Genomic DNA, 275265 nt, shown 5'->3' with positions numbered 1-275265 from the left:
GGAGACAATTTTCAGCTCATGGCGTTAGTGTGCTAAGTCTCTGACTGCAAAAGGACACTCAGATTGCCTGTTCCTTGTGTAAACAAGACTTGCACAGCCTTGTGACCAGGGCTGTGCTGAGCATTGCCCAGTAACAGTTAATCTCTATTCCAAATCAAAAGGACATACAAAAACTCAAATATTTGCTCTTCCTCAAGTTTTAAGAGTAGTAACATATACCAAAGTTTGTTATGAAAGCCCAACACGTTGTCTTGAAATCTATCCCCTTCAGTAAGGCAGGATGTTGAGACACAGTGTTGGGAAATGTTCACACATTACCCAGATGTGTCTGGACAGGCAGCATGCAGATATATAGTTAAATCTGGAAGTTTGGCACAGTCAGGATGGTACCTAAAATTATCTTTCATCCGGCAGACTGTGCTTCTTCCTAGAGAAAAGGCCACATCAGAGATGGTGTCATAGCTCATCTCACTACAACCTGTTAATGAAACTCACTCTGAGGTCATGGCTAACAGAAGGCTCTGCCCTTGAGGGTAAGACAAATCTTCTCTTTTGCTGGAAAGGTTATGTGCACTGAAGTCTGCTGAGGAAATACCACAATACAGATTTATGCCAAAGGTGGCAATGGAAGAGCTTCAGCCAGTCATCTCCTGATGCTGTCAGTGTCACACAGAGAGGGGGATTGCAAGTTGCATACACAAGGAAAGAGGATGGATAAATGTACTCGGGCCTCACAAGAACCAGCTAGCCTAAGATAATAAGCTAGAAAAATGCCATCTTCAGGCAACCACCGTGAACGGGCAAAGCAAAACGGTATCCACAACGCTCACAGCAGATGTAACTGCTGTAAAAAAGCTAACCAGACCCCAAATTAAATGAAGTAACGCTCTTGCCATGAATAACTCTGTGGAAAAAGTTTCTTTTTGTGTCACTATACAATTCAGCATTTTATATGCTAGATTGTAAACTGGAACTTCATGTTACTTCATGCAGTTACTTCATGATAACCCAGTGACAGTCACCATAGAAGAGTAGGTGTGAAACACAACCCTTAGTGTGTCCTGTAGTAGCTTGCACATATGCTCAGAGCCTACCAACCAGATCAGATCATGTAGTCGACAGGAAACGTAGGGGAAGTCTCAAAAAAACCCCAAACAAAAAAAAGGAAAATGCATGTTAGTGGAACATACTTCCAAATTAAAGTGCCAGATCCTGTCATATGTGTGAAGGTCTTTGGCTTCAAAGCAAATGTAGCTCTTTCCTTGGAAAAACAACTACAATAAATAAATAAACAGTATAAAAGGCTTAAACTGAACTTCCTAACCCCCTTAATTTCCTCATGTACTGGCTACAAACTCCAAGAAGATTCTATCTTACTCTGCTATTTTGATCATTGGTCCTTTGAAGCAAAAATAGAAACAATAGTGTATTGAAAGACATCCCTTTCTTATTGGCTGATTTGTCTAAGAGGCACTTTCATGTTACCAAAGGGTGATAAGAAGTAAGAAAACTATTTTTTAAATCTGACCTTTGAAGCACAAAGTTTCAGTCCTCGATCAAAACTTTGGTCTTTAAGATTTGTTCTAGTATACCATCTTCTTGCTATGATTTTGTCTTAAGCTCACTGTGGCTAAGGATGTGCTGTAAAAATAGGATAATTTTTCTTTTCTCTTACAAATATTGTGAAGTACCTAATGTTGTTGCTGTGGGCATGAAGTGGAATGAAAAGGTGATCCTGCAGTGTACTGTGCTAGGTACACAGTTATTAGGGACACCAGAGGAACTGTATTTAATAATATCACGGTGCTGTACTCCCCCCACCCAATGCATTGTGTACATCAGATCACACAGAGGTATCACTCTACAGCATCTTTGATCTATCAACAATATCAGTTTATATTAAGATGGTATAATTTTATGGGCAGACAGGCAGACTAAAGAAAATGAACACATATAAACTAGCAAATGCACTTAGACTAAATGGGTCCTTGCTTTATTGTAAAAAGAAATTGTAATACTTTTTTTAAAAAGTAGAATTAGTTAATTATTGCTCATCTAAGTTCATCCTACAGCATAATAGAATATTTACAACACAGGGCTGGGAAGGGAGATACAAATTACATTTTGCCCAGGTACAGGAATTAAATTCCATTTGTCATCTGGCCAGAACTGACTTGGATAGAAATGTTTAACTGGCTTTTATATTCTGCACAGAAATTCTCATTTACTTTTGTCATGTTATTTCCTTAATTGTCATCATCTTATAGAGAAACAACGGATGCTATAAGCAAAAGGGAGCATACAGGTGTGAATGCAAAAGATGATTAAGTGATTTTATTTTATGGAAATAATGGGGCCTCTTAAACATGCCTTACCTACTTTTCCTTCCAGTTTGGTAACTCACAAGGATGCCCCCCCCCCCTTTTTCCAAATATGAGCTTTGCATATGATCTAACTATACAGTTGAACAGTAGCTTTTGCACAGCTCAGTAAGTCATAAATACAATCTTCTATAGTAAGCCAAAGACTGTTTGCCAGCACCACTCTCACTGGAAGTGCCTGAAGAACCAGGCAGCCCTGGAGATACAGAAAGGTAAATACTGGAAGCAGTTCAATTAAAAATCAAGACTATAGAGAAGTGCTCACTCACTCTCTTGCTCACTCTCTTGACACCCTCAACATCCTGCAACCAATCTAAAGAAAGAAGGAATGAAAGACTCCAGTCAGTGAGTAACTCGACTGAGAAGTCTCAACAGGGATTACTAGCAATTGCCTTGCTGCCTCACTGCCCAGTTGCAAGAATGATCATGGAAAATAAAAAGCCATGCAAATGGAGCCAGGAGATTGAGTGTATGCTTTCTGGTTTTGCTGATGGGCAGCACAGCTCCTTTTCAGTTGGGGGGTGGGGGGTGGGGGTTAGATGTGTTCTGTGTGCAAATGATCCTAGAAACAGTGTTATGAAGAGTTTCCTGAAAATGAGCCTGTGTTCACTATCCATACTAGCAGACATGCTTAAATTTTAAAGAGCTGCTCTGCAGAAATCGCTTTGTATCTTGGTAAGCTCTATACTGTTGCACTATGAGACTGGAAAAGGAAAATGAGATTGATCTGAAAATATTAATTACTTGTCAGAATTTACAAAATAAACTTGAGAGAAGGCACTTGCATCTTTATACTACCCAGTGTAGTTCCAGTATTATAGCAGGTTATCCTTCTAGATCAGGGACTAGTCACAGCCTTTTATGTCCTTTTTCAGGTAAAGGCCGGTGCCCCTAGTTGGCCTCCTAGGACTTGGCTAAACTTTAAGAAAAAATCTGAATACGTTAAAATTATTAACCAGAAGTGAACTATTTTACTCTCTGTATTAAATCCTGTACAGACACTATTATGTAAAATTAATAAAGGTTATCATATACTTTGCTTTCACATCCAGAGACCATTCAGCTAAACTGAATTAAACCTCTTGAATTTCAAATGGTGCTGTCCCTTAGAGATTTGAAGCAGTTTTAAAATAATCATAAATTGTTACAATTTTCCTGAGAGTCTTTGTGTAGTTAAAACCTTGTATGAGTGGTACCCAAACTTCTCAGCTATATGTGTCATTTCTCTCATGCTAGCAGCAGACCTTTAGTTCCCGAAATGCACACCTAAACTTTGCAGTGAAAGACAGCAGAGAAATTACTAACGCTCTGTGCTTCTCACACAGGCACAGAATTTGTGAGTTAAATGTGCTCAGTGACAATACACAATAACTTTTCTCCATTCTGCAGGGGAAAATGAAAAGCCTTCCAGCAGTCCCTGGGGGATAATTCCCATCTGACCCTCAGTTTGGAAATCTTGTGTTTTGCCTCTTTACCCCATTCTTTTTTTTAGCATCTGCTGTTCCAAACTATCCTTATATGTTGCAACATAGAGCAAGTAACGGAGAGCCAATGTATTTTAACAGATAGTTTGGAGAGCCACTTGACTATATTTCTGAATTAAAATATCTGTCCCTTGCTTTGAAAAACTCAGTTTGTAGTCTGCAAGAGTCAGAATGTTGGACAGGTAGGAATTTGGATTACCAGAGCATATACAACTACATTGATTAAGCTACATCCATTTCTCTGAGTGCAATGACACTTGAGGTCCTTCTGAAATTCTGCCATCATCTAACACATCATCATGTTAGCTCACATGGGTATTTTTTTGCTAGTAACAGCCCTACCTTGATGTTGATGTTTTGCTATGAACAGCCAACCTTCATGATTTGATCAGAGAAGAAAAGGAAGCATAGAAAAGCTTTCTGTGTCAGTGTGCAGTACTTTCTAAAAATAACTGGACTACAATAAGTGTGTTTCTGTCACCTTCAGATATGTGCAGCTTAGGTAGCAGAGACTACAGGAACGGTATTTAATAATGTATCTGCAAGATGAATTAGATATTGGTATAAGCCTGAAAAGTCAGGAATACAGTTGTATATAAGAGGCTATATAGAGGGAAGGCCTGGAAAATACACGAAGAGTGCTCAGTCCTGAATAGATAACCAAATGCACAGACCAGGATGAAAAGAAGATCAAAATATTTCAAGCTTTTCAGAGAACATTAATGTGCCGTAGACAGCTAAGCCAGCATGAATGCATCCCCTTTGGAGCTGTATTTCATCTCACCACTGTTGTCTGAAGTCAAACACAATAGCCCTGACATATGAGCTCACTGTGTCTCCAGTAAACAACAAAGGACTTCGAACACTTTTTGTCTCCAGTGATCAATATCAAGTCAAAAAGAAAAAAAAACAAACACTGTATATAATTTGGTTATCATCAATATTGTATTCCTATCAAAAACAGCCTCAGAAATTACTTCTGCTTCTTAAAAAGCATAACATAAGCAGGAAATATTTATTGATTTACTCTGTGGTTTTTTTTCTATAAATATGTAGCAAGAGAGGAAAAATATTTTTAAAGTGAGCTTTTGTAGTGAACAGCAGATACCTACAAGGAAAATAAACTTACTGTGCAGCTGACGGTACAGGAATAACCAGATAATTATTATAATCTGATAGTTGAATGTGAAGGAGTAATACTGTCACTACACTTCTCAGAATGTTTGTAGAAGGGGCACAGCCTGACCAGGTTATACACATACTGGTACAACATGTTATGCTAAACATACGGTTAATTCCTCCTGCTAGAATGCAATCACTTTCGATTTTTTTCCTAAGGACACCAGGCTTACAAAATCTTCTATTTTCCCTTCTTTTTTCTCCTTTTTCCCCCCTTCTTTTTTTTTTTTTTTTTTTTTTTTTCCCCCCGGCTCTTCACAGCTCTCTGTCCGTAATATATTTTGAACACATTTGTCAAATTTCATTGCAACTGGCTGAAGGAGGTAAGACTTAAATATGTTTGCTGCTATATACTTCATGCAGTCTCTTGTACAGCAGAGGCCCACATCTCCATCCCACTGAGCAAAGTCTTCAAGATACCCAGAACAGGAACCTGAACATTTGATTTGTTGTCTGGATAATCAGCGCGTGTAGTTCAAAATCAGCTAGAGTGTGCACACCCTCACGCCCTTGCCTTCTGGTGAAAACAAGCAGTAGGACTACCGTGCAGGAGGAAAGCTAAGGAGTTGGGAGGGGGCAAGGAACATGAGACAGGAGCTAAGGCTATTTTGACAGCCATGCATAGGGCACAAATGACACAACTCCGTAAGAAACTGGGTTTCTTGATTCAGCAGCCCCCAAGACCATGAATTTCTGCTCTGCTGCTTTCCCCACTGTGAAGGCATCTAAACATCACCTGCCTAGCTTGTCCTGCCTCTAACACTCATGTTTATGAAAAGTGAAGCAAACGAGAAAGTATTAGCTCCTTTCCCTTGCACAAACGCTCCATGCTGTGAGAGCTGTTACAGTGGATGGCAGAGCTGAAGGCTGTTTTGGCAACAGAAAACACTCGGATCTGAATGGCTGTGCTGAACCTCCCCTACTTGGATATAATTTTCACCACAGGATTTTTCTGCGATTATAATTTTAAAGTATTGTCCTGTTACTGTACAGGCTGAATAATTTCAGAAGTAACAATTGCCATGGAGCATTTCAGGTTGCTGTTAGGTTACTGAATGAGTGGTTGCATCCCCAAATGTTCATTGCGGCTTTCCAGACCCCTCCCTGCTGTGTTGACATAGTAAATTGGTGTGGGAAACTGAAGAGATAAAGCGATCTGGTTAAGAAATAATCCATCATAAGAAAAGGTTTATTTTTCAGCCAGATCAGTCTCCCTTAATGCTAGGGTACAGCAGGAGACAGCACTGTGATAAGGAGTCAGGGATGGCAGTCTGTTGTTTGAACAGTGCCACTGCCCCAAAATCACTTGTGACTTTTCCTCCTCAGTCTTTCGGGTCTAACAGAAACTGTGTTAAAGAGACAAGAGTTTAAGGATAGAAGTCAAGTGTTCCCTAAAAAGCAGGCAAGGGAGCAAAGTGGGAGCAGAGAAGACTATACAGAAAGGCTCCTCACAAAATTGCAATTATCTAAACATTTATTCCCAAAGAAAAGGCCTTCTGGGACATTTCTTTTATTACTGACAAACTGTTCTGCTGGCTGAAACCCCATCTGAAATATAATACTGGGTGCAATGTGACATGTGTTTCTGCTGATGTCACTCAATAGTCACTCTCCCACACACATACTGACACAGAAGTGAAAAAAAAAAAAAATTGTTGTTTTTCACAAATTCTGCAACTCTAATCCTGGGAATAACATGCTGATGGACCTCTCAGGAATGTATAATCTCTTTCCCACCTCCAGTACTCTCATTTTCTCTTTTGCCTCTGTTCGCTTCCAGGATCTACTGCATTTCCAGTGCTTCAGTATTTGCAGTCATGAGAACATTTAAGTGGAAGGTAGAGTATGAGTCACTGTCATTAAGAAATGGTAGAAAAAGAGGCAGAGGAGGTCAGCAAGGAAGGATTTTGAAAAGCAAATCACCTGAGGAACTGCTTTCTTCTACTGTCTTTCCTTGTTATTTTCAGATATACATCTAGATAAACCTGTGGACTTTCCAGTGTGCCTCACCTTTTTCTAGAAGAGCAAGTCACTATAGGAACGCAAATGTGATGCTTGATTTTGTTGTTATTATGAGCATTACTGTTCCTCTGGCTTCATCTACATCATCTCCTCAATAAGAAGCTGAGGGGTAGCTGTTGTGAGGTGTAAGAAGGATCACAGGCATGCCTGAGTTCCTTTGTTATTAGAGGGAATAATATCAATACATTAAAATTAAAAACCAAAAACATGCATCATGCTAGAAGCTTCTGATCACAGGACTGGGCCGTAGCAAAATTCTATCTGTGCTTAACAGAACATAGTGTTTTACTGAAACAGTGTAAGGGATTTTTTTTTTATTTTCCTTGTCTTTTTTCCAGATTTTTCCTAAGGAGAGCTCAGTGCCTCACTTTTTTTTTTTTTTTTTTTTTTTTTTTTTTTTCCCCTGGAGCTGCAGGCACAGAACTAAGGAGTTCTTACAATGAAAGACTTTCTCTTGAGGCATATTTCAGATAACTGTAGCTAATCAACTATGGTCACGTGTAGAAAAACTGGGATATGGAACCAAGAGAAAAGGGGGAGGGGAAATGAACAGGTGAGAGGCACTTTTGGGACAGTTTTGGATCCTGAACAGCCCTATACGAATTTTGGTGTAGCTGATGAGCCTCCCCACTTCAGTGAATACAGATTAGTTCAGTGAAAGCTTAGCACTTCTACGTATCATGGTTGACATGCCCATAAACCAATCTGCTGGTAACTCTGGAGCGCCGATTTTCCACTTGAGCATGCGGCGAGTGATGTTTCTCTCCACGAAGTAAGGCACCGTGATTTGGACGGCTGGCAAAGGGCTCGGCGTGGGGCGCCGAGCTCGAGTCCAGAAAATAAACCAGCTCCCAGCCAGGGAGCGGTGGGAGCCGTGCCGAAGGCACACGGCGGGGCAGTGCCGCAAAGGCGTGGCCACCGGGGCCGCCGAATACACCCGACACATGCCTGCAGCGCGGTTGAAATCCTGGCTGGGGAGGGGCTGCGGGCAGCTTCGTGCAGCCGTAGCGGAGCATTCGCGGACCACAAAGCAGGACCGAGGGACTCCGGCTGCGCTGCCGTCTCTGCCTTGGGAGTCCTTCTGGGGCTCGGGCAGGTCGCCTTTTGCTTCTTAACCTGCTCTTCCAGACCTTCCCCCTCTCCGGTTTTCGGTTTCTCACTCTTGTCAGCGACCTTCCCCTCCTTCCGAGCATCTATGTGCTGGCGTGGTCACATGTTTAGGCTTTGGTGCCTTTAATCCCACCCTCGCCGCTCGAGAGGGAGGAGAAAAATTTGCGGGAGAGAAGTGAGCAACAAGCAAAGTGGCAAGATCAGTCAGAAGAGCGGAGCTGCATGGACCCCCCGCCGGCGGCAGCGAGGCGAAGGGGAGCGGGGTGCGGGGCCCGCGGGGAGCCCGGCTCTCCCGCCGGCTGCGGGACGTTCCTGATGCCGAGCAGCAAAGGGTAAACCTCCCCGCGTGGCTCGGGCTGTCGCCGGGGGCTGGCTGTCGCTTCTGCCGCGGGGAGAGGGGGCCGTCCTCACCCGGCGTGGCTTCGGGGGCTGCCCGGGCAGGCCCTCCGCCGGCGGAGGGGGTGTCGGTCCGTCCTGCCGGCTGCACCGAGCTCTGGGGGAGGCTGGCGAGAAGTTCCTGACTGGTGGGCAGTGGGGAAGGGCACCAGCTTGCTGGGCACCGGCTGGGCTTTGCTGCGGTAGCTGAGGCACCCGAGCGAGGGGGGAGGTGAAAGCATCCAGGGAACGGGTGTTTTGTGCTCGTCCTGAGGATGTGCCTGTACATGGTGACGAGCAGAAGAGACGGTGACCAGAGGCCGGCTGGGCCTAGAGAAACGGCCCTTCCGTTAAGGAAGGTGAATGAAACTCACCACTTGACAGTAAGGCAACGAGAAGGAACCCCATCCAGCTTCCACGCCCTGCTTGGAGCCACCCAAGAGCCCTCGGCCGAGGTGAAGGCGTGGGCAGAATTTTTCTGGTGAAAAGTCCGGGCGAGGGGATTGAGGACTGGTTACACTGAAATACCATCTGTGTCTGCTGTTCTGCAAGGAGAGCAGAGAGTGGAGGGGAGATCACCTTTTCTTATCTAATACCCTCTCCTCTTTGACCATCATCACGAAGGTAACTGCTGTTAATCCCAGTGCTTTAAGGGTCACCTTGTCCTACCTGGCAGCCCTCCCAAAGGGACAGAGGCACACCTAAGGGCTGAACTCACTGACACTGAAAATCGTAGGCTGTGGAGAGAATTTCCAGCTGTGCTGGTGGTGCAACAAAACATGAACTCAGATTCACAGCTTGGCTCGTTCCTCATACAGTTGCTGAGAAAAATAATTTTATGTACAACTGATGCGCTGCCATAAAGGCACACTGGCTTCAGCAAGCATTTGCAGGCACAAAAGCCAGGAGAAATACTCTCCTGCACATGTGAAATCTGCTGCTTTCTTGTCTCCACCAAGGGCGATACTAACTGTATAACAGACTGTATTTCAGCTACTGTAGTTATTCCATTTTCTTCCATTGGGGCTCAGACAGATCACCAGTATCCCCCAGAACCAGAGCATCCCATTTACCTTGCCTTTCCATGCAGGATAAATAGTCTGTTTCATACACTGAGGGGCAAGGGGAGGAAGATTGTGTATTCTTCAGAATAGAGGGAAAAAGTCAGTACTACTCTTTAACATTAGTAGAGAGTGTCTCTTAAAAGAGGAATGCTGTTTATCAGTATGATTAAACATTTTTTCTTTCAAACAGGTTAGAATCAATATTCTGGTTGTTACCTGAATCAGTTTTGCACTTTTATTGTTACATAGACCTACCCCAACTGAAAGCCCTATCATCAAACGCCTTTGTTCACAAAAATAATATCCTATTTCCTTATTACTGCATTTTATTCCTTATAGTCATAAATGAACAACGGCAAAGCTGCAACATCTTCTGCACTGGCATCCATTACCACATTTCCTTTTCTTTCCCTGTTTCCCCCTGCCCCCCTGTTCATAACCCCCAGCCCTATTGTTGCAAATTATTAAGAGAAGTCATGATTGTAGGGTTAAATAAGGTTTTATTAATGATTAAATTATGATCACATGATAATCAATGACTGAAGGATAGCTAAATGATAAATGATTAAGCAATGATTGAATGATAATTAAACAGTGATATAACAATGATTTAACAGTAATTGATAAGCTGTAATGAAATTGTAACTGAATGATCTGATGATTTGAGCAATGATTTAAATGATGGTTAGACTGTGGTCAAACATTCTGTACTTCTAATATTTAAGGTATAGCTGGATATATAGATGTTGCTAGCATACAATATACTTTTAGGCCTAACGTAAAGTGTGCTTTCCTCATAGATATCAGATGCTGGGTAAGAGTTCTCTCAACATAAAGAAGTAACCTTGAGAGGTGTCCCTGCTCAAGGGGAGATGACTGCCATGCAGCCTGTGGCATACAGGAGAGCTCAGTGGGGTCGAGGCTACAGATACCCATAGCACAAAAGTGATTGACTCATATCCCCTTTGGGTGTATGTGCAGGAGTGCAGCTGTAGCAGTTGTAGTTTTGTCTAGTCCGGGCTCAGGCTGGTACTGTTAACTTTCTGATACAACGTGGTCTAGGCTCATTAGCTCCTGAGAAGATATGGCCTAGCACAGTTCTCACCACAGCAGGGCTGGTTTGTCAGTGATGCTTGAACCAAAGTGTTACTCACTTGGTCAGAGTGGGTGTCCCTGTCACACCTACCAAATCACACAAATCGGGGAGCTAATTTAATCTGCACATTGCTCTTTTTCCTAGCAAGCCCCAAGGACACAATTGCATATAGAAATTGAGTAGGAGAGACACTGCAGAAGGAGATTTTCCACAACAGTTGCCCTAGGATACCTCATTCCCGCTGCTTTGGAATAGCTCCTTCTGGACAGACTTCTCCAAGACCAAGAATTGTTCTTTCTCATCTGTTCAGCTTGCTTTAATTTGCAAAGAGTTGCTATTACTTCAGCATACCACATTTAGTAGATTTTTTTCAATAGCTATTCTAGATAGTTTACCTGTGTGGATTATCAGTACGTTTAAACTACAAAATGCTAGTTGTTCATGACAACGAAACCAGGATGATATGTTACATATGTGGGAAAAAGATTCTCTTCTAACTTTTATATTCTTAAGATGAAGATCCACTAAGGCGGAAACTGCCTCTTGCTATATTTGTGCAAAGTATCTTTCATGCAGGAGCCCTGGTTTTATTTTAGCAAAAAACTGTGACACAAGGAGTTAAAATACAAATTATCTATTGCATCTCTGATGAGTCAGTGCACATTTAGCTCTTGAGATTCCAAGAGCAGACAGCAAAAGGTAATAGCTGGTGCCATTATTAGCAGCAGCTTTGTCTGATGTAATTTTTATTTTTTTTTAACAGGGATGTAAATTTTATGCTAAAGCACAAGTAGGCTCAAACCAAAAGCCACATTTAAGATTTTGGAGGGCTCCTGGCAGATTTCTGTGAAAATATGCAGCAGTTTTTATACAGATCATTATCAATTTCTCTAACAACATAACATTTTTTCTTACATCTGGCACAAAAGAAAATGGAGACATTATTAATTTTAAAGCCATGTAAACCTTTGGTGCTAGAAGACAGCTCCTTACAAAACTCCTTAAGTCTGTGTTAAGCTATTATCTTGCAGAACTCTCTTTCAAGGCTGCCTTCCACTCCCGCTTGACCTGAATGCTGACTTTGCTGCTTGATAGCAACAGGGAAGAATATTGCTTTCCTGTGACACTGCATAGCAGGGAGGCAGCCAGGTGAAAGTCAGCAGGTGTTGATAATGGACTCGCTTCATATTTATGTGGCAAAGGAAAATTAATATACATGAGAAGCAAGACAGAAGTTAGGGAAATGTCTGTAATTAATACATATTCATCTCATAGCCTGTTTCACTGGTGGCATAGTTTTACCTTCTTAGCTGAAGGGAGGTGGAGAAATTATCTTCCAGCTGCCACAACAACATACCTTGCCTCTTAGTTCAGTAGTTTTCAAACTGTGCACCCTGAATTTCTGAACAACCTGTAAAAGTTAACTACAGTTAACAAGAAGAGGAGGTCAGCCTATCTGTAAATTTAAATTCAAGATGCAATTCTGAAGTTCCTGGAGTTTCCTAACTGGACGGGGTTACTCCCTGTGTATCTGTGCATTTTCACTTCTCTAATAGTGCTTAAATTCCATTTCCTTGGACAGAAAAAGTTTGTATGTTCATTGAGAGGCTCTGAAAAATGGCAGATCAAATAGATGGTTGTGCCATTGATTTCTACCTATTATACCACGTAAGTCCTTCAAAGGGCCAAGTCCAAAGTCCTTCTCCACCTCCCTATCCACTTCTCCTATGCTTCAAGCTATCATTAACCTGTTAGACTGTAGTAGTGTTATACCTTTAGTACATAAACCATAAGAAACAAAAAGCAAAGTTCTAAGAGAATTGAGACATCAAGTGCATCGCCAGCAGCCCTGGTCTTTGCCATAGCATGAAGCACTTTAGGTGAAAATTAAATGCAACGGCCTGAGTTACTTGACATTCGTTGTCTAGAAACAACATAATGACAACTGCTTTAAGCAGTGCGTGGAGTAGAAGAGGTGATATATTGGTACCTGACAGTAAAAGTAAAATGCAATTAAAGAACAATTGCTAAGCTCTTACCACTAAGGTTCTGCTGAATGTTTTTAGAAGCACATCTCTTGTCAGGATGGTTTGTGTTTTCTAGGGAGCTCAACTCCCAGTTTGGCATCTAAGTGTAATGGTCAGGTCTGTGAATACTTGGCTTCTCCTGGACACTGCTGTTTTCAAGGCAAGCCTGCACACACTGCAGAAATAGTATCTGGCACCTGACCTACTAAAAGCTGTCAGAAAACAAGAGGAATTGCAGATGAGAAAAGCTGGCCATCTGGTCTAGTAATAGGGATAATCTCATAGTAGGGACCTCAGGTTTCGGAAGCTGAGGGTATCTGTACACAACAGTCAGCTGTCAGCATGCAGATATGAAACAGAAGGAGATCTGTATGCCTCCTCATGACTTTATGAAGTTTGCATCAGTTGCCTCAGATTGAAGGAGGGCTATTTGCTGGTGCACTAACAAGATCATAGCCAAGATGAAGCTCTTGTCTCTGCCAGGCAGGGTTAATTGGTAGAAGAGCTTGGTCCTGAGATTGCAGCTTGTCTGCACAATGTTAGGTTGGGGTGTAGAAGTGTTTTTTGCACAAAGGTTTCAATTTGGGATGCCACTATAGGATCAACACATATGTCAAAACTACAACTTGTGTGAACACCATTACTACTATCAATTACGACTGAGGTGGGGATTGTAACAGCTGGCCTTTCCATGACGTTTTCTGAGAGCCTACCTTTGTTTCCCACAGACATGGCTTCCGACCACGTGACTTCATCCAGCTGTTTTTATTTTAGAAAAGGAATGGCTTTTCCCACTGACACTGAAAAGAAGTGTAGCTAGGCAAAAGAGAATCATTTACTATTGTAGTCACAAAGGATACCTTGTCTCACAAAGCAGGCAGTAGAAAACAGATTCCCTACATTAGCTATCCAGGAGCTTCCTAAACTCTCACAGCTTTGAAGCACATAGAAAGCTTTGTTCCAGGAATGCCTGCCTGCAGGAATACCGCTGTGGAGAGGAGTTTGGAGCAGACAGAAAATCAGTTTTGTATTTTAAAGCAGTAGAACAGCAGACAGTATTCTGCTCTCCAAAGGAAACATTACTAATTTTTCTATTCTTCCTCACTGTGTGCAGAAGTGACTTTTTCCTGAACTCTGTAATTCAGCCAAGTAATTAGGGGACTAATGAAGATGGGAATGTAGATTTGGAACCAGGTGAACCAGATGTTTCTGGAAGGAATCTTCATCATGAGAACCTAACTAAAGAAACAAGCTGAATATAGAGCTTTTTATTGACACAGCTTCTAAATGTGTTTAAGCAAGGGCTCAGTTCTATGAAGAAGATACATAAAAGTGGCTGGCTTCCACAGCAAGTATTTACATGGTTGCAAAGTAGTTACTATTCAGGATTCATACATTTTTTTTAAAAGCACTATAAAATCCAACTCTGATGCTTGCTTTTCAAACATTTTTTTCTGTCAAAAATGCCACTTGAATACTTAAAGAAGAACAAAGACTCTTCCCCCCCCCCCAAAAAAAAAAAAAAAAAGGAAGAAAGTGACCATACCAAAGGCTTCTAAAAATCAGAATAGCTTCTGTAAAGTCAGAACCACCCTAATGACTAGAAAACAACCAGACTAGAAAGCCTGGATTCAAGTCCTGCAGATCAGACTTCACCTCTGTAGATGCAAGAAATTTCTATCGAGATTTGGAACTCTTGGGTTCCAAGTGTTGCAGCCAAAGACTGGGAAGGAGGTCAGTGTCTCCCCTCTTTTCGAGATCCTTCAGCCTGTTTTTGGCATGAGTTAAGAGTATTTCACCCACTTGAATATGCTCGTGACCATTCTTACCCTGTGTGGTTATTCCATTTACCTAGTGAAAACAGCCTTTTCCTCTACAGATAAACTGATAAAGAGCGTGGCAGTCAATGTGAGTGCTAACAGCCTAAGCAGCAGAGTAGGATTTGGAGAGGAGCAGAAGTTCCTGTTTGATGGTTTTCCTTGATGTGTTCTGAGTTGCAAAACGAGAATAAGAGCTCACAGATCTTAAATTGTGTTACAGATGAGGTGAAGCCAGAGTAAGTCAGCAATGCTTGTGCATACAGGACCGTGACCTGCATGGCTGGCTGCCAGTCCCGTGTGCTTTTTCAGTTACCTACTTCCTTGTGTGAAGCGAGGAGATTCCTCCCGAGAGGGTGGTGTTTACGTGCCGTGTGCCAGGACCCGGTGTGACACCAGTAGGTGGAGTCCCAGCACAACTTTTCCAGCAGGCTGGGCCGGTGGAGGCTGATCGGCTGCAGACTGGAATCCACCCGCAGGGTCCTGGGAGGTACCTTCTCGTGGTGCAGGTGAGCCTGACCCTTGAACAACACAGGCTGCAGAAGAGCAAGACCTCAGGCAAGCTTCCCTTTGATTCATCTCGTGAGGCCGCAGCTCCCAGAGCTCAGCTGTTCTGCTGCTGCAGGGAAGACATGACACCCATTTCTCCCTTTCCAGGAGAAGATAGTATGAAGGAGGATGCCTTTTGCTTCGGTGGGGACTATTAATGCCTCAGTGTATATCCCGAGAGCTACGGAACTCAATGCAGGTTTATAGTTTTTGTAGCTCAGATCTCCATCATAACAAAGGCAGATGGAAAGTAAGTTTCTTTACTCTCTCAGAACTAAAGTACCTTTTAGCTTTTCTTCATCTCCTTTTCCCACTGCTGTCTTTCAAGTTTGGAGGCTGGCTCAGCGACAGTGCCAACAATGCTGCTCGCATCAAGAGGAAGGCTCAGACGTATGCCAGCATGAGTTGTAGAATACGATTCTGCATTTGTATGTTCCCTTAACGTTTGTGACTGCGTAGCAGAAAATAAGAAGAGGAAAGCCCTGGATTTTGGATAGATAAATGCATTTAAACACCAGGTCTTTGTATCTGATGGATTTCAGGTCTTCATGTCCTGAATCATCATGGCTTGGATCTAGCCACTGGCTGAAATGCAGCCATCACCTTAAGGCCTTTACAAGATCCATTGATGTAATAGAATACAGTGTCTGAAACAGGACTATGTAATCAGAAAGAAAAAAAATAATATATATATATATATATATGGGAAGACACTGCAGATTTTCATGCATCATTGTGTAAATTTGTTATCTCTATAATCACACTAAATCTTTGAAATCCTGTGTTTTTGTGAATCTAAGATAGCACAACACTGATGCCACAGTCTATCCAAGGATGGTTTGAGATCTTGCAGCATGAAGTGCCTGGTCTCTAACAAATATTTGGAATAAGTCTTCTATATTTTCCATTAATCTTAGTAAAAGGGATTTTACATAAGATTGTCAGATTCCCATGTGGCAATAGAAAGCAGTTCTCTTAATGGTAAATTCAGCAAATCTGTAATTACAGTAATGAAAGAAGTTTTGAAGTAGACACTGAATTAGACCCTGTTCAGTGTCCTCTGAGTTATTTCTTCTACATGGTCCATTCTTCTGAGACAGAAGAAAAGCCACAGCCCTGATTTCTTTCCATGCAACCAGTTAGGCTGCTTCAGACAATAATGCAGAGGAGGAAAAAGGATAACATTTTGGTCTGGGAGCACCAGTGCACAGTCAGTCAGTTGGTGTGGGCATGAACTCCATAACTCCATAACGCTCCATGTGGCGTTAACTCCATAACGAGAGGGATGAAATGTAAAAGTGAGAGTCAAACAGCAGATTAAAAAGGAAATCACTGGCACAAGAGAATTTATCTTAACAGCCAGTTGCCCTGATTTTGTGTAAGCTTCTGACAGCCAGGCTGTTAGGTGTTAGTGACAGCCCAGAGAAGCAGAACAGAAGCCAAACATGGCAAAATATAATTTTTGTGAAGGTGGATATTTGCTTAAAGTGTGTATTTAAAAAAAAAAAAAAAAAGACATTTCAGTTTTAAATTAAAGGCATTTAATTTTAAATTATAAACTTGCCAATAACAAATATGAATCAATGGCTCAATTGCAACTTGTTAATGTTGCTGTGATTGTGTATTTCACAGGGTCTAGGGAGGAGGATACAGCTGAGAGACACACACACACATTATACTTAGTGTACACATGCTCTTAGTGAAGTAAATTGGTGTCTTTGTTATCTTGCTTCACACTCTGAGGAGTAAAGTAAAAAAGCATGCGTTTGGAAATGTATGAGGAACAGAAGGGAAACGTGTCATTCTACAGAGGTAAAAGTTTGTCTCTCAAATTATGTGCTAGGCTAAGATACAAGAGATCTGGCTTTGGTTCTTGGCTGTGACCCAGGTCTTACAGTTAGAGTAGCTTTAACAGAATCCTTTATATAGTCACTTTGTAGCTCAAATGTAATCCATTGTATAGCATTAACAGCAAGACTTGATAAAACATTAGGCCACAAGCAGTGACCTTATGCAGAACTTAGATGTAGTTCACGACTGGTGCATCCTGTAAAAAATGCATCCATCAGCAGTAGCTGCATCCTGTGAAAAATAAGGTTGTGACATCTGTCGGCAGAGGCTGCATCCTTGAGATAAGGAATGGCCCATGTGAAGGCAGAAAAAGGACCCACTGAGGAACAAGAAGACCCCAGACCCAAATATTATTATTGCACTGAACCATCGCGTGAGGGAAGGGGAACTTTGATTGTAAGAGTTTAATTGCCCAGGAATTTCTTTGTTCAGGACCCCTCTCCAGAGGCATCCAACTTGAGCTATACCAGTCAGTAAGTTCACCTGATGTATCTCCTGTCAGAGTCTCTGCTTCGGGAAGCCTAGGCTCGAGCCTGAAGGAGGAGGAAGTGCCCAAGGATAGATCGTGTGTGCATGTGAGGAGTTAAGAAGGGGCACCCATCAGCTCACTGGCATCACCCACTGTGAAGGGGCTTCGGTCTTAGCTGTGAAAGTCTCAGGTAGTGTGTGTGCAACTCCTTGAATAGTGTGTGAATGCTCAGGCAGTGGCTTTTCCCTTAACACCAGTGGTATCCAAGCTCTCTGCCTTCAAAAGAAAGGGATTTTCACACATCGTGCATCCGTGCTCCCCATTTGTTAGCATTTGAAGCATAGTAAGAAACACAACAAAGTCCTGTCTAGTTAAATCAGATCAGAGCCTCCTAGATGCTGAAAAGGCCTTGGGGCACTTTGCTGGAAACTAATTTTGGCCCATCTTTCCTCAACATCCCACACCAATTCTGTTATGCCCCCACCACAAGGGACTCCTCAGGGGCCTTTTATTTTGGCTTACTCAGTGACTAGCCCTCAGCTTTCTGTTTATTCAATCACTGTCTTCCCACTCTGACAGTTCCCATTTCATTAACTGTCTTTTCTCTTCCTCTCTAGGCTTGGACAAATAGTGCAGGTTTGGCAGCCGCTGCCCCAGTGATACCTTGTAATTCAGGTAGGATGCATCAGAAGTGAAGGAACGAGGGCATGAACAGAGCAGGGGTGCTTTCCTTCTTCAGCAGCCATGTTACACCAAACCTGGCCTCTCTTTGGGAGGTGGTGCCGTTGGTCCAGTCCTTTTATCCATCTGCTCACACTGACTGTGGTGACGTTTGGTGTGCTTGCACCTTTGATTTGCCACCGGCTTCTCCACTCTTACTTCTATTTGCGGCGCTGGCACCTGAACCCCATGAGCCAGGAGTTTCTGGAGCAGAACCAGAAGGAGGGCCAGGCTGCCCTGCATTACTTTGAGAAGCTGCAGATACCAAATGCCTCCGAGGCCTCTGGCAGTGATGCCTTCCAGCCCTTGCTGCTGGTCACCATTATCACTGTGCAGAGGCGGAATGATTTCCACTATGTCTTGCAAGTGGCCTCCCGCTTCCACCGCCTCCTCCAGAAATGTGGTGCACGTTGCCAAAGCCACCGCATACTCATTTGTAATGTGGAGTCAGACCCCAGTAGTCATCAGGATGTCAGGTTGCTGAGCAGCTTCTTTCCTATGGTCAGTCGTGACAAAACTGGAGAGAACCCTGACCCCAGCATGAACCAATTTGAGAAGGAGAAGCAGGACTATGTCTTCTGCCTTGAACAGTCGCTGTTGGTGTACAACCCAGAATACATCCTCATAGTGGAAGACGATGCTGTACCAGAGGAGGAGATATTCACTGTCTTACAGCACCTCTTGTTGGCCCGGTTCTCCAAACCATACCTCAGAGACGCACTCTACTTCAAGCTTTACCACCCTGAGAGGCTTCAGCGCTACTTCAACCCTGAACCCATGAGAATCCTTGAGTGGCTAGGTCTGGGCATGTTTCTGGGGCCTGTGTTGAACTGCGTGTACTCCTGGGCAACTGGTCGCCCCAGCCTCAGTTGGCCCATGGTCTTGTTCTTTGCTGTGTACAGTATGGCTTTGTCAGAGCTGGTGGGACGGCATTACATGCTGGAGCTGCGCCGGCTGGCCCCCACACTCTATAATATTGTGCCAGTCACCGAGTGCTGCACGCCTGCCATGCTCTTCTCTGCTCCATCTGCCCGCCGTGCCTTAGGTTACCTGAAGGGGCTGCACTGCCGCCAGGGTTTTGCTAAGGATATTGCCCTCTACTCCCTGCTGCGTACTAAGGGGGAGAACGCCTATGTGGTGGAACCCAACCTGGTTCGGCATGTGGGAATGTATTCCAGCCTTCGGCTAAATGACAACCCAAAACTGCTGTGAGCTGTTCATGCCTTTCCAGACACAAAGCACAGATAAGTTGGGTAGAACTCAGATGATGTGCTACACTCACTGGGCATCCTGTGCCTCCAAGGTGGACAAAGAATAAGTCTCCTTAAAAAAAAAAAAAGTTTCTTAAAAATAAACTTATGTATGGGCAGCCACTATTTAATATATATACTTGGGAACTGATCACCATGAACCATGTGGAAGGGGAGTGGGGATTCCAGCTGAGGGTGTGGATTGTCTACTCTCCTTAGTCATTCTTAGGGAAAAGCTCTCACACCAGTATAAACAGCTATACTGCCTGCTCTCCTTTACATTCTCACCTTAGGGCAACAGAAAGTTGGGTAAAGTGAATGTTTCAGATTTAAGCTTGTGAGGAGGAAAAGCCCTTATTTTCCCACCCTTACTAAGGTCTGATCTCTGACCTCTGTTTCAAAGCTGTGGTTTAGGGCAGACCTTTCAAAAGCAGCAGTGGTTTATGTGAACTTTCCCACAAATTTCACCTAGATTGTTCAAATTTTATAAAGCCTCTTATTTGTTAGTCTCTCCCCCTGCAGATCCTATCTGCACCTCCACCCTTCCCCACTCTTTTTCTTGGAACAGAGGCTCTTAAAAAGAAAGCCTCTGTTGCTTCATTAATGGTCAACTCTTAAGGTGGGAATAGGAAAAGAGCGACAGCCACTGATGTTACACAGCCAGGTCACAAATGGATGTTTTCACTGATACATTACAGACATTATAAACAACATAGGATAACTACTGTTGGTTGGTATCATCACTAGTTGTAGTGAATTCAGGTCATTAAAAGGCCTTATCAGTTGCTGATTGGACTTAGACATTCAACATGAATTTACCTTGACTTCCTATCAGCACAGAGGCAAAGGAAAGATTAGATCAGGTGCTGCTGTTGTGCAGGATCCTTGTTTCATTTTGGAGCTGTAATTCACAGCTCAGCCTAAGTGGTTCATTCTCTGGTCCTGGCAGCAAGCTAAATACCCATAGGAAAGAAAGCTAGGTGTTCATAAAAACAAGCAATAGCACAACACATCAAGGGCCCACTCTGATACTGATCTGTTAACTTAGTGTGCTCTGGTTGTTAGGCGTTTGGGGTAAGTACTCTGTACCACAGCTGTGGACACAGTTAGATATAAAACGATGCAGATGACAGAACTCATACAGAATTATAACTGACATCAAAAAGTTAAGGTCTAATGGAAAGCCCATAGTGACTTTAGTGGGCCTTAAATCAAATTCACTTACATCTGGAGTTTGGTTGAACTATTTTTGAAACGATATTCCTAGCTTTGGAATGAACCAAGTACAATATTTTTGTTGTGTTTTGTTAGTGAGGTTGTTTGGTTTTTTGGTTTTGGTGCAGGAAGAGCTTTGAATTTTCTTTCCCCCACTCTCTCCCAGGTGATTTATGCCTTAAGCTCTTTAACAAGTCTGGTTGTACATGTGAGAGACGTAAACCACCTGAGAGATGACACCAAGAAAGTTGCAAACCTACAGCTGTCAGCACGTGAAGGGTGTCTATTACACAACACCAAAGCATAATGCAAGTTAGTGGGGAAATGGCTTCACAGCACAGAGCAGCACTTTGCTCTCTTTGTAATCAGCTGGTGTACTTCTCTAAGTAGTAGTCCTTTGGAAATCAGATGTGAGTAAAAACTGCTTGTGGATCCCATGTCATTCCAAAGGAAAGGCACCTCTCCTGTCAGAGGATGCAGGAGAAATTGCACAGGCAGAACCACAATTTATTCTCAGCTGCTGAAAATCCCAAAGATAGCAGAGTGGTCACCCAGTGGCAGGTGGGCAAACATATTCTCAGGCTTTAATGTAGTATGGTTAAGGTAGCAGGATTTGAACATGACTGTATATTTACTCCACTAAGTGCCTGCGTGTGTGAGGAAATGCAACCTGTTTATGCATTTTCAGCTGTGAATGTTTCAGTGCAGTGTGCATTCTCTTCCCTCTTTTTCTATCCTTGTACTACACAAATCCAGAACAGTGCCCTGTTCTTTTCATGAGGATCCATTCATACTCCTTCTTGCAAAGAAAATCTCACAGCAAAGTACAATATATGGGACAGAGAAAGGAAAAAGGAAGAAGAAAAAGAAAGTTCAGAAAGAAACCAACTAACTATATGCAGTTAATAAATGTTTTGATGTGGGAAATGATTTACCCATTTGTCTTGAAGTTATTTTCCTTGTTTGCCCAGTAGTACTTTGTCATCCCACAAGTCCAGGGGAGGTCAGTAATTTCGCTGAACTTCACAGCTGAAAATTAAGAACATAAATTCGAGGCATTCCTTCTAAACTGTAAGACAATTTACAGAGCATAAGAGATGAGACAAGTTGACTGAGACACCAAACAATATGCAGAGAGCCTACAGCTTGAACCTGCTAGTGCAAGAGTGTCAGATAAGCCCGTTGAGAACAAACTCCTTTGTGCAAGGAGTATGTTAATAAATTAGACAGGTCCTTCTGAAATAATTTCCTTAAGTGCCCAATTCACCTTCACAACAGAGGTGCTGCTTTTACTGAGCCTGCTGGGGGATATTTCTGAGTTACTGAGGTACTTGCTCAGTGCCCACCATGCCAATGTGACATCTCAGGCAAGAGTTGCTTCTGCTGTTGCCTCTGAACTTTCATAAGTAGACCGATTTTTGTTTTCCGTGCCACGTGCTTTATTAGAAATAACAAGTCAGAGAAGTGTACTTCATCTTGGAACAGAAAATGGGAGGATACTGTGAAGTCTTAATTCCTGTTGGATTTTGTTCCACAGTTCAGGCTAAAAATGTAGTTTCAAACACACAAGCCTTTTCCCTCTCTTTTCTACCAGGGAAGCAGAGCAGAGTTGCTGTATCTCAAACTACATAAATTCAAGGCCTAGCATTAACTCCCTGAAGTGTGGCCTTCAGAGTTTGGCTTTATTTACATTAAAACAAATTTAGTGACTATTTCTGAAACAAACAGCATGGATTTTCTTGCGTGTTGGTTCATTCACAATAGTTCAGAGATTATTTTTCAAAGCAGCAACTACTGGTTGCACGAAAGGATTCTTTCTTGATGGGCCAGACACCAGGACTCAAGGCATTATTGTCCAAGACAATTCAGGGGACGTTACTCAATTAAACAAAAAATACCTTTGTTTCCAAGGTGTCCAACCTAAGTATGATTCTGGCTGAAGACAAAGCATAAATTGATAGGTTTCTATTAGACTAGAAGCCCAAGAGGATTTTTTATCCACTGTAGATATCAATGTCTTTGTGAGATTGCACTGCTTTTGAAGAGAGAAGGAAAAAGCTTTACTTTCAGCTGTGAGGAGCTGTGAATCACCAGACTGGACATTTCAGTAGCAATTTGGATGGATTCAGGGTGAATTACTTTTTTTCTGAAGATACTTACAAGCAAACTTTCTACCAAATAAACAATATTTCTATTAAAACTCTACTGTCTCTTCTTTATGTATGCCACTGTTCGTTTTCCTGATGGGAAGATCCACCTCCTTCCTTACTATATTTGACTAAGAAAGGTACTTCTATTTTCATGCATCTGCATGGATGTAATAATTCAGATCCTACAACAACTGACGTTGAAAAAGACCTCTGAAGGTCCCAAGTCCAGTTCTCCACTCAGAACAGATCTTACTAGACCAGTCTGCTCAGGTCCTTCTCCAATCAAGTACTGAAGCATTTTAATAATAGGGACTTGAGATAAAATCAAGCTCTCTGTGCTGGAATTTAACTGTAGTATACTTTTGTATAGAAAGGCTATACTTCACCAAAAAAAAAAAAAAAAAAAATTATGTGGGAGACAGTTGTAATTGCAAAGGCACTGGCAGTTTCTCTCCCAAAGTTTAAGAGTTTCTTTTTGTGTATTTGCACACCAGCTTTATAGACATCATATCCAAATTCAGCAGATGGCAGGGGCCAACATATGGTTCTGAATAATCTTCAGTAAAACACACATCTGCCAAAAATGCATATAGAATTAGGTATGCCATGGTCTGTGCTTCTTCACTGCATGTGTCTCTCTTGCTAGAGTAAATTCATTTCCACAATCTGTCCTGACAGCTCATGCTATGAGAGAATCCACCCCATCAGGCTGTTTATTCATGCACCTATAGGCTAAGAGTCAGCAATACCAATGTCCACTCCCAGGTCTTTGTTCTGCACAGCAAGCTATGAATGCCACATTTCCAGCTGTGTAACCACTGGTGGTTTTTAAATGCTGATGAAGAAAAAACAGTGTTATATTTCCTTGCCCTGTTAGTAAGCCTCTGGCCAGCTATGTATTCAGTGCCTACTTTCTCTCTGAATGTCTGTCATAGTGTCCAATGTTTCTCCAGCAGTGCAGAAACCACCTCTACAATGGTCTTTTCAGCAAACTGGTCCACTTTCAGACATCTGTTGTAGTTTATATTTTGCAATTGCATGCCAGTGTTAACATGCAGCACCTAAGTGTGCTTTCTGGGGGGACTATATGCTGCTTAGATAAACAGGTAATAAACAGTTAAGTGTCTCCTGTTACAGATGCCAGTTGTTTGCCTACTTGCTTTTTAAAAACAAAATGTCAACAGAAGGGCACAGAGACCGGTGTCATTACTGCATTTATCTTCATGCCCTGTTACAGCTATTTTGCACAGTCCAGAAAAGTTGCCACTAGCATCCTGATTTAAAGTTGTGTCCTTGTTTACTATCCCCACTACTGAAATTATTACAAAGATTTGAGTTTTGACAACAGTAATGTTATGTGCTTGCATGTTTTTCAATTTCAAGTCATGGTGTTTGTTGCAGCCCACCTTTAAGACACAAAGAACAAAGAGCAAGCAAACCCTCACTCTGCAATCCCCTCAGTGGTCTCTGTGGGCCTGAGTCTGTTCTCCCCAACACCCTCCATACCCTCCCTGATTTACGTGTCTGCAGACACCGCTGTGGAGCCAGAAATACAGGTGATTTATTTCAGTGGGGTTAAAGGCTAGGATCTCTGCATGGGGGTGAGGGCTGTAGGTGAATGGGAAAAACAAACCACTTGATAAATAATACCTCTGATTAGATAGGGATGAACAAGCTGGACTTTGTGACAGTTAAGCAAGACTGCAAAGTACAGAAAACAGGAAACATCCAGCACAGTGCGGAGAGGTGAGGAGGAGGCAGACTTCACTCAGCTGAAGTCTGCTCTGATTAGACTTTAACCCCATCACGCAGGCAGCACTCTCTTGGGGCACGCACACCGAGACAGGTGTTTTTCATGTGGATGCATATTAGACGCTCTTCCAACTTCCAGTGTTTTTTCCATTATATTTCAAACCCTTTTACAGGCCTGACCACACACAAAAGTGTTAAGATTAATAGTACTTAATTTACTGAAATGCAGAGGGAAGCTTTAACTTTTTCATTTTTCTTTTGGTGACCATGTAATCTCTGAAATTGCTTCATCCATTTCTTTCTTTTTCATCTTTCTTTCTCAGATGTACTACAGTTTGTCTCCACAGTTACTTATTATTTTAATTTAAAATGCTATTTAATGAGTAATTAAAGGCAAAAACTATTGAAATGATACTGCTAGAAACACACAGAAAAAACACAATCATCAACTTAAAGAAACACAAGGAATTCAAAAATTTTTACCTATTGCTTTTAAACAAGGCTTTCCACTCATTTTAACATGCTTCATGCAGCAAGTCTTCACTCAAAACTTCATTGCAGAACTGAGAGATCCTTTGACAGCAAGGTTGGCTGTAACAAGGACAGCAACTACATTAACTACTATGAAAATCCAGTATTTGTATTGTCAAACTCAAGATGGCAAACCACAAATTAAGACCTAAATAATAACCAAAGCCACCTGTAAAGATAGTTTTTAGTGATCTCTAACATTTTTAAATGTATACTTCTGTCAACTTTTGTATCGTAATTTCAGATGGAAAAGTCAACATCTACAATCTTCAAGTCATTCAAATACAAAATTCACTTACTCCATGCCCCATTTGTGAGAGGAAATGCTAGATTCTTGTGTTTTACACTCTTTTACAGATGATCACCGTTTTCTGTTCCCATGCTATAAAAGGCAAAACAATGAACATTTAAGCTCTCTTACTAGTTATGCATCATCTGCTGTGATGTTTCAAACACAGGTATGAGTGAGCTATAAAGATTTTTATATTACAAGATTATTTATATCAGCTTTCTCATTAACATATAAAAAAGCCATAATCCATGCAGAAAAACTTCAATCACTATACCTAATTAGATATGTATTTAAGCAATCAATACTCATTCATCCAAAACTATCAAAAAATAGTTAGTAATCCCTGCTCTATTAAAAGGCTTTTCACTAGAAAAGTGGATCAGCAAACACTGCAATAGCCTGTAATATTACTGTAAGCATACCAATAACTGAGAGTACTTGTTCTTTAGCTCAACTGCCCTCCCTTCCCATTCTCCCTGTCCTTATCCTCAGCCTGGGATCTTTGCACTACTTCCCTCTTTCCATGCCAGGGGCAGTGAGGGATGAGGAACCCTAGGGAGGCAGAGAAGATCTGGTGCTTCCTTGGGAACTGAACTCCCACAGAAAACCCCGCTTGTGTGGCTAGCCCTACAAACTGCAGAAGACAAACCCTAGATACCACTAAGAAGGGTGGCAACACAACAGTGGATTCTACAAAAGGGCATGTGTTTCACACCATTACTGAGCCACTTTGTCACAAAGTTGTAATCTGTACCCCTTAACATTCATCTGTATGATCTCTGCCTCTCTTTGCCTCCTGTTTTCCTGAAACCTCCAAATCTGATTCCTGACCAGCATCATTATTCATCTGAACTCACCTTCCACCAGGGCTTTGGTGTTCCTCCCACTCGATGTCCACTGAAGGTGTCCCCATCTTCCAGTATTGCAGTGCCTGTACCAAAATCATGCTGTCCATGGCCACGAATTCAATCTCTTGTCAAAAGTAATGTTTAGGTCTGGCTACCTCTAACAAGGGTGCTCATACCAGCAGACAGCCTCTTGATAGCTACAGCCCTATGACTGCATCACATTACTCTGAAAAAGGCTTAAACAAAAAAAGAAACCATTCCAAAATTAGTTGGGTCACTGGAAAGCTCAGTTGGCAATACTATGTAACTCAATGAGACAGGTTTACGACTTGGATAATACACCAGCTTTGACATAGAATAATTAGTGCAGTCAGTGATTTGATTTTTTTTTAATGGGATGGGTTAGTTGCTTTGTTAAATGCCAGTACACTGCATTCCCCTCCCCCAAACTCACTCCTCTCATTTAAGGATGCACAAAACCATTATAACCTAATTTTTAGACGTGTAAGTATCCTGAAACGATGATTATATAGCTGTGATGATGAAAGTATGTACTCTTTTCCAGTGTTGTTTTAATATGTGCTACTAATTTCTGCACAGCATGGTCAGAGTCATGCGTCTGAATGTTAATACTACTGAACCTTCCAGTGACATTATCTAACATGATTGTTCATTCCATATTCTTGCCTGAAAAGGCTTCCATTCCTAAATTAAGTGAAAAAGTTCACCATCATGTCCATTCACTTCTTTTTCTCCTCAGTCTTCTGAATCTCTGCTAGGATCTGTAATCCTAGTGCTTGAAGTGCCAGGTATTGGCTCAGAAGGACTAGAAAGGCACATACTAGCCATTACCCACATGGAAATATCTATATATACTTCTGAAAGAGTTAAGAACACAAGGTGGGCTGCAGGGGATTATCTGAAGTGGTTTCTAAATGTCAGACATATTTATTCCAAGAAGACTCCCCCCCCATTTTCTCTAATAGCCTGTCAGACCATCTCACAGATGACACTCGAAAAAGAACACTTCCAAGTACTTTCCTACCTGTGACAGCTTCTAACCATATCAGGAATGATGGGACTCAAACTCTGATTTTCTTTGTGGCCCTGAAGAAGACAACAGTATTGCACCTTCTTTGTCTCAAGAGGTTCTTAGATAATGTACTTCATTAAAAGTGGTTTTAATCCATACTAGATGCCTCGTTTGTGGTGGAGAGACTTTAATACACTATGGGGTTCATCTTTCTGCTAGGATAGGAAAAATGAAATATAAAGCAAACACTAAAGCAGGGAAGGCTTTATGTCCACGTTATGTGCCACAGCATTCTTCAGCAAAAAAGTTAAGAAACAGGACATTAAAGGAAATAAAACAACACAAGCACAAGGCGTTTAACTGTACTGTATCCTCAGCTTTTGCAGAGGTTTCTCTGCTGAGTGTCACGGAGTGCTACTGCTGTCAGCATGTAAACGGTTAAGATTTACTACAGGCACTGATCTTGGCATGCAGCTCTAGAAGAGGTAGGCTCAAGGAGGAAGTGTCGATCAGTGAGAGGAGAAATCACATGTCTCACCGTATCCATGTAAAGGCTAAAGGTGTCACTACACGCGCCAAACAAATGGAGAAACTACGTCATTCTTCAGGCAAACACTGGGTCTTTGTGGTAAAGACATGCTAATGTCCAAGGTCGCAGAGCGTGTTGTTGCTGAGGACATGATGTTTGCTTAACAGTCCCTCTGCTGTACTTACCTCCAGGAGTACTGACCTGCAGTATGGGCTGGGGAGGGGGGTGGGGAAGGGGGAAATGAAGTCTATCTACTTGGATTTAGTGAAAAACTGTAGTGATTTCATATAAACTGGAATGTACCGTTTATAAAACATTAGCATTTTTCACAGAAAAAAAATGTTAAGCGATCAACTAATTGTAATATGGGTAGGTGTTTCAATGGGATTTTGGTGGAAAATTTGATTTGCACTTGTGCACCTCAATCTGGACATATTTCTTCTGATAACTATCATTTGCACACATACACTGCACTAAAGGAAAACAGAACTTGCAGCTTCATTAACCCTGATACTGTAAGCATCACATTTTGCCTTTCCATATACTAACTGGAAAATATGTTTCTGTGCCAAATTTTCGACTGAGGAAAATAAATAGGAAGTCACTGAAATTATAGTAACTCATGTCAATTAAGGATCTGTTGCATTGGTTCTGCATTTTTTTCTACTCTTCCTTCCTGTATCATGTATTTTCCTAAGTACAAGCTTCCAAAAGATCTAACCCTAAAGGGAAAGTATGCACAGGATCGCTGTAAACAATTTCCATGGCTCTTCTTGTATATCTTTTCAGTCTGTTTTAGAAAGAGGAGGTATAATTTAAATAACTGGAAAATGCCTCAGTTTCACCACATCCTGAATGGTCTTATATATAGAGGGGAGGGGAAAGGGGAGGAAGGAACACCAGGGGTGAGACTAGGTCCCATTGGTTGGTCAGACAGCCAATGATCAATCTCAAGGAATGACATCTCCCCAACCAGCCTGGGGAGGAGGGAGAATGAAGGAGTGGAAGAAAAAAAAAAAAAAATTGTCAAGAATTTTATAAAAGTTAGTGATTAGAAGAACCCGGTCTCTTTGGCTGCAACCACCTCACCAAAAGCTTGTAGCAGCAGAGGCACTATCCACAAACAAGTAAGTATAATAATTTCATTTCTAAACTGTAGAGGTGGTATGTATATCAGCAGCTGTGACAAAATGTGCTTATCTAAAGTGGGCTTGGGGAGTTGTTTTGGTTTTGTTTTTATTTTTTTGTTCCAGGAACAGCTTGCAAGAAATAAGCACTCAGCCATTCTGCAGTGATCTTCCAATGTGACCCATTTGCTGCTAACACTGGCTTTCTAACTTAGCTTAGTCACTCAGAACTCCTGGAGTAAGTGAATCCTTAGTCTAAGGGGACTAGAGCAATAACATACCTGCATTGCTTTCTACTGCTTTGATTTGTATGTGTTTGTTTATGCTTGTGGAGTACATAAATTTGTATTTTGCAAGGAGAAGAGAGAATGACTGGAGAATGCAGCTGGTCCTGAAAAACACTAATGCTGACAGAAGTGTAATTATGTGTGTTTGTTGTGCAGCTTCTCAAGCATTAGTGCAGTAGTGCGGATAAGATTCTTCAGCAGGGGCATGTAAGATAGTCTACAATGCAGGAAACTAAAAACTGCTCTTACATTAGGCTGTATCCTTTCAAGTTGTGGACAGCTTCAGAAAACTGCTCAACAAACTCAAATCCTCACCAAGTCTGTGATCCTCCACCACCTTCTCAACTATCCCATGCGCCTGGCACCCAAAACTATTTAGCTCACCTGAAACCCTCACCACTGCTTTACCCAGCCTCCCCTGCTGGCATTATAAGACATGAATTCTTGTGCAAGTCTGACAGCGTTTTTTTACCTTCTCTGAGAAGAGGCCAGCCCTGAGAGAGAAGCAACTTCACCCTAATGACCACACTTACTTCCAAGAAACCAGCTTCTTGCTACCTCAGCCATCTCTAGCTATATATACTGAGTGCTCCAGGAGTGCTCTGCACTGGCAGAGGCCAGGTCCCTGTGTATGTAACCTCCTTTCATACTTGCTAGAGAGATAAAATGGGGGTACATTTGTTCAGGGTTTTAGTATAGCTGTGAAGCTAATGTGGGAATCAGGACAGGGAACTGCAAGTATCATATAGTCCCATCCACTTGAGATAGGACGTTGAAGCAAGGTCCCTAGACAGAGCATGAAGACAGAAAAAACTCTTGTTCCCACCCTCATAAGACAGCAAAAACCAACCAGGCAATTTACCATCATATATGCCCCAAAGGATCTATCAAGATGGTGAAACTACTACGTCAATCAAAAACATCTGCTGCAGACTTCTGTCTGAATATATATTTTTGTCTCATGCCCTTGACACTTTTTAGAATCCAGAAATGAAACATTTTCCTATACCTTCACTCCCACTGCAAAGGTGAAGGGAAAAACACCCTGTTCTTCCCTCAGACCTCCTTCATACATATAGAAGACACAGCTGCCACTTCAACTCCCTAGAGCAAGTATTCACACAGAGTCACAGGGTAATTGTAGTCCAACCTCCCGCTCAAAGCAGGATTAGACACAAGGTCAGACCAGGCCTCCAAGGATGGAGACACCACAGACTGTAAACCTGCTCCTCTGCTTGGCTGTCCCAATAGCGAAAAAAATTTTCTTCATATTCAGTCCAAATCTCTCTAGTTTCAGCTTATGCCTGTTGTCTCTTCCTCTCCTGCCACATGCCGCTGTGAAGAGCCTGGCTCTGCCTCTTTGATCATCACTCCTGTGGGTATTGGGGGTTGCTGAGAGGTGCCCCAAAAACCACTTCTGCTTGAGGCTGAACTAGACCCAGCTTTGCAGCCTTACCCTCGCAAAGAGCTTCAGCCCTTGACCTTCACAGTGGCATCTGCTGAACTCACTCCAGTTTGTCCATGTCTTTCCTGTACTGTGGGGGCCCAACACTGGATGCAGTACCCCAATGTGATCTAAACAGTGCTGAGCAGAGGGGGATAGTCCCTGTCCTCCCCTTGCTCTCTGGGCCAGACCTCTGCTCACACAGGATGCTGCTAGCTCTCGTGGCTGGCCTCTGTTCAGCTCGCTGCCTGTACAGGGTCCTGGGCTTTCCCCAAAGAGCTCTTCCCCCATCCCACTAGACCTGGTGGGATCACTGCCAGGGCTTTGCCCCCCAGGCAGTGTCTGGGCATTTGTCCTGGCTGAACTTCATGGTGCTTCTGTTGGCCTCTTCCCGCCCTCTGTCCAGGCTCCTCTGGATGGCTGCCCAGCAATCAAGCGTATCAACTAGTCCTGCCAGCTTGGTGTCATCTGCAGGCTAGATAAGAATGTGCTCTGTCAGCAGGATGGGGCCAGGCTTGCCCAGCCTTCAGACCTATCAGTTTGCCCAGTGTCCAAGTAACCAGACTTATACTTAGAAATAGCTTTTTAAGGGAGCTCCATAGAGAAGTGAGGGCAATAAGTAGATTTATCCACTATAAAGAGAATATAAGGTGTATAACTCATTATGTGTCTGTCTCTGCTAAAGACAAGGGTAAACACGGAGTAAATCCAGTCAGATGCAACACTGTGCCTGCATGTGATGGGCTAAATTTTTGAATATTTTTCATTCTCCTCATCAACTGTATTTATCTATTTATATATGCAACCTTTGCTTCTTCAAACCCTGCTTTTTGGAAGCAGAATCTCTTGTGTGCACAGTGCAACAACATGCATATGTGGTTTGTATTGCTAACTGTCAGAGATGATGTTGAAGGGCTGTGTTTACTAGCAATTGAACAGGAAAAGCTACATGCATGGGATACAAACCATATTTTGAGAGTTTGATCCTGCACTTTTGGAACCAATTTTATAAACAAAGGTAATGAAGAGACCCAAGAGAAAATTTTACAGATTCTAATCCAATCTTTTCATGTCTGCAAACCAGGAATCAGGTGAGATTTTCTGTAAGATTAGAAGATGCCAGTTACTTGAGGTGGTTGGAAAGAAAAGACGCCAATGAAGTATTAATGTTTCTAAGATGATCTGAAGTGGAATGTAACTGTTCCTTCTGCTGTTCGTCTTGGCTCTGCCCTTTGGTTATCACTATTAACAGGATGCAGTGCTTGTGCTGATATACATGAAGATATTTCCCGTGCAGACCACAATTATGGTAGCTGAGAAAAACCTGAGACTTCAACAGTACAATATTTACTTTGACAACTGTGCTGTCCCCTTTCCTCCCACCCCCACCTCCTGCTGGTCACAGGCCGGGGGCTGAACAAAGAACTCTGCTTGCTTAAGGAACTGCTGAAGCCTGACAAACACTTAAGGTAGCCATACAGCTGGAGGTTTTATGCATTCTGTGCAGTTTTATTCTTTTGGGTTTTTTCTTCCACTTTTTACACTTTTAAAAAATGTTATGTAAGCATTACCACAAAGAGAGTACACTGTATTCATACAATGTCAAATCAATGTGAAATCACTTGAGCTTGTAACACTATAATACTAGCCCACAGCTTAAACCGGGTAAATAAAAATAAAATTTCTTGAAAAACTTTAGTGGTGGGACAACTCATAGATACTGTTGCTGAGAACACAGTTCTTTCGAGCTTTTTCCTGCCTGGAAAAGTTGTCAAATTAAACAAATAAAGCAGAATAATATGGCAAAAAAGCTTCGCTCTTGGGAGAATGAAATGCTCTGCCTGGCTCTGGCTGCCTGGGCACAACCGTTTTACCTCAGGACCTGTAAGGTGACATATCCAGCTCTTTAAGGGGGGTACATTAATATTTCTGTGGATGTGCTGGGAGCTTACTCTTTATAGGGCAGATGTATGAAGTGTTACTGAAGTGCACTCCCCTTTAAATGCTCAGAGCAGTACCTTACAGCAGAGACACCCTTTCTGAATTCAGCAAGGAAGATCCTCAGAGATTATGCTCGTCATGAAAGAATCACAGAAAAATAAAGCCCTAAATCAAGGGTACTTGAATGTCCTGGATCTTAGATCTATCACCAGCTTTATAACTGCTCTTTTGCATTCATGTCTTCACCATTTCAGATAGGAACACTGTGCATTTTACTCGTCCTTGTAGCTCAGCAGAGTAGCTGAGAACCACTCACCATGGCCTTACAGATCATTTGGGGGAGCCTTCTGGCAAATCTCCACCTACTCCTTCACACTCAATGAGGTACTTGCATGGAAACTGAAACTAATCTCTTGTCTTCTAATTCATCACTGTGGAACTACACTGAATTGTTTCAGTCTCTCAGAGTATTCACTTGGAGCAGCATTATCCACTGAAAATTTGTATTTCTGTACTTTGGCAATTTGTTTTGCAGGCTGGTTTTGAGTGATAACTGTCTCTTTGTTATCTTTATGGTAACACTGGAAACAAGTAAGATACAACAGACATTAGTCTCATTGCTTATTGCATTGCTGTAGAGAAAATATACCCATAAGAACATAACTAGAGTGATTGATAATCTTGTAATTCAGCTAGCTGGATTAAAGATTATCTGGGTACGTCTACTCGTGCTGTAGCATACCTCTGAACTGCAACTCTGAAATCCTTTTACTGATTTAGCAGTTCATTGGCTTTGACCTTGGACAAGATTATATTCCTGCCAGATCACAATTTTCCAGTCTTTTCCACGGAGACTGTGAACTACTGGAGTGGTTGCTCATCATTTTGCATAGCAATTTATTTAACAGTGCTATGGTTTTGACTGAAGTTCTTACAACACATACTATTATTACAGTAATCATAGTAACAAGCCAGTTTCCTACTTCTAAGAAACGTAACAGACACAGAAAGCAGGTGAGGGATGAGGAGGTTTACAGGTGAACTGAATTAGTTACACAGCATAAACAACAGCTCTTCAAGTTCTTTTAGGTAGGCTGCACAGGATGAGAGCTGTGAGTGATGGAGTTTTGGTCACCACAGTAGAAGGATGCTTCCCAGAGCTCTAGCCACAGTCTGGCATACAGAGCAGAGTTCAGTAAAGCCTGCTTCTGCACAGCAAGGCATTTCAGTGCTTGGAAAAGGAGGGAACCCTCCCTCATCTGATGCGGTCTTCATTACACGCTCCTTCAAATTCCCTCTATACCTCGAATGACTCACCATTGAAAAGTTGCACAGGATGAATTCTACTCTCAAACAACTCACAGAAGGGTAAAGCAGACATCTGGACACTGCATCTGACTGGTCTGTACTAGTAGACAACGGCATTTGAATCTTGCACAATAACATCACCCATACCAAAGTATCAACTATAAATCAGAGATGCGGATTTACAGCTTTCACAGTACAGTGATGGCATGTTGCTAGAAAAAATTTGGCACCTTTTGGCATGGTGCACAGAGCCCTTGTTACTCTGTCATGAGTAGCAGCTAGATCCCTGACCATTTCTCCCCGTTAGGCCCTTCAGCAGGGAGGATAAGACAAGTATTTTGTGGTAAAGTATCTGCATGCTGGGAAAAAGAATGGAAGAGCTGGCTGCATACATGCTTATATGGAAAGAAAGATCTGCTGGCAATCTCTGGCATATGGTAAAATGGGAAATGGCATGTTCTCACTCCTCTCTAAGGCTGAGTTTGTCAATCAAAAATGCAGACATTGGTCAGGGGCCTGCACCTCTGGAGGAAAATTGATACTGGAGATCTTTTGTGTTTCTTTAATGATTCATCTCATGGATTTGCCACCCACTGTTTTAGCTATAGTATATGATAAACAGAGGGAAGAGAGTCTTCCTTTGTCTCAGGCTCATGGGCTTACACACATAGGGAAGTAACTTGCGAAGTAACTTGGACTGTTCAGATGATCTGAGAAACTGTAATATAATGCCATATAATCAAAACTTGAATAAGATCAAGTGTTTTGTCATAACAAGGCAGAACCTGGATTTCAGGTGCTAGATATCTGCAGCTGGTAAGCCTCTGCCACAGCTGAGAAGATAGAAATGGGTGGTGAATCACCCTAACCCCCCAGGTCTTACATCGAGTACTCCAGTTGTGAGAACAGCCATGGGGAGGAGAGAATTAGGAAGCAAGGCAGGAGGGTGGGAATGGAAAGTCAGCTAGACAAAGTAGCAAATAACTGCTAAGGCAGGCCAGGGAATGGCAGAAGGGCATTGTTAGGAAATGTGTATAGCACTGGCATTCTTCTGATTGGGACCAAAAAGTCTGCAGAGTCCACAGTTAACATACTGGTTAGTTTGGTGCATGTTTTTATGACAGACTGACCTTCTGGGCAAATCTGTGTCTTTCCCATGCAAATGCCGAGTCTTTCCCACTTTGGTGCTGGAAAGATGCATTAGGATATGTTTCCTGCATTTCTTTATTTTGGTTTTGCCAGGTGCACCAAGCCAAGAAGAACTCGAATGGATTTCTGGGCATGTGCTTGTGGTAACAGGGACCAGACAAGCACCAAGAGCCCTCCAATAGAAATACCTGAGTGATGTCTCTGATTCACAGTTTGTGTATACAGTCTTCCCCAGCTTGTAATAGTAATTCTCTTCCACAGAGAAGTCAACATGACCCACCAATTCCCAGCGCTGTCTCCCGAGCAGAAGAAAGCTCTTTCAGACATTGCTCAGCGGATTGTGGCTTCAGGAAAGGGGATCTTAGCTGCAGATGAATCAGTAGGTGAGTTTTAGATATCAATCAGTTAGCGGTACCCAAGACTTTTAAGTTTGCTTCATCTTTGAAATCAGTGGAATAAATTAAAAATACTTAAAAAAACGTTGACTGAGCAAGAACACCTCTGCCAGGCTGGACTTCGTCTACAGCAACAAAAGCTGACAAACTGTGAACTGAGAAGAGAAGGTCTGAGCTGAAGCCCCAGTTCATTACTACATACTGGGACCAGGAAGCCAGCCAAGCCTAACACCTCTCTGTCTCACCCGTGTCCACCTCATTAGGTACCATGGGGAACAGGCTGCAGAGGATCAATGTGGAGAACACAGAGGAGAATCGCCGGGCTTTCCGAGAGATCCTCTTCTCTTCAGATGCTTCCATCAACCAGAGCATTGGGGGAGTGATCCTCTTCCATGAGACTCTCTATCAGAAAGACAGCAGTGGAAAGCCATTTCCAGCTCTCATCAAAGAAAAAGGCATTGTGGTGGGAATAAAGGTGAGTATTTGTACATCTCTGGCTGGCAGTTTAATCCAAACCCCATCTCCAGTGAAAATTATATATGGGGTAGCACTGTCTCCTGCCAGACACTTCTTTTTGTCTTTTGTGCTTGGTTTTAAAACCACTGGAGGATCTTTGAGACCATTCTCTGCATTGCTTTTGTACAACTAACTAACCTACATTTGATGCAGGAACTTTTCATCCACCAAATCCCATCTGCTCACCATTGACTGCAATTAAATCCATCCATGCAGTAGCCTAAATTCAGTCCTTTCCACATCTGACAGAGCTCTTGAGCCACTCCCTGCAGCCATCTACACACTGCCCCTTTCTCTTACCCAATTCACTCCTTTTCTTCCCCTTTGCTCCAACATTTCCCTTCTTTGCACCTTTACTGTGTTCAGCCCCATACTTTACTCAGAGTCAGCCTGCAAAGACAGGCTAACCATGGGTAACAAAATAAGGATGCGACTGATCGCCATCTCTTTGTAACCCTTCCTGTTTTCCTGGTCTCCACAGCTGGATAAAGGCACAGCACCCCTAGCAGGAACAAATGGAGAAACCACCATCCAAGGTAAGGAGAGCTCTAAGGAGCCCAAGCTATGCCTGGTGCAGCAAAAGCCATGGGGTGACTCACCCAAGTTGCAGCCTTGGCTGGTGTCATGGTACTTTTAAGAGCTACATTGTGAAGAACTGCTCTCAGTGCTCTTCTTTCATCTGCAGGGCTGGATGGACTGGCTGAGCGCTGTGCCCAGTACAAGAAGGATGGTGCTGACTTTGGCAAGTGGCGCGCAGTGCTGAAGATCACCAGCACAACACCCTCTCAACTTGCCATCCAAGAGAATGCCAACACATTGGCACGCTATGCCAGCATTTGTCAGCAGGTATCTATCCTCCAGCAACCTTTCCTGAGATGTTGTTGCCCCTTCTCACTGTCCCTTGGGATAACATGCTAGGTATCTTGAAGGGCAGATCTCTGAGACGGTTGTGGGAAAGATGAGGAAGAGGGCAGTGCAGCAAGAAGGAATACCACCAAAGTCAGCATAGACAACAAGGACAGTTTTTTTTCCACATCCCCAAAGAACTTTCTGTTTTTCCTTTCTTAGCATGGCTTGGTGCCTATTGTGGAGCCAGAGATCTTGCCTGATGGAGACCATGATCTCCAGCGCTGTCAGTATGTCACAGAAAAGGTAAGAGATTCCTGCCCCCCTCCTCCCCTTCACAAATCAGTAGCTAATCTTACAAAAAGTGCATTCACATATCTCAAAGAGTTTTGACCAAAAAGGTACTTCATAACTGTATCACTAAAATGAGTGCTTTGGGAATGATTAAAGAGTGGCTCGTGGTCAAGTAATGAGTTAACAGCAAATGAGAATCCATGCTTTTAGATTTCCACTCAAACTGACAATATAAGCATTCTTGATCTCAAAAAGATGCATTGGGAGCAAAAACACTCACCCCTCTTTTAGTAGTTCAGTTTGCAGAGACAAATCCCATAAATATTGAGAGTGGTATCCTGGTCATCTCAAAAGTAGTGATGTCTCTGGGGCTGCAATAAATTTCAAGAGAAGGCAAAGTTCAATTTGATCTTCTCACACTCCTAAGGAATAAGCCGTCTTTCCACAGCAGGTTGAGGTGAAGATTTGAGCAGAGGTCTATATTCAACCCTCATGTTTTCAGGTTCTGGCTGCTGTCTACAAGGCCTTGAATGATCATCATGTGTACCTGGAAGGAACACTGCTGAAACCCAACATGGTGACGGCTGGGCATTCCTGCCCCAAGAAGTACACCCCTCAGGATGTAGCCGTAGCAACTGTCACTACTCTTCTCCGCACCGTTCCTGCTGCTGTTCCCGGTGATTCCCAACTCATTCCTATGTATTTATTCACACTGTCACTATGATGGCTTTGGTCCTACATCTGACAGGCTTGCTCCTCTGGCACGTAGAGGTCAGGGACTGCGGAGGCTGGAGCACTCTGTTTCTAAGCCTCCAAACCTCTTTCTTGCAGGAATCTGCTTCCTGTCTGGAGGTCAGAGTGAAGAGGAGGCTTCTGTCAACCTGAATGCCATGAATCAGTCCCCTCTGCCTAAGCCTTGGAAACTGACCTTTTCATATGGGAGAGCCCTGCAAGCCTCAGCCCTAGCAGCATGGGTGGGCAAAAGCGAGAACAAGAAGGCTGCACAGGAGGCTTTCCGCAAGCGGGCACAGGTACAAGGCTTTCTCCCAGTGCAGAGAATTTCTGCTCACCACAAAGGAAGGTGACAACACACCTCCTCTTGTCCCCACCCACCCTGGTGCTTCAGGCTGACCAGGGATGTTATCCTCTTAGTTTTGCCTCGTTTGGGTACTCCTGCTGTCTTTCCACATGTATCTTTCTTACTCCAAGCTAACTGGTTTCCCCTCCTTTTTCTTTCTTTTTCAGATCAACAGTTTGGCTTGCAGGGGACAGTATGTCATGTCTGGAAAGACTGACACAGCTGCTATGCAGTCACTTTTCACTGCCAGCTACACCTACTGAAAGCACAGGAACCTTCCTTGTCCTGTCTCATTACACAAGGTGGAAGATGTTCGGAAATGAAAGAAAACCATAGAAATCTAATTTCCCTTACCCTAAACAAAACTGGAGATAAAATGGATTAGCTTCCTCTCCATCCTTCACTCCCACAATTTACTGAGGGGATATTCTTGTTTCATCTGCCCGTTTCAAAGAAGGGGATTTCTTTCCATATGACAGACAACAGCTGCCAATGAATCATGAACCTGTTCTCCCTCTGGTTTAAACCTAGCACCCAGATTAGTAGGCAGATTAAGTAGTTCCCTATCAATTCAAATAAATACCCTTGCCCATTACCACATTTTGCAGCCAAAATCTGAATTACAAAACCTGACTCTGTCTTCAATCATGGGAATAAAACAGTAATTGAAAACTAATCTTTATCTCACAAATTTTTTTCTGTATAAACTTCACAGTCTCTTTCACACATCTGTGGTTTTCAGTAGCCTATCCAAAGATTAAGTCACAAAGCATTACTGCTGGTGAGCTCGGGAAACCCTGAGGAGATCAAAGGGAAACAATCCAATAGTGATACAGCTGGAGAGGTTAATCCTACTGATGGAAGTCTGACAGACACTGAGGAAAACTTCAGAGATGTATATGGCAAGCAGTGCACAGGACTCAAGCCACATATAAATAACACACCTTCAGAAACTTGTCCTCTCTCTGGAGAATGGTTGGTGTAATGAGGCTGCTATACACTGAGTTAGGGTTGCACGGGTTGAGTTAGTGCTGGGCAAAGACTATTGTTCCAAAGTGCTTTTACAGTGGCATTTTCCACAATAACTAACATAAAACATGCAAGGAGGCATCCTGGCCTACCCTGCTGTCATAGCTTGAATAATTAGGTTGATGTTGAAGGCCCACAGTTTGACCTTTGGTATGTTGCTATGTACCTGTTAGAGATGTAAGCTTAGTTAGCTGAAGCACAGTGAGACAGCTGTTATGGAAAAAAAAAAAAAAAAAGAAAAAAGGCATAAATGGCAGAAATAGCAAACCTAAGTAAACAAGAATATATAAGAGTATTAGCCTGGCAACATACTACACCAACCAACTAGCAACACCTTGGATCAGCCCGCCAACCAGCAAAGACCACACGACCCAGATGGCCCACCTCTACCTTAGGGGCCACCCAAGACCAAGCCTGTAGAGCTGTAGCCATCCTGCTCTGCAGGCTGCTCCTCCAGCCAATGGCACACCCTGCTCCTGCCAGCAAGGAGAGGGAAAACAGGCAAAATCACTGATCTGTAACATCCTTCTGTGCTTTGCATTACTAACTAGTCTTCCACAGAAGTAATAAACCAAATTCCTTCACAGGGATCCAATCACTGCATAATTAATACAGGCTTTTAGTCTGTACTGAACATGAATGAAGAGCAGGAGACTTGCTAACACTAGAGGCCCATACCAGTATCAGGAACACCACCTCTTTTCTGGGTCAGTTGTGGTCCTGTAAGTCTCTGAGCACCTGAGTTCAAATAAACCCCTGCTCCTGATGAGAAGCATCCCACCGATCTTTTGATCTATGTATATTGCTTAAGAGTGGAAAAAACATTTCTCCAAACTGTCAAAAGAAACCTCTCTACTTCATTAAATTAAAACTGTAGCTTTACTAAATAATTCCTGCTCCTTTCCTGGACAGCTATCACACATGCCGTGCCTGATGCAGCTGGCAGCTGTGCCCAGACTCCTCATGTCTCCCTTTGACAGAGACATTTGTGACCACAGCAAACGGACGTCTGCTGAACGTACTGCCATGAATCAAAGCAAGGCTGTATACAGACAAAGTGTTATTTGTTTGTAAAAATGTACAATCCTTCTAAAAAATAGGAAGAGTGATGTTTTCATATGATTGCATATCTGGATCAGAAATGTGGCCTACAGAACAAACTTCCTCTGAAAACGGGCTGGCTTACAGAACCAGCAACGGGATGAAAACCTCCAGAGACAGCTGCCAAGAGTCTGTGACTGGCAAAACCACACAGCGACTCTCAAGTCGCAGAAGGTGACGACGTATGTCTCCACCTTACGCTCTTTTAATCCCACAGCCCCGCTCCCAAACCTCCTTCCCACGCCTGCTGGCACGGCCCCTGCCGAACCCGCCCCGCGGGGGCCTGCTGAGGCGGCGGCCGCCCGCCCCACACTGAGGGGTCCGCGGCGGCCATTAACGGGCGGGCGCCCCCGGTGCCGCGCGGCAGGCCCGCGGCTCCCGTGAGGCAGCGCGGGGCGGGCCGGAAGGACGTCACCGCGCGCGGGCTGCCGGGAAGCGCCTGGGCGGCCCCCGGCATGGCGGTCGTTGCGGCGCGGCGGGCGGCGGGCGGGCGGCTGGGCCTGGTCGCTGCGGCGCGCAGGGCCTTTTGGGGCGGCCTGAGGTAACGCGGGGTGCTTTGGGGGGTGGGGGGAGCGGCTCCCGGGGGCGGGCGCCGGCGGCTCTGTGTCTCTCTCCCCGCTGCCTCCCCGGGCTGGGCCTGCGACCGGGGTCATTCAGACCCGCCGCCGTGAGGGCTCGGTGTTCGTGCCCCGGCGTGAGGCGAGCGCCCGCATCGCGTCCCTGCCGAGGAGGGTGCCCCGGCAGCGGGCGGGTGTGACCGTGCGGAGTTAGGTTTTTTTAATGCTGTTGCCTGTTGTGGTAAATGGTAAACGATCTTTCTCGGTATGGAAAAAAAAGGTGTTTCAGGGCAGTATTACAGTGGCAATGAACAGCCATCGTTTCTATATAACTTCTTAAGGGAACCATGCTTGTTGATTGTGGCATACCAGCAAGTCAGTTTGAGGTAGTCTTCAATTTTCTAGTTAAAACTAGTCTGGTGGGGTGTTTTTGGGGTTTTTTTTGTTTGTTTTTTTTTTTTTTTTAATGTGGGCACTATTTTTTTCCATAGTAGTGGTTATTTTTTGTTAGTCTTTTTCACAGCAAATTCGAAACTCGAGCTGTAACTGGGAAAAACAAGTCATAAATCTGGTTAAAATTCTGTTTTCACTCAGACCAATGAAATAATCTGGGCAGGTGATTGCTGTATAGAGAGCCTATGTAGTGAGCAGCATTTGGGGCAAACCCAAACATTTAGCATGTGTGCTTTTGTTTGTGCATGCATAACAAACCTGCTCTGTCCACAGGATGCATAAACTGTCTGCAGGCTAGGTTGAGTCTGATATTAAAAGGCTATGTATAGAAACGTGCTCTGACTCAGTCTTAAGTAGCCCAGAGACTGAAAATACTTCTGTCTGGTGTCAACAGGAAGAAGGGAAAAGAAGTGGAAGCAGAGAAAATAATTCATGAAGAGAAAAGTGAACCCAGCCTGATCTGTCCCCCACCACGCAGCAGAAGCTATCTTCCTCCAGCAGATATACAGAGCTGCCTTGAGTCTCACATCAGGGAGATTTTTGGATCTTCACTGCCCGATAATTGGCAGCAGACACCCCTCAAAGAAAATAGGTTAAAGTATCGCCTCCTTGCTCAGCTGGCAGCAGAACTTGGTCATGCTATCCCCAATTCACAGCTCCACCTGATGTGCAGTGCTGGGGATGTCTTGAATTTCTACAGCACTCCTGTGAAGGATGTGTCCAAGTTTGATGAACTGTGTGCTGCAGAGCTACCCCCAAACATGAAGATTACCTGGGAGCAGTGAGTCACACCACAAAGCATCCCTTTGCTTTGCTTGTGTTCCTGAGGCAGGACTGCAGAGCAGAAGCAGAGCCCTTTCATTGTGGTAGCAACCGAATATAGGAATATCACTAATAAAAGTTCTCTTAGTTGTTCTTGGGTTTCATTGTTTCTGTTTTTTATATAGAATCACAGAAAAAAAAAGTCCTCCTTGTGAAACAGTGACACCATGTAGTCAGTGGTGGCACTCATGTATGCTTTCTGGCCTTTACTGTGCTGCCCAACAGTTACAGGGTCCAGTGGGTATAAATGAGGGGACCAACTCCACAGTTTCTTCCCTGCATCTCTTCTTGTCTTTCCTTCTGGACTCTAATGGGCTTTAGTGAGTGAAGTTTGGCTATGTCAAGCGCCATGTTCAAGTTGACCACCAAGGCTAGCAAGCCAGCAAACTCTTAGGGAAGGAGGGGGGTGGTAAGCCAACATTTTTTTTTTTTCCTTTCCCTTTTTCCCTTGGGATTGAAAAGAAGACCCTGTTGGCAATAGCACTTTTGAAAGCCATCATAGGTGCCATCCTAAAATAAAAATGCATGTTATACTCAAAATTGCTGCATGAAGATGGTGCCAAGAGGAATTCTGAAATCTCTTAACTGTAATGGTGAACTCTCCAACAGCCCTATAAAAACAGCTGCCATCAAGGTAGCTTGTAGAATTCTTCCATTTCTCTCAAGAGGACTCAATTTTTATATTTATACATTCTGTTGCTCCTAATAGCTATTAGCTAGTTTTTCTTACAGGTTAGCTATTAGGATTTTTGTAGCTATGGTAAAACATGGCTGTATGTTAGTTTTTCTGGCCATGTAATGCTGTAGGTTTGCTTTTAATCAGAGGAGGCAAGCAGTGAAGTCAGGAGGGCAAGAAAATAAATGCAACAGTCCGAGAAATGTGTGGTACTTCGTGAATGTTTTCTACAAAACAGTTTGTTTACAACACGTTGTGTATGTGTGATATTTCTGGGAATGATCCAGAAGTACCCTGGTTATACCACTTGTTCTCCTGAATCCTAGCTCCCCTGGCTTCTTTTAACGTACATATATCTGAAGTATACTTAGGAACTGCTGCGTTTCTGTGTTACAGTGCTCAGTTTCTTTATTCAGGAAACTTCTCAAGTGCTGCTTCCAGCACTTGAAGCTTTGAAGAAATTTAAGAAACCTGTTCTTTTCTCCTTTTGACTCCTAGGGAATTAAGAGAATAGCTTAAGTGTACTACTACATGTTCCATTGTGAGGTGAACATGAGGGAACTGGGGACATTTTCACTGTGGAAGGCTGGCTGTTCACAAATCCCCTTGCCTGCTTTAGATGCTGTTTGGGAGCAATGAATTGGAAGTATTTTTTAATGAAATTATGTCTTCTTTCCATCAAAGGAGACATACTTACACCCATTTGTTTCCTCTTAGTACTCATTATCTAAAAAAACACTTTCAGTGGTAGTTGCACTTTCTGCTTATCCCCCCCATTCTGTGGCTCTCCCAGTATGTAATTTTGTAGCTCATGTAATTCAATCAGAAGAGTGAAAAAAAGGACTGAAAAATAGAAGATAGACTAGAAAGGAGCATGACAGCTGCCTTGTCCTGTGTTTGGCTGTGTCTGAGTTGAGTCGAACTGCCATTTCCCTAATCTCAGACACTTAGTCCCTCTGAGGTGCAAACCTCACGCTTCTGTCAGCACACCTGTGCAAGAAGCTGCAGGGACTAAAGTATAAGGCAAGATCAGACATAGGCGTTTGAGATGCAAAACTTTTAGCTGCTTGTAAGAAGCTGAAAAAGCAGACGTCTGAGATGAGATCAAAGTCTTGGAGAGAACACCTGTGCCATGGAAGGGCTACGACTTCTAGGTGCTAAACCAGGGCTTTTTGATCCTTGGGCATTTGAAAGTACCTCATTTCTTTTGAATTCAATTATAAATAAATTAAAAGCCCCACCTGAGACGGGGAGTCTAAACAATCTTAGACTGATGGTGCAAGGTCTGCGCAAAAACGAGGGGAAGCGTATGGGACTGTTCGAACAAGACATACCAGGTGCTGATAATGTTGCTAGGCGACTATCTCCTAGCCCAAAGAGAAGTTTCTTATGGTCCTTGAAGTTGTATGTTCCAGCAACAAATCATCCTAGATTCTAGCACAAACTGGCCTGGCGGTTTGGCCAGGGCCCAGGGAAACAACTGAGGCTGAGCAGAACGACGAGGTGAAAAGTTCATCAGCGAGAAAGAAGAGGTACTTCATCTTTACGACCCCTCCCCAGGAAGTTGTGACCCCAGCCTGGAGCTTGAAGAGCTCATCGTGCAGGCGCAAGAGGAGGAGACCTGATTACCATGAGGAGCGAGGGGAGGCGGGGGTAGACTGTGTATATGTACAGGTGTTCTATGAACATGCACTATTCTGTAACATATAAGCTGGATGGGAGCTGCAAACGATGCGCATGCTTGTGGTGGAGCGATCCCCCATGCGCCCAGCGCTGAATAAACATACCCACTTTATAACTCCAAAAGTTATAGAGTGATTTCTCCGCAAAACATCTTGGCACCCCAGATGGGACCATCTCTGCTCGGCTGCCGGGACACTGCTGGAGGGTGGACGTCCTAGGTGCACCCCGAGCTCTTCTCGGAGGAACTCCGCTCCCAGCTGTCCACTGCGGGAGCAGACAAGGACCATCTGATTCGCGGACAGAGGTATGTTTAAGGGTAACGGGCTGCTGGTAAGATGCGCAGAGACGTCTGGCGCACGGCTCAGTCCCGAGGAGGGGGTATACCCATTTGGTTTTGGCTTTGGGAATCCGCGGGAAAGTAAGATCTTTTGGGGCAAACTACCGATGACTGGTATATAAGAGGCAGTTTGCATTTTGGGCAGGGTACTGGTAATTCCCGTCACCTGCAGGATCTTGCTTCAAGGCATTGTATAGTGCACTAATTGTGGATATACTGGCTTTGAACTGACTGCTAATTGTTTTATGGTTTATGATATATGTTACAAACGGATTTGGTGATTGTTTAAACTCGGTATATTTTGTGGTATGAGTGAAAAGTGTGATGGGCCCTTTAAGTGTCTGTGTGCCTGTGTGCTGAGTGAGAGCAGCCGCTGCTGTGTGCCTGCGTGCCTGCAGGGGCAGGGTGGGAGTGAGACGCCGCCGCTGCTGTGTGAGTGAGAGGCAGCCTCTGCAAAACAAATGAGAAGTTTATGTTTGTTATACTGTCCTTGTATATCTTGTGAAAACATTGTATGAATCAGAGATGGGAAAGTGAATCCCTTCTCTGTCGGTTTGGGTTAGATTTGGTCGGATTATTTGTGTAGAAGGAATGAATGGTCGGCACGGGGAAATGATTTATACCTGCTAGAAGGATTGTACACAGCTCCTTCTGGGCGACTGGTAGTACCAGACTGGGTTCGTTGGAGAATTCCCCTGCTTTCTCTGTGCTCCTATGCTCCTACCTTTAGTAATTTTCATCAAGCTTGGGTATTAGCGGAGTGCATAGATTGTCGATGTAAGTGGTATTATGTGTCTGATAAGAGGAGGTCGAGGTGTACAGAGAGGAAGAAGCGGTGTCGTTAGACCTCTCGGTCGAAAGACGGGAGTCGATAATTATTGTGTGGAAGAAGTCATAAGATACCGGAACTTTGGGAAGTGAAGGAGGAAGAGTGGGAGAAGGTTAAAAGACAGTATAAAAACTACTATAAGTAGAGAGAAAGAATTTTATGAAGAAGGAATAATAATGGGAAATAAGCAGGGAAAAATTGTAAAGAAAAGCCCATTGGATTGCATACTCACGCACTGGAAAGACATAGCGGGGAGAGAAAGCACGGAAAGCAAGAAAATCCTGATTAAATATTGTAATCAGTGGTGGCCACTTTACAAACTAGAAGAAGAAGCTAAATGGCCACTAAATGGGACCTTAGACTATAACACGCTTTTGCAATTAATGTTATTTTTACAGAGGGAAGGGAAGTAGGATGAGGTGTCTTATAACGCAGACATGTTCTTTACCCTACAAAATCACCCGGGGTGGCAGAGGGACTGTGGACTAGTTCCACCGTAAGATCCTTTACTGTTTGCCCTGGAAAAGATTATAAGGGAGCTACTAGCCAAAGTGAAAAGGCTTATTTTTGCAAACCTTTGAAATATAAACTGGGAAAGCAGTTAGGCATACACAAATTTCTGTATATGCCTTACTCCACAAAAGCGCTCCTAGGATGACACTTACTAGAACAATTAGGAGCAACCATTACCTTTAACAATGGAGAGATTACTCTGGAGGTAAATAACCAAGAACTTATACAAATCATGAGCTTGTCCCTAACTAGTATCCCCACAGGAGGAAAAATCAGTGAGGAAATTATCAATCAAGTGTATCCCAGAGTGTGGGCCACTGACATGCCTGGAAGGGCAAAGAATGCCTCCCCCGTAGAGGTGAAACTTAAGGAAGGACAACAACCGGTAAGGATTAACCGATACCCTTTAAAAGGAAGATCGAGAAAGGATCCAGCCAGTTATAGAAAAATTTTTACAAATAGGATTAATAAATAGATCTCCACCCAGTGGTGGTAAATTCATGTACTTTGTAAACACAATTAACTCCTGAGCTAATGTGGTTTACTGTTTTAGACCTCAAGGATGCTTTCTTTTGCCTCTCTCTCCTCGAAGCCAGTCAGAAAATATTTGCATTTGAATGGGAAAATCCTAGGAGTGGGCGGAAGACCCAGTTAACCTGGACGGTGCTGCCACAAGGATTTAAGAACAGCCCCACTATATTCGGTAACCAGCTAGCAAAAGACCTTGAAACCCCAACTCCACCTGAAGAGGGAAAGCTGCTGCAGTATGTAGATGACATCCTAATCCACCAAGACAAAAGAGGCCTGTGTGACCTAGACAGTAAGCCTTTTAAATTTTTGGGGACTTCAGGGCTACCGAGTATCCAAGAAAGAGGCCCAGGTGATGCAACGTGAAGTGATTTATCTGGGCTGTGAAATCAGTGCTGGAAAAAGAACTTTAGGATGAGCTCGGAAGGAGGCGATCTGCCTGACTTCGAGGCCACAGACAGTGAAAGAACTGCGAACGTTCCTGGGAATGACTGGGTGGTGCAGACTATGGATTTATAATTATGGATTGCTTGTTAAACCTTTATATGCACTAACCGCCACTCAACAGAAAAATCTCCAATGGAATAAGGAAACTATACAAGCCTTTAACCTGTTGTGCAGGTTTAACCCCTGCCGGGATCGGAGAGCACGTTGCCATTGCCCCTCCCCCACCCACGGCCGGTCGGGCTGGAAGTTAGGCACAGACCCGGGCTAAAGTAACAAGGAATTTAATACAACAGAGTGATAGAACAATCTGAACAACAACAGTAACAATGATAGTAACAATAAACAGCAATAACAGTGAACAAGACAAAAGATATACAGAGAAATACCGCTAAATGGTCAAGGAGCAAGCCCGCCGCGTGTATGGCAACCCCCAAAACCAGAAGCGAAAGTAAAAAGGCTCCACCCCTGGACTTGACGCCAGCATGGTATGAATAATCCGGCTGGAGATCCCTTCCCCCTCTCTCTCTGCTGGGGAAACTTAACCCTATCCTAGCTGAACCAGGACATAATCCACCCCTCTATACCATCTGCATCATGTCCAGCTGCCATTTAGCAGTTAGCAATAACAAAGTAATAATTTACAAAGGCACAGCATAATTTATGGCACGTTCTCACCCAGAATCAAGTCCCCCTGTGGTACACATCGGACCTCTCCATTGTCCTTCATCACCCACCAGGTACACCCAGGTCCTTGGGCAAAAGCAATACCGTGGATGGGTTTGCGTTTACCTCTGCCTGGCGCAAGACTAAACCAGACCATTTTCCCCAATATATTCCTCATGGGCACCACAGGGACTTTATCCCCATTTACAGCACGTGGAGGTTTCGACTGAGCCGGGCCAGCTCAACTGGCAGATCCTCTTCTGTTGACTAGCCAGGTGGCCTTTGCTAGATGCGTGTCCCAGTCTCTGAAGGTCCCACCTCCCAGTGCTTTCAGTGTGGATTTTAACAGTCCATTGTAGCGCTCGATCTTCCCAGAGGCTGGTGCGTGGTAGGGGATATGGTAGACCCACTCGATGCCATGTTCTTCTGCCCAGGCATTTATGAGGTTGTTTCAGAAGTGGGTCCCGTTGTCTGACTCAGTTCTCTCTGGGGTGCCGTGTCGCCACAGGACTTGGGTTTCAAGGCCCAGGGTGGTGTTCCGGGCGGTGGCGTGGGGCGCTGGGTAAGCTTCCAGCCACCCAGTGGTTACTTCCACCATCGTGAGCACGTGGCGCTTCCTGTGGCGGGTCTGTGGCAGTGTGATGTCGTCGATCTGCCAGGCCTCTCCATATCTATATTTCAGCCATCGCTCTCCATTCCGCTGGGGCTTCACCCGCTTGGCATGTTTGATTGCAGCACACGTCTCACATCCGTGGATGATCTCTGCAATGGTGTCAATAGTAAGGTCCACCCCTCGATCTCGAGCCCACCTGTATGTTGCATCCCTACCTTGGTGGCCCGAGGTCTCGTGGGCCCACCGGGCTATGAACAGTTCACCTTTGCGCTGCCAGTCCAAGTCCACCTGAGCCACTCTGATCTTAGCAGCTTGGTCTGCCTGCTGGTTGTGTCCATGTTCATCAGTGGCCCGACTCTTGGGTACATGGGCATCCACATGGCGCACCTTCACAACGAGGTTTTCCACACGGGCTGCAGTGTCCTGCCATACTTCAGCAGCCCAGAGGGTTTTACCCTTACGTTGCCAGTTGTTCTGCTTCCATTGCTGCAGCCATTTCCACAGGGTATTCGCCACTGCCCACGAGTCGGTGTAGAGGTGGAGCCTCGGCCACTTTTCCCGCTCAGCAATATCTGAAGCCAGCTGAACGGCTTTCACCTCTGCGAACTGGCTGGATTCACCCTGTCCCTCAGCAGCTTCAGTGACCCGTCGTGTGGGACTCCACACAGCAGCCTTCCACCGTCGATGTTTTCCCACAATACGACAAGACCCATCAGCGAACAGGCCATATCGCTTCTCCTCATCCGGCAGCTCGTTATATGGTGGGGCCTCCTTAGCACGTGTCACCTCCTGTTCTGGTGACATCCCGGAATCTTTGCTCTCTGGCCAGTTTGTAATCACCTCTAGTATCCCTGGGCGGCTGGGGTTCCCTATTTGAGCCCGTTGTGTTATCAATGCAGCCCATTTAATCCACGTGGCATCGGTTGCATGATGCGTGGAGGAGGCCTTTCCTTTGAACATCCACCCCAGCACCGGCAGTCGGGGTGCCAGGAGGAGCTGTGTTTCAGTGCCAACCACTTCTGAGGCAGCCTGAACTCCTTCGTACGCTGCCAGTATCTCCTTCTCAGTTGGTGTGTAATTAGCTTCAGAGCCTTTGTATCCCTGGCTCCAAAAGCCCAGAGGTCGGCCTCGGGTTTCCCCAGGTGCTCTCTGCCAGAGGCTCCAGGTAGGGCCATTCTCCCCGGCTGCGGTGTAGAGCATGTTCTTAACCTCCTGCCCTTCCCGGACTGGCCTGAGGGCTACTGCTTGGGCAATCTCCCGTTTAATCTGTTCAAAGGATTGTTGTTGCTCAGGGCCCCATTCAAAATCGTTCTTCTTACGGGTTACGTGGTAGAGAGGGCTCACAATCAGGCTGTAGTTGGGGATGTGCATCCTCCAGAACCCCACAGCGCCCAGGAAAGACTGAGTCTCCTTTTTAGAGGTTGGTGGGGCCATGGCTGTGATCTTGTTTATCCCCTCCATTGGGATGTGGCAACGCCCATCTTGCCATTTTATTCCTAGGAATTGAATTTCCCTTGCAGGCCCCTTGACTTTCTTTCCCTTAATGGCAAAGCCGGCCTTCAGGAGGATTTCAATGATTTTCTTCCCTTTCTCAAAGACCTCTTTGGCTGTGTTCCCCCATACAATGATGTCATCAATATACTGCAGGTGTTCTGGAGCCCCACCTTTCTCCAGTGCAGTATGGACCAGTCCATGGGAAATGGTGGAGCTGTGGTTCCACCCCTGGGGCAATCGATTCCAGGTGTACTGGATGCCTCTCCAAGTGAACGCAAACTGTGGCCTGCACTCTGGCGCTATCGGAATGGAGAAGAACGCGTTAGCAATGTCAGTCGTGGCGTACCACTTGGCTGCCTTTGACTCCAGTTCATACTGGAGCTTCAGCATGTCCGGCACTGCAGCACTCATCGCTGGCGTAACTTCATTCAGGCCACGGTAGTCCACAGTCAGCCTCCATTCGCCATTAGGCTTTCTCACTGGCCATACAGGGCTGTTGAAGGGTGAGTGAGTTTTGCTGATCACCTTCTGGCTTTCTCGTTGACGGATCAGCCGATGGATGGGGACCAGGGAATCTCGGTTGGTGCGGTACTGCCGCCGGTGCACCGTCCTGGCAGCAATCGGCACTCGCTGCTCCTCAACCTTAAGCCGCCCCACCACTGAGGGATCCTCTGAGAGGCCGGGTAAGGTGGACAACTGTTCAACCTCCTCCAGGGCAGCTACACCAAAAGCCCACCGGTACCCTTTTGGGTTTCTGAAGTACCCTCTCCTGAGATAGTCTATGCCCAGGATGCACGGGGCATCTGGGCCAGTCACAATGGGGTGCTTATGCCAGTCCTTCCCAGTCAGGCTCACTTCAGCTTCCAGCAGGGTCAGCTGTTGGGATCCCCCTGTTACTCCGGAGATGCAGAATGCATTCAACCCCACTGTAGCTCGATGGCATCAGGGTGCCCTGTGCGCCAGTGTCCACCAAAGCCTTATACTCTTGTGGGTCTGACGTGCCAGGCCATCGGATCCACACTGTCCAGTAAATCCAATGATCCCTTTCCTCCACCTGGCTGGAGGCAGGGCCCCTCTAATCCTGCTCATCATCGCTCACTTCTTCAAGAATGATTTACTCGTCCCCTCAAGAGGGTCAGACATAACGTTCACCATTCTGTTCCGCCTGGGGGATTTCTGACTGGACACTGGAGCTGCGCTCTTCTTGGAGGACTCCCCTTTGGTGATGGTCTTCCCTTTCAGCTGCTCTACTCGTGCAGCCAGGGCGGCAGTGGGCTGTCCATCCCACCTCCTCATGTTTTCTCCATGGTCACGGAGGAGAAAACACAGGGTGCCTCGTGGTGTGTGCCTTCTGCTGCCTTTCTCTTGGGTGGGGAAACGTTTACTTCTAATGGCTGAGACATCAGCCCGTGCAGGTGGAGTGTAGGACATGTCCTCTTCCATTTTCTGGACCCTCTGAGACAGTTCCTCCACAGCTGAGACCCAGGAGTGCTGAGATGAAGGGAGATTTCCCTCATATTGCCGGAGCTTGCCAACCACTCCATCCACTGTTAGAGTCTGGGTGTCTGTCCACCAGGACACTATTGCCAATGCTTTCGAGTGTGCTTCTGGTGCGCTCTTCAGGAACTTTTGCCACATCAGGTGTGTGCAAGGGGCCTGATCTGGGTCCGTGGGTGACTGCTCATCATTCAGATCACCATAGATCATCTCAAACACAGCCAGTTCCCTGAGGTTCTGGATGCCTTTCTCAATGCTGGTCCATTTGCCTAGCTGACATAGGATATCATCCTTGTAGGGGTGCCTCTCCCTTACACTGAGCAGGAGTCGCTTCCAAAGGCTGAGGGTTTGAGTCTGTTTCCCTATTTCCCCATCAATGCCAGCGTCCTTGGCCAAAGATCCCAGCTGTTTGGCCTCTCTCCCCTCCATCTCAAAAGCACTGGCTCCATTGTCCCAGCATCAGAGCAGCCAGGTGCCAATCTGCTCGCCTCCCAGGCGGCCGAAATCTCTCCGCATATCTCGCAGCTCAGTTGGGGACAGAGATCGGACAGTCACGTCTGCTCCTTCCTCCTGTTCCCCTGATGGGCCTGGCTCTTCCCCATCCCCCACTTTGTGAACTGACTTTCTGGTATATTTTGTTTTCTGTATCGGGGCGACTGACACTGGCACTGCCTGGCTCTCTGGCTCAGTTTGTGTGCTGGTGGAGGCAACTGAGACTGGCTCTGCCTGTGCCCCCAGTTCAGATATTGTTTGTGTGGCCTTTTCTTCCCCTTGAGGGCAGCGGGTGGTATTAAAGAGGACACGGTAGGCATGGGCAAGTCCCCAACACATTGCAGCGATTTGTGTCTCCTGAGTTTTGCCAGTTTGGTAACACACCCTTTCTAAGCACTCCGTCAGCTTCTCAGGGCTCTGCATTTGCTCAGGAGTGAAGTTCCAAAGCATTGGAGGTGCCCACCGACTCAGGCCTTTGCCCATCTTTTCCCACACCCCTTGCCACTCACTATTATCTGACCTCGGGGCAGGTTTCCGGGCACTGCTATTGTTAGAGAAGTGCTGCATGGCCAAAACCGAAATCAGGCAGGCATTCAGAAGGCATTGTGCCACAATCACACTGGCCTGCAGGCTCCAAGGAGAGCTGAACCGCCCCAAAGACGAAAGGATCTCTTCCCCTGGCTCACTCACAACGGGGGTGATACCCCTAACAAAAGCCCAAATGGCAAACAGGTACCGGCCCGCCCCCCCGCACAGCGATAGAAAGGCATTATAAGCATTCAATAGCCCGTATAACAACATAAGACCCTTTGCACATTTTCCACCGATAACAAACACCACCACTGGGATCATACACTGGATATAAGGATTAATCCAGCCCCACCGCGCAAGCAAATGGGCCAGCATTGCAAACGTTTTCTTATCAGATAAATACAAACAGAAAGATTACACCCAACAGATTGCTCTAACACACTCTGGTCAGGGTCTGCCCCATGTTGGGCGCCAATTTTTAATGTGCAGGTTTAACCCCTGCCGGGATCTGAGAGCACGTTGCCGTTGCCCCTCCCCCACCCGCGGCCGGTCGGGCTGGAAGTTAGGCACAGACCCGGGCTAAAGTAACAAGGAATTTAATACAACAGAGTGATAGAACAATCTGAACAACAACAGTAGCAATGATAGTAACAATAAACAGCAATAACAGTGAGCAAGACAAAAGATATACAGAGAAATACCGCTAAATGGTCAAGGAGCAAGCCCGCCGCGTGTATGGCAACCCCCAAAACCAGAAGCGAAAGTAAAAAGGCTCCACCCCTGGACTTGACGCCAGCATGGTATGAATAACCCGGCTGAAGATCCCTTCCCCCTCTCTCTCTGCTGGGGAAAAACTTGACTCTATCCTAGCTGAACCAGGACACCTGTTAAAAAAGGCTCTGATGTCAGCTCCGGCTTTGGGACTCCTAGATGTAAGTAAGCCATTCTTTCTCTTTTCACATGAGAAACAGTGAATTGCATTAGGAATACTGGTACAAAACTTAGGCCCATATCATCGGGCAGTCACCTATTTCTCCAAGCAACTAGATGCCTACGAGCAGTTGCAGCAGTGATCTTAAACATACAAGAAGCACAAAAATTCACTTTAGGCCAGAAAATGACTGTATTTGTATCTCACACAGTGTCTGCAGTATTGGAAATTAAAGGGGGACATTGGCTTTCGCCCCAAAGGTTCTTAAAATATCAGGCAGAATTAGTAGAACAAGATGATGTGGAGATTGTAGTAACTAACATTATTAACCCAGCTTCTTTCCTGAGTGGAAACACAGGAGAACCAGTGCAACATGACTGCCTGGAGACCATCGAGGCAACATAATCAAGCTGCACAGATCTGAAGGATGCACCTCTGGAAGATGCTGAGAACTGGTTTACAGATGGGAGCAGCTATGTTTTGAGTGGCAAGAGGTATGCTGGGTATGCTGTTAGTACCACCCAAGAAATACTGGAATCAGGACCACTGCCTGCGAATACCTCTGCACAAAAGGCAGAGATAATCGCACTGACTCGTGCTTTAGGACTAGCCCAAGGCAAGACAGTGAATATTTACACAGACTCGAAGTATGCCTTTGGGGTAGTCCATGCTCATGGAGCAATCTGGAAGGAAAGAGGACTGTTGAACTCACAAGGGAAACACATCAAACATGGGAAGGAAATTCTGGAACTGCTAGAAGCTGTCCAACTTCCAAGAAAAGTGGCAATCATGCATGTTAAGGCCCACCAAAAGGTGAACTCGGATTTGGAAAAAGGAAATGAACTGGCAGACAGAGAGGCAAAACAAGCAGCCAAAAGAGAGGTAAAAATAGAAGAAGCTTTAGTTCCTGATGGGCAAATCATCCCAGAAGGTAAGCCTAATTATACTAAAGAGGATCAAAAGTTAATTACAGACCTGGAAGGATCATATAATGAAGAAGGTTGGGCCATCACTCCCCAAGGGAAGGTAGTAATTCCCTCTTGTTTAGCTAGACACCTGGGACGAGAGGAACACAGGAAAGGGCACTGGGGAGCGGAGGCCCTATACCGATATTTAGTCAAGAGTATTAGAGCTAGAAATCTGTTTACCATAATAAGACAGGTGACTCAACAGTGTAACCTTTACCTCCAGACTAATCCTAAGAATACCCCCATTCTAAAAGTAGGCCAGACTGGAAAAAGAAATGGACTGGGACAACAATGGCAAATTGATTTTTCAGAACTTCCAAGAAAAGGGGGGTATCGATATTTACTGGTATTAACGGATACATTTTCAGGTTGGCCAGAAGCATTCCCCACTAGATCTGCCAAAGCCCAGGAAGTGACAAAATATTAGTACAAGAAATAATTCCATGCTTTGGGGTCCCAGCGACTATATCCTCAGATAGAGGACGACACTTTATCTCAAAAGTAGTTCAGCAAATCAGCTGTCGGTATAGACTGGCAACTTCACACTCCTTATCGTCCCCAATCTAGTGGCCAAGTAAAAAAGATGAACCATTTGATTAAGCAGCAAATAGTGAAGCTCGGGCAGAAGTCAAACCTGACCTGGCTCCAGGCTCTCCCTCTGGCACTTTTGCGAATATGAGCAAAACCGAGGGCCAGGGAAGGGTTGAGCCCTTTTGAAATGTTATATGGCAGACCTTACGTGGTACAGAAGGGTACAGATGCAAATTGGGGAGAAAACTATGACTTCATACATGATAGCATTAAGTAAACAACTCAATAAAATTAGGAAACATGTATTTGGAACTCGGGGTAGAGGGTTAGATGGGCCTGTACATAACAGTCAGCCTAGAGACATGTGTATGTTAAGTCTCTTACAGAAAAGACGTTGGAACCACAATGGAAAGGACCATTTCAAGTGCTACTCACAATGTTTACGGCCGTCAAGATTAAAGAATACTCAGCCTGGATTCATCACACCCGAGTAAAGAAGGCCCACAAATCCCCATAGAAGGTTACACAAACTCAGCTGGGAAGACTACGCTTCTCACGATAAGTCTAATAATCTCCTTTCCCCAGATACCCGGTCAAAGGTTCGTTGAATGGCCATGGTCCCAGGCGTACATTAAGTATACTAGAAGCATAGGTATAACAAATACTAACGCAGCCTTGACTTTAACTACTGTAGTGATGCAAGGAACAGAGGTGTATACAAAAACTGAATGAAAAGACATCAATGGAGTACCGCAATTATAGGGAACGGTAGGACAAGAGATTAGAGTAGGGTGTGGAGTAATGAATGAAATCACCCATTGGTCAGTAAGTCAGATTACAGTGTCTAAGATCAAGATATTAAATCCCAAATATATCGTGTCAAGTATTGGTCATATATGTGATCTAAAAGATCTAGAATGCTGGTATAATTTTACTTTGACTCAACCTGCTGTTTCTGTGAGATGTCTCTGGGCCAAGGATAAACTAGGGCTATCCTTTAAATTTAACATGGTGACTACTCTAGTGACAACCACACCAATCACTGTAAATCTTACAGCCAACATATACGAGGTCGGCCCGTACGTGATCAGACACATAGACCAACAGCAAGTGCTGATCAATCCAAAATGGTCTCTAAAAAAGGTAAAATTACAGATACAAGTTAACATTTCTAATATAGACCCACGTTGTTCCCCCTTCTTACGAACCTCAGACGAAGGATGAACAACTTGGCTAAGGAAAAAGGGAAATACCTACCAGAAAAGACCACAGAGGGACCTAACCGGAGTGTTAGGAACCGAATTGGGAGTGTTAAATTCAATAGATTCAGAAGTAATCATGAACAAATCAGCAGCTACTACAAGGGATATATCAAAATTACGACAGCCATTAAGGTCTTCACTATCAGCATTAGGGGTACATCAATGGGCAATGTCAAAAGTAATGCCAGATTGGGAGAAAAAATACCAAAGTACCACACACTTATTGCTGAAACCCTAGGAGCGTTACAAGGTAATATAGCCATAGCTCTAAGTTGCATACAAGCCCAGTTATAGATGCAAACAGTAGCAGAATCTGTAATAAAGAAAGGAGAGGAGGGTACACTTCCCACTGAAATTCAAAAAATAGTTTAGGATAGTGCCACAGAGACAAAGTTACAATCATGGTGGAACATGGTCAACTTCACCTATAGGCCTGACACATATACAGTAACAACTTTTGTGTTAACAATATATGATGCAAAATTAATCACCATACACCCCATTGTAAGTCTCGGAGTCAATTACAACGGGACTCTGCTGTACCCCTTTGAACATAAGACCTGGGCTATGAATACTGATAACAAATGGCAAGGAGTAGATCTCGAACCCTGTATCATGAAAGAACAACAGGGATTTATATGTGACAGTAATACCTTAATAACCCAGGATACCTGCTTAGATACTGACCAAAAGATTTGCCACTTTGAAGCACGCCCCAACGTAGATTTGAGGACCATTATTGTCTATACCGGAAAGGGATGTGCATATTTAAAGACACTGTGTGACACAATAATCATAGATGGGCAAGAGAAGAAATTGATACAGCATCTAAATTATTGTATTTGTAATTTCACCATCATCCTGGGGTGTGATTTCACTTTTTCTGCCCCGGTGGTTACACATTCCCTCTTGAAAAGCAGCCTCATGGTAAAGGTACTTCCTGTCCCCACAGGGTTAAATGTCAGTCATATAGAAAGCCTGTTAAAACACCCAGACTTACACTGGATACTGGAAGAAGTTAAGGAAAAAGAGCAAGAAACTTTACTCACAACCTTTCATGATGGGGAAAAGATAAAAAAAGTCTTAAAGATGGTTGAGCAGGAAGGGAAACATAATTGGTGGGATACGCTCTTCAGATGGTCGCCAACAACTACTGGAATCTTAAACACAGCCCTTCACCCAGTGGTTGCTTTATTAATATCTGTAGCAATTTTGTTGATCCTTACTGTAGCTATCTATGTATGGATCTGGAGACTTACAAAACACTTACAAGCTATGTATGATGCTTTATATCACAATCCGAGCTTTAAGCAATAAACTAACTAATTTGTAGGATAGTACTAACATAGGGCAAGGAAAATAGATTAAGAAGTAGATAAATAAGTAGTAAAAGAATTTACTAAGTCAGAAGAAAAGGGGGGAATGAGACGGGGAGTCTAAACAATCTTAGACTGATGGTGCAAGGTCTGCACAAAAACAAGGGGAGGCGTATGGGACTGTTCGAAAAAGACATACCAGGTGCTGATAACGTTGCTAGGCGACTATCTCCTAGCCCAAAGAGAAGTTTCTTATGGTCCTTGAAGTTGTATGTTCCAGCAACAAATCATCCTAGATTCTAGCACAAACTGGCCTGGCGGTTTGGCCAGGGCCCAGAGAACAACTGAGGCTGCGCAGAATGACGAGGTGAAAAGTTCATCAGCGAGAAAGAAGAGGTACTTCATCTTTACGACCCCTCCCCAGGAAGTTGCGGCCCCAGCCTGGAGCTTGAAGAGCTCATCGTGCAGGCGCAAGAGGAGGAGACCTGATTACCATGAGGAGCAAGGGGAGGCGGGGGTAGACTGTGTATATGTACAGGTGTTCTATGAACATGCACTATTCTGTAACATATAGGCCGGACGGGAGCTGCAAACGGCGCGCATGCTTGTGGTGGAGCGATCGCCCATGCGCCTGGCGCTGAATAGACATACCCACTTTATAACTCCACAGTTATAGAGTGATTTCTCCGCAAAACACCACCCATGCATTTTGTGGGAGGGCTGATCTTCATCTGTTTTAGGCAGAACCAGTAGAGAAGATCAAAAGTGTAAAGAAGCTTAGGACAGCATTTCTTAACAGAGAGACTAAGTGCTGGACTGGGTGGACTGGTGTCTCCATGAATGAGAGAAAGCTGCCGCGAACTACAAAGAGGCTTCTGCATGTGTACAGCCAGCTGAGGAGGCTGCCCTTCACCACCACATCTGCCAGCCTCTGGGGGCGTCAGACAAGTTTGGGGGAGGGTGAACATTTTATTTCTAATGCTAACTTCTGGTTTCCATGAGATGCAGCCGTTTTCCCTCCATTCCGCTAGCTGATTAAGACAGGGGTAGGTGGTTTTCCGGATTCCAAGAGTTGCCTTCCAGAGCCTTTGCACAGCCTAGAGGCAAAATCTGCACAGTGGGACGATCAAGAACAGCAGCTCTGCAGGGGCATCCACTTCCCTGTCAGATGGGAGTTAGCTGGGGTGCAGAGAGAGTCCACAGCCATGCAGCTGTGAAGGATGGATAATAATCCAAGGGCTACATAAAGACTGGTTTTTCACTGCGTCACAGATACCAGAAGGTGGACAGATGTTGCTCCTGAGGGGAAAGGTACCTGGGAAAAGCAAATGTGTTCTTAGGTTTAGACATCCTGTGCAGGGGGTTATCTGTCAACCAGAAAAGGCTGAGGGTCGTATAAATCCAAAATGGTAGCAAACACATAGAGCTAGCCAAGGGGAGAGGCAGTGAGTGTGTGTGACAGGTCTCGCTTCATCTAACCAGTCATCCAGAACTTTTCCCTGTAGAATTCGGGTCACAGTTGTAGTGAGGGACCCAGAACACTATCGATGATTCCTCATGCTCACAAAAAGCCTGCTTAGCCCAAGTCTGATCCTTAGATTCCTAAGCCTGAAGCAGACATCAGTGGAGTCAGAAGAAAATACCAACCTGGAGGAAACAGTGCAAGACCAGGCACAAACAGGCATCTCACATTTTCTTTGTGTTACAGGGAAATGACAGAGACCAGGCGACATGTTTTGGTTTTTTGTTAATTTTTTTTTGCATCTGTTCTGGAAAAAATATACAAAAAAAGCCAAGAAGAACCAACATGGAAATGTGAGGTAAACATTCCAGTAAAAGTACAGACAGAGGCTCCATTATTTAAAGGAGACACACAGCAATTATCACCATGCTAGAAGAATGAGATGCAAGAAAAATCCTAGAAACAGTGAAAAGTCATGTAATGAAGCCTTTGCCCCAGTTCTAGCCATTGGAAATGGGTTCTTTTCTGGTTTTCCCCCACCCCCAACCCACACTTCATTGTGTTTTTTTCCTTAAAGTTGTTAAACTGTAAAATAGCAGTTTTGATATAAATTCTATATTGCAGAATTTACAAAAATACAGACTGCTACTACAGATCGTGGCAGGGGTTTTTTGTGGGTTTTTTTGTTTTGTTTTTCACTTGCCAAAGCCCCTCAGTGAAAACTACACTGCTGGGGCAAAACTGGCTTCTTGTTGATGCCAGTCTGAATGCCAAGTAATGCCACTCCACTGGAGAAGTGGTGTCACTTTTCCTTTGCACCAGTGTTACTAGTTACCCCACAAATCTATGATGAAGTTATGAAACACTTAAAGCACAAAGCACAGCCTCAGCTCCACAGTGGTGGCTGTATATCCCCATAGTCAATTCCTGAAGCCAGGTTTCACTGGGAGCTTTAGCTGGGCCTAGAGGAGGAATGGAGATCTAGGGAGATGATATAGTCAGCTCACATGCTATCAGCTACTACTATAAGTTTTCATGTCCAGTCTGTCTATATTGCAGACTGAGGACGTTGTTTTAGTTATTCTTCAATAACTAGCACAATCACCCACACCAGAACAATCAGGCTTTGATTCAGTAAGATGCTTAAGGACATACTTCAAGTCTGCCAACTAGTCTGGAAGCTGGATGGCTAACTGAAGTCCATAATGCTAAGGAATGCTTAAATAGCTCACTGAATCAAGGATGGATGTTTATTACTTGTTGATAGTATCATCCAGGTTAGATTTCTGATCACCAGTATTTTAATCTGAATTAAATATATGCAAATACTTCAGATCTATGCTGAGCGTACTCAGATCAGAATCTGACCCACTGGTAGAAGCACTTCTTATGGTAAGAAAAGGTAAAAGTGAATTTTTTTTTCCCAATATATATAAATTCAAAAATGAAAAAAAATTGTGTACAAATATCACATAACAACATCAACAATTCCATAGATGTAGTTCCTCAGTGCACACTTCAAACAAGAAAAGGTTTTTTTTGTTCTTTTTCTGTTTTGCTTTTAAATTCTGGCATAATAATATTAAAGCTGACAAAAATTCAGGGCAAGCTACATCACTTCCTCATACAAAAAAAGTACAAAACATTAGCCTCTAACTAGACATGACATAATACTGGTCATCACAGTTAGACATGTGGTAACTGTGTCTTGGGAGTATTGTACTGGAGGGTAATAAAAAATAGCTTCAGTTGCCAGTCTTCCATCTCAGGTTACTTCAGTCATAGAGGCAGAGTGATTCTGCAAAGAGGAAAAGGCAAACGTGAACATTTGTATATATTTTGGCATTTACGTATCCTAGCATGTAAAATGAATGAGAAAAATCTTCACGAGTAAAATCTGTTCCTCAGCTAATGTAGGGCTTTAAAATGAAGAGATCTCTGCAAATGTAACTGCCATCTATCCTGAGCTCATGGTGAAAAACGCTGAACTCAAGCCCTACTTCTGGGCTATGAGCACTCACAGGCTTGGAAAACAAGATGGGGCTTTTTCCATAGAGACTTTCAAACTGCACTGGATCCTCCCCATGGGGACATGTAAGTACAGGCTCAAGTACTCCATACAGTCACATAACCAATACAGTGGATCTGTCCTGAGCCATGAATAGCCTAAAGGCCATGGTTTGGCTTCATGTGATGTGTGCATGTAGGTCCTACCCAGCTTGATACTAAGGAATGTGTAGAGCTTAAAACCATACAGAGGTGGGGTCATTATGCCAAAACACATGCAGCCACAGATCTATAGCAATACAGAAGTCCTCGTTAGGTGGAAAAAGTGCTGATTTAACCGTAGAAGCCAATGTCCAGGACTTCAAGTGGCAATACTGAGTCATCCTTGGATCATGCTGCATCTGCAGGGTTTGTGTGGGTGCAAGGCGAAACAATAGTGGGAATGGATGCAGAAATCTGCACAGAGGACAATGCACCTCTATACAAAGAAACAGTAATGAGCAGCCACTCCCAAGAGCTTGTTTGTAACAGCTTCAGAGTGGGATCACTTTTGTCCCTATCTACTCCTGCGAGGTAGATTTAGGGTCATTTAGAGACTGATACTCTAAATCAGAGAAAATTACCTTGTTGAGTATAGTGGACATCAACTGTTAAGGCCTAGTCTCTACCTGCATGTCACAATCCAGAAGCTATACATAGCTGACGAGACAAAATTTTTCTCACAGTCTATGAATATTTTCATCTGTTCATCCTTGTTGTCATACATGATGCTATGTGGTTATGTAAGTAGCACTTAGTATCGACTGCAGCTCCACCAAGAGAACAGTTAATGCACACAGGTCTCCAGATTTAGCTGAACATCTTCCAGCAAATCTTTACCTAATCAAAATTGACTTTTCAATTAAACAAACTATTTCCAGGCATTAGAAATAGTGTCTTTGCAATTTTTTAAATTCCTATTTTCAGTTTATTTGTCAAAAGGTTTAACAAGTCACTATTGATCTTGCCATACACCAGGTACACGGGAATGACAGGACATCTAATGAAGTACAATTTAAAGAACAAATAAATTACACCTGCCATTTCAGATCACTGATAAACAACAGTTCCTCCTTGTTCCCAGAAATTCTTGGCAGGTGGCGTTTGCTTGTCTGTTTAGAAAGGACTCAGTATGATTCAGTTACGCTAACACAAGCCATTTGAAGTTAGTAGTTTAACAGAAACCCCCATGAATAATGATGCTCCTGCTAGCCTACTTTTTTGCAAACTTGGAAGAATGCTATTAACTTCTCTTCTGATGAATTAGAGATAGAAAACTATGATTTCTTCTTCTTATAGAAGATACTGAACAGTAATAAGGATAAAAAACTAATCTCTATAATATTTTTCTGAACAGCATAGTTTATTCTCTGGATTATGAATGTTAGAGTAAATCCTTAAGACATCCAAAAGCATTCCAAAGTGTAATTAGATAGAATTATCTTTAGTTTTCTCTCAGTCTTCTACTCTTCTAAGCGAAAGTTTGTTATCACAAATAATATGCAAAGGCATATGAAATCCTACTGCTTTATCTTTGAATGTGCACAGGGGCAGAAGATCTACAGTATTTGGTAGTTTAAGGGATAAATGCCTTAAAACAAACTCTCCCCTGAGGCAAATTTACTTTGTTCAATGCGCTTAATGTCAGGAATAAAACCAGCTTCCCATGTAGTTATATATTCAACTAGTTTTTCCTCTGTCATAACAGAAAATGTGTTTGATGATGATCTGGGTGAGAGGCTTTACAAGTACCTGTGCACTCAATGTCTCCAGAGGACTTTCCACTCTTGGAAAAGCCATTAGTGGCATTCCTCGTGGGTCTTCAGGCTTCGGTTTAGAAGCAGCTCCGTGAGTGCCTTTAAAGTTATGGACAACACATATCCCCTGTGTAATACAGGAAAAAAAAAAAAAAAAGTGAGGCTAGCATGTTCTGTCATCAGGGGTCTCACAACTGCCAGTTTTTGCAAAGAACATGGGGTTTCGTTCAAGGCATCATGTCTCGCATCATGTCTCTCAGCCCTGGGCTACAGTGTGTTTACTGACATAGTTGGGTGTGGTGGAATACCTTGGTAAATGGATTCATCTGGCCTGTAATCCCATGTGTTGAACCATTCTCAGCCTTTTTACATTTTATACAGCCCAGACTCCCATGTCTGCTTTATCATTACAGAACTACCTGATGATGGATTTTATTGGTCAAATATTCCCGTCAGACTCTGACCATCATTTCCAAACAGTGAAAACAACTCACTGGATGGATGAATCTACCTCACATCTGGATGACATCAAGCTCTACTAGCACCATTCCTGAATACCTCCAGCACAACTGCGGTGGTGTTTATCCCACAAGCCCTTCCCTTGTCCATGACCAGACTTACTGCACACACATAGGTGATGCTAGTAAGAGCAAACATGCATAGCATTTGGGGACCTGGGAACACAGTGGAAAAAAAGACATACAGAAGCCAACACATCTGCTCTCAAGAGTGATTTCTGCAGCCAGCTCCTTGCAAGGAGCAGACTGCAGCCTGTGTGAATCTCATGCTGGCAGCAGGAATCTCACAGCACCCCTCCCCTCCAAGCTCCTGGGAGACCCATTCCACCACTCTGCAATTGGGCTTGTGACATTTGCAGGGTGGCAGAAGGTCTGCAGGGCCAAAATGTGGATGGAAGCAGGCTGTTGCTGCTAGAAACAGCTACTGGGAGCACACAGATTGTCCTGACCAGACATACGGGGTGACTGCCTCTTATATTGCATGGGCTAGATTTAAACTGCCACTCCCAGTGGGAATCAGACAAATTACTTAGATTAAAGACAACGAGATTCAGGTCAGAGGGTTGGTTTTTTTGTTTTTTTGTTTTATCATCTAGGTTGGAAAGGACCCTGGAGATCATCTAGTCCAACCGTTCGCCTAGCACAGTTCCCACCTACAGCATATCCTTAAGCTCTAGATCGACCCTACTCTTGAACACCTCCAGGGATGGGGACTCCACCACCTCCCTGGGCAGCCCATTCCAACATGCACACATCTTTTTATTTAAAGGGAACACGGGAATAAATTATATGTGAAGGTTTGTTAGGTTTTTTTAAAGCACAGAATAAAAATCAGTGACAGAACAATCTAGACTTCAGGAATCTTTGAAACTTAATCCCTCCTGATTACAGGGATAAAGTGTCTGTTGCTATGCAGTGGATGATTTTGAAGCATAATTTGATTAAATAGAACCAGCACATATCTTGGTAACAGTGTAGGTAAATTCTCAGCCAGAGATCTTTCACTAAACAAGCACTTAAACCACACAGCCAACAGTGGAGCAAGTAGCATTTGAGGTCCAGAGAGATGCTGCTCCCAGATTCGGTGGGAAGGCCTTTGAGCTATGTTAGCACATTTGGTTATCCTTTGAGATGGTGAACAATTTCAGCTCAACTCCAAATGCTGCAAAGGGAGGCAGTTTTGTCTCCCAGGGAGCTTGTCCTGACCTTCCTTTCTATCACACTTCTTTTATGGTTTGAAACAAAATAGGGAACCAAGACCACTGCTTAGAGCCCCAGACAACACCCTGTATCCTACATTTTTGCCAGATACCAGGCCAGACAGTGGGGTTTTGCAACACAGGGTTGTCAGAGAAGCAGCCTCAAGTATGCCCCCCTTTTGACATTAGTTGAAATCTACAGCATTTTTAAAGCATTTTCCAGGACAGGTCAAGTAAGAACATGTACAGAAATTAAAATAATCTTGAAATATATACAATGCACAGATTTCATCATGTTAGCCTTACTAATTAGTATCAACCTGATTTTCTATTAGGATTTTCTCTGATGATGGGGCTAGAATTAGTTTCTAGCAGCTGGATTTATCAGCTGCAATAGGCCACAAGAGAACAATATTTAAAAAAAAAACCAAACAAAAACCTGAGGTATTTTTGAAAGGAATGCAGAAGGACTGATGGGCTTACCAGAAACAGAGCTACAGCACTCCCCAAGATGAAGCCTGCGATCACGTCTGTACAGTGGTTTCGATACTCAGAAACTCGATTTAGCCCAGTGAGGAATGCAGCACACAGGGTACCCAGACACAGCACAGGTTTGGCTAGCCTGCTGCTCTTGGTTTTAATTGTGCTTGTGATGTACATCTGAAACAAAGGGCAAGCCAAAAATGAAAAGAGACTCTGTCAGAAACTCAGCTTTTTCTACCCAGACAAAATCTAAATGAGCAAAGATATGAAAAAAAAAAAAAAAAGATTCATTAAAAAAGCATTGGGAAATGGAGGAAGAGGCTTAAGGTAATTCAGAGGACACTTTTAAAAGAACAAAACAGATACTGTTAAGTGATGTTTCAGGATATCAAATATCCCATCAACTGCATTTGCATACTGGACTTTTTCTGAGCTGGTATGTACAGGCTCAGTTTTACTGACTTCGTAACTGGTGCAAATACTTGCTCATATGCTAGCGAACGTGCACTCTGAGTGTACATGACTAAATGTTTGCAAAGGGAGTCAAGAATTTATGTTTATAACCCTGCAGAAACTGTAACGTGCACATGATGGAATGCTTAGCATCCACATGAACTAGCTGCTCCAATTTCTTACGTGGTGTTAAGAAACAGGAGACATTACGAGAAACCATTCCAGACATTTTCTCTGCACAATGAAATGAAACACAGAATATGAGAGATATTTCTTTCAAAACAAAATTATTTCTGAAAATGTAATTCCAGAGCACAAGTTTCACTGTGCCCTAAGTAATTTTTAATGAAGTCCATATGTTTTTGGCAGTTTGTATTTTATTTTAAATTCATTTTTTATGTGAAACCATGTGGGCCACAATTAGCAGCCACTCATTAACTGCAGAGCCACAAAATTACAAAGATCAAGCAAACCATGCCTCATGGCAAAACAATTCAGTAAAATCCTTTTCAGCAAGGAAGTATGGATGCCTGCAGGATTTCCAAAACTTTGATAAGGAAAGCAAATATGTCAGACGCGTTTGCCAGAAATGTCTCCAGATGACACACTGCCTCCTATACATGAAACAGAATCAGGAAGATACATTTGAAAAATTAATTTGATTCTCATTACCAATCAGGTGGCAAATGAACCTCATTCACATAGTGTAGATCTGATCCAGTGAAAGTACAAACACCTGTTCTGCTGGAGAATGGAAACATTACAAGCCATAGAAGTGTTTCTTCCAGTGTTTAATATCAAAAGATGCTATTTTATTTGTAAAGAAAAAATATGTTATCTTGTAAAAACAGTAAAACCACCAAAGCTGAAAATATTTCCATTCTTGACCCTTCTTTAGTTGTCAGAACTGGTAATGTGGTTGTTACTTTTCTGAACCAAAGACTATAGAAGATCCTTAGTGTGTTAATCACACTTGCAGTAACACCACAACTGGGATCTCTGATTGTGCTGTCTGCCAATCACAAACCTCATCTTTCTCTAGGATGATTTCACTTCTGGGGAAGGGCACTGCTGAGCGCTTTGCCACGGACAGCATTGAATTCAGAGCGGGACTCTGCAGGACTGTGGAGACCCACAATGGCTTGGCTGGGGTGAAGCTACCTCAGGATTTTCCTGTGCATGTGCTGAAGGAAGTCTGTGGAGGCCTTGCCTGGTGCTTCCAATTGCAACTACCAGCACAGCTTGCTTCACATTTGATCTATTTGGCAACCATGGGCAATTATTTTACTGTGTTTTAATGCCTGTCCCTTTCTTCATGAGCCAGGTATACTATGGTCTAGCACATAGTTTTGTGATTGAGAAACACAATTTATAGCCACTCTCAGTGTCATTCTGTTCACTGCCTTTCATTTATTCATTTATTCTGTTGCATTGTGCATATTTTTTTAATCTAACTTGCTCACTGTCCGTCTTTCTTTTCCTTTCTCCCTGACTGTGCCATCAAACATCCCCTCCACCCCCCAGCTGGCTTCTCCTCGATGGCTGGTGTTAAAAACATTAGCCCTAAACCCATTACAATATGTAACTCTAGAAGAAGGGAAGGATGCAGCAACCACCTCTTGGAAGGGAAAGGGACAGGCCAGAGAAACTGACAAGGGGAAGGCAAATCTGACTGCCTCCAGAACTGTAGCTAGGCAAAGTTATACTTTCACCTGCCAGGAAACTGCAGTACTAGACTTCTAACAGCTGAATGTGCCAGAGCTCTGCCTGGGGAAGTGAAGTCTTCTGCCCTCAAATGATGTGCTGCTGAGCATATCATTCAAAGGTGAACTCGATTTATGAACTGGAACGTTATGGTGTGTAATGGCAGTGGGAATGGGATTAAGCTACTCGACAGGTTCCTGGTTGCGTTGCTTTTCAAATTTAACACCCAACTGCAGCACATGCCTTGAAATGACAGCTACCAACTGAGCACTAGGCGGCAATCTTGCCCCAGTCTTTGCTGGCAGGTTGAGCTGCACCTGACTCACCAAAACAGGTTAAGGTTCTTTGGAAACAATAGGAAAAAAATGTCATTGCCACTGTGTGAATAATTACCACTCACCCTTTCACTCTATGCATTTCTTTTAGCAGAAGCCAATTCATGTGAGAAATGGGGAGCTGGACTGCTTTTCTGTTCCCCACCAAAGCACTGCTGCAGTTTACAGCATCCAAAGGAAAAGCACCACCTTTAAGAATGCAGTCCATCTGCAAACCCTAGTCACAGAGAACAATACACACATGCTTGTTTTCTTACAGGTATGAGGTGAAGCTGGATCTTTGGCTTAGCAGCATGGGAGAGTTCTCCTTATTACAGACTGTAAGTATCTAATGTATTTGAAGTTTCATGCATCTTGGCAGGAAAACGTGAACTTGTAGTAAAGAGAACATTTCAGCAACAAGGGTAATTAACCACATGAACGAATTTCCAGGGAAAATCTGTTCAACCCTCATGAGGAGGGTTTAAAACAAGACAAACTCTTTTTCTAGAAGGTATGTTCTAGTTCATCCATAAATCACACACTGAGCTAAGAAATTAACTGGGAGAGCTTCATCATTCTGGTCAAACTTCCTCATCCCTGCAGTCTGATCTTTATTGTCCTGGTCCCTAAAGCCAAGATATTTTTTTAAGATTCTCATAACGTGTTACCCTTTCACTTAGAGTGTGTTTTCAAAGCTTTGTGTAAGAGCCCAAAATCTGAGTGAAAGTCACTTCCTACACACAGCAGGTGTTTTTGAAAATTTCCCACAATGCTATATAAAGGGTACATATATTTACAAAACTCGAAATGTCAAAACAGTTATTTGATGGGTCGGAGAGGGATGAAAGAAGTGAATATAAAAAGATGTGAAGAAAATAGGACAAATCATATTAAAAATAAACTACATATGCTTTAACTATATAAATTATCTATTCAGCTTCTTTACTGTAATCTTATCAGTACACTCAAGCAGTGTATTTAGCAATGTGCAATGTGTGATAGTAGCATTCATCCTGTGTGTAATTACTCTCCCATCTTTTTCAGACAGACAAAAGCATAGACAGCCAAGGAGGCTTTTCTGTTTGCAAGTTTAAAATAGATATACATACATATATATACAAATATATGCATATATTTAGAATGTATGTTTTATGTATGATGAGAAAGGCAGAATGGAAGAAGTCTGTCTTGATCTTTCGGCAGAAAATGTGGAGATTTGTGATAGTTTATTTTCCTTGGAAAGTTCACCATTTCATACCAATACTGGAAAATTCTCTGTCCTACAAGCTTTAGAGACAATCTTTTCCTTTACCATAAATTTATATAGTAAGAGAGATGCAGAGCCTTTGACAATGTTGTGTATTGTAGAACACAACGCAGTCTCCTAAATGATCAGTGCAGGTGCTTTAAGTGCCAAGGACTTGATTTTAATTGATGCATCTGGTAGGTGTTACTGCAGAAATGGAAGAAATTATTGGTGGGATCACAGCGACCTGAGTTGCAGAAAGGATCTGCTGTAGTGTTCTCTGCTATTCAGAATTTCCCAAATGTTGACACTTTCATGTCCAAGTATATTGTGTCACTCTAATTGAGTCAAGAAGCAACACAGCCAGGTGTAAACAACAGATGTCAGGTCATGATCTGGTCTGATGAAGCAGAGTCTTCTAACCAGAAAGAGGTGACAGAAAACATTACTTGCGAATGCTGCTAGGCAAGAGCTTAACTGAAGAATCCTAAAATCACTACTAGTCAGTGTAAGTGATCCGTCATATCTTTCAACTGTGGAGACCCTGTTATGACTGCAAAACAGTTCTCCTTGCTTTCACTCCAGAGGCAAACAGGAGGATCAGCAAGGATATCTACCTTGTCTCTAAAATAAGAGGTCCTCCAGTTGTGCTGGTGAAATACTTTAATTTTCCGTGTTCAGACTGAACACTATGATCTGTTAGATGTCCTTGTCATTGACTCTCCCATGACCTTTCTCAGAAGAGGATGAAGTAACAGTTGTTTAAAGATGATATGTCTGGGATAACCATATGCAACATATGATTTTATCATCTGTTTTTTGATTTTTGCCAGGAACGTTAATGAATTAAGGGGTATTTCTAGCCTATCATTTTCCCTTGGGAAAGGTACTTAGAAGCATGTGTTTCTAACTGTACAGCACCATGTGCTATGTACAGTGACTGCCATCTCTTCCTGCAATACTTCTGGGAGATTAATAAAACTTAATTAGATGCCATTCTAACTTTTGTGCAAGCATGGGAGCCAGGTCTGCCGGCTGTTTTCTCCTTCCCCTGCTTCAGGCATTCAAGATTCATTTCTCCCTACAGATATCATAAAAGTGATGCTTTGGGTTCTCCTCAACTTCTTTGGCAGGTGACAAGAAAAAGTCTATTTCATTAAGTATAAAACCCAGATTATAAAAAAAAACCCAAACAAACCACAAAATAAAAACAAAACACAAAGCCAAACCAATCACAGTGTAAGTACTGTCACTAGCAGACTAATGAACGAATCAGTGCAGAGACATCTGCAGAGGATACTCAAGGTTCACTGATGGGAGGAGGCTCCCAGATCTCAACAGACATTTATACAATGAAAGACAGTGTCGCTAATGATTCCATTCTCCTGCCTCATGTTCAGCCAGTTTCATTTTTCTTGTTCCACGTCTCAAATCTTCAGATTTATGCAAAATAAAGCTGTTACTAACCAAATACTCTGTGTTTTATCTTCAGCAGCCCACCTTATCATGCATATTAGAATCAGCAAGACACTTCTCAAAACATTGTGCACAGCCCAATGATTAAGCAAAGCTAGATCTGAACACTGCATTTCTTAGGTAATGTTCATGTTATTCCCAGCTGACAGGCAGAGAAAAGACAAGTGGCAACACCTTTAGTGCTAAAGGGTGTCTTCAAGCAGACAACTGGGCTAAATTTGGACTAAAATGCCTTAAGGGCAGAATTCTATGGCCTTGTGGCTCAGAAGTAATTCCATGTCCTGGTTCCATGTGGTATCTTCCTATGTGGGGAGAAGTGCAAGCCCATCGCAGGTACTCTTGAAAGACTAGGGCTCAGAAACACTGAACTACTGAGGACTTAAGCTGAGGAAGGAAAAGCATTATTCCCCTTCAATTGTAGAAATCAGTCCGTTTGTAGAAGACTTGCCTTCCTAAGATGTAACTAACTTAGGGCAGAACCAGGATCAAGCCTGATCCTGGAGCTTCCACCTAGGAGTTTATCATGATGAAAACAGCTGCTACAACGATGTGGAGTTTATTGGGAACTGCATTTCACACATGGCTGCTTACTGTCCAGAAGTAACGCACACAAAATCTTATGGGCTTTCCAAACACTTCCCAACAAATCCTGATCAAAGGAGTTACCAATTTATATTTCCATCATTACTCACGCAACGTTCAGTGCGAACAGATGGATATTGAAACAGCAGTGGGTGGCCTCTTCATTTTGTAGTAATAATGTGGTGTTTTATTAATCTGCTACCAAGATCACGATACAATATTCAGTAAATACCTTGTCATTAATAAGTTAAGGCTTTTCTCAAATCCTGATGACCTACAGACAGACTCTGCCACTCATTTGAGTCAAGCTATGGGTGTAGAAAGACCTAGTTAAGTCATTCTGAGATCAGAACCAGTTAAGTCCTTAGATCTTAAGGGCAAAGCCACCATGTTTTTCTACTTCGTGAATAAACTTCTTGGATTGATTTTCAAACATTATAGAAACATTAGCCAGAGAACACAAAGCAGCAGATGATCTGTTTCACTAGACTTTTAAAGGCAATTTCCTTCCTGACAGATAGCAGTGTCATTTTGTCAAGATGTCAACTGGGGTCCACTTCTCTGTGATAACAGCAAAATTCTGGCACTGACTTCTATTACAACCTTCTTTGCACAGGGAATTCAGGTCCTAAACGTGGGGAGCAAAATCCAGATTAGTTCAGCCTCCCATTGGAATGGCATAATTTACATTTTAAATGTTCAACAACCCATGACATGTGAACAAAAGAAGTAGCAGTGATCCAGGTGCCATTTAAGCATCAACTTCATTTTAATGCTCATGAGATAAGGGGCAAGGAGAAGACGAGGCTGATACATACTCAAAGGCTACTGAGAAAACCTGCAGCAAAGACGAGATTAGGACTACATCATAAAGTGCCTTAAAAGCAATAAGCATTTGATTTGCTTATACTAGGATTGGTAAAACAGAAAGAGAGGAGGGGATTTTTTCCTACAGACAAAGAAGAAAGCCCTCCCCCAAACCATCCCCTTTTTCTTCAAAAACCCATTGTGAGAAAAATGTCCCCATCTAGATGCACATACAGAAACTTCTCATACAAGTTAGCACTCACCGTGGCATATAAAGCTGAGTAGATGCTCAAAGCAGCATGTTTGGATGGAAAGGATCTCCTTGCCTTTTCAATCACCTCCACATCCCCAGTGCAGATGTTGCCATTGTTTATGAACTGGTGGTGGGTGCGACAGTCGTTTCCTGTGTAGTTGGGTTTACATACAGTCAGGAAGTAGGGAGCCAAGTTCCCAGTCACAACCTGGCCAGCGTTTACAAATATGTCAGTGGCAAAAAGTCCAAATGCAAACACTCCTGTGATGAAAGGTTAAAAATAATGATTATTCAAACAGGTTTAAAAAAAGTCTTGGTACCTGGAAGGAAGAGACATAATAACAGGCAAGGGACTAAACCCTGCAGTCATTGCTTGGAAAAAGTCCCTACTGACTCCAGCAGAGTCCTGCATCAAAGATGTAACACAGAAGACCGCATGCTTAACTCTGACAGGTGCTTAACTCAGTAACTCCAGAAGGACTTAGAAACAGGCTGAAAACCATAAGCAAGTGCCAATGTGCTTTTGTGATTCAAGCTCTGAACAGAACTGTGAGCTACAGACTTCACTGAAAACTGCACCTATACCATGCCTGTAAAGTTTCCACTACTGCAAAGGCTCACAGCTTGCATGTCACTTAAACGAGTTGTTAAAAATGTTTATGTATTTTTTACCACATCTAGGCCAGAAAATGGTAATATAACAGCTCTGAATCTGAAAGAGCAGTGTAGTGCTGAGACACAATACTGCACTTAACAACTGTCTCGTGTCAAGTACCTTTTGGATTTTGACTATTTACCACCTGATGTTGAAAATTAAGATCCTGAGCTAGCGATATAGCAATATAGCATAAGGGCTTCAGCTGACAGAGTTAGGTCCTTCTAAACATTCTGGGCCTATTTGCACACTTGTACACACAGTAACATAAAATAAAACCCATAACTAAAAATGGATTCATTGTATGTGCATCAACAGTGGCTTGCCAGTGCTACTCGCTCACAGAGATGGCGTGCTGTGACTGATACAGCTGTGCTGTCACACAAACTCCTCACTGGGGTACTGATGGGAAGAGTCCTCTCCTTGGGTGGCAGCCTGGAGCAGCTGCAAGAGCGCAAAGCAGTTTGTCCTTACCACACTTCCCCAAGGTTAGGAAGGAGTGTTACCACAGGGGAGATGATTTCGGGGGCTGGGTTTATTACTGTTCTTTACATGAGTTTATTATCGTTCATTATTAATGAACTGATGTGTGATCATAGATTTATAAAGCCAGTGGTTGTCAAAGAAGGAGGTTGCTTTCCTGTGGTTCTAGACTGCAGGACTGGCCCCTCTCTCTTTACTGGTATGACAGTCTTCTTCCCATTTATCCTGCTAAGTGTGTTTAAAAGGGAAATTGAGAGAGCACTGTCACCACTCTTTTATTTCCTTTATCACTCTGCTAATATTTTAAATCCATGGTTTTCCCCTGGCAATAGGTCTTTGGCCAAATTCTTAAATTTTGCACAGCTTGCATTAAACAGCATCTTTTTGATGCACTGTGCAAATCACAGAGAATGCAGTGAGGATTATTACTTAGAGGAAACCTAAGAGCCAGGCAGTCTGGACTTCAGTCTTGATCACTTAAGTACATGCCAAGAACTGAGGTGTTTCAGAAAAAGCTCCACATCTGATCATTTCTTTTGGCCCTGATGGGTGAGCAAGAGTCTTAAGTGAGTACGTGCAAAAAGTACTATTTGAACTCCTTGTAATTGCCTTATAAGTCATTAGTCATTTCTCAAAAGAATGAGAAAAAGTCCTTTAATGTGTCAGGAAAAATGAACACTACTTCCTGACCCTGCAAGGCACATCATGGAGAGCTCTTGATAGTTGCTATTCCCAAATTTTAGAAAGGTAAATGGGGTTTTTCTCCCTCCCTGACTCTGTAGCTAGAGTTGCTGGGAAGAGATGGGGTTTTAAGAATAGTAGCCTAAATGGGCTTTCCACAAAACAAGCAGAAAGTTATAGTTACTTCACTGACCAGTCGCTTAGATTTTGTAAGGAAAGAGAATCAAACTCCAGACACTCTTTTGATGATGTAAAGGATAAGCACTCTTGTTATACTATCTCCATGGGATCTTTTGGACTCAGTTGTTAAACTTGAGCCTTTTCCCCCCTCTTGCTTTCTCTTCATGTATACAGAATGAAGCACTTTTTTGCACTTTGATAGTGGAGCAAAGAATTAAGCAAAACCTAAAACCTGAAACTCTCCTGGGATGTTTTCCTTAATTTTTCTTATCTTGCCAACCATGCTCTGTGCTTTATTCTCTCCTTGTTTTCCTCAAGCTCTCAGTGGCTGTCTCTTTCTAAGATTCTCCCCTTCTGAGTTTAGTGGGGATCTTGAGTGTTGGGCTTTGTCTTAAATCCCTCCCTGGGCCTTTGTCCACAGGAAGCAGAGCCAAAATTTCTTCTTGCTCCTGGCCCAGGAATTAATTCTGCACATTGGTAGACATTTGTTTTTGTGGCAAAGGGCTGCCTCTCAACTTGCTCCAGTGTATGTCAAATTCTTTATTGCAGACTAGATTGGTGAAACCTGCTATGTTCCCTATATTTAGAAAATCAATTCTTTTATCAGTGAAAAAAATCTGGCTTAGCTTGGAAACATCAGACTTTGATATATGTTGCAATTTGTTCCATCTTCCTCTTATCTTTTATAGCTGCTTCTACAGACATTTATTCTGAAGATTTTCAGGTCAAACAAGTGGTGCAAGATTGCTTTGGAGCAGTTTTTCTGTCTAAAATATTGGTGCTGCACTGCTATTCTTTAGTCACATGATCTCTCCTCCCTTGTCTCCCAACCCCTTCCAGCAGTTTTATTACAAATTTCTGATGCCAAAATTTGCCCCTTATGTGCTGAACCTTTGAGTAACCATAATGGTTGCTTCTTGGGCCTCTGCCCCTTTTCCCTGTCTCTCGAGTACACACAGACTTTTTATTCACCATATTATCCACATATTCTTATTCCTTATTCACCACATTCAGCATGTATTTTTATTCACTATGTCTTGTGGTAATTTCCCGTCCGGTACTTTGTTAACATCTTACCACCTTGCATTTGCTTTCATGTTCTACTTTATTATTTGTATTGAAAATAGAGGTTATAAATTATTTTAGCATTAGTTAGTGAATGGTTTCAGTCATCAAGGATTTAGTCTGTTTATATACAGCTGCTATCATATTCCCAGGATCCCTGGATTCAGATCTCCCGACACAGTTTGGCAGGGTGGCTAGAGTGTGTATTGTGTTGCATTTCATTATATTAGGTTTCTAATCAAAGTGATTAATTTGTATACCTGCAAAGCCCTGATAACATGCAAGTAGCCTCTCTCCAGTTCAGATGTTCATAAATGCAATATGGTCCATTAATTCATTACCAGTGGCTTCTACTTTGGACGTGCATAATTTCTAGTTAACAAATGGCACAGATCAGCTTCTGCTGACAGCTTAATTTAAAGCACAGTGACACCTCACAGTGGGCAGCTAAATAATGAAATTAGGGCTTTATTTCAGCAAATTAAGGCTTTAGTTCAGCAAATAAAGGTTTACAAGATTTATATACATACTGAGTTTATTGCAATCGGATAGATACACCCTAGAGCTCTGATGTTGATTCCCTAGGCAGCTGCAGGACATTGTCTGCCTGACCTTATCCTTACGTCTGCCTTGGATGTGAAGTTCACCGTGAAACTATGCATGTTCTGTTATTAACTGGCTGCCTTTAAGCAGGGCTAAAGCTGTATTTGGGTGTGTTGCCTCTAATCTAAACTGCTGCAGCCGCTTAAACTACTGTAGGACTCCTTTGTTATAGCTGAAGAACCTCCACAATGAGAAACAGGTCACTGTGTGGGGACAAATCAAACCTTACTGTTCTCTTTTATGCCAGGCTCTCAGCTGGCTGTTGTCTAGATGAAAACTGATAGTTGTGAAGCAGCAAGGACAAAACAAATCCCGTGTCTGTGGGGAGGAGTCTTGAGGTTTCATAGTGCTTTTGCACCGGGAACTGAATTTCTTCTTGCATGCTCAGACCACATGTCTTCCTTCTTATGTCTTGAGGGAACACTATCTAGGCAGGACACTCACAGGTGAAGCAGGCAGACACAAGAGGCAGTAGATGCCTAGAGCAGTGAACCTCATGGGGTCTTCACTAGGAGATCAAAGCCAACCCTGGGATCAGATTAGGATTGCTGGGAAGAAGCTTGCTGTTGAGCCCGTTCCTGATATCATGGCAACAGACAATAAATTTCTCTGCAACTTCCATCTCTCTAATTCTAAAATGGATTAATAATACAGATCTCCTTTAACAGCACCCTTCAAGATATAATGATGAAGGGTGGTTTAGCAGAGTCCAAGTCACAGAACTATACATTTATGGCTTTATTTGATACACGGGACCATTAGAGCAAAACCTTCAGAGATGGGCCAAGGATCAGCATTTCCATAGAGCCGTGAGTCCTTCCAGGGGCTCCCTCCACTGAAACTCTAATCTGCTTTTAAAAACATAGCAGGTGGAAAAGGGATTGGGAGAGTGTGAGTGTGCATGTATAATATGACCTTTTTCCAAACAGATTGAGTATGACAAAATCACATAATTAACTGGGTACTGGGAGAGAGAGGAGTCCCTAAATAAATGCACTTGGTAGAAGACATGATGATATGTTACCAAAAAGCACAGCTTCAAGGCATTGTTTCTTTTGTCACTTAAGGGTTTCATGGTTTTTCTCTAATAAGGCCTTCTACCACCTCATTCCTTTCCCACTTCCACCCACAGGTTTCTCACTTCTCTCTTCCCTATGTCTTTTCAGCTGCTCTTCTACAACTCCCAAAGGGTTTTTTGTTGTTTGGGGGGTTTTTTCTGTTGTGGTTTTTTTTTTTTTTTTGTCGTTTTATTCCAAATCACTGGCACGTTAAATGTCTGTAATAGAGTTTCTATGGAGTCAACAAGCAGACACCGATATTAGATTCATGGTGGAAGAAGAGAGAGCTTGAGCATGAGTTGCAGGGAGAAGACAGGGTTCTACTGAGGTTACAGTGAGCGAGGAGAGCTGGATTCTTCTTCAGGGCAGACATCTGTGTTACCAAAAGCAATAGACAGAGCTAGCAACACTGATGAACAGCCAAACAAGGAGCTCAGCAGGAGAAAGACTGTTAGAATAGCATGTGAATAAGAGCCCAGAAATTATGGGTTTGTGCTGGAAGGACTTTTTGGCAGCAATTTAGGGGGAGGGTTAAGTAGAGAAATTAAAACTGAAGCATTCAAAACTGAAGCTGCTGAAGATTTAGATTCTTCTGCCAAGGCAAGTGTTAGTTCAGGTGAGATGGAGCTGGAAGGATTTAAGGTTCATATTTTCTGTCCTCAGTATTTTTGAAGAGGACTTTCCTTGGTTTGCACATCTAGTTGTCTAAGGTCTTTCTCACTGGAGGTAAAGAGATGTTCAAATCTGATCCTCAGTTCCTTGCAAGTATAGCGTACTCTCTATCTCTGGCTTAAATTAGTCTCTCCCAGTTACATTCTGTTTACTGCTTTGCCTTCTAGCCTCTTCTTTCTCGCTGCTCCTGACACACAAAACAAAGCTGAGAGCCAGGACAGTAACAAAAGCCAGGAAGCCTTTCCAGAAACAGCTTCTGCTCCTTCTTTAAGGCTTCTTTGTGCAGCCAGACTATGTGACACGTGGACGTGAGGAAGGAGTGGCTTTATGTAAGTTAAATTAACTTCTGTCCATCCTTTCTGCTAGTAACCAACTGTAGAGGCTGTGGGTCTTCTTCTCATGTGACTTGCACTGTTTACATCTTTTCTCAGCATATGCTAAATTCTGGACTCAAGTGCACTCCCAGGCTTTTTAGGCTAGATTAAGCCAGATAAAGCTCTTTCTTAGCAGGATGACATCAGCTCCCATTATACCTCAGCATCAAAGTCTGGAAGAGGTACATGTTCTTCCATTCTCTCTGTGGCATCATGGACTTCAGCTGTATGACCCTGAAGAGCAAGGGCTAGTTGCCCTTTCCGCGAAGCCTTTCACCAGCAATTTGTCTGCCTCTAAATCACTGCATTCTCATGTTCTGGTCAGTTAGCTTAGCTGTGGTACGTCACTGAATACATCCATTGAACAGATGGATTCCTGAGGTACAAAAACTATCAGGGGACTCTCCAGCACTACCCAGGCTCACTGGTGTTACAGCCTTTAAATCAATTACAGCCAACCCTATCTCAAAGTCTCCAGAGACTATATGATGTGTAATCAGTTTGCAACCATTAAATTCTTGCTAGCTGAATTCATTGCTGCACATAGCTATGATTTTCATAAGGCATAGTTTGGCAGAACTGCAAAGAGAGGAATTACAATGATCAATATGCATCACAGTCAGAGCATGATAAAGTTTTCAACCATGGCTTGTTCTGCAGCCCTCAGCAGTTGAGTCTGGGCCAGCACTTCCAGTGCCACCAAATAATGAGAAAATATAAGTTGAAACAGCAGCAAACTTCTTTACAACAAGCAAGACTTCTTGCTGGGATATCTTGGAAGACAACCTAATTAATCAACTTATGGCCCTCAAGTTTAGCAAGAGGAGACACATGCAAGGAAATCCGTGTATAAGCAACCTGGTCATCTCTCCAGAGTCAAGCATCCAGGTAGCCTCTTTCTGAAGTAAGCTGCTGTATGGAACTAACTTCCCTGATCATCCAGCATGGGTTACAGCTGCTCAGTCCATGTCATGCTTTCAAAATGCAGCTGGAATGTCAATGAAAAACGTGCAGTTATATTCAGTTCCTTTCATAAATTATTTCAGCCATTTTCCAACAAACTCCATTTCTCTCATTTTACTGTTGAAGAAGGAGGTTTCAGAAGAAAACAAGCAAACAATCAGTGTCGTTTAAGATGAGACAAACACTTTAAGCCATTTCTAATAATGCTAACTTCATTTTTCTCAGGAAATGAAATGTAGCTGCAAAGCCAAGGTTGATTTCTCTATCAGGGCTCATATCTGACTGCTCTCCGAGAGTCCACTCTACCATTGCCACCCCCTTCTCTCCCACCAGAGGAGAAACAATAGCATGAATGTTTAAGAATAAAGCTCACTGTAAGAAAACACACAGAGCAAGTGCTTAGCCTTCGTGGTCTAAGCCCTTTTAGCGGGGAACCCGCAGGCAAGAGTGTTTGATTAGGACTTTGCAACATGCTGAATGTGCTGAAACAGTCAAACAGCCCTGAGTGGCCCCGTGGACTCCAATATGCTGCTTCTCTCTTAATGGCAGTTTACTATCCATCAATATATCCTAGAGGCTATGTGAAGTTTAAGGGTATTTCGCTTTTAACTGCATTCCCATGTCTTTTGTTTGCATAAGCAGCACACAGCCCAGGCCTGAGGAATGAACTACAGGCGGTTTGTCTCCACCCACAGTGTGGCAGAAGGTAAACAAGCATTTCATTTCTTAACTTCCATGCATAAAGCAGGAGGCACAGAGAGAGCAGAGGAAGAAAGAAAACCAGGGCTCTTCCTTCTTTCCAGCACGTAATTGCTGCTGCTGAAAACCTTAACACAGGGTAAGACTTTCAACTCCATACTCTGAGCAAGTATCCCTGCCTGGAGTTAGGGCTCTGCACCATGGATTCAATACAACCCTTGCCACAGTCACAGCATACCTTTTTCTTCCAGATAAAGCTTAGAAATTCAGCAGTGACAGGGAAGAAGCAACCCAAATATTTTCAGCTTTCTTCCACATTGTTTCTTTTAACTCGGACTGTGAATTCAGACCCAGCTCTCTGTAAGATGTAGTGTGTAACTTTACCTCTAAGAGTATACAGGGAGGGAGGTGTTCTGTGGCAAATCTCTTCTTGGGAAGTCGCTCATGCCAGCAGCAAGACAAGCTATCCCATTCCATGCATGAACTTGGGACTTCTCATGAACGAGTAAGAAGGAGGGAAGCTAGAGCCCCTTGCGCATACAGTTCAGAGCTGCCACCTTCTTACTGTGCTGCTGTAAGGAAGGAGTAAGTGAGCAACCAGCCCTCCTTATCTCTAAACAAGGGTGCAGTTTGGGCAACCTTAAATGGCTGTGAATTGGAAAGCCTTCAGAGGACAACCAGATTCTGTGTCAGTGCCACAGCGGAAACACAAGCTGCAATGTTCCTCTTTCTGTTCCAAAAGAACCATGGGAGAGTCCCCTCAGTAAAGTCTTGTGGGCATTTTTTCCATTAATCAGCTGTGAAAAAGACATAGTGGTTTGCAAGCACCATATAAAGCAACCTCCAAATGGTTTTATGACAGAACTTCTTCATTCATTTCTCAGCGATTAACTAAAGCTCTAACAAAAAACAAATACAATGAAAATAAGAATGTTATTTTGAAGAGGGCTCTGGGCGTTTTTACACTGTGCTTAGCTGAACATCATGTGGCAGACCTATGGATGTTAACATTAGAACTGAAAAGAAAAATGCTAAAGAGATGGGCTGGTGAGCACCAATTTGTAGGTAAAATGGTAAGATCACATAGACTAGCAATGATAGAATTATTCATATAAGGATTTGATTGGCATAACCTTTCTTCAAGGGTCCAGAAGCATTAAGCTCAGCAGAATACGATATAAACCACCTCTAGACAACATGATATAGCACATTTTGAACATAACCTTGCAAATCCTGAGGGGGACTATCCCTCTAAGGTGGAAGATGCCTGCAAAGATTTCACAGCTTAATTTATTTTGTGGTGTAGATTATTAGGATGTTTTGCTCACTTTTGGTGTGAACAGGGACTAAATTTGCAGTGCTTACCTATAAAACGTATTATTCTTCGAAGCAGTGGGTTCAGGTAACAGCACTCTCCAGTCAAAATAGTTTTCTCCTGAATAATTAGGGTTTCTCGGGTTGACTTTATGAAATACATGGATATCTCACCAATAAAAATCTGCCAGGAAAGAGAAAGAAACAGAAGGTTAAAAATGACATGAGCAAACATTAAAACATGGGTGACTGGTTCCAGCCCACAGAAACTACTACACAATGTCTTCGGGACATTGCACTTCCACAGTGAGGATACACTTACTCACTTGCGATGAACTGCCATAGACCCAGCTCTCAGCCAAGACAAGGATCTGTCATTCTTGCACTCAGTGGCAAGACACAGCAAATATTAGGCCTTCTTACCCTAACTCCTGGGATACAGGGGGCAAAGAGAGCTTTAATGAAAACTGTGGCTCACAGAAGCTCCCATTTTTACTGCAGTTGGCATGGAATTAGTCATGTCCTGCTATCAGCTTTTAAAATTTACTGGCAGCATAGACTTCATGGATGGAAGACTTCTAGACATCTGGGGAAGTGGAAAGTAACTGAAGGCTTCTACCACCACATTTTACCATCAAGCCTCAGCAATATTGGATGCTTCCTGCAGCCTCCACACCTTCTCAAACTTATATTTGCCTGAGTCTGCCAGATAGGTTACAGAGCTCCTGCCAACTTTGAAAAGAAATTTAGACGAAGGATATTCCTGCAATGGAAATCCATCTGAAGTCACAGAACTTTTGGAAAGGTCAGCGAAAATTCTGGACAAATACATCATATTTGTACTAATGAAGTAAAAACTGTCAGGGTATGGGTTCAGCATGGCCAGTCACTCATACTGTGACATTGCTAGCATGGTCTCTGACATAGCCTGGCCTGGTGACAAGTCTCTCAGAAAGTGCCCAGAACAAGTCCCATGATGAAAACTGCAGGCAGCCACTGCTATTTATGCAGGAGTTTAGCCATTTGGCCACAGATCGCACATGCCAGCTAGTCTGAGGGACAAAGGATGACTTCTGGCCTGTTTTATTTACTAAATGTCCTGTTTTATTCATTAAAACATCAAAAATGAAGTCTCCAGGGATCCATCGATCTTGTAGCTGTGTTTACGTAGTATGTATTTTTGTGTGATCAGAACATTCATGATTTCTATAAAAATGATAACTGCTTCCCACAGGAGTACGATCAGTATTTCCTAAGCACTCAGAATTAATTTAAGTCTGTGCCACAGAGGTCTGTCTGCCCTAGCTAAAGCTGGACAGAATTTAATCACGGGCTTTAGAGCTAGCAACAGTCCACTCACAGCAGGCACTTCTGAAAATCCCACCTATCACGTTTTGTCAGCAGGCTTTAGAAGGGGAAACTGGGAGCTTTTTAGAAAGACAGAGTTTACAATGAAAGTCTGTAGGAAAAAAAGCCAGCCTGAAGTGGAAGAAATGAGCTTTTAAAAAGGGAGCTCTCAAAGGAATTAAAAGACACACAAGAGGAATCCATAGTGCTAGGGAATGGTCAGAGAAATGCATAACATAATTGTGTGTGCACACACACATGCACCCACAGTTAGTATAAACATCAAGGAACTAGTCTTAGTTCACTTTGACTGCTGGAATGGTATTTTGCTTCAAGGGCAACAATTTATCCTTATTAAGCCAAATGAGCATCCTTATTGATTACTGACATTCAAGCCAAGTATGCTCAACCTCTTTATAATTCTAACCGCTCACGGCAAGAGATGTGGAGTTGTAAAATGTATGTCGATAATGGCATTTGGGGGTGGGAGCCAATGCATGGGAGCTGCACCGAAATATTGCCTTCATCCCGTTTCACTCCATCTGCTCTTAACAGAATTGGCAAGCAGTTCAATAAGCTCAGCTCACTAACTATGGGGCTGGGAATTAAGAAAAAGACCATCTGCACTAAAGCAGTTTAAAAGTTTCAAACCATTTATTATTTGAATTATGATAATGCTCAGAAGTTTGAATTAATGCTTTGGCTCTGTCTGCCTGGAGCTATACATACACATTGAGAGACAATTCACATCCTGAGGAAATTCTACTCTGTGAAGACATGGGTTAGTGGACTTTAAAACCACCAAACTTTTCAAATAAGAGAGACTTAGGTGCAAAACATATTAATAGTCCTCCTTTAACAACACACCCACCCATTTTTAAAATTCCTTTACATCAGGAGTTAACGGAATGTTTTCCCACTTCAATTCCTGTATTTATTTTATTTAGTTGTCTGTCATACTACCATGTGGATAAATTAGTTCACTCAGATTTTGGAGTAAATTTTGCCAGGCTGTAAATCTGTTCAATTCCATTCCATTGATTTAAGCAGAGTTATCTCAGATTTCCTATAGCATACCAAAATGTGATTTTTAAAGTACCTTTGGTTTAATACAGTTTAGGTGTATAGTAACGATGCTGCGTTTATGAGGTGATACAAGATGATTCAGCGTAACCAGACTACTCTTGTGGTGCCACCTCTGGCAAGGAATTTACTTTTTTGTTTTGAATTTGAGGATTTTGTTTCCTTGTACATTTAATGTGAGCTCTAGAAAATGAGCCTTGCTGTTCTCTAAAAATTCAGTGTGGTTCTGGGCGCCTAGCTCTGATAGCTAATCTAGCCGTGCAAAATAGAATGTGGTCTGAATAGCTTGTCAAAGAACTTTTTTTTTTTTTTTCCCAGGCATTTCTGAAGTCAAGTAACTCCACTGATTCTCATGATTTAAAACCTGACGATTCTGCATGAGCAGGGTCTGCATCCAGCCAAGTTGTCCAGCTGGCCTCCCAAAATCCATCACTGACACTGTTAATTACCTTAGCTTCTGCCAGAACAGAATCAGCACCCCAGGAATTGGTACAATTCAGTTCTAAATCTGAAATCTAAATATAGATACACAGATATGGGTAGAAAAAGAAAACAGCAAGCAAACTACTTACTGTATTTCCATTTGAGAAAACAATGCAAGGGTAATGAACTGCTGTATCATACTGGCTCAATTAGATAGTAGAAATGGAAAGACAATTGCACTGGAGCTTGGGGACTGAAAGCAGGTGATCTGCAGTCTGAGGTGATGTAGGCAATAAGGAAGCAAAGGTAGTGCCACTGGATGTGATTTTGTTCTTGGTTTCCTGAATGCAATAGCAGCTCAATTACACCGAGGTTATGTTGCTTGGACACCTTTGCTTACATTCCTTTTCATATTAGTATTAGGTAAAAATACTATGACTATGTCCCTAAGCGCCAGTATGAAATTAGAAATACCCACCTAGCAGTCATTTTTGCCCTGCTGATTTCAGCCTCTCCATTGAGAAAACGTTTTTGCCCTGCCTTCCCATTACTGGCAGTGTCACCAAACACTTGCCCCTCAACATTCAGCTCTCAAAAACCTCTGCTGCACACACTTTACTTATTTGCTGACCCCTCCTGAGCAAAGAGACGGATAAAATCCCATGTTCCTCTTTAACAGCCTTTTTGTCCATGATAGATTTGGAAATGATAATCCTTCGACTTGTGAACTGACATTTTCAGACAGTGAAATATCCCATCTTCCTCTTTCAAGTTCTCAGCACAACATAAGCAGCCAGTACTTTCTGAACTCCTGTACAGATTACCAGCAGTCTGTTAATTTAATTATCAATTTAACCAATAAAACAATGTAACTATTGCTTTTAAAGGGACAAGGAATGTTTGGTTTGGTTTTTTTTTTTCCTATACATCTTCTGATGAACTCACAGTCTTCTTGCCAATGATTCTTTACACAACTGCATTCTAAAAATAGGCTGGGGTAAACATCAAGAAAAGCTGTTTTTGTAAGGATAAACTAAGATAAATTATCCAGGAATGAATCTGGGTTTCAACCAAGAGGAGGCTGCAGAAGAGTGGCATCCTGGAGCAGCAGTGGGGGGCAGCCTTGAAGAGTTGTATTTCATTTAGAAAAGTAATGAATGACTGTGCTGACAGCCAAGGATGGGTTCAGCTTTTAAGAATTTTGTTCCTTTTACTAGCTGCTCTCATTCAGGACATTAGCCTTGTACATCAATTCAAACCTTCTAGCAAAGTTGAGGACTGCACCCCTGCTCCACTCCCCTGCCACACTTTGGCTTACCTCTCCTCCAGCAGTCAAAATCTTCCTCCTTACTCATGTTTCTCCAAACTCCTGTGCATGTGGAGTGACAGAACCTGGTTCCTCCTGTGCATAAACTGGCTCGCCACCAGTCACACGGCCCCAGTCACTCCTCCTTCTTTCCCCCCAACCCCCTTTGAAAAGTCACTACAGATTCACTGCAACTTAGCCAAACTGCTTGCACCTCTTCTCTAGTGGGATCTGGCCTGACTGCCTCCATGCAGTCCCACATCGCTGCTGGTGGAAGCCGCATCTCAACAGCCCTCTGTCCTCTGATTCACTCATTCACTCACTCACTTAGGGGCGACAAATGGGAAAACACTATTTTTCTATTTTGTTTCACATTTTCAGCAAACACTGGGGTTGTGTGAAAGCTGCCACAGTTTTACTTTCAGGTTGCAATTCCACACGTAAAGAAGGAGGAGCGTCATCCAGGGTGCACAGAAGAGATGCAGGAAGCACAGTTGTGCCCACAGCCTGGGACTGCCTGAAGTCTCCCTGTGAAACAACGTCCTTCTGCTGCTTCCCATGGAAACGTGCAACTGATGGCACTTCCAATCACAGCAAGGTGATTGGAGATCCCATAATGGGAAGAATTATGTGAAGTACAGACAGGATCTGTCTGTCTTTTCTATGCATTGTTTACATTACTCTGATTTCTTTTAAATCTTTCAATTTGATTAACAGCATCCTCGTGACACAGTCAATCCTTGTTAACACCATTTTCTACATAGAAACCACATCCAGAGGCATGCTGTTACACATAAAAATCTATGGCAGCAAACAAAACTGAACTTGGGTCTTGGGACATCACCACTCTCAGTTCTGGGAAGGTTTCAGCAAGCTGCATGTCATTTCCTGAATCCTATATAAGGATGTATGGCTATATTTTTAATGTCACAAAGAATCAATAAGCCTGCACCATTCAAACAGTAGCCAAGGGGAGGAGCAGATACACGAAAGACACTGGCTGTGAGACAAGATATGTGCAGAGCGCTCAAAACCAGAGAATATAAGCAGGTGAGGGTTATGGGGCTCTCAACCCCATCAGCCAGTTTCAAAATGACTCCACACAACTCTCCATGGGAAAAGCAGGCCTGTTCACCAAAACGTACTTTTGCAAAGTGCTCCAGCAGGTGTTTCATCTGCACTGGGCCAAAAGCAATTCTTCCCTTTTGCATCACGATGTAACTGAGGACTGCATTAGCACACCTGCCTGTTGGCAGAGACACTCTTCAGGGTCTACATGGACACTCATGGCTCCATTCATCTATCATTTGTTAAACAGCAGAAAATTTTCCCTAACACTACAGAATGCAGAGGCACAGAATCACACAGTAATTTAGCTGGGAAGGGGCCCCACAGGCCTCAAGTCCAAGCCCAACTTAAAGGAAGGCCAGCACAAACCACAGCCTTGAGCAGTTGTGTTATGAATGGCTTCAAGAACAGAGATCCCACAGCCTCTAGAGGGGCACTGTTTCAGTGTCTGACTACTGGGACTGTAAAAAGATTTTTCTTAATACTTAATCGTTTCTTTTCTTGCAGCTTGTGTCCATTGCAGGGTTGCCTCTTGTGGTTTGAACAGTCTGTCTTCACCTTGTCTACAGTCCCTCCGAAGAACATGGCTCATATTGACTTTCACTTAGTGTTGTTAGTTCCTTAATTCCTTAGCTCTCCCCCGCAGTTTGCCTTAGGCCCTGAGGGTTATTGATCTGACATCCTACCTGCTACCTACAGAGTCAAATATTGACACTGCACAGCTGAGACTCCATAGTCAAACCTGGGCGGCAAACACTAAGCAAGATTCATATTGAGAAAAGACACCTTAGGAGGCAAGTGGTCACTGAGATCTGCCTTGGTACCCTCTCCAGGGCACAGTATTTCTGCTGTGACCTGCCGCCAGGACCCTGACCCGAGCCTGCCTGGGAGGTCAGAGGCTTTCCTTAAAAGCATCAGTACCATGGTCATGAGAACTAGGGATATGCTGAGAGTTTTCTCAGACGTTCTCTTACCTTTGCCATCACCATCTAGACAGGTCTTCTCTAGCCCACAGAAATCAATGCAGTATTTTGCATAACTATAAGAGGAAATGAAGTAATGCCTTTGAGCTGAACACTGCAGACCCAGCTCACCCATAATCTTCTGAGGACAAAACCTTAATCTGCATTCAGTTACTTATCATCTCATTCTGGTTTTGTGGGGGATTTTGGGTGGGGTGTTTTTGGTTGTTGTTCAATGCAAACAACAGCAAAGATCAGTTAAAAGTCCTTTTTCAGAAAAAGAAAATTGGCTTCTTTTACTTGAAGTCAAAAGTTCTGAAATCCACAATTCAGATGTTAGCCTGCCCAAAACCCAGAACTGCCTTATCATTGTGCTCAAAAAAACCCCAATTTACTGTGGTAAAACTGTCTAAAATAATTATAATTAAGTTCTAATCAAGAGAAGAAATTTCCCACAGCTCTTCATTGTTCCTTAGAAACTGGCATGTGTCCAGGACCATTACAAAGTCCTGGAGACACTGGCAGTAGAAGCATCGTAAAGCATTACACCAAACAAACAAGGCATATTTATTATTTTCCAGAATGGTGTGCAAATCCAGAATATAAACATTTACACATCGTAATGGGCACACCTTTGCCTCACTCCTATGTATCCCAGCTTGTGAATCACCACTTCACAAGTTGGGCCTTTGGCAAGTCTCAAAAAGAGGGAGACAAGCCACCACTCACAGAAGACACCTGACAAACAGTGAGGCCCTTTCTCCAGACTTGCCCTGTGAGCAACCCCAGCTCTGTTTCCCAACAATAAAAGGAAGGTGTAACTAAATGTCCCTGAGCGGAGATCCCTCTCTCTGGGACCAAGCTGAAATGGAGGCCAGCCCTGAAAGCCAGGATCACGTGAGCGCCATGTGTGAAACATCTCCTTGGAAAATGGATGCCTTCTTCCGTAACAAGGAGTAAGGGACACTCCAGGCATTGACACTGGTTTCTCCTCCCCACTGCTGTCCAGCTTGCTGTGCTTGCACAGGGGTGAAGCATGGTGGGTAGGACACTGTAGCCCAAGAGCCTGTGGGCTACGGGAGAGCTTAGGGATTTCTGCCTGAAAAAGCTGGGAAGAAGCTACTGTTAACAGAGCTCTGAGCTGCAGTAGCTGCTCTTGGTTTTCCTGGCATCTGCTGCTGAGCTGCCACAGGGGAATCAGCCAACGCAGGCAGCAATTCCCTGGTTTCCCTTCTGGAAATAAATCACTGTAATAACATGGTTGTACAAAGCCAAAACCAAGGAAGCAAGGTGGCAGACAGAATAGGAAAACCATCTAAAAGAATGATGTTTCTGAAGTGTAGGATGTAAGTGCAAATTTTAAGGAGAAGTTTGAACAGTTTCCTCCCATTTCGAGTAGATTTGATCAACCCTGTAATTCATCTTCAAATTAATAATGAGACCAGTTTGGTTTGACTGATTCCAACATTATCTGAGAACAAACACTCCTTTGCACAAATTAATAGCGCTGGCTAGTTAACAGTTACATGTAGGCTGCCACTTCTTCCCTGGAAATGGAAGAAAAGAAACTGAAGATTGCGTGAAAACGGTAGTGGCACTTGCTATTCCACTTTAAGGAAACAAAGAATGGTGGCCCTGAAGCTTTCTGCTGCTGTTCAGTAGTATTCATTTCAGTGAGCTGGCTCTGCTCCTAAGCCTCTATGCTTCTCTCAGGTGGGCAGACAAATCACAATGGATGAAGCAGCGCAGGCAGCAGCTCTGAACTCTGTAAGGATTGTTTAGTACCAGCTGGGGAATTGGCAGATTTGCAGCAAGCTCATAATGGGGAAAGCTAGTCTTGAGAGACATTCATGATGTGGTGGAGTCATCCCAGAATATTTTTAAGGGAAAGGCTTGAAAATTTTGTTTATGCAAAGCAACTCGTTCCACTTCAAACACTGTTCTCATACTGACAAAAATTTAAAGAATTATTATTTCTCACCCCTCCACACCCCAATATTTCTGACTTGACAGTGCACTGAAATACGACGCTTTCTCCTAGGCTCTGCATAATATGATGCTGTGGGACAGGTCACTTTTAAGTTCACCAGACGTGACTCTGGAACTCAAGCTCCAGTGCTTAAACTTACAAGCTGCTCTTAATTTTTACATTCCTTATCACAAGAAATATAGCTGAGTAAAATACCCATATTATATTTACCCCCAGAAAAAGGTTTGCATTCTAAGACTTCCAACTCTGAAAAAAAATTGCAACAATTCTCTGGCTAATTTCACCCTTCCTGAACTATTTGTAACCACCAAAATGAGGGGCTGTCGATCTAAAGCTCTGTAATGCAGAGGTCAGCTATCCAAACGTGCAGGCATGTTGCTGCAGGCCACCTGGAGCCCAAGACAAAAGCAGGTTTTGGAAAGTTGGAAACTTCTGATCCTTTGAAATGCAGCAAAGGCAAAGACCAAGTTCTGTGCTATTCTCACAAGGCCACAGAGACGAATATTCTACTCACACCCCTTTCCTGGCCCCCAGAAACGGGTTGATAGCTACAGTACCCAAGTGCTTGTCATGACTGTCAAGAATGGTAGGTTCCTGTCTGCAAAAATTAAAATGATTTAACCATAGCTTCTACTTTACCGTGAGACAGGCTGAAAGTATTCCTATACCCATCTCAGCATGACGACAGGAATGCAGGAAATTTAGCAGCTGTTCAATAACCAACCACCAACAATGTCTGTACAACTGAAATCAGCCTGCAAGAAGGGGAAAGTCTCTGAGAAAAAAAAAAAAAAAAGGCATTAGAAACAACTGGCATGAGATGAAGCTGAAATAATACATGTCTTATGAAGGTCTTTGAGGCACCAGAACCTACAGACAACTACAAGTACAATCCAAAACAGACAGGATTCCAGGAACATCCTTTTCTACCAGTGCTGACAGCGAAATTTACTACTTGAGTCTGAAGATGTATGTTTCAGTGGATCAATCACTAAAGGTGAAATAAAACGGCCAGTTGTTTCTTTAAAGAAAAACAAATTTTTCTTTATGTAGGTTATTACTAAATTCACCATATCCTATTACTTTTCTGCAAAGATGCTAATACTACTACACTCAGATAATTAAGAATGAGTAAGGTAGATGAAAGCCTTTGACCTATCCTCAGTGGAACATTTGGGAGAAAAATGCTTTTCACAGAATGGAGTCAGGCATACATGATTTTCATTTATTTAACAGTGTTGTCATGAGATTCAGGCATCTCCCCTTGCAAGAAACTCTAATTAACAGAAACTAACAGGTTATCATAGGAGCATTAAAAGACTTTTGTAATTCTGATGTATGATGATTAACTACCCAGTGTAGCAGAAATAAATGGTTAAACAGAGTCAGCGGCATCATGTTTCAGAAACAAATAAAACTGCAGAAAACAGGCTGGTCTCATTTATTTTGCCACTAAAAGTGGAGGGAAATGCACGTACAGTGGTACCAACCCGCAAGAGCACTTCTGGGGAGTGTTGTCAGAAAGAAATAAAATACATGCATTTGTTTTCCCCATGGCCACTGTCATAGCCAAATGGCTGGGTCACAAAGACAATCCATTAAATTCACAAACATGCTCCCTTCTGACTTGCAAGCATTCTAACGCCTCACAGCTATGCTGAAATCAGGGCACTGAGTCCTCTCCAGACCTGTGCACACAGGACTTCACTTAAACACTGCTCGTGTCTCAGATGAGGGAGCTTGTGCTGACTCTTAGACTATTTTTCATAGCTCCAGAAACTCTATTAACTAATACTATGCGTGCTCCCTTGTTACTGCTGGGTTCCAGCCCTTCTAATAATAATCACTCCTCTTATGCCATGAGGTGGCAGGACAGTGGCAATATGTAGGCAACACAAAGAGATCACATTCACTACTCTAAATCCTCTTAGTCAAACCAACCACTTTGCTGTCAGAAAGTGAAGCAACAAGTGTCTTGCAGAGAAGAAACAAGTAATTGTCAGGAGGGACTAGCATTACCTTTAACATGAGTAATTTCTTCACAGCAGAACTGCAGGCTGTCAGTGATTATTCATGAGATCAAGCTGTAAAGAGTGAAGCTACAACTTAACTAACACTGAATGCATGCAAAGCTCACTCCCCCAAAGCACAGCTGTGTGGGTTCTTACGTTTGTGGTTTGGTTTTGTTTGGGGTTTTTTTTTGAGAGAGAGTACAATCATCACAGTATAAATAGAAACGGCTGCACTTTCACTGAAATCCTTGGGAGATTCTACTGGATCTCTTCCCAGGCGGTAACAGTCTGAATGATGGGCAGAACCCATTTTGGTATGAGATGACAGCTGAGGATACTCACACTCTGTGTGGTCTGACCAGCAGTGCAACGCAAGGACTGAGCTTAGGGAGACTCTGAGCTCACTTTCTGTCTCATTTACTAGATTTCTATTAATGATTGTTGCCAAAAATCAGTCTGCAGTCAGCTACTAACTGAAGCAAAAGTCTGAAATTAGCCCGCAAGGAGAGGAAAGTCTCTCAGAAAAAGATGGGAATGAGAAATAAACTTAAATTTCTCATAGAAATACACTGTGCTGGGCACCAGTCAGGGGCACATAAAAAGATCCCTCTGACATATGCTCTGGTTGAAGATTAGCTCAATACTAAGTCATAATACATTAAACAAAATATTAATAATACAATACAATAATACAAATAATGCATTAAATAATGTATTAATAAACACTACATTAAAATGTAAAGAAAATTTTTCCCAGGAAAGTTTGATCTATTGTCTCCTTGAGGTTGTACGTAGAGATCACAATGAAGCATGGTGCAAAGAGCCCTGTGCTGTCCCTGACCTCGTCTTTTCCCGTAGCAGTACACCCAGTGTAATGGCACAGCATAACCTGAAAAGCAGAGCGTACTAGCTTATATCCAGCACTGGTTCCAATCATCTAGGGTGACTACTGTACCTCTGGACCCAGGCTAGCATTTCTGCGCAGCTTGCCTTGTATGAGATAGTCACACCATCTCCACATAGCACTAAGCTGAAGGTCTCTTCCGCACCCAGAAACTTTATTTGACATTCACTACAGTCGTTCATTCCTTGCTTTAAGATGGGCTGTGGAAACTACAAAACCAGCATTGTTCATCTCCTGAAGAAGACTCCTGTTCAGCTTTTCATAAATAGCTAGGAAAAATTTCTTGGGTCACTGAAAAGAAAGAAAATACTGATCCAGTGGAGCAAAACATGAAAGGTTTGCAGCAAACTTTGCCAAAGCAAGGATTTAAACAGAAGATCCAAATAAAATGCAAGATTTTTATTACCACTTGCCCACCCAATCCCATATCACTGAACCATAGGACAAACCTCCCACTGACTCCATTGTCATGGCATCAAGGCATGGTAGTGACACTCAATCTCCCTTTACAAACACCACCTGTGAAAGTTACTTTGCTAAACAATGGCACTATTTTTAAGTGAGCAGGAGCTGGAGAAACGTAATTTTTTTTTTTCATTTCCAAATCATCTATCACTGCAGCAGAAAGCAAAATGAAACTATTAACGTTCAACTGAGTTTGAATACACTGTTACTGCAGAGGATTTTTCATAAACTCATGATGTAATCCAATTCAAAACCCCTACTTGTTTGTATCTTGTACCAAAAACTATAGTATCTTCTGCAGATCCCTTTTGTATTTCTTACCACATTCTGTGTTAAGAACACACCATTTCATACACTAAAATTACTCCAGACCAAAATTTAAAATGGAATATGGTGGAGAATTCAGCTTTCACAAGTAAATACATCATGTACAGCTTTAATCAACTTTTGAAAGGGATTCAAAACACAGTTAATATAAGAAAGAAATACTAAAGAAATAAAGAGAAATAAATAAAACGAAGTACATAAAGACACAGTCTGATAGGAATTTATCAAAGTAATTACAAAAAGCTGGCTATTTGTGAAATTTGCAACTTTCTGCACAGAAAATGGAAAAGGGCCAAAGTTTTGCTCATCATTGACTGCAATGATCTGTTTAGAATTGTATGTACTCAGCTAACTGAATATTTTTATCTGCTTGTAATAGCTGCATTGTGCCTTACTGGTTGGATAGTAAAGAAAACCAGGTAAAAAAGTTGAGTGGAAAAAAAAGTGAGTAACTGCCAAAAATAGAGATTATAAATAAAAAGGAAATAGCATTCATATTTTTCTTTGTATTCAGCGTCTTTCTGTTCATCTTATCCTTTCAAAGCCCTTCAACAGTCCTTTCAATACGGCAGCAAATACTCCTGTATACACTGCATGTCCCAACCAGGTTTTACTTCAGCTTTATCCTGTTCTCTTATTTCCAGTATACATCACCTTTGCATTAGTGCCTGTCTAGAGCCCAGACAATTCACAACTAATCACTGAAGTGAGCAAGTTATTGTAAAAGGCTTAACAAGCTCTAGCCCTCAATCTTGCATTGTGATTATCTCAGAAAAATTACTTCTGGAGATAACTCATGAAGATCATATTAGGCTAAGGCTGAACAGAGACTGGCTAAGTGTAAATCAATGACAGCTGAAAAGAGAGGAGAGGGGACAAAGATATTACAGGACTATTGATATTATTTATGGAGAATTAAAATAATTTCTTATACTTACAATAGCTGTCGGAGTTGAAGCCAACACACAGTAGAGCACAAGAGGTGAGATGAAGCTCTCATCCTCAGTTCCAGGGTATGGTTTCATCAAATTGCCATCCTGACAGAAGAAACCTTGGATGTGCACCTGAAAAGTATCGGTGCATTCGAAGTAGTAGGCGAGCAGAACAGTCCCAGCCATGATGACAAGCTGAAAATACAGCATGGTCACACAGAGCCATTAGTTGCGTTTTTAACAGATGCAGCTATGCCTTTGAGCTACTCTGGTCCTGCAGACCATCCTCCCTTTATCGTCACCCCCACAGCCCTTGCAGTAATGGTGTGTGTCTGTGTGTGTGTGTTTCTGCGCGTCTGCTTTACAACATCTGTTACATAAACCTTTTGGCAAACAACACTAATGAATGTCTCAGATAGGAGTGTGTCCGAACGCGGCTTGTAGAGGGACAGGAGCTTTGACAGCTACTTTATCAAAGGGCATGTGAGTGTCAATGGCAGCAACAATCAATGAAAGCTAGCAGGATGAGGGGCAGCACTGCAGGAGCCAACAGTAGTGACAAGCTAAAACCTGTGCATAGTGGCAGGGAGCTGGAAAGGATTATTACAAAGGATAAAGGAAGCTAAAGACAAAATGCTTCCCTGCTGCAGCTGTAAACCCATGCTGGGGAATGTGCACCCTGTGCTAATCCGGAAGAGCCTTCTGTGTCCCAGATGAAGATTCATCCAGAGGGAAATCTGCCTCCTGCCACTCAGCTTTCCTTGGAGCTGCTACTTACAAGTAAAGCTTTAGAAGTCTACTCAGAAATCCTGACTCTCCAAACAACCGGCTAGGGCTACTGTACACTGCCTGGCTTCCCCATTCCATCACAACTGCTTTTGAAAAGGACTCTGGCTTGTATATGGATCTACATCTTTACATATAGGAACTGCAAGAAGCCATTCTTATCTCTTTTTTGGTAGTTTATTGATAGCTAAATGGGTTGGCTGGAAAACCTCATCTATCAACTTTTTCTGTATATATCCACAGTTACTGTACATGAGCTACTGTTAGTGTCTCTGTCGAGTTGCTTCAACAACACATCTCGAAACAGTATCACAAAGGTTGTCATTAATCTCACTTCAAGAAATTAAGCAACTCTACTGATTCATCAGTCTTTTTCCGTCTCTGCCAGACCACAAAGGAAATCTCATGTCACAATCCTCATCATTTACAAAAATAGCAATATTGATTTAGAAATTATGACAATTACAGGATCTGATTCAGAATCCTCTTTATAGAGACTAGAGCCTCCTGTCACTATTACAAAAGTTGTCATGTATACAAGTTATCTTGCCACACTATAGAAAATAATAATAAAGTGAAATAAAGAACTCCAAAGTGGCTTGGTTTTAGTATTTTGCCTCCAAGAGTTCTGCATCAAAACTGTGTTGCTATGAGATTATTGTAACAACAGAGCGTCAGAAAATAATTTTGACAACTCTGTCTCAAAAATAAACTTACAAGTTATCCATACAGTTGTCTGGCCTAACCTTGCATGTATGCTCTGACACACAAGACAGCCATTAAAGTCATCTGAGTGCGTGCTGGACTAAAATTAGAAAAAAACGTGAAATGTGAGAAATCACTTATCAAAGTAGATCACAGAATCACAGTGGTTGAGGTTGGAAGGGACCTTGGGAGGTCACCTGGTCCACACTCCCTGCTCAAGCAGGGACACCTTAAGCCTGTTGCCCAAGACCATGTCCAGATGGTTTTTGAGTATCTCTAAGGATGGAGATTCCACAGCCTTCCTGAGCAACCCGTAAGACACACTTAAGCATGGCAAAGTGAAGCCAAAATTGAGAGATTTTGCACCTTCCCCCATTTTTTACCTTCAAAATTAACAATATAATTTTGTAGCCAGATTCTAAACCCCACAGATTAATTCCACCCCTGGAAAATACAGTCTGGTTTGTTTAATGTTTTTAGCTCAACCAATTAGCTCTATGGATTCAAATATCAGCTTCTGCTATTTCCAGAATTATGGTATGAAATGAAATTTAAATAGATAAAACACACAGTCCCTTTTTAGAGGCTTAAGCAATTAGGAGTCTACATAATTATTTCCCCAAAAAATGCATATTCTCTCTTTCTCCCACCCTGATTTACAGTGTGAATGTAATACATCAACATAAAATGTCAATCAAGCATTTGTTTTCTTGCTTTGTTGGCTTTCTTCTGATGATTCTGTGACTTTAAGATCCAGAACTTTTAAATCTACATCCACAATGAACTGCTTATAAGCTAACCATGTATGGTCAGTACAGGGCAGTTGCTCTCTGCTGCTCCTTCCCACTCATGCTTTTCCTGTGTCCTTCAGTGTCCATTAGAGACAGCTGGAACTTGGCTGGAAACTCAAAAGATTTAGTCTGTGTATTTTTTCCTATGCAATATCTACCTCTAAAGGTATGTGAACAAGTGTATTCTCTCACATAATTTTATCTGGATCATATAATAATAGCTTTAGATAGAACTGCTAGAGTATTCAATTTCTTAAATATGTAACTGAAAATGTACTTTTTTCAGCTTTTATTTATTCTCACATTTTCAAGATCCCATAACTGCCCAAAAGGATTTTTTATTTTTTTTTTACAAACATAAAGCAAGATGCTGCTATTTGTGTATTTCCCAGAGACATTTACAGCATCCTGGATGAGTCAGGGGGATTCCCTATAAACTGTCCTATAATTAAGGACTTAGAAGACACAAATTTAACTCCTTGAGCCGCTCTAGATTTCCTAACTTTGGGCAACTCAGATTTAAAAATTAACATTAGAGGAAGGCAATGACACTATCACTGCTCTACCTAACATGCCCAGATAAACACATTAGAGATTACAGCATGCCTGCACATAGAGGTATTTTAAACTTAGTTCCAGCACCTCATTGCTGCCAGAAGCAATCTGACCCACCAATCCTATCCCAAACACACTCCCAGACATACTTGAGGTTGCCAGTCCCAGCCAGCATACATAGGGGAGAGAACAGGAGATGGTAAAATAGACACAGCTAGTTTTTCTGTCACTGGGAAAGGGAGAAAGCAGATTTACAACCCTTGGGTGTCATATAGAAAAAAAGGCTTTTCAGAAAATGTGGTCTTTTGATATGGGAGGAAAATTTCACTTACCCAAAGTGCTCTCTAGTCAGTGGTTACACAACTAATTTGACATTCCCAGTGCCAAATACTTCCTCAGTGCTGCATGAAAACCTCTCCTACATATAAACCACAGCTCTAGCCTGATTTATGTCAATACTGACCTAACAGCACCACAGATACCTCAATAATAAATCCAATCCTGGTCACACTTCAGTTTCTCTGTTTTGTTCTTTTGAGGAAGAAAAAACATATTAACTGCAAAAAGAGATATGAATTGTGAACAGTCAGATCCTGTAGGTGATGCCCACCATCTCAGGGAAACCAGCTTAACAGACCCTACCACAGTACCATAATGACAGGGATAATGTGAGGTACAAAAAGGACAGTTCAGCTGTTACCATGAATGTAACCAAAATGTTTGCTGCACATACAGTCAGTGAAGACCTGACCACATCTGTGTGGCATGTTCCTGTGCTTCATGTTGAGTATTCACTGCTCTTAAGCAGCTTCTCAGCAAAAGGCAAACAGAAATATGGGGAACTTACTTTCTTTTTCCCTTTACTTTTTCCATTCCTCTTTCCCTTCCACTTGGTGACTGTTTCACATATGTATTTAGTGTGGCATTAATGAGATTTTTGGTTGTTTGTGCAGAACAAATTCTTAACTGCAACTGCTCAATAGTGGTAATTAGTGACCAAGGAATGATCCAGCACAGAGGGCAAGAAGGCCTGGCTGCAAGAATGGGTCAAACTGACTGGAAGCAGATATGGCTGAGACAGAACTGCCTGCATGGGAGTGAAGTTTTCCTAGGTGATGAGGTAAGAAATGTCTTGCAGCCAACCTGGAATGGGAGTGCTCAGTGGCCCAAGTTCAGGGACCACCTCTGCACGGTGGAGGTGGGCCAGGGGGTGGACCCATGGCCAGGCTGAGGTGACCCATGGAACCACTCTCGGGATCAGTGCTGGTACAAGTATACATAAGGGATTGGCTCCTGATGCATCTTTGCAGACTCCTTGTAGAACTGCTTATGGCGGTAGGACTCTGACCAATGCACTGTGCGTTAATTTTTTCTTTATCTTTTAAGCACAAACATATGTTTCATTTCCCTTGATGGGTACCCTAAATGTTCCCCAACATTTTTTTTTTTATTTATTGGTTGCAGACTCCTTAATCAACTTCAGTCTCCTAACCTTTTTCAATTTCCAACACTAGGACCTAAAATGACAAATGCACAAAACCCTGACTTTTGTAGCCACAGTCAGTTTGAAGCAGATAATATCTTTGCTTTTCCTCCCTATTTTCAGGTTTACAGTCATTGAAGGAAGAAGTGAAGAAAAGCATGTAGGCTGTCTTAAGATAAGCATACAAAACATCCAGTTACATAATTCAGAAAACACAATGCAGTTTAACACTGAGATTTTGTGGGGATTTATTTATTAATCCTTATCAACTAATTTATTTTAGTTTACTTGGGAAAAATTTAAAATGCTCAATAATTCACTTTAGAAAAGCATCCAATGAATAGAAGTGTCTGAAGTGCTTAATAGCCTTCATTACCACAGTATTTAACCATGTCATAATCCTCAATATTTATCATCACTACTTCACGGTAAGATAAGAAAATGCTCTTATCACCATTTTACAGAGAGGGGGCAAAACCAGAGGAGATAAAATGACTGCTCTTAGGTCACAGTAGAACCAGTGGCACAGCCAATATTTACCTTTCTTCTGGGCCAGATTGTTCTGGATTAGTGAATAATCTGCACATGAAAAAACTCAATGATATATGCTTAGGTCCTGATTCTGCAGAAGCTCATTCATGATAGTGTTAAGGAAACACATCATTCATTGGATTCAGTCCCATTTAAAAACTCCTGCTTGATTTTAGATCAAGCTTGACAAGCTGGACTCAAACAACTGGTATTTTTTCCTGAAAACCAGCTATTTACACGGATTAATTCTGTAGTATTTAACACCTGTCCTTCACCACACCATTAAATTCTGCACTACTCTACAAGCCCACACTAATTCTGTCCTTGCAGACCTTCCTATCACTGCATACCCTTGCTCCTCTTTAAATTGTGGGAGTTCTCTGCAAACAAAAAATCACTTTCTTAAATGTCCAAGAAATACAAAGTAAGTCTTGAAATCTTCTTTGGGCAATTGGTAATTTTTTGTTGCAGGTGCCAATCAGGTATTAGCAAAAGTTTCTGTCCTGAGTATAAAGAAAGAGAATCTTCAGAATAAGCAGTACAATTCAGTCACACTAATTCCAGGGCTACTGGGATACATCCAGAAAACCTCCCCTTCACCTTAATACTCTGACAGTGTAACTCAGAGACCACTGCACATTTAACACAAAATTATTAAAACACCAGATGGTGGAAAGGAAGTCCCAGGCTGCATACACTCTTCATTCACTGCAAAGCACTTCCCAGTTCCCTTAACAATCAGAAGATCTTTCTTCCTTTTTTTTTTTTTTTTTTTTTTTGGTTACTGTTATCCACAGAAAAGAGGCCCCTGTTTTGCAAACAAGAAAGCAAGAGGCCAACTCCACTTGGGAAGGGGACATAAAGCTGTAAAAGACTAGATTAACTTAAAAGACAGTACAGTGGGAGGCAGCGCTTTTCAATCAGCCTATACTGAAGACTGCTCAGAGTTCCTCAGAGGAGCAAGAAATGAGGGAGAAAAGGAAGAGGCTGTAAAAATTTCTCGTGTACTCTCTAACCATACAGTCTCTGTGTCCTGTGAGATAGGCACATGGTCACTGCAAAAAATCTCCTTTTGCTGTGTGTTGTGCCATTCATATAAATCATAATGCAAATGCATATGAATGAACTTGAAAACCCCCAAGTACTGCTGGTATTTACACATAAATAGGTAAATTCTTTTAGCTTATCAACCTTCCCACACAGTACTGATAATATATCTTACAATGCCTTTAATGTGCATGACTGATAATTGGAAAATGGTTCTTGCACACAAATGACAACATAAGAGGCTACATTTTTTATTCCTTCTGAAAGAAATCAAACCAGTATTTTGCATGAAGTTTTCCTTAGCGTACAGTCAATGAGATACCTATTGATATCCTTGCTCAGTTTGCTTCCAGCACGCTTCAGTAGCTTTCAGTTCACGAACTGAAACTCACAATTTCATGAGCAGATCATCACAAATCTGCGAGTGTTTTCAACTCTTGACACACATTCACAGTTCCACCTGTTCTAATCAGATTTCCACCACCTCCCCCCTCTGAATAAACTCTAGCAACCAATTGTCATGCAAAGCCTGATAAATTTTGGTCTGTTTTTTTGAGCTAGGTGATGAGAATACGACTCTTTGAATAGACACACTGAACCATCCAACAGTCATAGCCTACGTCTGTCATGAAAACAGACAGGTTAGCTATATATAGGGCTCTGGAGTTACAGCTGGACGGAATTGTTAAGAGTGTGCCTTTGCTTACTACCGGATGATATCAGAAATATTTAACTGTGCATCCCAGACTATTTTGCCCATGGATGGGTCCAGGTCTTTCTCTGTGAAGAAAGCCAGGCTTTTTTTCCTTGGAGATGGGAACTCTAGTCTTGTGATTGCATCAGAGTGATATTAGAAGCAAGCAAATCAGAAGAAATCACATGGATTGTTAAATTTCATGACCTGCTTTTACCTTTCTACAAGCAGATCAAGCCTCTGTCCAAAAATTACTGAGACTGTTTCCTGAAGTATCCTGATAAGGATGAGGCCTCATAAACTCAGGATGGTTCAGGGGTCAAGAATTTTTTTGTAAGTGTTGTCTGTATTTATTTGTGGCCAGCTGATATCCACTTACTAAATCATCCTTCACCTGATGGAGATTTCTTACCACTAGTGTTTGTACCTGACATAACTAGAGAAAGAAAACATCCTATTAGTTATATTTTATTTTCTGAAATAATCAAACTTCCTTCAAGTACTGGCAGAAGAATTACAGACTCCTGGAAAATATATGGTTTTTATTATTACATGATAATTTTATTTAAAACAACTATTTTGATAAGCTTTTTCACAGTTTCTCTCTGGAAATTTTTTCAGGACTTCTGAAATTGCCTAGGCTGAAACACAAGCTTCTTAAGGGTCTACATTTTCACCCTGTAGAGTGGTCAAGTGGTAAGAAAATGTTAACCCCTCAGACAAACCTATCCTTACAAATAACAAAGATGATGGAGACAACAATTGATTAGAAGTCCATCTGATCCAGATGTGCTGGCAGCTAAAAGGCCTGTTTTCACACTGAGGTGTGAGGGTAATAGGCACATATCTCCCATCAGCATTAATGGCAGTCAGCACTGTGAATTCTTCAGGGACCAAAAGGAGCTCGGTCTCTACAGCAGTTTGTTAAGCATGTGTTCTGTACCATTTTATCACAAATGACGTGCCTTAAAAGGTTTCACCTTTACGCTTCTGTAGCATATCCAGGTCTGTAGAAAGAGGAAGAGCATATCAGACAGAAAAGGCTCCTACAAACTCTGACTGCAGTGAATCAGTGTTTTTAATTGATGATAAAGATCTGGCCAACTGCATCATCTTTTAGGTTGCCAAGGGACTGGATGCAGCAAATAATCAACTTTTTATGAAAATACTACCAAAAGAAGACAAAGCAGCTAGATGGATGTGTAATGAACAAATACTTCACTTGGAGACAGAAAAACAACCTGTATTGGAGTTCCACTTAATCGGAAATGAATTCCAAGTGAATGTTTTAATTATGCCTAATAACCATATATTTGACAGTGTCAGAATAAATATGAAAGTCAATGATCTTTCTAAGCTGCCACTCCTTCACCTAATATAAATGATTTTGCAATCTGATTCTGAAATCAGTTTTCTTAGGCAACTGTGGCACAGAAAAGTCATGGTCTGTTCTGAGAGCAGCCAATTACCAGACATGGCTTTGTTACAGGAGTTTTTCAGTACATTCAGCATGGTGGCACAAGCTGGAAAGCAGCTCCGAGGCAGAGGGGTTATTAGCACACACAGGCATTTGAAGCTGGAGCTGTGTAGAAATCAGAGCAGTCGCTGCAGAGCTTCTTAAAAGTCAATTTCAAGAACAATTTGTATTATTTTACCATTTTAGCAATTAAGTTGGCACTAGGTATAGTTTAAAAGGCTGAAGAAGACTCAGACAGAAGAGGACTTTACATCTTCCTAAGGCACTTGTTTCAGGAAAGTAAGTTTTGTGGGAGTGGCATGGCCTCTAAAGATACTGATACCTGGTTAAAAACTGTTTCAGCTTCTTTTTATTATGGTCCTTGAAGAATTTCTGTGTGGTACACCACATAAAAATGTTACCTAAGAGCTCATCCACATTAAGGATGCCAGATTTCTCCAGTTTTAACTGTGTAGTTAAAGCAGTACAGTTCTTCTAATGGCAACAGAGACATAGAGGCATAAAAATGGTGTAAGCAGTACAACTTTTTCAGATGCAGGAAATCAAATAACTGTATGAGGCATCTTGATTATCAGGTGAACTCAATCCACTTTACACACTGCTCCAACTCTCTCAGTTTAAAGCAATGCTTTTCAACCTTTCTGTTTGTAGACCTTTACATTTTACCAGTGATTTTTATATAATAAATTTTAAGCCCACTTTCTCTGACAAGTAACTGTGATCCAATGATTGATCCCAGGCTGAAACTGTGATCTTGAAGGGAAGAGGGATGCCTACCCACACGCCATGCTGTGTATTATAACAGTGTAATAGTTTTTATGTAGACAAGGTCTAAATACAAAAATGAACCAAGCCCAAAGCACCAGAGACAAGTATCTTTGCATTTGCTCAGTTACCCAAGTATAATCTGAGATACCAGGTCCAGTTTGTTCTAAGCAGTGTTTGCTAGAAGACCAATACAGACCTGGCAGTTTTCTGAACTCCAGTTGCAGGGGTCCATTACAAGCTATAATCCTCTGGTACTACCATTAATTAAAAAGACATTTTTCTCCTGGCATCTGTCTTTTAAAAGTCAATAATTCTCCATATCAACAAAATAATCTAAGCTTCATATGACCTCCACTGTTATTTTGGGTTTCCACTAGAGATGGATTTGCTTGTAATGGCTTTTTTTTTTTTTTTTCTTGTCTCCTTGATTGATTCTTTTGAGACCTGTAAGAAGATGGAAGGAAGACCACCTTCATATTCATGGTACTCCTGGGGAGGTGCTTGGCAAGGGCAACTTCTACAGGTATTATTACAACAGTAGATGGAAACATGCCATTCCAGGAGGAGTGAGAAGAGCTTGGAAAACATCCCCCACCATTCCAAGGAAACAGTAATGACATGCCATGAACAAACACGGTAACTCCTTGGTTACCTTCCCTCTCAGACTGCTGACAAAGATGTTAAAGCATGTTCTAACCTTTAGGATGATTCTTCAGACATTAGCACTGAAAACTGTGTAAGCTTGAGAGGAGACATGGTTGCCAGATCAATGCATCACATGGTACTGTCCTGTCAAAAAATCCTCAGACAGTTGACAAATATTCCTAGATCCAGTGAAATCTGACACTGACATTATCAACTGAGAAAGGTAACTGATGTCAACAGCAGTTTACCCTCTTTTCTCTATCCTACATACCTAGTTGTTCAGTACATTCTTTTGTGATGGGGAAAATTCAAGAGATGTACTTATCTTGTTTCAAATCCTGGTCTATTGGCTGTCTGCTACAGCCAAAATGGGTGTGCGAGCATTTGCCATCTCATGCTGTGGTTGTCCAAGAACCACATACCTGCTTCTGATGAAACAGTGGATGAACAATTCTGTCCTATTGGTTTTTTTCCTTTTCTGACTTGTAATCTGTGACCATTGCCTTTATGAGAAAAGGGCCAATTCATTCAAAGACTATTAAAAATGCTTTTACAAACAGCGAAGGAAAATTTGTTATAGGTCTACCATGCTGTTTCCTGAGGATGCTGGTGATGATGATGCTAACTTTCCTGTTGTATTGGGTCTGGTTGAACTGGAATCGGTTTTCCCCTATAGCAGCCCTCACAGTGCTGTGGTTTATGCTGGGAGCTGCAGGGTGTTGATAGCACCCTGGTGTTGTGGCTGCTGCTGAGCGGTGCTTACACAGCACCAAGGTTCTTTCTGATATTTTCCCCAGTGGGACGGGGTGGGCAAGATCTTGGGAGGGGACACAGCCAGGACAGCTGACCCAAACCGACCAAAGGGATATTCCATACCATATGACGTCTGCTCAGTATAAAGCTGGGAGAAAGGAGGAAGGGGGTGGGGTCACCCTTGGTCCTCCGAGGCAACTACTACGCGTATTGGAGCCCTGCTCCTGAGAAGGCCCGACATCGCCTCTTCATGGGAAGTAGAGAATAAATCTGTTTGCTTTTGCTTCCGCGCGCGGACTTTTGCTTTGCTTTGCTTATATTAAAACTGCTTTTGTTTCACCCACAAGGGTTAGTTTATCTTCTTTCCCCTCTTTACCCTGTTGAGAAAACAAAGGGAAGGGGGGGGGAAGTGATAGAGCGACTTGGTGGATACCTGGCATTTAGCCAGAGTCAAACCATCACAGTCTATTCTGGCGCCCAACGTGGGGCAAAACAACGGCAGTTTTATATTAAATGTGCTGTAGCTACAGTAGTTATTAAGCAACAAGCTCTTGTGCTGGTCACGGGCTTGTTTATTGCGCTGCTTATCTTTATTTTGTTAAGCTCGGGAACATGCTGCAAGGAATCGGGAACATCATGAGTGGTTTTATTTTGCAGGCTCCCGAGGTACTTAGTCATCCTTATGTTAGTTCATTGATACTCTTTATTAATGCTGTTCGCCTGTTGTGGGTTGTGTGGAGCTCGGTATGCTCTTGGTGTAAGAGAACGCAAATTTTGAGTGAATCGGTGCCAAAATGTGCTCTGAGGCGGCCTGTTCCTGGGTGGCAGGGAGAGTGGAAGGAGTTGGGCAGATTCCTAGGACGGTTATCACCTCCTGTAGCCTGGGATCTCACCCCTGAACAGGCAAGCAACCCCACAAAATTGACACATCACCTGATAGAGGGGTGTCTTGCCTATCCCAATGAGAATCAGCAACTTCTAGCACTTTACTGGGGCCTGGCCTGTGCTTATCGAGCTGCAGTTCAGCACTCTCAAAGGGCTGTGGTTGACATGGGAACTCAAACAATAACAACAACAGAGATTGCCCCAGTAGTAAAAAAGAAACAATGGACAAGGAGAACAACAGGCCCATACCCTCGATTAATAAGGGAGGAGAAAGAGGAGGAAGAAGCTGGTCCTTCAGCAAAGGTATCAGAAGAGGGAATAACAGAACTGAAACAGGAGGCAGAAACTACCCGGTCCCTGACGTCATCAGAACTGCGAGATCTGCGGAAAGACTACTGCCGCCAGCCGGGTGAGCAGATCGCTGCCTGGCTGCTGCGATGCTGGGATAATGGGGCAGATGCTCAACAGCTAGAAGGTAAGGAAGCCCAACAGCTGGGTTCCCTTGCTAGAAATCGAGGAATTGAAAGGGGAATTGGAAAAGAGACAGCAATTTGCAGTCTGTGGAGACGGCTCCTTTCAAGTGTTAAAGCAAGGTATCCTTTTAAGGAAGATCTTATGGACCACACCCCAGGGAAGTGGGCTACTGCAGATGAAGGTGTCCAGTACCTGAGAGAATTAGCAATGATGGAAGTCATCTATGGTGATCCAGATAATGATGAAGCCCCTAAAAATCCAGAGGATGTCCCATGCACACGGGCCATGTGGAGGAAGGTGATTAAAGGTGCGCCATCCTCGTATTCCGCCGGCTTGGCCGCAATGTACTACCCAGAAATGGATGCAGGAGAAGGACTAAGATGTACGCCAACTGTGGAGGCAGTCTCTTTCTGGCTTCAGAACTTTGAAGAGAGTCTTGGTACCTCCTCATCTTTACGGGCGAGTGCCCTGGATGTTAGGAGCTCCCCAAGAAATCATTTCTCTTCTGTCCCAGTCAGGGGGAAAGGAAAGCCAAGGCGCATGACACGTGGCGAACTCTGGTTCTTCCTGCGCGACCAGGGGGAGGACATGAGGAAGTGGGATGGTCAACCCACCTTTAAGTTGGAAGCACGTGTACATGAATTGCGAGGAAAGACCCCTGCCAACAAGAAGACATCTAAGAAGGTTGCTAATGTAGCTGGTGTAAAACCACAAGGAAGTAACCAGCGATCTCCCAGATACAGAAAGACTGAGATCACCTCCCTTGATCCTGAAGAAGGAACCTCCGGCCTGGCACGGCAAGAGTCAGACAGTGAGTACTCCGACCAAGAACAGGAATAGAGGGCCCCTGCCTCCAGCCAGGAGGAGGAAAGGGATTATCGGGTGTATTGGACAGTGTGGATTCGATGGCCTGGCACATCAAATCCACAGAAGTACCAGGCTTTAATTGACACCGGGGCACAATGTACACTAATGCCGTCAAGTTATAGAGGGGCAGAACCTATCTGGATCTCAGGAGTGACAGGGGGCTGTCAAGAACTATCAGTATTGGAGGCCGAGGTTAGCTTGACTGGGGACAAGTGGGAAAAACATCCCATTGTAACTGGCCCAGAAGCCCCTTGCATCTTGGGCATTGACTATCTCAAGAGGGGATACTTCAAAGACCCAAAAGGATACCGATGGGCTTTTGGTGTGGCCAGTGTGAATACAGAAAAGGTAAAACAGTTGTCTAATCTGCCTGGCCTCTCAGAAGATCCTTTTGTTGTGGGACTGTTGCAAGTTGAAGAACAACAGGTGCCAATTGCTATGAGGACCGTGCACCGACGGCAGTATCGTACAAACCGAGACTCTCTGGCTCCCATCCAAGAATTGATTCGTCAACTGGAGAACCAAGGTGTCATCAGTAAGACACATTCGCCTTTTAATAGCCCAATATGGCCAGTGCGAAAGTCTGACAGAGGGTGGAGGTTAACAGTAGACTATCGTGGCCTGAATGAAGTGACGCCACCACTGAGTGCTGCTGTACCAGATATGTTAGAGCTCCAGTATGAACTGGAGTCAAAGGCAGCCAAGTGGTACGCCACAATTGACATTGCCAATGCATTCTTTTCAATTCCTTTGGCAGAAGAGTGCAGGCCACAGTTTGCTTTCACGTGGAGGGGTGTCCAGTATACCTGGAATCGACTGACCCAGGGGTGGAAGCACAGCCCCACTATTTGTCATGGACTAATTCAAACTGCACTGGAAAAGGGTGATGCCCCTGAACATTTACAATACATTGATGACATCATTGTGTGGGGCAATGAGGCAGAAGAAGTGTTCAAGAAAGGACAAAGAGTAATTGAGATTCTTCTGAGAGCTGGGTTTGCCATAAAGAAAAGCAAGGTCAAGGGACCAGCACGAGAAATTCAGTTCTTGGGAATAAAATGGCAAGATGGACGCCGTCATGTGCCATTGGATGTTGTCAACAAGATAGCAACTATGTCTCCACCGACCAACAAGAAGGAAACACAAGCCTTCCTAGGACTTGTGGGATTTTGGAGGATGCATATTCCAGGTTACAGTCAGCTTGTGAGCCCTCTCTATCGAGTGACCCGAAAGAAGAACAATTTTCAGTGGGGTCCTGAGCAGCAACAAGCCTTTGAGCACATCAAACAAGAGATAGCTCGAGCGGTAGCTCTTGGGCCTGTTCGGACAGGACCAGCTGTGCAAAATATACTTTACACATCAACTGGGGAGCACGGACTCACATGGAGCCTCTGGCAGAAGATACCAGGTGAAACTCGAGGTCGACCATTAGGATTTTGGAGCCGGGGATATCGAGGATCAGAAGCCCACTACACTCCGACTGAAAAGGAGATACTGGCAGCATATGAGGGGATTCGAGCTGCTTCAGAAGTTGTTGGTACAGAAGCACAGATCCTCTTGGCACCACGGCTGCCTGTATTACATTGGATGTTCAAAGGAAACATCCCTTCCACACACCATGCAACCAGTGCTACCTGGAGTAAATGGGTCGCGTTAATCACGCAACGGGCTCGACTGGGGAAACCCAACCATCCAGGGATCCTGGAAGAGATCATGGACTGGCCAGAAGGTAGAGATTTTGGAGTGCGGCCTGAGGAGGTGGTTCGTGCCCAAGAGGCACCGCCATATAACGAGTTACCAGAAGATGAGAGGCGTTATGCTCTCTTTACTGATGGATCCTGTCGTGTGGTAGGAAGCCATCGGAAGTGGAAAGCTGCTGTGTGGAGTCCCACAAGACAAGTCGTTGAGGCCACTGAAGGAGAAGGAGAGTCAAGTCAGTTCGCAGAAGTAAAAGCGATCCAACTTGCCCTAAAGATTGCTGAACGGGAAAAGTGGCCAGTATTATAACTCTACACGGACTCCTGGATGGTGGCTAACGCCCTGTGGGGGTGGCTACAGGAGTGGAAGAAGACCAATTGGCAGTGCAGAGGTAAACCCATCTGGGCTGCTGCATTGTGGCAGGACATCGCTGCCCGAGTGGAAAACGTGGCTCTAAAGGTGCGTCATGTAGATGCTCATGTGCCCAAAAGGCGTGCCACTGAAGAACACCAAAACAATGAGCAAGCAGACAAAGCTGCCAAAATTGAAGTAGCTCGGCTGGACCTGGACTGGGAGCGTAAGGGTGAGCTGTTTGTAGCTCGATGGGCCCATGAAACATCAGGGCATCTTGGCAGAGATGCAACGTACAGATGGGCTCGTGATCGAGGGGTGGACCTGACCATGGAGGCCATCTCACAGGTCACTCATGAATGTGAAACATGTGCTGCAATCAAGCGAGCCACACGAGCAAAGTCTCCCTGGAACAGAGGGCGATGGCTGAGTTTTCAATACGGTGAGGCCTGGCAGATTGACTATATTGGACCACTGCCACGAACACGCCAAGGCAAGCGCTACATACTCACCATGGTAGAAGCAACTACGGGTTGGCTAGAAACGTACCCTGTAAATCATGCCACTGCCCGAAATACCATCTTGGGTCTTGAAAGGCAAATTTTATGGCGACATGGTACTCCTGAAAGAATCGAGTCAGACAACGGGACCCATTTTCGAAATAATCTTATAAACTCCTGGGCAAAGAAACACGGCATTGAGTGGGTGTATCACATCCCTTATTACCCACAAGCGTCTGGAAAGATTGAAAGATATAATGGACTGTTGAAGACTATGTTGAGAGCATTGGACAATGGGGGATGGAAGCATTGGGATATAAATTTAGCAGAAGCCACTTGGCTAATTAATACCAGAGGATCTGTTAACCGTCCTGGGCCTGCCCAAACAAACCCCCTTCATACTGTGGGAGGAGATAAGGTCCCTGTAGTACACACAGGGAGGTGGCTGGGGAAGGCAGTGTGGATTGCTCCTCCCTTGGGAAAAGGCAAGCCCACTCGTGGGATTGTCTTTGCTCAGGGACCTGGATGTACTTGGTGGGTAATGCGGGAGGATGGGACTACTCAGTGTGTGCCTCAAGAACATTTAACCTTGGGGGGAAAGTAATCTGTGGGATGAGTTGTATGTTGCAGGAAGTGATGGAGGAAGTAGGAATGATGAAGAGTGAACCAGACACGTGCAATGATGACCCAAACCTAGCCGGTGCTGGAGTCCAACGGTCAAGCATACTTCTGTCCTGAGCATCTATCTTGACAGATGGAAGCCAAGACACTGAACATCTGAAGAAGTGAAGAAAGCTTATGGAATAGATAAATTAATATTATGTGGGACCTGGGCATAACGTAAACGGTATGGAATAAGGGGTGGAGACTGTATTGGGTCTGGCTGAACTGGAATCGGTTTTCCCCTATAGCAGCCCTCACGGTGCTGTGGTTTATGCTGGGAGCTGCAGGGTGTTGGTAGCACCCTGGTGTTGTGGCTGCTGCTGAGCGGTGCTTACACAGCACCAAGGTTCTTTCTGATATTTTCCCCAGTGGGACGGGGTGGGCAAGATCTTGGGAGGGGACACAGCCAGGACAGCTGACCCAAACCGACCAAAGGGATATTCCATACCATATGACGTCTGCTCAGTATAAAGCTGGGAGAAAGGAGGAAGGGGGTGGGGTCACCCTTGGTCCTCCGAGGCAACTACTACGCGTATTGGAGCCCTGCTTCCTGAGAAGGCCCGACATCGCCTCTTCATGGGAAGTAGAGAATAAATCTGTTTGCTTTTGCTTCCGCACGCGGACTTTTGCTTTGCTTTGCTTATATTAAGACTGCTTTTGTTTCACCCACAAGGGTTAGTTTATCTTCTTTCCCCTCTTTACCCTGTTGAGAAAACAAAGGGAAGGGGGGGGGAAGTGATAGAGCGACTTGGTGGATACCTGGCATTTAGCCAGAGTCAAACCATCACACCTGTTTAAGAGCCACCAAGGGAAAGCACATATATTGTAGGCCTGATTGACTTCTGCCTTCTCTTGTATGTCAATCTAAGTGTAAAGTGGGTAATTCCCAACCAGTCCTGCCTTCCTCTTAATTCCTGGTATTAGTGACTTGAGTACAAGAAACTGTGCACATCTACATAATACCAGGTCTGCACTTCCAGCTATACTGTAGCTGTTTAAACCACAGGCTAATGCATCAGATCGTGTACTAAATGCACAGAAGTTAGGGTATTAGATAGCATTCCTAGTTCTGTTTTCACGGTAAAACTGTGACACCATTGAAAAATAACCCACAGACTCCTCTCACTGATTAAAAACCAGTGCTTTCATGCTACAAAATTTGGTGGCCTTTCCCCACATGCTCTGCTCTATTAACCTTCCGGTACTATGGTACATACAGAATGTACCATATGCATGTGTGTATACCACTGCATGCCCACATAGCTATGAGCTGCAACAGCCCTCCTCCCTTCACAATCACTCTGGATTCCTGCTGAAAGGGAAAAATGTACAATTCTGTGCATTAATAAGGCAGTATCTGTGCAAGCTATTGATGACTGGGAGCAGTGCTGGCTTGGGCAGATATCTGTTTCCCTGCAGAATGCCCAATCGTTGCCTGGGACCCTGCACACAGGGAGGACAGAAGGACACCAGGAATGCCTCTGTCCCACCCCTGCCCAGCTTCTACCCAGGGGTTTGTGGGCCCAGTACTCTGTCTTGTAACAGCCTTTCTCTGCTTTCATTGCACACCTGACTGGCTGGGCTGCCTCCGGACAGCCTCTCTTCACGAGTTCTGCCTGTGAAAGGCTAAACACTTTGATGCTTGAAGGGGACAACATGGGTCTCCTCACTTTCAAAGGGAATGACACACAGGGCTGGATGTCCCTACAAGCTTTAGGTGGTCAGCCAATGCTATGGACACTTGCACAAGATTTTATGTACCTAGGGAGGCAGGGACATGAATGGACAAAGAGGAAATATTCAGCAGCACAGGTGCTGGAAGCTGGAAAGAACACAGTAGTGTCTTTTTAATCACTAAAAGCAGAGGAAAAGCATTTCCCCATTGGCTTGAAGAGTGAGGAAATGAATCCCCAGCTCTCTTATGGAATCAGGTAATACCCGTGTTACTATATGCAAGACAGTCTCTATAAAAATCAATACTAATGATATCTTTTCTTTAGCTAGAAAATAGATGATAAATGCTGTGAAAAGGCCTATCATTTAGCTCCCGCTAGTATAACCCTGAATTGCAATACATCTGTTCAACCTCTTGCAATTTCTCTATTTTGGCAAGCTATATTTCATTAAAATAATCTGCTTTCTTTATGAAATTTTAAAGATTCCTTCTCTCCTTTATTTAGTTCCTACAGAGTCACGCTACATCATTTTAACCGTTTTATTAAATGAACAGTAGAAAGGGTTCATATGTGACAATTACAAAGACTTTTTTTTACTGCTTTTGTGACAGCACAGGCCTTGTTATGGAGCAGACTTAAAGGGAATGTGGTTTATTTAAGAAAAACCCAGTTATGAGGAGATATATGCTGGATTTTTTTTTTTTTTTTCATTTAAGGAAAGTGTTGCTGCACAGTACGATTAAATACTGAGCTTGATCCAGAGTAGATCTTTGAAGGCTTAACAGCAGGGGGCATTAATGCAACATTAAATTCCAAATGCCAAACAACCATGCAGAGTCTGTAGTGTTTTATGGTTTTAATATGTTTGGTTTCTCCCCTGTATTTTTTACAAGACCATCTCATTTTTTAAAGTACAGCTGGAATTCCAGGCCATTTGCTGATAGCAGCCATTCATTTAATAACCTATTGTGGGCTTCATCCTGATTTTAAAAAGAAGACTTTGTCCCTGTGTTATGTAGTTTAAGAGAGAGGCTGATTTTATGACCAGTAAATTTGCAGCCAGCAATTTCAAAGGGGATTACCTCCAGGAGGAAGAATAGGTGGGTTGAACACTCATGGAGAGTATCTGGTCACAAGCATCAGTTGCTCCCTGACACAAGATAGTGCACGTTTGAGGAAATGGCTGACAACACCCAACTCTCCTATGCTTGCACTCTGACAGTAACTACTGACCTGGAGAAGAGAGGTATTTCCAGGAGGCAATTTTTAAATAGCATCATTTTTCCCTCAAAGTGCCCATTTCACTGTCCACTGACTGAGGGAAAAGTAACCATGCTGATAATTTAAATTATCAGTTACAAAGAATGAATCTAGGTGTTCATGTCAGTAGAATTTTATCTTGTGTTAGCGTTCCTATACTAACAAACAACAGAAGGAATACACTTTTTTTCCTAAACCTTACTGAAGGCAATTCACAAAGCTTCTCTATCAGAAGGTCAATCTATCAGTGAGCTGGTGACTGAAGGGGTCAAAGTTAAAGAGGAAGAGATAACCAGTGCATTGTCTCTATTCCTTGGTCTTTTATTCAGGGTTGATCCTTGCTCCTGGCACACTGTGATCTTCTTCTCACTTTGTGCACTGTTAGTATAGAAGTTGCTGAATCTGGTCTGATCTTCATGCATTAAAATCTATGTCATTTACAATAATCCACAGTATGTCCATATATGTAGCATAACGGACCATTAATTTAAGATTTTGACAGGAATTACATTCCTTGAACTAGCAGTATAATTTTTTTCTCTGCAATAAAAAGCTGGAGATATAGCTAATATTTTTAAACTAGAGATTGTCACACCATCACCGGACTTCAGGAGTTAATTTTTAAGAAAAATGAAGAATAGTTTTAAATATACAGTAACACTGCGACTTCAAGCAACATTCTGATGATACCCACATTAAGGATAGGGATCATTAAGCTGCTTGTCTGCTACAGCAGCAAACAACTCTCTAAAATGACTTGCATCTTGCTTTCAGGTCCAGACCTTCCAGCTTTGACTCCAATATCTGGGACATTATGGTATGTCCTACACTTTTTCTGTCTCTTATATACACATCCTGTAATTCACTTAACATATTTTCACCTCAGGCACATGCAGCCTGTTGCCTTTGTTATGGCAAAAAACAGTTATGCAATAACCAGAACAAAATGTGTTCCTCAAACCGCTGTAGATAATAAAGCCCTTCTAAACTTCCCATGACATTGGCAGCTATCTTCTGTGTGTGAAAATTAAGTATTCTCTCTTAGCAAAACCTGATGCTTGTACTATAGTCTTCCTTTAAGACCCCAGAAATATGGAGTAATGTTGAGTCTGATAGCCTTCCTGATAAATGTCAGGATGACATTTATACAAGCAAGGGGAGAAGAGAATTAAACTTCCATCTGTCAAGAGGGAGAATATATCAGATTTTTAATTTTTTATTTTTGTTTTGTACATGAAGAAGGCTATCACTATTACCAAGTGTTATTAAAACCTCCAAGCCCCACGTATAGTGTGTATCTTCCCTCAAGCAGGTCCCATGAGGCTTTACAGCAGGTGGCATTAATGCTCTACCCAGTTCCAAATGGCACACAGCCAGGAAACTGCTGCTTCTGGCACTTAACACCTTAAAATGATCAACAAACTATGGCAGAAAGTAATTTTCTTAGGAGAAAAATGCTGTGCTAAAATGGCATCTGTTCTGAATGATTTTTTTTAGCAACAGAAGCAGAGCATAGATATATTTTGATTACTCTGATATTAAATTAGAAGCAGCCAAGGACATGTTTTCTTTTCTCTTCTTTTGACTTGCCCATCAAGGCATCTGCAGAATCAGCATTTTCAAATGAAGAGAACATCCCTGAACTTCTTAGTGTTCAGGCATGTGCAAGCACCATTAATACCTACAGAGCACCTCCAATAACAAGAACAGGCACTTTTTTTCAAAGCAGCCCTATCCAAGTTTCCCCAAGTTTAAAGACTTGCTGGGGCAAACAAAAGAGAGAGAGAGGGAGGGAGGGAGGGAGGGAGGGAGGGGAAAGGAAAGGGAGAGATATTGAGGTGGCAGATCCATATGGCTAACTGGGGCTGAGTGAAAATAAGTTACACTCCAGGACTGGTTATCCTGCATATCTAGGGCTGCCCAAACAAACAGTAAAAAATCCTGGGATCATCTTCAATACTTGCTCAGGGAACTCCTTCCAACTCCATTAAATCCAGCTTCTAACATGTTAGTAAAAACTTCTGTGTTCCAAGGACCATATAACCAGCCACTTCTAGAAACAGGTGCTTTGGAAGAACTTGATTGGACTTAGAACATTTGTCGCTGATTCTTCTAAGTGCAAGCTGAGTTCTTTTCATCTCATGAAACTGCACACAGGGTTAGAAAACAGTAAACAGTTGGTTGGGATATCCTCAAAGGACTGTTCACCAAACTGTGCTTCATAGGATTCAGGGTTTGCTCCTCTAAAAAATGAGATTCTGTTCTAAAATACAATAGATCAACATCTAACACTGAGCCAACCAAGGCTTTTCCCTCTAATCTATGTCCTATCCCAGCCTCCTCATGGAGAGCATGTTTTATGAAACTTCAGTAGGTCCAGTATCTCAGCACACACGACAGCAAACTGCTGCCTGGAGAGTAAGTTCGGGCACTGTATATGCATCTGGAGAGCGGCTCTTCCCCCAGATATCTGCCTCATAATAGATTTCAGTCTGTCTCTCCTGCGCTTAGGGCAGATTTTACAATGAGTGTAATGCAAAGAGCATTCTGCAGTGCAATGAAGCCTAACAACACTCTCATGAGTACAGGGATCAGCTACAGCAGCACAGCACTCAGGTAATGCACAAGAACCCAAATGAAGTATACACTGAGGGGGTAGACAGGGCAGGACAAGACAGGACAGACAGTTGTCCTCTTATGATATCTTCACAGTGTGTGAGAGGCTGTGTCACATCCCGCTCCGACGAGGGGGACAAGTGACTCAGATTCGCAAATCCCCAATTGGAGCGGACAACAAGGCTCCAAGTTCAAGTATTTATTAACTACCTACAATGTACTAATTGAACACATGATAATTGGCCAAGTACAGAGCAAGTTGTGGTGAGCAATATAATATGCTTTGCATTTCTTAATAGAAAAAGGAAAAGAGGGAGATAGAGGGAATGGGGGGATACAGATCACCGGTCTGGGTTCCTGCGCTGATCCTGCCGGCGAGGGTTCCAGGAGGCGGCCGTCTTCTTCGCTGGCATTCGTCTTCTTCCCTTCACTGCTTTCTCCAGATGGTCGGGGGGGGGGGGGGGGGGGGGGGGCAGAGAGAGAGAGAGCCCTTTCTTCCCCCCTTTGATTTATACCCATTTTCCTTGGGTCCGTCCCCTAGGTCGACCCACATAGCTACGTATCCCATGTACAGGGAGGGGTAAGGTGTTTCATGGGATGATGTCATTAGCATGATCATGACAGCCCTCGTTAGCATATTGAGGGGTGTCAACTTTAATATGCATTTTGTGGATAATGAAGCAAAGTTCATTCACCGGACACATGGCCCTTGAAATTTGCCCAGGTGCCCCAGGGCAGAGCCGTCCTGTCTCCACAGGGCTCTCTCCCCCAGCTACATCGGGCAGCGTTATCAGCTTCGGCCTCCACAGCATGCACCCTGTGACTCAGAGTTTTGTCTTGCGAGTGTTTGAGGCATTTCTTCAATCAGCCTCAACTTTTGCTTTCCCAGGTTGTTTGTCTTAGTTTCTCACAGGCCTGGTTTCTCGTCTCTCACAGGCTGTTATGAAAGAGGTGCTTTAGTCATGAACAAGACATTGTACTCAAGAAAAGTCTGTCTGGATAAAGTTCTGCAGCCTGCTTTTTGCTGAAGAGCACTCTGGATCTACTGCATGGTCTGTTCCAGCCTCAGAAATACCTGAATTCATGAAACTTGCTGGTATACTTAAATATTGCAATATAGAAAATTAATAAGTCTTGCAAAACTCAGAGCACCTCCTAGAAGTTTAATGAGAATTTGGTGTTAAAGTTGTCTTTAACTGGAAACAAGATGTGTTCTTCTGTGAAAGGGCGGTTTTGAGTTTAATTCTTTTTGACAGCAGTTCTTAACTTGGACTACACTGACATGAATAAAGCAGTGCACTAGCAATACTGCAAAACCCTGTCATAATTCATCATATGACTAATTTCAGTAACCAAAACTCAAAAAAAGCAGCTTATTTAGTTTTGACATGCCACAGTCATTCCATGCAAAATATAGACTTGATGGGCAAACACACACATTTTATTTACATAAAACTGTGTGCTCCAGAAGTGTCCTATACAAGGACTGCCCTGGAAAGTTGAAATGCTGCTCTTAGCTAAAACAATTTCCAACGTGCCATACAACCCTGAGAATGGTTCACTGACTGATGGTATTTCGCTGTACAAATGGCTCATAAAAGCTGTTAAATCCATCATGCACCCTAAAGGCATTTTAATCTAACAACTACTTTCACTTTTATAGATGATGTCAGGAAAATCTATTTCTCAAATGACAGGAAGCAACAGATCCTGACAAGACACAGGATTCTGGCACAACAAACTAACACAGCTTTTCAGTATGATTTTTGTGATTGCTCTGTGGTATCTTCATGTGGTATCTTTATACAAAGCTGTTCACTGGAAGATGCAGAGGTGTATTTTGATTTCTAATGTGTCCTTGTAGGTAGAAAAGCCAGCATCCTTCTGAAGACTGAAGTGACTGACAGTGAGAGAATAAGGTGAAAAGGAGAACTTGGATAAAGCAAAATACAAAAGAAACAAAGATCTGAAGAAAGTTGGCGGCCGGTCACAAGTGGTGTCCCCTGGGGCTGGGTGTTGGGGCCACTCCTGTTTAACATCTTTATTGATTATCTAGGCGAGGGGATCGAGTGCACCCCCAGTCAGTTTGCAGGTGACACCCAGTTGGGTGGGAGTGTTGATCTGCTCGAGGGTAGGGAGGTTCTGCAGAGAGACCTGGACAGGCTGGAGCCATGGGCTGAGCCCAGCTGGGGGAGTTTCACTGAGGGCAAATGCCGGGGGCTGCCCTTGGGCCACAACAACCCCCAGCAGCGCTACAGGCTTGGGGAGGAGTGGCTGGAGAGCTGCCAGTCAGAGAGGGACCTGGGGGGGTTGATTGACAGCCGGCTGGACAGGAGCCAGCAGTGTGCCCAGGGGGCCAAGAAGGCCAATGGCATCCTGGCTTGTGTCAGCAATAGCGTGGCCAGCAGGGACAGGGAAGGGGTCTGACCCCTGGACTCGGCACTGGTGAGGCCGCACCTCGATTCCTGGGTTCAGTTTTGGGCCCCTCACTCCGAAAAGGACATTGAATGACTCGAGCGTGTCCAGAGAAGGGCAACGGAGCTGGGGCAGGGTCTGGAGCACAGGTCTGCTGGGGAGTGGCTGAGGGAACTGGGGGGTTTAGTCTGGAGAAGAGGAGGCTGAGGGGAGACCTCATCGCCCTCTACAGCTGCCTGAAAGGAGGTTGCAGAGAGCTGGGGATGAGTCTCTTTAACCAAGTAACAAGCGACAGGACAAGAGGGAATGGCCTCAAGCTGCGCCTGGCAAGATTTAGACTGGATATTAGGAAGCATTTCTTTCCAAAAAGGGTTGTTAGGCGTTGGAATGGGCTGCCCAGGGAGGTGGTGGAGTCCCCATCCCTGGAGGTGTTTAAGAGTCGGGTCAACTTAGCGCTGAGGGATCTGGTGTAGTTGGGAACTGTCAGTGTTAGGTTAATGGTTGGACTGGATAATCTTCAAGGTCTTTTCCAGTCTAGATGATTCTGTGAAAGTTAAAACCAAAACACAATGCTTACTTTCCCTGTGCTTGTTTTCAGACTCTAAACTTAAATGTTAATGATGGATTGGGTGATATTTCTAGCAATATATCTGAGGAATGTTCAAGGGAAAACATAGTCAAGAGGGGAGTTTTGCCCACCCTGACTTCTAGACAAATGCCAAGGTGTGCTGCAGCGGAATAGCTTTCTGCATAGTAGTACATACTCTCCTCTCAATAAACAGCTATTTCTTCTTGTACCTGAAGATCATTCCTGACCTGTTACTTAGAAGAAAGGAGGTACCTTCTTGCAGACAGCTGCCATGGGGTCCACAGGCCATCACCTCATCCACACATTACTCTTCCAGGAAGAACAAAGAAGCCATAAAAAAGCTGCCCATCAGGCTGGCAGATATGAAAGCTGCTGGGATTTTATCTGGCCAGAGGAGGGGGAAACTTTTTTCACTCCCCAGCATCCCTGCCTTGCAGACTCAGGTAACACCCTTTTCACGGAGGGAAACCTTACAGTAAAGTCATAGAGTAACTGTGCATGGTTACGAAAAACAGCTCATCAGAGAGCTCATCTTCTCCCTTCCTCACACCAAGAACACTTTCCAAATCTGCTCTCTCAAACATTTTTGCCCATACTTTCATCTCTTTTGTTCTGGTCATCAATCTGCCTGTTAGGAAAGAATCTCAATCAAAAGACAATTCTGTCAGGTTCTTAAAAGGTATTACTTCGGGCAATGCAAATTGAGCAGTAAAGAAGCCTAATTCCAAAGCAAATCAGTACATATACCCACATTTGTATTTTAGCGAACACTGCAGGTAGACTGGCAAGTTGGAGAGCTGTGAGGTTTTGAAGAACAGCAGTAATTTCTGTTTTGTTCTTAGGTAGAACAGAACTATTGTTCTACAATATTTCTCAACTCAGAAAATCCAATGGTAAATATAAAGCCTCAGAGAAGCCAAACACCTAGACACTACACATTCTTGGGCCCCTTTCTTCTGCCTTTGAAACAAATGGCCATGTTGCCATTCTTTTTGAAAGGTGTTTGATTTAACAGCTGGACCTTTCTCTGAAAACTTCGTTAATGACAGAAGTGCTCTGGTTAGGTATTGGGCGTTAAAAATGGGCAAATAATTTCCCAGCAGTAAATGTGTATGCAGAGACAAGAGGCTGCAGTTACTCCTTTGCCATAGCTGTCTTTCCACAGCAGGGGCTCTCCCTCCGCTAGACTGGTTGTAACTCCACTCAGGCTCATACCAAAAAGAAGTACATTTTATTGCTCTTTTGCTATGCTCAAATTACTGTTCTGTTAGGAAGAATCTGATAGGCGTTCACATCTCTACTTTCCTTGCAGTCAGAGAGTGCTTACTTATGTGTGCCTGGACTGTTCTTTCCTTCATAAATGATACTCTCATAGTTTCATCAATTACAACAAATGACAATTTTCAATTCTTCGCCCCACTGCCAAGTTCTTCTTTTATTAACTACTCCTTACAGCAGTCTCTCTAATATTCTCCCTCTCTTTCATATAGTGGCATGGCACTCTGACACATTTTAAGCATCTGTTTAATCCCCCTCCTTTTACCATATGCATGAAAACACTTTATCACCTTTTAAAATGACTAATGCTTCAATATTCCTATTCGGCTACCTGCTGAGGAAAAGAAGAAAGGGAAAGGCTGAGTAATTGTGTTTCAGAGACAGCAGCTTTAAAGATGACTGCATTTATTTATTACTAAAATATATTTTAAAATGTTGTGCTGGTGCAGTGGAGCTATAACTTGATAAACGTTTAGTTCTAAGAGAAAACTATTTTCTTTAGTTATGAAAAATTCTGCTGATAGTTCAGGGCCATTAAAGAAAGAAAAGACTTACAAAGAAGAGAAGAGGTGAGTATTCAACTAGCAGCAACTGAAATGCACACAGATTTTCTCAGACAAATCTGAGACATTCACGTTTCAGACTGAAGCAAAAGTCAGGATAAAAGACTTCATATGCAGAGGCTAAGATCCTGACCCTAGCCAAAGGAGTGACTGTGGACAAGTCACTCTGTGCCTCAGTTTCCTAATCTGTAAAACTGAAATACATCTCTCCTTATAACCCACGTGTTACAGTAGTTATCTCAGCACCAAGGAAACCTGGTGAATGAGTAAGTTATATGGAGCCAGCAGCTACAAACAAGGTGCCAGGCTGTCACCTGTAGTTTACAGAATTGCTTGGGTTGGCATGCACCTCTGGAGATACTCTAGTCACTCTCTCTGGGTCAAAGCAGGGTCAGCTAGAGCAGGTTGTTCAAGTCCACATCCAGTTGGGTTTTAAATATCTTCAAGAACAGAGACTCCACAACCTCTCTGCATCACGTGTCTTAGTGTTCAATCACCTTTAAGAGGAAGAAAGCTTTCTATTCTGATAAATGCCATTTCCTGTTTCAGTTCGTGCCCACTGCCTCTCATCCTTTCACTGGGTACCACAGAGAAGAGTCTCTCGCATACTGGGCAGCCTAGCACAGCTTACCAGATGTATCTCACCACTAATGAGCAGAGGTGAAGGATAATCTCTGCTGACCTGATGGCAGTGCTCCTCCTGATGCAAGGCAGGAGGTTGTTGGCCTTCCTTGCTAGAACGGCACATAGCTGTACCATGCTCAGCTTCTCACTAGCATCCCCAGGTCCTTTCCCCTTCACAATGAGGAAATCAGTAGTCATGCTGAATACTCCCAATCACTTTCTTGTCCTTCATGAGTTTAGAAATGGTTTCCAGGATTAGTTGCTCCATGGCTTTATCAAGGATTGAGGAGAGGCTGACCAGCCTATAGTTCCCTGGATGATCCTTTTTTCCCTTCTGGAAGATAGGAGTGACATTTGTTTTCCTACAGTCCTCAAGAACCTCTCCCTGTCACCACGACCTTTCAAAGATACTCAGGAGTGGCTTGCAGTGACACCAGCCAACTCCCATGTGTGTATCCTGTTGGGGTCCATGGACTTTTGTCTGTCCAGTTTGTTTAAATGTTCCCATACCTGACCCTCCTCACTGAGGGTAGCTTCCTTGAACCAGATTTTCTCACCAGTCTAAAGGGCCTGGGATTCCTGCAGGCTAGTCTTATTGAGGCATGAAAGGCACTGAGTACCTCTCAAACTTTTCTTTGTTCTTTGTCACCGGGTTCCCTAACCCATTTAGGAGCCTGCCTAAATACCTTTCTTTTGCTGCTGATGTACCTGTAGAAACCTTGTTGCCCTTCACATTTCTCATCTGATTCAACTCCAGGTGGGCTTTGGCTTTCCTTACCCCACTCCTGCACGCTCAGGCAGTGCCTCTGTATTCCTCCTGGGTCACCTGTCCCTGCTTATGTCTCTTCTGCACATCCTTTTTTTCATCTGAGGTTAGTGAGGAGCTCCTTGTTCATCCATGCAGACTTCCTGCTGCCTTTTCTTGATTTCTTGCTCATCAGACTGGATGATCTTGAGCTTAGAGGCAATAACCCTTGAAAATGAACCAGCTCTGATGGATGCCTCTTCTCTGCAAGGCTGGATCCCATGGGATTCTTCCTAGCAGTTCCCTGAACAGGCTAAAGTCTGCACTCCTGAAATCCTGGTCTGTGACCCTGCTTTTTGGATTCCTCCCTCTTCTCAAAACCGTAAACTCCACTGTATCTTGGGCACTGCTGTCAAGATTGTCCCTGACCTTTGAATTCTCAACCTTCACATCTGTCATGGTTTAAGCCCAGCCAGCAACTAAGCACCACGTGGCTTAAGGACAGTTTAATAGGACAACACAAGAAAAGAAGAAATAATTACAATTCTAATAAAAGAATGCATAAAGCAAGTGATGAACAATGCCACTGCTCACCATCCAGAACCTGATGCTTAGCCCAGCCTGTTCCCATCATGATCTCTCCTCCCCCTCCCCTGGCCAACTCCCCCAGTTACATACAGAGCATAACGTCATACGGTATCTAATATCCCCTTGGCTAGCCGGGGTCAGCTGTGCTGGTTGTGTTCCCTCCCAACTCCTTGTGAACATTATCTCAGCTGAACCCAGGACAGTATCCTAGACAAATTCTACCTTGTTTGTAACTATGAAGTCTAGTACAGCATCTTACATTGGCAACTTGTTCACCTGTGTTAGGAAGGTATTATCAATGCATTTCATAAACTTCCTGGATTGCTTGGGCTCTGCTGTGCTGTCCCTCCAGCAAACATCAAGGTGGCTGAAGTCCTGCATGAGGAGCAAGCCTGTGGAAGTGAGGCTTCTTCCAGTTGTCTGAACACCTCATCTACTGATTCCTGATCAGATGGTCTATAGCAGACACCCACAGCAATGTCACCTATTTTGGTCAATCAGCTAATTCTGACTGAGAAGCTCTCTGCTGGCTCATCACTCATTCCAAGACAAAGCTTCATGTGTCCCAGATGTTCCCTTACATAAAGTGCAACTCTCCCTTCTTGTCGTCTCACCCTGTTCTTCCTGAAAAAGCTTGCCGATCTGTGGCAGCATGCAGTCATGTGAACTATCCCACCACAACTTTGTGACACCAGGGAAATCATAGTTTTGCAAATGCACACAGACCTCTAATTCCTCTTATTTCCTTCCCACAGTGTGTGCATCAGTGTACTGGCACTTCAGAGAGTGTGACCGTGCATTCATCCCCGGCCTTGAATACTGTCAAAGCTGGAGTGTGCAACGCTGGGCTTGAGTGTTGCCCAAACTAAGCAACAGTGAAGCTGAAACACTGAATCCAGTAATAAACTGCTACTTGCTGGACAAAGAACACCTGCCAATAAGCTAGACAAGGAAAACCTGTTCATTGTACGACCTGCACTGTCTGCCAGGAAACCAGCTATAAATCTGAGCTTTCTTTGTTAATGCTTTGTGCTGGTGCCAGGAACAGGCTACTGCCAAGGGGCTCCTGTTACCATCATCAGGCAGGGATGCCGCCTGCTGCTCAAAAAACCTAATTTTTTCTGCAAAACTGAGAGAATGGCGATTGGGATCGGGGTGCGGGGGGGAGTGGGGGGGGGCGGGAAGGAAGGATGGGAGAGGACTGTAAAGAAGAGAGATCTGTTTCTCTCACAGGGGAATCAATGAACCCAAGTCACAAGTTATTAAATATGGCATGACAGAGAAGCATCCAGTTGTGCTGATTTCCCTGAAATGGCTGGACACCCTTCCCTATCAATTTTTTACTTATGTGCTTATGTTTGTTGGGATCCCACTTCACTGCTCTTCTGCTGATTAGTGTTCCTCCTGTTCATATGGTGCTGGGCCTTTGCTCAGTCCTGCTCCTTCACTGCTCCTTCAAACCTGCTCCTTCGGTTCTTCACATGACTATTGGTCATTATCTGCCCCCTTCCACCCCAATCACTATTAGTTTAAGCTCTCCTCTCCAGGTTGGCCAGCCTGTTGGCAAAGACGCTTTTGCTTCATTTGGTCAGGTTAATCCCTGTCCAAGCAGTCTTCCCACAGCTCCTGTACTTGGTGACAGAGATCCTCAATGAGAACAACACTGCTACTGGCCAAAAGGCCATTTCCCATTGATTCAGCCACAAAAAGAGGCCCCAGGTGCCTCTGCAGCCCAAGACCTGCAAAGCTGCATCCTCCTTCTGCAGCAACATGTGCTGGTGAAGGCCTCCACTGTTCCACAGGAAACTGCTCCAGTGGTTGATGGGGACCAGACCCTGTTACATATTACCATCATAACTGAGGACAGGGGTGCTGGTGTGAGCAGTTACCAAAGCGCTTCCATGCAAGCTGCCTCTGAGAGCTGTGCTCTGGGCCAGGACACGCAGAGGCCTCTGCCTAGTACCTGCTGGAAGATCGCTTGACCCTTCTTGATCAGGACTCAAAATTTGCAAGCTCAGAGCCCCCTTTGATCATGAGCATCTGGCAGAGCTTGCCAGAAGCTGCTGGAGTGTGCTAGCAGCCATGGGCTTATCTAGCTGTCTTCACTGGCACCCTAATGTTCCTCCACAGGTTTCCAGGACTCCCCTGACTGTCCCAGAACACATTACCAGAAGATCAAGAAAGTCTCAAAGCAGAGCCCAGAAACTGCTGTGCAAATTGCTGTGTTTGGCATAGAGACACAGGTAAACAGGGAAAGATTGCAGTCTTTTCAAGCATTAGATATAGGAGACTTTAAATGAAGCTATCGGGTGACATAAAAAACCCCACAGAGATGGCATATGTAAGCTGTCAAAGTCCCTGACATAGGAATTATGAATGCAATTTACAAGGGCTCAAAAAGCAACTATAGAATAAACTGGAAGAGAAAACCTATCACAAGTTATTAATTACAGTGACACTCCCTCCCTGACCAGGGACAGTACCAACACAATGTCAGAGATAGTCACCATACAACAGTCCTATTTTATATCCTTTCCTAGCTTTCTCCTGCTTACCACAGATGTTCAGAGCCCTGCCGCCAAGACAGGCTTTTGGTCTGGCTCACAACTGCTTTACATGCTACTGGTGAAAAATGTCATCCTCCTGGGTCCAAGGGTTGCTTGGGTTGGGGACAGTGAAGCTCTTTTCCTCTCTCTTCTAAATCAGCTCCATATCCTCTTAACAGCTGTGAAGCACTTTGATGTCTTTAGACAGAAAGATGTCCAGTGGCACTGCACAAGCAAATCACAGTGTAATTAGCATTAACAGGGAAGTGCAGAGAAGGTTACAAGACAATGGTCAGCTTAGGCATGTGATCAGCCTTGATGTTTATTTGATTTTCATGTCAGGACAGCAGACAACTGAAAATACCACAAGGAAAACAGTGCAGGACCCCTGTGTTGCAGGTCTTGCAGGTACCCCATCCCTTCAGTGCACCGTGGCTCCCTGTTGTCCTGCCTTTGCTTTACACTGCCTGAGTGCAGAAATGCAGCACGTGATTATGCACTGCTGGTGTTTCACAGTTTCAGACAGACCTGCTTGCTGATGCTACTCTACATCCTAATCTAAATCCTACTGGAGCAGAGCACGCTGAAAAGCAATCTACAAATTTAATTTCAAACCAAAAAAATATTTCACTGAGAGATATCTTTCAACTTCAAAGCTTCCAGGCTACATGGAAAAATCTGCTTCTGAAAAGTTATGTCTTCCAGGTCTTTCCCTGACTACAAGACTCTTTGTTGGTATCTCCAAGAAGCCAATCTGCCTCAGACCATGAAATCTCACAAAGCCACAGACCCTGCAAGCCTACCCACCCAGTTTGCCTTCCCTGTTAACATCAACAAACCAAGCCTCCAGACTTGCAGGGGGGCCTGTCTTGTAGAAGCAGGTGCCATGCTGCACAAACCCAAACTGCAGCTCCCTAACTTTCCTGTTGCCTTCAACATCTTGGAGAAATCTTTAAGCTCACTGTGCCTCGACAGGCACAGATTTGGGTAAATGTATGGGTTTTGTATCAAGCTGTGCCACAACAGTGAATCTTAAAAATCCAGGACCTTTAGTTGCCTCCTAACTGAGCTAGTGGAACATGTTATGTACTACCAGAGCTTCAGTGAATATATGAAATAAAAAACTTAATTTAAAAACTCAGTTCCAAACAATGTTTTCTGATGGAAGTCTCCTGATGTGTTCTGTACTGAGGTATTTTTTGTTCTAATACCCTGGCACTGGACTGCTGTGACCAGTAAAAGTGACCAAGTCCCTTGGTATCAAGGCAGTCCAGAATTCATCATTCCAAAAACATCTGTAGAACATGGAAAATCAAATCTAGTCTTGCTCTAACAACAACAATCCTATCACCTTCTTAGATGCTTGTTTCGTTGCCTAGTTCTTCCACGTATAAAAGCTTTCACTCTAAGTCAACAACCTTGGAGGCAGTTGGAGCTCTGAATCTTTTACATTAATAAAACAGCAGTCATTAAAATTTATAAAACTTGCCTGCACTTCCAGACCAATGTTATTTAATAGAGTAGTGGAGGTTTACAGTCATTAGACATTGACGAATGCAGCAGTTACTGTCAAATTAAACTATCTGTTGATATCAAGATTGCAGGACTCTTAGACCAATCATAAGAATCAGAGACAATGTTTTAAATTAAGTAGAAAACTACCAACACATTTTACTTCACATAAATGGACAGTCTTATTAATATGTATAACACATTATAAAAGACATTTTATTTACCTTCAACATTTTCCAAACTCAACAGGAAGCTTTTAAAAAAACAATTACCTTATCACTTTGAATCTCATCCGCTGCTTGCAAGTCATGTTGTGTCTGAACCAATCCTTTCATGCAACTCTTTATCACTGCTGGGCAGTCATATTAAAAATTAATAATAATAACTTCATTATTCAGAATCTATAATCACCTCACTACATAACTGAGAATGCAGGGTGGGGAAGAAGGAAGAACTTTGAGTTTGAAAACTTCCATAAAATCTCTAGATTCTGGTTCTCTCTTCTGTCCCTTTCACCTAAAGATACCATTCCACTTTAAATGTTAGCCCTGTCAAAACAAGTAGAAATACTCACTGTTATTTGCTATTTACTATTTATCATGTTATTTGCTATTTATCGTGACAAGGTTTGGTCTTCATTCAAGAATAGTCTGTCTGAACCTGGATTTAATGTTACTGATGTTCCTCAAGATTCTCTTTAACAAGTCTCCATGTACACAAAGGGCAGTTTTACCTCCTTCAGTCTTACTAAACAAAGAGACAGTAGCAGAAAGCATTAAGATGCATATGTGCTTTTTGTAAGAAGCTAAATAGTGGATAGCATGGAGAAGAGTCCACGGAAATTACTTCAGGTTGCAGATGTTAAGAAAAAGAGCACAGGGATATATAGCTCATTGACTTAAAAAAACAGACTGAGGTGGCAAGGCTTGGAACAGAAAGCTTTGTTTAACATCTTGAGTTCTACAACAAAGAATGTGGACAAGAAAATCAACACACTATTAGTAATCAACACACATTTTCATACTGGGCAGACAAAACTGGTTTTAAGGTTCCAACTGCACACAGCTGTAAAATTCAGGAGGATTTTTTACATGATTCATTCCTTTACCAATTCTCTGATACCCATCTTTTTTGTTCTTCCCTACCTTCTCTTTTCACTGCCACTGGGCCTAGACTCTCTCCTTCACAACACATTGCATCACTTATTAGAAAGAATATTAGGATACGTGTTTTTCCAATGAGGATACTCAAAAGCTAAGCAGGTTGCTTAGCAAGGTAATAGGAAAACTCAACTGGACATGGCCAGAGCAACGTAATATAGCCTCTGCTCTTCTGAGCCCTCCTGCGCCTAGAGACCTCCAGAGATCCTTTCCCATATAAATTATTTTGCTAGTCTATGACCTTCCTTTTAACTCGAAGCATAGACTTAGGTCTCTAACTCACATGGCTGCTTTTCTTGTTCAAATCACACCTACTCTGTGTTTTTTCCAAGTCCCAAAGTGTTCCCTCTACAGAAAACCATTTTCAATAAGAATGAAAAGCCAGAAACTCACCATGATAAACCAGTGCTGGCATGTATTCATATGAAACCAACACTGTATAAAGCATTATGTTCCCACAATTTCCTCAGTTTGAGAGTTTCGGTACGTTTCCTACCATTACAACAGAGCTGCGCTGATTTTTGTTTTGGCTGGTTTAAATAAAATCATAAAGATCCCTGATGACTACTGATTTAACTAGTTCCAAGTCAAAGATCAGCACAACTATAAAACTAATAAAAGTGTAATCTGTTATCCAATTTATTTTAAAGGTTAATTCACTCCATGATAATTGGAATCTTATATTGGTCAGGTATTAATAAGAAACTAGATTACATTTATGAGATACATTTACACAGTTTTTTCTTTAATTTTATAAAAAAATACAGTACTGATTAGAGACTACGATAAATCAAATGGAAATCTGATCAATAGTTCCATTATTGATATTGAAAAACAAAGTATCACAAACTATTTTGAGAGAAGGTTTAAGGGCCCAATTTCTCTCTCTCCATGAAGCATCCAAAACTCACAATGAGTCTTGAAAAATCAAGTAGACTGTTATACATAGCTTAAACTAAATAAAAGTGGCATTAATTCAATAATGTTGTACATCTGCACAAAATAATCACACACTAAATTTCTGTGTTTTAATTAAGTATATAACAAGTATTGATTTCTTAATATTAGTAGTATTAGCAGTATTTCTCCTTTCAGTTATGCCAAGTCTACACTCCAAAAATAAGCCATTAAGTCATGATGAACTATAGATTATTTATTTTAGGATACACATGCAGCATTTAATAGCTGGGAGAAGAAAATACAGGGATAATCCAGCCATTACATGACCAAATGTCACTATCGTTTAATGTACAGAATTCACTCTACTGAAGTTGTGACAAAACCAACAGTAACTCGAGTAATAATTGCATCACTAGTTCCAAGCTGCTTTAATGTCATTACAGCATATTTTTGGTAGGCCACATCAATAATTACTGTAGAATTATAAAAAGTTTAACATGCTGTAACATTATGAAAAGTTAATAAATTATACAAACTTATTTTAAACTTGAAAAAGCCTATCCCTCACGTGCCCTATTACATGGGCTCTCCCATTCATCTGCTCATGTGATCAGGTCAGAGAAGGAAATGACATGAGAGAGAAATGTATAACAGGGGCTTGGGGTATGCTTAAAACTTTTGGGCAAAACAGCCTGGCTTTTTGCACTGACTCTTTGCAAACATGCAGAAGCTTTGCTGCAAAGCTGCTAGAGACCACAGCCAGCCACAGAATTCTACATATGTCTAGTCTGGTGCAGATCTTAATCCCAGTGGGTACTATAAACACATCACCCAAAAGTAAGAGTTACAGACCATTATGAACAACCATTTGATTTCTCGAACTGTGCAACAACTCTTTAAAAATCGATTATGTGCTTAGTAAAATATTGATTAATCATTCATCTAACAACCTTTTCTAAAAATCTATCTGCAATAGAAATCTTGACCATTAAATCACTGTTTCAAGATGAAGATGCATCTTTATTCCTGGCTCTTTAACTTAAAACTGGAGTGTTCCAGGAAGAGCTAATACAATTTATCATTGTATATTTATACAGATATCCTAAGTCTTATGAAGCCCAAACTTCTGAATCAGAAGTATTGTTTTAGGCATGGCATCAAGCTGAAAGATAATCTGTGAAGACTCATGAACTCTAAAACTGAGGGTCCATCTCTAATCGTTGTTGTAAGCAATCATCATCACAAGTGATGATTTCTGGTGTGTTAAGACTTGACTGCCCATTTAGCATCATGTGCACAAGATGTAACAACCTTCAAAAGATTGATTCCCAGCAATACCACTCTCACATATTTCCTGCAAACACATCTGCATATGATCAGTTTTGATATAGCCTCTTCAACAGCCCCACTGAGTTTACAGCTGTGAACAAATACATGACACATGCAAAATTACCCATGTGAGAGCATATGACTGGGCTTTAGGAATATGGTCTGAGATCTACTTGTACTATATCCAACACCGCACAGAAACTGCTGGTGAAATACATTACTGAGGTGCACTATAAGAAAATACATCAGACAGAAAAGCTAAAATGCTGGGATGTGGGGATGGACTGAGGGGAAGTAGCAGGCCTCTCTTCAGACTGCCCCAGAATTCATGAAATAAATCATAAAACCTGAGGTGCACCAGCCCAGTGAGCTAGAAATACGGAAACTTACAGTATAATTTCTCCAGAAGGCTGTATGTTATTTGTTGCCACATCCTGCTGCATTCATACCAGCTTTAGTTATTTTGTGTTATTCAGGGCATGGTAACTGGACTATCCATTTGCGCTTCAGAGGGAGAAGACACCACAGTTTTGTAGCTATTTGCTTCCCACACAAAGGCAACAAAACATTCTGTCAGCAGCTTGGGAAGTTCCAAGTTGGTGTAATACCCTTGGTTTGTAAAGGAGGCACAAGATTTGTCAGACTGATTCCTAAAGATGGTCTTGCTGGAATTTCTAGGGAGCAGAAAATGCCAGTTTCTTTCAAAGCTAAATCGTTTGTACGAATCTGTTTGCTGTAAGACTGATCTTGACATCACCCTTGTAAGAATGCCAAAACAACCCCCTCCTTTTCCATGTCTGGAGTGATTTCTGACTCCTGACCAACCAAGTCCTTTGCAAGCCTGATGAAATTGGACACGATGCTTAAGAGAGACCTATTTAACTTTTGAAAATTCTCCTGATGTCAACACCATTGTCAAAAATACTGAACAGGTTTGATATTGTGCAATATGCTTAAAGCATCTTGTTTTGCTCTGAGGTTTCTCAGATCTTTCCTACTGATCAGTTCTGGGAAGGCTTGATTTTGTGAGTCCATATTAATTCCTTTTCACCCTTTTTAAAAATTCATGTAACGTGCAAATTAAATATAATGCTAAATAAATGCAGGGATATTCCTACAGACCAAAGAAAAAAAGTGCTGACATAAGCAGACCAGAGGAAATAGTGGAACTGTGTCACAGAAGAGTCAATAATACAATAATGCAATGATATAATGCAATGCAATCACCTGCAATGATCTCCAAATTTTCATGTATCTGAGCAAATAAGTAGCTCAACACTCTGTGCTTAGGAGAGAAAATATGAAAACCCCTCAGGTCTTTAAAGTATGCTAACAAACACAAAAAATGTAACACATCAACTGCTCTAGCACAATCTGCAAGAAACGTAAAAATCTAAGTATGCTTCTGAAAAGAATGGAGGGAAAAATTCAGCAGTACTTTTCACTGATAATATCACTCTGTTCCCATTGGGAGATAGCTGCCTATGGTACATATTGTATGTATTGTATGTATCTTCACATTGTTATCTATTTTAAGCCTAATTAAAGTTGCCCAGTCATTTCTGGAAATACCTTCCATCTTAGAAGGCTTCAAACCTGGCATGTAGAGTTCTGCACATACAATACAAAAAACTTGCACAAATAACACTGGGTTTTCTAACCAATTTTGTTAACATTTCTATACAATCAGTTCTGATTACTAGCTTTTCTATCAGAAATTGACTAGAGCTATGGGATTTTTTAACTTATGTATTGGCAAAATGCATTTCTTCTTAAAAAAACAAAGCAAATCCAATCTCCCTAACTGCTGCATCATTAAAAAAACACAATTCCTTCTCTTACAAACCTTGTTATATAGACCGACATCATATAAATTGCAGTAGTTCTCAGAAGTGTTGGCTAGTTTCAGGGTACAGTGAAACAGATAAAGTAGTATGTTCACAGCATTTTTCTCTACTACCAAATTAATTTTTTTATTACTCAAAGAATTTTTGGTTCCTTTCTCTCTTCCTTGACAACTGCACCAAATTCACTGGTGCAAGCCCTAAAATGTTATTCAGGCTGTGAAAGGGATTATCTGAGATGGGAAATTTCCAGAATAAAGAGGGAGGATACAAAATAGGTTTTACGTGTCTGCAAGCAACAGCAGAACCCTTTTTTCACTTACGTTTTAAAGAAAAAATGCAGTCAAGCAGCTAATCCGTCTTGGGCAGTCCCTTAATATTAATTTTAAGATGTCCTCAAGAAGTCAAAAAGAACGAAATAACAATCTGCTTTTTTCAGAGTGTCCATTTTGGCCATGAGTTTTCTGTGATCTTTGCCTAATTGTGAAGCACCTAGAAGGATTATTGTTTCATAAAATTTTTAGTTTATAGTCAGGTATTATGAAAACTGCCTAGCAATTAAAAAAACCCTAATCCAACATTCAGGAGACACCTATTCACGCAGATTAAACCAATTTTACAACATGGAGTTATCTAGTCATCTGGAACAAAGGAGGCATGTGGTAGAGACACAAAGCAAACAATAGGAAATGAGTGGCAAATGGGGAACATAAAGACACATTTAGAAAGAGCAACAAAATGCTGAGTGAATAAAATAAAAAACAATGAATCCCAAGAAACAGAAGTGTCTGAAGCATGGGGATTATGCAGAAACATCACCCTGCCATAAAACAAGTTCCTACGAACTCACAGCATCTGTCACCATCAATTCACACAGTCAGTCTAACTAGAGGATCTAATGACAGGCACTTTATATACAACACCCGCACATGACATGTCCCTTGGGGCATTTTGTCCTCACAGCATCCCAGTGGAGCAGCACAGCACTACTGCTTGCATGGCACAGATGGAGAAACAACATAAGAGCTTTAAATAGCTATGTGCAAGACACCTATAGCAAGGGGAAGGATTGAGGTGGCACACACGAACCACTGGGAAATCCTTCTTTTCTGCCTCAGCAGGAAACAAAAATCAAAAAGTCCCAAATGGCAGATACTGGATGCTGCTACAGAACAGAGTCACTAATCACTGCAACTATTCTGAAGTTTGTTCAACTTGGGATGCCTTTTTAGTTAATGTTTACAATAAAATCTGCCTGGATTTTTTTGGTGTTTTCTAGAACTGGGCATTACCTTGCCAATATTAAAACCTGTATTTTGAATATTCAGAACTGTGTTTGTATGTCCTTTATGCTATTTTAATCATATCAATAAAGCTCTAATGCAATCAGCAAGTTTTTCTTATGAGAGAAGTGACTTAGAAACACAAATAAGAAAGCCACTCCCAATACCTCCAATGCCTCTTTCAAATGTTGCTTTGAGGACCACAGCACACAGAATAAGACATTTCACACTCCCTGAACACTGCTCAAAATTAGAGGGCACCAGCCAGTACACCCAAATGTGAAAAAGCTTACATTTTCAGAACACCTAAGCAAAAAAATATAATTAAAAAATGCCACATATGTTGTGACTGTTCTAAATTTAGTTATTTTTCAGAGCTCCCTAAACCCTGCTGTGATGCTGATGACAAATAGGAGTTCAAGAGGCACTTGTGTCACACAAATTATTTCCGTACTACAGAAATTCTCCTGCTGAAGGGTAGTTCAGCTTTTGGCTTGACTACGTGAAATACTGGCAGGAAAATGGAGGCAGGCAAAGAAGAATTCATTCTTTCTATGCTTCTATAAATCAAAACATTTTTTTAAAATTATGTTTGAACTGATACTTGGAAGATGACTCAATCTGTCCAAAACTAAAACCAAAAAGTAAAGGAAAATTTACCCCACTTAAAGAGACCCTATGAGGCTGTAATGTATCTACAGTTCGAATCAAAGTTTACATCAGAAAACATGTAAGACTAGAGCTTTGTATTCTGCAGCATTTTTCATTTTATTCATGGAGGAAAAGGAGAGAAGATATTTTTCTTACAAAATCTTCATTTCTTTGCAATGTGATATTATCGAGTTGTCAAGAAGAAACAGTTTCCACTCTGCCTGCAAAAGCTTTCCTGAGGGCAGAACAATGGATTTAGAGTGAAAAAGTAGAATCTTCAGATTACAGAATTTGAAAGATGTCCAATGTCTGAAGTTTTAATGGTGTTGCTTATTAAGAGTATACCCTTACTACCTTGTCAATGACAGGATTACAATAATCCAGAGTAAAGCACAATGTGGCACATACATCAGTCATATTAAAGTCACTTGGTATTCAGTAACTCTTTGATCAGTTTAAGACAGTTTAATTAAATCTTGTGCCAGAAAATTGCAGTGTTTTCATGTGCAAAGACACACCTCAGAAGCACTTGACCCCTCACACCCTGAAACAACTCAAGCCCTCAAACCTGGGCTTATAGTGTGAGAAGCAGAAGAGGGAAAAAGTAAGTAGAAAGCGCCGCATCAGCACAAATTCCAGAATAAATTTCTCCTTTTATTATCTAGAGAGCCATTACAGTTATAACTGCCATTGACAGAGAACAGATGACAGGGTTTTCTTTGCAGGAAAAAGAGGAAGTGTTACTTCCTTATTGCTTCTTTTAAAATCATCGTTCAAACAGACACAATGGCTCAAAAGTTGTTCACATGCCTTCCTCCTGAAGTAACGTATAGTTGTGGGGATGCTGTTTACTCATACTATGCAACTATCCTTCCAGAAAACTGGCCCCACTGTGTACAAAACACACCCCCCCAGCCAGGTGTGATTCTACCTGTCCCCACGTTCAGCCAGTATACGTGTGGATGTTATGGGGAAGGATGTAACATAGCATTTCTTGGATCAAATCTTGCAAAGCAGGGTTGCAAAATAATGAGACAGCTGTGCTGAAATGTCATTAAAGATGTTTCTGACAGCACTTTATCACACATATCCCATCAGGTGAAAGAGGGGGGAGGTGCTCCACAAAGAGTTTTGGCAACAAATGCCACTGTAAGTCAAAGTATGTGAAAAAGTAAGACTATGTGAGAAAATTTTTCCTGTCATCCCAGATGCTGCTTCTCCTACTTTTTCTCATGCTTGCCTATAACACATAAGACCACTTTAATGATCAGTCCTGGCCATCAACAAATCCTCAAACAGGCTGCTGTGCACTATTTGCATTTTCCAGAATGGATCCAGGGCATACCAACAGTTAGGAGCTTTATAGCCTCTGCTGCATGCTCTGTGTCCATCAGTGGCTCCAAAGGGCTCTGGAAGCTACTGGAGTAGGGCATTCTGCTCTTTGCACTTCTATTTAACAACCACCAGCAGCTAACAGTATCAGTGCTCATGGACAGGTACTCAGCAGTGTGTACACTGCTCAAAGCAGTGGCACATATTCAGCTGAATGAGGAATGAAATTGGTCTCATCTTGTTGCAACCTCTTACATGTAAACCAAGGCTGGGTGAGGGCCTCCTGATGGCTCCTTTCACTGATGGTGGCTGCAAGCAATGCTGCAAAGTCAGGCAGGGAAAAGTAGAATATTATTCTTCTGTACGTCCAAATTAATTGCTTATGTGTTTAACAAAATGTAGTACCAAATCTTCATCTGGTGACAAATGACAGAATGTCATGACAGTCATACTCTTATAACACAATAGAGAACCATCTAGAATGCTGCCTGCATTATTTGGGAGAGGGACTCAGATTTGATAAGTGGCTGAAAATTAGTTTAATGATTCCCTACTCATAATGTGACATTGTGTTTCTAATTAGGGACTGAAAACGTTGATTTAACATTTCTGTCATTGTAGATTAGACAACACGTGCTATTGCTATATTATTAAAAAGTTCATACTTTGAACATAAAAAGGAATTTGTAGAGTCAGGCACAAAATTTAAGCTTTTATAATGAGCCATTCACCTTCAGGTCAAGTTTCATGCTAACTAACTGCTACAAGTTAGTTTAGTGTAAGGAAAATGAAATGGGGAAAAAAACCCACGAGTGTCACATTCGTACAGACTGAAGCATAACGGTATTTAAAATGTCCAAACTGTTTGTGAGACCTCATTTCCACCACTGCCATCACAACTTCTTTGAATGTACACTGTATACTGGGCAGTTAGCAAACATCTACTGGCAGGGCATCTGACATGATGATCAAGGCTCAGCACTTTTTTTCTTAAGAGCAAGTATCTCAAAGCTTTTAATCACAGGACCACATTCCATGGAAGACAGTCAGGGAGACAGTACATTCTGGGGAACAGGTCTATGATAATATTCACTGACCATCTCTTTTCCTACTCACGATCACCTAACATGTCTGCTGCTAGATTGTCTTCACATGGAAAAGTATTATCAGGAAAGCAGGCAACATTTATTTTTAGCTGTACTGTATGCACCTTTGGCAACTGCAGCAAGATGTCACACAGCTAATCAATTCTCATGGTTGCTTCAAAGCTACAAAAATAGGGCCCATCCTAACCCAGGCAATCCAGCACAGGGCTTGGTGTCTAAGGCAGCTCATCTAAAAAGCACTTCCTTTAGTCTCAGAAGCACAGCAGTAGAACAGCACCCTCAGCATGCCTTAAGATTTACAGGGACTTTTCAGACCGAATGGCTACTATCAATCATCTCTGCATTCCCCGCAGGAAATTAGATTTCCGATTGTTTAATGCCACAATGCTTGACATAAGTCTATGAATTTGCAGTTCCAGTAGTGCTACATTAAAAATCTATACTGTGGTCAAAGAGGGGAAGAAATATATGTTTTCATCAAATGTAGCAGCGAGAACATCTTTTCAGAAACTAGCTCTCTGCTTTTGATTGATTTTTAATTTCAAATTGTGTTTTAATCAACAAGGCAAATATAAGAAAGGACAAGGAAAGTACACTTATGGGGCAAAAAATTCTTTCCTCTTCCTCCCCTAAAAAGATTTATTCTTATATTCATGTTAGTCTTGTCTACAGTAAGGACAATTTATATCTCTGTCATAGGCTGCCAATCAGGCTCATCATTCATACATTTAGAAGACTAGAAGTCTTCAGAGCTACTTGTTTATGCAAGAAATTTGAGACATCTTATTCCTGATGGTATTTATTGGGTTTCTTCTGAGCTTATTACTAGTTTTTTTTCCCTTCTTTTAACCTTTCTTTCTCTACCTGATGGGATAAAGTAGTGACCCATTGTCTCAGCCAGAACAGCCCCTCAGTCTCCCTGGGGAGCAGAGACAGAGATTCTCCAGGAAGTTGGACATAATGTCCATGACAAATCCCTGTGAAGTACTGCAAGGCTCAATCACCTTCCCACACTGGTCTCTGCCATAGTTGCAGCTGGGAAGACCCTATGCCAAGCTTTACTAGTGGTTTTATTACGCTTTTCCTCCGTCCACCTTCCAACCAGATTCCTCCTGCAAGGAAGGCCCATCCAAGTCAAAAGGAAAACTACTACTTACATTAGATTAAGCACCCAGGGATTATCTGACTGTGTTTTGGAGGCTAAGCTGGTAGTACAAAAAGTAGGAAGTGTATATAAGGGAAGTGTATCTCCTGGCTGGAGAAGACACTATGAGGAGGGAACTCCAGGTGAGTAGGGGTTAGAGAGGTCCTGCATACCACTGCATGCTTTTCCCATGTCCCTGGGGAAAGATCAGTGCCCAGGAGCTCTGGAAACAACAGTTCAGAGTGACCTTTACACCTGCTGCTGCAGCACTCTCAAACCTTTCTAAGATTGTTGTGGAAATGGGCTAAGTATTACACAACACCCAGCATCACAAGTAGTCTGTTGCCTGTTCTTAGTGCTTCTCTTGTGGAAGAGCACAAGTCACCTCATAATTTTGGGCGAAAGAGTATTACATCCAAGCTACATCAGGCTCTGAAGACAGTCAGTCACAGGTAGTTATCTCCTCTTCACCATCTAAATTTGATGGAAACTTTTACCCTCTTTGGAAACCAGGAGTTGCCCCACTTGCCAGGAAAACCATCCCAGATTTTAAGCACCAGTTGAACATTCATTGATTTGGATACTTATTTTGGGCCAGTCTACCAGTGTTAGAGTAAGTAGAAGCACCACAAAAAAAGCATTTGTACAGAGTAAAATAATAAGCCAATTAAAAAACCCCAGTCTATCCTTAACAAGGATGTGGAGCCATACTCCATGGTAGGAACAACCACTCCTGTAACTTCACTGCTAGTCAGTTCACAGCCCTTGTGCTAGCCAAGCTCCTTCATTACCCTTAAAGGAGAGGCATGCCTCATCTAAATTTTATGTTCTGCCTCAACTGAAATCAGAGCAGAGTGTTGCTTCCTAAGCCTATGAACCATTAGACTGTGAGATCAGACATTTCCTTAAACAAGGTCTAGTCCTTGCGCAGCAGCAATATGGATATAGGTCTGAGGAAAAATGGGAAGATGAGCAATCATGTACTGCTGACCTGCATCTGCAGCTCCTGCCCACTCTGTACCAAATGCCACAGGATTAGCTGATAAATCAGGTAGAGGTGAGTCTTGAAAACAGAGCATCTACTTGTTCTTGCACGCTTGTACCTAAGATCTGTCTAACTCATGCAGGACTGTTTTCAGGGACACTTGAAGGCACTGAGTACAAGGATGGATATTCATGTTATCAAGTAAGAAAGCATTCTTCCTTACAAACAAAATGGCCAGCAAATTACTTAATTCCTTCATGGCAGAGCTCCCTTCTTTGTAGGCTTGGTAACTGAATGCTGCACTTACCTCAACAAAGATGAAGCAGGGGATGATGGAATAACTTCTCTGGGTATTGTTTCCTAAAGCCATTTCTCATCACACTTCTTGGGGAGGCACTGTTCAAAACTTTATTATCCTGAAAAAGAAAAGATAAAGGTGATTCAGTATGTTTCACATTTTTTGCAAACTCCATATTTAACACAACGAGGTTCGTGACATGGAGCACTGACATACGGGACTAGGGATACAGACTAAAAAGAACATCAGGGTCTAACCTGTAGGCATACAAAATAACCTAAGAAGGCAGTCACTTTTCAGCACAAAAGCAAGAGACAGACACAGGTTACAAGATGCATCGTCTACACAGCAATAACGACTACAACTATTTTCCTTAATTACAGTCCACTCTCACGCAAAGGCTTCTTCCCCAGTATTGTAAAATCACATTTTCAGTGTTTTCTAAATCAAGACATTTTGGTAATTAGCTTGTGAACTTGTACTTTAAAAGACATACTTAGAGTACAGTAATTGTACACATGACCAAAATGTCTATCTGCATGAAGTGTGACCTGCTCAAGATGACAGCATGTCTCAGACACAGAAAAAAACTTACAACAAATACAACAAAAATGCAACAAAGGTCTGGGCCCTTGCTGCAGAGCCTTTCTAGACTGCTATAAATTTTTACATTAACCCGCAAAACCTATCTACTTAGCATTACTTCAGACTACTGGCTATTCTAATTAACATAACCTTATAACGCTCTGCACTAAGACACTTAATCTCTCTCTACAGCACAAAAAGTAAGAAAGGAGAGAACAGGGCACTAACATGGAGAATTTTTACTGAGAGTGCATGTGCTTTTCTGCATGCATGGGGTAACACATCAAGAAGCTGTCTGGTTTAAATTATTTTAGAAAGAGGAATAGCATAGCAGGGAAGGAGGGGCTGCAAGAAGCAGCATGTAGCTCAGAGCTGCTAGGCGCTTGCACAGAGCATGAGGCACAGAAGAGAATGGAAATCCTTTACTATCAATTTCACCGTAAGCATATCAAGCAAGAGCACAGATATAGGTGGGCCCAACCACCCTTCCAACACTCACACAAAAGCCGTGCCCTGATCGTAAGCATCTCCACAGGACAGGGCCAGAGGAGAGGAAGGACGTTAAGCTGGTGTATTTTCCAGAGGATGCTTTGCACAACATCTTTCCCCAGCTCCTTGACCTCACTGGCATCTGGGTGGCAATTCAAGCCTTGGCATATGGAGCCTGTGAGGTTCATGAAGGGGTCAGTGCTTTCTCACCATCTCTCAGCAGGGTTACTGGAAGAATTACTATTATCAGAGCACTGAGTTCAGCAGAGGTTACACAGCTTGATTGAGGAGCTGGATCAGCTGTCAGTGCTTGCCACCTGCACCATGACACAGGCTCTTGTCTTGCCACCTATGAACTACTTAATGTATTTCTTACCTCAGCTCTTCACAATTTGTCTCAGAGCTGTAAAATACACAATGTATATGATGTTTTTTGTAATACAGTTCTAGGCACAGCACAGCTATAGTGACTCCAGTGAAGCCACATCCTGTGTCAGACTGGCTTCTGAACTATTAACCATTGAAAAATGCAGTTCCACGTCAAAGTATTCAGAAAATGTTACCTGTGACATGCTTCAGACACTCCTACCCTACACTGTATACCAGTTCTGGAATACAAATGTTCTGGATTTTCAAAATGTCTGTTTTCCCAAATATATTTCAACTTAGGAGATAAAATGGGGTTTATCTCAGAGGTTAGGATCATTGTTTAGAAAAAAGACAAGGTAATACAACCCCATTTGGTCTGTGGAAAAAACTTCCAACCATTCATTTTTAAACAACAATTTCATACCGTCAGCTCTGGTGCCATGTGGCTTTCCCTTTAACTTGGCAAACATGGGATGCTTGGTAGAGTAGCAAGTTAAACAGTTAGAGCAGCTTACAGAGCATTATTCTACGAAAACTGTTTTTGTATCCCGGAGATACTCTGTCAGCACCTTTTTTGTAAATCCTGTTTTTCAGATGGCTTAATGCAAAGATGTTAATACCTCAGCACCTTCATGAATCCTTTGCCAGATCAAGCTCAGAAATAACTAAGATTTTCCATAACACTGTCCTCTAACTTCAAGCCATGCCTTCAGTTCCAACTGCCGGGATTGCTGCGTGCTCCTAATCAAAGCAAAGGGCTGCAAGCCAACCCAAAAATTTAAGAAACATTCTCAACACGCAACTGAAAGCAACTGCACAGACTAGCAAAGAAGCTGAGGGTTCTTAGTAGTCATATAAAATCACCTAATTTAATGCTAGGGGAGTCCTGATGTCATAAATATGTATCACCATGTCTGTTCTTTTAAGCTTATTGTGCACCACTGGTTTAAAAAACTGCACTGCCTATGGGAAAGCATTTTATGTGCCAGCTTCTCTCCTATGTGATGACATATTTGTGTCAGACGTAAGTAGTAAGAGACCAAATGGTTGCCTGATCAGGTTAGCTAATTCCCAGGTTGTGGGAAAACTCTTAGCTAGCCTGTGCTTGTCATAGTAAGTCTTTTCATCATCTCACTCGACAGAAGAGGAGAGGGGAGGAACGGTGTGATCTTGGTGGGAGCACCATCTTTGTCTCTCTCCAGCTGGCAGTGAGTTCTCTAGTGACACAGACAGCAAAACACAGATTATAGCAATCCCTAGATGCTTCAGTCTGCAGAGCAGTCAGAGATAACCCACTTTTGCCCAAAGAATCAGGGAACCATAATAAGATGTAAAACAAGTGTTCAGTGACAGTCCTGTTTTACAATCCATTAAGACCTCTTTGCATTGAACAAATTTTCATAGCGCAAAGCCTCTGACCAAAGCAACAGGAAGTTACAGCTATAATATTAGCATCTGGTATTGCCGTCTCAAATTTTTTTTACCAATTTGACTCAATTGTTAAGGAAGTCATGTTAGCAAAACTGTAAGAGGCTTTGTAGATCCCACTAGCTGTGACCTTTAAAGGCCTGGTATGTGAGCACTGCATAAGAGTAGAATTGGTCAAATCTGTTCTAATTAGGGACCACTGTAGAGGGAATATTAATAATTTGTAGCTCTGGTATTATCAGGTGCTTCTATTCTTTAAACAATATATATAATTGTATAATACAACATTTGTGAATTAATTAGCATTAGTTAGTTCTCATCTTGCTCAATTTACCCCACACGCATTTTCAGAAAGCCCCTGATCTACAGTGTAGGAGGTTATTGTCTGACATCTCCTGGGAGAACAAGTGGAGACATAGAATATACATAAGTGAATTGAAAATTAACTGAAAAGGGCAGCAAAGAAAAAAGAATTCAAGCTGAAGAGATTTTCTTGCCACAGGGATCCATCCAGGGGAAAAAGAAGTATGTCAAAGAGTGGAGGAAAGAAGAATGTTCTAAAAAGGGTATTTTTTTACAGGTTACTAACCAGCAGAAGAATTTCTAAAAACCCCATTCAGGTATGTTTTAAAGCTTTTTATGTTAGCATGTGGCAGACAACAAAGAGGACATATCTAGGACAAACTAGCATTTGCTGAGGCTTTATAGTATAAGCTTCTGCAGCAGACACAGCACAGCTGATCGTTATTCTGTGTAAGCAGTGCTCAAACCAATTAATTGCTGTTCCATTCCTCAGGAGACAGTGGTCACCATTATGTTTTTTAAGCTACGTCCTGCATAGGTGAGAAGATTATGGCTTTATATATTGCTACAGTGGATATCTAGGAACCCATGGAAAATACTAAAATCAAGAATCCAGAAGAACAAACTGGCACCATTTATCATATTTTTCAACCTATGTTTTGTTTAATCAATACCAATGCATGTTTCTTCTGGCTCAGAGACCACCAGCCTGAAATGCAGCGACAGCTGCGCAGACTAAGACAGCAGCGTAGCTACTGGCACACGTGGGACATCACTGCGGAATCCCAAACCTGCTCAAATCAAACATGAGGAAGGCAACCACTGATCATTTGGTACCAGGATGTGATGCAAGCACAAAGAAATGGACTGGATTTCCTGTCTCTCTTCACCCATACCATTTCATGATCTTTTCAGCAGCAGCTAACATTGTTTCAAAATGAAATGTGACTGTTACATGAGGAGGAAGACAAATCTTGTATTTCTGTAACAATGTAAAAGGTACTTAAAATGCAAGCATTTCCTCTTTTGTAATTTAGTTTAACCTTGCATTAACAATTTGCAACCTTCTGTTGGCAATTGGCTTCAAATTATAAAGATCTTTATTCTCATTAAAATAAGTATTCTATTTACAAGTCAGAAAAAATCACTCAAACTTCTGCACCAGCCCATCAAGGATTAATTTGCCCGACTGAAACATGAAATGGCCCATGTCAAACCTCCATTCCACTAAGAAAACTAGCTCAGACTAATGCCACTGCTGAAGATGATTATCCAAGCTTTTGCAGAGAAACGTACCATTATAACTATTATTTATTACACTAGCCCTTACAGATCTCATTCTAAAGTGGAGTTCTCTACTTCCTGTGGGGGAAACAAGAGACAGAAGTGTTGAAGCAATCTGCCAGATGTCACACAATGATTCAATGTCTAGGCTGAAGAAAGACATTATTCTCACACTCCTGTCAAGTGGTCCATCCACTTGACTATACAGTCTCTACACTTGAAATGTACTTGCTAATTCTTGCCCAAGAACTACGCAGTTCTCATTGTTCATTTAAGTAATACAGGCTTCCCTTAGCCTGCTATCGAAAGCAAACTGGGTTTCCCTTACTGAAACCGTGACAGAATGCACATCACAACTTTGCAAGAGCAACGATCAAACATACACCAAGACGTGACAGCCTCACATCCTCTCTACATAACTTCCCCCCTGGCATGTCCAAAGGCACCTCATTATCCCAGTGCAACCTTCACATGAACATGCATGTAATTCTGAACAGGTTGCAACAGGATAATAGAGGGTTAAAATCTCTTTCCCAAAGCTCTTTTCCACATAAACCTAATCGATGCACACAAAAGGACCTAAGAAATCAAAGGCAAGATTTTCCTGCAGAAGGCAGTCATAGCTATGTAGTGTTTTCTTGGCTAAACGACAGATATTTAGTGTTTTCAAAGTAATAAGAAACACTGAGTGGTGGCATGAATCATTCCAAAACCCAAATTGTGTGAGGAAAAGTGCAAATGACATTGTAGCATGAAGACCTGTTTGTGATTTTGTTTGTCTGCCTTGCATTGAGACATAACAGACTGTTGGTGCTAATGCATAAAACCAGTAAAACTAAGAAAACAGTACCAAGTCTGCAACAATTAGAAGGCATCAGACAACTGGCAGTCAGTTTGCCATCTCAATGAACCAGAACACACTGGTTTTGACCTACAAATGAGAAAGTTATTCTTTGGATCAAGTTGACCTTGATCTATGGAAATGTGTATATACACACGGAGCTTGGGCAAGAGGGAAGACACTCATTTAGCTTCCCATCATCAAAGAACTCTTTAGCCCATCTACCATAAACTGAGGCAACGAGCCACCAACACCACGGCCACCAGACCAGTAACATGGTGTCAGACTAATGACATTGTATGTCCAAACCCTCACTAACAAGTGTGAGTCATACTTGATTTTCAGTTGTTAACTAAGAAATTGCTCAGTAGCGGATCACCAGCAAATGTGTGTCCTAAGTTTCAAGACTTAGCTGGTGACTGTCTCCCAAGAGCACTCCTGTATCAGCAGCATGACTTCCTACTTTGCAAGACCACTGAGAAGAGGAGCAGAACTGATAGAGGAGCTCAGCTTACTGGGTCTAGACCTCAGCACAGAATAAAATTTATTATAAACCTTAACAGCATAAATACCTGGTTTCTATCTAAGCTATGGTCATTCAGAGAAATTGGCCTGTCAGCGAAAGTGCTTCTCACATGTGTTGCCACAGGCTCAATGACAAGAAACTAATTACATATCACTAATGACAGCAAGTAAAAGAACAAAAATCTGCCACCAGTATACAAAATAAATCCACACATGTTCACCATCATAATAAGCAATTTTGGAGCATTTCAGTATCAAGCCAAAAAACCACTTTCTCTGATGAGAGTTCTGACCTTTTTTCTGCTAGCAGAGGTCATATTCTAACATTTCTGCACTCATACTAGCGAACCATTTTACGGCAAACAATAACTAAGTGAGATCACAGCATATCTGAAACTATGATCCTTGGTACAAAACCCACCTTGTTATGAAGAAAGCTACACGAATAGCTCTCTGGATTCCTAAACTACGAATCTCTTAAAAATGTGTTGCTGAATCCCTGATGGCAATGCAGGGTTTGATCCACAGAAGACAGTGATGCCAGAGGTTTAAAGAATTCTGTTAGGGATGTTTTCCCTTGCTCTTAGTTTCATGTAGAGAATTATCCTGTGTCTAAGTGATAAACAGCAGTATAAAATCTATAGACAGGCAGATTGATAACCAATATGCACCACTTATATCTTCAAGTGAGTTCAAGTGTTATGTCAGCATGGCAGAGAAACAACTTTTCCCCGCAGGAAGGCAAGTGAAACCCCAATGCCACAGCTGCTAGTGCCAAAATTTACATTGATGCTACCTGGCCAGACTTTCACACATGTTGTCTGAGTAGAATCAAAAACGTAACTGTAAATAGCAGGTATATGCATGATAACATCCAGGAAGCCAAACAAAATAGCCACAAGCCTTATTTTGAACTCTGTCACACCCACAAACTCTTCCTTGTCCTGCAGGTCTGAAAGTGTCATCGTAGTTGACCTGTTTCCTTTGGTGAGGCATTGAATTCCTTGCAAAAATGGTGAGTATATCACTTACTAAGCATTGCTTTGAATAACACCCACTAAAATGTGGTGTCACATCAGCAAAAACTATGTGAATAAAAAGTTTTACCTCCTATAGCCGATAATGTTTCTCTCTTTCTTGCAAGAGGATTAGCAGTGCATGGTAAATGAAGAAGCAAGCTGATGACAAGATTCATTACGAAATTCTTAAAAAAAAATAACAAGCAGTATCTGAAAAAAACCAACCCAACCACTGAATTTTATCCATGCAATTAAGTAGACTGATCCTCTCCTAACTTTCATTTAACTCAAAAGAGCTAATTGTTCTAGCTCTCACTCATCCCTTCAAACTTTAAAGTAAATCTAAGTGAAATGGTTATGCATTATCTTAGGCAAAAGAAAAAGACTGTTTCTGGCCTTTACCCATCCACCTGAAGGCATGCCATCTTGATTTGGACTAATTAATTTGCCTTGTGAGCTTTTCAGAACAAATGAAAAAGGCAACTGGTCATTTCTTTTACTTCTAACTCCATGTATCTTTAAGGACATTTATAGCAACAGACTGCAGGTGTGGTCACAATAAAGGAGCAATTTATAGACATAAGGGATTCTGAATTCCAGAGATTAGTAATATGCTTAGTTTAAGAAAAATGTATCAGTCTATAGTTCCAGAAGTAACATATTCAAGATCCAGAACCACAACTGATTGTATTAATCATGGGCTTGAGACTCAGGTACTCTGTTTAGCTCTACACTAATCACCAGTCTTAAAATACTGTAGAGTTCTAATTTCACTGTCTCATTTGCACAACCTACAAATAAAATAGTTAAGAGCCCTTTTTATTTACAGCTGTCAGTCTTGCAAGGCTCAGGCTGGAAACCAAATATTAAAGTATGACCCCCCTGATATTTGGGATACTATCATGAAGGGCTTGTGATTGACTTTCACCATTTGAAACCAATTCCATTGCTTTTGGGGCCTCTCCATGCAAAGCACTGACAGGCACCGATGCAACTCTGGGCAGTTTCAACAGGAAAAAATCAGAGCAGCCTTCTCCTCAGGCTCTTATCACAGTGAACTGGTGGAAAAGGAGGAAGATACTGAAGAGAAGGAAGAAGACAAAAGAAAACCTTAAGTTTTGTAACACCAGGTTATGGAATACAGAGACTAACAATGCAACAGTGCAGAGAGGAAAACTGGATAAGCTACAGAAAAACTGCAATGCGATAGAAGGCAGATGAGGAAAACAGATCACAAGTTTTGCCTGTGACAGGAAACCACAAGACTGAAAATTCTACCTACCCTAATAAAGGGATATCAATATAATAGATTCCAGAAAACACTTCCCCTCCTCTCCCCTCCCAAATTTCTCAGGGTTTTGCAGAAGATATTTTAATATTAAATGAAACATTTTAATTTTAAAATTATTAAAATTAATTTTAATATAAGAAAAAAAATCCGAAGAAATTTCCCTCATTCAGATGAAAATCTGTACTTTATTCCAGAAAACGGCTAGTGTTGTTTTGTTTTTTTCTTTTCAAAACATACTCAGTCAACAGTCCTACTGAAACTTATTGTGCTACTAGAAAAACAATTGGTTGCTTATGTGTCAGCAAGAATAAAGTAATGGTTCTTTATTTGTAATAGAGTTTTACAGCTCCACACAGAAAGAATTTTGCGAATCCCAATATTAAAAACATATTTCAAATATATATACTACATGGTCTTTCTGTACGCCATCCCTGCTGAGCCTAAGTACAAGCAAGCCGCTATTCACTCATTTGAGTGCAATCACTGAGTAATGACCTTTTTATGTGCAGGAGGAACTGAGCAGCTACAGTTCCACCTTAGCTGGCCAGCAGGGATTTCCTTGATGCCATGAGCAGCTGGCACTGGAACAGATCTAGCACAACCAGTCCCGGCACCAGTCTGCCCCTGCTCCTTGTCAGTTCCCAACAGGGTACGACTAATCCAGCTGACAGAGATGAAAGAAAGGTCTATGGGATGCTCTGACTGGCAAGTGAACCAAGAAAAAAAATGAATGGCCCTTTTACACCTCTCCTTGCTGAACAAGCAGTGGCATATCCTTCTCCTTTATTTGAAGGAAGAAGCTTGTGCAAGGTGCCAGCTATTCTCAGGCTTCAGATGGAGACCTACAATAAGATTTCCAGACTCCTCCCACTTTCCTGCTACAATAACTTAGGAAGCCAGCACTTTGGGAAAGTATTCATACAGTCACAGCGTAAAGATAAAACAGTGAAAATACTGAGATGAGCACGGGAAAAAACAGAGTACAGCTATGTTAGATACGGTGTGAGGAAAGGAAAATGGGGTTCTATTTATTTCCAATTTTTTTTCAGGGGATGAATGCTGCTCTGAAAATTCAACTCAGAATTGTAGTGAGCTGGTAGTAGACATTAGGCGTGTAATAGGCACAAGCCAGGGGCTCTACACAGAAAAAATGTGTTCATTTTGTCCCCTCAGGGTCAAACAAGTAGAACTATGTGAGTAATGATTGCAAGCTATCGTATTCCTAAAGTAAAGAAGCAACTGCCTCACCACACTGTAGCCCTTGGTGTTGAGATTCAGACGCACAGCCTCTTGCCTCTGATATTCTTGTATTCACATTGGTAGTGGAGCTGCCAGAGATACACAAGGACTGCACAGACTCTCACTTCTGCAAACCTGGCAGCAAGCTCAATCTTATGTGAACTTTTTATCTGTTCATCTGGTTTATAAACACCACCTTCATCTTCATCCCTTGTAAAGACTGAGTATAAAGGATTTCTGACATACCTGCTCTGTTCCCTCATACAAAACAGTATGGTAGAATCTCTCCTTAACAGCAAAAGCAAATTTAAAAAAAAAGTAAAGGGGGGGGGGGGGGGGGGGGGGAGAAGCAAAATAGTAATAATTTTTTCCTTTCCTCTTTTTATCACTGTGTCCATTATACGCACAAGGGAAGCAAGTATAACTGCTACAGGCTGAATAATGTAATTTGTCCACTTCTAAGGACAGTATTGTACTACAACTCATGCAGCTTATGTGGGCCTCAGAAACACAATTAGTCCAGATCTATTTATTACAAAAAAAAAAAAAAAGAAAAAAAAAGAAAAAAAAAAAGAAAAAAAGAAAATTCAGCAAATTAAACCAAAAATAGTTAAAAACCTTTTATAGACTTTGTAATACCTCTTCCTTCTCTGTGGTGTTATGCTCACCACAGACCCCTCCTTGAGTGCTATGGCTGATGTCTTTAGTCTGCCATGGGAGAGACTTATGGAAAGCTGTCAACGTCCTGAGCTTTTCTCCAGTAGGAAGGCAGCAAAGCTGATAGTGGGAGCTTATTCCTCTTTAGTCTTGGATCCAACTGGGCTTATTTTTATACATTTTCTAACATACCTTACACTTTGCTTGCTCTATAGTCTTCTAAAATTCAAAGTTACATTTGTATTTGTTATACGTGGTATACTTTACATATCTTTTTTGCTCTCATTGTAACACCTAAAACCAGCTTGACTCACACCATGGCTGCATTGCTTTAGAGACCACTGGTGGGTTGGTTGGCTCTGTTATCACCTTGCGCCCACAGTTTTAAGGCCTCTGCTATTATCCCATGTTTGTTCTTCTCCATAACGCATTTTTATCCGAGGTTCAGACAGTTCATTTTACACAGAAGAGTGACTTGTTAGTTCCACCTATTAGGTTGACAAATACATGAAAATTATTATCGAAATAGGCACTATATTATACAATCATATAGAAGTCAGCTAAAGTGAAAACTGCTTAGATAACAGCTACCACTTTGTTTGACAATTGCTGTTACAGTTAAAAAGACCAGAACAAAGCTCCAGGCATGCCCTGACAATGCAGATCTGACAAAACCTTGTCCTCACAGATTTAGTTCGGAATTGTGTTCTGTTACTAGAAAAGGCAACGTAGCATTTGTCTGTCTACAAGGCCACAATCCCATTCCCCAGCTTTTGATAGACTGCAGAACACAGGCTTTCACTTATGAATCCAGCAAGGCTGTTGAAAACCTTTCTATGGAGTTAAGCTTCTGATTAGGGCCAAGTACTGGTCTTCATGGAGGCCTGAGCTCTACCCTGTGTGATTTTGTCTCGTGACACCTGTAAAGCTTTCAGAGAAGCTCACATGGTCATTGTCTGGCCTGTGACAATTAAGCATTTGATTTTTAAAGCCAATATGGTCTGCACAAACAACAAAAACCGTTATGATTAAAATGGCAACTATGGCACACAAAGACAAATTCCAAAATTCCTGCAGCTGAGACTGCAATGTTACTTCTAAGAGAGTGATGTGATTAAAATCACATTCTTTAACAGAGTTTTCATGAGATACACACCAATTATCAGGTAAACTGTATACAGAAAGTTAGCATATAATATTTTGTGGACACAAATATGCATATGAATGGATATGTTCATACAAATTCATACATGCTCAAATAAAACTGGAGCCTACAAACTGCATGACAGATGATGACTGGAAATAAATGAAACAATTTCATAATTGGTCTTGGTCAAAATATGATTAAAGAGTCATTTAAACACTGAAAGCTGATACAGGCTTATACATGTGCCCATCCTGCCCTGTGCTGTTTGCTGCCATGCTTCTAAAGAGACCATTGGGAACATCATGTCTTGAGCAGATGCAAAGCTCTCACCTCTAAAGTACTATTACTCTAATTTTCCAAAGTTACCTGATAAGCTCTTTAAAAATAAAAAAAATCCTGTCCAGCAATTTTGTGTAGAACTATATATCATGCACATAAACAGCGTTTTGCATAACAGAGGAAACTCGCTTTTACCATCTGTTATTGTCTACCCATCAGAGGGCCACTGATCAATACACTGCTTTTTTAAAATATCCTATATACAATATTGGACAAAGGTGCAGTTACCACATTCACGTTGTAATGCTATACTTATGCAATCTGTTGAAATTCAGTTAATCATGGAAAACAGTTTTAGACTTAACTGATCTACAGTTGCTGCTTGTAGTGCTCAAAACATTACATTTTATAAATGCACAAAATGGCATTTCTCTAGGATATGTATACACATTTACACACTTTTTGGACTACATTGTGAAACACTGCATTCATATTTTACTAATCTATTAAGCATGATCACTATTAATAATAGGAAGTATATCTATTCTCACAAAGATAGCATTTTTCTGTTTGGGAGATTGACACACTTTTAAATTTGATCCATTTTCCTGTTTCCCCTAGTTTGCTCCTATTTTTCTCTTGTCACCTCAGCTATAACAACTGACCTATAAGTACTGCATCATTCTATTCAAATATATATATATATATATGACAATACAAACAAAACAAAAACAGTGAAAGCAAAGCTAAGAAATGCCAAGTTAACAATATCCATAGCACTGGAATGGATTACATATTCTTGCATACTATGGAAGACAAAAATAGCAAAGATTGCAGAGTGTAAAATCCTTCTTTTCACATTGGCATCACTGGCATTTACTCTGCTTGATTCTCATTTTAGTGTAGTTGCTTTACCTCTGAAAACACTCAGATATTCTCTGCAAATGTTTCTGCCTTTTCTTCCAAAATGTTCTGGAAGGCATGCTAGAGGAGCTACAGAGCCACAAATGCTACACTTCCTACTCCTCGCTTCTCTACACCACAAGGCTCACATCACGACGGAGGCTCCTGCTTCCATTGTGCAGACTCTGCCCTCCTCCCAGCAGCCCATGCTCCCGCAAGCCCTTATTTAGTGCATGTTTCAGACTAAACTGGTTTCAGTGTATTGCCCACCACCTGCTCTGTAGGGTGCTTCTCACAGGCATGTGATCCTGAAGCTATAGCTCAGCAATCACAGCATCCCTGGCTCCTTCTATGTGCACCTCTTCTTTGTTTCTTTGGTCCCAAGTCTTTAGCCCCTCATCCTCTTTCACTATTTACATCCTTAGAATAGCTGTCCTAACTGCGGGTATCACAGTCTGCTCCTGATATCCAGTATTTTCTGTTGTAACAATAAACATAACAGTATCCAGCAGCTCCTAGGCACTTTAATTCCTGATCGACTCTTAATTCTACCAGAACTCTAGGCCTTTCCCAGTCTCCACATTTTAACTTTGCGCAAGCCCCAGAAATACAAGAGGTGGCTCTAGGCTGAGACTAAGAGGTTGGAGGCACCAAGTTTTCTTTCTTTTCTTGTACTGACCTCCACCAACAGGCCCAGCATGACACATACTGAAGCACTGCCCCACTGCTTCAATTCTTCCCGTCACCCTCATGCTAAGCAAAGGTTCCTACCACAACCTTCTTCCTCCATGCACGCTTCTGACACCACTTTTCACCAAGAGCAGTGGGAAGTCAGTTTGAAAAGGTAGCTTGTACTGCCTCTTTGTCCTTCCTAGCCCTAGGATTCTTCTTTAGCTTACAATCATTTATTTTCCTCCCAAACATTCCTGTTTCTCTTACCAGGGTTCCACCTCAGAACATGTACTTCACATATTTATAGACACCCTCTGAACAACTCCATTCACCACAGCTGTTCTATACACAGCCTAGTTGATATGCAGATCTTGTCCACAGCTATTGTTTAGAATGGTGCTCCCCAAACTTTTGTAATCTTGAACTCGATCAGTAAAAAAATTTTAAGCATACACCCCCAATGTATGTAATTTATAAATCATATACATGTACTACTCTACTAACATATTATGTAAATTACAAAACATACAGAAAAATAGAAAATGAAAACTATGAGCTAAAGATGAGATAAACATTGTTCTAAAAATTAATGGTACAAAGATATTTTCTTCCACACCTCAATGGACTGTCTTATGCACCCATTGTGGGGCATGCACTACTTTGGAGACCACTGGTTTATAAGACCACAGACAGTCTGACAATCTCTTCTGACCTAAATATGCTTTTAAGTGACATATACTCCTTCCTCCGATACAACTTTTAATATTCCTTTTAAACCTCGCAGAAGTCCATGCACCACCTCAGAATGACTTGTGGCAGCAGGGGATACATCTAACCCAGCTTTTACAGCCACCCACTGAACAGCTGTAGTGGAAGCTTGCGCAGCATTTTCTCATTCAGCCATGTGTGCTGGTTTTGGCTGGGATAATGTTAATTTTCTTCATAGTAGCTGGTATGGGGCTCTGTTTTGATTTGTGTTGAAAACAGTGTTGATAATAACACAGGGATGTTTTAGTTACTGCTGAGCAGTGCTCGCACAGGTCCAGGCCTTTCATGCTCCTCACAGCACCCCACCAGCCAGGAGCCTGGGGGGGCTCAAGGAGCTGGGGGGGACACAGCTGGGACAGCTGACCCCAGCTGACCAAAGGGATTTTCCGTACCATATATGACACCATGCTCTGTGTATAAAGCTGGGGGAAGAAGGAAGGGGGGACATCTGGAGTGATGGTATTTGTCTTCCCAAGTCACTGTTACACAGGAGGGAGCCCTGCTTTCCTGGAGATGACTGACCACCTGCCTGCCAATGGGAAGTGGTGAATTAATTCCTTGCATGTGGCTTTTGCTTTACCAATTAAACTGTCTTTAACCCAACCCACAGGTTTTCTCACTTCTACCGTTCTGATTCTCTCCCCCATCTCACCAGGTGGGAGTGAGCAAGCAGCTGGAGTTGCCAGCTGGGGTTAAATCACAACACCATGGTAGGGCAAATACTCATTTCTTCTTTAAGAAGCAATTCAGTGCAGATTTTAAGGGGCAATCAAGCCTGTTTAAAATTCTGGGGTCAGTTCAGTATTTTTTGTAACAATTTGACATGTCTCTGATTGCACATTACCCTTTCTTCCCTTATTCCTTAACCTTCTTATTTTACAGCAGCAAAGGGTGCTCCAAAATTCACTTTCAAGATTACCAGTATCTCATTAACAGAAGCACTGGGGCATGTGACCCTCTACTCTGAGTGAAGGATTGAGTTGAACTAGGTCAAACCATAGGTCTCTGTCCACACCATCACCCCTTTTGGAAGGTGTTTTAGTAACAGCTGTGATTAGGCATTACATTGCCCCAGTGCTGCACTTAACTTTTTCACCTCACCTTCACAGTCTCTTAAATCCCAAACCCCTCTTTCAGGATATGCGTTTCCTACAGGATTTAGGCTGCTGCTGGAGCCTCTTTTATAGCTGTTGTACAGGGGTGTGTGCCAGTCTATCTGTCCCTGGCAGCAGGTGGGGGTGGGTGCTCAGTCTCTGTTGTTGAGTCCTAACTGCCTTTTCTCTTGTAAGGCAGCCTTTATTGCCTCATTCCAGCATTTGCTTCCTCAGAGTAGCTGTTGACAGTCTTTATGGTATTGCATAGCACTTTCAACTTACTATTTCACTGCAAACCACATTTAAGTTTTACTCTCTCCCAATTTACATGTTTTATCTCATTTTCTCTCTCTTTTTTGTCCTTCAGTTACAAGTTCCTCATCCGGCCTCTTCACCACCATTTCCCTGCACATCTGATTCCTTCACAGGACAGTTTTGGTTGTGCTTTTTCTTGCAGTTTTGCAAACTCCTGGTCAACACCCAGGACAGTCCTGCAAGACTCTGGATTCTGAGTCAGTACACCACTGTATAACACTTTTAGGGAGCTGCACGAACAAGCTTCCACTTTCACTCTTGAATAGTCATAACAGTAAAAAGATGTAAACCTGTTTTGCCTTTCTCTTTTAAGTGTTCCTTGGTTTTCTGTTCTTTATCCGACTTTGTAGAAAAGCCTCCTCAAAGTAAAAATAAAAATAAAATTTGGGACCTAAGTACATTGAGGGAGAGATGCAGGGAAAGATCTCTGTTCACCTATGGCTATAATGAGAACATTTTAAACCAGCATCAGCTAAGGCTGGGCTTCTGTCTGGCTCCACCTTGCTCAGACTCTCACACTGTAGGCTGACACCTAATTAAACCCAAATTTGCCAAGGTTGAGCTCCAACCAGATTAAGACATGGAGGCAAAGACCATCTTTTCCCTCCTCTGTGTTTTTCCCATGATGCTTTTATCATCCAAGTTGTCCAAAAATCAGTTCTACATTTTAAGTGACATCAGGTCCACAGACACACACATAACCTGGTCCTCAGTGACGCCCCAACACAACATGAAGGCTCCCAGAATGGCTTGCCTGCTTTCTCCACCAACTTGATGAACTTGTGCCTTCTATATGGGCTAAAGAAAAACACCTTACATCAACTTAGGAATTTATTGTTGGCCTAACTGAAATATTAAAGTTAATTAAATTACTTCAGTCTGTGGCTTGTCACTAGCAGTGGATAGAAGGGGGCACATTAGGAGCTGTAGTAGGTCCCATTCACAATTTCTTCACAAGTTTAAACCTGTACTTCATAAATGGAGGCTCAGTCTTTTAGCTGTTAATGTCATGTGTCAATTATCCATTCATAACTCCATCATAATTATGATTATTCAATAGATGATGGGATTGTAAGAGCTGCAAGTTTCTTCTTGGAGCTTCCAGTGGAGCCATGTGATGTTGTACCATCCCATTTATTAAGCTAGGTATCAGACATACAACATGGCCACAGCTTAAGTTAAAAGTCACGGTTACGCATCTACTTACTTTTGTATTTGGAGAAAGAAACAACCAACATCTGTCTGATGGCTGGCATCTTGGCCAACAGACCAGGGACTTACCCTGATTCCTCCAAAACAAAAAGCTGCTTTAGCTTGTGTCAAATTCTCCACAGAAAGTGTTGCAAAAGACATCCAAGCTCTGTAGATCAGGCACACAAGGGGCTTGTGAAACACTTTTTCCCAGTTGGTCTCAGCTGCTCATCATTTAAAAGTGGCCAAACACAGACCAAATAATTGCTCTCCACTGCCAGTGACAGGTACATCCACAGGGAGATGCTTCCGCTCCTCTTACAGCTGGATGCATTAATGATCTTTGCAGACAGAGATCACAGCTGCCATAAAAATGGCCAGGGCCAAATTTTCCAAAGCACTGCTGAGCTAACTGTAGTCACTGATGGCAGGGATAAAACTTCCACAAATAACAGAGTTCAGCAACAGCTAATACTGTATCTCAGTTTAACTAAAAATTCAGCTTTAGTCTCCCAATACTTGGATCAAGGTTACCAGAGCTGCATGTCTCCATGCATTGTTCAGGTACTAAGCATGGCTGTAATTGAGAATTATTGAAAGGAAGATCATTGGTTAACTACATTTGCAGGCTGTGTTCTGAATCAAGTATTGCCTGTCCTCTCACAGCTGCCAAAAACCACAGAAAAGCCAGACTGTGCATTCAGCGAATTCAGCAGAATCGCAGTCACGTGCCCACCACCTTACCCAGACAAATTTACCACTGCTTGGCAATCCACAGCGCACTGATCTGGTATTAATGAGTGTGCAACCACTCTCCCAGTGCTGACAAATATGAATTGGACCCAGAGGACCTCTCCTTATATGCAATAGCTGAACATTTTTACCTGCTCCTACTGACAAAACTGGAATGTCTCCAAACCCCATCTCCCTGCACATCCTGGCACAAAGGAAAAAAATCAGCAGGAAACTGACAGTGAGATGGATGACAGTGGGGAGGAGGAGATCCACTGTAATGAGTCTGGTCCCATGGAGCAAAGCTCACAGTAATAATGATTGGCATAAAAGAGTCCCAAGATCAGCAATACAACAATTATCACAACAGGAGGTATTTGCTCATAAGAGAATGACTGTGACAGCTAAACACAGCCAGCTTCCCCAAACAGTGAGGAACATAAGATAGTTTTTCAAGTATTTTGGAAATATAAATTACTTTACAGCTTTGTTCTCTTGAGAGTTACTTTCAAAAGGATCTTTTCATTTCAGGACCTGTTTGCAAAGAGATGTTTGAGGCCCAAGATGCAAACCAACAATGTGTCTCCTCTAACAAAGGAATAAAAGTATTTAGTGTGCTAGTGATAATGACAAGTAGCAGGATGGAATCTAAGAAAGAGAGGTTGTGTGAAGTATCAGATTTAATATATCACATGTTTCTAGCATGGAAAACTTTGGAAAGATTTCAGAACACCTGAAACTGCTACCTCTAGCCAATCATACCAAACATACAGCACCGAAGCAATGGCTGCTAACATGCACGAGCATATAGACTTTTCCCATCTTTTAACTTGAGTGATCAGGCATGTAGTCTGACATCTCTTCAACTCAGTTATCTCAACAATGGATATACAAATAAATAAACAACTGAAAAGCAACCATGTTCTCATCTCTCTGAGAGAGCTGAAAGGGCTACCAACCCTTTCTGCATAGTTTTCACCATGGTAGTATCCATATAAATTGCAATGCAAAAAAAGCCCCATGGCCATTATAAGCCATCTGCAGAATCACTGTCCAAACCTAATACTTGACAGTGCATATTCCAGTTATCTCTGTCTCTGTCAGTGCTGACTTGTGGACATAGCAGGATTTACAAAAAAACCAGAAAATCTTAAGATTTGGTAAGAAGGAGTTTCATGACTTTTGCATCAGTACTGGGACAGTCTGGCCATTGCCAGTGGCTGCCAGTGACTTCAGATGGGTGAGATTTCACATTTTCTTTTTACGAAGACATTGCTGTCAGAGGAATAAAATTCATTCCACTATTAAACTAGCACGTTCTCTATCACCAGGAGTGAGTTTGTAAGGGATAGGAAAAGACAACCTGATTTATATATCTGTCCAGGACTCTTCTTGGAGAAATCCTACCCTGTACAGATTAGAAAGCAAGAAACAAGAATAAAACACTTGCTTATATATCACTATTTTAGAATGGCTCCTCACAGACGTTAGACAATTTTAGCTCAGCATTCTCGTGTGAAAACATCATTAAAAATCAACACAAGTGATACCAGCAGGATGCGTTCCTTGGAACAAAACCTCAGCTTTTGAAGTTTGCCGTCTGAATAAGCCAGACATCAAATGTATGCACAACTTCACTATTAGGCCACGTCTCGCTTGTCCTTTGCAGTACCATCTATATGGTCACAGCAACAAAAGTGAACTCTTAGTGATAGGAATGTGCCAGAAGGGTCACACAGGGTATAAAAACAAAGCTCTCTATATTGCTATAGCTGTGTTTCTGCCAGCACAGTTGAATTTGCTTCTCAAGGATAGGTATGCACAAGGTCAAATGGAATAAATTCTGATCAACGGAAGTCTGGGTTTCTCTGAGTACTTTGTTTTCCCTGGAATAATCTATAAGATTGTTGTCAGACCAGATAATCCCCCAAAATAATTCCAAAACGAATTAAGTTTTAGAAGCTTTTTTCAAAGATTCATGTGACTGCTAACAATCAACTCTCTTCACTATCACTAATTCAAATCAAATTAAGGGCACTCAGGGCAGCACACGAACAAGCTGCACATTTTTACTTAAGACAAGAGTGAGTCTTGTAGCTAATCTATGAGTAAACTCTGGGTTAATATACAGACTAACGGATTTAGCGAAGTTATTCTGAACACAGGTCAGTTTGATACTTCTGACACTAACATAATCTCTGCATGGATCAAGGGCAAGGGGAGGCCTGTCAGCAGACAGAATTTTCACGAAAGTTAAGAGTGTTGCCACAGAACTATGAGGATTTGTATGAGGAAAATATGGATGTAAGTAAGTGGAGGAAAGAGGGAGAGAAACAGGGAAGGTGCCAGAAGAAACAACAGAAGTGTTAAAAAGAAAGGCATGCATTAAATGCCAGAGAGCGCTGCAAGCATGGTTTCACTGAAAGAGAAAACATAAGCTGCCAAGAAGGTGAAGAACATATCTAGAGACAGAACATACCCAGAGACAGTTCATACCCAGATAAGGAAGACATAAGATTCGTGAAATTCAAGAAATTTACCCAAGACTTACAAGAAAGTTGAAAAGGTGGAAAAGAAAAATAGGTGAAAGATCGAAACTGGCACCCACTCCTAAAGATTATGAAATAAAGTGCGTCTAAAATCCATTCACCATTGCCAGCCAAGCAGAGCCCCAGAGACACAGCAGGACTCAGCAGCCACAGTGATAATTGGGTCCCCAGTCCTATTCACACAAGACCCACACTGTTTAATATACTCATTACCAACATAACATAAACCTCCCTTAATCAATGGCCCACTATAGAGGAAGGACTCTCCCATTAAACTGAGTGAAAACATACACAGTACTAATGAAGTCTTAACATGCATGTAACTCATCTACATGAATTTTCAATAAATCCACAAGCTTAGGAGGAATTCAGTGAATACAGAACTATAAAGAGAACAGGCAGCTTGAAGAATAAATTCAAAGAGGTAGCATTACAGAACCAAGGAAAGAAGTGTAGACTAATGAATGTGATACTGTCATAACTAGTGACAGGCCAACATGATTTGTATGAACTCAGCAATGCCTCCAGTCTTGTCCGGCTTTGTCTTGGCCAGCCTAGAGCTTTGATTTATTTTGTATGGCTGTCTCAGGTATTACCTGTCATCAGGTAACAACCAGGTAACTGTTTCCCTGATCCACTTTAGCTCAGCTTTGCACCACTGTGTGATGCAATGCCTATTACTACAACGCTTTTGTTATATTTCTGCAACTAAGAATCTTAACATGAAACTATTTTCTGTAGAGCAGACTATCTATGAACCTAGAATAAAGTCACAGCACAGAGTAGTACAGTTGCAGAATGACAGCTGACTTTGAAGTCACAGGCACAGGGTGATATTGGAGGTGCCAAGGCTGTAAACAACTCAGCAACAGTCGTGGGCCATTAAACCAAGGCAGCCCAGTTTATCAGCGTTACAAGGGAACAAAAGAGAAACATGACACAGAGAATAAATTCAGATGTAACGTGAAATTGCAGACCCATAAAGAAAGAGCGAGTATTTGTGTTTGGAGGAGGTACAATAATAACCCCAAGCAAGTCCAAGATGAAACCATCAATGTCAGTGTTTTCCTTTCTGCTGAGACCTGAGATGCCAATGGCTTACCCTCATTTGCTCTACTTGATAAAGACTGAAGCCACTGACCAAATGACCCAGAGGGGCATTGGAAGGGCCAGTGTAACACAGGGGAAGGGGCAGGTGCTGGCAAGTGTATACACAACAGTTTTATGTGAGTTATGAAAGGGAATTACTTAAAAAAATAGGTATTTTGAACTGCTAGTATCATTTCAAGGAGAGTAATAACAACCAGTGCATGGTGACTAAACTTTTAAGACACAGATTAGAAAATAAACTTTTGGCTCTGCATAGAAGGTATATTCCTGTACCCTACATAAGCTGCAGAGTAACAAAAGGAAACAACCCATTATCTGATTAATTTTTTTAAAAAAAAATCTGATCAGCCTGAAATGGTTATTCCTTTTTAACTTTTTAAAATTCTATCTGGAGTTACTAGTCACAGAATATTTCACTAAGTGGTGTGGGAGAGTTTGGTGGTATGTAAGACCTTATGCCTTTTCCCCTGATATTTTAACTTGTTCTCACCTCAGTAATTTTTGTCTGTGATTTAAATGTCTTCTTTTCTCCACTGCATTTTCCACACCAATTTTTGCCTTAGTTGCCACGTTTATTGATTTTGTTGCTAAGTAATGAAACTGATTATTATCCATAAATCAAAGTATTTTAGAACAATTTTGACAAAGCAAGCTGGATGCACTTTCAAGGGCCCTTCGGTAAGAAATGGCAAACTAGATACTGGCATTCTAAAATCATGAGAAAGATGCTCATAATTTCAAATATTTACCTGAAAATTTTTTTAATGTAACACTCTTCGATTCAGCTTTTCCTGGATTTCGAGCTTTTGGAATGCACATTTTCCTATCATAAAGGTCTTAATTGAAAGCACTGTGCATAGCACTTAAATAAAAAGCAAAAGCAAGACAGGGGTTTATGTAACCACTGGACTCTGGGAGGAAAGGCTTTAAGACAAGCATGAAGTATAATTCTGCTAACCCATTTTGTATAAGCTCATCACCAACACAAGATGTTACACACACGGTCCTTGGTGGCTAGAAGAAGAATGGAAATGCCTGCATTTTCTTCTGGATGGTAACAAATATCTGCCTGTCTTTCAGTGGATGCAATGCAGGAAGGTTTTTTGGTTTTTAGTGCAATCAGAAATGTTTTTGTTAAAGCTCAGCTGTTTTGACCAGCCCCACACACAAGTTCAGGACTGATGCATGCATAGAAGAACGGCTGTTTAACACCAGTTTCACAAATGACATTTTGTTTTGAGACACTGCAGAAGACAGCTCAGGATATGAGCTGCCAAGAACAGGCTGCCTAGCTGATTTAAAACCACTGGAGTGAAACATGATTAGTATGATGTTTATCTCCATACAAATCAAATGCCTTCATTCTTTCATCCACATTTACCAAAACAGCATCTGACTAACAAAACCTGCTGTCCTCCAGTTATGATGATAATCACAAAGGTCTAACTAGAAGAGGTGTGGGAATGTCAGTCTGACTAGCTAGTATGACACTGCAGTAGAACAATAGGTGGAAAATAAGCCCCATTACCCAGACAATCTTATAAAATTATCTTTTGTTTACACACAGACCAACAAACCTGTGGTGTGAAGGGAAAATGATTTCGTTAAAATCAGTACAAGTTTTAGGGAACAGATGCTTTTGTTTCATTTTCAATTTGGATAAGCTTAATATGGTTTAAAAAGCGCTATTTTCTCAGCCAAAAGAAACAAAAGGCACACAGAAATGAGTGCATCATTACTACAGCCTTCACTGGCCTATAACAAAGAAACTCTTCCAGCTGAAGACACTGATCTCTGTTCCTTGAGGTAATGAGCTAAACGGTGCTGTTCAAATACTTAGTTGCCTCCTACACTGGCAGTGAGGAAAAAAAGGTGACAGAAATCAACAGGCTGTCAATCTCAAACTTTTAGCAGCTACATTTTCTTTGCATGCTTTCTTTTATGGTCTTTTTAGGTGCAAGGACAGAATGTGCGTAAGTGTAGGCTTGCACACTGTAGACTGTGAAACATCCTCCCAAGGCCATGAGGAAACCTCACCTAAAATTAGATCAGGTAAAAGAGTAGAGAACATACTGCAATTACATAGTGCTGTTAAAGTCAGGAAGAGTTTAACTCTGCAAAAGCACTCTTTTCAAAAATAGAACTTTTCAACAGAAAGCTATTTGGACTTCAAAAACCCTTTTCACTATCCTGACCTGACAGAGAGCATGTTTTTGGGTGTGCTTGTCAGAGAAGAGAGGAAAGAAGTCAGAGGCAGACAGAACTCAAATCCCTGGAAGTATTTGTAGACAAAATAATCATTTTAATTTTCAGATTGAACATTCTGTAAATTTACTAGGGGTAAAAGCCTTTCTAATTAGAAAAAAAAAAAAAAAAAAAGGCAACAAAAGTCCCTGAAAGATTGAGCAAGCTCTAATTTGCAAAAATACAAAATTAAACATTTAAGCATAGTTCTTCTCACCCTCATCCTTTTTCTTCCACTTTCCTCTTGAGGGTTTAACCATGGTATTTGTGGATCATGAGTACATGAAATAGCAATTTTTTCACATTTCCCTTAATCTCTTCCAGTTTAAATATTTAGGACTCCACAGGTCCTCAATAATAAGCACAACCTCAGTAAACCTTTAGCTGGGTTGGTGAATGCGCCTTCTGTCTATATTTAGCATTAATATTTTATGACTCCTATTCACTTTGGTTCTAGAAAGCAGAGGGAGGGCTGTTAAAATAGAAATAAAAAAACCCTAGGATCGCTTTCTAAAAGGGTAACTTGTTCTGCAAAGGCAGTTTTGACTAATGGAGAGGTTCTTCTAGCTGGTATTTATAAACATACTGTCTTGCCTCAAACATCAGTGAAAAAGACTATTTGTTTCAGCTGTTGTGCATCATGGCAAACACAGAAAACAAGTCACCCTTCCCCAAACATAGTATATTCCCCCTTGCTATTCCCTTACAAGTGAAATGGAGGCTATATACCTCTGGGACCAGGTTTTAATTCTCTGCTTGTTCTACTCCTGTTACAGTTCTCCTTGGAGAATTTGATTTGTAACTAATAGCAAATGAAATGCTCTAACAAAAACAGACAAAGTCAAAACAAAGGGGTCTCCACGTATGCCATACATCCAGGTCTTTCAAAATACTCTCTGCATTAATATAAAGTTTTTATATTTATTCCTATTAACATTCCTGTCTCACTTAAAACCACACTTCCTCCCTCTCTTCTGGCTTTTCCAGCCTCCGTCTTTCTTCCTCCTATCCTTCCATACCTTCATCTTTCCTTATTTTCTTCAGATTGAATAAGGCAGGCACCACTCTACCCCACATCAAGGCAGTCCCTAGATTTTGCAAGTATAGAAAGAAACAATTGAAGTCCAGTTCCCTTTGTCCATCCACCCTCTTTAACAGAGGCATGACCTCAGATGACTGCCATCCCTGCCTTGCAGAAACAGTTACTGACAGGCAAAAACCCAAATCAGTCCCCAAGAGCTGGGGATAAGGTCATTTCCCTCGTTTTTCAGTCCTGCAGTTAGCAGCATCCTGATTTCAGATTTTTGAATCAAGGAGACTAATACATTCCTTACACTCAGGTTTTGGAAAATGCGCTCCAGCACTGAAAGCGAAGTATACTTTAAAAGCAGTTGCTGCCCATTTCTGATGACAAACTGGCAGGGGAACACATTCTACATATTTGATAGCATATCTATCCTAGAATTTTGTCTTTGTTTAGTAGTCAGACTGGACAATATATTAGGCCTAATGCTACCTTAGTTAAACTCAAACCCAATTTACCATCAGATTCAGTAGCAGCCAAGCTTTGCATCCTTTTCCAACTTAAGGGTTTGCAGCAAGACATCTAAATACACTTCTCATATGAATAACCATTGTGTTAAACAGATCCCTTTTTTTGCATTATGAAGGTTTCTATCGCATAAAGCCATTGATGTGTCACCTTGAGAGCACATTCGCAGGGTGATATAACTTATTCCACCCTGCAAGGAATCCAGATTCCCACTGTACTGCAACTGGTAACACCTACTATGATACTTACTGTCAACAAGAGGGAACTGAGCACCTTTTTAAAGAGTCAGTCTTGTGGGTTCTGTGCATGCACTGAAACCCCCAGCAGAAGGCAGAAACAAAACAAAGACTTACCAGTAAGCAAGTATATCCTCAAGCTTAGAATTTTAAAAATTAAAATGTGCAAACCTTTAAAGCCAATATCTCACATATGATTCTTGTTTTCTGAAGCCACACTGTAAATCCCAGGAGTTCATTTAGCCAAGGTAGCATAAACCAAATGCTGGGCCATGTGGTATGAACAGACGGGTACTGAGACAATGCCAGGAGAACCTGCAGGAGCTCAGCATCACTTCAGCTCTGATCCTCATTATGAAATACACCCTCCTTCAAGCTAAGAAGGAACCTTTGCTGTCAGACCTTAGGCCAGATCAGACCTGTAATCAAAGAATAATCTTAAAAATAGAGCTCTGTAATAAAGAAAACTGCAAAACTTTCAGGAAAGTGAAATTGTATGCTACTAGTCTTTCACTTTGTCAGATTTATCATTATTGTTAGATGCTTCTGTGTGTACTTATACACAGAAAGGTTGGATTCTTTACACTCAGTGGACTTAAAACTTAACTGATTTGGTCTCAGAGAGACATAATATCTTTCTTTAATGAATTACCAACAATGAAAAGTGTTTCAGCAGGAATAAAGGGGTAAGACTTCCCAAATTAAGCTGAGGCAAAGTTACTTGAGGTTAGTAATATTTGCTCTGCCTCAGGAGTAACTGAAAGGACAAAAAAAGCAATTAGAAACCAGAGAATTAGAATATGAAGGTGTGGTTTATAGCAGATTTTAGAAAATCAGTACAGAGGCTTACTTGTGTAATGAACTATATAACATCAGATACTACTGAGCAATGGAAATATGATTAAAGAAACCATTGACAGACTCATAACGCTTCAGTTTTACTTTTAAGAACTGCTGCATACAGACAAGCTCCCATATGCTTCCCTGGATAATTTAAATTACTTTTACTTCTGCCTTCCTCTTCTCCATGTCCCTATGCACAACTTCTGTACTGAGAAGTCCTTAAAGCACAAAAAAGTCCTGATTATAAAAAGGCTGGGTGCTTTTTAAAGTGTTTGCTATCACAATGAAGAATTGAAGGATAGTAATCCAGGATTCTGTTGGAGTGTCATTTCTAAATGGTTTTCGTTTGCCTGTCAGCAGCCATGGCATTTTTTTCCTATTACTTTCTCTTCATTACCACACAATAGTTTTTCAAACTTCATTCTGTCAATAGTAATGATTTCTACAGCTAGTGTATTCAGACAGTGCAAATGTATTTGCCTGAAGAAGGCAGAAAGCCTGTGAGGTAGTATCAAATGCAGAGACTGCATGCCAAAAGTCTTCTCAGCCCTAGCTGCCTTAAATAGATGCAGTCTCACAATCCTGCAACGTATAAAACTTGCTCTCACTTTATATTATCAGTTTTATCCATCACATTGCTCAGTGAAGCCAAAAGCACAACTGAAATCTTTCTGTGTGAATTGCAGTATCACTGCAGCCTCTGTCCTGTAGATGTGATTCAGATCTGCATTACATAACTGTAAAATGAGCGCGTTGACATCTGCAGTTACTCCGTGGTTACACCAATGCACTGAAGGCACAGAATGTGATGTTCTATGAGTAAGTGCACCTGTAATGCCACAAATAGTACAAACGGATTACATATTATCTGGGATAAAGTAGGCCTTTATATGCCCTCTGGCACATTAATGAAAGCTATATGATCTTCTTTTTGACCATGAGCTGCTGTTCCAGATTTTACAGCACGCTGTAGGAGACTAATAACAAAAAGTAATTGCAGCTGTCACTGAGCAAGTTTCAGCTGTCTTTCTCTTGCTTTTTGCTGGGTGTGTGCTTAATCCTGCCTGATGCACTGCTGATCTCTTGACACTCATGAGGACACAGAGAAGGCTCCACCTGATTTCAGACTTTAGATCAGTCTTTAAATAGCAAAAGGTTTTCATATATGGGATATGTTCTTAAGGATCTTAAGATAATAGTAGCCCTCTCATGCAAGACACATAAGCTCATATAAAACAAAGGCTTCATCATTCTGCAAGTTTTCATAATAAAATCCAGCATGGGAGTTATGTATATTTATGGAAATAATGTAAATGTTCAGTAAGATCAGCGCTTACCCATATGTTCCAGGCATTTAGCCTGCAATAAAACTAGGAAAAAAAAAAAAAAAAAACAAAAAACTCAAAACTTCTTAAAGTCAGCATTTATTTTGCAAAAGCATTCAATTAATCAGGGAAATGAGAAAACCAATCCATAAAATCCTGTTTCTAAAAGTTTTTAAAAATCCCTGAAACAAATGAAGACCCAAAGCAGAAATAATGTACATCTCCAGGAGAGGTGATCTGCAAAACTGCTCTGCCTCACCATGTGATTAGAAACTTGCAAGGACCATCACGAAGAAGCAGCCACTTCATAATTAAAAAGCAAACAAAAAAGTGCTAAAGTAGATGAAGTGTTTCAGGCAAAGTGTTATCTCCTAATTTTAGACTCACAGACGCCTGAGAAACACACCAAATCACAACAGTTCTAAGTGCAGTTCTTAATTTTTGAACAACAGTTTGCATTAGGAGATGAGCAGCATGAGGAGTAGAAGCCATGTCTACCACATCCCAGTCCAGTACCCCACCACTATGCTACCACAGAAATCAGACAAGAAAAAAATAAAAGAAGCCTATTTTAAAATCTATTCACCTTTTTTCTGTTTTGCTGACATAGTGGAAAGTGCAGTACACACTCAGGTAAATTAAGATGTGGATACTTCAGAAGTCAGAGCTGTAAAATGCTTTCAGAGCTCCAGGCATAGCATTCTGTTAAATTACCACATTCTGCAAAGTTCTTCCTGTAAAAGGACTGTATCATGAGAAAGAAGTGAGAGGGAGGGAGACGAATGGAGGGAGAGAAGGTAATGCTCTGATTTAGAAAAGTTGAGAAACAGTTCAGTAATTTGTGTACTGACAGAGCTGTGGGATGGCCAGCTAGACTGAACGTATCTGGATATATAACATAAACATTAAGGATGGTATAAATGACATAAGAATATAAATGTGTGTGTATAAATGACATAAGAATATAAATGTGTGTGTCTGGATAGACGGGAATAAACGAAGGGAGACCTGTATCTGTAAGAGTGGACATGAACTCCAGGAGCAATGTGGGGAACACATTGTTTTCTGCCAAGCCCAGAAGGTTGCATCCTGACACAAGCACAGCACCAATGACCTCCATCCCCGCATCAGGAAGATGGCAGCAGGACTGACCAATATTGCCTAGGCCATTTCTCCAACAATGGAAGAATTTCCACCCCACCACAGAAAACAGACAAATATTCCAAACAAACAATGGAAAACAGGTAACAAGCAGCAACCTTGTCTAAGATTAATGAAACCACAGGAAGCAAAATCCTGACTGCACAGAACATTTCCATAGTAAGTGCAGCCTCCTAAAAGTTATGAAAGACCTGTCCCAAACCTACTGTGTTGTGTCCAGTCCAGAGCCATCATAGGGATGTAATGCAGTGTCAGACACTGGCTGCCCTTGTCCTGTGTGTTGCACACCAGTGGTGCTGAACAGACTACCTGGCAATGCGGGTCTTGGTGCCTGCAAATACATGGGTGTGAGGACATTAGTAAATGAAAACTATGGAGAATGAATACAAGTAAAATCAACTTACTCAGAAGTTTTGTAAATAAATACAGCCTTTCTCTTCCCTAAGATCTCCCACAGAGTTTTTTTACAGTAACTTCCAACAAACATCATATTCACATGCTCATATGTTGAGCTGCCAGCCTAGGGATGGCAACTGGATGAACCCAATGCTCCTCTTTCCCTGTGCCTGCTCTGGTACAAAGTTCTAGTTAATCTTCACCTTCTGACTAACAGTTTGTATAGCTCAAGCATTGGCCAGAATGCTTTCCAAAGAAAAAGGTGGGGAAGAAAGAATTTGGGACAGGCTTTCATGAAATTTTCCTCAATTTTTCATCAGAAATTTGGAAGTCTGCCATTTTTTGCTGGTGTGCAAAAAAATTTCCTTTTTTTGGCAATTTTTACCAAACAATTTTGTGAAAACTGTCTTTCACTTGCCAACTTTTTATCTTTTCCACCTTTATTGTGCATTCTTTCCTTAAATCACAGCTCTCCACTAAAGTGAAAAAGATAACAATGGAAAAAATACAATAAATACAGTGACTGGAAAAAAAACCCACCAAAAATCAAAACAGAATGGATGTAATTCCAAATTTGTTCTTATTTCAGGAGAAATTACAAAGGTTTCAAACAAACTGAGATTTTTGGTATTCAATCCTGTAGAAATGAATATGGTAGCTGGCATTCCATCCCATGTGTTCTTATCACTGACTTGCTTCTGACAGTTGTAACTAAGCAGACATTAGTAAATAATAAGCTTCTTACATATATCATTAGAACAATGAAGATGTAAGATCTTTCATTCTAATGATTCCCTTATCATCTTAAGTCACTGCCTGTAAATTCTAGGACTCAATTTCAGATGTGGTTGTTAGGCAACCAAATGACAACCAATATCACAATTCTTTCAAATACCTTCATTTATAGGCACATATAGCCCTTCCTAAACAGGACATAGCAGGTGTAATAAGCAAGTTTCTGTTAGTCAGGTACTAGGAGAACTTAAGAGGGGAAACGAGAAAAAGAAATTTTGACTTCTGGCAGCTATACTTTCAGTCAGCTCACCATCTTAGGAACCACTGCGACAGTAATTGGATGCAGTGGAGTCCATCAATATTAATCTTTTCTATAAAAAAATCAGAGAAGTTAGATAATTACATTCACATACCTGGTAAATCACTTCTGAATACAGCAGCATGCTGCCCCCTTTTACTCTTCTAAGCCACTTCATTTTAAAAAGTTAAATCACTGTTTCCAAGTGGAAATTCGGAACAACAAATCTATTATTTTCTATTAGAACACATTTTTTTTCAGGTCTGAAACAGATGCTGACATTCTGAAAAGGATGCCTTCAGCTGTACCGGTCACTACACAACAGACATTTCCTGAGCCTGCTGAAATCATCTGGAAAAAGAGCTATCACAGCAGGACTGTATTCAGTACAACAACACAGTTTCGTCTGTAGAAAATACCTGTCAGCTGATGAGACTATAGTTGATCAAGGTATCAATCATATCCAGTGAAATCCTAAACACAGTGCTTTCAGAAAGAGCTGCTTCTGGCAGTGTGAAGCTTCCCAGAAATCCCTCTTGCTAGCAATGCAAGAAACAGCAGTAAACATGGAAATGCTGTAGTTAACAATTTCAGAACACTATGAATTAATATTTTTAAATATTCTACAGCTAGAACCTACACTTTCCTGCTTCAGTACAAGTCTCAAACCTCAGGTGTGTGATAATATTAAAAGTACACAATTCAGAATTAAATGCAACCCCTTACCACTCCTCATCTGATAACATGGGACTGAATTTAAAAAATGGGATCTCACTTGAAGATATGTACACCAAGCAAATCTTGCTATTAATTCTTATGAGTGACTGATGGGTTTTCACATCTTTAGGGAGGTTAGAAAGGATGATTTTGAAATTTTAAGTTGCACTGAAAATGAAACGGCCTGAAAATACTGAGTTACCACGTCATGTATCAATAATTCCAACAAAGACCTGTCAGTCTGAGATCTCTGTATGTTCATTGTTTATATTCACTTTTGAATTACTGAAGGAAGTTTCTTCACATTATGGTATTTGCATACAATGTTTGTATTATAGTACTGTTCCATACTGTGATTTCCCATCCTTTCTATACTAGAGGATTCTCTAGCTCAAATCAGGATTCACCTTTCCTCTCAACAGCACAACAGAGGTAAGACAGCTAGGATTCTCTAATATCAATCCACTAGATCAAGAAGTAGAATGGTCAAAAAAATATACTGGCAAACCAGTAAACTTGTGTTTTCATTCTGCATTGGAAATTGCCTATCTTTTCAAGATGCAATTTTCTTAAAATAGCCCATTTTCAGCTCTAGAAGTTCAGGATCACGTTTGCACTCACAGAGACTTTTTTCTCCCTTGAACCCTAGTCAGAAGTGACCAACTGTAAAATGTATCATAATAAAAACTTAACTAATACCAGTGTATCTCATTAAATATTTTGGGTTTAATGGAACAGGGTTCTTAACAGCTCCACAGAAGCACTTTTGTTTCCAGAAGCAGAGAGACAGCATCCCCTCCTGTGAGAAGAGAGAGATCTTCTCCAGGCATGAAAGAAAAGCCAGTGGGATTTGCTAAATATCATAGAATCATAGAATGGTTTGAGTTGGAAGAGACCTTAAAGATCACCCAGTTCCAACCTCCTTGCCATGGGCAGGGACACCTTCCACCAGCCCAGGTTGCTCAGAGCCCCGTCCAGCCTGGCCTTGAACACTGCCAGGGAGGGGGCAGCCACAGCTTCTCTGGGCAGCCTCTGACAGTGTCTCACCATCCTCACAGGGAAGAATTTCTTCCTTATATCTAATCTAAATCTACAGTCTTCCAGTTTAAAACTCTTACCCCTTGTCCTATCCCTACACACCCTGATAAAGAGCGTCCCCCTGCCCTCCCTACTGAAAGGCTGCTATAAGGTCTCCCTGGAGCCTTCTCTTCTCCAGGCTGAACAATGCCAACTCTCTCAGCCTGTCCTCATAGGGGAGGTGCTTCAGCCGCCTGAGCATCTTTGGGGCCTCCTCTGGACCCACTCCAACAGGTCCACATCCTTCTGATGTTGGGGCCCCAGAGTTGGACACAGCACTGCAGATGGGGTCTCACAAGAGCAGAGTAGAGGGGGAGAATCCCCTTCCTCGACCTCCTGACCACACTGCTCTTGATGCAGTCCAGGACACAGCTGGCTTTCTGGGCTGTGAGCACACATTGCTGGCTCATAGGCAGTTTTCCATCCACTAGAACCACCAAGTCCTTCTCCGCAGGGCTGCTCTTAATCCACTCATCGCCCAGCCTGTGTCTGTGCTTGGGATTGCCCCGACCCATGTGCAGGACCTTGCACTTGGCCTTGCTGAACTTCATGAGGTTTGCATGAGCCCACCTCTCCAGCCTGTCCAGGTCCCTCTGGATGGCACCTCCCTTCCCTCCAGCGTGTTGACCACACCACACAGCTTGGTGTCGTTGGCAGACCTGCTGAGGATGCACTCAGTCATGATGTTCAGATTTACATATTCCCTTACAATACAAAGAAGTGACAATTTATCTAGAAAAACAGCACTACATTTGACAAAGGAAGATTAATAATCCATCAGCTCTGCATGTTTGACACTCATTGAAAAAACTCTTGAACACATTTATTTACCACTCCCTCTCGTTACTGTAAGGCCTCTGTTTTTTGACATGTTTGGCATTCCAGGAAATGGCTGTGCTGGCACATTTTCAGTAACGCATTCAAATAAAAACCAACCCAACTAGTGAACATAACCAAGTATCTTCAGGCTTACACCTGATTATGCTGCTCATCCAGCAACGGCAGCCTCTGGGAGTTCCTGCCTGCCTTGAATCCTCCTGCCTGAGCAATTGCTGGGCACCTGCTGCCACTAAGGAAGCAAATTAATGCACAAGGCTTTCACCTCTGTAGGTAGAGGTCAATGCTCTCAAAATCAATGCTATGCACTTCTTCTAAACGGTCTGCTCTTCCTATGCATTTGGGATATCTTACTGGGACCCTGGAAAGCCAGTGTCTGTTCCTACCCTTGGCAGCACACTGACAGGTGACTGACTTCAGGTACATCGCTTCATCTCTGAGCTTCATGACATTTTATGTTTTAATAATTCAGCATTTGTAAGTCTAAAGAAACTTGTCCAAAGAATTCTGTGAGATAGATACTACACCATTATGCCTCAGACAAAATGGAAAAGCACATTACATACAATAGCTAGGCTATGGCTACTCAACTCCCATAAAGCTGACTGACATGCAGCCAAGTGGTTGTATGTCAAAAGGCATACTAAAACCAATCAAACTCTTTTTCTTCACTACAGACCTCTTAGGGAATGGTAAAATGCTTTTTTTTTTCCCCAAACTATTTTAGTAGAAAATTCAGAGTAGTCAACAACATCATTGCAGCACAAGGCTTCTTGTGACTGGGGTTACATTGCTGCAAAAAACCCAACAAAGCAAGTCCTTTGCAGCCCTGCTTATGTGACTGCTCCTGTCTTCTCTGTCTGACACATGGAGACAACTGCCAGAGTTAAAAGGGTAAGTTGTGAAAGCATGAAAAGAAACTCCTGCTCAAGATGAAAAAAAATTCATACCATACTGAGAAGAAACATGGATATGCAGCATATATTCTCTATTGTACCAGCCTCTAAATTGCAGTCAGATTTTTTTTTTTTTTTTTTTAAATAGACAGACTCCCTTCCTTTCAAAATGCCTTGGAAAAAAGGTCAAGCTCAACTTCTGGGGGAATAAAACACACACCCCCAAAAAACAACCAGCCCCAAAGAAAACCGCACCCTACACAGCTACTCCCTTTCGCTAGTACAATTAAGCGTACCTCTCCATTTGTAACTTGCTCAGTTCATGGAACAGCACTATTTTCTATGTGCTTCTTTCTCCTCAGTTACATAACCAGAACTCATCTTGCTCCTTGTTCAAACTACTTAAGTAAAGGCAAGTGACAGTGGAGGACATATTACACTGACATCAAGGTGTGAAATGCTAGTTTCACTGTATTCCTGGATATCTGTAAATACTCAAGTCTAAGCAGGTAATGCCCACAGTGTCATCCTGAGTAAAACTCCACTCCACAGGAAATCATGGAACCACTTACTGAGTAAGGTATGGCCAGAACTGACTAAAAGACAAAATAACTCATTTGCTTAAATCACTTGGGATTAATTTTCTCACAGTTACCTTCCCATGTATTTGAACAAAACTCAGTTCCTTTATTCTCTGTGAAAGTTATATTTCTGTATTCTCCATCAAACAAGGGAAAACAAATCTTTGCAAAGTGTGCAATAGATAAGAATGTTGCGTACTCACACAAGCAGTGATTTTGCAACCAGGCATCAGATTAACTATGACCACAGTTGCTGTACTGAAGCTAGAGAATGCAGTTTCTCATGAAGTGCATGCAGATGATGCTCTATGCTGGTTCATTTTTAAATGTCAGCAACTTTCTGCATTCTAAAAAAACCCCAGTAATCCTGTAATTGGTAAAGAATGTAAAGCCCCATTCTAGTTTAAAGCAAAAACAAACCATGTTGCCCTTAAGCTACTGTACGGACTGAGTAAAACTGATGATTTTTAACCAATGTATTCTAGCCTGTCCTGTTTCAGATCATGGCCTTATTAAGCCACCTGTTAGTTCACTGATATGAGATGGGCTTTTCTTTCTACACGGACCCATTAGTAATAGTAGACCTCCTTTTTCTTCTCCATTAAGACATTTCAAAGACAGTCTACAATAAGCTTATCGTCTGCAAATGTTTGTGTACAATTTAATAACATGAAGTGTAGTATTAGATTCAAATAACAACACATTAAATTTCATTTGGCATATGGGAAAATAAAATGAAAGGATGCGTTTTGAAGCATAAACAGGATAAATAGATAGGATTCTACTTCATCATATTGAATAATTACATCCTGGCACAGTGCCCAAAGCATATTCATCATGAAGAGACTACATTTACAGCACACTGCCAAAGTCTAACTTCCTCAGACAAAGGCTACATGACTGACAAATCAGAAGACTTACAGATTTGCCTGCTACTGCTGCATTATAGGTTCCTGGAAATTCATGGAACGGCAATTCATCATTCCAGTTCATTAACAAGGTCCATAAACATAAAAGCTGTTAATTACACCTGTGTTGTGCAAGTGTTCATTCACATTGCACTGACTGCATTCCTTACATCTCCCAGCTTGTGATCAGTTCCCCTTCAGGGTGGCTCCTCAGCCTAGTTTAAGGACTGAAGAAGGCTGTCATCATTGTTTGCACTGTAAGGAAACAGTATTGTTCCCATCCTGCTGCTGCTGTGAGGCTGGGCCATCTGTGGCAGCTTGAAAAGAATTTACACTTAGCAGATCTCTATCTTCTGCTGGGTTTTTGCTTTGGAAATATGCTTGACTTCTGGCATTGTCTAAACTGTTTTATTCTTGTCTACAGGAAGCATTCTCTATACCCTACATTCTACCTTATTAATAAAAAATTAAAAAGCACCAGGCACGTAATCCACACCTCATAAAAGAAAAGGATTCAGTTCCTGGTTGCAAGAGCTGCATTGTCAGTTCTGCAAGAGGTGCCATTGTTGGCTGCATTTGCTTGCCCTGCAGAGTCACCAAAGAGGATATGAATTCAAATTTGTCATTTTCAAAATTCAAGATTTTTTGTTTTCTCACAACAGTCATTTTGCTCTATGTTATCCTCCTGCCATGATATTATTTAGCCATCCCACCAATTTATTTTATCCAACTGTCAGGTAATTCCCATGGAAGTACTATTCACAAGATCCAGTGTACTATGCTCAAACGAAACATAAGGAAGTTATAGCCCTCTCAAGGATAACGGATTAGAATATGCTTTCAACCAAATCAGTGGGATAAGATTCTCCAAGTCTTAAAATGAAGGTAATGTAACCTACATGGATTTTTTTTTCTTATTGAAATGAAACATGAAAGATTATGTTGATCATACATAACTATACAAAATCCTCTTTTCTCTCCTTTTCCATTTCAACAGTCCTGGCTCAGAATTACACAGCTTAAACCTGAGCATGAGAAGCAACCCCAGGTTAAAATCCCTTCCTCCTCCTGTACAGAAGAAGGGCCGAAACATGCGTGATATTATCTCAGGCAGTCACCAAGGTATTGCACTGGCTTGCATTAACCCACACCCAAGGCCAAAAGCCAACAAGGAGTGGGCATGAGGACAAAGGACTTGCACTGCATTTCCTGGGGGATAGGATTAGCACAGAGGATTGTATTTTGAAATGTACTTTCCCCTTGTGGTACTCAAGGCAAAGCAGTGCCAGCAAACTGCAAGGGACACAACAGGGCAGCTGGGGCTGGAATCAAGGGCTGGAGAAAGCCATGAAATGGCATTTGCTACGACAGAGGTGAGGACAAATCTCATGTCTACAAAAGACTCATTTCTTAGTGGACCTTGGAGAGATTATCTTGTCTAAGGCCTGTTCTGAGAGGGAACAGGCAGAAGTGATCTGTTCCCCAGTTGTTTCATTTCCAAAGGGAAGATGAAAAACCATATTTCAGTCTAGTACCATAAACCCAGCCTGCCTCTTTGTCAATGACAAGCAATTTCTCCTTTAGGGAGGTCTACGAAGCATTGTAGCTTTTCCCTTGCTTCTTACTGATGCTCAAGGACTTCTTTACTGTGATTGTTCATTTTGAATTTCAGCAGCATAAGCATTCCTGAAGATTAGATGGCCAGCTTGGAAAAAATGAGGGTCTCAAAGTCAATACAGACACAAACACAGAATCTCAGAACTGTTAACTCATATTACAGAAACTGCAAGCACAAAAGAATAAGGCCATTGTCAGTTGGAAATCCCACTTTATCTTGGCTCATCTAAGTTACTTGACTGCAAAAATATTTAAACTACAGATGTAACTTTCTGCTAGTTGCACTGCATCTCTTCCACGATATGGAGTAAGATTTTCTTTACAAGAAAACCAGGAGGAGACACAAGAGGCATAGCTCTCTGAAGAAACAGAAGACAAAGCTATGGAACTGTCTTCCTATAAGAGATTTTTAAATTCAAAAGTTTGTCCTCCTTAACTAATTCTTTATGTGACAAACGTGAACAAGAAGAAAACAAACACTCCTCCTGTTTTAAGGCAAAGTGAAAAGTCAAGATTTCACCTGTCCAAACCACAGAAATTTGCATTAATTTTTATTTTTATTTTTGATGGGACCTATGTATATGGACTTGTAAATTTATCAAAGCAAGAGATGTCTTTTCTGCATGGAAACAAGGCTACAAAGAAGAAAGGCTAATACTCTAATAAAGAACACATTGAATTACTATTAATGATCAGATGAAAAATAGTCAGCTCTTTATCACCTTGAAAACAAAATAATGCTTGATCCTAACCCAGCACTATGCATTACTTCTTGCCAATAGAAAAAAAAAAATACCACTACAAGATTGAGTATCTAACTGTAACAACAGTTGACCGTATTTGCTGTTGTCATTCAACAATCATGGCCGCTTTAAAAGATATCTTACCATATTTTTATAAATTCTCAACTCTACTACAGCACTGCTGAAAGGACTGAAATATGAACACAAAGAGACCTTTTAATAAGCTGTGCTGGTCTCCAAATATAACTATAAACCTCAAAAAGAGTTTCGACATCTCACTCTGATTCCACCTTCTCAAACAGATGCAAAAGTTTCTCCACATGCAGTCAAGCTTCCTTTCAACAACAGAAGGGTAAGGACAGGTGCCTGTCTTTGCATGTGAATGCAAGCAAAGTCTGAAGATAAAGAATGACCCACTTAAAGAATGTTCCACTTTAGATTTGAGAAGGCATTACCCCAGTCTGACAGCAGGGTATCTGTTTTGAAATTTGAAATTGCTTTATCTTTTACTCATCAAAGGGTAATGAGATGAAAGGGATTAGAGACCTGAGCTGTGATTGAGACCAGAATAAGTTACTATTTTCTAGCAGCTTAAGAAGACAGCAATGTCCTACTGCTATTCCTTTAGATCACTGCAATTTACAGCAGTTCAGCTCTTTTTTGTCTCTCGGTGAAAATGTTTCTGTTATCATTGTATTTAAAGAGGGTTTGCTGAGCGATGTTTAGCACTCCCATTTGAACTCTCTCGTGATTGAAATAGTATATTATTGTCATCAGCTGTCAAGAAACTTCATACCTCTTCTGGAAATTTACACTTGGATAGATGGAGGCTGTTAGCGGATTTGTGTGTATGTGTGAAATACCAAGTTTTCAGTTCAAAGAATTACATACCAGCAATACAGAGTACGACAGCAGGCTTGTAGGTGACTATACAGACAGATGCTTGGCAGAAAACCCACACCTCTCACTAGGATCACATACTGCTTCTACTTTGACTTGCACACTCTGAGACTGTCTGTAATTGACATTGCAAAAGGACACGACTGCAAAATAGCCAAAGGGTAAATGGGAGAGACCACAGAGCCTGCATTTAGACATGCATCACTGCCTGAATCACAATCTATTTACAGGCCTCCTGTGGATGCAGAGTAACACTATCATTACAGTGTCTCTCTGTTGTTCTCTAGCACAGATAAGAGTAGAGAGCATGCCCTCTAATCAGTAAGAGTACAGAGCTTGCCCTCTAACCAGGACATAGCCTTAATGTCAGATCCAGGGGGACAAAAATTAATTGCTCTGAGAAACTATGTCTTTAAAAAGTCACTGCTTTGTGTCTAACCCTGAATTATAAAAAGGCAAAATCTGTATTTAAAAGTCTCTTCTGATTTCAAGGTATTTTTCTTGTTAGTCAGATTCTAGAATACCTACAAGAGGCATTCTTTTTCTTTAAAAAAAAAAAAAAAAAAAAGAATCAGTAACACTTAAACCATGAATCAGCTACACAAGGGTCATTTCCCAGATGCTAGGTGGGTGCTGAAGGAGATACATGTGGTCAACATGGCTGGTCTGTTCCTAGAGTGGCTTTATGACCAGACTTCTTTGGGAACTGTTGCCTGTGATCATGAGCTGTTTGGAAAAAGGAACCATGCTTTGTCTCAGTAGTCTCAGCATTTACAGAGTCCTTAAACACTTCTGAAGAAGAGTTTCATGTAAATCAGTAACAAAAGACTTTTTCCTCTGAAGACCCAGGCAGCCTTTATGCATGTTTTTCAGGGCAGCCACTGGTCAGAAGTTTTGGTTTCAAAGGCCAGGGCAGATGACTGAGATCAGCTACTCTGACATTCCTCACACAGATGAAGAGAGTACCATATCCTCTGGCTCTTATGTAATGATTCATCAGTATTTTGCTTGGTTGGGATTATTTTTTCCTACTGCTAAAGAAAATCTGAAATCAGATTTTTATTGTATCCTAACAGAGGTCCTAAGAATGAAAAAAAATATTTAGAGAGTTAAAGGTACTTCCTTGACATAGTGCTGTGGTGAGTTAACCTTGGCCAAGGGCCAAATTCCCATCTAGCATCTCACTCACCCTTCTCACCAGGATGGGGCAAGAAAACAGGATGAGAAACCTTGTGGGTCACAGCAAAGACAAGAAGATTTCCTACCGATTACCGTGGTGGGCAAAACAGACTTGACTTGGGGGGAAATTAATTTGCCAGGTAAAACAGACTCAGGTAATGAGAAACAAAGACAAACCAATCAACACCTCTTCCCCCACACACACACACACACCCACACACCCCCCCTGGAGAGCACAGCGTGGTCAGAATATGGCAGTTTCTCTCTGCCACTCCTTCCCACTCACTCTTTACCCTGATCTGGGCTCTCCCTCCAGGCTGCAGTACCTGTCAGGAAATCTGCCCCAGTGCAGGCTCTCCGCAGGTAGCAGGGCAGATCTGCTCCAGTCCTGCCTGCTGCTCAAGGCTGCCTGCCCCTCCTTGCTCTTCCACCTCCTGTTCCTCACTTTTCTGCTCCTCCATCATTCTTGTCTTTTCTTCCATACATTTTGGCAGCCACACCTGTGGCTGAGGAGCTGGTCTGGTCATGGTTGGTTCCAGACAGCTCCAAGGACCCACTGCCAGGCCTGGAGCTCGCTGGAGATGTCTGGAACTCGCCATGACTAGCCCTGGGCATCCCCCAGGAGACACTCACACTGGTCTCCCTTCAGCAGAGATTCTGAAACTAAGCTGACACAGATTTATTTAGATATTACAAAGGATGTGACTGAGGGGGAGAAGGGAAGGAAAAAAATCAAGCCGACTGTTTCAAGCCTTGTTTGCAAGGGACGTTAATGTATTTTTGTCAGCTAAACTGTGCAGCTATTTGTGCTCAGGTCAGATACCAGTAGAAATGGAGGAATCAGCAGTTCCCAACCTACTTACTCCCTTCCCTGGCCTTAGATTTCAAGGGCATTGATTCATGCCTGTCCTCCCTGCCAGGGCTTGCAGGGAGAGGAGGACAGGCAGCCCACCCCACTACTTCCCTGGTGTCTGTTGTGGCCCTCTCACCTCCCATTCCCCATCTGCTGGTCCCAGGAAAGCTTTCTCAAAGCTGGAGATGGGACAGGGCGGCAACATCTTTGCTCTTTTTCATCTCAGTGAGATGGAAGAAACTGCACTACCCTTGAATAAGGAGAAATGGGTGACATGTCTCCATGGCACAGACACAGTGGTAATTTTCTTTCCATTGATGCTGAAGAGTGATGCTGAGTTTCAGTCATATTCAACAAGAGAAAAAAAAAAAATCACAACTACAAAGTTATGTCTCTATAGTTAAAGAAGAGACGTTTCCTTGGGTCACTGCATCGCTGTTGGATTTGACATAAACAATGCTGGAGCTGCAGATTTGCAGAAGGCAGAACTGGCCAAAACAAGGGCTGCAGCCACTGAGGCAGCTGCTCTGCCTGACCTGTACCTGTGGAGGCTTGCAATGCCTGTGCAGCTGTAATGAGAGCTGCAGAGGAGCCTGGAAGTTTTGATTTTGACCTCACTCACTGACTTCAAGGGAAGCAGGGTGTCCCACTCAGGATTCACACGGCAACAGGCTGCCTTCTTCTGTCCCAACAAGTACTTGAAAAGCCAAGGAATGGATTAACACTGTGGCTTTATTCACAAAGGACTTCTGTGAGGTATTAAAGACAAGATGATTTGCAATACAAGTGCATGGAGTGCCTGCACTAATCCCAACAGTAAGCCTAATATTGAAGCACTAGTGAGTTTGGGTTGACCTGACCAAATCCAATTTTGACCCACAGTTAGGGATGATTAATACAAATAAAATGTCTCTCATTATTAAATCTTAAAGGAAAGGCAGTTAAAACTATCTGAAGGTGTTAGCACCGTCCTTGGTCTTGCTAGCTCTGTCATTTACAAAGGGCATAATTCAAGAAACAAACATTATTTTGATGCAACTGTTTAAGTCCACTACTACAAAGTTTAAAGTTAGCATGTGTTCAAGAAGTTTGTTAAACTTAATATTGTTAGCATCTCAATATACCATACTCCAACCACCACAGTATTTTATGTTATTACTTGACAGTGAATACTTTCGTCAGGTCTTTCTTTTGACATTACTGTGCTGGCTATTGCATTTACCATGCGGGGATTTCAGATCTCTCTCTCCACTCGTTGCTATGACGTCTGAGTGGTTGGTTCAGTCTTCCCTTACAAATGGTTAAGAATGAGGCAGTCTAAGATGACAGTGACAGTGCTTCCCTATTGCGACAATACTTCTCTATATAGGATTTTCTACAGCACTAGGCTTAAACTCTTCATTCACTGACATCTGTACAAATTGTACCATCAGTTGCTATGGGGAGGAAGGTTAGGCAAAGGCTGGATGCTTCAGAAAACCTTGCCCACAAAGCTCCACGTGCATGCTCAAGTGACAGTGCTGTGAGTAGCAACACACACCCCAAAACACCCTTTGTCGCTAAATGAAATAATGCCTCCAAGACTATAGGCAGGCTTTTGCACACTGACATGGCTGTAAGTCTGTAACAGACTTTCTAAATAGATTTCAGCTCTCATCATTTAATCGGAAAGGTCTGGCTTTAAACATGCCTGATTTACAGAGTCTTTCAGACATACTGATGTTTGAACAAGAGACAAGAAAACTTATTCTGTCACCCTGTTACTACTGCAAACACAAACCAGAAATTGGTTAGAGATAAAAGAGGAATAACCTGTACATCATTCTGGGGATTTGGCCTTTGGCTAAATCAGGCTGGCCTCAATTCATTTGCAATTTGTTTATGTGGAGGTCACAGCAGAGGTGATTACATACTCCTGGTTGTGGACTGTAAGGACAGGCCTTTTGTGATCTGAAGAGCAATGTGAGGACAACAATTCAATCTGCATTGTACTCAAGCTCCAGACTTAAGCACACAAAACACCAGAAAACCAAACCACTTCCATAAGTGCAAACACATTCAACTTGTTTCTCCACAAAGCCTTACAGATCATTGCACCTAAGAAAAGTTCACTCAGGTAGGAAGCATCACAGCTCTATAATAGATATTTTGGTCTCCCTGCCCTCCCTGGAGTGCTGTCCCATCCTCCTTTCTTCCCTGCCGAGGAGGAGGGAAACAGCATTCCTCTGACACTAGACCCAAGATGTCCAATTACTACAAGTCCTGATGTGTCACCACACAACTGCCACATGAAATCACACCTCTCTCATTGTTGAATTTGCGTGTAAGGTTGCTCTTCTTATTAACATAGATCCCAGCGAAGAGCACAGACAAGTCCTTTGCCCACACTTCAGGCTATTTACAAGCTGCCTCTTCTGCCACTGGAGATGTTAGCAACGGCCAATCTCATGCTTATGGCTCCTTAACAACAAGATAATAAACTCGTCTTGTGAGCAGGAGGCGCTTGCTTCCTTTCCAGGGTTAAACCCCTCTGTTGACAGACTTCCCCTGTCTGCAGCAAATAAGCCCTCTGAAGAGGGACAAAACACTAAGTCCATATCCTCATTAGTATTTCTTAACATAGAGCAAAAGATTTCCCACAGAACCCTTCAGTTGTGATTAATGCTGTGAAGACACTGGTAGGCAAATCTTGGCCAGGCAAAAAAAGCACGAAACATTTTTCACGGATGTCACCTCCAATTCCAAGATAAATTTGCCAGCTATTTCCCTGTCTCCCCCTGCTCATGTGGGTCTCTCTCTAGTGAATTAAAGCCTAGTAAAAGTATGCTTGCTTTTCTCCTCTGTACACAGAAAGCACATCCAACTTGGAAAATCCCTGGACTGAAATGGCTGAAGGTGAAAGAATGTTATAAAGAAGTACTATATATGTGCCATTTCAGGGCAGCATGGCCCCCTTTCCTGGATGCCTTACTGCATTACACCAGTGAAGTCTGGTTAAGAACTTTGGACCACCAAAGAAAATTAGTGCGGTTCCAGATAGAAGTTGTTTTTCAAATAGTCAGTTTTTAAACAATTAAATGCTTTCTAAAGAAAGCAAAACATTTATCTTTCAAAAAACCATGACACAAAAAAATAATTTTTTACATCAGAAAGGCTGACTTTATACTTTCAGATAGTCTAGAATATTCATCAGTGTTCATTAAAAAAAATGCATATAGCACTCCCTAACAGTGGAGCAAGTGAATTCTGCATATGTGGTTTCTGGAAGCAAGAAGCAGAGGAAGAAGAAGGAAGAATAAGACAGAGCAGTAGCACCAACAAAACCAAAGTTGTCAGGAGATCTGCCAGCAGAAGTAGTTAGCTTTTATCTGCATCTTGTGTGGGGGACGCTAGGATAGAAGAAAATGATGAGGCAAGAAAAAATCCAACTCCCAATACGTGCTTTCAGTCTGTGCATGCATCCATCGGTGGCACTCTGGGCTGATGACACTTTCACCCTCACCTTCTGCCACCTGTCTTGCAACTGCCTTGCAGTTTCACATACCCTGCACTACTGAGTCTGGTGTCTTTTTAAAGCTACAGCTGTTGGATTCATGTTACTATTAGGAAGGTGAAATTGAGCAAGTTCTCTAACTCACAGTTGGAGGGACAATGCACAGTAACAGAAACCCTAGAGAATGTGTAAGAGAAAGCAAAAAAAAAATCCAGCCAAGAAAAAAAGGACTCTCTTCTAAGTTCCCAGTGCAAAATCTAGCACTATAAGCTGCCAAAATCTTGCAGCTAACAAGTCTACCCAGGTAAAAATCAATAACATCTTTATGTCCATATAGAGTGAAGACTTTCTCCCTTCCATGTGTCATCATGACTGCTTGCAAGCTAAGACAGTGGTAGCAACTCCTTTTTTCAAAGGCCAGAACCTATGAAGAGAGCTGTCAACTGCCATCATAGGACACCCACAACCTGGCAAGGTCAGAAGCAGAGTTAGTAGCTGAGCCTCTGCTTCTGAAGGCTGTATTTTGATCACCACATCTGTTCTTCCTTCCCAAGACTGACACTTTCCCAGAGATCTCCTTTCTGTTCAACCAAGCCAAGTATGAATGAGGAAGTAGAGCGGCACTACAAGGAGCAGTTTTCTGCTTAACTGGCCTCTGTACAGTATCACAGGTCTATCTGGACACACCTGAAACAGAACACACAGCCCAGGCTACCTCTACACTAAGCAAGTCACCAGAGCTTGTAGCCTTGTCTTTTTACATGTCACAATTTCTTTGCAACGAAGAATAGTCTTAGAGCTTTCCTTAAATAAGGTTTTAGATAGAAAAAAAACCCAAAAGTTGAAGGAAATAACAGCAGGTAAAAAAGCACCCTACCATTTATATGTATTTTTATGTTTGTTTTTGATAACTCCATGCAGTCAAGACTCAGAGCATATGCATAGAAGCCAATAAGAGTTCACTTGTGCTAGGCATCAAGAGATTAACATGACAGGTTATGGATTCTTAAAAATGTAATATATTTCATCATAAGCATAATGCAGAATACATAATGGAGATGAAATTCAACCCTGCTGGGTAGAGAAAGGTACACCAATCCAGCCAATGTAAAAGAAATTTCAGCAGCAGAACTCTGGAATGGAGACTAGAAAAGAACTGGACCAGAAAATAAGGCAGTTCAGTGGATCTAGTGAGTCTGCTGTATGGTTAGAAAAATTAAGAGGACAACAGGACAGAGACCAAAATACTGAATCTCAGAAATGGAATTTGTATTAAAACAGAATAGCCTGAGTGCATGCCACCACTCTCAGGCATCCACCTGAGTGAAGGAACCAGCACATCAAATATTGGGCCCCCAATGGCATCTTATCACCCATTTCCCTGTGTGGTGTCTTCTCAATCACCTTAAATCTGACCGGATCAAATCCTTGGTTTCCTCTCTATTTGATTTCCTGGCTTATCTTTTTATACAGCAGAAGGCTTCATCTGATGTTAATGCTTGTATTTCACACTGAAACACAAGATTTTCTTTCACCTCTTACCAGCTGGCTCTATAAACACACCACTCAGTCAGCAACAAACAACACTTTCAGTTTAAGCCACTCCTTTAACCCTGTGTGCTACAGAGGATGGCTGACCGTAGAGAAGCCGCTTTTAGAAAGACACTGAATTTCTGACAAGTACACTTCTAAATGGCACTCAAAGGTTAGGTTGTGTTCAGATACAGGATTTTATTATTACTTGCAAATGAATGCATCTCTCTCTCTCTTGCTGAGACAACAAAGAAACTTCCAAAATAATTAGCCAAATGAACAACCTCATGCAAGAAGTATTTAAAGAACTGATTAAATCGAGCAGTTTTTCCTTGTCACTGATGAGAAAGTGGAAGCAAGTAATTTACCCTGTGCTATAAGCCTTCCTTGCTAACCTTCTCATTCCCTCTCATCAAAATATTACACCTGCTTTCTTCTTCTTCACAAACCTGTTATGACCAGGTACAGCTCTTGGATACTCAGGGCTGTACTCATTACTGGCAGAGCTTCAGTGAAGCCAAGGCTTCGTTCCTGACTAAGATTTGGGCCTTTATCACTTAACTGAAAAATTTCAAGTCCTCGACAAGGAACAAAATTAGTTACAACTCCTTTCAGTGGTTTTCATCATGAATGCAGCAAACCACCTGCTCTTCCTATTTGCTAGGTTGCAAAGCAATGCCAGTCCTGAAGCTTGTCAAAATGGAAGAAACATTTATTTTAAAGTTAAGCAAGCATAATGGATTAGACTTCAAGGGTCTGATACAGTCCAAGGTGTGATGAATCGTAAACCAAACATTGGTCTCTTACACCCAGTGGTGCCATCACTGTCAAACAAGAAAGTTGGCCAGAAATGGCATTAAGATGACCCTCAAGGGCTGCTGTACCCTGTTGCTGACTGGTTAAATCATGGTAGAGCATGTGACAAAATTCACCTCTAGGTGACTGGCTCCTGCATTCACCATGCTCTTGGGTGAACATTCTCTCTGCAAGTCAATGGGGTCTAATTCTTGACTTTGACATTTCAACTGAGCTTGTGCTTAGCTATGATGCAGCCTGGTGGGCTCCCATTCATATAAACACCTCAATTTCCTGGGCAGATGCATTTAGAGCAGCTTGAGGGCTGGGGCTGCTTTGAGCAGTGTCTTCAGACTAGCTGTTCTGCCTGATGAGCAGGGTCAAAGACCTAGGGGCATGCTCACAGCACACTAAGTGGCAAGGGGAGGTGAGAAAGGGTTTTGGAGTTATGTCTGCTGTTTCCACACTGCTTACTGCCTTTGCTTGTGACAGCCTGTTTTCAAGGCAGTGCCAGGCAGGTGAGGATTCAACTCAGCTCTCCCACCTCCCAGACGAAGGCTCCCACCACTATCCTATGTGGATACTCAATCCAACAGTCGTACCACAAAAAAGGTCACTGGTAGAGTTTAACCATTAGTTTTTCACTATCATTATCTCCTGCCCAGGGAAACGTAACTACAGTGTCCTTAGTCCCCAAGATCGCATGTCTTTGTATAGCACTGCATGGCTTTGCACAGAACAACCAGCTGCAGGTTCCTCAGGCTGTCTCCACGTCCACCACCCCAGCAACTTCAGCCCTCACACATGTACCTGAACCAGGTTTGAGACACTTCCTGGGATGCTACCAAAACCACCCAAGCAGAGGGTGAATACTCTTTCATTTTGAGCCTTCTGCTACTACTGTAAGCAGATACTTCCACCTGAGCTAGCTGCTGGAATCTGGGGTGAACCAGCAAGTTTTGTTTGGACAGAAGCAACACAGCACAGAAATACCAAGAAAAGGAGGACAGTAAAAACCACCCTTTAATAGGTGGTAAAAACCATCTATTAATCTCTCTCTTTGCTGCATGATGAGCTTACCCAAGCATTCAGAAATCAGAAACAGTAACTGAGAAACATGAACTCTCTGAAAAACTGCATTTCTAAAACCAATAATCTCACTTTCAAGATTCTAGCTGGCTGCAGGAATATTTCCTGTGAAATGTTTTTAGGGGTGATGAAATGAGTAAAGAAGCACTGCTACTCTTTACAGAGAGATAGCTGTACATCACCAAAACAGTCATCACTGGCAACACTTTCCCTCTTTTGGGTTTAGAGGAGCAAACAGCAGTCAGACTTTGCTTGACTCCTATAGACCGCCCCACTGTGACTCTGGTGAAATTGTAATGTTTCACAGCAAGAGATACGTTGTAGACATTAGCTTTGCTATCACGCTAAAAGAAGGACAATCCAAATAAATTCATACTGCGAGGCAAGAAGAACAGAAGACATTAGCTTTGATGCATTTGCAGAGAGATTCAAAGGCTAGATGGTAAGAGCAGCGAGAGGGTTCAGGGTGAGGTTGAAACAGAGACAAAACGAATCCCATGGCACAAGCAAGTGCAATCCATTAGAGAATGCAAAGGGCTAAATTCTGCTCTTCTTCACAAGCCATCACATAGATTACACAGATGCAAGTGTCAGAAGAGCATGGCCCTGCATGTCCAGCTGGGCTTGAGTGCAGTTGTGGTTGTAGAAGGTAGATCTTGATTGGCAGCAGAAAACAACAGTCACAGAGCCAACCCTCAAGGGACTGCCGGAGAAAGGTCAAAGAGCAGGCTTTCAGACAAAAAAAGGAAACCATCCGCACAAGGAACAGCAGAGATGATAAAAAAACTTGAGTGTCAAGATATTCTCCCCCCTTTTATCCAAAGATCACAGGCCTTCGAGAGGAGCAGCAATTTAATTGACACTGGGTGATACTTTTACTTGGAGTATGTGCTCATGTGAAGAGTGGTATGACAATCATGTACACTAATGTAACAGCCTTATCATAAAAAATTAAATCTGCTAGTTAGGAACACACCCTTGTTTTAGAGAAAATCTGTCAGAGAAAACTGTATGGCACATGATCAAATTTCACATAATCCTGATTTTTTTCTCAATTTCAAATCCTTACCATTTCTTCCTTTTAATCATGTACAGAAGGGAACTACATTTCAATTTAATGTATTGGGTTTAAAATGCATGCATTAAAAGAATGCTAAAGTTGGCTGCTTTTTTTATTCATTTTGACCACAGTAATTGTCCTTTCCTCAAAATCTATTTTTCAAAACCAGACTAAAAAGTATAGCTTCTTTTAAACAAATAAAAAAAGAACTGACCTCAAAATAATTTTTTTCCTACAGCTTTGAGAAAGAAAACATCTATAATTGGCATATCTCATTAATAAACTTAGCTATGCTATGATAGTAATAAGTGGACAGCAAAGTGAGACTAACATTTTAATTAAGTGCTTTGCATTTCTAGGCTAATTTTCTTTATATTATGTAAACTTTTGAGGGTTACAGAAGCCTGTCCTATGGTAAATGGCATGCTAAAAACACCATTCCTCAGCGATATCTCTCTCAGTTACATGCCCACTGCTTTTACTGAGAGCATTTTAACTCTTTTGTTCAGTGTCTCCCTTAGCATCTACCCAAAACACCACTTGTAGAAACTCATCTCAAGGCCCTGGCTTCTTCAAGCTTGGACAGACTACATTATGACTGATCTTCCCAGGTACCCTCTTCAGGATGATGCTAATTATTAGGCAGGTAGTTACTGAAAACATGAGTAGCTTGGATGCCTAATCTGTATCCACTCAGCAGCAGATAAGCTGCTCTTCCAACCACAGATATTGGGACTGGTATAAAGGCATCAGAGCAGTCACATATCACACTCAATATCCCACCTGACAGCAGCAGCTTCCAGGTGCTCAGCAGGCAGTAGCAGACTACACAATAATACATTTACCTACAGCTTCTTCCTAGTCCCTGGACAGACACATAAAGACTCATACCTAAATGCACCAGAGTACCCATCCTTTTTACTTCTGTCAAGCTAATTTGTATCCTCACCATTTGCTTTCTGGCCAAATCACCAAGAAGTGAAACTTTATGAAGAAGCCTCTTGGTGTTAGCACTCTTCAATATAAGACTAATCATTTAAGCAAGCTCCAGGTCTTTTTTTGTGTCAGAGAAGCTAATTTGATTTGATTATCTTTACATTAGGTTGTGAGATTGGGAGACACAGCTAGCAGAGTGGAAGGTGACACGAAAAAAAGATGAGCATGTACTGAGGGCTGACTCAAAACAGCCAAACACACTGGAACCGAAATGCCTTAATAAATTGGTGTTCATTTCATGTCAGCATGCACTGCATAAGTACTTCTAAACAAACACAAGAACTATACACTGTGGAACTGTCCCCTGGAAGACTTCTGAAACCAAGGCAAGATAGTCCATTTATTTAATCAATTGTTTTAGACATTAGTCATTTTTATGTTAAGCAAAATAAAACTAAAGGGGGGGTGGGGCGTGGTGGTGTACAATTTTTAAGTAATACAGCCAGCAGAAAGTGCCTGCATTAATCACTGCTTAACCTGAGCAAATCAGAAATGAGAAAAAAAACCTCAATTATTTTTCTATTCGGCTTAACTTCACCCCACTCAATCCACCTCCTGCTGTGTAGTACATAAAACAGGCTACTTGCACAGGCTTGTATTTTACCTTTCAAGTGAGACATGCCATCCTCTGCTATAAAATTGTATAACTCCACCATCTACAACAAAGCAAGCTATCGTCAACAGATCAGTTCCATGAACTGCACCTTCATGCATGGACAGAAAGAGGGAAAGAAATGTATGCTCCTCTGGAAGATACTTACAAAGGTACCTTTTTAGAGGATGTTTCTGAGACAAGACATACATTATAGTGTTTGAAATACCAGGAATGAAACTCCCTGGCTGTTTGCACAGGAGGTCAAACAAGAGAATGTTCCAAGTGCAGAAACAGAGGAGAGATAAAAGTACTGTAGACATACTAGTAAGAAGCTGCATGGCCTTAATCCCAATATAACAGCTCTGCAGCGAATGACTGGTTTAAAGATATGACATTCTGTGTTAATATACTCATGAGTACAGACCCCAGGACCAAGTGGGGGGACCCCATCTTCTGCTCAGCCTAGAATGTATAAAGAAAACAGGATGGCAACAGAGACCAACTCTCATCCCATAACACTGTGAGCATCAACAACTGCTGCTCACAGAACCACTACCATTTACACCATTTCATTCCCTTCCTTCTCCACCTTCACTTTACATCTCATCACTTGCTTTCTGCCCTCCAACTGCAAGTCCAGCTCTATCTGTGGTAACTCATATTCATCATACATGGACACACTGTGCATACATTAAATGCGGAGTTTTGCACAACTTTCAGGATAACAGCTACACCTTCCCAGCACCTCAGCATTTGTTTGCAAGCTGTCACTGTTTGACTGTTACGCTAAAGTTTACAGCAAACTGATATAACAGGGCATGAACTGCTTCTGCTACACTAATGCAGAGGGAGATAGAAGGTCTGAAAATTAGTTTCTAATCCTCATCTGTCACTCACCTGAATTGAAATATTTCCATTACATTCTGTGCTCCACAACTCATCAGCAAAACCTTCCAGCAGGATTTTTTGAAGGCTTAAAAGCAAATAATTTTAAAATGTACCAACCTTGAATCACTGATGATTTGACCAAAACTCTGAGTCTCTTGGTGAGACTGTTAAGGCTTAAAACAAACTCAAAACTGCAACTACTACCACGAATGCCTTAACTGATACTTGCAAGTAATCTCAGTTTACTTTCCTGACATAATGCAGTTACTGAAGAAGTTTCAGGTTATTCCTTCTATCATCACCACATGTAGATGAAATCAAAACTGTATGAGAGAAAAGTAAATAAGGATTGAGAAGACCAGTACATTAAGGAAGGCCAAGGCTGGACACCCAAGCAAGGTAAAGAGAACATCAGACAACTGTAGCCAAGATAGGAACAAACCTGAAAAGGACCTGACTCTTGCCAGCCAGGCCGTTTAAGGCTTTGTCACTGAATACATATAAGTAAACAAACCCCAGAAGAGTTGTGTGACAGAGTCACACCCAAGTACTCATATAAATCTGAAAAAGCTTGCAGTTCAGGTACATGGAAAGTTGTTGAGGAGGATGAAGGAGAAAGACATGACCCATTTGAGTCCTGAGATGGACACCTCTGCTTTCAGGACAAAGGGCATGGACAGAGGAGAAAACATGACTTTTTCTATTACAAGACGATGGAGGAGGTGACAAAGGTCCACATAAAATGCATTGGCCTGCACTCATGGTCTAGGAGGACTCGGGTATCCTGACCTCCTATCACCTCTTTCTGCCCACGGAGTCATTCAATGCAATCAAAATCCATTTAGGTATTGACACTACCTCTTCACTGAGGCGCAGAAAAGCAAAAGTCTGAAAGTGTGCTTTTCTGTCCTATGGTTTGATATGAGCTTTACTTGAAACACTTACTGTGCTCCCTCTGTTCTGATTAACATTCCATTTACTGCCTGACTCACACCCCTCTCCTAGCTAAGCAGCGTAGGTTTTATTCCTGCCTTTCTGTTTCCCTTGTTGAATGCTTCATAATAGAGATAAATATTTTTTCCTTTTACTTTTTTTTTTCCCCCCTTCCCTGCATCATTGACCAGCTCCTCCTGAAGGTCACTGACCTAAATGAAATTCTACAAGCAGTAATATTCTGTATTTTGCTATGGCTATCTATCCCTACCTTGAATAACAAGGAAGAGGAATGGCAACTTTAAAATGACTGCCTTCTATTGTTCAACAATACTCTAAGATTTTTTAAAACCATTCCACATCACATCATTCCAACTAGCAAGTGTGCTCTCCATGCACTTCATGGTAAAATTTAATATGAGACCAGTGTAAAGGGATTTAAAAAAAAAAAAAAAAAGCTGAGCAGCTTTTTTGCTAGCCCTCTATCCCAGGGAAAACATCTTGGAATCAGGAATCAGCATGATCCCTGCAGGAATGTAGAAGCCAGACAAATATGTATCAAAAGAATAATGAAAAGTAGCCTCTACTCAATAGATCATTCCATTCTTCTGATTTACCATTTTCTGAAGTCCTCCATGTCGCTCACACTCACAAGTGTATTTTCCTGCCCCATAAAAAGAGTAATGCAACCAAACGTCTGCTCTCTGGCACATGCATTTTAGACGTGTGAAGCCATTTCACTGAGTTATTCAGCCAAGAACCCCATGAATAACTTTGGACAAGATTAAGTCATCTTTAAGGACTGTGAGATACATCCATCAGACCAAGTCTCTAGCAGCAGCAGTAACTGTCTCTACTATATAAATGAAGCCAGGGGAGGAATTCCTCTTAAGATAAATGAAGCCTTACCAGTACAAAAGGATGGCAACATTAATAATTTAAGATATGAAAATGTTAGTTACCCAAGAAGAAATGTCTGAGGAAAACAGGGTTGTACATTAGCCAAGGTGAGTTCTGCTAAGCAAATGAATACTTACAGAGAAAAACCAGTCTGTTCTAAAACACTAATCAAGTAGGTACTTCTGGTATCAAAAAACAACTTAAAATACTTTAAAAAAAATCCTGCAAAATTGGTTAGAAATTTCCTTCCTGATAATGCTGAAGTCCACAGCGGAAAACTTCAGTCACTGAGTGTGTATCATCATCATCACTGCCATATTCTCCCCTTTGGCTGTCAACTTACCTTTGCAATGCTGCATCAGCCAGAGACTAAAGAGAAAGTGGGGTCCTAAGAGGGCACCAACATAGCAGACTAACATCTTCAGCTACTGCCAGAAGTATGGCAATGAGCAACACAGCAATTTTCAAAGCAAGTATCTGCCACAACCCAGTTCAGCAGTGTAAGTTAGAGTAACAATGACCAGCACATTGATAGTATCCTGGACACAGATGAGTAATAAAAATTTCAGTCATGTGTTGAAGGAACAACATACTCCAAATTTTGTCCTAACTCCGGATCACCAGAAATGGCACTAACATCCATCCCCAATTAACTCTGTCTAACCTAAGTTGGAATGCAGTTTATGTCAACTATTAATACATACTATCAATATTATTTTCAAATAGCATCAGTTATCTGATAATAGGTTTTTTGAGCACTGAAAGAATATTTATAGGGTTGTTGTGTTGAAAGATGTGAGAGGACGAACTCCTTCTCAAAATGGATTAGCTGATCTTCTAAGAGCTTTGGTCTTCCATGGAGCACCCTAGTGGTGTTGATACCAAAGACAGGAGCATTTGATTGGATAAATGACTGCAGATTAATTGCAGATCATTATGTACTAGAAAAAACAGACTATCGTGCCAGGAAACACAGAGCTAATAGTATTGAAACAATGTCAGCAAGTTTATTTACCATTTCCTTGACCTATATATTCCTATTCAGAGAACAAAGCCAGCAGGAGAACAACAAAGTCAATGATATTTACTCTTTTTTTTGTCATTCCAGCCAGACTATCTTTCTGTTACTCTTTGTTTAGCCTGATATAAATACTTCTTCATGCAAATAGTTTATTCATGACTCTTGTGGTGATCAGAGATGAGGTCTGATGTCATGCTTAGCCAACAAGATTGTTACAAGTTTTGGAAAAAAAAAAAAAAAGACTCTCAATCTTTATCTCAAGAGCTGTTAACAGAATGGCAGGAAAATCTGTCTGGTCCCTGTTCTGTAGAGACAAATGCTATCACTTCCTAGGAAATCACAGGCAATACTAAACAAATGCAATCCATCCAATGCACACCACTGCTACTCTGTTGAACACCTGCTGCTGTATGCTTTCCTTTCTCTTAAGGGAACTGGTGAATCCAAAGGAAATAGCAGTTAAAGGGCTTGGGGACATCCTTCTGGTCAACAACTCCAGCAGGCAGTTTCAAAATTGAACTCTGAGTAACTAAAAGAAAGTTTTTACAGAAAGAAGCTGCAAACCATAAAGAGACAAAACAGGGGTGCAAAACAAACAAAATATTTCATTCTGTCTGAAATAACACGTTTTCTCCCTGTTAGCAAGAAAAACAGCTTATGGCTTTGGTCATTTTTACAAAACCCAAACGAATTTCCTTCCCAGTTCCCAGCTCTCCTACTTTACCTTTTATTTCCATCATAGAACCACAAACTCAAGAATCAAATTCATGAACTCAGATTTGTACACAGAGTAAGTACACATAGGGGACCTTCACTGGAAACTTAATTGCTTTTTGTTACTTGAATGTCCATGTCCCTTCTCTTCTTCTAGATACCAAAGTCAAAAGTAGATTCATCTCTGCCAAATTCAAGACACTAACACAACACAGAAAAAACAAATAAACCCTCACACTCTCAACTGGAAATAAAGAAAACAAAAAAAAAAAACCCAATGCAACACAAAATGGTGAATCATTTTATGTTTGCAATTATAAGTAAACATAAAACAAGCCCTCCAAAAACCAACTCTACATCAAAAACCAAAATTGCATGAATAATATTTCTGCTCATTGTTTTCGGCCAAAACTTTTCAGAACTGAGTAATTTTTGGCAGAAAAGTGTATGTTCCAGAATTTTATTTTGCTATGGAAACTGCCTGCATAAGAAAAACAAAGTCATAGACCTGCCATTTCCAAATTCAAAATTTCCTCCACTTTCATACAAGCCATACAAATGAATGATTGGCATATAGTCCTTGAACAGCTTCTCTTTAAAGATCATTCCTTGTAGCACAGACAGTCCTTTTCTTGCTGAACACCTGTGAATTAGTTATATGCTGCAACTGCCTTGCATAACCTGTTAGATGAGGTGAGTTGTACAACTCCAACATCCCCTAGGTGAGCTGAACGCAGCGACAGCCTGTGGGTGGGTCAGGTGCTGTTTTGCTTATGTGAATTACATCTCCTCTAGGACAGCTGGCAGGACAGATTAATGTGGCCTTACACTATCTCTGCATTGCCTTTACAGCTTCTGTGTAATGCTCAAGTTGAATATCACTAAACCTCTCATTTTCTTTCCTTCTAGTTGCCTCTGTCCTTACCTAACCTAAGATATCTGAAAATTTCGAAGTTGTTTCTCAGATACTTGGGTCACTGGCTCCACACACAAGGGCACGCATGAGAGTGGAAGCAGATGTACAATATGTGACAACCCCACATAAACAATGGCCTCTATCCATTCACCTCTGTAGCAGTGCCTGAGATGATTACATACGAACGATTTTTTGGCAGCCTCACAGTAGCAATGTGGTTACTACAAGCCATCACCCACCTCCAGTTTTCTCCATACCACAGACTCCTACAAAGGGCTGCCCTCTGTCTGATGCTCAGACACAGAAAACCAACCTGCAACCAAGTAGCCAGGACAACACTCTATGTCTGCATACTGTCTGCATTTGCAGTACACAGCACCATGCAGCCATCAAGTAGCAGGGTCTCAATTAAAGCTTCAAGAAGCTGGGTGTTTCTTGAACGGTATTTTATTTTTCTGGTATTTTATTTGCTAAAAGATGCTACCTACTCCTAATGGCTCTCATGACTGACAAATTGTATTACATCTTCTCATGTCTTTCCAAATAACAGTCACTGTATTCTCAAGATAACCAAGATAAATTTGTCTGAGTGATGCAAGGATGTGAAACCTTCACCAGTTTGTGGGTTACATTTACACTGGGGAGGCCTGAAATTCCCTTGACTCAGCCCAGTGTTAGAAGCATAACGCTGAAGACTGGTGTCTTCTGACTGACCTGGTCCTACTCTTAAGAAATGTACCAACTATCACCAAATATTTCTTGAAGTGGACCCCTTTCAACCAGCAGCAACTCAAATCCCTGAATACCTCGGTTGTGCCGATGATCCACTGTCAATTAGTTTTTCATACAAAGTTAATTAAAATCTGTTCCACTTTCTGCTTGATAGATTACAGCCAACAGGTCTGCAACCTAGCAAAGGTTTTGAGCTACCTGACATTATCTCTAAGTCACACCAAAAAGATGTGCAAACACTTCTGTTCAATACACATGTATATCTTCCCTCCTCTGTTGACAGCATTCCTAGCACAGTGACTGGTAAGACACCTTGCCAGGGTACCTCTTCATCAGTAGCACGATCATGCTCAGAGCAGCCAGCAGACATGACCCTTACAAAGGAACAAGTAACATTTTGGGGCACTTTGCAGTCTACTGGGGCCATCATCCCACAGCCCTGCATTTTATAGTCTGCCCTGTCCTGCTTGTTGTCAGGTCTGCTTGCTGAAGTGGCACGGCATTTCATGAACAGGGCCCAGGCACTCTGAGAGGCAGGAGAGAGTTTTAGAACAGGGGAGCACAAGTGTGTACAGCAGGTTTGCTCTGTGAGGGGGAGAAATTCTTGCATGAGACTATGCAAACAATTCTGGCTTCATTTAAACCAAATCCAGCCCTGCTACTGGAACTGCGTTATTCTGACAGTTACTGAGCAAGTTCCATTGGCATTACAAGGAAGCTTTGAGCATAAAGGAGCATGATTTAGGTGTTTTGGGGAAGAAGAAGCATGCTTTTAAAATGACTCTTCATTCTTCCAATACTCTTCCTTTCTCCCATAAATGCTTCTCATGGGATACTCCAAAAATCCAAGCTGTGTTTTATGAAATTATATTTTTCAAGTTTCTTGCTAAATATTTCAGTCAATTTAAAAACAAATAGTTAATACAAACTGAGTGTCTCTTCAGTTCATGCATTATTAAACATCCCCCTTCATGCACAAGGAATGGAAAAAGGGCTGGAATAAGTAGAAAAATAAGTTACTGTAGAAGAACCACCCGTAATTACTCAGCAAATATAATAAATTATTGTATATGTAGAAATCAAACATACTTCATTTTGTTGTCAGTGAGTATTTCACAAGTGTGGGCGACAGAAGCACACAGCAGAATATAAATGTGATACAACTGCCTTTTGCAGTATGCATGTTTCCATCAAAGTTGGGTTTGTCTCCTCCTCCTCTCCTTTTGATTGATTTATACTGATGGATGGTGAAGTAGGATTCTGAGCTCACTCATGCCTCAGCAAAGCAGTAAAAAGTAGCACAAGAAACATCTATGAAAATTCACGCTGAAATTTCATGCTCCCATCTGAGCTACTGAACAGGGCAGCTCTTCTAAAGAGGATCCAACCCTCAACTTCTCTAGAAGCCATTAGCTTTAAAAAACTCTTAAGCAGGCATTGAGGTCCACTCAGATAAGACTATGTCAGGGACACCATGCGTGAGATTCAGACATGCTTCTTGAGACTTACAGAGCATCTTTCTTCAGAGAGGCTTAGGAATGAGGCTCTGTTTTGCAACTGGGCACAGTTCAACTTCCATTTTAAAATCAGTTCTGCCTTCTCAGGTTGTAAGAGTGGACTTAAAGAAATTCAAAGAGTCAGTGTCTCACAGACATTTGCCTTGAATTCTGCAAACCCTCTCTGTCATCAATAATAAGAACCATTAACTCTAAATGTTGCTTCTGCAAAGGAAACATTTCTGAGCAAAGAATAGCCCTCCACTTGCTAGAGCACAACAAAAAGAAAATAAAAATCAAAGGAGGGGTGCATTGTCAAGGCTATTTAAACAAATGGCTTGAAGGAGTAAAGGATGTGTGGAAATAACCACCCTGTATTGTAATGAATAAAAGTGACACCTTTAAAACAAGAAAAAGCAGAAACCTTAAATGCAAAGGATGTCCAAGCCCATGGGTAACTTTAAACCTCTATCTGGCAGATACAATTCTGTTAGTTGGCAACAAACGGCATGCCTTTATACATTTATGCTAGTCCTCAGATCCCTAGAGGACATGGTAAATCAGTGATTAGCACATTTGTGCACGTGGATCTGCCTTGAAGCTAATTCCTGTTCTAGTTAAGATACGAGAATAATGCAGCATGAATCCTTCAGAAAAACAGATCAAAACATGGTCTTTTATATATAAGCCTACTCTGTCCCCATTCCCCCACCTGTGCCACCCCTCTCTGACTAATTATGTCCTCAGTCACTCCTGTATGATTTTCACTATAACCAGAAAGAATGGTAGCTACACAAGACACACCAGACACTACCATGGGATGTCCTGCACCCCACAGTAGCAGAGTTCTACCCTTTTGAAATAAAACAAGAAACCCACCTGGGTAAGGAAAGTTACATGGTATTTCAAGAGGATGGACAGACTGTGATCGACGTCCTTATTAGAAAAAAAGGTAGCAGAACAAAGATTACCATAAGAATAATGCTATCCTCTTTTCCCTACAAACACAGAATTGCCCCATCACTGTTACTGACTGTTGACAACGCAGACAGGGTGTTCATCACTGTTTTGACACTGTGCAGGGTACAGGCTACTAAGGGAGCAGGTTTTACAAAAAAGGGAGGAAATGAGTGAATGTTGACCTCATATCTAACAACTCAGCTAACGATTACCCAGAGTAGCTACTGATTCTCTAGTCTCCCTTTTTCAACCTTTGTTCACGCCACCCAATAGACATTGGCAGTAGCATAGTTTTAACAAAAGCATGAGATTTTCAGAATCGTGACATGCATCATGGACAATAATGCACTCTCAGCTGCTGCTAAGCAAGCATTTCTGAAAAGCACCATTGAAAAACAAGTTTTACCCTGGATATGCAAACCCAGCAAACAATGCCTAAATAGGTAAGAGAGGGCATATGAGCAAGCTGCAGCACCAACTTCACGCACCAGTAGCAATAAACATGCTGGTCATTAGCTTTGTATTTAAGCCCCATCCCAACATCTACCTATTATAAACCCCAAGAACTCTGGGTGTTCTTCAGAGAACTGGGTTTGCAGATTGATGTTTGCAAGCAGACTTTTCTGTCTGTCATCAGGTTAAAAAAAATAGAGAAAGAAAAATCCAAAAAAGAAAGAAAACATGGCCTGTGAAGAACAGAGGGCTAAGTCTGCAGAACTCAATGTAACATCAAGCCAGGCTATCTGAAGAGCACAGATTTCCTCTAAAGGTGGGAAATTCAAAGCACAGAGCATCTTGGAGCTACAGCAGCAAGTTCTGGAGAACTAACTTCCCAGCTGCCAACCAAACTGACACAACAAAACTGAACCTGTTTAATTCAGATGGGAATCTCACATGGGAAAGAACGGACTGAAAGTCAAGCAAAGGCTTCAAGGCTTAAGCTGTCATAAGCAGGAGTTTATGATTTCAATAGATACCACTCTGATTTCAGCCTCTCAGAATGAGGTGGTACAGCTGATTTCCACACCTTTCTGTGAAAACTAGTGAGAACTGACCATGTATCACAGATTTGATTGGCATAAACAACTAGAAAGATAAAAGAGAGGTTCACAAAGGTTTCTGGCATCAGCACTACATAATTTGTCTTTGTTCCACATTTACTTTCAGGAACCAACGACGAGCAAAAATAATCTTGAAGACAGATCTTACTCTTGAAGAGTCACCAACTTAAAAAGTCTTTCACCATAACTTCAACCAGTACAAGTAAGCCAGCATTAGTGGATTTAAAAATGTTTCTTTTAAGCATTGATGAGATGTAGCTGTTTTCCATTAGAGAAGTTTGCATATCTTGAGGGCCTAGTTCCACGATAAATGACAATTTCAGAATAAAATCCCAGTCAAGTGATATTCACAATAGGTCCTCCTGAAGATAACTGGAAAAAGACACTTCGTTCATGCTGTTGTATTAGCTACAGAACTGCAAGATATTTGTGGCTGCAGAAACTATTAAGAAGAAAAATTAGAGAGAGCAGTAGAAAGTAGGCTAATCAGTTCGACATACGATCTGATGAAGTAACAATTATGGAAATGTTTTCCAATTTAAAATAATCCCTCAAAACAACAAAGCGCATCTAGACTCCTACCACTGAACAAGGAGGCAGGGAAGAGTGAGCAAAGAAAAAAAAAGTTTTTCATGATGATCAAAGCTGTCAAAGAAAAGATATAATATTAAAAAAAAAATACAGCTATGATGTACTTGCAGATTCAAAAATCTCCTTCTGGTACTGAACTCTCCCAGTTCAGTTAAAATATATCTCCAATTACACACCCAGCAAAAGGTTCTCTAACTGAGCAGATGTGACTGCATGGCTGAGGGATTAAGGATATGGTTCCCCACCAGCTCCTCCTCTGATGTCTCATCAATCAAAAAAAAAAAAAAAACAACCCCAAACATGGTCTTTATTGTGTATGTGTGTTAATAAGCATCAACACCTAGCACAATGTCAGCCCAGTAAGCCTATATATTCTGCAACAAGTTCACATCTGCCATCAAAAGAGAAATAGCACTGAATATCATCCTTGTTGATACACGTGGGTTTCGCATGTTTTTCAGCATCACTGGTTTTCCACACAGAGTGAGAATAAAGCCAACACTGAAATATGCCACGTGAGAGCTAGCAATGAAAGCTGAGGAGGAAAGGAAGGAATACAAATAAATTAGGGGAGGTAGTAGGGAGCTGTTGTCATAGCTCCCTGTACTTGACAGGCCCTCAGCTGGTGTAAATTTTGTCCTTCCTTTCCTCCCCTGTGTCAAGACTCCAAAGCTGGTTCTCCTCCAGCACAATACATTCAAACTTACCTATGGACAAATGCAGAAAAGACTCCCCCTAAGTTCTTACCCATCTTTATTTTTAGAAATAGCCCCCCAAGAAATCACACCTGAGAGTATCTAAAAATGACTTTAAAAAGAGGGAGGTCCACAGCAATGTCCTCCGACTAAACTGGATCTTGAAATTCAAAGGCTGAGGGCAGTCACACGGAGTATCCTCTGCCTCAGAGGTAACCCCTTTTGGAGCAACTCCTCCGGAAACCTTCTTTCTCATGTCAAGCACAAGAGCCCATTGTACAAAACTGAAAGGCTTTAAAAACATTTTTGCCTCTGCCCAAGTAGCCACTTTTAGCACAGTGCCACCACGTCTGCTTTTCCTCATCATACCTATCTCATCTGCAATAGGGAGGATGTCCCTGACCTGTCCCCATGTGTCTTCATGCCCCCACAAAGACCATATAACACGCAGGACCAGTACTGTTACTCTTACGCATTTATTTCTTCACCCAGAGGGATGAAGAGAACTATTGCACAACCTCAGATGCCAGCTAGGAGATCTCATCTCACTACCCACAAGCCTTAAATGACAGCTGATCAAAATGCCTGCATTTCTGTCTTTTGGTACCACCTAGGTTTCCTAGAGAGACAAGATGCAGGGTCAGGTCTCTCAAAGCATCCAAACCGGACAGGGACACGGCATATAGTGACATTTTCGCATCGCCGCTCCACGCAGTGCAGCCACCCCGCCCCGCGGCACCGCGCCCGCCGTCCCCTCCCGAGCCCCCTCCGCCGGGCGAGCGGCCGGGCGAGCGGAGCGCCGGCGGGGAACGGCGGCCCGGGAACGCGGCGTCCGCGCCCCCCCGACAGCCGCCTCTCCGCGGGCCGCCGGCGGGAATCGCCGCTCCGTGCCCGCTCCCGGGGCGGAGGCCACCCCGCAGCCGCAGCCGCCGCCTCCGGGCCCGCTCCTCGGCCCCGCGGGCCACCCCGGCCCCGCACGGCCCCGCGCCGGGGCCGCCCCCCGGGCTCTGCCCCCGCGCTGCTGCCGGACGCGCCCGCGGGGAAGCGGCAACGCCGCCGCGTCGCCCCGGCTCCCGCCGCCCGAACGCCCCCGGGGCCGCGGCCGGGGCCGGGGCCGGAGGCAGCTCCGGCCGCGGGCTCCCACCCGCCCCTCGCCGCCCGCCCAGCCCGGCTCACCCCGCGGTGCGGAACGGCGCGGCAGCCCCGCTACGGGCGCCGGTCTCCGTGCGAGCGGGCGGGCAGCGCCCGCCGGCCGGGCATCGTGGGCCGCCCTCCCGCCTCGGCGCGGCGCGGGGGAGAGGGCCGGGGGCCGGGGCCGCCCTCCCTCGGCCCTGGGCTGCTCGGCCGCCGCTGCCGGCTCCTCCGCACGGCGCCCGCAGGATCCCCGGCGCGGCTCCCTGCCCTCGCCCGCTGTCCCGCCGCCGGCCCCGGCTTCCAGCCGCCCGCCCCGGCTGCGGAGCGGAGGGCGGGGACGGGGGCCGGCCGGGGAGGGGCGGTCGGCGGGGAGGGGAGTGGGGCGGGGAGGAGGGGATGGCAGCGGAGAGGATGGCAGCCCTGGGAGCGGGACGCCCCCCGGCCCCGCCGCCGCTCCCCCCGCCCAGCCTAGCGCCCTCCTTTGTGCCGGCGCCGCCGGTGTCCCCCCCCGCGGGGCTGCCACCGCTCCCGCAAGCCGCGGGGGGGGGGGGGGGAGCAGCGCGACACCCCCGTCCCCAGCCCCGGGGACCAGTCGGCCCTTGGCAGGCAGAGGCTGGACGCGGCCCGGCAGCCCCCTTCCTGCTCTTCCTCCCTCCCCCGGACCCCGCCGCGGGGAGCACGCCGCTCCGGCGGCTTCCCCCAGCCCCGTCACAGGCTGGACTGCGTACCCCCGGCAGAGGGGACGGGAACGAACGCCGAGAGCGAGGCGAACGTGCGATCGAGGGGACCCGGCACTACCTCGCTGACCCCGAGCCCAGGGATGCTCTGGCGTAGAGGACCCTCGAGGCCGGGAGCACGGGTCGTGCCAAGGGCGGCGGGGCGGGATGCGGGCCCTGGCCAGGCCGTGCCTGTGTGCCTCCAGCCCCCGTCCCTCGTGGCAGCCGCGCAGGGCTGCTGACCAAGGCCGCTGCACGCTCTTGCGGGCCCCTGCACATGAAGCGCTCTTGCCAAAGCACCCTCACTGTAAGGTGTAAAAAAGTAGCAGCCCAGCCGCGAGCTAGAGTAAATCAGGACAACCCTATCGGTGTCTGTGGAGCAACGGAGTTTCGGTCCACAGCTGCCAAGGTGGCTGCAGAAGCATTTCTGGGTACTTCATTACCCCTCCGTTTCACGGGTGGCGAGCACGGTGCCACACGGCAGTGAGGTGACACGCCCAAGGTCACCTGAAAGCCCAGACTGTTCCTGTCCCACCAGCATGCATCACAGGCCACATGGACTGAGGGGTACTTGCAGACAAGTCATATAATGGCATCCACGTAAGGCTGAGAAGTGTTAAGCTTTGTCTGCTGCAATGCAGAGGAAAACCATTTATGTATCCAGAGCCCTTTGCCTTTCTTTGTAAGACATCAGGAGCACAGGCACAGCCCACTGAAGACATCTCATTTGTGGGAGACAGGTATTCCTGTTCGTTTAGGCAGTGCAACAGCATGAGCAGCATCAGTCTGATTGTACCTAAAGACCGATATTTACTCAACAGATCAATGAAGTTAATTTGAAGAATGGCTGCTTAGAAACACACATGAAAATGTCTTATTTGCAGCTTCACATTCCTGCAATTTCATTATTTCTTTCACAGCTCTCTAAGAAAAGTGGTATCTACTGGTGGGCAGAGCAGGCAGAGGTGGATGTGGAGCAGGCAGAGGGAAACCAAAACACTGACATGCCATTCTGCTGTTTCATCACTTTGCTCCATCAGGAAGTCTAGTAGAAGCAGAGCAGGAAGGCAGGATTTATTTTTCCTCCTGCTTTTTGCTCATATGGATTTCTGACCTGCTTGTCATTTCAGGGAAGCTCAGCAGGGCATGGGGTTTTCCTTCCTAGTTTGGGTGTTGTGTGGTTTGCATGGAGCTATAGCAGTAGCAACGAGGGCTATTTTTAGCCTAAAGTAGGCCAGGCAGTTCCAGAAGACATATTAATAGGAGGAATATTTGAGAACAAAACAAGCAAACAAAAGAGAAAACAAATTGAGAAATGTAAACAAGAATAATCTTCTACCAAAAGCACTTGCTAAATAATAAACATGCAGAAACTGCATTCTGCATCTCAGGGGACATGACCCCACCCCACAAAGAACAAACAAGTGCAAACTCTCAACAGTGTATGTTGCCTGTATCTTGTTTTAGCATCATACATCTGGACTGGGATTTTTAGAGTTTTCCAATTCACTACTTTTCAGTGCATTCATTTCCCAGAAAAAGCACACCTAGACTAGTAATTTAATCTCCTTAGAGTTCGGTACACATCTATGTTTTGAATTGGAGCATAGCTGGTACGCAAAGTGCATTGAAACTGGTTGTCCATCTTGCTGAGAGAATAACTGCCCACATTTGTTAGTGAAATCCTGTGGGAAAGGTCTATGTGCAGCATTCTACAGTAGGCAGAAAAAAAAAGAGGTAAGGATACGTACTATAGAATAAAAGATTCATTTTTACTGCTAAAAGCAACAAATTTCAGGTTTTAATCAATGATGATTCAGTGGGCGGCACAGATATCTGTCAGATCCTTCATCTAGCATTGGAGTTGGAAGACTAGATTGCAATGTTTCAGCTGTCGGTAAATCTTCACAGAAGAATGAGTGTAATGACATTCACCACAAGCACATGGGTACTTCCCACATAGACTCACATAGCCGGATTCTACTGATTTTTTTAGCTTCTGGTAGTAGTTTCTCCTCTTTCCAGAACAAGTCCCAACAAGACATCTCACGTTCTGACTCTTAAAGCGTGAGTCATTCCATTGAAGCTTATTGCAGGACACATTCAAAGCTGTTTGCTTGCCTGAGAGTTTGAGTAGATCCTGTCCAAATTCATTGTCCTGAAATTCAGAACAATCTGTGTTACCATAAGCATTTAAGAGCTGATCTTGTGTAGCACAACTTGTAGGCTGAAAGCAGTTTATCCTTCATATAGGGGATCACAATGAAACTTTATGTCTCTGTCAGGAGACATATGGCTACCAAAATCCAACAATCATACATCATTTCATCCTGTCTTGTAATAGTATGCTCATAGTGACAACAGTGTTTGCTATATTTAGCATGCATTTACTTGCTGTTAATTTCATGAGACAATTTCCTCAAAAAGAAGAACCAGCACTTTTTGCTTTATTCCTCTAATTCATAAACACCTCTTTGATGTCCCCGTCTTACTCTTCCACACCACTATGAATACATACAAGGTTTCAGATGAAGTCACATCAGAGTCTAGTGCATAAGAATTCAACATAAGGCCTCATTGTTATCATCTGTCAACATATTTGCCCCAACACTCTCTTCAGTGTGCAAAAGAATAGACTTTCTGCAAAGCTTTTTGAATCCAGTTAGACTGTTAAGTGTTTCACTGACCAGAACAGCTGCATGTAATTCATGCCCACACCTATCTGTGCACAGAGTAAGAAGATGACAACATACATATGCATAGACCAAACTGCATCTGCAAGATTTGTGTCTAAGGCATAGAGATGCAAAGATGCAGATAATAATTGCTGGACTTATTTAGGGATTTTTTTCAGCTGAGTACATTCTGTCTAAGAATCATGTTTGCTAAGTCCTTGTCAAGCAGAACTGACAGGTTACCGATCCCAGGTCTGCCTAACCAATTTAGGCTACAGCTCTGCAAAGCACCTAAAGCTAAGCAGGTCCCCATTGCTGGCATGTCAGGCAGAAGTTAGTCAGTCAGGTGTGTCTCTGGAAAGCTGGGGCTGACTGCTACACAGCTGGGCTGAATTCAAGCTTGGGAGATTCCGTTTCACTATGGTTTATCTTCTCCCACTGTCTTGAAATTACACTACACACCTCTCATCACTAGCCAGAGACTCAACCATACCAATTGTATGGTGTCAGATATTTCTGATACGGAATTCAGTGTACTCATTTGTAAGTATGTCAGTTGTTGTAGGCTCAATAGCAGGGCACACTGCTGTAGTACTACTGTCTCTTAAAATCTAGATGTACACAGCTTCCTTAGACCACATATTGAAAACTCAGTTTCTCTTAAGATCTGAGGGGACCTCAGTAGGCCAACATCACATCCAAGAGCTTCCTGAGGGGGCAGGAAGGCGGCAGCACCCCTGCTCTGATGTGAAACTCCACACTGGGCCCTTGCTTGACTGTAGAGGTACCACAAGCCTGTCTCCACAGCAGACAGTCTAAGAGGCTTCCCATCTCAGCTGTGCATGCCAAATATGCCTGAGTTGAGCAGAAGGCCTCTCATGACTAATTATGAGCAATCTGTCAAATTGGCAAAGTTCTGAAATAGGTCAGGACCACTTTTCACTGGACACTATCTGACCAACAAGCTCTCAACCACTACAGTCTACAGCAGTGTGCTGCACAGGCAGAAGACCTGGCAGGAAGACATAGTAGCAGAGAGGCATCAAGGATTTCCTCTCACTCTTTGCAGACTAGGCACTGCATTGCTAATTAGTTGCAGGAAAATGCACCATCTGTTTCGTCAATGTAAGATAACAGTATTTCGCTTCAGCTTCAGGGAAGACCAGTTTCATAAACAATGCCATACCCAAATCTCCTGTAAGATGGACTCTTTTAGCCACATGGAGATATGATGGGAGCTGCTATTCCCCAATAAATACTTGGTAGGCTAAATGCAAAGACCCGTTTTTTATCTGAGAACAAAGGATTCAAGCATAAAGTACAAGTTAAAGCCCACGGAGAAGAAATAAGACAAATTTCTAACATGTTACATTGCTACTACAGGTATGAAAATCTTTTAGCTGCCAGTGACACACAAGAAATCTTCACCATGGAGAAGATTCCTGGGGAATTGGGAACAAAGCAACCTGGCAAGACGTGTGTGAATACAATGAGCAATGCACCCTGCAACACAATCCAAATTATTCATTTTTCAAGGAATGGGGAACAAACTTCCTGCTTTTCAACATCAGATTGATTCTTTCTAGCAAAAAACCCTGTATACACATACATATACACACACATACAAGGCTGCTGATAGGGTGTGATATACCTAAATTTGGGAAGATAATCTCATAGCTTTATCATAGCAATTTACACTTGAATAATGAAGTGTACTGTCAGGCAAGCTCAAGCTCAGTGGGTGTAGGCAGGTAGTACACTTCAGCAGTAACTTGGCTGTTTCTTTAGCACATGTGAAGAGTTTATATGCCTCAAATATTATTTTTAGTTTTCTTAAATTTTCTGGCATCATCTTGTCAAGAAGAGAGAACATACTATCTCATATGGGTAACAGTAAATTCATAATTACTGTAAAGGAAGAGATGAACAAACCACAATTTGCTCCTAAGTGGAGATACACTCTATTTTTTCTGATATGTGCCTAAAACCAGCACTCCAGACAAACAATCCACAATGTCTGACAGCAAGATGCATACTGCAACATGGTTTTCTCTATTGCCCTTTATCTGTTGGCTTAAAGCTTCCAATCAGGACACACCCTCTATTCGGACAATATTTGAACTCAAATTTTACATTGCTTAAACTAATTTTTTTGGCCTGTGTACACTTCTAGGTTTTGTTTTGTTTTTTTTTCTCTTGTCAACTTGTTTTCTACTGTCAGCATTGTTAACAATGCTGGGTAGGTCCTGCCCTAATACACAGATCAGTGGGATTCCTCCTGTGTGGGTCACTAGCAGCCAGCACATTAAAAAAAAAATTGTTATAGCAATGGGAAAAAGTTCCCCATTTGTGTAGGATTCAAAGAGGTGCAGATTCATCTCACTAACTCCCCTTCCCCATCACTATGCAAACATTTCTGGCCACTGACCTCCTGTACCAGAACATCTGAGCAATTTCTCCCACCAGAGTCCTTATCCATGTGGGCTGGGACATGCCACACAAGGACCAGGGCGTTCGCTGTACACCTCAGAAAGCATCTGCCCACTGTGTGTCCAGGAGCGGTGACAAAGACCAAGACACCCAAGAAAGAGGGATGAGTGATACACAAATACCTTTTTGCCATTTCGGGGCTAAGAACTATTTCAGGTACTGTTACTCAGGTATCTTAATAATAAACTGCTTTTCCACATAAGATTTGAAAGACTCAAAAAATATACAGGCAGTTTCAGAAATACGCAGTGCTTATTTTTTGAAGGTGTGTCATGGTTTCGGCCCAGCCAGCAACAAAGCACCAAGTGGCCGCTTGCTCACTCCTCCCCTCTGATGGGATGGGGAGGAAAATCGGAAGGAAAAAAAACCACGTTCAACCAAAAAACCCCTTGTGAGTTGAGATAACGATAGAGAGGGGTGGCTCCCCAATTATGCTCACAGGCAAAAGACAGTCTTGTTAGGGGAAGAAAAAAAAAAAGCATCACTCTAATTCTAAACATAACAACATTTAACAGCCAGAATGGGACAGAAAGAAGTATTTCCACATCTTAAAAACACCTGTCCCACCCCTCCCTTCTTCCCAGGCTCAATTTTGTTCCCTATATCTCTACCTCATTTCCCAGTGATGCAGGGGCAGGGGGATGGGGTGTGCAGTCAGTTCACCACTTCTTTCTGCAAGGGGCGGGGGGGAAAGCACACTTCTGCATTCTTCCCCCTGCTCCACGTGGCTCTTCTCTCGCTGGAGTCAGTTCTCCATGAACTTTCTTCCCTGTGAGTCCTCCCCATGGGGTACATTCTTCTCGAGATGCTCTGGTGTAGGTCACCCCCACCTGTTGCAGTCCTCCCAGTGCTGAACTACAACAGTGGGGGCTTCTTCTTCCCACAGAGTCCCGGGGGTCCTCCACAGGCCACAGGTTGGTATATGCTCCACCAGTGACCTCTGTGGGTAGCAGGAGGGCAGCCCTGCCATCTCACCAAGAAATACAGTGAGGGTCTCTGCTCCAGCACACCTCCCTCTCTTCCACTGGCCTCAGTGTTCCCACAGGTATCCTTCCTGTAACTCCTTCTCACAAGTCTCAACCCCCTCCCAGGTTCCCCTTCTTAAATACGTTATCACAGAGGCACAGCCACCACCACTAATTGGCTGGGCCTTGGCCAGAGGTGGGTCAGACTTGGAGCTGGGGAAGCTTCTCACAGCGGCCACTGCTATAGCCCCCTCCCTTGCTACCAAAAAACCCGCCACACAAACTCAGCACAAGGTGTAGTTCTCCAACTGATGCTGGGTACTTCACTTGCTACCTGCTTGGGGCCTTAAAGAGGCCACTGGATGTATAGACAGAAAATCTTCTGACAAGAATAAGGACAAGGAATTCACCTGTATGACAGTCATGAAGACTAAAACTATTTCAGTACAGCTTGAATATCTCACCAATTAATTGCTCAGACATGAGCTAGAAGTTAGAATATAGTGAAATTCTAGTTTTTTGAAATGGCACACATTATTTTCTTCAAGCTTTATGAATATCATCCATCATATTAAAGAACAGTGGATTTAACTTCCTAAATGAGAAAACTTCTTCTAGACCTATTGTCTGAGCAGGAGAAAAGCCTCATAGGCTCTTGCCATTCTTAGGCATGAGCATTTATGGAGATTCAAACAAGCAAAAATGTAGCATCTCTACACAGGAGAAGAGGCATTAGCAAAATAAGCAAATTTATACTTTCAGAACAACCGTATCAAATCTGTGGAGACTACATCTTCAGCCTAGCTCACTAGTAAGTAAATGAGTCAGCGTAGCATGCAGCTGTTTTCTCTCCAGTCTAGTGTTTAGATTTCAGAAATGTGAACACCTCTGTAAAAGCTTCAGTGTCTGGTCAAGCCTTTTTTAATTTTTTGCGTAAGAATCAGTCTCAAAGCACAAGCAAGACTCAGTGCTCTAAAATATGAGGCTACTCCTAATTTTCTGTGAGTAGGTCTGTTCTGTGGTGGTTCAGATTTGTCAGAGTTGCAGAAATAGGAGAGATTGTCCTGCAGAAATATGTACCAATTTAGCTAATAGTAACTCTGCTATTTATATATTTTTGTATCAACTCACAGTAATTTAGCTTGACTGTGTTATTTTGCTGAGTTAGATTTCAGCTTCTAGTTTCTAACCAAGCTATGCAAGATTTTCCCCAGTATATCTTCATGCGTTTTCAGTTTACATGAGGTTTTTTCATTCTTGTACAAATGTGTTGAAGTGCACTTTCTCTTCAGATAACATTCATACTCAATGGGATCCTTTTTTAATACTCAAAGTTAGCCATTCCCTTTCCATCACTTTGCTTGCTATCAATACTGTTTTAAAAAGTGTATTCCATTTTTGGAGGTTGAGCAGCCCCTGTGCCAAAAGGTAGCTGACTAATTTTGATGTATCAATGAAATTTTAAAACAAAGGGCCCTAATCTTGTGGCCTAAACAAGCCACAGTTTGTACTTTGGTGTTTTTCACTTGATTGTATTTGTTCATGCCACAATTGCACCTTAAATTAAAGTCCAGTAGGACTCATGAGTCGAGCAAGTCTTTCTGATCATGAAAACCGTTGATGTATCCCTGATGTATCTTCATCCTAGATGGAAAGCACAAGGAACAGCTCTTCTAAGTGCATTTTAGTCTGACCTCCAAGGATGAGCATTTGATCACTCTTACCAAGCTGTTTAGACTCATGCTATAAGACCTGCACTAAAAATCACTGTTAGGGCTGCAGGCAAATGATGAGAGCACAGACTGGGCTCTGGCCTGAGGTTAACCAGACTGAACAGGACATGGAACAGTGTTGGACACAACATGAGGAAACTGTTTGACATAACAAACAGCAGCCTGAGACGCTGACAGAAGTTACAGATGGTGCCACAAAAGATGACGATGTCTCACAGGTGGCTAAGGGAGAGTTGTATGAGACATGGCCAAATTCCACAGATAACTGGGGGGAGTCCTAATGACCTTTTGGGAAATGCAGTCTTGAAAAGCTACCATACCCAGGTTACTTATCAGATATATCACATCAGGCAAAGATCATCCAGGTAACAGTACCAGAAATACCAAAGTTGGTGTCTGTGGGGAAGAAGTAATTTGAGGTGGGTGGTTGATTTGGGAGGAGACTGATGTGGACATAAGGTACAAGGGTGTGAAATGGAGGGTTAAGAAATGGGAAAAGGCATAATAAGGTCTGCAGACAATGTGACTGGGACTGTCCAGGGGTATCTGTCAGGGAGACCTGCGCTTGGGCATGGTAACTGGAGCAAGACAGTGAATAAAGCCCATAAGCTAAACCTTCATCATATGAGTGCGGCCTGGTCTCAACCTCAGGAGGACTGAGTGGGAGGGGTCCACTCCTGTTACTAGGTGGACTAAATCAAGCATCTTCATATCACCATGCAGGTGCCCATTCCGGGTCTGGCAGCAATAGGGGCTGCGCACCACTCCCTAGCAGAGCTCGCCTGACTGTCTTTCCCCTGCTCTCTGATGCTGTGCCAGGGAAGGGCCAAGAGATTTGCACCTCTGCCATCCCACCATCCATGTCCTTGACTCCTAACCCATTTTCTGTGCCTGCTGTTTCATGGTTCCAGGTCCAAGCTGTCAGTCTTTTGCAGCAGTGATGAAGCATGAGACTTTTAAGGACTAGGAGCAGCTTGGAAACCCTGATGAGCCAATGTTAGGGTCACAAACTGTTGTTAGATATATCAGGCAGTGTCTATTACTCTTTTCTTTTTCTCCAGTGTAGGAGTAATTTTAAAAGCCCTTTAGCAAGGAAATCACTTGCTGCCAGTTTGAAAGGAATTGCCTTTATATCAGTCAAGGACTTGATCTTCCCCTGCTCACTTTACCTCTTTCTTGCACAGGCGTTTCCCGCTCTCTGCTCATCTGCTTACTCGTGTCTCTGCAGCAGAGCTCAAAGGTGAGTGCAATGCCTCCAAGCAGCAAGTTTTACATCACATCAAATGCCAGGGTGAATTTGTTTTCATGTGCTCAGCCTAACAACAGGATTAGTATGCAATGGTACAGATCCTGAAATTTAAAACTAATTTGAAGTTTGTAGGACAGCTCTCTAGAAAGTAGGTTATTAAGAAGGGATGTAATTATTGAGTTTAATTACACTGTCATCTGTCATTTTTGTTAAGTCCAATTACATCCATGTGCAGCAGCTGAGAATCAGGTACAGAAGTCATAATGATCATTTTGGTGGGTCAGGAACCTGGGACCTGAACTAATCTGGCAGCTGGATAATGCTTATGTCAAGGAGGTGCTGTGGTTTTGTGGGAAAATGTGGCATCACACACACAAGAGCATTCAGGATAACTGCTTCATTTTACAAGGCTTGGTATTAACCTGCTCACTCTCCTGGCAAAGCAGATTTTCCATCAGGCGTGAGGAATGGAGTTCCAGAAAGGCTGCTTATGAAGTCTGGGGGTTTAACAACGGGAAATGCAGCCAGGAACAATAACTTCTTTAGAAGGTACGATTTGAGAATAACCTCATTCTGTCAGCGAGTGCTCATCACAACAGGAGAGCAGAAAAGCCAGCCTCAGTGCTTACTTCCTGTTTCAAGAAATTATCTATGAGTGATGATTGAACTGGCACTGACTTTTGTTTTTAAAACCATTACAAGGAAGGAAAGGGCTGGAAAAGGAGTTCAGTACAGACCGTTTCTTATTTACTGTCCATTGCATTGCTATCTGCAGTTGTGATACCTAGATTTGGGAGGGTTGTAATCCAAATCTTGCGTTGTATCAATGCAAATCAGCTGCACAGCCCCTCCAGCTCTACAGCCAGCCTTGCTCTGACTTAGGGCCAAGTGCATGGGTATTTCCTGGATGAGCAGAGCTATGCACGAGGTCCTTACAGCACAGGGTTCCCACAGCGCTGACCACATCAGTGTCTGACAAGAACTGTGATAACTGTGAAAGTGACTTACTAGAAATCTATAGTTTTCTGCTTTCTCTTTCTTTCAAAGAAAACTGCATCTTTGATGGAAAAAAATATAGGATTCAGTCTGGTTTTTCGCAGTATTTAATTTTCTGTAGAAATGAAAGGCAACAGAATGCATTGCGTAACAAGAAGGTTGGCTACTTTGGCTAATCAGAGACAAGAAATGAGCAAAGTCAGTGACTTTTGACTCGGAACTAATTAGCAGCTCTTATTAAATAAGGGATATGCATTTACTGTCTCCCATTTGGGGGAAAAAGTGAGCCAGCCCAGCTCATCACCAGGCAGGGATTGCATGCCACCCTGAACAACAGCATGATGATGACTCATAGAATCATAGAACAGGTTGAGTCGGAAGGGACCTTTAAGGGTTATCTAGTCCAATCCACCCACAATGAGCAGGGACATCTTCAACCAGATGAGGCTGCTCAGAGCCTCGTCCAACCTGACCTTGAATGTTTCCAGGGATGCGGCATCTACCCCCTCTCTGGGCAACCTGTTCCAGTGTTTCACCACCCTCATCATAAAGAATTTCTTCCCCACATCTAGTCTAAATCTACCCTCTTTTAAGGTTTACCCTTTATCTTATCGCAACAGGCCCTACTAAAAAGTCTGTCCCCATCTTTCTAATAAGCACCCTTCAAGTATTGAAAAGCTGCTATAAGATCTCCCTGGAGCTTTCTCTTCTCCAGGCTGAACAATCCCAACTCTCTCAGCCTGTCCTTATAGGGGAGGTGTTCCAACCTCTGATCATTTTTTACACCCTCCTCTAGACCTACTCCAACAGGTCCATGTCTTTCCATGAATGGGGTCTTAAAAAAACCCCAAAAGTATACTCATACCATTTGTATGGAGGTGACAAGCCATTGCCAACCAAATCAAAGTGTAGGCCTGGAAAGAATTTTTTTCCTCTGAGAACAGCTTCATATGTAAGGCTTCTCTAGTTTTTTTATGATGCAGTTGATCTTACTGTGACTTGCCAAGGTGTGCATTTAAGAACGAGAATGCACCATTGACTTGATTAGAGAGACTTCCAAGGGTTTCTCCAAAGTGTGATCAGACCTTTCTGCCTTATTCACTTCAGCAATTCCGTTGATGTTAGAGGGTCATCCACAATGTTGGAAGGAAAGCGAGAATAAAGAGAATTTGGCTCCACTGAAGTTTGGTTCCTCTGTTAAAAAATGCTTCCTCTGTGAAAAATATAGCAACTATATACTGTCCCTGACACTTCTCTTTGATGAGTCCTGGGGCAGAAGACAGAGGAGGGAGGGTGGAGAAGAACCTACACATTTTTCATCACCACCTTGTGCCCTGCTAGGTTTAATATAAGATAAGCATCAAATAGCACAGAATAGGAATTTTATCAGGTACAAATACTTTTACTTTGAATTGACTTAATTAGATTCAGAATACCTAGAAGAGTTCACAAATATTAAGAAAAACATCTAGTTTATGTAATTATTACATATATGTGATTCCTTGCTTTGTTGTCAAGAGGATCACGTTTAGCTTTCCAAGCACCCTGTCGTTACATATTTACATTTCACAGGCAGGCACAGTCTATTTTGAGATCAACCACTATTGTGCTTTTGAAGGGGCAGATATACAATCTAGACCAGAAGAACTGTTTCCTGGCATATGGACAGATGTGTCACAAGGGTATGCAGAATCTCCTGGGATAGCTCAGAGATACAACAGAAGCGGGTTCCTACAGACCTGTCACAAGCAGTGGTGATTCATCCTTGACAATCAGAAATTTCACACCCCCTACTCAACAGTCTGAACAGAGCAGCTGTTTCTGAACATTGATTCTTAGAGCAGTTTCAGGATATGCACCAAAACCTGATACCCTAGTGCTTCATAACACCTCAGGATTTTCAAAAGAAGTGTCTTCTTTAGGTCATTGCAATCAGATTTGTCTGTGGATTTTCCAGAGACCCTGCTATGACCAGGTATCTCATGACTGTAGGAATCGGAGACACTGGAATCAGAAGACAACTTGAGTTTATCAGATCAAAGGATCAAGACAAGCCCTACATCTACTAGATATATAATAATATACACAGAAATTGTCCCTGCCACCAGAAAACCAGGTTCCAATCACAACTTGGGTCTAGATTTCAAGTCTTGAAAAGCCTGTGGGGCTGTGGTCGTTTCTGACTGGGAGAAGAAAGCCAGGGCCTTGGGAGACACAGGAGTGGTGTTGCTGGACAATACCAAGGGGGATAAAGAGTTAAGTAGTTAACTGTAGACCTAAATCTCTCCTAAAATTGAATGGATATTAAATGTTAGTTTTAAAAAAAGGAAAACAGAACAAAAAAAAATGTTAATACATACAGTGTCTGCAGAGTAGTGTCTCCTCAGATACATGTTCCCAGAAGTGGGGCTTGCTTTGAAAAGAAAGTACAACCCAGTTTCTGTAATGACAAACTCAATTCACATAGCTTCTCCAGGATAAAGAGATCATTTTGGAAGTGATGAACATAAAGAATTTGGATACTGAGGTTGTTGCATACAATCCTAGGCCAAGTAATGATTGGATTTATTTACCCACTTTAGAGACGTTCTGATTACTGATAAAGGAAGGGGAAATGAACAGACAGGGAATGAGAGAGAGAATGCAAAGGATTAACTGTTATGGGAGCAGGCAGTGTAGAAGCAGGAAGTACAGTTACTCTGCTCCAGCCCTTCTGTCCTTCCCAGACCTCAATGAAGAGCAAAGATGAACTTTTGCCATGAGTCAGAAAAGCCTTGCATTTATACAAGTAGCAGGAGCTTCCTGGCAACTCACTGGTGTCTCACGATTTTCTCCAGCTCTTCTACTGTGTAGCCTCAAGGTCTCCTAGGAGCGCCAAGTTAGGGCCAAACACCCGGCTTCTTCAAATGAGGAGAGGATGAGGAAGGAAAGGTGACAGGCAACAACACACCACCTGAACTGCTTCAGGACCAGTGCCACCAATTCTCTCCTAGGGTAGCCTTGATTCCTGCCACACAGATGAGTCCTCATCACTGGCTTGACAGCACCAATTAATTCTGAAAGACAAGATGGGACAGAGCACAGAGACCTCCATCAACCCAATTTCCTTTCTCTATCTCCAGCATTCCCCCTGTGCCAGCACCATCAGGGACCTCCATGCTGAAAAAGACCAAGGCATTTTCATACCACCTCTCCACACATCCACCATGAGCTGTTGGACACATGCTAGCCCGAATCCCAAACAAAAATTTGTCATTATTTAACAAAAGGTGGGAATTGGGGGTGGCAGAAGCCCGCGCTCCACTTGCTTTGGACATTGAAGACTGCAGCTACTGCAGAAGACTCCTGCTTCAACAAAGCTGTGGCTCTGTCTCCCAGAAAGACAAAGGGACGCCCCTTTGCCTCCTGCAGCTTGGCAGAAAACTTAAACACCTGCCCGAGACGTGAATATCTCAATAGCAACCCGGCAACTCTGCAACAAAGGAGACGTCTCTGCTGTCCACCTTCTTTGTAATCCTGCCCCAAGGACGTACCCAGCGCCTTCCCCTGACGCCGCAGGGGAGCAAGGCAGGAGGAAAGGAAGGTTTCCAGCTAGCAGAGAGAAAGTGAGTAGCACTAGCATGATTACACCTTAATTTTGTTGCAGAAAATGTATACTGGGATCATCTCATTCAGGGCTAGTCGAGGAGGGTGGACAGGATTGCAGCTGTGTTATTTTATCCCCAGGAACGTCCTGTCGCTTTCCTGGAGCCACTCTCACTTGGAAGGAGTAGGAGAGGTCTTCCTGACCCCTGCACTTATGGACTGAGCTCAGGGTGAGACACTGAGCACGACAAACAGCCGAGTTGGGTCTGTTACTAGGGCATGAATGCCACCTACATTTTCACCATAAAAAAGCACCGTTAGCCAACAAAGAGTAAGACCTGCCAGCTGCGCCGTGTGTTCCTGCACCTCTCGAGAACATTCGGAGGCACCACTGCCCGCCAGGTAGCGCCTGCCCTGCATTGACTTCTGAGAGGGAAGTACAGACTTTCATCTCTACCAGTGGCCGAAAATGAGGCGAAGGCACGAATCTGGACTCGGAGTGCTTCTGCGTCAGCTTCTCTCCAGACTTCCCGAGTCTGTGTGTTGACACTCCCCACAGTTATTTGCAAGATGCAAGTTTAGAATTCGTTAGAAATGCAAGGGGTTAAATGTTCCTCCACAAAATCAGGTGTTGGAGGATTGGAATTTCAGTGGTTTTAAGAGAAAAAAGATATTATCCAGGTTGGTGGGGTTGATGGTTTTTTTCCTGCCTACCAGCAGATGATCTTATCTGAATAAAACGAGAATCTGAATCACAGCAGCAGCTTTCTTTTCTTTGTAAACTCTTAAACTGGGACTGTTTAAAAAGTGAGGGGTTTGTAATCTCTCGCTGTATTTTTAAGCCTAGGTACCCCAAATACTACTTGAAATTGCTGAGTAGGGAAGGATGCTCTGGAGAAAACAGAACTGTCAACATGCCATTTGTTTGCACTGTGCATGTGAGTTGAATGATGAAAGCAGATGCAGACTGTACGTTGTTAAAGGCTGGAATACATCCACAGCCTTGGTTTGAAGTCAGTGAGGTCACTGTTCTGGTTTTTGTTCTCTTTTGGCAATTTTGGCCATCTATTTACTTGCTTGAACTGTGGAGTGAATGATAAATTAACAAGATTGCTTTTTCTACAGGAATTACTTTGTTCTCTCTTGAACATTTGCTCTTCCAGGTCTCAACATTTATTACTGTTATCAGCATTATTTCCATCCTACAAGTATGGGGGAAAAACCCTGAACACAAAGAGATGCAGGAACTTGCTCAATGTCATCCTATGCACGTAGCAGACGTACGTGTTTCCTGCCCCAGGCAACTCTCAGAGCCACCAGCACATGAGAATCACTACTGAACGAATCATTTGCTGTCCCTGAAATACACAGATTCAGAAAAGAGAATTTATCTTTGATAATTTATTTCTGTTAAAATATCTGGAGTCAAAAGGACCCAGAAAGCAGTTATTAAGCTATTTTGGTGAAGTGATTTGGGAATTCAAATAATGCTGAACATAGTAGGGAAACCACGACCCACCTGTTAATGGAAAATCAAATGTCAAGGAGAGTTCAAACAAAGTCCACATCTTAATTCTTATTACTTATGGATATGCAAATACATTTGTGTAGATAAGAAAGGTTTGCTATAAACATGTGCTCTAAAGGTATTCAGAGAGGACTGTTTTCTACCTCATCCTGTTCTTCCTTCCCCTACACCCCCAACAGGGATTCAGTCTAAATGGGTCATGAATTGACTAACTTTGATGTGAATGGTAAACAGTTCATCTCCTACTCTACAAAGTGTTGGTTAATATTTATAGGCATTGAAGAATATTAAGTTATCTGAGAAGGAGCATATATCTTCCCACAAATACAGGGGAGGATCGGAGGGGAAGATACTGTCAAAGTTCACAAAGACATCAGATCATGAAGAGTCTTGTGAAGACATTAGATGGTGAAGGAGCTAGTTATTTACAAAAGTAAATCAGTCATTTTAATGAACACATTTCATGAAAGTTTAATACTGTCATATGTTGCTCATCTTAAATCCCATGCTCCTAAAACAAGGTGATTACAAGTGAATCTCCACTTTCCTTGTTCATCCAACATTGTTGTTAAAAGCGTTAACCCTAACAACTCAAAGGGAAAGTAGAGAGCTGTCAGATGCAGAGCTTCAAACCTTTCAATTTATGCAAGCTACTTGATTTTAGAAAATTTTGAAAATTTTGCTTCATCTTTGAAAGTGCTGACACTAGGCTTCTGTTGGAGCCCTGACTGACATGATAAATGATAAAGTTTATCAGCATTCTGGGATTCTTTTCTCAAAAAAAAAAAAAAAAAAAAAAGAATGAAGCATGCAGACAGAGAGTGTAATTGTCACAGTGCCTTAGTCTGGCAGAGAATGAAGAGCAGGTAGCAGGAGCTCCACTTTCACCAAAGGAGAAAAGTTCTGTCTCACATCCTCCTCACCCTCAGTCCTTTTCCACTCCACAACCCTATGGATATCCCCACACTCCTTACATTTCTAATGTGTTGTACATTGGGGGTTTTGGTATTGCTGTTCAACTTTCAATTTTTCCACTCTGTTCATACACAAGGGTTGCTTTCCTCTGCTCTCTGCTATCTGAAGAGGAGATACTACTCCATCCTAATATTCCACCTGACACATTTTACTGCTTAATACTCATCATACCCTAGCTGGAATAATTTGTGCTGCAGTGTCTTGGAAGACTATCATATGTTTTTCTGTGCCAAATACCACCTTTGATCTCAGCCCTCCTCAGTTGTGCAGATGGAGATGGGGAAGAGTTGTATAATTAAACAATAACATGACAGCATATACATTTCTCAGTTGGCGAGGTGTGCCATAGACATGTGCCTACATGCACAGGCTGTTCTCAGCAGCAGCTGCTGAGTGCAAGTCTTAGAGTATCAGTACTATGGACTGCTTTGAAAGGTATCTGTAAACACTGAAATGATAGTAAAAGCAGATTGACATGTGGGAAGGTAAAAGTAATCCAACCGATATGTTTAGTTCAATACCCTGCTTTGCCATCAGCTTCAGGTGCCTTCATCTACATACTCTGTGGCACTAGCCCAGTGTGTCTGTGGCCTGCTTGCCCTCAAGGACAACCAGGGTCATGAATTGCAAGGTGGAACACAAGCTCAAGATCCATTCAGGAAATAAAAGGAGGCTGAACCTGGGTTCCTTCACATTTTGGGGTACCCCTAACATCCAAGGTAGAGTATAAGGTTGGAAAGGTGGGGGTAGAGGTGCTTTATTTTGAGAGACAGAGGGTCATACCAGCCCTCTGTCTAAAAGGATGCCCCAGGTAGACTTTCCTCTCTTGGTTAGAGGTGGGAACATCCTGGCAGCACCTAAATCCTCGTGTGAATCTAGCCCTCACTCAGAGCTGGCAGCTAAGAACTGGAAGCTCCTCAGGTAGTGTAGCTGTAATAACCAGTTACAGAACCTCCATCCCCAACAGGCCCGAATCCTTTCGGGTGAGCTAAGAAGACTTCTGATAGTAAGGCCGTAGTCCGTAGCAGTCTGTAGCAGTCTGTAATACCTAGCAGGCCTAGGAAAGTTTAAAATCACATGGGTTACTTTATGTTTTGATCTCTGGGGGTTGGAAGCAGAATACACGATGAAGTTTGCAATAACAGTGCAAGGGTCTGGCACAAGTTCCACTTTCTTCTGCAGGGAGCCCTTATTTAGTGAACGTACCTATTTTGTCACAATTTCCACCTGAGAAATACGCACAGCTTTGGAACACGGTTGGCCTGCAGAGCTGCCCAAAACTTCACAGTCCCATTTCAGTTTCTAATAGACATGCAGATGGGTCTGTAATGCAGACAGAATGGTTCCCCTCCTAGAAGGCAGCTTTAAATGAGAACATTGTGCAAAATGAGGCTATTGGTGCTGCTCTGAAGGAAAGAAATCTTTTCCTTTAGCTCCGTGATGCATGAAATACTGGAAGTTCACAGATAGACATTTCTTTCCCTTCTGCATAAAAACACTCCAAGACCTCAAAACAGCTCTGCTACCTGTGAATTGCAAGTATCCATTTTTTATCAGGTGTTCTAACAAAACAGAAATAATTAAGAAAAAGTCCCCTACATCCTTTGCTCACAAATGTCTGCAACCTCCGCAGCTAAACCAGAATTTCTGCTGCTCCCCAGTAGGGACCATCTGAAATGTTTTCCTTCCTCACTCTTTCGAGAATGTAATATGCTTTGGCATGGAGCTGCTCATGCCCTTCAGGATATGCCTCTCTCTCTGTGTTACTCAATTAGTAAGTACTTCTTGGCATGTTTTGAAATTCAGGGCTTGCTTCTAAGCCAATAGTTTTGCCTTAACTGCTTCCTAAGAGTATATTTGATGAAGATTTAAATTTTAAAACACTTTGTTTTAGAACTCCTCCCCTGAAACTGTTTTCCTCCCATGAGAAACAGTTTACTTCTGTCTTTGGCCAGCATCAGGTTATCAAATTTGCTCTCCTGAGCAGCACTGGCTGCAAAATTAAGGAAGACTTCATTTCTGCAGAAAAGGAAATGTACAAATGGGCCTCGCTATCCTCTTACAGAGCAAGTCCAGATCTGCTCCTTGTTGGCCAGCAGCATCACAGGGGCTCTTCAGCATTGTGCAGGTGACTACAAAATCTCAAGAGTCCTCAGTCTTGGAGTGGATCCTCAGCAGCCCATAGTGAGACTATGGCATTAGAGAGACTAGAGCTTGCTAAACTCATGATCAGCTTCTTAGGGACAATGTGCTGGACACAGGAGCTCAGGACCACTTTTTGGGGCTGGACCCCGCTACACTTTAGTCAGATGGACATTTAAGCTCCTTCTCTGTGTTCTAATTTCTGTGTAAAGAAGATAATCTAAACAGGCAAACAGTGAGCTTTGATGGGCTCCAGAAGGGCCAGTAGCACTGCTGATGCTCCATCAGAGAACTGACTGCCTGGGGCAGCACAACTTCTCTGGGACCATCAGGAAGGACAGTTTGTTTTTGGTTTAGCTATTTTCCCAGATAATACAGAAAAATCTCTATATTATACAAACTCTATATTACGTCATTAAAAGAAAAAAAGAATCTTAGCTTATGCTGAGGAGCCTTTAAGATAGAATAGAAATGCTTTATGGCACTGCAAAACCAGATTTCCAGAATCCGAAGGCTTTATACCATAGCAAGGATATACAGAAAAGAAACTAAGAAATAAATGACGAAGCTCTGGCTATGAAACATTTCCCAGCTGGCTACATACTTGCTAAGGGTCAGATCAGAGAGGGAAACAGTTATTTTCTTCATAAGAAGTACCAGGCAAAAGTAACTGACAACCCTAGGTGTTTAAAGGCACTCTCTGGTTCAGTCCAGACTCTTCCCTTTGAACATTCATCATCATTTCTCCAAGGAAAATAAATTCACCTTATCAAATCCCTTTCATCAGCCCACTTGGTGGCAAGCTGCCTTCTCAACCATACTGCGCTTCACTCCGTTTTTTAGAACTGTCTCCCCAAAAGAGCCTACTCACAACTCACTCTTCTGGATGATCTTCACCCCCTCATTTAGTTGTTTATCCCAGCTGGAAGAAAAGCAATTATCCTTGGCTGGGCCAAGCCCAGTAGTTCTTCCTGGGCCAGTTGTTTTGTGATGGGTTTCGTCTGCTGTAAAATAATCTCTGCTCAAAAAGGGCAATAGCATGTACTTTGAAGAACAGACATGAATCTAAAACGTGTGATCCCAAAGCAGTCATGGAAAACACAGAAAGTCTCATTAATACATCAGATTTATAAGGGTAATATCTTACTGAAAGGCAGGTGATTGAAAGACAGGCAAGAATAAGTGCAGATGTTACTTTCATGTAGTATTTGTTCATTGTTTTCCAGCTACAGGCAGAAAATCACTTGTCTCAGTTTTTTCATACATATCACCCTTATGGCAGAACTACCTTTCTGTTATCGATTGAGTGTTTCTGATTTGCTGAATGGACATTTCCTGATATATTTGCCTTTTTCTGCCTTCATAATTAATTTGTTGCCACAGGCTAGATTGAATGGGGACAGGTTTTGAATGTTTGGCACTTAGCTTTGACATAGCAAGCTACCTGAAAATATGCACTGCATGAAATTTCTGAGTAGTTCCTCTGAATTAGAGTTAACATGGCTGTAGTGGAACAAAAATTTCATGCCCTTATTACCAAGGATACTAAGGATATGCTTCTTCTGGTCACTGTTGATTAGTTTACTCAGGAAACAAGATAATGACATGAATAGGAATATTTCTGTCCTCCTATGTAGATTGAAGTGAAGGTTTTTAAAAGTGATTGGAGATTTTCATTGCAGACCATGAAACAATGTAAAGGGACTGATTATTTTCCTTCTAATTAAACAAAATTCCAGTCTCTGGAAAACCAGGTCCTTTGAAATCAAAAGACTGACATCATGAATGACTTCGGAAAAAGGTGATCTGGGTGTGCTAACAATACTAGAGCTGGGATCTCAAGCCATTTTTACTAACATTATTTGTTCTGCTCTGCAGTTCACGTTCATAAAGTCCATTTTTATTGACTCTACACAATTTGTCAGTCAGCAAATGGGATCACTCTACCATTCCATACAAGACAAACAGCTCCCTCATAAATGTATTTATAAAGTACTTTTATATGCAGATCTTTATTTCTGCAGACAAATAACAAGAGAATGCCACAGTAATTTAGCACCTTCAGAGCAGATTAGAAGGTTTCCAGGGTTCCTGGTTTCCAGGACAGAAGATGCCAAGACTGAGAGCAAGGCAAAGGGACTTGCTTTCAGAGCTGCTTATCTTCCTCTGATATGTCCCATTGTAAGAGAAAATGAAAACTAACTCTATGAGCATCAAGGATTTACAATAGTGCTGTTACCACTGAGCCGGAGTGGGTCTGTAAGTGCATTGCCAACCCAGCATAAGTAATTTTAGTATCGCTTATGGTAACAGAAGCTAACCAGTCCTTGCTTCCTTGCTGTTTGAAGATACCTAGCAACTTACTAGGTTGTAGGACAAGTAACAATTATATTGTGGTTTTGGTAGCTGCAGAAGGAGAGCAAGGTGATTCCTTCTTTCTGGGTGAGAGTTGGGGTTGAGTATGGGTACAGAGTTGTAACTACAGACTGCCAAATTTAAACAAATAGCACTGATGTAATTGCATCTGCTATTGCGATGCTTCAGCTGTCCTACTCCAAGGTTGAAGTCTATATAGGCTATAAAAGATCACCATATATGTACTTCATACAGTCACAGATTTATTACTGGCTGGATAACTCCACTGCACGTTTCCCCTCTTGCATTGCTGTTGTTGACCTCTCATTATCACTGTCATCACCACTGCCATCACTACATCTGGATGACTTCAGTAGTTCACTTTTTCAAAGAAAACAAAGAAAATGACACGCTTTTGTGGGTTTATTCTCTCACCAGTCTGGAGTTGTGCAATAAACTGCAAGAGCAAGAAGAAAGTGGTGAGTCATGAACATATCTCAACAGAAGGGATACAGGAGAGTAGACTTACGGGAGGAGAAGACAGTATGATTGCAGGAATCATCTAAAAGTAGGCAAACATCTAAGAAGGTTTGGAAATACCAGAAAATGGAGCTAGAAGTATGGGTGGAGTAGAGGAAAAGAAACCTTTTACATAAAAGGGTGTGCAAAGTGCAGAGTTTGTCAGAGTCCTGCAGTAAAAGCCTTGTATGTTTGCAGTGAGAGTGCAAGAGGTATCTGTAGCACTTCTGGATAGTTGTGTTAAAAGCTCTGATCACTGCACGGATGTAAGTGCAAAGAGAAGAATTAATGGACTTCAGTTCTGCTGGTCTCTTCAAATGTTTATGTCACTGTTGTCTTGAAAGTGGCCAGAAGCTCCAGTAAATAGACATGGAAATTATTGTGTACCTACCTGAGGAAGCATTGCAGAGGTTGTTTTACAGACAATTTAGATTGTACTTCTACCTAGTATTTCATGGTTTCTGACCTGAGAATAACAGTAAATTATAACTAACTAAACAACTGGATAGCTTATAAAGTTCATTTACAATTGCCATCCCTTTCTTGATCTCAGAAGCCATCATAAAGCAGAAGCAGCAATGCTGATGTAGAGCAGCTAAAGATTTGTCCTAGGAATTGAGCCCTACTGGTACCTTTACATGGATCACACTTCAGAGAAAGCCCCAGAAACTGAAGACAAATGTCTTCTGGGTTGTCTGAACCAGTATCTGCTGACCTTCTCAAAATGTATTACAAGTCCCTAATTTTTTTTTAATGCATCCGTAACAGGGGTTTATGTTTTATATGCTTCTCTTTCCTTTTAGATCAAGACATACTTTTATTTTCATCAGTTTTCCTGATTTTCTTTTTTTATGTTCTGCATGAGACATCTCAAACACTTAGCATTGTATCTTTTTTCACTTCCCCTTGCTCTAGCTATGACTGCACATTTTCAGCATTGTTTATCAAGGTACAGAAATACAACTAGCCTACAGTTTGTTTTACATTTTTTCTAACACCATTTTTTGCTAAGGAGTATTCATAGATCAGCGATTAGTTAGATATCCTGGATTACCAGTGTATTAACACAAACACTCTGTTCCTCTCTCAGTATGTTAGGAATAGGTATTTTTGGAAATGAGATAGAGAAGCTGCATAGTAAATTTCTGATGTCATTTTGATGGCTACAACTGCTTGTTACTACAGTGAAAAAGAGATACTGAACTTAGATTTGGGTGTCTGAGGTTTGTTATCTGAATGATACCACAAGAAAATGTTCATTTGTTTTGATTTTCAAATTTGTAATGAGAAAGTAAAATCTGTCATCTGGTCAATGTCTGACTCTTTTTGTCTGCATTGTATCATCCAGTTCTTCTGTAACAGCATGGAAGTGTATCCATGGAAAGCAGCATGTCTGTGTAGCTCAAGCACATGCTCAGAGGTAAGCAAGCAGGTACTGCTTTACCCATGAAGAGTCAGTTTTGAACATGGAGAATTCATCCTCATTCTGCTGAAGTCAGTGAATGACATATCCTTAATTAAAAAATTCAAGTACTAGCAGAAATGCCTGACAAATGAGTTGCAATATGGCAAAAGACACCTGAGCTCACACGACATATATTTTCAGTGAGAAAATAACCTTTTTGTTAAAGCTGCTATTACAGCAACTTCTCAATTTTATCCACACGCTTATTTTTCCAGTTCATTTTGTGATCACTTGTCTATTCTGCTTACCTGACATTTTCTATGTGATATCTAGATTATCAACTATTTTGAAAGGAAAATGCCCATACCATCTGTTTGATCAGCATTCAGCACAAGGCCCTGTTTGAGCTGGGAGTCTCACATACATCTAGACAAATATTTGACCTTGATGCCAGATGTGGAAAGGGCATTACCAATTAAACCAGGGATAATATATGCATTTTGAATTAACATTTTGAATTTACAATTCTGGCTTCCCTCAAGAGAACTTAAGGCAGGAGGGAGGGGAAGTGTAGAGGAAATGCACCACAAATGTGAATTTTCCTGTGATGAGCTGGAGTGCCTCATAATGCCTCAGTGCAAAGATCAAAGCTCTGCTGCAGTCTAACACCTGGTCTTCGTTAGTAAACTTTAGGCCAGCTCTAAACTTGTGCCAAAGAGGGACAACGAAAGTGCTAAACTGTATGGCTTTTGACCAAGAACCATTCCCTAACTTCATAACCTGCATTCCTAATTGCAGTAGGATTAGCTGTAGCAAACCATGTACACCTGTAGGTGTGGGAAGTGCTAATGAGCACTATGTGAATACCATGTGGTTGACAATGTAAGTGTGGATGCTCTTGTGTCTGAGAGAGGAAAGCTACTGATGTTGATGTGACTGTGTACTGTGCCAGTTGAGAAAAACACATCTGTAACCAACTGATGACTTCATTGGACAGTTTCCCCTTTACCTAACCTTGCCTCAGCTAATGATGTGAATACCATCCTGGTGAAGGCTTGTTCTTTTCTCTGCTCCTGCTCAGTCCCTTGAAGGGTCAAAGTTGCAGAGGATGGTCTGTGGACATAAAAGTGCATCCACAGCTCAGTGAAGTCAGTGCAGAGACACTCAGCCTCCTTGTGGCTGTTGGATCAAGATATAAACTCAGCTTTGCTTTGCCTGCCAGACGTGCTTAGCCAGCTAAAAGACTGGTGAGAAAGTCTTCTGCCTGTATCATGCGTTTTAATCTCCACAGGAAGGGCATTGTGTGGTCTAATAGCAGACTTTGGTCTCAGCACAGGCTATCTGGATGGACCTGGTATTTACATGTCAGATCTGGTAGTCCCTTCTGGTTTGATCTGAAAGTGAGGTAATGAATTGTTGATCTGTTTGGCTGCAGAGTCTGATTGTCGCTCTGGTGGAGAGACCAAGAAAGTTTCTGCACAGGCTGACTGCTGCGACAGCCTGTCTGGAACCCCGTCACTAGACATCTGGGTTTATATCGGGATAACTCATGTGATAGAAGATGGCCTTGTACGTACATGTGTATTCATGGCACAACATCCGAAGGGGTTTATTTCAAGTACACCCTGATGGAAATGTTGTACCTCTTGTGTCTCAGTTGTGTTACAGACAGTCATCCAGGATAACCTGAGGGGTGAACTGGAGAAGCCAGTGTCCGGGGGGAAGGGGCTTGCACTTACCCCACGTAGAGGAAATGTCCCCCGTTGAGGTGAAGCAGAAACAGTCATCTTTCTGAAAGGCCCTAAGGGACTGGTTTGTATCATGGTGTGGTAACTGAAAGAGGAACTGATACCTTTTCCTTGACTGAAATTGCATTAAAAGAAACTTTTTTGAGGTGAGTGTAATATTTTTATGTGTGGGTCTTTGTTTGCCCTGTGTGTTGACCAGAGGTTGAAGTAAAGTTACTAAAGCTATTTGCTTATATTGCCAATGTGATTACTTCTTTTTTAAAAATTATTTTTAGAGGATAAATGCAGAGCACGACAGAAACATCCCTCCTCTCTGGGCAATACACATGGAGTGTGGCTGACACAGGGGCTTGAAGGTTTCAGAATGGTTTTCAGTGATGCTAAAAGCAAGAGGCACTTTTTATTATTTAATATTAATTATATCTTCTGTGACTGTACATATTCTGTACATCTTCTGGATCACTGTATATGAACAGAATGAAGTCCCACCAGAATTATCTTTCACAAACTGAAAGGTCCTTGTAACAAGGACTTTACCACTTTACAAGAAAGCTGTGAAATATTACCATATTTAATTTTTGACACTGTGATCACATTTTCCTAGTATCAAGCAAAGCAAAAGGCAAATTACTGCAAAACAAAGACTAAGACATTTTGCTTATCTATACACGGAAAGAGTTGTCAAGCATTCAAGAAAAGCTAGAAGTTATCAGGAATTTCAAGGGTTATGCTACAAAAAGCAAACCTAAAAACTCCTTAGTAATTATACATGTAGTGTCTTGTGTGCACTTAGACATGTGTAAGTAAATTGAATAGAATAATAGAATAGACTAGATAGTGGCTCACCATTATAATTTTTTTTAATCAAAATCTTTATACTATGTGTTCAAAGTAAAACCGGAATAAAACAGGATCTCCAAATATATTTTCTTGCTCTCAAAGGCTCAGGATCCCAAAAGAAGCTGTAAGATTTTTCAAGTGGAAGTTGCTTTGCAGCAAATGGTCTTTAAAAGCATTGGCTTTCAGGCCTTAACCCAAATATTACATATGAATTCTCTACACATTTTTTCCTGAACACTAATGGACTTTGTAAAGCAGAAAGAAGCAATTAAAAATCTCACTGTGATCTACTTATGCTTATCCAAACTAATCTCAAATTAATCTTGAATTTTAGACTCTGAAGAGAGGCAAAAGCAAGATTTAAAAAGAAATAACAGCTCCAGACCATAGGCTTCTGTTTCCTCAAATCTTATGTTGTTAGAACTGGGTTTAGGGAGAATGGTCGAGATCTATAGCCATTAACAGCACGTTAAATTATCCCATTAGGCTAAAGTGAAGAAATGTGACCTGTTACACTTCTTTTTTTTATATGGCCACCCTTATGCCTGGAAGGATGTTATGTGAGCTGCAGAAATACCAGCCTATGAGCTGTAACAGTTTATTGCAAATACAGTGTCTTCCAAAGAGCTAAGAAAGCTTTTAATGACAGCTTTTTCTCTAAACAGAGGTTGAGCTCCTGTTTCTATGTCAACAGCATGACTAAGCACTCTGAACATTGGCTTTTTAGTGCTGATCTACAGGTGGCATTATATTAGAAATGTCCCAAAATCTCCTTATGGAGACTGCCATTTTTGTGTGGTATTGATCGATAATCATGACCAATGCTCCTCACTACTATGATTTATGAAAAAATCACAAAAGGACTGTAGCACAGCTACTGCCTCCTGCAAAGATGCAAAGGCACAAAAACTTGGCATCAGCTGTGTGTGGCAGGATAAAACCTTCCATTAGTCCTAATGTGAAGAGAAAGGGAGACTCTTAAAGATTTCTAGGCCATCCTCATGCCCAGTTCCCATTACTAGTAACGGAAGAAAGAGTATTGAATGCTTTATTTGGCACTGAAAATCTTAACAAATAAGCATTTCAACCTTAGAAGGCATGTCTGAACATCTTCCAATTATACTGTGACAGTAAATCTGATGAATTCTGTTATTCCATATCGTTTGCCTTTTTCATAAAGACAGGTCACAGCTTTTTCATCCTGCATACTTCTGAAGCACTGCTTTTCAAGGATCTTGTCTTAAAAGAAATAGCGCAGAAAAAATAAACCTTCCCAAAGCTATTAATCAATATAATTTATTCTCTACGTGCTGCAGCAGTATCAATTAGTGAAGTCTAGCTTTTGTTTTTGTTACTGAGGTACACTTGTTCTTGGTAAAGTAAAAGCCTTTCTGCAGTTGAACACAACTTGTGTTTTATTGGTAGCAATAAAATAGCACCTAAAGGCTCCGAGCAGAAATCCTGGCCCTGGTTTGTTCTGATCTGTGTTGCTCTAAGTATGATGGGAAATAGTTTTTCTAGCTTGTGAGATTGCTGAGAGGACAAATATTTTTTCCCTGTTCCACATCAGGTTGTAATTGAGTTATTTGTCATTTTCATTCAGAAATGTCCTATTTTTTCATTTGGACCAGACATTAAGTTCCAGAAACTGATTTTTTAATACATTTCTCTGCTGTGTTAAAGGCAAGGTCAGTACATGGAAAGTATTCCTCACAAAGGTACTTTTCCACAGCAATCATGTCATAGATCAGCTTGCCTTTTGATCAGTGAAATCAGACAGATTCTTATAAGTATCTCATCTTAATGGATTTTCTGCAGCCCCTAAATGCTATAATCTGATGTGTCCTTGATGTGACCTCTCCAGTTTTTCTACTAACTTTTAAATTAAAGCACAGATACACAGAGAGCAGAACTCAAACCTGATCTCAGAGCACCTTATGAAGAGACCAGTGCAATCTGTGCCCAGTGGGTTGCAAGGAGCCCATCACATCAAGGAAAGCACATTTGCCTTCTAGCAGAAAGTGATGGGGGATGCCAGAGCCATGAAAAAAAGCAGAGGCCAAAAAGATCTGTGATCTGCTCATCCCAGTAGATTGTAATCCTGTCAACTTCTGCCCAGCAAAAGGAAGGAAGGGGAAAAAAACGTTACTTTAATACATGGTCACCTTTGTGATGACATGGGCATGGGCTGCAGCATGCGCTTGCTGAAGAAGAAGTGTAAGAAAAGGAGCTCCCTATGGGCTCCAATCTTTCTACCAGAATGGAGGCTCAGTGGGGACAAGAACCTGCCCTGGCTGGTCCTATCTGACCCTGCAGCACAGAGCACAAATTGCCCCCTCTCCTGCCTGCCATACTTTGAGCTTTAGATGACAGGCAGGGATCTATAAATGCCATCTGTGGCTTTCAGTTGTATTGGATGGAGCCTGAAACCTTACAAGAATACTGCAAAAGGCTGGTGAGAATATAATGCTTCTACAGCAGCAGCACCGAAGCACTGCAGAATGAAGAAGGAACCCATGCTGTACTGTGGGAAGGACCCAGAGATGAAAATGAGAGAAGGTTAGAACAGCAAAAATGTATTCTAAGTGCTGCAGAAGCTGACGGTTACATCCATCAGTGCTGTGCTTTGTTGGTTGGTAATTATCAGAGCAAATACTTTTTTTGTAACTAGAAAGCACACCCTGTCAAAAATAGAAACTTTACAAGAAAAATTACTTTGATGCATGTTTCAGTCCCTCCATAGCTGAAAGAGGTTTTGCATTTCTTAAAGACTTTTGGGTTTGTGTTCCAGTTCAGAAAGACTGGACATTGTAGAAAGTACCTGAATTTGTATGAAAAACATTTGTGTTTTTCTTTGGAGTTTTAACAGGTCAAAATCAAACACAAATTTGCAACTGGCCCCTTAAATTCTTTTTCTTCCAGATAATCAGTTTTCAAAAACCCCAAAGTAAACCAAATAAAATAAAAATTCAAGACTGTATTTTAAACCTCATTTGGAAAGAACATTTCAAACATTTTAGTACAACAAATGAAATGAATATCACATGTCCAGTTGTAACTCCTGCCCTCTTGTTCTTCCCATATTCCTCCCCTGTGATTTGCAGTATTTTTCATTTGTGTCTTCATCTTACAGCAACTGTATGTCTCCTCAACAGGGGTTGCACTTCCCTCAGTTTTTGGTACAACAGAAGTCCAAGACTAGCATCCTTCAGATACTACTCATCCTTGTGTCCCCCTGAGGCTGGGAACACTTGGGTTTATCTCTTTCCTGAGCCACTCAGCAAAATACACCACAGTGTAGCAGTGACAGGGCCACGTGGGCATTAGACACACTGCCATGTAACAGTTAAACTTGTCAATACATCTCAGACAAGGGGTGGCAGATGAGAAGGAACATGGCTGGATGCACCAGTCACTGATGCACCAGTTCAGTTAGGTTCAGCAGCGTTATAAGGACCCCAGGACAGACTCTTTAACATGGGTGCGGATACATAACAAAGGTGATGAGACAATTTACCACCCCAAAGTAAAATTAGGAAATATCTTCTCAGAATGACACCTCCCATGAGTCAAACGAAGAATATGCAGAGGTCTATGCATGGAGGAGGAGTCACGCCAACCATGTAGCAAACTGCAGCAACATGGCAGTTTTTCTCACATTTAAGTTTTAACTTCTTAATTTCTGTGGCCACACCAGTTCTGAGAATAGCCCTGAGGAAATACATCCTGCAGATGAGTCTCTGAAGGAGTAGGTGGAAAGCACAGATCTCCAACCATAACCTCAAATTCAACCTCATTCTCTCAGAGTTGACTCTTTCAATGCCAGGCTTTTAAAAACTTTGGGCACACTACAGTCATCAAGATAAACACTGTAAAGCAAGGTTCACGGAAATCTGTCCTTGGCTTGAATGCTGCTCTTTTTTCAGTGACAATGACCAAGGACTGGTGGCTGCAGCTCCAGGTGGAGGAAGTCTTCGTGTTCTTCTCATCTCAATGAGCGACTGCATATGTACTTGTGGTGAATGTTAAACACACACTTTCTTACTCTTGCTTCCTGAAAACATAAATTCTGCAAACTGCAGCATAAGCATTCTTCTGACTTCTTCTGATAATTGGTTTAATGGATACTAAGAGCTGAAGAAGCAATGTAGCCTGCACAATTTATTGCTATAGCTAATTACAGAGAGTGTATATGTGCAGCATGTTACAAAGAAAGAAATGTATACATGTGCACACATGTACGAAGCATTCCTAAATCCTCCCTCTAATGAAAGCTCCAAATGAAATTTCCTAGAGTACTTCTAATCAAAATCTTTGAAAAAGCAATCCAATCTTAACATAGTTATTATCCTCCCAAAGTAACCTTTTATGGCCAGCTTAAAAGTATTTGGCTAGGTGTCAGCACTTACATTTAAATACTCTGAACATTTTGAGCCACAAATTCTAAAATCCTTTAAACAAGGTGGAAACCTAATATTCTAATTGCTCGCTGTAGGAAAGAGGGAAGCTTCCCTAATGAATCAGCATTAGTTATGTAAATCAGAAATTGTCTCTATCACTCCTCACTCATGTACAAGATCTGTTTCCTAAGGTTACCAAGGCTGCCTTCTTCCACTGAAAACGATGAAACCAAAGTGATCGGCAAATACCCATTTCATTCTGCTGCATTTTTTGACCGCAGCCTGATATTCTTTAATTAGCTTTTAAATTAAACATTTGCTTCCCTGATATGAACAGTTCTACAACACGTAGAATTAGTCAAATTAATTAGTCAAATTAGCAAGAGGCAAAAATCATCATGCTAAGATGTAGAAGCCATTTATGGGCCAAATCCAAAACTCAATTAACTTAATTACTGCCTTAGCATCTCATTCAGAGTGCCTCAGTCCATTGCTGCATTCAGTTTAGTACCAGTTTCCCCTCTGGGCTTTGGCACTCACTCAACAGCTGCACAAAAAGGAGGGTCCAGTCTCGGGGGACACATGCCAAGCTTTCCAAAGGAGCTGCAAGAGGTATTCCTCCATGTACAGAGTTGCTGGCACCATCCTCATCTCTGAAGAGGGAGAGGTGGAGTCTGCCTGGAGGAGAGCTCTCAGCTCTCAGGAGCCCGCTGGCCACCTTGCTGTCATGAGCCCCTGCTGGGGCAGGGCAGGAGACCTGCAGAGCAGCATGTCCAGGGGGGAGATGGACGCGTGGGTGAAGACAGGCTTGGGAAGGTGATACCGCTGCTGGTGGCCAAATTCTGCTCGTCTCGTTGGGGTAAGAGGACCTGGGAAACCCCTTCTGCCTTGCAGGCGTTCCCTCTGCTGCAGCACTGCTCCCCAAGGCAGGGTCGTGTCTGAAACCACTCGGGCATTGCCCAGATCCATCCAGCTGCTCCAGCGAGTCCTGCCGGCTTCCAACAGCCCTCAAACTGGAACAGCAGTAATTGGATTACTGTTCAAGAAAAGATGCATTTGTGTGACTGTTACTGAAGCTCAGAGGGACTTGAGCTTTCTAGCTTTTAGCTCACTAACTGCCTGGGGCAGTAAGAGGACATATGCTCTTATTTTCAAATTAAAAGTCTAAGTGTGGCTAAAACCAGCAAATAATGCCTTCCAACAGCTGATTCTTCACCTGCACTTATTGCTGGCTGGTTGCATATCTGGAAAGTGGCTTGGCTGTGGCTTCACTTTGTTACAGGTAAACCAAGGAGCTGCTCCAAGGATGGTAAGGGTAGCAAATGTGAAAGGAAGTTGCCAGTCAGGGGGAGTGGCATTACAAACCTGAGCAGCAAAAGTTAGCTGTGGTTTGGAAGAAAATTAGGAGATCGGTATGGTTACTCTAAACTGAATTAATTTCACCCACCATCTGCTTTCTCCCTCCTTCCAAACCATTCATCTGTGTGCCCTTTTTCAGTTCTTTTCTCACTTTCCCTTCCATCTGTCTTTCTGGATCACATCAATTTACTATGGAAATAATTGTTACCATCCATAAAGCGGTGCTTCAGTACATACTAATCCCCCCAAAAGACTGAAGCAGAAGGCATGAAAGGATAACATGTTCAGGACAGCACAGTGCAGGCAGGGACTAACACTGTGTGAAACCAGTTCCTGAAGGCAATGCCTTGGAAAGAACAAAGCTCCTGTACACGTAGAGCCCACATTGAGAAGTTCCTTCTGCTTCAGCTGCTGTGGCTGCAAAAAGTCCTGCCGCCCTTCCTGTATGTCTCCTCCTTCACAGAAATGAGGAAACTGCTTCTGGCAGAGAAAACAGACACTACCCATCCTCTTTAACGCTGGGGTCAGATGTTTTCTCAATAGGCAGTGTGGATTGTCAAATGGGTAGTGGCTTCAACAGATGCAGGTAAATGTTTAATACCATTTCAGAAGCAAAGTCACCCATTGACAGACTCAATACTTCTGAAAATCAAGTGCATATTTTCGGCTGGAGTTAAGTGAATTCAGATACATATTGCTCAAAATTTTTATTGCCCAGACTGATCTGGCTTCTGCTGTACCTGGTGTTGCATGTGAGTCACACAACAAAATTCAGTCCCTGCCAGAAATTTCTTACAACATCAAAGACCAGTCTTAGCAGAGTAACAATGAGACTGAAGATGATGCGGGGCAGGTGCTGGGTGGCACAAACATAATAGGATGTGTCCCAAAACTATTAAATCAGGCATCCTGCCCCTTGATAATAACCATACACTGCACTGATCTATACCAGCAGCTCATTAACATCAAAGGGAGAATTTTGCTTCTTTGTGCAGCTGGAGGACCAAGGGTGGCTCTTCTAATGGCCTTTATTTCCAACCTAGAGTTCTCTGACATGAGTGAAAAACTGGCAAGCCAGTGGTGGAGCAAGCTCTGGGTCCCTAACAATGGAAACAGCAGCTCTTTTTGACAGCTGTTTACACTGAAATGTAAGAGAAAATTTGCTCCGAGAGAAAAACTTTGCAAGCTACTCGCCTCCAACAATTTTCTCTTTGTAAACCGAATGCAACTCTAAAGTAGACTCACACAGAAGGCAATTCAAAGAGGCAGACTGCTCGTCTGTGCTATAAGTGGTTTATGGCCACTTACACAATGAAGCAGGAACTGGAGAAACTGTAGATGAACCCAAGTTTCTAGTCTGAATCTGTGGGAAGAGAAAAAAAGATGTCATGAACCATTATAATGCCTGACTGGAACCATAGAAATTGTGAGAGTGGAAGAAAAGATGCTCCACTACTGTTTCCTTATCTTTCCCCTGCTATTGGCAATTTCTTTAACCTCAGTCAGTGGAAATCAGCATCTTCTGTTGCCTTCAGCCAAGTAAGGTCAGTTGAAAACTGACAAGTAAGAAACTGGCTCTGTTATTTAAGGAAAGGGAAAGGGCCTGCAAAGTGGGTGTCTGAAGTCTTTTGGACATGACTGTGCTCATCTTTGTCCTGACGTTGTTCACAGTATCAAACAGCACTCTGCTTTTGTCTGGAAGCAGGTTTCAATATGAATGATGGGCTCACTGCTCTCTGGAAGACAGGTATTCTAATGCAAGTCTGTGCTGTAAAGTTCAAGGGCATACTAGTGTTTTCCCATAGGTAATAAACTTCAACAATTTGGAGATGTGTTACCAGTGCCCGAGTGAGAACGTGCAAGAGCCTGGCAGTTCAGTACCAGCAGCAGGTTTGGCAGTTGTCTGTGAAAGAAGGCAATGAAGGATATATTTTCTCCATGGTTGAGTCTAAACCTGCCAAGGAGCTCTAAATCCTTAACCAAAAGACACCAGCACTGGCACTGCAGACAAAACACTTTAATGGCATCGGAAATGCCGCTGGAGTGAATGGGAAAATGGATAGCTGTAATGATACCCTGTGAGTGCTTGAAAGATCAAGGCTCACCATCTGCACAGAGCAGCTTTAAAACTCTTATCGATTTGCTGTGTCCTTGCCACCTTTCTATGCCCTTGCTTATCGAGGGGAGCATGGCCATTTTAACACTCCAACGCACTCTCATTGAAAATCTATGGCGATGGTTATGGGTCACCCGGCCGATAAAGTGGACCTCTTGCATTGCACCATGAATCTCACTGGTGGCACTTCTGTGAGTTCAACAGCATTCTTTGCTGACAGATGGAGTGCAGGTGCTTGAGGTGGGCATTCCCGAGCTTCCTGATGAAGGCAGCAAAAATTGCAGAGACAGTGGCTTCATAAGGTAGCATGCATACCTCATGTGCTTCTGGAAGAAAGAAAAATTTCTGTGGTGTATTTGTATATACTCAGATCTTCAGCAAGTCTTGGTGGAGTGGAAAGAAACACTGACTCATAGTGCTTCCCCCTCAGCGCTATGCATTTTGCACACACACAGAAAATACACACAGGCAACATTTTCTAAACGACCCACATTTATTTCCAGTCACAAAAAGCTTGCAAGTGATGCTGAGCTAAGGATAGGGATTGTATTAGAAAAATAGCACAGAGCCTCAAGACTGACTCCAAAACAAGTAAGGTCACTGTGGAGGATATTTCTGAAGTCTGTTGAAATTAGAGTCACCTTTCAAACATCTTTATTAACATGTGGATTGAGAAGCATCAGCCTTTCACAGCAATTTCCATTTGTTGCAGAGCTAGTCTGCGGAAACATCCATACACCAGCATTGTTGTTTCCTTCACTAAATCCATCTCCAAGAGGCTGCCAACAAACTTGCAACTAGGGAAGAGCAGTGCATTACTTTTTTTCCCAGATGCCACTCCCAAATCCTTCTGTGGGTAGCAGCATCCTTTTGCAACCTCTGTCTCTAAACTGTTCAAGCTGAGCCATCTTTGGGACAGTGAAAGCTCCATATTTTTTCCCAAACAGCATCCACACATTAGTACAAAGGGCTCAGCTAGCAAAATGTAGGTTCTTCTTACTAAAGTTTATGGAACAAGAGCAGTTTTACTGCTGGGGGAGCCCTGTATTCCGCATGTACAGGCACTGTCTAGAAACACAATTCTTCCCCTCCCATGCAGTGAAGAGGAAACAGACCTCACCAGGCTGTCTACCCAACTGCTCACACTGCATGCCCTGGTAAAGTCCAGCTAGGTGCGCAGCGCTGAGCTGGCTGCAGCAGGATCCTGGTAGGAAAAAAAACAAGACTGTGGGGTCTCTTCTCGTCTTTCTCTGGTCTTGATGAGTTTGCTAGCACCTCCACGGAGCAAGGAGGTGATCATACTCCTTCTCTGTGACACGGGAATCATGAATGGAGAGGTTTTTCAGGTCTGACTTTTCCCACTCCTTTTCTTGAGATGCAACCTGTCAGTGCTCTCTGCTCACGGTTTGACTTTGTAATCAGTTTATTTACATATGAATATCTACCCTTATCTTGAAGCTCTTCAGGTCCCCTGATGTAATTATCATTGTCTGGACTAATTAAGCAGAACGCTGGGCCATTCTTCAGTGATGGTCCCGGACACATTGCAGTGTGTCTACCTGAGTGATTGCTGTAGACTTTGTTATCCGTGTTTCCACAAGGGCAGAGTAATAAATCACGGCGGTTAGAAGCTCCTGGGGGCACACAGCAAGGGATGCCTGTCACGGCTGCTGGAACAGGTCACAGGCCAGCCGTGTGGGGGTCTACAGGGAATGGCTATCTGAGCATCCACCCTGCTTCCCAAGTGGGTTTGTGCAGCCCGCGGTGAGCTGCTGTGGTTGCAGGAATATCAAGGGACCGGCAGACACAACTTTGCGTTGTGGGAGGCAGGGGCGAACAGCGTTCTGTCAGGTGTGGGTTGGAGCTGCAGGCTGGTGCTTACCCCCCTAGTAAATCAGTGTCCAGCCACTACCTGAGACTGTCCCTGTGGATGTCACTGCTCTGCTTCAGAGGCAGATCTGCAAAGGTACCCGAAGGCCTCCTCTGCTTCACGTGCAAATTTTGTCGTGAGTTACAACTTGTCCTGGGGAACCAAGCAGCACCTTTTTACTATACACCTATTAACAGATCCCAATTGAGTCTTGCTTCAGAAGCTTTTTGATGTCCAAAAAACATTTATTATTGCAGATGCTGCATTTATTTTTAAGAAATTGAACCTTTGATATTCTACCCAGCACAAAAGATCAGAATATATCCATTTAATCCTTACAGTGAATTGAATTATCCCTCACAACAAGAAATGAGACATAACAGTTACAATGGGTGGTGAGCAAGAAAGCTGCTCTCTTCATCTGAAATTAAAAAGTTTTCAAAGTATCATTGCAATCAGCATCCAGATGAAGTATCCATTTTCATGCATTCCACACCGATTTATTTTGAAAAGGAAAAGACCTTCAGTTTCTTGTTTAGTATTTAAAAAAAGAAAGCATTTTTGTGCCAGGTGAGAAATCCAGATTCCAAGCAGTGTAATTTTTAAAAGGACTGATCATCTGGCTGTAAAGTCGAGGGCAGCCTTCTATAAATCTCACACACATCCGTGTTTGAAGCCTAGTGGTTACCATGGTTACCATGACATTGCTAGTCTTATTTATAGCCCTGCGCTATATATATTGCTTTCCCAAAGGCATAAAAGGGATAGCTGACTGTGAAGGAATCTGGGAACTGCACATTAAAAAAAGAAACATAGAAGGGAAAAAAATCTAATTAAAAAGGGATGCCAAGGTTAGATGTCAGCTTTTGCAGTGTGAGGCCATGACACTGTCCTCACATCAGAGCAGGCAGGAGGGATGTAGGCATCCTCATGGCTCCTTCACCCTGAGCCTACCCCAAGGACACCCATGGTGAGGGAAAGCTGAGGTGCTGCTCAGTGTCCCTGCAGACTTTTGGGGCAGGATTTCCTGGCACTGATCCACATTTCTGAGGGACAGAAGGGAGCCCGTGGGTGACAATGCAGGTGGGAGAAGGGCTGGGGACAGTCAGTAGCAACCTCCAGTGTCAACACCCTCCAACGCTGTGACCCAGAGACAGGCAGCTGCAGGTGTCTGCACTGAAGCTGGACACACTGCCCACCTCTCCAAGAGGACTGTCATTGGCCTTTCTTCCTCTCTGAAGCAGACTACCACATACATGCACGTAGTCATATATACATATGCATATACATATATATATATAATGTGTTATTAAAAAAATAAATTTTGTTAGGAGGAATGCAAAAAAAAAAAAGTCAGTGGCAACATTTACACAGGGACTGCCTTGTAATACAGGATAAAGACAAGCCTGCAGGGGGAGAAGGAAGGAAAGGAGGAAAGGAGGGAGGGAAGGGAAGGGAAGGGAAGGGAAGGGAAGGGAAGGGAAGGGAAGGGAAGGGAAGGGAAGGGAAGGGAAGGGAAGGGAAGGGAAGGGAAGGGAAGGGAAGGGAAGGGAAGGGAAGGGAAGGGAAGGGAAGGGAAGGGAAGGGAAGGGAAGGGAAGGGAAGGGAAGGGAAGGAAGGGATGAATTTTGAATAAAATGTTTCCCCAGTTTTTAATCTATTTCCACTTCTAAGAGCCAAATTGCTGCCCAGGTCAGCTGTCAGCCCCAAGGGCAGTTTCAGCTGCCCAAGGGTAGATCAATAATATGAATAGAAAATATAAAGGTAAAAGACTTGAAAATGGTAAATAACAACCCTGACAGCTGAAATGCAAACCAACAAGAAAACAGAAAGTTTATTAAAAATAACTGATATGAGGGTCTTAAATGGTGTCTCCTGAAAAAATTCAGGATTGATAATATGGGTACAATTACAAACAAATATTCTGAGGGAAACTCTGCTCAGACTACAGATGACCTGAAATCACTTTGGGAAGCAGCTGAAAATGAGGCCGGGTTATCTTTCATAAGAGCATGCACCACAGCTTCAAGACCATTGCTTTAATGGTGAGTGTTTTGCTGATTAAAGACCTGTGGGAATGAGTGTAAACTGATGCCCATAGGAAAAAAATGGCTAAAGTCTGACCTAAACAAGAAAGACAAGGAGGTATTTCTGTGACTCTGCTAATGACATTGAGATGTCCCTTTCACTAACTGTAAGAACCTTAACTGGCACTGGTCCTGATAGAATGTTAATTTAAAATATTTAAAAATACCTTATTTAAACTTATTTGCAAAAGTTCAGTTATAAAGGGCATCTGCTTAACTGCCTGTGGAACTCTAAAGACAGATAATCCAAAGCTCTTAGACCATTTTGACAGGGAAAAACAAGCAAGCAGAGAAGCAAACCTCCACATGAACAGATGCTTAATAAGTCAATCCCTGGTGTGGAAACACAGGTGTACTTGGAAATAACACCTGATACCTCATTTTCAGTCCTCTCTTCCTCTTTGATGATGCCTACAGGCTAAGACTGAATTTAGTCCATTAGATGGTGTACAGGTAGGTTTAGTTAGAGAGTAGGAAAAAAAAATCCCAAAACAACACAAAAAAGGAAGCAGTTCAGGATTCTATGGAAAAGTGATTCCTGTAGGAACTCTTCTAAAACATACTGACTTTTTTAATAGTGAATGGTGTTTTGCTTTACGTTTTGAGTTGCATATGTATTAGTCCTTCTAATCTCCACAATTCCTATTATAAGGGAAAGTGGAATTTTTATGGAATCCTTGAGGGGGGAAGGTGCTGCTTCTTCAGGAACCTGGTCAACAAAACTCTGATGCCAACCCTGAAAATACGGATCGTGCCTCTCCTGGGGCACAGGGTTTCTTCCTTCCACTCTACTGTAACCTTCTGACCTTTCGAACTTGTCCACAGAAACATGCATGTTAAAAAATTAGGTGCTGATAGGTATTATCTGGGATGCTGGATCACCTCTAATGGTAGGAGGCCATTAACCAATATGGTTGAGATTGCATTTTCATTCCACATTCGTCCCTGTATCTCAGTTTAGAATAAACAAAAGTGAAGATGCAGATGTAATCAGCTGTTAACAGCAATGTCACAGCCTATGGGCTTCGGGCACTTCCTACTCTGTAGCTCAGACTGGGATTTAGAAGTTGGAAGCAGCAAGACAGAGAAGAGCTTAGTATGTGAGTGAGCAATTCACATTTTACTGAGAAGGATTTAAGAAGGTATCACTTTCTGTAAAATCTGAGGTGTTAAGTTAGTGTCTGAAGTGAAAATCTCACTAGATATTTTGGCCTGATGGTGAAAGACTATTAATAAAATTTGTGACTTCTACCTTTTAGAATGAACAGCAGTGTTCAGTGTCAATACAATAAAACTTCTACCTAAAATCTCAACGATGTTCAACGAAGACTTAATTATCACACTGCTGAGATGTCTTTTAACACTCCTGATTTTGATCAGGAGTAGGAAGGGGCAGCTTTCAGATGCAAAAGTTCACATGCAAAAAAAGAATGTGGTGGATGTACTTAAGTTTTATAATGCAATAGCTGTAGGTTATTGAACACATTACATGAGTGTTTTTCAATTTCCTAGCTTTGGAGCCAGCAGAACTTTTGTATATTGCTATATTCTTCTTAGTACTACATGCCAAGAAAGTAACTGTGCCTTCTCACTGTTCTTCTTGGGTATCTTCCCATCTATACCTGTATATTGAGCTCTCAGCTTCCCTGGACCATCTCTGTTTTGCAGCTCCAAAGGTTTCCACTTTGTTCTCAGAGTGGAACATTCAGGGTAAGTCAAACAGAAAGCTGATCTTAGTGCTCCCCAACAAAACCTTTTTAACAAAGCATAACACAGTGTAAACAGTGAACATCTGATGTGGTCAACTCCAAGACTAAAAAACAGGCAGGCATGCACCGTTTCAGCACTATGAAAGCAACCACATAGTAGAACAAGTGTGTATTACCAGCAAATCTAAAATAAAAGTTAACCTATTTGTACACTGTTATAAGCAGACAATAGTACATGAAGCAAACCTGCATGTAAACATAAGCTGTAACCATACAGCTGAAATTGTTTGAAGCGATGTAGATAACACAAGAACAGTACCAGAAAATGTCAAGGAGGCTGAAAGAAAATGAAGCACATTTTTCACCTCTTGGAAGCTCTGGAAGCATATATATTTAAATAGAATCCTTGCAGTTAGCAGCTCCAGGTCACAGTGGCTCTTCTTGTAGGACTTTTTTCTTCTAAGTGTTCCTCACAGTGGTACTTTACTCTCGCAGAACTACTGCTGTTCTTTGTACTTGTCATCATCCTTTTCACAAGTGTCAGCTTCATCAGCATCAATATTTGGACTTTTACAATAATTATAAGCTTTATTTGTCAGAACAAGTGAATAAAATTATCCAGTATCATTTACTTACACAGTGGTCCTTTTCCATTTCTAATCAATCTTCCTTCCAGGCTACTTGGCAAGGGATCTTTCTGGTCATTAGAAACTGATATTGGGCATCCAAAGTGGCTCCAGCCTGCCTTGCATCTGCCAGGCAGCATGCAGAGACTATTCTAACCTCTGGTGCAAATTAAAGCAGCCTCAGGGTGTGCAAATTTATGTTGTCAGGAAAGGTTCCCTGCAGACCTGCTAAAGATCTGCAAGTCCCCATTGTGCTCCAGCTCTACATCTGATAAACATAAAACTCCTTCTGTGACGATGTCTCTGAAAATTCTCTGAAGTGTTCTTTCCATGGCATAGAAGGATTATACATATTCATCTCTACAGGCAACAGCAATATCCCATAAAGCATGTGATTTGGTAACTTGGGTTAGAAAATTAGTCATTTGTTGATTAAGTTGAATTTCCTGAAATGTCTTTTCCTGCCACCTTTTCAAATATAACTAGCAATTATTAATAGTCAGCATGGCAATAAGGACTCTGAATCTCGCAGTAAGTTTTTGTTCATACTGTTATCCTGAAAGCAGAAGGCAAAATCCTATTCTCTGGATTTACTGCATGTTGACGTGCAGCACCAAGCAAAGGTTTTAAAAGTCCCTTTTCCAAAAGATTTCTTTTTCTAACTAGATCAGGGAGAATAGCTTCCTGGTTTGAGGGCTAGATACAAGCAGTTTGACAAACCTGTTTTGATTGTTATCAAAACCCAAACCATTTATTTTGACAGGGGGGAAAGGAGACAGCAGGATGGAAACTTCCCAAATTTCAGGAAAAGACTAAGAATAATTATGAATTTGTGTCATTCCTAGAAAGAATTAGTGGCTGAAATGCCATATATTAGATGGGAAATGCAGGCACCTGGTGTTTGAAGCAGCCCTGGTCTCATATCTCTTCTGGCGCAGTGATTTGCTGCAAATTGACTTTCCTGATGATGTGAATCCCTGCGAGCTGCCTTTCTTACATTACCAGGTATCATTTTCTTTATGCCTTCTATGGAAATTTATGCTTCTCGCTACCCTGTGCATAAAGTTAAACAGTATCTTTGCTGTGCAAATACCTGGCTAATGAAAACTCCAGTCTTTCTATGAAACCTTGACAACATGAACAATTCAGATCATGAAGAAAGTTGTGCAAAGACAGAGACTCCCTTTTCAGAAGGACAGTAGTGGAAAGTAAGACTTCACCACAGTAAAGAATTAAGGACAGTTGATAAAATAATAATAACTTCTTAGGAAATAAAGTTACCAAAGGACATAGTTAGCAACAGAACTGCTTTCTGTTTGTCTAAGCCCAGGCTGTGTCTGCTGTGTCCTATAAAGAGCAGTTGCAAATGGCATGATTTTAACCTCCAGTCTCCTGAGACATCATTGAAAGTAAGGTTGTATGGTGCCTTACCCTTGACCAAAAAAATCACATGTTTTAAATAGGGAGCGTTAGATTGCAATTGGGACCCCCTGAAGGTCACCAAGAAGTGGAGTCAGCTGATTTAGCAAGTTGGTTGGTTTGAATTCTCATGAAAGAAGGATCACAATCCTCAGTTTTACTCCCAAGTTTTACTTACAGCTGATGCTGTGAGCATGCAACTACCAGCCAGAGCTGAGAGTCAGGTATGCAGGAGAGAGAAGAAAGTGATTTCTTAAGCAAGTAGCTTAATTCTTTATATACCTTAATTCTTTTAGGAGCATCAGTTACTTAATCAGGGTGACCATGTAAAGTATTTCACCATATTTGTTAAATAGAGACAGTAAGTTTTTGGTATTAAGTGTTGCGGTAAACAGCCAAGGGAGGGAAACGACTAAGTCCACTTCTGCAACACCTCATTCCCCAGTTTTTTGTTTGTGACCCACAGAGTATGAGCTACTATGCGTTGGTGCTAGTATCTGAGAGTTGTACAGTTGACAGAGGCAGAATTCCTTTCTTTGTGTGCCTCTCACTTTTAGGAAAAAAAAAATGCTACCACATAGTGCATCCCTAAGTGACATTAGGTCAAGCCAGCAAATCAAAATCTGATTTACTGGACTGCATGAAGTAGAGAAGGAAGAAGGGGCAACGAGAAAATGTGGGAAGAAGGAAGATACAGGAGAGTTTTTCCTTTATGAGATACTGATTAAAACTAATTTACGCTACTAAGAAAGGAGAGAAGTTGATTGTGGTCTCAAGGCTAGGAACGCGAGAAGTATTGCCTGGGACATGTTGAGGAAAGCTGGGTGTTTATTGGACTCTAGGATTATGTTAATAATCAAATATTTTCATGCAAGATTACATCTTCCTTGTGTTCTCTAGATTTTAGTTCAGCATTCTCTTAACTAGCCTGTACCCTGCTTTTATAACTCATGGCTTCTGTTAGGATAAGGCATGTTTCTTGCCCTCTGTAATGCATTCAGGTATGGTTTTGATTAAAAGGTGCAGATCTGAATCCCTTGCTTGTTTCTGACTTACTTCCCTGCTTACTGATTTATGTATTCTCCAGTCCTACAGCTGGGTCTTCCTGGTTTCTCAGGCATAGGAGTTTCCATGGTAACCTTGTGACTGAAGGTAAAAGCGTGGTAGAAATTACTGTTAAACCAACAAGCCATCAATGTGCAGAAAAACTGCTCAGGACTAGGTTACAAACCATTCTGGCATGGTAAGTGCAGATTCTGTCTGAGACACTTGTGGCTTTCTGAGCTGCACTTGCACCTTTTCTTCCTCTTCCCTATTGGCGTGCCTCTTCTTCTCTCTGGATCTAATGTAGCACCCTAACATTGCTAGGACATAACAATAAGACTGAATGAAAGCTAACTGAATAGCTCTGTGGCATATTTTCGTGAATGGCAGCAGTGAAGATACAAAGCCAGTTCTGCAGTTAAGCAGGACTGTTAAAATCAGGGTGTCTATACCAGATCATGGTTTTAAGAAGTACGTAGCTCTGTGCTATAATCCCAACTTTTTTCCACATTGCCAGCCTTATTTGGCTAGCTCAGGCAAAGTCACCATGTTCAGACATCACTCTTGTATGCTCCATCATCTCCAGTCACAGCCTGAGGATGGGTTTTTTGTCCTCTTGCCTCTTTCTAGTAAGCACCTAAACTGTGCAGTCTGGTGCTGGTGCAGGAGTGCTTGTGTGTGAAGAGGGCAGGAGAAAAGGAAACAGCAGCAGTCCAAGGCTAAAGATGCTGCTAAGAGCACATGGAGCCGGAAATAGAAGAGGCAAGTGATTGTGTTTATTCCTACAGAGGTACCACCAGCACAGCAGCATCCTGGTGAGAGCTTCTGAAGTACTATTTGCCAGGAGCAGGCCTCGGCCCATACTCAGATTTTTTAGAGAACAACTGCATCATTGACAGGAATAGGAAATTTGGCAAAAAATATTATTGACTGGACTGGGAGAATGTAGAAGACTGCAGTGCTACTGACATGGGGGCAAAAATAGATAGATAGATAGATAGATAGATAGATAGATAGATAGATAGATACATACATACATACATACATACATACATACATAGATACATGCATACATGCATACATACATATATTCATCCACCTTGAAAGAAAACAAAGCCCTACCATATTTACACGCACATCCCTGCAAGGAGGAGGTATTGCACCACGCAGAGGGCCCCAGAGTCCTTGTTTAGCATCACAGACTGATATCACCCAGCCGGTGAGCAGCTGAACGCCCAGCTGCGGGTGTGCTGCAGCCGCCCTGCTGAGCTGGTGCCGTCGTCGCTGAAGCATGTGCTGCTATGGCAGCTGGTGGAGTTGAGGCTAACCTCCCCCTCAGCTGGCACCACCCCTGCTACACTGTGGCTTCCCAGTTTAGCCAAAGTTTGGACTCTTGATTTACTTTGAAACTGATGTTGCATTACAGAGTGTGATCCTCCTCTTTCTTTGCTGTAAATAAAGGGCCATCAGCTTATGGCAGCATGCAATAAGAGTCTAAGCTAGAGAGGAGCCAGTGTTTGGAGGTCTTGTTTCCCAGGTCTATAGTACTCCTGCTTATAGACTCACCTGATCATCCACTCTCGGCACATAGCCATGAACTTTGAAAATGTTCTTTCCACAGGTCTGTCAGAGCTCGAGGGAAGAGAGCATGTGGATTTGAAGCTGTATGCTTCTACTCCCAGCAATCACTGCAGGCTGAGCTCACATCCTGCCCAGCACGGTAGGACTTTTCTGGTCAAGTTTTCTGTTACTTAATGAAGTTTTTTGAAAAATGCTGTGGGCATCAAAGGGATGGTAGAATTTATTAAAACAAGAAAACAGCCCAGATGCTGTCCAAGTCAAACATACTAATAGCTCCTCCCTGGCAAAACCTGACACAGCGACACCATCAATAGCAGATCAATGAGAAACCAGTTATTGGCCTGAGTCACAGCGCCAAGCAGACCTACTCATTCAACTACTAACAGGAAGGCTGAGTTGTGAAGGAAGCTGCTGCCTCCTTCCAAAATATACTTTTTCACACTTCAGGTATAAGATGGTTTCCTTAAAGCACCATGGGTCTTGACAGAGATGACTGCAGTTTCACAGGGACAGCAGAGCTGTTCCTGACTCGCTTCCTACTGCTGGTCTATGACCAGTGAAAGCATGTGCAACCAGTGGAAAAGGAACTGTGTTCAAACCTAGTCTAATATTTATTCTTTCACAAAACACAAAGTATTTTCTAGTAACAATGCAAAGACATTTATGATCCTTCTGATTTTATGAGGTCATCCAGCAGCAGGGTTTTCAGGGTTTCTTTTTAAAGATTTTTATCTGAAGGTTTACTAATTCTCTTGTATTTGCTTAAACTCACAAATCTTGAGTAATCTCAAGAAAAACATGACTTAAAGATTAATTTCTGGAACTCTAGGGGACACACAAAGGCATGTAACTCAGATTTATTTTAACTCTTAATTCTTAGTGGTTTGTCTGTATGTTATGCCAAAGGCAAGAGCAAACCTAGTTGTGGAGCAGACTGGGATGTCTGTGCAGGCCTGCAATATTCCCTTCCCTGCCTTTGCACAGCTGGGTGCCAGTTACCTGCAGACATCATCAACAGGCATGGCTGGTTTTCAAACATCTCTGTTGTTGTGTGAACATGTTATGAAGCTAAAGACCACTTTTCCTGGTCTGGAATGTACTGCTAGGAAAAATTTCCTCACCAATCTGTGAAAGTACACTGACCTGATTTCTTAATACAGTAGGATTTCTTCAGGTGCACAAAGTGTGTAAACAGCTCTGAAGAGTGATGGAGTGTTAATAACTTTTAAACTTACTCATCACTGGACATGCTTCTTCCAGAAAGGGAGAGGTCTGACAGCTATCACCTTCTGCAATATTTAGGAAAATGTCTGACCATGTGAGAGGAAGGCAGTGAGAAAGACTGGCTAGGGTCAGTGTGGGAAAGTCTGGAGCAGTTTAACACTGGGAAAACTGCAAGATGTGGGGGTGACCCATGCTGGAGCAGCCCGGGAATGGCTGTGGCCAGTGGGAAGAACTCATGCTGGAGAACATTCACAGAGGACTGTCTCCCATGAGAGAGGAGACAGGTGGGGCAGGGGGAAGAATGCAGAAGACTGCTTCCCACCCTTGCAGGAAGAAGTGGCGAACTGGCTGCCTTCCCCATCCCTTTCCCCTGTGCTACTCAGGGAGGAGGTAGAGATATCTGGAAAAAAACTGAGCCCAGTGAAGAAGGGAGAGGTGGGGTGAGGTGGTTTTAAGATGGGTAAGACTTCTCCCCGTCCCACTCTGTCTGTTAAGTGCTGTTGTTAGGGTTTTGAATTAAAGTGATGAGGGGAAGAAAAAGAACCATCACTTCAAAACAAGCCTGTTTTTTACCTGTGACCATAATGGGCAAGCCACACCTCCCTGTCCTTATCTCGATTCCTGAGCCTTTTTCTTAATTTTTTTTCCTCCACAGCACTGGAGAGGAAGGGTTGAGTGAACAGCTGCACCTTGCTCAGTTGTCCTCTGGGCTCAAACCACGACAATCTGACAGAGAAGCATCCTACTGATCTAGGCATACATCAGCATACTCCTTTGTTTCTGTTGACATCGTTACACTTCATGTTGCCTTGGGAATAGGTGTGTAACACTTCAAGGAGTAGGCCTAAACAACCACTGCCTTTTCAGTTTGGTCTTAATTTATGTTTATAAAAAGCAAGTGAAAGAGATTATCATTCTGACTGCATCAGCACTGGTATGAAGTCACAAGTGGCAAGGAATGGGGAATTCTGCCTACAGAACCTGAATTATTCTCCCTGGACACAGTCACTCTTCAGATACAGTGTCTCATGGCTACCCGGCCATCTGAAGTAGTGATTTGTTCTCTGATACCCTCTGCTTGGTTTCTAAAATTAGAAAAACAAAGCAGCCTGATGAAGATCTGCCCCCTCAGAATGTTTCTTGGTCTGCTCTGACATGCCCCAGCACTTAACCTCAGCAGTGGGAATGCTAAGCAGTTTGTCAGTGTTGGCACAAAAGGTGCTTTACAGGATGTTTTGTTTTGTTTTGTTTTGTTTTTCTTTCCGGTCTCTTCTTGTGGAAGCTTTCCGTAATAGACTGTAAATAAATGTATAGAGTCTACACTGAAGCTGCCTGAAGCTGCTCACGGCAGTAACAAATCACCTTCCTGTTTTTTAATCAGTATTCTTCTAACCTTAACAGCCAATTAAGAGACCACATACTGTACAGGCATCAATTTGCAGGATGCTTTTTAAGTGCTTGAATTAGCGCGGCACACAGGAAATGGCTGATAAACAAGTTAATCCTTTGGCTAGGCATTAAGTTTACATCCATTTCTGCAGCTTTTTGTGGTCATTTTACTGTCTAGAAAGATACACAGGCCTGAAAGGAAAACGTTACTTCTGAACAATAGCTCTGACTTCTGTAGTTACTCTGTGCTTTAGCAGCTGCAGGAGCATGATGTGCCACCGCTACTTTGCTTGAAGCCTGTCTAAATTTCTCTGATAACTGGGGTGAGGAGCTTGATTTTGCCGTATCAGAACAAATAGTGGTTGTTTGGGTTGCATGCCAGATGTCCCAGACAGAGAAAGTTAGACAGAGGTTTTGTACATGCTTATTGCTCTGCAAGCAAAACAAAGTGGGGGCTTGTCCCCAGGAGTTTGCAGTCTAAGGCAGGTAACAGGCAGTGCACTACAAACAAGTGTATAGTTTGATAAACAGCAGAATGAAGAGCGCTTGTTTTCCTGAATATTTCTCTCCAAGCTGATGGATGTAGATAGATACAGAAGAGGATGCAAATATTGGTGAAAGCTTTGTTTGCAATTATCTATAAAATTTCCTCACCTCCTGCATCTTGCTTTATCACATTCTTCCTGCAGGCAACATTCTTTGAGCAGGGGCTGTGGGTGGTTCTTACTCCTGCACAGCCACCAACTAGTGGATCATGACCTTTATGTCTCTCCTGTCAAACTGAAAATGACAATGGATGCTGAGGTGGTCAGAAAAGCATCCAGAGTCCTTTTGTTCTGTAGGAAACCTACCTAGGGCAGGAAGAGTGGAAACACAGGAGGTAGATAGATACATTTGAACTGGGAACTATAATTGTGTTTTGAAATTTCTGTTGCTCTCAGCTTCTTCTTTCTGGTCTCCAGGGATCTTCCATGTTTTCATCAGGCAGAGGCAACTGAAGGAAGCAAAATAAATTACTCTGTATTGAATTCTGCTACTCTTGCACAGATGAGGGTAAGAAATCACAAACCATTGCTTTGACCTTGATGGGAGTTTTCCTGGAAGTAGAACATTGTTTCAGTGTTGTTCAGATCGAGGGTGTTAAAGTGAGAAATAGCATGGAATTACATAGAGGAGTTAAGGTGAAAGAAACGTGTCCTTAAGGAGTAAGAACTATCATGTGAGATCTTAGCATGTGTTATTATAAGAAATGGCACAAACCCGTGCATGAGGCTGAGGGCTGGTCAGCTAGAGCCAGGACATCAGAATGTGGGTATAAATCTTATTACACAGAAAAGTCAAATATAAAAAAACCAAACAAAATGAGTGTGAAGCAGTTGGGATTAAACTGGAAATGACGCTGCTGGATTTGTAGAATATATCTTTGAGGAGGTGTATTCTTTACACATAAAGTTCCCTGCAGTATGATGGCTGGAAACTTCCCCTCCTTCCAGAGTAAGGAACAGAATGCAGTTTGTACTGACAGCCAGCTATAGCAATCAGTTTTCCCCATGAAGGTTAAAACTGGGATAGCTTTTACAAAGCCAGAAAAGCCCATTCACACCCAGACACATAAGCAATAGGGCTGAGGAGGAAGCTGTCCTTGCTATCCCAAAAGATTAGCTCTAGAAAACAACTGAGAGGCAACAAATGAGCAACCTTTATTAAAAAATGTTGGTAAACGAAATGCTAAAGTGTTTGACAATGCAATCTGATACTTATCAGGCTCGTGCAAGATTAAAGCCCATCTCTAAAACCTCCTTGTTTTGTCCCTGGTTAAAGCTGTCTATCTTTGCTACTGACAAATAGAGCAGTGTCACACACAACATTCCCCTCTCCTGATGTTAAATGACGACAAATCGGAAACACATTCAGGATTTGCATTGCAAAAGGAGATGAAACCCGAAGTTTTTATAGATTTTAGTTTGTGCATGCCTGTTGGGTGTCTACTATCTAAAGCTAGCTTTAAAAAAGCTAAATAATATTGACTCCAGCCTCCCCTTTTGCTGCTTGCAGTGGAAATAAGACACAGATGCTGTCAGCCTCCAAGTGTCAAGGCAAAAAGTGTGTCTACACTGAGTACTAAGACAAAGCTGTGAGAATTGTGTTGTTTACTTGTCCATTTAATTTTTAAATTCATATTTTAAACCATTTTAACATTTTGTACCCATGTTTATTGACCTTCAAGAACTTTTATCATAAAACCAAATTATTGCAAAGCAAAAATCAACTGTTGAATGGAACACAGCCTGCTATGTTGCAAAATAAATTACTACATAATTAAAAGGAGACTCTAACCAGATTGTTGGGAGCACATTCTTCACACAGGTGGTAGTGGCTGGCATATGAATGAGGGGTGAGGTGCTCCATACTGCCTTCTTAGTATCATCTTGTTAGAGTGAGTGTTTTTTTCTTCTTTTCTGATGGACATAGGGAGCAGCAGGGGGAAACATTTAAATGCACAGACAAGGCTTAGAGATCTGCATCAGTATAGGAGTAAGATTTTCTTCACCATGATCTCTCTACAGTCTTTCAACTTCATCTGTTTTTCCAAAATGTCCCACCCTAGTATGCAGGACCTGGCTCCTGCAATGTGTCTAATCCACTGGAAGGTGAAAGTATCTGTCAGGAAAACAATTCATGTTCATTCCTGTGGGTCAGCAGTAGCTGGACAAAGACTAATAATGCTCAGGCTGGGAACAGTCCATAAGACCTTCGTTACAGTTACGTCTTGCATTTTTTTCTCACAACTTCTAGCAAGTGCTGGCAAGATGTTAACATCTCATGAACTCACACCATCAGAGTTTCAGGTGTAAAGCTGTGAAAGATGTACACTAGCCTGTCTTGAATGGGCAGCTGCTGCCAATTTTGATGTTCATATGACATCCTGCAATTCTCAAGTTCCATACAGTTAGTTGAAGGCCTGATCACTGAGGATGTGAAGAAGTATGAGAGCTAGGAGGAGCAGTGAAGTACATCACTTTTAAATCATCAGTATATTTCTACACAGTTCTATCACAATAAATTTCAAGCATTTTACAGATTTACTGCAGGAACCTAGTTTATTTTTGTGGAAACATCTTTTTTTTCCATTTCCTAGAAGTTGCGCACACTGGTACCTCCTAGTTCAAGGAACACGGGCTGAGCAGCATTTCCAGTGTGGACTGCTCTGAAGCACCCATCTTGGACAAACAATCTTGGAAGTCATGCGTCCTGCTGCTGCAGCCATTACGCACCTGAGTGGGCAAAGCGCCTGGCAAAAGGAAGTACCTGAGAATTGTGCTGAATCACTCTGCCATGCAGCTTGCCAACAGCTTCTGCACAGGCCAGTTTCAATGGCAGGGCAACGCTGTCACAGTCCATGTCAGCTATTTCACAACTGCGATATCTTTTTAGACACGTGCTTGGCCTTCTTTCATAGGTTATGCTAGCAGGAAGACTACCACTGCACAGGTACCGCCGCAGGCCCTTGGGCCTCAGCGCGGGGTCGCCATCTTGTGGGCAGGCGGCCATTAGCTGCGGCCGAGCTGCTCAGGTGCCCCCTTCTCCCGCGAGGGGACTCCGGAGCCCCGGCCCCAGCCGTGAATGGGCCTGGGCCCCTCAGGCTCCTCAATCCCCTCAGGCCTCCCCTCACCACACCTGTCACCACAGGAAGAAATGCAGCTGTGAATCAGTGGTAGTGACGCAGTGATGCCTTTGAAATCTTCTGCATCTGCACTGATAAGAGTTTTATGTGGTTTGGGGTGGTTTTTTTTAATTCCTCTGTGACTCCTTTAAATTTGGACCGACTGCACGATGAGGTACAGTTTGTCACATTTTGCAAAGAAGATGTTGAAAATGTCTGCAAGCATGGGATTGAGAGATGACACTTGGAGGAGTGAAGTTGTGAGACGGTGAGTTGGCTGCTTCTGCTGCTGATGGGGAGGTGAGGGCAGGGAAGAACTGTTCCTATTGGGGGAACCTTGTCATGTCAGCGTTTTATGCCTCCTCTGACAGTCTCTCAGTAGTAGTGTGATGGCTGTGTTTCTTTTGCAGAGGTTCTTGTGGGTATCTGTACCATCTCAGAACAATGACCCAAGGAGGCAGCCAACTTCTGTTGAAGTCCCTTGTCTCTGTTGACTGAAGGCATTGCTCAGCCTGGTGAGATTTTTTCTTTCCTCTTTCTTTTTCCTTCCTGCTTCCCACCAATCAGATGGTTAACTGATATAGACTGAAGTAATAGCAACAATCATTAGCAAGAGTCAGAAAGAGAATTGCTGTGCAAAACAAACTTTCAGCAGCCGTCCATTTTTAATATACTCTGCAGCACATTTAATAATGTTCATCCAAATATTTAAATATATCTGCTAAGGGGAAAAGTGACTGGCTCATGCAAAATTGCTCTGAAGTATATAATTAATTTTGATACACTGAAAATTCAGTGGGCCTACACTGAGTTATAATGTTTGGCTTTTTATGCGTAATTTAATGTAAATGAGAAACCTTTTTCTTTCAGGCATGCAGATTTTGTCTAAGGTGGTGACTCTTGGTTTAGTGAACATAAACTTCTTGCCTTTTGGAGCATAGATGCATTTCTGACATTATTTCCAGAATAGCAAAAGATTTTATTAACACCATAGATTTTATTAGCACTGTGTGAGGTCCCAGGAGAAGCCTAAGTGTGGAAAAAATACAAATTTTAAGAGAAATTGCTCATTTCCTTGTCTGTAAGCAAGTTTCCTGGACCTGGGTAGATGGCTTTTCTATTTTCTGAATCTGTCATGTTTTTGCGTGGAAAGTGAAACATTTGGGATTTTTTTCTTGACCTTTCATAGTTATCTCTGTTCCATTTTTCGTGCTTGTGAGGCACCCCTGATATTATGAGGAACTATTAATTTCTCTTTTACAAGCTGCTGTGTGCCCTTCACACAGTATTGAACTGTGTCCAGTCAAAGATCCACTGTGGGTGAGCCTTTACAGGGAGCTTTTTTCCTCTGAGTAAATTATGCAGCTGCAAGAGTTTTTAGCTGGTGCTCCTTGCAACAGCTATAAAGAGTCAGTACACCGCAAATACAGAACATATGTGGATACAACAAAGGATCATGTTATAGTCAGGATGTAGTCATAGCTCACACAGACATGGTCAGTACGGTCTAAAGTCAGCTAAGCTGTCTTCTTGTAACGGCATAAGTGTGACATCTCAAATCCAGGTGAGCAGCTTGGGTTATATGTATTCACCTTTGCTGCTGTCTTCCTGTTGCATCTGTGTTGCTGTGGGTATCTCCATTAGCAATTTGTGAGGTAGTTCAGACATATCTTGAGGACAAAAGGCTTGGTCTTGGTCAGAAACCTGCAGTTTTCAGGCTGTGGTATATGTGGCACCATTGCTATGGGAACTGGTGGCAGCCAGCTTCGTGCAGAGCCCATCTGCAGGATGTGCCCCAGCTTCCCCCATTTCTTGTCAGACCTACTAAATCTGTCTGGTGTGTTTAATGGTATTGGCGTGCCCAGCCCTCTCTTCTGTGTGACCTTTTAACACCTTCAATCCAGTGGTACAGGGTATCAAATTTTATCTTAGGCCACCGTGTCCCAGGGCTTTAGAGAGAGCTGAGTGTGCTGAGATCGCAGCACAGCAAGGAAGCAGTAGTCACATCTCTCTCCTGTTCTGGGAACACCATGGCTGAGACAAAAAAGGATCAGTTAAAGTGTTCCCTCCAGTGGTGCTTCCTCTGTTGAGCAGTGTGTGTGCCGAGCACTTGCTCTGCCTGCCCCAGACTTTTCTCTTCCTCCTTGCTCTGGAGGGAGGGGGCCATGAACGACCCCCCTGCCCTGTGCTACATCTCTGTCCCCATGAAGTTCACGGTATTTCTCAAGTCTGGGAGGCCGGTCACTCCCATCAGGTCAGCACTGAGATCACATTACAAGAACTTTACCAAAACCAAGCAATGTTAGGTGAGGGCTACAAGCTGCTGCTAGGAAAGCGAGTTTGCAATTTGCTATTGCTCTCTGCTTTTGCTGTATTTGTACTGCTGCAGACAAGGCAGGAGAGCTTCACTGATTATTCTGTGGTGGGTGTCAGCAGCTGTGCAAGCTGCAAGGCAGTGGTAGTGGAGCTCTCCATTCACAAAGCCTGACTTGATTGTAAAGAAGCATACGAAACAAAAATGGTCTGAATAAATTAGACTCAGTGTGGACTAGAAGTGGGAGTACATTTTAATGTCAAAGAAGAAAACCTTCCAGGTGAAATTGCTATCTACAGAGAAAGATGGTGATGATTAAGGCACTAAGCGATCAACAGCAGTAGTAAGGTCACAGTGCAGTGAAATGTGGCAAAACCTCATTACTGGGCAATAATGTTTCTGTTAATGTCAGCAGTTTAGAACATTAGCAAGAATTAAAAACCTGATTAATAGAAAACAACTACTTTTCTTCCAAGGCAATGTACTTGGAGTACCTTGCACTCCAATGCAAGACAATCTCCTGGGAGATAATCACTAGAAGCTGTGTGCTGTAGGCAGATGAAAAAAAGGGCAGTGAACCATGATGGAGGGGAAATTGCCTTCCCATCTGGAGCTGTTAGTTGAAGGAACTCTTCTGAAGCAAACACATTTTAAGCAAATATGCAGCAAGGCGCCCAGAAGTAAAAATAGTTTTCCATTTTTTTTACTGTCTCAGACAATATGTTTCTGGCAGAGCCTGCAGAAATTACTATCATTGCTGGAAGTAATACAACTGCTGTCCTTATCTCTGTGTGTGTATATACATATATATATATATATATATATATATATATATTTTTTTTTTTTTTTCATGTGAAAGAGGTGTTTTTCTCTAAAATCCTATGCTTTGAGGCATGACCACTGTCCTCCCATCTGGGAAGCATAAGAGAAAACTGTCCTGGTTCAGCTAGGATAGGGTTAAGTTTCCTGTGCTGGGGGAAGGGATCTCCAGCCGGGTTATTCATACCATGCTGAGGTCAGGTCCGGCGCAAGCGCAGGAAGCTTTCCTCTGTGGCTTTGGTGACGGGAAGCACGTGAGGCAGGCTGGCTGTGTTCACGGAGGTATTTCTCTGTATATCTTTTGTCTTGTTTATTGTTGTTATTCTTGTTGTTGTTCAGATTGTTATTTATTACACTGTTGTATGAAATCTTTCCTTATTTCAACCCTGGATTTTGTGCCCTACTTGGTCCGAGGGTAGGGGAGGGACAACAGCAACGTTGTCTCTGGTCCCAGCAGGGCTTAAACCAGCACAAAACCTTTTCCTTAAAATCCCTTTGCTGATCTCAGCAAAATGCCAAGCTTTTGCCAACAGTGGAAATGAAACAATAAACCAGAGTGACCCATCAGATGCACTTTTGGAACTGACAGGCCCTGAACATGTAGCTCCTCTTTGGACCTGTTGTGGACTGATGAAGAAGCCATAAGAAAACCAAGAAAAGGTAGCTGTTTCCTGCCATGCCTCTTGGGGAAAGTATTTACATGTCTCTCGAAGTCTTTCCTCATTTACAAAAAGGAGGTTGGATTCTCTCCATCTCAGAGCTCTTTCACCAGCACAGGGATGCTCTAGGTGAAAGGCAATCCATCTAAGGACTGCTCAAGATTATTTTTTTCAGTATGTCAGCAAGGACTGAATTAGAGTCTGAAGATTTGAAACTATGGGACTGAGCAAAAGTTTGGAGCCTGCTAGGATCTTATGCTGTCGTCCAAAAATTTGCTGTGGCTACAACTGATCCTGTTGCAGTACAGTAATGTTGCTGTCCATAGGAAATGTTACTAAATAGCTACTATATGCCATTTTCTTCATCCTAAACGTTGTGGAAATATTAAAAGTTCATTTGCAGCAACCAAAAAAGTAATTCTGTCAAAGGACATGAGTGTTACTGATTTTTAATTGTATAATCTAAAGCAATTACACTGTCATTACAAACCCTGTTTGGCAGCTGCTTTTCCTTGGTGGGCTGCCTATCTCATTTTCAACAGCAAAGGAGGCAACAGGTGGAGGAAAGTTCTGCGGCTCCTCCCCTGTGTTTTATCTGACTGTCTGTCTTGTGCTGTCAGGACAGCCTGGAAAACATAACTGATACTGCAGCATCTGTTGGTATCAACAGGGAGCCTGAGACTTATCTAAAATCAAGAGCAATCTCACTATATTCGATGACTTTTGGTTTGTATGCCAGTGGTATTTTCTGCACATATGTTGCTTCATTCTTCAGTACATCAAGAGAAAATGAAGTATTGGGCTACAAAGCCCTCGAAAGATCTTGAAAACCATTAGCAAAAGGCGGACAGGCTGAGAAATATTGTGGATTGATTAATTTATCTGTAGAGGGCCTTGACTTTCCTTTGGGAAGTACTGATTTATAGTGAAGCCTGACTTCCTTTTCCTCAAATGCTGTTAACTGTATAGTGAAAGGTTCACATTACTTTTGTTGAAGGCTATTCATGAGTCAAAGAAGACAAAAGAATCCAAGTCAAGTTTGAAAGCAGAGAGCTTCTTGAAAGGAGAGAGCTTCCTTTGGGAGGCCATACCAGAGGAGTGGAAATGCCTGTGTCCTGCCAAATCCACTCCCAAAAGACACCATTAAACCATGCAAATTGCATGCTGCTGGACAAAATATACTGTGTTTACAGAAGACCTCCAAAGCTGATGAACAGAGATGGGTTGCTGGTTGCTAGCAGCCTGCCCCAAAACAGTCAGGGCAGGGAATATGTCTTGGTCTTGAGCGAGTGAAGATAGAGACAGTGGTGGAAACAAACTCTTCCTCTAGGTTGCACAGCAGATGGGTGACAGGGCTGTGACCGGAAGTCCAGGTGTCATGACCTGGACTGGAAGCCCAGAGAGTCGCAATGGTTCTGTGATCCCTTCAGGTTAAATTAAGGTGAAACAACACCAAACAACCGGTTAGTGTTTTACTTGTGGTAGAAAACAATTTCAACTTGGAAAAGGATAATAAGCAATGAGGTCTCTTATAAATCTATAAGAAATAAAATGGAAAGGAAAGGAAAGGAAAGAAAAAGAAAGGAGAGAAAGAGAGTGAAAGAAACCTGGATCACCACCCTTGGATCCAGCACTGTCTCAGGTCCGGTAACCTTGGGTGGTGAGTGCACCACACAGTAAAGTTTCTGTCCCCTTTTAAGTTCATCTTATCTGATTAGCATACTAGATGAGGAGGGGCAGGTATTTCACAAGCTCATTTCCATGAGAGATGAGGAAGAAAGGTGGAGCAAGGGTTCCAATTGAGTTGGTGGTCATGCTCACCCTGCCCACCTTTGGTTTTTTCCTCTGTTCCCAGAGGTTTTTGCTGTCTTCATGCTTATCAGTCATCCCAGAAATGATCACCTCTTAATCAGTTCTTGTTACAACTTCAGTGGCGAAGGCGCTAAGTCATTAGCAAGGCAAACATGGTGTCTGGCTTGCACAACAGAGCCACAAAGTATTGGGTTTACACAACGGGGCCAGTGATTAGTGGTACTCATGCTTGAGGGGAAACATTTGGTTTCACTCAGTCCAGTTTCCCCCCTTTAAGGCTCATCTAAGGAGTCTGACAATGCAACCGCAAGGGAGTTGGGGGTGCATCCCTCGATACATTCCTGCTTCCTTGGATGACATTCCTTAGACTAATCCAAAGGTCACAGCTTGTCCTTGAAGTTTTCTATGTCAATGAATGTTTGAGGCATTACTTTCTTCAGTCCCTTACACCAGGCTGAGGGAGCAGCATGATTCTGAGATGAGAGAGTTGGTGTCCAAGTATTGCCAAAGACTGCATACAGCAAATTCTGGTGATTCAGGAATTATACCAGTTCTAGCTATCAGTCCAAAAATGTTCTCATTAAAGGTGGTTAGAAGCTGTTTTTTAGGACAAATGGATGTCTTGGCCTACTTTGGACTGTTTTGGAGAGTGAGAATACCATGACAGTAGAAGATGTGTCCACAATATTTGAACATAGAGTTTTGTGTCTTGTTGTGTAGTCCTAGCATTTTATTTGTAGAAATGCATGCTTAGTGATACTAGCATGACAGTCCAGGAAAAGTAACATCTTAATGATTTTCATGGCATACATAAAAATGTGTATCACAAAGCTCCTGTTGTTTGCACCAGTAGGGAGTTTGGTTTTGGCTTGTTCAGGTGGTGGAACAGTGTTGTTCAAGAGGGAGAATAATAGATATGGGTGGTAGAACAGTTTAGCAGCACTAAATTCTTCAGCAATGTGGATTCTGTTCTAGCAGCTCGTTAGCTGAAGGTGTTTGGAAAAATTACCATTCCTTCACAAAATCTGCCGGCACAGCATTTACTTGAGCAGAGATCTTTGAAAAGATGGTTGTTATTTTATGGACCGCTTGGAGGTGGTTCCTGGTGGACTGTATCTTTTTGTGTAACAAGACAGCACAGGCCTATCCTATGGGAGCTATTTATTTATTTTACTGAAGGATCTTGACGTTTCACTGAATGTTGCAAAGTCGAAATTCCTGTGCTTAAAGCAGAATGTTGTGACAAAAAAGCAATGATAGAGTTATACTCCATTGCAGCTTGATGGCTGCATGAATTCATTGGTAGAAATGATCAAGCAACTCGGGTTGTAGAGGACCTCTGGAGGTCTCTGGTCTAATTCCCTTCCCAGAGCAGGGCCATCTGATTCAGGTTGCTCAGGGCCTTGGGCAGCTGAGTTCAAATACCTGCAAGGCTGAAAACTCCACAGCCCCTCTGGGCCCCCCATTCAGGGGTCTGACCACCTTCATGATGACCAGAGATTGGCTTTTCTCCAGCTGGGATGAGCCTGGCTCTGCCTGTTCCATACCTCCCCTGGAGGCAGCAGGGAGAAGTTCAAAGTCACTAGAATGACTGAAATGGGGAGCTAGGAAATTAAAATAGGACATAGTAATTAGGCACTCAAGAAATGAAGGTGTAACTTAGTTTAGAGATAAAGATGGAAGACTTAGAGATCAGGCTAGGGACTAGAGGCCTATTAGTTAAAAGATAACTAAGATTAAAATAGGGTAATAGATCATAGTTGATGGGCCAGAGAGCAGAACAATATGGAAACCTTGATTAATAGAAGCTGTGAGGGAACGCTTCCTAGTGGAATAGGAAGACAGCCCTAAAAACTGGTCAAAACCAACCTTATGGTCCAGCCTGAGCCCAGGAGGCTACAGAGACTGCGCAAGAAACCGAGGTAAGAAGTTGAACAGTGAGGAAGAGGAGCTACTTCATCTCTGCGACCCCAGCCCACGACTACTGGGACACACTGCGCAGACGCAACTAGGAGACAGGGCGGAACATATGAAAAAGACTTTCAAGCTCATTATAATACGAATCAGGGATAGGTCATGCATATGTATAGGCGTGTTATGAATATGTGATATTTTGTAGCATAAAGCCAAGACAAGGTGCCACAAGAAATGCACACGTTTGTGGTGGAATGATCCCCCATGTGTCTCAGCGCTGAAAAAACATACATACTTTATAACCTTAGAGGTTGTGGAGTCGTATTTCTGCAAGTCATAACTATTCCCATTAACAGATCTTCTGCATTTGTGATTCATCATCATTATTGGTTTGTACTGTGAACTGGAATACCTTTGTTTCACTGACTTTGGATTTGTATCTTTGCTCATGTCAAAAGTGGGAAGAATAACAATTTTCTAATAACTTTGTCTGAAGATTCTGATCTTGTGAAACTAATGGTAAAATATTCAAAGTCTTTGTCTTTAAGTGCATTTTTTTGGACAGTCTTCCAAATTCTGTTATCTAAAGCATGGCCAAAATGTCATGCTAGGCATGAGAAAAGACAACCTTTTCTCACCTGTAAAAGGAGCAGCCTTTTCCAGATGCTGTGTAGGACACTGACTTTTGTACAGCTTGGAGAAAAAATGGAGTATCAGCTATTGTGGAGGGAAAAAGGAGCATTTGATGATTTAGGTGAGAGAGGAGCTTGGAACAATCTCTCATTTCAGTTTAAAATTGTTTATAATACTGTTTACTCACTGAAGATATCATAATGTCACTAACAACTCTTTGGTACTGATCATGGCAAATGACAATTGAACTACTTGGAAACTGGAGTGACTGTTCATCTCAGCTGTGACACAGAGCGGCCTGTGGTTTTATCTGCAGCAAAGAGCTGCTACATGGGCAAGGAGGGATTGTTGAAACTGCTTCTCCTCTGCTTCCACTGGCAAACAAGGATGTCTTCTTAAAGAGTAATGTAAAAAATGATTGCTACAATAGCTGGGGAAGACAATCCTGCAGTTTGTGATTTTTCTGGTAGTGGGTGCCTTGCAAGCTATTTCCAGAACATCAACAGTGGTCTCATTAGGATGGAAATAGCACTGCTTAGTGGGAAGCTGTTTGGTCTTTTCTGCTTCTAGTAACAGTCCTAGAGAGTGGTAAATTTAGTTCTTTTATTAGCTTTATCTTGGTCATGTAGCTTCATCACCTTATCTGAATCACGTTTGAGCCTGAAATGGACTCCTGCCTTCAAAGGCTTGGCTGGTTGCTTTTCAGGACCTACACAAGGTCCTTGGAATAGGTAATGCCATGGCGCTGTTAGACTAAATGTAGTGTTTCAGTTCCTCTGGCTGAGCAGGACATGATTTACCATTTTTGAGAAATGACAGTTCATCTTCGCATTCCAGTTGTACTGGAGTATTAGTCCAGCAGTATAAAAGGAAAAAAAAGGTCTATAAGAGAGAGGCTGCATAAATCAGCAGTGACACCAAAGATATTAGTGTGTGACCACAGCCAAGAAATACCAGGTTTAAGCAAATCCACACCCATAAGCCCCACCTTCTTTCTGGTTTGTTTCTGTGCTGATTTTAAAGACTAGTTCCTCCTTTGAGCAGTCCAGTCTCTGCCGCCTTTGTACTTCATACATTTTGGAACCAAGATTTCAGAAGCTGTGAAAAACAAGTTCTAACTGAAATAAGTGCATTTTGAATGTCTTCTAAAGTCAGGGCTTTCTTCCCCCTAAATGACATTTTCTGTTGGACATAGTTTGTTGAAAGTCAAACAAATCTTTGTCAAACAATTATGAACTTGCTTTCTTTTTCTTAGGAAGGACTGATGTTGTTGTCAAGGTCTGGTAATTTCCAGTAGCACTTGAATTCCACAGCTTGAGTGTGAAATACACATATTGTATACTTTTTAAGTTTCACAGCTCTAAACACACTTGTGTGATTGGGTTTTGTCTATTCCCTGAGCTGTGTCTTGCCTTTAGTTTACACCTCTCTGTAATGTGGTTTTACTGGTTATTATATTTCTAAGGTCCTGTCATAAATTTAACACTTTCCTTTTTTCCTGTCTATATATTGAACAGTGTGTCTTAATATTTGGATATGTAACTGTTTTGACAGAATTTCAGGTATCTGGTAGCTAGTGAAGCGGAATAAAGAGGATTTGTTTAACCTGAGCGAGTCAGTGGAGAAAAACAGATTCTAAGAGAAATTAGTGTTTTTTTGTGAAAGATTATTTTGTTTTGTTAGTAGGACAGATGAATAAACTGTCAAAACTCTTTCATGCCTTACCATGTGGTTCCCAGAATAAGTAATTCTCTCAGAGGAGGAAGTAGTATTGTGCAGTTGTGGCATTTCAGAAGACAAGCCTTGTTTCCTGGGCTTCAGTGAAAATCTCTGAAATACTCTTGTCTGGGTGAGCCTTGCTGATTTTTAGCAGACGGCTTGAGAAGGGCAAGTCTGCAAAACTTTTGTGATTGGGTGCAAAGTGTCTCCTGATGTCTTCCTCACTTTCTTGTAGTTTGCACGGGTTTCCAGGTCCCCTGAATGCCTCAGGACAGGTATTTCATTATGTCCGGAGTGCCTGCCAGGCAAAGGAGCTTACTAGCAGAATGCCACTGTACAAGCTGTTTGTGCACACGGGCACACGGGCTGCTAGGGAGGAAAGGAGATGGTTGCTGTGTGGAGATTTGAAATGGCTGTAGCCCAGCACTGCTGATGTGGCCCACAGCTGGATATCTATTACCCTTCCAAGTCCAGGTGCAGAAGATGGTTTCATTTTTTTTTCTAATCTTCTTAGGAGACACCAGAAGGACCCTTGCTGTTTAAGCAATGGAAAGCACTTACCAAATGGCACAGACAGACAGAAGAGGAAAGCCTCCATCTTGAAAATCCTAACAGTATGTGGCAGTGACCCAAATGAAGAATTGGTGGTTTCCAGTGCAGTGCAGACATGCTACCAATCACGTGCTTCTGGGACACAGAGATTTATCCATGGGGAGCAATCATCCTTTCACCAGCTATAGCAGGTAAGGTGTTGCAGGCCAGTGTTTGGCTGTTACCAGCCTGAGGCCAACACTGTCTCTGTAATCCAGTGATGCACAGTCACACATGCTCTTGCTAGTTGTTAGAGGCACCTGCTCCTTCTTGGAAGTAGAAGAGAGAGGGAACCTTTCTTCTTTCTAGCTAATCATGCAATTAATGGCATCACTCCTCCTAATCATCTCAAAAACTAGCAACAGTTATCCCGCTTTAGTCTGGGAGCGGGAGAAAGTTTGGAACTAGTGTAAAATAGTGAAGTTCAAAGTAATACATATCAGTCGCATTCTTGAACTGCCCATGCTACAACATGCGAAAAAACCTTCATGGAGAAGGTCAATTCCTTTAAATTTGTCACTTTTCTGGATCTGCAGTGCCTAAAGTGGGTGGGCTTTATTTCTTGAGTGTCATTTCTCTTGCCTTCTGCTGTTTCTGCATAGATTTCTGAAGTCTGTCTTGGTTTCTGTGCACAGATGTATTGCACTGCAGGTTTAAATGACAGGTTCATTCACTCCTGGGAAATCTTAATGGGCACATTCTAATAGAATTTTCATATCTTAGAGTAACTAGAATCCAGTTAAGTTAGTGAGAAAGGAAAAAGCAGTCATTTACTGCCCTGCCAGAATAAATGAATTTTTCTGAGAGGGTGTGTTTCTGAACCACCAGACATTTGACACTAACCCATCTGTTACATGCAAAGTGCTTGGCATGGAGGTACCAGCATAAGCTCTGCTTGGGCAAAACTCTACCTGACCTAAAGAACCTTCCCTGGGACCATTCTGCTGCATTGTTCAGAATGGGGGGACTCCTCCAGGTCCTGCTAGCTTGGCAAAACAAAGCTTGCTGCCTCAACATGCCACCAGACAGAGAACAATCCTTTCTCTTAAAAGCAAGTTGTCAGTGGTGTAGCTTCACTGTGCCAGGTACATAGAAAGTGTTCTTCAGGAAACAGGATCACTGGTCACTTTTCATCCAGTGCTGAATCACTCATGAGGTTTAGAGAACTGAGGCAATGCTTTAGCAGCTTTACATCATTTGTGCAAACCTTTTTCCAAGGGCATACATCTCAGTGGTGACCAGTGTCCTTTGGCATACGGATGGGCTTGCTGGTGTAGCAGGACTGTAACTCACATTCCTAGGTCCAGGACAGCCACAGGCTTTGACATGGCATCTAAGTGATTTAGCCAAATAAGGGTGTTCAAAGGCAGCTGAACTGGAGTAATGGAGTGTGATGTAGTGGAGTTCAGTCACTCACCCTGGCTTAAACTGGGAAACAGCATTAGTAACTACCCAGGTTTAATTCCTCAGTCAGAGTTTGCCAGTTCGCCAGTTGTACATGCAGGTCATGCCCCTGCTACTGCCAAGCCTTGGCCAAACCATGCAGTGTATACTGGTGGGTAACGTAATGGGGGTGTTTTCCTAGGAAAGCTTTAGTTTCTTTGCTTATTGAGCTCATTTTTTTCTTTCCTGCTCAAAGCTGCATTAGGAATCTACACGGTGTAGTATTTAGATGAGAAGCATGAGAGTCAAGTTGTGAGTGAAATAAAGCCACTGAACAATGACAAGAAAAAACAGCACGGTAAGCTGTAAACAGTACCTGGCAATTTTTACCCACAGAAGTGTACCATGAGAACATATTATTTGTTTGCAGCCGCAAAGGATGTGGGGAGTATATTGGTAATTTCCAGCTTGCAAAGAGGAGGCACAGCTGGCTTCTGTTTTGATACATCAGACTGCCAAATTTAACAAATTGGAAATGAGGTGTTTTTTATCTGAGATTTCTACAGTAAATTAATTAACAGTTATGTTACACTGTTCTTGCACTCTGCTGATCTCAGAAGAAGTGAGAGTTGCTCTAGGTGGTTTTGGGCCAGAGGAGTCTGTGCCTTCTCTAAGAGTTACATACTCACTCTGCTTTCATGAGACATGTTTTGGATTACATCTCCCAGTTAAGCATACCTGTGCAAAACCTGCTGTGATTAGATGCACCCTTTGGGCAAAGCACATTTTAAAAATTTTAAAGACACATTTTTAGAAATCTTCAAAGTGTGTAACAGCCTTCTCAAATGCAAGAAATGAAAGTTCTTGCACTGCCCTATTTTACAGGTATGGTCCAACCATCTCTAAAATGTAAGTTGCTATAAATAGCTGTCAGAAGAATTAGGTATTTGTTTTGGGTAAATACACGGAGGCAGCCAAGTACGAAATCTTAAGATAACCATTTACAAGGTTCAGACTCATGCATTTAAAATTCTGATGCATTCTACCAAGCTAGTGACCAAGCTCCACTGGTTCTACAGGAATGCATCTGACTGTATTCCCACATTCTTATTTGATGCCACTTTCAATTCTTGTGAGAGAGCAGAGATTCCTGTTCTGTAATGAGGGACAGAACTGTGTCCTAGAGCTGATGCTGCAGTGGAGGTCCAAATGGTTGTAGCATATGGTGAGGTGCAATACTGACATTGGAAGATGTTTACAGATTTTTGTTGACATATTGTGTAAGCTGCTCCAGCTAAATACTGATTTAATTCTTCAAAGATGTATATTATAGTGGTCATATGACTAATTATCAGTCATACAGTCTGTTGGATGTAGAGTTTCATGTTTTTTCTCCCATATGAAGCTACAGCAAAGGGATTTTACATCTAGCACCGGAAGAGGCTGCTTTGGGATACTTCAGGCTGGTAAAGGAAGGAAAAGAGCTACCCAATTATATATATAACCTTGTCTGTAAGAATGTGAACATTTTGTGGGGTAAGTTCTGTTTATGTCATAAGCTGTGATTTAGTTTAGGAGTATGGTAAGAAGTGAGTGATTGCTCACTGACAGCTGGGGAGGTCAGGTGCAGCACTCTGAATGCCCAGTAAAGGCTCATCTTGAACCGTATTGCCTGAAACCTTTCTGCTTCACAGCAGTATGAGACAGACCAGGAAATGCATGTTAGGGCTATTAGGATACTTTCTGGGTGATTAAAGTGACTCTGCTTTCAACCTTTGTCCCTTGATGCTATCACACCATCCACGGTGTGATAATAATCTCACGAAAATTCATTGCTTGTCATATCTCATTTCCTAAGCAAGTTATGCCATACCGTGCATTGTAAGGCTTTTATTTTGTTCTGTGCTGTGAAATTGTAAACCCTGAAAGCTAAGCCTGAAGATAGAAAAAGAGCCCCAGGAGAAAATTTCCTTGAGGCAGATGATATTCTTTTCTCCCAGTAAGGGCAAAACTGTCCAATTTCAGTTCTGTGCACACCCACATGCCTTTTGCAGCTCTTTCAAGAGCACTTTTAACATTGCAGGTGGCTTCAAACAGGAGTTAGTTGTATCTGTGCTTGCCTGCGTGTGCTTTTTTTTTTCTTTTTTTAAGGAATTAAAGCACTGGAATAATCACATAAACTAACCACAGGCTACATTTCTTTCCCAGACTTAATTGTTTTCCCTCCAAAACACTGCTTTTTCCATGCTCATCTGTCTTGTTGACAGATGTGGATTGAAACACAGAAAATAACAGGTTGAGAAGAGGCCAGATTTGGAGAATAGTATCTTGGCAGCCAGAGAGGTAAGAGAGAAAATATGACCTGAAAAATCCAGAAGCAGGAATTCCCACTGATCTGGACGTCAGTACATCTGAAGTCCTTACTGGGCAGCTCAGCAAAAGTCATTAGAGCACAGAATAAATGGTGAGTGTTTCTGAGGTGGTTCACCTGGATTTCATTCCCTCAGGACCTGGCTGGTGCCACGGCAATGCATGGTTGGTTGGGATTCTGAATTTTCTGGATGCTGTTGGTTGAAGCCAGCCAGCAGCTAAGCCACAGCCACTCACTCACTCAGCCCTCTCCCACGGGATGGGTAGAAAATAGAAGGAAGGCAAAACCCACTCATACATTGCAATAAAGGCAGTTTAACAAGTGAAGCAAAAGCTGTGTACACTGGGAAAGCAAAGAAGGGATTTATTCACTATTTCCTATTGGCAGGCAGATGTTTAGACACCTGCTGGAAAGCAGGGTCTTGGCACACGTGATGGTTACTTGGCAAGTGGAGGACAAAGGCCGTAACCATGAGTGTTGCTGCTGCTTCTTCCTTTCTTTGAGCCTTTATTGCAGGCCATGAAATTAAATGGTATAGAATATCTTTGTGGTCAGTTCATGTCAGCTGTTCTAGCTGTGTCTCCTGGCAACTGCTTGCCCACAGGAGGACAAGGTGGCAGCATGAGGAGCAGAGAAAGCCTTGACACTGTGCAAGCACTATGGCAATAGTCAAAATGTTAGCTGTTGTCAAGGCAGTTTTAGTAACAAATCCAAAACAAGCACCTCACAGACTGCTGTGAAGAAAAATTAACTGTCCCAGCCAGAGGCACTACAATGTCCACCTCCTTTTTCATATTATTTGCATCATGCTTAGGTCCTGCACTATCCAACAGATCCTCATCAACCAGCACCCCCTTTCCCATCCTTTGTTATACATGCCTATATTCTTCCCTTGCTTTATGGACCACCCTCATCATATGTCCATAAATGTCCACTGACTTCATTTAGGTCATGGCTTGGGCTCCATTTGTTATGATGGTCACTCAGAACAGGAGAGGCAGCAAGTTGTATTGAGTTGTTGGGCTCCAAAGCCAGCTCAGCTTGGGTTACCACTGCACTTACCCAGTTTTGTGTGAGGCTTGTCATCTGTTGGATTATGTGGTTCATGCTATATTGCCTTCTATAACATGTAACTCAAATTGTGAGATACAACAGTTCAAACATACATCCATCACAGTGATGTAGATCTGGCTTCTCCTCTTGTTGTTTAGAATAGATAGGAACAGAACTAGTCAAGCCACGATTGAAGTTGGGGCAGGTACTCTGAACTGCTGCTTAGTGGTTGAAATCTTTCATCTTCAGAGGATAAAAAAAAATTCCACAGTCATAGAATCACAGAACGGTTTGGTTTGGAAGGGACCTTAAAGATCACCCAGTTCCAACTCCCTGCCAAGGACAGGGACACCTTCCTCAAAGTCCCGTCCAGCCTGGCCTTGAACACTTCCAGGGAGGGGGCAGCCACAACCTTTCTGGGCAACCTGTGCCAGTGGACCACCACACTCACAGTGAAGAATTTCTTCCTTAAATGTAATCTAACTCTACCCTCTTTCATTTTAAAACTGTTACCCCTTGTCCTATCCCTACACCACCTGATCAAGAGTGTGTGTCCGTCCCGTCCCACGTCCCGTCCCCTCCCCGTCCCCCCCCCCAGCTTTCCTGTAGCCCCTTTAAGGTCTCCCTGGAGCCTTCTCTTCTCCAGGCTGAACAATCCCAACTCTTTGAGCCTGTCCCCATAAGGGAGGTGCTCCAGCTTTCTCATCAACAGTGGGGAAAGGAGTGTGTTTCTGAACCCAGGAATGGTCTTAGACTGGTCTTGTATTTCCTTGAATAAAGGACAACTTATTACATGTATGCCTACAGAAAGAAATGATCTGAAATGTCACATATATGCTGTATGAAACTAAGCTCAATAAGTGGATACTAAAAACATTGTAATGTTACAGTGCCCTAAAGTTGTTAAATTACAATACCAGTGAGAACTATATGAACTGATTGTTCAAGAATTTCTGTTCCCTTTTGAAGAAAAAGCAAAAAAACCAATGTAGCTTGTGCACACACACAAAAAAATATTCAAAACCATCAAACAGGAAATTAGTTTACTGTAGGATTTTTGTTTTCAATTATGTTCTTAATTCTAAAAGCATCTTTTATAATTATATAGGTTAAAGATAGTGTAATCTGGAGTTGATAGAATGGTAAGGAGCATCAAAGTACACAGCTAAGTGTTGTTAACTAGTCCTTCTTGTTAATTTCACTTATTAAACAAAAAGAAGAGTTTAAGCTTCTTTTATCAACAGATTTTCTGAGTATATAAGAATAAAATTTCCCAAAGGCAGAGATGATTTGACTAATTCAGTCACTGACTAAATTACATGATGAGTTTACAGCTAAATTTGTGGATGCTGCACACAAACCTTTACCCTTAATTAGATTATACTAGAAGCAGATAATGGTTTTACAGTCCACTTATCAATCATCCTATTAAATGTAACACCATACAGACTGGAAACAAGGTGGTTTCATATAATCCTGTGTGAGGTCATTTGATGATTTGAAGCAGTCTGTGAATCTGTCTTCAGAGGACCACATTTAGGAAGTTTGTGCCGATCCTTTAATCTGTTCTGAAACATTCCTATTTTCAATATTTTCAAAATGGGGTTGTGCTACCCATACTACCCATCTGCAGATGAGAGCTACATGAAGTCCAGCTGTTCTTTGTGGGTGCATATGTTGGGTTGCTGGACTTTCCGCAGACACTGACAATGCAAAAGTACAATCAGCATTTGGGTCAGAAGATTTGCGACGTCTAAAAGCACGAAGGCCAGAAGAAAAGAATGTGCTTGTTAAGGAAGAAACTGATAAAGAAGGGACTCATTGAAATTTAGCAGGAATTTATCTACTGGCTGGGTGCGGGTAGCAATGTTTGTGGAAAGTACTGAGAGGAGCTATTTTTTTGAAATGAGCATGCACAAGAGTAACGCAAGGTAGCAGCAAGTATATAAGGGTTTGCTGCTATTTTTAGAATGTACAACAAGTACTTAAGGACTTGCTGCTATTTTTAGCATGCACAAGAATATATAAGGACTTGCTTTCTAATAAAGTTTTGAGCATGACTGTTAACCATATTGGTGTGTGTCTTGACTCTGGCCTCTTCCTGCAAAAAGGGGTTCCTGCTACAGTTCTTGCCTTCCAGTGGTGTTAATGAGGATGGAGAAGGTGAAGAATTGTTGTCATCAGTTGCAGTTGTCCCCACGATTGCATTAGCTTTTATGACACAGATGTTTTTCAGCATTTGAAGAAAATAATTTATTTTCTTCTTTAAGTTCAGTGAAGAGACTGGAACTAAAGAAACATAGTGTATTTCACTTCTCTTGGATGCTGGTATAAATAGTTCTGGGAATATCGAGTGACCGGGAGGAAAACAGAAAGAAACAAGTCAGCCAGCTTCACTAGCCTTTTTCCTTCAAACAGACTGTCAACACCAATACATGGAATGCTTGACCATTGCTACCAGACCAGTTTTAGTCTCATCCTTGACACAGTGTTAGCTCTTGTGATCTGTTTTATTGATTTTATGATGAGAGAGGATGTGTTTTTATTCCAAGAGAACTTCTGTTCAAGGCATGATGAGCTCAGAGCATTTGCTCAGTGTTGTTTCAGGGTCCAGAGATGGGGAAGACATGTCCTTAGTGCTTTTCCAATGTGGAGACAAATCTGAATGTGACCCATCCATCAAACTGGGATGCCAGCAGTTGGGTTTTGTAGGTGCTCTTGCAAATGAAAATAACTTCCTGATTTTTCTAGGAACCAACTCTTTCTTGAGCCCGGGGCACAGTGTTCACACGTAACTGCTTAGCTTTACAAAAGTGAGCATGCCTTTTCCAAAACTGCTTCTAGAGTGGGGCTTGAGCCTGCAAACTTCATACCATGAGCTCTTTGACCTGAGATTCACTGAACACAGGGACGGATAATTTTCTACTGTCTGATGAACTTTGTCTGCATGCTGGGGTGCATAGGAATTTGCAATGAATATGGCTTTAATGAGGTTGCTACACAAGCCAAACTTGAAACAAATCACAGTTCTAATTACCTTTATGTTTCTGCTGTTGTTAAGATAAATATATTTTGTTGTGAATACACTGACACTCTTTCTGAAGTGTCATGTAGTGTTTTGATCTTGTATTTTAACTAGCAAGTGACAATATTCACATTTAGTTTCTGGATGAAGGAACAGACCTTACTCCTCTTATATCTTCACAAGCTTCCTCAAGCTACAGCTGTTTTTAAATACTGTGCTGTCCATGATCTGTGTATCTCCACTCCTACCTTTTAAACTTTGTGAGTCTATTAATCAAATTCAGAAAAGGTTGGGAGAGAGTGACTCCCTGGTTTAAAAACTGAAAGTACAGCTGTGAAATTATAACTCCCTGGTGAAGAGGAAGAAGTTGACATTTTTAGCCTTTTCAAGTCAAGATTTTGGCACAGGGCCTCATGTTCACTCTATCATTTTATTAAAGCTGGCCTACTTATGTCAAGGGCTGTGCAAGATTTTCATTCAAGTTTTCTTCACTGAATATATTCCTAAACCTAATGCCAAATGAAAGATGGTTCTCTAATCATGTATTGGGTATTTTTTTTTCTTGGATCTGAGAGCTGGCTGTGTACATGGATGATAAGTGCTAGGCTATTTTTGGATGAGAGTAAGGCTCTTTAGACAATCTTTTCACATGGCATCGATGTGACTCTTTTTGTGTGATCTTATGCACAAAAAAGACTTGTGTGCCATTTTCTGACACTCTAGAATAATTTACTTGGAATATATAAGATTATCACTCTTTATAGATCATGTTACATTTGTGAGTAAATATTAGTAGAGAGGCACATGTGCCTACAGAGTATAAATGTCTGCCCCATTGTTTTGACTGTAAAAGAACTGAGAGAGCAGTATAGAGAAGTATTCTAAAAACAGTGCATAAATTACAGCTGTAATTAATTAAAAACTGAAAAATGTGTATGTTGCAGGCAAAAATTAATAGCCAATGTGGAATTTTCCTCAACAAGATAGAAGAAACTCAGTGGAGGATATACAGAAATCTTGTTCTTTTCTTTTGGTAGAAGTGGGTAAATTATTTGGGGATTTTGGAACAGATGTCATCAGAAATGTCACTATGTATAACAGTGCATTACTTCAATGACTCTGTTGTTCTAGCTCTGCTCATGAAGGCTGGCTATTTTTATTCTTCCCTGAAGTTTTGATTTGCAAAATGCATACACTTTAGGCAACAGGATTCTTGAACTGTAATAACGCACACTATAAATATGTAGGTTCTTCTGGCAACAAAATTGAAGCTCCTCTATCCAACAGATAAAACTACTCCTCAATCTATTAGATAAAACTACTACTCTTTAGTAAGCCACGTGGCAGTTTCTGAAAATTGCTTGACAAAAATTTAAATCTTACTTTATGCCTTGGTTAAATTCACTGCCCAACTTTGAATAGCTGATTGATGCTGTCTGTTGCATTTTCTTGAAGTGTTAGCGGTAAAAACTAGGATTTTTTGAATCCTAATCTTCTAAAGACTGTGATAAATCCTACTCTGTGTAGTTCAGCATTTCTCTGAAGTCAATGATAAGCTGACTTTTAAAGTGAAATATGCAGAATTCTAATATAGCTCAGTCCAATTGTGTATTTCGTAACATTTTAGAGAAGATGAAGATAGATATGTTCATGTTGTGGAAACAGCTTATTAATGAGGCAGTAACAGAGCTGAGAATGAAACACAAACACCCCTGCTCTAATTGCTAAATGAAAGCTGCTCCCTGCCATGGAAAATGTACAGATGGAGAGGAGATTGGAGTAGTATCTCTCTGTATGGCGAACAAAATGCATCAGAGATGCATAAGCTTTGGGTCAAACAATATTGTTAGATTTCCTTCAGTGTGCTGTTTGAGACTCAGACACGTTCCATGTGGGGAACCTTGGCATACCTGTTTTTAAAGTACTACATTTTTTCAAGCGCATAATCAAAAGGCCAAATGGCACAACACTCAGCGAGCCCACTCCATTCATTCTTCAGAATAAATTGAGTGGGATTGTCTTTGAAGACAAAATACTTACCATGGCTTCTCAAAACCCTCAATAGTTTCCAGCAGTTCTTGAGTCCAGCTGCAATAGCAACAGTATTAATATTCAGCAATAAATAAAATGTCTCAGAGGTTTTTCCAGTGAAGTGTTTTAAGAACATCAAATTCATGTGCATATTGTTAATCTCTTCCCCAAGCCCTTCTTCAGATTCCTCTAATGGTTTCCTCTCCATTTCCTTCTGTCTTCTGGTAATGAGATGCAACTCAGGACTTAAAAAAACAGTTAAAGGTCACTAGACACCAAGTCAATTAAAAAAGAGCTTTAGCATCCAAATACCACTGTATTAATGACACTCTAATTAGATATTACACAGTGTTTTGTACTGTATAGGTGGAAACAGTGTAGGAATTAAAAAGAGAGTAGCTATGAACTGGCACCTGCATGGTCTCCAGGGGATGAGAGACTTGCTGAGCCTCCACAGCCCCAAGGATTGGCAAGTTTGACCAGGAATCTTATGCTGTAAGTTGTACCAAACCCAGCAAAAATCCTGCTGGAGCAGGTGTTTTGCCATGCCGTCCTTGGCCAGCTATGTTGTCTTAAAAGGATTATTTGAATGCCCTTTTAAAATCAGACTCTTCATTCGTCTTGCTAGAAAACATTGAGCCAGAAGTTTTTGATCAAAATATCAATAAAAGTTCCATGAGTCCTTGCTAAATTCAAGGTGAGATTACAGCTAAGCATAATTTTCTTCGAGAAGACTTAGAATTTAAAGTAAAGTAGGAACAAATAATTTCTAGACTCTGAAAATGAAACTTGCAGACAGAAAGAAGCATTTATCCTTCCATGATTGCCATACATGAGATTTCTGGTGCTAAATTACAGCCAGCATTAAATAAGTGGTAGGGATAGTAAGCTGAGGAAAGTCAAGACCATAAGAAGTTGTATTTAGTTTATCCCCTCATTTGCTACTGAAGTAAAAGGGAGTGTGACCAATGAATGACCCCTTAATCCCCCAGCTGTATTGATACTGGGGGTTGCCCTGACCCATGTGCAGGACCTTGCAGTTGGCTTTGTTGATCTCCATGAGGTTCACATGGGCCCACCTCAAGTTTGTCCATGTTCCTCTGGATGGCATCCTGACCCTCAGGTGTGTCAACCACACCGCTTGGTGTCATTTGCAAACTTACTGAGGGTGCACTTGATCCCACTTTATGTCACTGATGAAGATATTAAACAGTACTTGTCCCATTACAGACCCCTCATCTCTGCTTTCCATCCAGACATTGAGCCATTGATCATTACCCTCTAGATGTGACCAGCCAACCAATTCCTTATCCACTGAACAGTCCATCAAATCCACATCTCTCCATTTTATGACAGTCAAGGCATGTGAAGTTATGGGCTGAGCTAGTGACACTCCAAAAAGTTCCTTATTTTAACTGGACATCATTAATGTTGCCAGAAAAGAATGTGCTGATAGACTGTTAGTTCCTATTGTTGTCACTTAAGCTTGCTGTGTATTTGTAAATCAGCCATGGTTGCTAAGTGTTTCCTCTGATGCTCTTTCTTTCCTTGCAATCAGTAGATGTTCTGAGCTCCCTTTACTTTCTTTGAGATATAAGCACCATGCAGCTTAGCCTATAACTTACTCAGACTTAAAAATATACTGCTTGCTGTGTTCTATGAAGGTGAGGAGCTTCAGTGGTCCCTGAAGTCAGAGAATGTTTTGATTACATTGATTTGACACAGTGCATGATAAAATATTTTGCCTGTTTGTCTTTATTTCAAAGAATGAATAATTCTGTCATTTACACAAGAATTACCTGCAGTTAATTTAATGTTAACAGACTTGCTGTTGTTTTATAAACAAGACGGTATTGTTTTATGAATTTACTATTGTTATAGAAACATTAAAACAGAGAATAATTTGATCCACAGATTTTGTTAAAGCTCAGGTCTCTTAGAATTACCTTGCAAATATGCAAAACTGGTAATACTACCTGTATGCAAATCCAAGGAGGACAGATCTTTTTTTAGTCTTGTGCTTCCTCTTGACTTTTCTAGTTGGTAGTCCATATTTAAAGTTAGGGCTTTTCTTCTGCTTTGACTTTAAGCTCATTGCTATTAATACCACTTTTTGTCTACTAGAGGAGGGCTGAAGTTGACCAGGCTATATCCATTTATAGGGAGGATGTTGGACTTTCTTAACCATTCAGCTTTTCTGAAGAGAGTGTCACACATTTCCCAGGATGTTGGGAATGCCAGCTCTGAACCAGCATACTCATTCCCATCTAGGATGACTTTGTCCTCTCTTAGGTTTCTGCCTGTGCCAGGAGTCAGACTGACCCCTCTTTTAAAATGTAAAAGAGAGCAGTGCAGCAAGATTCCAGTCCAGGCTTCAAGCTGGTTGAGGCCTGGGGCTCTGGATACAAATTTTGGTTTCACTTCTAGCTGGTGTATCCACCCTGCACGCAAGTCCAGCAGAATATATAGCAGTTCAACAGCTATTCTTGCTGGTGATAACTTTCCCCATTAAATAACTTCCATGACTGAGGCAGAAAATGACAACTGATCTGAACAGTGTTAGAGAAACCTGTACTTTCCAACAGTCCCATACAAGCAACTGTGCTTTTGTTGAAATGCAGATTTTGTAATGTTCAGTTGTAGGGAGTAGTACCTTCAGACTGGAAATGCTGAGCTCATAGATGTAATATTTTGTATTACAGTGAACAATATTCTATGCCTTGTCTGTGCAAGGGGCTCAAATGGGGTTTTAGAAAACATTTCTCTTGTAAAGGTTCTGTTCTAGAATAAACACTTGCATACTGGAAAACATTGACTCTTCTCCTAATGGCTGGCTTTCTTCTCACCCATGGGCCATTCATGTTCCTAGCCATGAATGCAGAAGAGTTGCTCAGGCTTAGCTGAGTTTGAGGAAGGTAATAAATTGCACACATTTGGCCTGTTTCTGGCCTGTTAGTTACGACTCCACTGGAGCTGTTCAGCTGCAGGAAGCTGAGGTCTGCCCACCCCTTTTTCCTTTACTTTCATCATACACTCATTTGCGAATGTTTTTCCATGTTTATTTACAAATGCTGTGCACAGACAAAATGACCAATATGCCACAGATATGTGACACACTTGCCAGTATTTTCTAACCTAAAGCAGTTATGTTGTGCTTGCGCAGCAGCATGTTTCTATGGAGCAGCTGAGGTCCTGTTCCCTAGTCCTGCAAGGCTTCACTCGAGGGCAAGCAGAGATGGGTTTCCTTGCTGATACAGAGGCAAGAGGCTTTGCAATCCAAAATGGTTTGAAATGGTCAGAATCACACCCCCACCCAGGAGCAGGGCTGCACTTCTGAATTCTACAGTTTAGCTACAGCCTCCCCCCACAGTTGTTATATTTTTATTACTTTGCGTTATTCATCATTTTAGTTCAGTAGGGGGCCTGTGAAGGAGCTGGCAGCTATTCTTTGGTATGTCACATGTAATTATTTATGGGCCATTATGTCCCAGCCTACAAAATTAAAATAGCAAGGGGAAGGCTACAGGAGCCTTAAAATAATTTCTGCATTTATTGTTGAATCACTGGAGACTTTGGACGGAAAAGCCAGTGTTAGGAAACTACTAAAATAGGACAAATCCCAATTTCAGGTCTAAAATGTCCCCAAGCTTGATACATAGACCTTTTGTTTGTTTGTTTACCAGAGCTGTGTAGTAGAAAGAATGAAGTCTTTGGATGGGAGAACTCTGTGGTTTCTGACAGTTATGGGCACAAATGTGAATTTCAGTAAGGGATTGCCTCTAACAGAAGGGATGTTCAGAGGTAAGGCAGCTCTTCTGATGTGTTGTACTGTGTGATGAATCAGAGTTACTGTGCACTTGCAGTGTGTCCGTGCATTCTCTGGGCCCTGCAGGTACACAGGCTCCAGGGTGATGAGAAGACCCAGCCTCTGACTGATTCATTTCCTTTTCAACTGTATTAATCTTGATTGTATTCACTTTGGTTTCTGCCACCAAGATGAGACAAGGATAGCTATCCTCAAGGCTGTTTGGTTAGGCAACACTGAGATGTGACTAGGAATGACTGAATTCTGCTGAAATGGCAATCATCTGTTCCAGCACCCACACATGGGTCTTGCTCTGGCACTTGATTGTTCACAGTTCAACCCAAGTTTTGTATGTGTACGTGAACAATTTTCTTTTTCTAGATATTCACTTCATCGACTACTTCCGCAAGCAAAGATTATTTGTATTAGAGATCCATCTCCAATATCAAAAGCATAGAAAAGGTGTCATTAAAATATTTTTATTTCATTCTTCATCTACATAACCTGCTTAACCTCTGTGCATTATTTGGCAACTAGGATATAGCATCTCTGTTCCTTCCCCCTCCAATTGTCATTATTTTTATTATGTTTATTATTATTATTCTATTTCTTTTAAAGAGTGATGCTTTATAACTTACAGTAAAAAAAAAATGTGGGAGGAGAGGTATCACCAGTCTTTAGAAGGGTATTTCCTCATTGCATATCTCAAGGGAATTGTCTCCTAGGAGAAGATGGTTGGGGAGGGTCAGAAGTTAAGGTTGTCTTGTTAAACTCTCTGGATTGAGCAAGCTAATGTCCTCCATGTGCAGGGTGCCACAGGCAACTGTGGTGTCTGCTAGGAAAATTTAATTTTGCACTGTCTAACTCTGCTTTGAATCTTGCAGGATTAAGTTGCTTTTTAGCTGATGCTGTATTGCTTTGCCAAGTCCAGAGGGAGTGCCCAAACCAGGGCTCGACGAACCTTCTGCAAGGCTGGAAGTGAGGCTTCCCATGTGGCTGTGTCAGGATGGTTACCCTCCATGCCTTCCTGTCCTGGTTTGCTTTCTCAGTCTTCTTTGCAGGCTTTGACACTCTCATTTCAACACAAATGCTTGACTCAGGTTATACTGGCTGTGGTTTATGGTGCATAGGAATGATTTTTTTAAAAACAACAATAAAAACTTGTTTCCTATTCAAAAGCTATGATGATTTATCCTCCTGTCTAGACCCTTTGTTCTGTTATGAATCAATCTGTGTTAGCAGTACCTATCTGCATTTAGCACTGCTGCTTCAGAAGTGAGGTTCCATCCTGTAGACTCTCTTATTTGTACAAGGCTTAATTTGACTGACCAGACACAGCCGTCTGAAGTGTGCTAAATTTAAATTCAGACTGACTAAAAGTGTGTTTCCAAGCCTACAAACTTCCAGCTACTTGAGTTCACAGCACCTGAGTGTTGCACTACAGACTCTCAAGAGATCCATCTCCAATATCAAAAGCATAGAAAAGGTGTCATTAAAATATTTTAATTTAGTTCTTCACCTGCATAACCTTCTTAACCTCTCTGCAGCATTTAGCAACTAGCTATTCCCAGCCTCAGGCTTCACAAAACTCAGTTGTCAGCGTGCTGTCAGAGAACAGAAAACCGACCGCATGAATAGTGACCACCTAGCCGCCATTTACCTCCGCAGGGCAGAGTCATGTGGCATCAACAGCTGCTGAATGAGTGTAGGTATGCATCAGGTTCACACTAGCAGGAAACCCTTTGCTCCAGGGCTGGCTTGGCTGGTGCATGGATTCACTGAGTGAGGACTTCGATGCTTTTGGGCAAATGTGGGCATTTTCTCTGCCAAAGCCTTGGAAGTTCTTATG

General features: G+C 42.3%; 4 protein-coding genes across 5 annotated transcripts; 3 read left to right on the top strand and 1 right to left on the bottom strand.

The window, feature by feature from the left end:
- Positions 1 to 8339: 8339 nt before the first annotated feature.
- Positions 8340 to 22890, top strand: PGAP4 (post-GPI attachment to proteins GalNAc transferase 4). 2 transcript variants are annotated; one of them, XM_074932832.1, is made up of 2 exons: positions 8340 to 8508; positions 18042 to 22890. In XM_074932832.1, exon 2 carries the CDS (start codon positions 18169 to 18171, stop codon positions 19354 to 19356), a length of 1188 nt encoding a protein of 395 aa, XP_074788933.1. In that variant the 5' UTR covers positions 8340 to 8508; positions 18042 to 18168; the 3' UTR covers positions 19357 to 22890. The 2 variants fall into 2 exon arrangements, with proteins under 2 accessions (XP_074788933.1, XP_074788934.1); XM_074932833.1 differs by lacking the exon at positions 8340 to 8508 and adding an exon at positions 17555 to 17614.
- Positions 22891 to 28824: 5934 nt separating this feature from the next.
- ALDOB (aldolase, fructose-bisphosphate B) lies at positions 28825 to 38796 on the top strand. Its single transcript, XM_074931989.1, has 9 exons — positions 28825 to 28871; positions 35262 to 35383; positions 35659 to 35870; positions 36393 to 36447; positions 36597 to 36757; positions 36980 to 37063; positions 37554 to 37728; positions 37883 to 38082; positions 38297 to 38796. Exons 2-9 carry the CDS (start codon positions 35272 to 35274, stop codon positions 38390 to 38392), a joined length of 1095 nt encoding a protein of 364 aa, XP_074788090.1. The 5' UTR covers positions 28825 to 28871; positions 35262 to 35271; the 3' UTR covers positions 38393 to 38796.
- A 1872-nt stretch (positions 38797 to 40668) lies between these two features.
- On the top strand, positions 40669 to 42184 carry MRPL50 (mitochondrial ribosomal protein L50). The gene is made up of 2 exons (XM_074932351.1): positions 40669 to 40800; positions 41664 to 42184. Exons 1-2 carry the CDS (start codon positions 40715 to 40717, stop codon positions 42052 to 42054), a joined length of 477 nt encoding a protein of 158 aa, XP_074788452.1. The 5' UTR covers positions 40669 to 40714; the 3' UTR covers positions 42055 to 42184.
- Positions 42185 to 59421: 17237 nt separating this feature from the next.
- PLPPR1 (phospholipid phosphatase related 1) lies at positions 59422 to 199146 on the bottom strand. The gene is made up of 8 exons (XM_074932283.1): positions 198921 to 199146; positions 137398 to 137506; positions 93278 to 93466; positions 80504 to 80636; positions 71716 to 71966; positions 64868 to 65044; positions 62663 to 62794; positions 59422 to 60662 (listed from the first exon to the last, which is right to left on the bottom strand). Exons 2-8 carry the CDS (start codon positions 137458 to 137460, stop codon positions 60630 to 60632), a joined length of 978 nt encoding a protein of 325 aa, XP_074788384.1. The 5' UTR covers positions 137461 to 137506; positions 198921 to 199146; the 3' UTR covers positions 59422 to 60629.
- Positions 199147 to 275265: the final 76119 nt, after the last annotated feature.

Source organism: Athene noctua, chromosome Z (genome assembly GCF_965140245.1).
Source record: "Athene noctua chromosome Z, bAthNoc1.hap1.1, whole genome shotgun sequence".
Taxonomy (NCBI): domain Eukaryota; kingdom Metazoa; phylum Chordata; class Aves; order Strigiformes; family Strigidae; genus Athene; species Athene noctua.
This window is presented reverse-complemented; position numbering and strand designations above follow the sequence as displayed.

Excerpts from the sequence above, each read along its gene's own strand:
- ALDOB (XM_074931989.1), top strand. The coding sequence starts at position 35,272 with ATGACCCACCAATTCCCAGCGCTGTCTCCCGAGCAGAAGAAAGCTCTT. Across the intron at positions 35,384-35,658 it reads AGCTGCAGATGAATCAGTAG|GTACCATGGGGAACAGGCTG; the intron begins GTGAGTTTTAGA and ends CCACCTCATTAG. Across the intron at positions 37,064-37,553 it reads GTCAGTATGTCACAGAAAAG|GTTCTGGCTGCTGTCTACAA; the intron begins GTAAGAGATTCC and ends TCATGTTTTCAG.
- PLPPR1 (XM_074932283.1), bottom strand. The coding sequence starts at position 137,460 with ATGGCTTTAGGAAACAATACCCAGAGAAGTTATTCCATCATCCCCTGC. Across the intron at positions 93,467-137,397 it reads CCTGCTTCATCTTTGTTGAG|CTTGTCATCATGGCTGGGAC; the intron begins GTAAGTGCAGCA and ends CTGTATTTTCAG. Across the intron at positions 65,045-71,715 it reads ACTCAGCTTTATATGCCACG|ATGTACATCACAAGCACAAT; the intron begins GTGAGTGCTAAC and ends CCTTTGTTTCAG.
- PGAP4 (XM_074932832.1), top strand. The coding sequence starts at position 18,169 with ATGTTACACCAAACCTGGCCTCTCTTTGGGAGGTGGTGCCGTTGGTCC.
- MRPL50 (XM_074932351.1), top strand. The coding sequence starts at position 40,715 with ATGGCGGTCGTTGCGGCGCGGCGGGCGGCGGGCGGGCGGCTGGGCCTG. Across the intron at positions 40,801-41,663 it reads GCCTTTTGGGGCGGCCTGAG|GAAGAAGGGAAAAGAAGTGG; the intron begins GTAACGCGGGGT and ends TGGTGTCAACAG.